The following is a 283,324-nucleotide window of genomic DNA, read 5'->3' on the forward strand; positions in this document are numbered from 1 at the left end:
GCTATCCCAAAGAAGAGGGGCACAAATTATTCTCCAAAGCCCCAGAAAGCAGGAGGAGAAACAATGGATGGAAACTCATCAAAGAGAGAAGCTCTTTTGAGGAAAAACTTCCTAACAAAGAGGACATTTAACCAGTGGAACAGCCTGCCACCAGAAGTTGTGGGTGCTTCACCACTGGAGGCTTTTAAGAAGAGAAATCTATCTGAAATCGTATAGATTCTCCTGTTTGAGCAGGGGCTGGACTAGAAGACCTCCAAGGTCCCTTCCAGTTTTATTCTATTCTTAAAAACAACCTCCCCTAGGAGAGTTACACATGAATATATGATTATTTACAATGTCGGTACTTTTGGACAACTCCCTTAATCCACTCAAAGCTCATAAAATCCATCACAGAGCCAGGGTGACCTGGTTTATGACCGGCGCAACTTACAACCTATAAGGCTGGGCCCATTCACGGCTGAAAGTTGACAGGACTGCCAGTAAGAGATATTAGGAGGGGAGCAATGCTCAGCCCCCTTCTGGTCAGGGCCCATGGGAGGACGCTTTTGGGATCCAGAGGTTTTTCCTGAAGGCTTTTATTCAATGCTCCATCTATGTGGATAATAATGAGCATCTTTTTGGAGGACATTAGATCTCCCCGCAGGGGAGTGTTCAGCTCTCTGCATCTGCCCTACTCTAGGCCTTCCTATTTCTGCTAGAAGACGACCAAGCGTGGAGATGTTCCAGGCATTGTCGATGGTTGATGGTTGCTACCACCCTTCTCCATTGACACCTGTGGCTCTGTGACTTTCTTGTGGCTTCCTCTCTTTGAAATTAAATTCTCCTGTCTTTCTCCAGAGCCTGTTTCCACATTCTCCCTGCCAGGTCCTGTTTCCACAACGTTCCTTCACGATGTAAGAATTCTCTTTGCGCTTCCTCACTTTCCCCGAAGACCAGCTGGAAGGGAGGTGCCCAGAGGGTCATTGGTTGCCCCTCTGGGAGCTCTTTGGAAGAGCTTAATAGATCTCGCTGCCTTAAGAAAGCTCAAAACATCCTTAAAGATCCATCTCATCCTGGGCCCCCTTTTTTTTTTAACTATTACCATCTGGCAGACGGTACAGGACAATAAAAACAAAAACAAATAGGCTGAAAAGCAGCTTCTATCCCAGAGCAGTAACTATTTTGAATTCTACGGTAAAGTGCAACACTAATGCAATATCAGGAGTTTTCAATTTAATAGTATAGAATGTGAAGGAGCTGTGTTTTTCTTCTATTTTTATTTTTATAGGTTTTTTTAAATGTATAATGTACAATGAAGATGTATTTTTTTTTTTGGGTTTGTTTACATTTATACCCCGCCCTTCTCCGAAGACTCAGGGCGGCTTACAGTGTATAAGGCAATAGTCTCATTCTATTTGTATATTTTTACAAAGTCAACTTATTGCCCCCCCCAACAATCTGGGTCCTCATTTTACCTACCTTATAAAGGATGGAAGGCTGAGTCAACCTTGGGCCGGGCTTGAACCTGCAGTAATTGCAGGCTTCTGTGTTCTTAATAACAGGCTTTACCAGCCTGAGCTATCCGGCCCCTTATATTTAATTTAATTTAATTTCATTCATTAAATTTAATTTCATTGTTTGAGGCACAATAAAATAAACTACATGTTAAACTATAAAACTATTATTGCTTGGAGATCCTCCTGATGACTTTGGAGAGGAGCTGACTCCTAAGAAGATCTGGGTTGATCCGATGTCCCCACTGCTGAAAGATTTCTTCCCCTGAATCAGCTGCAGCCTGAGCCACAGAGGCTTCCCAATTGCCTTGCAGACACTGGAGACTTGAAACGAATCCAGAAAACAAATGATTTCTGGGATTGGCCTTGAGAATCAATCCTGATCAGCAACAGAACTTCTGGAGAAAAAGTCCTTTGCTTCAAGTGAGGGAACTTTGAAACTCACCGAGGAAAACTTCGATTTTTTGGGAAGTCACCACATCCGGTTTCAGGTATTGCACGGAGCTAAATTGGCTAAATTGACTGATTCAAGAAGAAAACATGCAATTCATTGGTTTCCACTTGGAAAAGTCGCTTTGGGACTTTACGGGATGGTTACAGGGATTGGCTATGTCACGAGGTCTAATGAAAAGAAGGAGTAGGGGTAACCGTTCTTCAGGCCTCACTGGAAGCTTTTCAGAAGACTGGAGAGCCACTTGTCTGAAATGGTATAGGGTCTCCTGCTTTAGCAGGGGGTTGGACTAGAAGACCTCTAAGGTCCCTTCCAACTCTATTATTTTACGTTCTATGACTGTGCAAACAACCAAGGGACTATCTTAACCAACACAATGATTCACTTAACCACTGTGGCTAGAAAGGTTGCAAAATGGGACAAAGTTCACTCTTCATGGTGGCATCGGGGTCTTCAGCCAGCGCCCTCCATAGCTCCCTGGCACTTCTGCGCAGGGGGAAAAATCATTTCCCTTTTTCACCCCAGACACACAAACATACAATACATATTTTCTGAATAGAGTGTTGACTGAGTCAAAATTCATGCAGCTTGTTTTCTTGACATTTACTATATATACTCCAATTTCTGCCAAATATTCTACTTTCCCCCTTTTATCTTTTATTTGTATTTTTTACAAAGTATATAATCAATATTACCATCCACCCTCACCTCATCTTCACCTATTTCAAATTATTCTCTTCATTTCTCTCTTTATTTTATATTTTTTTCATAATTTTTAATATCTATTGCAACCCTTTACTTTAAACACATGCAATCATTTACTTCACAATTATTTCTTTAGTATCAATTTTTTCCAAAGATGGACCCACATCTTACTATTTTATCCATTATTTCACCTTTTAAAGCATATATTTCTTTATATTTATTTTACATCATCTTTATCTAAGCGACTGCAATGGGCCTCAACCAACCAACCACAACCCTCCCCCCCAATCAGCACATGACCTCCCCACCACAAGACCTTCATCAACCAACCCACAAGCTCAGAGAACCAACCTCCACCCTCATCCTCCACCCGAGCTACAGGTATTCGCCCCTATCGCAAATGATTGAGAATCTCTGTAGAATATAAGAAAGCAGGAGGCACATTTCCTTGAAGAGGTTTCGCTTCTCATCCAAGAAGCTTCTTCAGTTCTGGCTGAAGCTCCTTCACTTCTGACTTCGGTCAAAACAGAAGAAGCTTTTTGGATGAGAAGCGAAATGTCTTCAGGGAAAAACAAAGTCCAGGCCTTTTGAAAAAGCACCTTTGGGTCTACTTCAGATGTCTGTTGGGGCAACTCATCATCTTCTCTAGCCTTATAAAATAGTTCCCCAGGAGATGGAGAATTTCCAGCACCACCTACATCTCAGATCTTGGAGATCGATGACTAATCTGAGGAGACCAGACAGCCTGAGGAGACTAAGCACGTAGGACTTTCCTTCCCAAAATCCCCCAGTCTCCTTCTGTCCTGAGTCTCAGACCTTGCAACCCCATCCCTGGTCTTACCTCAATTGCGGCTTCAAGCGTAGAAGGTGCCTTTGGCTGCCTGAACTGACCAGCCTCTTTCAGGGCCACCAGGATTTCAGGCAGGTGGCAAAAGGCAACGATTCGAATGGATTCCGAGATTCCTTAGGCAAAGCAATGTTTGTGAATTAGGACATTTGCACCTAACCCTTTTTCTTTATCTTCCGCTTTCTCCTCCCCTTCTCCCCCTCCTCCTGCTCCTCCTCCTCTCTGCAAACCCCAGGCCCTTCTAGCACTGATGAAATTACCTAGCCAGGTAATGAAATGTCCGCAACAAAACATCCAAGCACAGAGAGCACCAAGGACCCGACAGTCCTCCTTCTCCTCTCTGTAACCCCCCATTCTCTTCTAGCATTAATGATGTTATCTAGCTGGGTAATGAAACATCTACAAGAAAACAACCAAGTTAAGAGAGCGCCAAAGACCCCACAATTCTCCTCCGCCTCTCTTCACCTCCACTCTGCAAAACCTGTTCCCTTCTAGCACTGACGACGTGACCTAGCTGGGTCACTAAATGTCTGCAAGAAAACATCCAAGCTCAGAGAGAGAGAGCACTAAGGACCCCACAAAGATGGAGGTCTCAACCCCCGCAGGCATCCCACTCCCACTCCCCTGTCAATTTCTTCCTGGAATGAAAAACCTAGGAGGCTTCTGAGATGTTCCTTCGCTCTCTTTCTTTCTCTCTGCAGTTTCGGAGTTTAAGCCCATAAATTTGTATAGGGTAATCTGAAGATGGGAAAAAGAGTCCGTAAGTCCTAGGGAATTCCACCAATCAGGAAAAGGAAATATAGGACAAATTGTGATCAAAAATGGACTCCCTGTGGTCAAGCACAGGGAAAGCGGTTCCGGGTGACCTGATCGGGGAGATGAGCAGCATATAAATCTAATAAGCCAATAATTGCCATTTTGACTTTTGTTCTTCTTCTTAAAAACCTACTTTAACACCCCCCTCCTCATAGGTACCCTTGCTAATTGTCTGTTTGGGGGTCCTGATATGCTTTATGGTTTCTGTGGAGATATGGCAGCTTCATCTTTTTAAATGCATTAGCTCTCCTTAGTGGATTGGGACAACTTGCCATGTCCCTCTTGGCATGGCCAACTAACCATGGGGCCAATTAGCCATGGCTTACTTGCCGTGGCCAACTCACCAGGGAACAAGAGTTACACTAATAGCAGGGTTCCAATATCTCAAGGGTTGCCACAAGGAAGAGGGGAGCAGCCTATTCTCCAAAGCACCTGAAGGCATGGCAAGAAACAATGGATGGAAACTTATGAAGGAGAGAACCAGCCTAGAACCAAGGACAAACTTCCAAAGCGTGAGAACAATTAACCAGTGGAACAGTTTGCCTCCAGAAGTTGTGGCTGCCCCATCACTGGAAGCTTTTAAGAAGAGATTGGACAACCGTTTGCCTGAAATGGTAAAGGGTTTCCTCCTTGAGTAGGGGGTTGGACTAGAAGACCTCCAAGGCCCCCTTCCAAGTCTGTAATTCTATTATTCATTTGCCTGTCTAATATCAAAGAAATGGTGGAACAGAAGAGTCAAAGAAAGGATGCCAAAGGAGGGACAAAATGTAACATAAATGACAAATGTTAAAATGATTTTTAACATTATTGGAAAGAACGGAATTGTTGGAATGAACCCGCAGCGAGTCTGCCGTGGCTCGTGGGTAGCGGTGAGTTGGCCATGACAAGCTGTCTTCTTCTGATGTTGCGTCTAAGACAACTGCGGCCCTAAAAGTGTAAAACCTCAGCATATTTACCTTGTCTTTAGGCACGAACTGGGAGGTGTTTTGTTGGGTTGCACACTTCTGGTTGATGGGAGGCAATCCCCTTGTTTTCTTCCTGGGCAATTTGTGGTCTGCAGGAATCTGCTTTGCCAACAACAAGAACAAAAAAAAAGAAGTTGTGAGAAACTGAAGAAGCAGAGGAAGGAAAGCTTTTTGTGTGTTTCCAAGGGGAGGGTTGGTTTCCCTTCTGGTCAGGATGCATATTATAATTTCTTTGACTTTTCTAGCTGGGACAGACCCCATAAGAAGGAACATCCGGATTGTATCGGCTGTCCTGCTCAGCAACATAAACTTTGGGCTCAGTTGAGGTTGTAGATTAAGGATCACCTGTACAACTCCCAGTCTCCCTCACCATTGGCTGGTTGGCTGGGCTTGCAAGAACGATAGTTCAGCAAATGGAAAAGAATATTTGTAGCTCAGGGTTGAACTGTGGGCTCCTCTGAGCTTGGTTCTATTCTTGCAGACTTTTCGTCACCCAAAGTTGGTAACACCATGAGTGCTAGAAGGGAGTGGGGTTTGTTGAGAGGAAGAGGAGGAGGAGAACTGTGGAGCCCTTGGTGCTCTCTGGGCTTGGTTCTTTTCTTGCAGACATTTCATGACCCAACTAGGGAATTTCATCAATGTTATAAGGGAATGGGTTTACAGAGTGAAGGAGAAGAATGGGAGGAGGAAGGAAGAAGAAGGAAGGGAAAAAAAGGGAGGAGGGTGGTGGGAGAATGAGGAGGACTGTGGGGTCCTTGGTACTCTTTGAGCTTGGTTGTTTTCTTGCAGATGTTTCATGACCCAACTAGGGAATCATCATTAGTAGAAGGGAGTGACGTTTGCTCTCTGTTTAAACACAGTAGCTTGCCCTGAATAAGCAGGGAGCAAACATGACACTCACCAGCACTGGTGTTGTAGTTGGGTCATGAAATGTCTGCAAGTAAAGAGCCAAGTTGAGAGAGGGACCCATCTTCTTCTTCCTAGCGTATTCCCGCAGGTGCAAGGTCCACTTTTGGGGTCATTGAACGCCACTTGGTGAGGACAGCTGCTTCTCCAGGGCGCAGGCCCGTGGCTTGCACATCTTTGCTGATGGTGTCTTGCCATCTCTGTTTTGGACACCCACGAGGTTGCCGGCCATTGACTTCTAACTAGTAGGCAGACTTGGTCATGGTGGAAGGTGCTGCTCTCTGGACGTGTCCATACCAGCGGAGTCGGCCTTCTCTCATCTTCTCTGTAATAGGTGCCACACCAAAATGTTGTCCAATAGTGTCATCTGTGATGTGGTCAAGAAGGGTGATGCCCGAGAGGCGTGGCCAGCATCGCGACGAAACGGACACGAACCCCGAGAGCTCCGGGGTGAGTGCCAATAATCCCCTCGAAAGCAAAGAATGAGGGAGCTGCTGGAGCGGACAGGGGAGTTGCAAATTCCTTGTAGCTCCGGCTTTTTTCCCTCGACCCAGCGAGGAGGACTGCAGCCATCACCAGTTCCTTAAAGTCGGGACAGCCACAAGAACGGGCAGGAGGATAAAGCACAAATATTGAGTAAGATATTGACGCCGGGTGAGTCAATACCAGCTCACAAAGAGGCACTTAAGGCAATTTTACCAATAAACATTTAAAGAAAAACAGAGAAATAGTGGCTAATTTAAACAGGAAATGAAAACGGAAGAAAATAATTAAAGACAAAAGGTGGCTTGGAATCTAGTTCTAGAGCCCTAATTAAATAGAAAAAACAGAGAAAATATCATTTCCATTTAAAATTGACTTTGGAGAATTTTGGAAGCTTTTATCGATTATTTAAAAATTTATAACCAAGAAGGAAAAAGAGTGGAACTAACTAGGACTTTAAAAATTGACTTTGAGTTTGTCCCAGCTACTCTACTCTTCATAAACTTGGATTTAAAGAATTATAATGTAACTATTTACAGGATTGAAAAGAGGCAACAAATTGAAACAAAGGAAAGGTTTCAAAATGGATACTTTGTTAATTGTGGATTGTAACTGCAGACCTAAAGACTGACACCTAAAGGCAGAAGAAAAAATACAGGAGGGGAACGTCTTTGTGATTTCAGGACACTCCGAAGGAATACTTTTGCAATTAGATGGCTGACCTTTAAGACTCATAATATCAAAGAATAAAGTTGAAGCAAGAACTGCTTGTAGCAATGATAGAGAAGAATATAAAAAGCATGCTATAATAATGTAAAATTAAAATTTGTATTAAAGATTAGAGAATTATAACAATGTTGAGGAGAGGAGGAACGGGGCAAACAAGGAATTTAATAAGTTAAAAAAATATGCAGATTTTAAGCACATCCAGTGAAACTGAAATACTTTTGAGATAAAACTTCCAATAGAATATTTGAATATGAACACGGAACTATGTGAGAAATGGGATAATGATTGTTCCTTTTTATTTTGCTCTTTTTATTTAGTTTATTATTTTAATATGTTTTACTTGGAACGGGATTTTGAAATAAATAAGTGATGGGAGACCTTTTAATCAAGGTGAGATTTAAGACAGGAGAGATTTTTATAGACATTACTTTGTTTTTATTTATTTATTTTTTTGTTATTGGTCTTTGACAATATTAGGGATAAATATGGTGTATTTTGTTCAATGAAAAAGGGAGGGGCAAGAAAGGGGACAAAAAATGTGGGAACTAGATTCGATTAAATGTTATTCAGGATAAAGGGTGTGGAATAGAGAATTTGATAAAAATGGGCATAATAAAATTTGAAGAGGGGAAGGGAAAATATTGAATAAACAATACAATAAGGGGGTGAAATTTGAAATATGTTTAATTATGTACTTGACTGATATCTTGTTCAACAAAGATCTGTATGTGTTTTTTTTTAAAAATACAAAAAACTTTTCTCAAAAAAAAAAGAAAGAAAGAAGGGAGATGCCCGATATCCAACGGAGCCTTCGCAATTCCATGGCACGCAGATAGCTTCCAGTCCCTGTTGTTGCTGCCCACCATTCACTGCCATACAGTGCAACAGGGCGGATGGTCGTCTTGTAAATCTTAGATTTCTGATGTGTTGGCATTCATCTGTCCAATAACACACCAGTGAGTTCTCGCCAAGCATCCAGGCTACATTCACCTTTGCTCGCACCTCACCATTGATGTCCCCTTTGCTTTGGAGGTGGGATTCCAGATACTGAAAAATGTCCACTTTCTTTAGGTTTTCTCCATTGATTTGAAGCGTTCCAGAGGTGGTGACAGTCTCTAAATGCATCTCTAAGTCTCGCTGTTGAGGTGGAGTTCAAAATTGTTGAGGCGATCATTCCATGATCCTTCCACCAAGGGCCCCATAGTTTAGGAAATTCTCAATAATCACATTTGTCTACTTTTGGGATAAATGATCTCCACTGAGGCAGCCCTGGCTTCTGCAACCTCTCCACGATGGACCTCCGGGCCCACCACCATACAAACCAAGCTGCTTACCTGGAAAGGACGAAGATGGTCCAAGATTGTCTCTAATATCTCCCTCTTGTCCATCAAGTCCAAGACTTCTTTGATGGGTCTGCATTTTTGCGGCTTCTTGCTCTCCCACAAATTTTGGAAGCATTCGTCAGAGAGTTCTGAAAAGAAGAGACAGAGGTTGATGGGCAATTTGATGGGACCAGCCTTCTCAAAGCAGAGAGACACAAGGTGTGTATAGTGGATCACCAGGCTGAGCCAGAGGGAGGGGTCAAATATGTCATGTCTCGAGTCCCTGATCTTCATGTTCTTAGACAATCATCTTGAGGAACTCCATATATGGAATTCAAATTTTTTTATTGCTTTGAAATTTCACAATGTGGTAATCTTATAATTTAGATATAGCCTTTGAAAAAGGCTAAGAGGGACGGGTCTTTCCTCACGTCTTTGGGTGAGATGTTTCATAATATAGTGGCAGCGGTAGAGAAGACCCTCTTCCTAGACCCCGCCAGTTGAAATTCTTTTAACTGATGGGATCTGCACCAACATATCCCTGCCTAAAGAAGGTCGGTTGCAGGATATGGGTTTGGCTAGTCTAGAGAAAAGAAGGAAGGGTGTGTGTGTCACATGAGAGCAGTCTTCCAGTATTTGAGGGGCTGCCACAAAGAAGAGGGGGGTCAACTTATTTTCCAAAGCACCAGAAGGCAGGAAGAGAAACAAGGGATGGAAGCTACTCAAGGAGACAAGCAACCTGGAATTAAGGGGAAACTTCCTAACAGTGAGGACAATCAACCAGTGGAACAGCTTGCCACCAGAAATTGTGGGTGCTTCATCACTGGAAGCTTTTAAGAAGAAAGTAGATAGCCATTTGTCTGGGATTGTACAGCATCTCCTGCTTGAGCAGGAGGTTGGACTAGATGATCTTCAAGGACCCTTCCAGCTGTGTTCTGATAGATTTGATTGGTAGTGTGGGATGGGCTGATGTGATAGGACAAGGCTGGTTCCATAGGTAGCCCAGCCCTGTAGCGTATATACCTGAATATCAAGGCAGGACGGCATCTGGACAGCGTTTTCTCTCCTGAGGCCTTTCCCTCTCGGGCCCCCTTGGTAAGGGAGGGGGCTCTTTCAGGCCAGGCTTGATCTCCCCCTGAGGAGCCCTCGGAGGGGTCCTGACAGTTGTTCTCTGGGCCAAATCGGGCAGCACCAGCGCTGAAGGCTGAACCTTCTTTCTGACCTCCACTGGAGCTGGGGAAGACTTCAGAAGCAGAGGCAAGACCTGCGTAGCTCACTGAGTGGCCGAGGAACTGGATGGGTGGGAGCCAGAGAAGTGGGCTTCCTGGTTGTCCCACCGACACAGGTCATTATTATTGATGTGTGGATGGGACTCCTTGCTGTCCTTTTTCTTCAGGTAGGGCAACTTTTTCAGCATATGATCCATCCTGTCGTGAAGTGAGTGTTGGAACTGGAAGGAGATCCTATCAAGAAAGGAGAAGGTTTGTAATTCCAGGTTGAAAGGAGGGGTCCTTGGTGCTCCTGTCTGTCTGTCTGTCTGTCATCTATCTATCCATCCATCCATTTATCTATCTATCTACTACAGTATCTATCTATTATCTATCTATCTATCTATCTATCTATCTATCTATCTATCTATCTATCTATCTATCACATGTTCTTCCTGTGTCAACTCAGAAACCTCAGACTGCCCAAGGAGGTGCTGATCCAGTTCTATAGAGGAATTATGGAGTCTCTCATTTGTACCTCTACAACGGTCTGGTTTGGCACAGCAACCAAACTAAAAGTCCACTAAAGAGAGAAGACGGCAAGGAAGTAACAGGCAGCAGAAAGAAAGCAGAGCTGTTTAACTTGTACTTTTCATCGGTCTTCACGCAAAAAGAAACTATAGCCCAACCAACAACAACATAACTGTAAAAAACAGACTAGAAGTAAAAGTTAAAATAAGCAAAAAAATAAAACAAAAAAGAGAGAGAACACCTGTCTTGATGTGGGTTTGTTAGAAACAGGTCAGGCCAAAGCATTCTTCTTTCATTCTTGACAAAGTGCCTAAATTAGTAGACCAGCGAAATGCTGTGGACGTACTATACAATGCAGAAGAGCTGAAGGCCGCTATTGAAGCATCCTGGTCTTCTATAACACCTCAGCAGAGCCACAGGCTGATAGCTTCCATGCCACGCCGCATTGGGGCAGTAAGTGATGCACAAGGGGCCCAAACCAAGTACTGAGTACATATGCATGCTTATACTTTTCAGAGGTATTGTTCTATGTACAATCCTTGTTTTATTGATTTCATGTAATATTCTAATTTTCTGAGATTGTGAATTTGGGGTTTTCATGAGCTGTAAGCCATAATCATCAAAATTATGGCAAATCAAGGCTTGAACTATCTCGCTTTGCATGTAATGAGTCTATCTCATATATTAGTTTCACCTTTTAAGTTGCATTACTTAAATAAATAAATAAATAAATTTGAAAGATATTCTAATTTTTGGAGTTTCACCTGTAGAAAACCCTTCTTGATTTGCCTGCCTGGTTTCTCCCGGACTGGCCCTTCCCATAAAATCCAATAGACTGGGCAGACCTGGTGTCCTCTTCATGAAACCCTAAAAGACAGACACGGACTTTAATGAATAATTAGAACTACAGAAAAAAAACAGTGGCTACCAACCTGCCTTCCATTGAGGACCTGTATACTGCACGAGTCAAAAAGAGTGCTGAGAAAATATCTAGTCCCCTCACATCCTGGGCATAAATTGTTTCAACTCCTACCCTCAAAACGAGTTTATAGGGCACTGCACACCAGAACAACTAGACACAAGGATAGTTTTTCCCCCATGCCATCACTCTGGTAAACAACTAATTCCTACAACACTGTCAAACTATTTAGTAAGGCTGTATTACTATTCTTCTCATTCTTCCTATTACCTTTCTCCTTTTCTACTTATGACTATAACTTTGTTGCTTGAATCTTTACAATTTATATTGTTTTATTTAGTTTCCTAGTATGATTTATGTTGTTTATTTAGTATCCTATGACTAGAATAGAATAGAATAGAATAGAATTTTTATTGGCCAAGTGTGATTGGACACACAAGGAATTTGTCTTGGTGCATATGCTCTCAGTGTACATTAAAAAAAAAAGATACGTTCATCAAGGTACAACATTTACAACACAATTGATGGTCAATATATCAATATAAATCATAAGGATTGCCAGCAACAAGTTAGTGTCATACAGTCATAAATGGAAAGAGATTGGTGATGGGAACTATGAGAAGATTAATAGTAGTGCAGATTCAGTAAACAGTTTGACAGTGTTGATGGAATTATTTGTTTAGCAGTGATGGCCTTCGGGAAAAAACTGTTCTTGTGTCTAGTTGTTCTGGTGTGCAGTGCTCTATAGCGTCGTTTTGAGGGTAGGAGTTGAAACAGTTTATGTCCTGGATGCGAGGAGTCTGTAAATATTTTCACGGCCCTCTTCTTGATTCGTGCAGTATACAGGTCCTCAATGGAAGGCAGGTTGGTAGCAATTATTTTTTCTGCAGTTCTAATTATCCTCTGAAGTCTGTGTTTTTCTTGTTGGGTTGCAGAACCGAACCAGACAGTTATAGAGGTGCAAATGACAGACTCAATAATTCCTCTGTAGAACTGAATCAGCAGCTCCTTGGGCAGTTTGAGCTTACTGAGTTGGCGCAGAAAGAACATTCTTTGCTGTCCTTTTTTAATGATGTTTTTGATGTTAGCTGTCCATTTGAGATCTTGCGATATGATAGAACCTAGAAATTTGAAGGTTTCTACTGTTGATACTGTGTTGTCTAGTATTGTGAGAGGTGGAAGTATGGAAGGGTTTCTCCTAAAGTCTACCACCATTTCTACGGTTTTGAGTGTGTTCAGTTCCAGATTGTTTTGGTTGCACCACAAGGCTAGTCGTTCAACCTCTCGTCTATCACTAAATGTTGTATCTTATGATTTATGATGAATGTATTTTATGATGATTTATCACTTATAGATTTTATGCACACTGAGAGCTTATGCACCGAAGACAAATTCTTTGTTTGTCCAATCACACTTGGCCATAAAGAATTCAATTCAATTCAATTCCCTATTCTATTCTATTCTATTCTATTCTATTCTGAGAGCTCCAATCCTGCTGGCCTTCCCTATCCCTTGACAACCTCAAGTGTTCCCATGAGTGCCGAGTCAGGACACTGGAGGAGTGGCAAGTTTCTGGGTTTCAAGGCTTCCTTTGGGGCTGTTTTGTGTTGCACGGTGCTGCCTCCTTCAGCAGCTTGTTTTCCAGCCTGCCTCAGCCACATAAGCATCTTTATTTCACAAGCTGGGCAGCTGTACAATTCATTGATTAATACAGTGTGTAAACCAGAAACCCAGTTGCAGGAAAAATAGGAATGGGAATGAATAGAATAGAGCTGTGATGGCAAACCTCTGGCACACGTGCCACAGGAAGCTATATCTGTGTTGTGGTCCGTCAGCAGCCTACGGTGCTGGCAACGGAGTCGGACAGCAGTGAAGCCAGGGCCATCGGGAAGTGAGGTGCAGACTCCAGAGACTGATAACAGTGAGGAAGAGGAACTGGAGGAGCCGGTTCCTAATGCACGCATGAGAAGAGCTGCCAAAAGGCAAGAGCAGCTCAAGCAGAGAGGACAACTCGGAAGTAGGGCCAAGAGATGACTGGCCCCTCCCATAAGGCTTAAAACAAGACCAGCACCGGTGTTTCAGCTTGCCGGAAAACAACATTGTAGCTGCGTCCTCTGTTTGTGTTTTTGTGACTTCTGGACATTTATCAGGAAGGGCCTTTGGCAGTTTGCCTAATTGGACTCAGGTTTGTGATAACTGAAGAATTCGTGTTTGGGAGGCCTTTGTTTTACTTTGAGTTGAATGACGCTGGGAATAAAGTAATTCCCAGCTGTTCCAATAAAGTTTGTTGCTACCTACTTGGGTCTGGGTCACACCACCTATGTGGATTCTTAGGTGGGTTTGAAGATGGTCATTTTCTCTGAAGGATTTTTCACATCCTGGGCCTTGATATTTCCTTTCTACCTCCTGGATTCTTAGGGGAATCCCGGATCTTCCGAAGGACCCTCCGCCCAGCCTCCAGGCATTCATATGGCTTCTCTCAGCAATGGATCCTTTGATGTTTATAAAGGTTTCCCCTCAGATTGAAGCTCTTTGCACACGCCAAGCGTCTGTGTGGTTTTTCTCCAGTGTGGATGCTTACACGTCTTTGAAGAGGATCGTTATTTTTGAAGGATTTTTCACATTCCCCGCATTTGTACTGTTTTTGTAAATTGATCCTTTGATGTTTATAGAGGATGCCCCTATGGCTGAAGCTCTTTCCACACTCCAGGTATTTAAATGGTTTTTCTCCTGAGTGGATCCTTAGATGGCTTTCAAGATGTCCATTAAATCTGAAGGATTTTCCACATTCCAGGCACTGATTTTCCTTTCCTCCCTCCTGGATCCTTGGGGGCCTCCCGGGTCTTCCGAAGGAGCCTCCGCCCTCCAGGACCGTCTCGGGGTCTCCGCCCGTTTCCTCCTCCCCGCATCGCCCTCCAGGCAGCCGCCTTTCCTGGGCTCCCCCTGGGCTCAGCCCTCCGGCAGCCCCGGAGCCCCCGGCCTTTCCTCGCCGTCTCCCGGGGAACCCGCGCCGGGACCGGGCAGGGCTGCTCCGCGGGGCCCGCTCTCCTCCTCCTCCTCTCGGGCGGCGCTTCCTTCCTTCCCCCGCCGGGCTCCTCCGTCCTCCTGCAGGGGAGAGAAAGAGAGAGAGGCGGGTCACGGCTGCGTCCCCTTCCCCACAGGGGAGGCCCAGGCCGAAGCCTCCGCCTCTCACGGGCCTCCCTCCCAGCGTCCCCCGCCAGACGAGGCCTCGGGTGCCCCGGCTTCTCCTCCCCACTAGGCCTCCCTCCTCCGGAGGAGCCTCCAAGACTGCGACTCCCGGCGTCCCCTGCGCCCTTCCTGCATCCGGCCGCATGCGCAACTGAATCGAAAAGGTTTTTCCGTCGCCTCTCTAATTCCGAAAGTGAGGGCTAGAGCGGCCTCCGCCCCTTTCGGCCAGGCTCCGCCTCTTCCTCCTGGCACCTCCCCCTGTAGCTCGGCTCTCTTGGTCTGATTGCGGAAATCGGGAAGAGCGCGCTTTTCCCGCCACCCATTGTTCATTTGCATCGGCGCGGCTTCTACCCCATCCCATTGGCTGGCGTCGCGTGGCCACGCCCCTATCTCGAGTCCGCAGCGGCCGTTTTCCTGGCTTTCCTGCCGTCTGGGTTCGCTTGGCTCCACCCTTGCGCCGCTGGCTCCGCCCCCTCCCGTCTTGGCCGAATGTGGGGGAGCTGGGGGGGGGGGCGAATGGGGAATTCCCAAAGTGGGCTGCAATGGATGGAGGTTTCCCTCGCCGGCCTCGGCTTTCGTGTGCCGGAACCCTTTCTGCCTCCCCGGAGCTGCTCCCTATCACGCCCCCTTAAGCCTGCAGCCACATGGGCATCTCCGGGTGGCCCCCTTTCCTCCTGGGGAAAGAAAGTGGGGGTTGCAGCTGGGTCTCCCCCACCAGCACCTGCTTCCCAGTGATTCTTGCTAGTTTCAAATACTAAAATACATTTTTGTTGTAGGGCACCTATATTTATGTACACTTATGTACATACACATATGTATGTACACTGAGAGCATCTGCACCAAGACAAATTCCTTGTGTGTCCAATCACACTTGGCCAATAAAATTCTAATCTTTTCTATTCTATTCACTCCTGGAGGGAAGGGATAGAAAGAAAGAGAGGAAAGAGAAAAAAGAAAGACAAAAAGAGAAGGGAGAGACAAAAAGAAAAGAAGAAAAAGGGAGAGAGAAAGGGATAAAGAGGAAAAAGAGGGATGGATGGAAGGAAGGAAGGAAAAGAGAAAAAGAGGGAGGGGGAGGAGAAATGAATGAGATATAATTGGATGGATGGATAGATAAGATACATGGAGGGAGAGAGAAAAAAATGGAGAGGAAGGATCACAAACCATGACTTCAGAAGACTCTCTGAAACAGCACAGCAATCTTAGGGCTGAAAGGGATCTCGGAGGTCATCTAGTCCAACCCCCTGCTCCGGCAGGAGACCTTATATCATCTGGATTATTTCGGTGCCTCTAACAGAGAGGAAAATTGCTAGAAAAGGGAAGGAGTTTATCAAGACAAAGCTGCCATGCAGAGGAAGGCAAAGATCATCCTTCATGGATGCAAGTCAAGGACTAGCTGTGCATCTATAGCTGAGGGTTGAACCAAGGGGTCCTTGGTGCTCTCCGAACTTGGTTGGGCTTTGCAGGTTTCATGACCCAAGTAGGTAACTTTGTCACTGCTAGCAAGTGTGGGGTTTTCTCTGTTTATATATACCTGCCAGTGTTTTTTGGGGTGGGGGGAGGATGGTTTCCTCGATAGCTCCTTGATTAGGGAATTCTGACTGCTACAAAATGGCTCCCACTTCCAGGATGACCACAGGAAGTCCAAGGGGCGACTGAGCCTGCTCTCCTTCCTGAATACGATCTCCAGAATCCCAATAGTGGAGGATGTCCGAAGAGAGCAGCTGCTTTGGCCCTCAGCTTCCCTATATAGGGGAAGCCGTGGAGTCCCCAAAGTGGCTGCCGTTTTGGAGTGGCCACAAATCATTGCAGCTGCTCTCAGAATGGTGCCTGCTTTCAGGACAGCAGCACACAGCTCAAAGCCAGAGGGCCATTGTACTGGATCAGACACTACATTAAACAGACCCCAGTTAAAAGTTGCCCCTTCCTGGTACCAGGCCTTCTCAATATCAGTTTTCTCTAATTGCTGTCTAAGTGGAGTGCAGGATAGACTAACCTCCTTATGGCGCACTCCAAGCAACATGACTTTATCAGGGCTCTACACTCCCGGCTACTGAGCCTCACAAGGATGTTCCAGCAATAAACAGCAGCATGAAAACCAAAAGTGCAGGTTATAATAAGCAACGAGGAGGAGCTCTTTCGCACCCAGGGCAAGAAATGTAATTCTGGAGCATTTAGGTTCTTTTAATCCATTGTGGCACAGTGGTCAGAATACAGTATTGCAGGCTAATTCTGCTGACTGCCAGCAGTTTGACAGTTCAATTCTCATCGGCTCAGTCTTCTATCCTTCCGAGGTTGGCAAAATGAGAACCGAGATTGTTGGGGCCAATATGCTGAATAAAGCGCTTTGAGAGGGCTGTAAAGCACTTAGTGCTATTGTTACTAGGCAAAAGTATTTTCTAATGCACATCCATGTTGTTCTGATCATTGATTAAATTTGTGATAGCATCACTTCGTGGAATGGAAGACATTGTGCTAAGTTTATAATCTCCTTATGTCAGCTTCCCTTAGTACATGAGAGCAAAGATGACATTGCTGCCATTACTGAAACATGGAGGGATGAAACCCAGGATTTAAATTTTTCAAAGCAGACCTAATAAAAGAGGAGATGGAGTTGCACTTAACCAACTACACCTTTGTAGAAATTCAAAAAAGAGAAGTAGAAAATCTCCTTAAATGCAGTTGGGTTAATATGAAAGGAAAATGGAATGAAGTTGCCATAGGTGTATAATCCAGATTAGCAGATGAGAAGAACTAGAGGCACTTTTTGCTAATCATTTCGCTGATTAACACGAAGCATAGAAATGGGGGACTTTCATGATCCTGACAACTGGGAACACCTAGTCTGTTGTGTCTTGCCCGCTCTCACAGCAGCCGGGGCCTTCTTATCTGCTCCCGAACACGGAGGAATGTATGCCTCCCGGTCCCAACCCTGGCTCCATGCCCAAGCAGGCTGCAGAGGAGGGAGCACCCCCCAGCCCCAGCCCTGGCTCCATGCCCAGGCAAACGGAGCAGCTAGACCCCTCCCCCTCCTCCACAGCATGTGAGCCTGAGGAAAGTTTACTTCCAACAACAGCTGATTGGAGTGACCCTCGCATCAGAAGACTGGATAGGCGGAGGCAACAGAAGGAAGGGAGGGGCAGGCCTTAATGAGTGCTGAGTCATGGAGCCACACCCCATGGCCTATATAAAGGATCTGCTTTCTGGCAGTCTCTGAGTCAGGCAAAGTCGAACTTATCTTGCTGAAGTCACTTTCTGGTCTCCTGCCTGCTCTGACGACTTTGCTAGGACTTTGGGCAGAGCTGCAGAGGCACACCTGATTCGGATTTCCCTGACCCGGCCGTCAGCGGAGGAGTGGGACACGACATAGTCTCTGCACCTAGTGGGAGATCAAACAGTCCCTAATGAGTCTTATTCATTTAAAACATTCTTATAACTGCGCATCTTTCAGTCAACTATGTGCAGCTCCAAAAAAGCTGTTTTTTAAAAAAACACCTGGCACCAATCCATGCCATCTCATTGTCTGATCTCCCAGCGCCTGGGGAAAAGCTAGATGTTTACGGCTAAAAGGCTGGGGGCCCTTTGAGAATATAGCAAGTATCTCACAAAGCTTTGGTGGTCTTAGAGTCCTTGATAGCGGTTTCTGCTGGAAGATAAGGGGACCATTCAGGGAATCCAACTGACAAGAGTTTCAGATGTCTGGGGATGGTCTTACATGGTATGGACATTTGGAAACCCCATATAAATTATATCAAAGAATGGCAGGAAGAAGCTCCTTTTCATGCACAACAAAGATGACCAAATTAGCCCTACATTCAGCCAGGGAACACTTTCTCCAGTTAGGCACCTAGTGGGATGACCATTCAAAGACAACTTATTAGAGTATTAAGAGATTTCCCTTAATGAAAAGAGGGAATCCAGGACACAGAATGGAGTTTCATTTTATATTCCACACAGTAGAAAGAGTACAAAACAAGAGTGTGTGGAAGATTTATATATATAGGACTCCCTCCTAGAAGCACAAAGCTGATAACACCAGCCTGAAGATGACGAATGAGACTTAGTCGAAAGGTCACCAAGACACTTCCAATTTTACGCGGAAGAAAACCCGATAACCAAAGACACATATATACATACATACATACATATATATAAAACATTTTTTTAATTTAATCATTTGTATGGCTTCTTTCTCGAGTGGATTTTTTGATGTGTATGAAGGTTTCCCAACTGACTGAAGCTCTTTCCACACTCCAAGCATTTGTATGGTTTCTCTCCCGAGTGGATTCTTTGATGTGTATAAAGGATGCTCCTCAGACTGAACCTCTTTCCACACTCCAGGCACTTATGAGGTTTTTCTCCTGTGTGGATAATTAGGTGGCTTTGAAGATGGTCATTCCTTTTGAAAGATTTTTGACAGTTCGGGCAATGATATTTCCTTCCTTCCTCCTGGATCCAGGGTCTTTCAAAGGACCATTCGCCTTCCAGGTATTTATTCGGTTTCTCTCGCCAGTGGATCCTTTGATGTTTATAAAGGTTGCTGCTATGACCAAACTTCTTTCCACATTCCAGGCATTTATAAGGTTTTTCTCCTGAGTGGATCATTTGATGTGCATAAAGGCTGCTTGTTTGACTGAAACTCTTTTCACACTCAAAGCATTTATAAGGTTTTTCTCCTGTGTGGATCCTTTGATGTCTGTTATAGCTGCTCCTATGACTGAAGGTCTTTCCACACTCCAGGCATTTATGAGGTTTTTCTCCTGTGTGGGTTATTAGATGGACTTTAAGAAGGGAATTTCTTTTGAAGGATTTTCCACATTCCAGGCACTGATATTTCTCTCCTCCCTCCTGGATCCTTTGGTGATTCCAGGGCTTTCCGAAGGAGCCTCCGCCCTCCAGGCATTTATTTGTCTGCTCTCTCCAGTGGATCCTTTGATGTTTATAAAGGCTGCTCCTTTGAGTGAAACTCTTTCCACACTCCAGGCAATTATAAGGTTTTTCTCCTGTATGGATTCTTTGATGTCTATCATGGCTGCTCCTGTAACAGAAGCTCTTTCCACACTCAAAGCATTTATAAGGTTTTTCTCCTGAGTGGATCCTTAGATGCCTTTGAAGATCTCCATTTCTTTTGAAGGATTTTCCACATTCCAGGCACTGATTTTCCTTTCCTCCCTCCTGGATCCTTGGGGGCCTCCCAGGTCTTCCGAAGGAGCCTCCGCCCTCCAGGACCGTCTCGGGGTCTCCGCCCGTTTCCTCCTCCCCGCATCGCCCTCCAGGCAGCCGCCTTTCCCGGGCTCCCCCTGGGCTCAGCCCTCCGGCAGCCCCGGAGCCCCCCGGCCTTTCCTCGCCGTCTCCCGGGGAAGCCGCGCCGGGACCGGGCAGGGCTGCTCCGCGGGGCCTGCTCTCCTCCTCCTCCTCCTCTCGGGCGGCGCTTCCTTCCTTCCCCCGCCGGGCTCCTCCGTCCTCCTGCAGGGGAGAGAAAGAGAGAGGCGGGTCACGGCTGCGTCTCCTTCCCCGCAGGGGAGGCCCAGGCCGAAGCCTCCGCCTCTCACGGGCCTCCCTCCCAGCGTCCCCCGCCAGACGAGGCCTCGGGTGCCCCGGCTTCTCCTCCCCACTAGGCCTCTCTTCTCCGGAGGAGCCTCCAAGACTGCGACTCCCGGCGTCCCCTGCGCCCCACCTGCATCCGGCCGCATGCGCAACTGAATCGAAAAGGTTCTTCCGTCGCCTCTCTGATTCCGAAAGTGAGGGCTAGAGCGACCTCCGTCCCCTTTCGGCCAGGCTCCGCCTCTTCCTCCTGGCGCCTCCCCCTGTAGCTCAGCTCTATTGGTCCGATCGCGAAAGTCGGGAAGAGAGCGCTTTTCCCGCCACCCAGAGGTTATTTGCATCGGGGCAGCTTCTGCGCCATCCCATTGGCGGGCGTCGGGTGGCCACGCCCTCTGGTCGACTCTGCAGCGGCCGCCTTCCTGGCCCCTGGGCTCAGCCCTCCGGCAGCCCTGGAGCCCCGGCCTTCCTCGCCGTCTCCCGGGAAGCCGCGCGGGACCGGGCAGGGCTGCTCCGCGGGGCCTGCTCTCCTCCTCCTCCTCTCGGGCGGCGCTTCCTTCCTTCCCCCGCCGGGCTCCTCCGTCCTCCTGCAGGGGAGAGAAAGAGAGAGGCGGGTCACGGCTGCGTCTCCTTCCCCGCAGGGGAGGCCCAGGCCGAAGCCTCCGCCTCTCACGGGCCTCCCTCCCAGCGTCCCCCGCCAGACGAGGCCTCGGGTGCCCCGGCTTCTCCTCCCCACTAGGCCTCTCTTCTCCCGGGGAGCCTCCAAGACTGCGACTCCCGGCGTCCCCTGCGCCCCACCTGCATCCGGCCGCATGCGCAACTGAATCGAAAAGGTTCTTCCGTCGCCTCTCTGATTCCGAAAGTGAGGGCTAGAGCGACCTCCGTCCCCTTTCGGCCAGGCTCCGCCTCTTCCTCCTGGCGCCTCCCCCTGTAGCTCAGCTCTATTGGACCGATCGCGAAAGTCGGGAAGAGAGCGCTTTTCCCGCCACCCAGAGGTTATTTGCATCGGGGCAGCTTCTGCGCCATCCCATTGGCGGGCGTCGGGTGGCCACGCCCTCTGGTCGACTCTGCAGCGGCCGCCTTCCTGGCCCCTGGGCTCAGCCTCCGGCAGCCCTGGAGCCCCGGCCTTTCCTCGCCGTCTCCCGGGAAGCCGCGCCGGGACCGGGCAGGGCTGCTCCGCGGGGCCTGCTCTCCTCCTCCTCCTCTCGGGCGGCGCTTCCTTCCTTCCCCCGCCGGGCTCCTCCGTCCTCCTGCAGGGGAGAGAAAGAGAGAGGCGGGTCACGGCTGCGTCTCCTTCCCCGCAGGGGAGGCCCAGGCCGAAGCCTCCGCCTCTCACGGGCCTCCCTCCCAGCGTCCCCCGCCAGACGAGGCCTCGGGTGCCCCGGCTTCTCCTCCCCACTAGGCCTCTCTTCTCCGGAGGAGCCTCCAAGACTGCGACTCCCGGCGTCCCCTGCGCCCCACCTGCATCCGGCCGCATGCGCAACTGAATCGAAAAGGTTCTTCCGTCGCCTCTCTGATTCCGAAAGTGAGGGCTAGAGCGACCTCCGTCCCCTTTCGGCCAGGCTCCGCCTCTTCCTCCTGGCGCCTCCCCCTGTAGCTCAGCTCTATTGGTCCGATCGCGAAAGTCGGGAAGAGAGCGCTTTTCCCGCCACCCAGAGGTTATTTGCATCGGGGCAGCTTCTGCGCCATCCCATTGGCGGGCGTCGGGTGGCCACGCCCTCTGGTCGACTCTGCAGCGGCCGCCTTCCTGGCTTTCCTGCCGTCTGGGTTCCTCCCCTCGCTTGGCTCCTCCCTTGCGCCGCAGGCTCCGCCCCCTCCCTGCCACCCGCTTGTCGGAATTGGGGGGGGGGCGAATGGGGGATTCCCAATTTCCTTGCCTTATTTTCCTTTTGTGGGATACTTTCCAAGGTAGCTGAGCGTAATCATAATTTAGTCCAATTTAGGTGGCTGATCCAGCCTTCCTCCCTTCTCATTCTGGACCCTTTGACTCTCTTGCAATTGTTTTCTGACTTCCCCAGAAGCAAACAACTTACCTGTCCGAATCCACTTAGCCAGGATGTTGGATCTTGCTTGCAAGTGTTGGGAGAAACATCCATCTGGGTTCTGTTCCAAGTGGGGAAAAAGACACTGGAAATATGGAGGCTTCTTGGAAAGATGGTTTAATGGTGGTCAGGATCACATGGCTTGAGATCCTGAACAGAAAAAGGATGAGATCCTGTGCGCTCCCTGGCTTTATGCTCTCTCTAAGCTTTGAACTTCCCGGGGCACAGAAAGAGTGTCCTGATTGGTTGTCAGACTCCCAGGGGGTGGGGGTCTTAGCTAGCCTTGCTGGCTGATGTAATCTTCCCAGGTGTCATGTGGTGAGTTTCTGTTGCTAGGTGGGTCCTATTGTGTTGCAGATGATGGCCCATTGACAAAGGTGGTGGTTGTGGTGGCAGGAAGTTGCAGGGAGCTGCTTTGTCCTTAAAACATGTTTCTCCATTTCTCTCATACAGGGAAATATAATATTCTGCCTTTTTAAATATTTTCTTAAAATATTTCATTCTTCTAGGAGGGTGGGGGTGCTAACTTCCTACACAAGAAAACCCCCAAAACCGCATAGCTAGAAACTGCAAGATAGCCATGACCTGGGTAGGCAACAGGTAGACTGAGATTTAGCTATTTCGCATAGAAAGCGTAAAAGCTTTGGGGGAGGGAATATAATCCAGGTAACCAATCAATATTATAGGCAGCATTAGGGGGAGGGAAAGGGGTGTATGTGACTCACCTTTGAATATAAAAATTGCTGTAAAACTGTCCTCGGGGCCTTGGTGGCTTTCAAAGCCAGGGTCCTTCTATCATGGTAGCAAAATAAAAATATATTCTTGTATCACCCCTTGTGTTTGGTGACCAATCGGCTTCGACACCAAGCTAAGGCCCAGTTTTGGTGACAACACAAGGTCCCTTCCAGCTCTGTTGTTCCTTCCCTATTAACCTAGTCAATACTAATTAATACTTCTAATTAAAGAGTATTGAGCACCAGGCAGAACCTTAGAGTACCCCACTGCCAACGTCCCTCCATGGGGAAGGAAGTTCCATTAAGGCACGGGTGGGGAGCTACGACCCCTTTATGACCTGTGGACGTCAACTCCCAGAATTCCTGAGCCAGGCGTTTTGTACATATTCAGGATGGATTCTCTTACTGTTTCCTTACCTATTTTGACTTGCATGCTTGTTCCATCTCCCTCAATGCTGCTTTTACCTGAAGTTCAAGAGCTGAGTATTTACTGGCCGGATGCCCTTCCTGTCACTGATGCGGAGTTTGTTTCAGCAGATATATTCTCATTCTGCCCAGAGAGCCGACTACCTGCCTCTACCTAGGATCAAACTTACATGATCATGAGGCGAGAGCTCCACCTCTCGGCCACTGCACCACTCTTCCTTACTCTCTATACGACATTTCAGAATTCAGTCAGCAGACTCTTACACACCCCACTATAGAATTGATCATCTTCAATACGGATCATCTTGACAACTACAATTAGGTCTGCGGAAGGAAGTGAAGAGAGTTGCGCCAAATTTAAGACCATTTTTGCCAGTTTGTTTGTTTACATAGCCGCCTGCTCGCTCAGAGCGAATCTAGGCACCTTACAAGCAGGTTGTAAAGGAAATCAGTCATTAAGTGAATCCTGAGTCACTGCAACCATCGTAAATACATGCGTAAATTTTTACTGTGATTGTTGGGAATGCTGTGATTGTCGTTAAGAGCGAGGACCAGCTGTTACTCACTTTCCATGCTGTTGCATCTTTGAATAGTGGCTAAATAAATGGTTGTAAGTCAAAGACTAGTTGTGCATCTATAGCTCAGGGTTGAACTAAGGGGTCCTTGATGCTCTCCGAACTTGGATGGCTTTTGCAGGTTTCATGACCCAAGTAGGTGACCTCGTCACTGCTAGCAAGTGTGGGGTTTTCTCTGTTTATATATACCTGCCAATGTTTTTTTGGGGTGGGGGGAGGATGGTTTCCTCGATAGCTCCTTGATTAGGGAATTCTGACTGCTACAAAATGGCTCCCACTTCCAGGATGACTAGAGGAAGTGCAAGGGGCGATTGAGCCTGCTCTCCTTCCTGAATACGATCTCCAGAATCCCAATAGTGGAGGATGTCCGAAGAGAGCAGCTGCTTTGGCCCTCAGCTTCCCTATATAGGGGAAGCCGTGGAGTCCCCAAAGTGGCTGCCGTTTTGGAGTGGCCACAAATCATTGCAGCTGCTCTCAGAATGGTGCCCGCTTTCAGGACAGCAGCACGAAGCCTCTTTGTACGAAGGCCAGGCATTGGAGTGGCTCCTTCCTGAAGAGCGGCTCCTTTCTGCTACTGTGAGGAGAGACTGGGGGTGAGAAACTACCTCCATTTCATTCTCATTTTCACAACCCACGCGTCTAACAGCACACGAATCTAATCTAATCACTATAAATCAAAAATAGCAATAATATATCCAGGGTTAGTCCACTTGAGATTGTGACTTTATTCTGTTTCAAAATGACTGGCTTAGTTCAGTGCAATACTTGTTTTGCAGGTGTCTTTTGCAAGTACTCTTTTCAAATTTGGGTACTGTCCTCTTTGTAAACAAATTAGCAGTCTACGTGGACAGATTACCTATCTAGAATCTCTAATCTATGCTCTCCAAGCAGAAATTAGGTGCCCAATTCAGCCATTCCAGCTGCTGTGCCATCAGCCCCCTTTACCACAAAGATCCTGCAGGAGAAGGGCAGTATGGACAACCGTGGGATCTGGCAGGGTGAGAGCTGTGAACCATAAACACAAAGCTTTTACAGTGTCCCAGTATAACAGATATAGTGCCCTTGCTGACCTTAATAGGGAAACTAAAGTGACAGATCAAGGTAGTTATGATACTGATAATTCAAAAATCATGGGATTATGGTCCGAGATGAAGAACTTACTTTGGAAAAGTGTGAATCAGGTATTACAGATAGGTCACACAAGAAGAGCACGATGTTGTGACCCAGGTTTCTGGACCCGGACTCCTGGACTCGGATGATTCAGAAAGTGAGGGAGAAGACCTGGCATCTACATCTCTACAGAAATAGAGCACAACAATGATGAAAATCATCTTGAATGCATTTGGGTCAATATAAAAGGGGTGAAAAATGATATTGCCATAGGTCTAAACTATAGGCCACCCAACCAAACAGAGGAAGTAGATGATTTTTTTGCTAGTCAGCTAACTAAGGTATGTAGGAAGCACATCACAGTAGTAATGGGGGATTTTAACTACCCTGACATCAACTGGGAGACAAACTTTGCACCAAGTGGAAGATCCAACAGTTCCTAACAAACCTAGCAGACAACTTTGTTTCCCAAAAAGTAGAGAAGGCGACAAGGGGATCAGCCATACTGGACTTAATTCTCACTAACAGAGATGAAATGATATAAGGTGTTGAAGCTACAGGAACCTTGGGGGCAAGTGACCACGCAATATTGGAATTCAACATTAAGCAAATACAAGTAGTAGAACAAAGTCAAACTAGAGTATTGGACTTTAAGAGAGCTAATTTCAATAAACTTAGAGAGAGCTTGAGAAGGACTCCATGGATGAGAATCCTCAAGGGGAAAACAACTCATGAAGCTTGGGAAATTTTGAAAAGTGAGATTATAAAAGCGCAGTCTAGCACAATACCAACGAAGAAGAAAAATAATAGATCTCAAAAGAAACCAGCATGGATGCATAAAGAACTATCTGACAAATTGAAAGACAAAAAGGACAAGTATAAAAAGTGGAAAGAGTGGTAAATAACTAAGGCAGAATATCAGCAAATAGCCCGAGCCTGTAAAGATGAAATGAGGAAAACTAAAGCTCACAATGAACAAAGGCTAGCGACAAAAGTAAAAAATAACAAAAAAACCTTCTTCCAATATGTTAAAAACAAGAAAAAAGTCAAGGAAACAATTGGCCCATTGCTGGGAGAAAGTGGCAAGAAGATGACAAGCAACAGAGAGAAAGCAGATCTACTTAATTCATATTTTGCATTTCTCTTTACACAAAAGGAAAAAACAATCCAACCTATCAAAAACAGCACCACAAAAAACAGATTAGAAACACAAGTTAAAATAGGGGGAAAATGGTAATTGAACACCTGTTTACCCTAGACGAGTTCCAATCACCAGGACCAGATGGATTACACCCCAAGGTTCTGAAGGAACTGGCAGACATGATCTCAGAACCACTGAACTATATCTTTCAAAGATCCTGGAGCACAGGGGAGCTGCCAGAGGACTGGAAAAGAGCTGATGTAGTTCCCATCTTCAAAAAAGGAAAAAAACAAATCCAGGAAACTACAGACCTATCAGCCTGACCTCAATACTGGGGAAGATTCTGGAAAAGATAATCAAGCAATGACTCACCGAACACCTAGAAGCAAACAAAGTAGTAACCAAAAGCCAACATGGGTTTGTCAAAAACAGATCATGCCAGACTAATCTTATTGCATTCTTTGACAAAGTGACAAAATTAGTAGACCAGAGGAATGTTGTCAATATAATTTACTTGGACTTCAGTAAAGCATTTGATAAACTATTTATATTTATATTTAGACCATAAACTATTATATAGATGGATTCGTAACTGGCTGACCAACCATCCTCAATGGAACTACATCCACATGGAGGGAAGCATGCAATGGAGTACCCCAAGGCTGTTTTAGGCCCTGTACTTTTCAACATCTTCATCAATGATTTGGACAAGGGGATAGATAGGGAACTCATCAAATTTGCAGATGACACCAAGCTGGCAGGAATAGCCAACACTCCAGAAGATAGGCTCAAGATACAGAAGGATCTTGACAGACTTGAACATTGGGTGCTATCTAACAAAATGAAATTCAACAGTGAAAAAAGGAAGGTTCTACATTTAGGCCAAAAAAAAAAAAAATGCACAGGTACCGTATATGTGGTACCTTGCTCAATAGTAGTATCTGTGAGAGGGATCTTAAGAGTCCTACTGGACAACCTTTTAGATGAGCCAGCAGTGTGCAGCTGCTGCTAAAAAAGCCAACACAGTTCTGGGCTGCATAAATAGAGAGATAGAATCAAGATCATGTGAAGTGTTAATACCACTTTATAATGCCTTGGTACTGCATTCAGTTTTGGTCGACGCAATATAAAAAAGATGCTGAGACTCTAGAAAGAGTGCAGAGAAGAGCAACAAAGATGATTAGGAGACTGGAGGCTAAAACATATGAAGAACGGTTGCAGGAACTGGGTATGTCTAGTTTAATAAAAAGAAGGACTAGGGGAGACATGATAGCAGTGTTCCAATATCTCAGGGGTTGCCACAAAGAAGAGGGAGTCGGGCTGTTCTCCAAAGCACCTGAGGGTAGAACAAGAAGCGATGGGTGGAAACTAATCAAGGAAAGAAGCAACTTAGAACTAAGGAGAAATTTCCTGACAGTTAGAACAATTAGTAAGTGTAACTTGCCTGCAGAAGTTGTGAATGCTCCAACACTGGAAATTTTCAAGAAAATGTTGGATAACCATCTGTCTGAGATGGTGTAGGGTTTTCTGCCTGGACAGGGGGTTGGACTAGAAGGCCTCCAAGGTCCCTTTCAACTCTGTTGTTGTTGTTATTATTATTAGAAGGATTTGGGCTCGTAGTTAAGGGACCAGGCTGGAAATAAGAGACACCGACTTCTAATACACCTTGGGCATGGAAGCCAGCTGACGCCAATTGACCAGAGTTTTAGATGTCTGTGGACGGTCTTACATGGTATGGGCATTTGGAAAACTCATATAGATTGTATCAAACAATGGCAGGAAGAAGCTCCTTCACACCCACCACAATAAAGGCCAAATTAACCCTAGATTCAGCCAAAGCTGAATCAGGGGTAGGGCCTTCTCTGTGGGAGCACCGACGCTCTGGAACGAACTCCCCCCAGGCTTACGTCAAGTTCCTGATCTTCGGACCTTCCGTCGTGAGCTAAAAACATACTTATTTACTCAAGCAGGACTGGCATAAATAGTTGATTTTAATTTGGGGTTTTAGAGATTTTAAATATTTGTAAATTTTTTAATTTTCTAATTATCGGCCATTTATTAATAGCTTCTTTTAATTTCTTTTAATTGTATATACTCTGTATTTTATTTCGGCTGTACACCGCCCTGAGTCCTTCGGGAGAAGGGCGGTATAAAAATCTAATAAAATAAATAAAGTAAATAAATAAAGCATACTTGCTTCAAATAGGCACGGAGTGGGATGTCCAGTTAAGGGCAATTTATTATCATAGCACAGAGATTTCCCTTAATGAAAACAGTACAAATGCAGTACAAAAAGTACAATATAAAAATTGATTGCGTGGAAGAAATCAGAATCGGTAAAAGTAGATTTTTTAAAAAAGTTTTTTATAAAACATTGTAATTTTATTTAAAACAGATTTTTTTTATTGCATGGAAATCATCCTGCAGTTACATCAGAGACATGGACAGGAACATCCCATAATATTAAGCACAAGCATTGGAATGACCATTGAATTAAAAAGAGAACGTTCACATGGGAAATGGCATCAGGAGTCAGGTAAGTCTGTTGGGAAAAAGTACAATTTCAGCCAGTTATAACATCTCGCGCGTACAATTGAAAAAGTCCTCTATTATTCAGCCCTTGAAACTCCCTTATTTGGCAGTTACTATTTACCCTTCTTAATATCTTCTTTACTCAACCCTCTTATTGGAATTATTATAATTATGATGAATATTATTATTCTCTCCCTTTGTAAGGGCACTAAGAGCTTGTACACTCAGGACAAATTCCTAGCATGTCTATTCACACTTGGCCAAACAGAATACGCAATTCAATTCAATTCCTGAGATACACACTGTGACTAAAGATCTTCTCACACTCAGGTATGGTTATCATTTTTCTCCCATGTGGGTTCTTTGGTATCGATGGAGGCCTCTACGCTCAGTATAACTCTTTCCACACTCAAAAGGTTTGAAGGTGGTCATTTTCTCTGAAGGATTTTTCACATCCTGGGCATTGATATTTCCTTTCTACCTCCTGGATTCTTAGGGAATCCTGGATCTTCTGAAGGACCCTCCGCCCGCCCTCCAGGCATTCATATAGCTTCTCTCAGCAATGGATCCTTTGATGTTTATAAAGGTTTCCCCTCAGATTGAAGCTCTTTGCACACTCCAAGCGTTTGTATGGTTTTTCTCCAGTGTGGATGCTTACACGTCTTTGAAGATGATCATTATTTTTGAAGGATTTTTCACATTCCCCGCATTTATACTGTTTTTGTAAATTGATCCTTTGATGTTTATAGAGGATGCCCCTATGGCTGGCGCTCTTTCCACACTCCAGGTATTTATAAGGTTTTTCTCCAGTGTGGATTCTCTGATGTCTATAAAGGTTTCTCAACTCACTGAAGCTATTTCAACACTCAAAGGCATTGGTATGGCTTCTCTCCGGAATGGATCCTTTGATGTATATAAAGGTTTCCCAACTGTCTGAAGCTCTTTCCACACTCCAGGCATTTGTATGGTTTCTCTCCTGAGTGGATTCTTTGATGTTTATAAAGGTTGGTCCTCAGACTGAAGCACTTTCTACACTCCAGGCACTTATGAGGTTTTTCTCCTGTGTGGATAATTAGGTGGCTTTGAAGATGGTCATTCCTTTTGAAAGATTTTTGACATTCCGGGCACTGATATTTCCTTTCTTCCTCCTGGATCCTTTGGGGATTCCAGGGTCTTCCGAAGGACCCTCCGCCCTCCAGGCACTTCAGCTTGTCTCGCCAGTGGATCCTTTGATGTCTATAAAGGTTGCTGATATGACCAAAGTTCTTTCCACACTCCAGGCACTTATAAGGTTTCTCTCCTGAGTGGATCATTTGATGTGCATAAAGGCTGCTTGTTTGACTGAAGCTCTTTCCACACTCAAAGCATTTATAAGGTTTTTCTCCTGTATGGATCCTTTGATGTCTATTATAGCTGCTCCTATCACTGAAGCTCTTTCCACACTCCAGGCATTTATAAGGTTTTTCTCCTGTGTGGATTATTAGATGGACTTTAAGAAGGGAATTTCTTTTGAAGGTTTTTCCACATTCCCGGCACTGATATTTCTCTCCTCCCTCCTGGATCCTTTGGGGATTCCAGGGTTTTCCGAAGGAGCCTCCGCCCTCCAGGCATTTATTTGTCTGCTCTCTCCAGTGGATCCTTTGATGTTTATAAAGGCTGCTCCTTTGAGTGAAACTCTTTCCACACTCCAGGCAATTATAAGGTTTTTCTCCTGTATGGATTCTTTGATGTCTATCATGGCTGCTCCTGTAACAGAAGCTCTTTCCACACTCAAAGCATTTATAAGGTTTTTCTCCTGTATGGATTCTTTGATGTCTATCATGGCTACTCCTGCGACAGAAGCTCTTTCCACACTCAAAGCATTTATAAGGTTTTTCTCCTGTGTGGATTATTAGATGGACTTTAAGAAGGGAATTTCTTCTGAAGGTTTTTCCACATTCTGGGCACTGACATTTCTCTCCCTCCTCCTGGATCCTTTGGGGACTCGAGGGTCTTCCGAAGGAGCCTCCGTCCTCCACGCATTTTTTCGGCTTCTCTTTCCAGTGGATCCTTTGATGTTTATAAAAGTTTCCCAAATCACTGAATATCTTTCCACACTCCAGGCATATATTCCTTTTCTCTCCTGAGTGGATTCTTTCATGTCTATCAAAGTTGCTTTTATAGTTGAATGTCTTTCCACACTCCTGGCATTTAAATGGATTCTTTCTTGAGTGGCTCCTTAGATGGTTTTCAAGATATCCATAGCCTTTGAAGGACTTTTCACATTCTGGGCATCCGTATTTCTTCTCTCCTGAGTGGATCCTTAGATGCCTTTGAAGATCTCCCTTATATCTGAAGGCTTTTCCACATTCGGGGCACTGATGTTCCTTTCCTCCCTCCTGGATCCTTCGGGGATTTCTGGGTCTTCCGAAGGAGCCTCCGCCCTCCAGGACCGTCTCGGGGTCTCCGCCCGTTTTCTCCTCCCCGCATCGCCCTCCAGGCAGCCGCCTTTCCCGGGCTCCCCCTGAGCTCATCCCTCCGGCAGCCCCGGAGCCCCCCGGCCTTTCCCCGCCGTCTCCCGGGGAAGCCGCGCCGGGACCGGGCAGGGCTGCTCCGCGGGGCCCGCTCTCCTCCTCCTCCTCTCGGGCGGCGCTTCCTTCCTTCCCCCGCCGGGCTCCTCCGTCCTCCTGCAGGGGAGAGAAAGAGAGAGGCGGGTCACGGCTGCGTCCCCTTCCCCGCAGGGGAGGCCCAGGCCGAAGACTCCGCCTCTCACGGGCCTCCCTCCCAGCGTCCCCCGCCAGATGAGGCCTCGGGTGCCCCGGCTTCTCCTCCCCACTAAGCCTCCATTCTCCGGAGGACCGTTCCGGACTGCGACTCCCGGCGTCCCCTGCGCCCTACCTGCATCCGGCCGCATGCGCAATTGAATCGAAAAGGTTCTTCCGTCGCCTCTCTGATTCCGAAAGTGAGGGCTAGAGCGGCCTCCGTCCCCTTTCGGCCAGGCTCCGCCTCTTCCTCCTGGCGCCTCCCCCTGAAGCTCAGCTCTCTTGGTCCGATCGCGAAAGTCGGGAAGAGCGCGCTTTTCCCGCCACCCAGAGGTTATTTGCATCGGGGTAGCTTCTGCGCCATCCCATTGGTGGGAGTCGCGTGGCCACGCCCCTTGCTCGTGTCTGCAGCGGCCGGCTTCCTGGCTTTCCTGCTGTCTGGGTTCGCTTGGCTCCTCCCTTGCGCCGCAGGCTCCGCCCCTGCCACACGGCATGGCCGAATTGGGGGGTGGGGAGCTGGGGGGCGAACGGGTTGCAATGGACGGAGGTTTCTCTCGCCGGCTTCGGCTTTCGTGTGCCGGAACCGAAGCTGCTCCCTACCCCGCCGCACTAAGCCTGCAGCCACGTGGGCATCTCCAGGTGGCCCCTTTTCCACCTGGGGGAGAAGGGGTGGTGGTTGCAGCTTTGTCTGCCCCCCGCGCCCCCCCCCCCGCAGTCCAGGTGCTCCCTGGCATCAAGACCTGCTTTCTCTCCCCGCTGGAAGGAAGGAAGGAAAGGCGGCGAAGGTCGCTCTCTTGATTGCCAGCATCAAAGAAGCCTTGAATATAGCGATCCTTCCGTGTATTATAATGATAAATATTTAAATTTAAAGGTCACCTGCTTCTCAGTGATTCTTGCTAGTTTGCAAATAATAAAATACATTTTTGTTGTGGGGCATCTGCATTATGGGACAAATGATTAATTGAAGAAGATAAAAGTGATATCAGAATACTATTTTTTTTTCCTTTTTGTGGTTTAGGAACTTCTGGGTAGTTTATCTCCTTGCCTTATTTTCCTTTTGTGGAATACTTTCCATGGTACCTGAGCATAATCATCATTTAGTCCACTTTCCTGGGTGCTTCCCTGGGCCTTCCTCCCTTCTCATTCTGGACCCTTTGACTCTCTTGCAAGACTCCGACTTCCAAACGAAAAGTTTCACTCAGGCTTCCGTTTTTATTTTCTAAGAATGCATCTTTGGCCCTGCTCTGAGCAAGAGCCGCGGGAGCTATAAAGCTCTTCCAAAGAGGGGAGAGGGCAACTAATGATCCTCTGGGCAATGACGTGGACCTTCCTGAGCGCTGCCCTATCTGCCACTGTACAATTGGCAAACCATTCACAGGTGCAGTAAGTTAAAATACTCTATGGTGCAGCAGTAGAAGGCCACCAGCCGTTTTTTATTCAGTTGTTGTTTCCTGAGAAGTCTCAGGTAGCATAATCTCTGCTGGGCCCTTTTGACCAGTGCTGTAATGTGAGCGCCCCAGGTCAGGTCCTCTTTTTATCATAATGCCCAGAAACTTCAAACTGGCCACTTGCTCCACTCGATCTCCTTTGATAAAAAGGGCTGTCTCTCTGATCTATTCCTTCTGTAATCCACTATAAATTCCTTGGTCTTATTGGTGTTAAGGACCAAGCTTCTTCTCCAGTAATATTGCACTGCTAACCAGAGCATACAAAACATTTGCTAGACCAATTCTTGAATACAGCTCGTCTGTCTGGAACAGTAGTGGGTTGCTACCAGTTCTCCCCAGTTCGCAAGAACCAGTAGTAAACATTTTGAGTAGTTCGGAGAACCGGTAGTAAAAATTCTGCCTGGCCCCGCCCCCAATCTATTGCTGTCTCCCGACTCCCAGCTGATTGGCTAGAAGGAAAAAATCAAGACTTACTTGCCGAAGAAGAGAAAAGAAAAAAAAAGACACCATCCCTTTAAATTGAGAAGCCAAGAAGCCTCCCAAATGATCAGCTCGCTTCTCAGCCAGGAGATCGCTTGGCAAAGAAGTGTGTGTGTGGGGGGGGAAACGCTGTCGTTTTAAATTGACAGCGGCTAGAAGCTCTTTTCTGAGTCAGCTGAACAACAAATTGGATAAGAGGAGGAATTCTTATATGGTTCAATGTTTTTGAAGTTTTGGAGTTTGTGCAACATGGGCTTTGTGTTTCTAAAAAGGTTTGGATGATTTCCATTGTGAAGTATCCTGCCTTGAATGAGTTTTCTGCCTGCTTGTAAATGGAGCCAAAGTTCCCGTAGCTGTTTTCTGCTTACAAAGTTTCCTTTATGCAGCTGGCAGGAATGTGGAATTCCAGGCAGGTTCCTTGCTAGCAGCTTGATTATTCCTTAATTATCTGGGATATTTTATTTGGGAAATGAAGAGGGGGAAGTTTGATTCCTTCCCAGAACAGATTAGTGGGGTGGGGAGGAAATGGGGATTTTGAAGTAACCTTCCCCTGGAGTGGGGAGGGAATGGGGATTTTAGGCTTGCTGTCAAACATCAGCCATAATACTAATGATTGTTTTGAACAATATGCAGGTTGTATTACATGAATGGCTATTTTATATGTGAAATTATGACTGAAACCTATATAGGTTCACACTGTCAAGAAGTTTGTCCTTAGTTTTAGGTTGCTTCTCTCTTTGTTGAATTTCCATCCATTGCTTCTTGTTTTGCCTTCTGGTGCTTTGGAAAATACTTTCCCCCCCCTTCTTTCTAGCAGCCCCTTAAAGACTATTGCCTCTCACACTCTTGTGAGTCATTTCCTCCTTTCAGTGGTCCATGAAAGTGCAGCTATAGCAGAGGTCTCTAACCTTGGCCACTTTAAGACTTTAAGACAGCAAAGCTGGCTGAGGAATTCTGGGAGCTGAAGTCCATAAGTCTTAAAGTGGCCAAGTTTGGAGACCCCTGATCGATAGTATGTAGATAATAAAGTTGAAAAAAGGTGAACAACATTTTTGCAGAACTATAGATACGTTGAGGCTGGGTGTGACAAGGAATGGCTTGGAGGGGAGGGGCCAGGTGAGGTACCCTTTGACATGAGAGACATTGAGTTGGCCATGCCTACCCAGTCATATGACCATCAAGCCACACCCACAGAACCGGTAGTAAAAAAATTTAGAACCCCACCTCCGGTCTGGAACCCGCACTGCACAACGTGTCCACAAATATTTCACAAGAAGAGTCCTCCACTCCTCCGCTCACAACAAAATACCTTATGCAACCAGACTTGAAATTTTGGGCTTAGAAAATTTAGAACTACACCGTCTTCGGTATGACCTAAGCATAGCTCATAAAATCATCTGCTACAATGTCCTTCCTGTCAATGACTACTTCAGCTTCAACCACAACAATACATGAGCACACAATAGATACAAACTTAAGGTAAACTGCACCAAACTCGATTGCAGAAAATATGACTTCAGCAACAGAGTGGTCAATGCCTGGAATGCACTACCAGACTCTGTGGTCTCATCCCAAAACCCCCAAAACTTTAACCTAAAACTATCTACTGTTGACCTCACCCCATTCGTAAGAGGTCTATAAGGGGCGTGCATAAGAGCACCAGCGTGCCTACCGTCCCTGTCCTAATGTTCCCTTTAATTGTATTCATTTTATGTATTCAATTCATGCTTATACTTATATATATTATCTAATACACACTCGACAAATAAATAAATATAAATAAATAAATAAATAATAAAAAAGTTATTGCCTCCATACCACGAAACGGTCTACCTCACCTCAATAGGCAGACTCATCCCTACCCCTCCTGGAGATGAGTCCCACCCAGTGGTAAAATCCATTTTTTTACTACCTGTTCTGTGGGCATGGCTTGGTGGGTGTGGTGTGGCTTGGTGGGTGTGGCTTGGTGGGCATGGCAGGGGAAGGATACTGCAAAATCTCCATTCCCACCCCACTCTGGGGCCAGCCAGAAGTGATATTTGCTGGTTCTCCCAACTCAAAATTTCCGCTACCGGTTCTCCAGAACCTGTCAGAACCTGCTGGATTTCACCCCTGGTCCCACCACTATTGTATCATCTGCAAATTTAATAATAGTATTAGTAGTGTGAATGGCAATGCAGTCATGAACATAAAGAGTATAAATCCTCAGTCCTTGCATGTCTACGGAGATTCTCAGTCATCCAAGTCATGGTTGTCTCCAAGATGGGGTTTTTTTTCCCCTCAAAAGGCAACTGGATTATGTTTTTTTTTTCTTTCCTAGGCAAAGCAGAACTTTCGCTTCTCATCCAAAACTCTTCATCAGTCCTTGCACTTCCTCTTTCCTCTCTCTCTCACTCACTCTTCAGACAACTTTTACCGGGTGGGAGTTGGGGCCCCTTCCTGTTCCTGCTTAATGCCTCATGGAAAGTCAGCTTCTTCCTTAGATTCGGCAGCTTGGAAGGAACCAGAGTTGTGAATCTGGAACCCTGGTCAGGTCAGCCAGAACCTGCTGCTTGGAAGCTCTTGCTCAGGTGGGTGGAACTGGTTTCCTGGGCAAAGCAGGAATGTTTCCCTGGGGTGTTGAGATGTGGGGAGGGGGAAGGAAAGCACCTCTCCTGACATGGGCTCTCTGGATGCTGAATTGGGATCCATTGGCCTGCTGAAGTAGGAATGGACTACACCTATAGATCTCTGGAGAAGGTGGAAATCTTTCTGGTTGGAACAGCTGTAATAAGAGAACTTGGAGCATTGGTGGAAGAGGTTGGCAATTAAGTTATTGTGCCTGAATCTGCCACATCAGAATCCATCCCAGAGCGGTGAGTAAGCCATTGGATTACCTGTGGTGGATATGCCTCTGTCCTGCCCCTGGACACTGAAGATCAGCATTAGGAGCTGAAATCCTTGGCTGGAAGTTAAGAATGCCAAGCATTTGGGTGGGTGGGATTTGGAATGTCCTCTTGTTGGAGGTAATGTGGGGGGAGGGGAGGATCATATGATTTCTCAACAGACAGGAAATCTCAGGCAAAAATATATGAAATAAAAATCCTGCTGGATCAATGAAGCAAGACCTAAGAAGGTCAACTAGATTCCAGCTGATGGAAGGTGCTGGAGCTATGGAGGTGCCCCTGGTTCAGGGCTGGGTTCTACTTACCTTTACTACCGGTTTGCAACGGGATTGCGCATGTGCATGCGCAGACGCTTCCTGATGACGTCTGGGTCGGTGGGCAGAGCCTCCCGCTGGTTTTACTACCGGTTCTTGAGAACTGGTCCAAACTGGGGCCAACCTACCACTGCCCTGTTTGCGTATTAAGAGAATTGGGAGGGACCAGTTGTTATGCAGGAAAGTCCAAGAGAGCCTGCTTCCTCCATCTAAAGGCCACCAACCTTCACTGGGGCTTCTTCCTGTCCCATTGATCGCTTGTTCACTGAGATACGATCGGTCTGACTCCTTATTAGCATTTTATCCAACACGGAACTGAGTTACTGTGGAAACAATTTGGGTTGTTCTGGATGACTGAGAATCCCCCTAGACATCAAGCATTTGGGTTGTGTTCACAGCCTTTTTTAAAAATTTGTTGCTTCTTATTTATTGCTTTTTATTAATTTTTATGATTGCTGATCGGAATTGATCTCTGTACGTTTTTCAAACTCCATTTTTAAAAGGGTAACATTATATCAAGAATGTTTTCTAATAATGGGTAGATCTTATGTGTCGATGAGAAATACTTGATCCTGGCAGGTAACACGTTTAATCAAATCATACATTTAAATAATTAGGACACGCAGGACTGAGCCCAGCTTGCACCAGACAGCTCTAGCATCATCCGGGATATGTGGTTGCCTGACAGATTATTTTAATGACTTTTGAATCCCACCCACACTAGAAGCAAATATGCTCTTAATCAATCACGTGGCAATATATCTCTTCCCTGTCTTGCAGGGGTGGTATTCAGCTGGTTCAGACCGATTCAAGTGAACCGGTAGCAGCGACATGCGGGTGGGCTTGTCCACCCACCCCAGCTCCATGACATCCTATGTAGCTAGTTTTCGACGCTGCATGCAAGCATAGCGCTTGCGCGGAAGGCCATGCACAGGTGCAGAAGATGTGCGCGTGAGGTGCAGAACGCTGCGGACAGACGCAGGAGGCATGCGTGTGTGTGACACAACCAGTGGCAAACTTTTGTGAATCCCACCGCTGCTTCCTGGATCTTCTGTGGTCCACCTTCCTTAAATCACCTTTGGAGTCTGAGAGTGGCTGACTCATTCTCTCTTCCCCTCAGCCTTATTTTATAATGCCTCCATCCTGGTCCCCCATCTTGAGCTAGCTCTCTCCTCTCTGGCCCCTCCCCAAATATCTCCCAGGGTTGTATCCTTCCCTACCACTGGAGACCAATCCAGTCCTTCACGTTTTTGGTGGTCTTCTGGAAAGAGAAAGCCTACTTCCCTGTTTGCCTCTTTCTCAATTACTTTTCAGAATGACTTCAGGGCCTCCTTTCCGTAAAGGCCAAATAGGATATTGAGCAATAAAGAAAGAAAATGTCAAGAAAACAGTTTTTTCTTTTTGAAAAAAATATATACATTGGAACAGTGCCCATGAAACATAGAAATCCAGAAGTTGAACTGTTACGACATCAGCCTTTCTTGTGAATCAGTTCCTAGTCCTAAACATGAGGAAAGATTTTAAGCAGGGGTGAAATCCAGCAGGTTCTGACAGGTTCCGGAGAATCGGTAGCAGAAATGTTGAGTAGTTCAGAGAACTGGCAAATACCCCCTCTGGCTGGCCTCAAAGTGGGGTGGGAATGGGGGTTTTGCAATATCCTTCCCCTTCCATCGCCCACCAAGCCACGACCACATAGCCAGTAGTAAAAAAAAATTTGGATTTCATCACTGATTTTAAGTGCAGCTTGAGAAGAGAAGCTTAAAGGCAGCAAATACTCTTATTTTTTTTCCCTGAGCTGGCTGAAGTTGAGGGAAGCAGAACAGCCAATGGGGAAGGTTGGGTCAACCCGCCCTAGGAAGACGGCGGCAAGGGGAAAAAAACATCTGACAAAATTTTGGCCCAAAAAAATGGCATGGTTAGGATTAGGGTTAGGGACAGTCAGAGCTATCCTGTTGGCCAAAATATCAGGAAGTAACAGCAAGTGGACTCCTCATTCCTTGGAGACATTTCACTACCCAACTAGGTAGCCTCATCCGCACAAGGTTTTCTCTGTGCTCAATTTCAGAGACACAGTTTAATTTGATGATGCCCCAGTGTCCTACGTCAATAGAATAGAGTAGAGTAGAGTAAATAGAAAGAACAGATTAGAATAGAGCTGGAAGGGACCTTGGAGGTCTTCTAGTCCAGCCCCATGCTCAAGCAGGAGAACCTATCGAAGAATGAATAGAGTAGAGTAGAGTAGAATAGAACAGAACAGAATAGGAGAACAGAACAGATTGATTGATAATGCCCATAGGTCCTATATTATTTCACTAGACATATACCCTAGCTCTCAATTATTGAAGGAAGTGGCATGTTTATGGGTGTCTCATCCCAAAACTCACTGGATTACCTGTGTTGCTAAAGGTGCCTAGTTCTAGGCAGCTGGAATACTGGTGTTCTTTGAGAGGATTGCCATCTGGCTACAGCTTTTGAGAGGCCTGCCTTAAGAGGCAGAGGGATGGAGGGATTTCTTCAAAAACCAAGTTGAGATTTAGGGACCAATGTCTGTGAGTGTTGTCCCCAAAACTGAGCCTTAACTTGGTGTCAAAACACCACACACAAGATGTGAAACAAGAGTATACTTTTATTTTGGTACCAAGATAGAAGGACCCTGGCTTTGAAAGCCACCAAGGCTCCGAGTACAGTTTTACAGCAATTTTTATACTGAAAGATGAGTCACATACACCCCTTTGCCCTCTCCTTAATAATGCCTATAATATTGATTGGTTACCTGGATTAAACACCCCCCCCAAAGCTTTTACGCTTGCTATGCAAAATAGCTAAATCTCACTCCACCTGTTGCCTACCCCAGGTCATGGGTAACTTGCAAAGTTTCTAGTTTATAACTGTGTGGTTTTGGGGGTTTCTTGTAAGCGAGCTATTCTTGCATTCAACATCCTGGCTAAGTGATTTCTGACAGGTAAGTTGTTAACCATGCAGCCCAGAGGTGAGTTTCAGCAAGTTCTGACCAGTTCTGGAGAACCGGTAGCGGAAATTTTGAGTAGTTCGGAGAACCGGTAGTAAAAATTCAGACTGGCCACACCCCCATTTATTCTCTGCCTCCCGAGTCCCAGCTGATTGGGAGGAAATGGGGATTTTGTAGTAATCTTCCCTTGGATTGGGATGGGAATGGAGATTTTACAGTATCCTTCCCCTGGAATGGGGTGGGAATGGAGATTTTACAGTATCCTTCCCCTGCCACACCCACCAAGCCAAGCCCACCAAGCCACGCCCACAGAACCGGTAATAAAAAAATGTGAAATCCACCACTGATGCAACCCTCTCCCCTCTTGCCACCGCAGCCCCCCTCGCAATGCTACCAAGAATGCCTGGATTGCAAATCCCCGATTACAGCAAAAAAGCAAAAAGGAATAAAAGCTGTTAAATTGTTTGTTTTAAGACAAAGAAATGAAGAGAAGAGTAAATGTTTGTCAGAATTCATCTTCCTCACTCTCATGTCCATCATACCTGGGTCCAATCTCCACATATATGACCTTTCCTGTGATCCCCAGGGCCTCATCTGTACATACTCATCATGTCCATTGCACCCACACCTGGGTTCTATCTCCAAATATGACCGGGGTGGGCTTCAAAAATCTCAGCAATGGGTTCCCTGTCCCATTGCTGGGTGGGCGTGGCCATGGTAGGTGTGGCCTAGTCGGCCTCCTGCACCATGGTGGGTGTGGGTGTTTTTTGCCCTCCCCAGGCTCTGGAGGCTTTCCTGGAGCCTCTGTGCGGGCAAAAATGGCCTCCCCCAGCCCTCTGGAGACCGTTTCCGGTCTTCCTGAACTTCTGGGAGACCCGTTTTTTGCCTTCCCAGAGCCTCAATGTGAGCTCTGTACTTAGCTGGCATCAAAAACGGGCCATGTAGAGACTCCGGGGAGGGGAGAGGAGGGGTGGACGGGTCCAGCCAGATGTGGGATTTGTGGGTTCGCCGAACTGGGCAGAATCCTAGCTAGAGGATCACCCGAACTCGTGCGAACCCGCAGCAGCCCACCCCTGCATATGACCTTTCCTCTGATCCTTCAGAGACACAAAGGAATCACTTTCCTGGATGGCCATAATGACAGTTACTCACTGAGAAAATGAGTCAGAGAAACAATGAGGGAGAAATGAAGAAGAGTAAATGTTTGTCAGAATTCATCTTCCTCACTCTCATGTCCATCATACCTGGGTCCAATCTCCACATATATGACCTTTCCTGTGATCCCCAGGGCCTCATCTGTACATACTCATCATGTCCATTGCACCCACACCTGGGTTCTATCTCCAAATATGACCGGGGTGGGCTTGAAAATCTCAGCAATGGGTTCCTGTCCCATTGCTGGGTGGGCGTGGCCATGGTAGGTGTGGCCTAGTCGGCCTCCTGCACCATGGTGGGTGTGGGTGTTTTTTGCCCTCCCCAGGCTCTGGAGGCTTTCCTGGAGCCTCTGTGCGGGCAAAAATGGCCTCCCCCAGCCCTCTGGAGACCGTTTCCGGTCTTCCTGAACTTCTGGGAGACCCGTTTTTTGCCTTCCCAGAGCCTCAATGTGAGCTCTGTACTTAGCTGGCATCAAAAACGGGCCATGTAGAGACTCCGGGGAGGGGAGAGGAGGGGTGGACGGGTCCAGCCAGATGTGGGATTTGTGGGTTCGCCGAACTGGGCAGAATCCTAGCTAGAGGATCACCCGAACTCGTGCGAACCCGCAGCAGCCCACCCCTGCATATGACCTTTCCTCTGATCCTTCAGAGACACAAAGGAATCACTTTCCTGGATGGCCATAATGACAGTTACTCACTGAGAAAATGAGTCAGAGAAACAATGAGGGAGAAATTGGGCTGAAGAAACAGGGACTTCCCCTCCCGAGACAGAGTGCTGGCTTCCTTTGTGTTCCTCTTCTCAGTGACTCAGCCTGGAAAATGGGTGTCCAAAGGAGTATTTTTGTCAGGCTGTGGAAACTTTCTTTACACCCACTTTCTATTCCCTCTCTTGGGAGATTCATCTAACCTCTGATCAAAGAGCAAGCGGCAGTCGTGGCTGGGAGGGCCTTAGCACAGCTTCATGTTATTCACCAGTTGTACCTGTACCTAGACTGGGAACTTCTAGTCACCTCCAGACTGGAATATTGTAATGCATTCTACATGGGGCTGCTGTAGGAGATGACCAGGCTGAGCCTGAGGGAGTACTCAAATGTGTCATCAGCCTCGAGTCCCTTCGCACCCACAAGATATTTAATTCCACCCTACTTTAATTCCATCGACTCTTATTTACCACCAATTTGCTTTGTAATTCAGATTCTTGTAGAGCAGGGGTGTCAAACTCGACTTCATTGAGGGCCGCATCAAGGTTGTGTTTGACCTCATGGGGGCCGGGGTGGGCATGGCCAACTCAACGTCACTCATGTTGGGGGCGCCTGTGGTGGCCCGAGCGTTCTGCTAGAGAAAACAGGCTCCCGAGCTCTGTTTTTGGCTCCTGCAACCCTCTGCCAGCGAAAATTGAGTTGGGAGGGCCTCCATTTTTACTGGCAGGGGCACTGTGGGCCAGTCCTTCGCTGTTTCTAGGGCAGCCCTGCAGGCCAGCTCTAAGCACCCTGCGGGCCAGATCCAGCCCCCGGGCCTTTTTTAAAAAAAATTTGCATTTATATCCCGCCCTTCTCCGAAGACTCAGGGCGGCTTACACTATGTCAATAGTCTTCCTCCTTTTGTATATTATATACAAAGTCAACTTATTGCCCCCAACAATCTGGGTCCTCATTTTACCTACTTTATAAAGGATGGAAGGCTGAGTCAACCTTGGGCCTGGTGGGACTTGAACCTGCAGTAATTGCAAGCAGCTGCTGTTAATAACAGACTGTCTTACCAGTCTGAGCCACCAGAGGCCTTGAGTTTGACATCCCTGTTGTAGTGAGTTTCAGCTTGCAATAACATTCTTCTGGACTGCCTGGGTTTCCTGACAGCTGCCCTGGAAGAATATCTGGAAGCTTCAGTGGTCAAGTCAAGGTTTAACCTTCACAGCCCTTCATGGCGCAGAACCACTTCATCATCTCCCATTAGATCCAGCAGAGGGAGAATACTACGGTTCCATCTGTGAGATGCCTACTTTTGATGGGTTCCAGAAGGTGGGCCTTCTCTGCCATGTACCCACCTAATGGAAGGTTCTCCAAATGGAACAAAGCTCCATCCTGGTTAGTGTTCAGGAGACCCCTGAAAACCTGGATACATCCTCAGGCTTGGAGGTCCTAGGGAAGCGATTACAATTTAAGGTGATTCCCCTATTGTCAGTGATGTCTGGAGAATCCTCTACATTTGCAGGTTGTGGATTTTAATGTTTTTATGTTTTTACATTTTAATAGTAAATATCTATTATTTTTTTTTGCAATGGCTGTATTTAGAATAATTGCTTTTATATAACTCATAAAATCATCTGCTACAATGTCCTTCCTGTCGAAGACTACTTCAGCTTCAGTCGCAACAATACATGAGCACACAGTAGATTTAAATTTAATGTGAACCGCTCCAATCTTGACTATAGAAAATATGACTTCAGAAACAGAGTTGTTAATGCCTGGAATGCACTACCTGACGCTGTGGTCTCTTCCCAAAATCCCCAAATCTTGAACCAAAGACTATCTACTGTTGACCTCACCCCATTCCTAAGAGGTCTGTAAGGGGTGTACATAAGAGCACCAGCGTGCCTACTGTTCCTGTCCTAATGTTCCCTTTGATTGTATCTAATTCGTATATTATTTCATGCTTATGCTTATATATACTGTTGTGTTTGACAAATTAAATAAATAAACAAACAAACAAACAAACAAACAAATAAAATATTAGTTTTATTGGATTGTTGAATGCGGACAAGGGTCGCTTCTGGCCAGATGGGCAGCTCTAGAAATCTGAGAAATAAGCAGATCAGTTACCAACCTTAGTTACGGCTGCGCTAGTGCCAAGAACAACACTGATAATCTATGGCAGGATTTTTGGCTATTCTATTCATAAGAATGTACAGCTGATGTCCTAACACACTCTGGACAGATTAAACTCCTGGCAGTGGGCAGAATTTGCCACAGGTTCGGCATCACGGGTATAGGGTCTTCTGCTTGAGCAGGGGGCTGGACTAGAAGACCTTTATGGTCCCTTCCAGCTCTATTCTGATTGATTAATTGATTAATTGATTGAAATAGTGGAATAGAATTGTTATAAACAGTGCACGTTTTCATGTGGAACTACCCGAGACAATAACTTGAAAGCAGCAAAGAAGTTTATTCACGTATTTGCAAACACGGGTGCATAGAATGTGGATACGGGGAGAGAGAGAGAATGAGTGGGAGGGAGGGAGGGAGGGAGGGAGAGAAAGAGAGAGCGATGTAATGATGTCAGAGGCAACTTGGGGGGGAGATAGGGAGGGAAAGAGGAAGGAAGGAAGGAAAAGTTCATGAAGAAACTATTATTCTGCTAATGTCCTATTTGCTTCCCAGTTGGAGATAATCCTCTTCTGCATTTTCCGAGAAGATCCTGAGTCCAGCCTCGGCTTTTCTGCCTCCACCATGTCGGACCCCGAGGATGAGGATGGTGAATCTTGTTGGAACAACCTGGAAAGCTTCCGCGTGAAGCTGATTTCGGTGATCGACCCTTTCAGAATAACGCCTTACCTCCGGCAGTGCCGAGTCATCAACCATGATGATGAGGAGCAGATCCTGAATGATCCCAGCTTGGTACTCCGGAAAAGGAAAACAGGTACCTGCCGATTTTCTGGCTTTGCAAGAAATCTGATTTTACACAACATATCAAACAAGAACGTCCCAAAGGTGCTTTTTTCAGGAGGCAACTGGACTTTCTGGTTTTTCTTTGAAGATGTTTCGCTTCTCATCCAAGAAGCTTCTTCAGCTCTGACAAGATAGTGGGGAATGGAAGGATTTATATTTCTTGCAGACAGGTCCTTTCTGAGGACCGTTGAAGCACTTTGGAGGTTTATCTGTGTCCTCAGGGTCACCTGAGTGGTGCAAATGGTTTCTGTAGTCTGCAATTTTTCCTCTGGAAATCCATTCCTACTCCCACACCATCCAAAGTGTCTTCATCCCAAATTGTATAGCTAAAACTCTGTAGAGATTCTCCATCATCCAGCTCAGGGTTGTCCCAAAGGTGCTTTTTCAGGAGGCAACTGGACTTTCTTGTTTTTTTCTTTTGAAGACATTTTGCTTCTCATCCAAGATGCTTCTTCACCTCTGACAGAATGGTGGGGAATGGAAGGATGCAAATGACCATCTGCCTGCAAGGAGTATAAATCCTTCCATTCCCTACCATCCAGAGCTGAAGAAGCTTCTTGGATGAGAAGCGAAACGTTTTCAAAAGAAAAGAAAAAAGAAAGTGCAGTTGCCTCCTGAAAAAGCATCCAGGACAATCATGACCTGGATGATGGAGAATCTCCGCAGATATCAAACAACACTGAGCGGTGTGGCTCAGGCTGTAAGAAGCCTGTTATTAAACACAGCTGCTTGCAATTACTGCAGGTTCAAGTCCCACCAGGCCCAAGGTTGACTCAGCCTTCCATCCTTTATAAGGTAGGTAAAATGAGGACCCAGATTGTTGGGGGGGCAATAAGTTGACTTTGTATATAAATATACAAATAGAAAGAGACTATTGCCTTACACAATGTAAGCTGCTCTGAATCTTCGGAGAAGGGCGGGATATAAATGTAAATTAAAAAAAAAAAACAAGCTTCCAGGATAGAATTTTAGCTGGCACCCTTTGTAAGAATCAGAAGCAAAAGGAGTGAGGCGACCTTATCTGATCTTCCATCCTTCTTTCTTCATGGGGAGAACCTGACAGGGACCAGAAAGTCTTCTGCCTCTTTTCCTTTTCGTCCTGTCCCAAATTCTCCTCCTTAAAATTGAGCTTGACCGCAGTCGCCTTGGCTGAAACCTCTGGCCCATCTGGAGGGCTTTCTTTCTGCCTTCCTCAAGAACAGTAGTGATTCCACAACAAGAGGAAAATCAATTCTTTTCTTAAAATCTCTTTGAAGAATATATAAAACCGTCTAAAGCAGAGCATATCAAAATGAGTCATGCTGTCAACATCAGAAGGTATTTTCTGCTTGGTGTTAAAATCATAAACTTCAGAGTGATGGCCTTGATGCTTGATGGACTAGAAGATCTCCAAGGTCCCTTCCAGCTCATTCTGTTTTGTTCTGTTCTGTTCTGTTCCGTTCTGCTCCATTCCTTCCATTCCATTCTATATTCTATATTGTCTTCCCTTCCCTTCCCTTCCCTTCCCTTCCCTTCCCTTCCCTTCCCTTCCCTTCTACTCTCTATTCTATTCTATTCTATTCTATTCTATTCTATTCTATTCTATTCTATTCTATTCTATTATTAGGGGAGCTTTATTTTCTCAAAAGAGGATCAAGTAGGCAGAAAGTAATAGCTGGTGAATTTCACACTTTAGTAAAAATCTGAAATTAACCCATGATAAAGTCATACTTTGTATCTGATAGGCTCCATATGAACATATTTATCTGATAGGAAGCTATGGAGAAATCAGTGCTCCTGTTTCTTGAGAATTGAGTGTCGCATCAAGCCTCCTGCTTGGGTGGGTGGGGGTTGGACTAGATGACCTACAAGGTCCCTTCCAAGTCTGTTACTATTATTTATTTATAACTGGGCTTCGAAGAGCCCGTCTGGAACTTCTTTGTTATCTTTAGGCATTTAAAGAGAGGCAAAAGATTAGAAATTACTTTGTGCAGGAACGGTTTGGACCACTGAGTTCAACCATCTGTCCAGTCCAGAAATTGAGGTTTTTAAAGAGTTTGTGCTCTGTCCATCTTTTCAGGACTGCTCCTAGATCTCCTCCAGAGGACAGGCAAAAAGGGGTTTGTGGCTTTCCTGGAGAGTCTGGAGTTGTACTACCCGCATCTCTACAAGAAAATAACAGGCAACGACCCCACCCGGGTCTTCTCCATGATAATAGGTAATACTTTGCTTTGGTAGCTCTCCTGAGATCTTCTGGTGACATCACAGTTACATCTTTGGTAACTGAAGTCAATGTCAAGGTTCTGATTGATGAACCCAATCTAGCAAGCACTGACGAGACGATCCAATCTTTTCATGCAAAGCTTTATTGAGTACACTATTTCAGCAGAGAATGAAAGCAAAACCAGACCTAACTCATTACTGCGCAGACCCATGTAGTTAAAGTTCACGTTCTCCCTCCCCCTATGAGACTAAGTCACATTGTCCAATGGCATTTCCTGGAATTGTTATGGGAATGTCTAGTAAAGTTCTGGTAAAAACCTGCTGAAGTGTCCTTGGTTCCCACCTTAATGCCTGGAACTTTCTTACTTTTCATGTACCCTTTCCCTCCCCCCCTCACCTCACATTGTCCAATGGAGTTTCTTGGTATTGTTATGGGAACGTCTGGTAAAGTTCTGGCAAACACCTGCAGAAATGTCCTTGGTTCCCACCTTGATGCCTGGAACTTTCTTACTTTCTATGTACTCTTTCCCTCCCCACCACATGGTTCATTGGCAAGCTGAGAAGTGATAATAGTTGCAATTCCAAAAATGTCTTTTGAAGCTTGACAGTCAAGACTTCAGCAATGGGAGGTATCTGGCAAAATACTGAAACTTGGGGAGCACCTTGGTCTACCCCTGTCGTGCTCTTCGGGTCCCTGCCTTGCTCTCACCACCAAGGTTTCTCTGCTCTGCAGACACGGCGGGAGAGTCGGGCCTGATGGAAGTGCTGATGAGTGAGGTCTCAAAGCTGCAAGCGGCCATCCGAGAAGAAAGGCAGAAGGTCCAGGAGCTGAACGTGACACTCAGCACCAAGGAGGACACCATCAAGGAGATGAGGGTGAGGGACAGTGTCCTGCGCAAGTACCAGGAGCGGGCACACAAGGTGAAGGAGGAGAGGGACTCCCTCAGCAAGGAACTGATGCTGTGCCGAGAGGAGAACTACAAGTTGGCCATGAAGTACGCCAAGCAGAGTGAGGAGAAGAATGTGGCCTTGATGAAGAACCGGGATCTGCAGCTGGAGGTAGGACGTGTTGTTGCCACTCCTTGCTTCCCTTGGGCAAGGGGAAACAGAACAGGCCAGGTATGGAGTGTTAGGATTGAGGTGAACTTAAGTTGAGAATACCTGAATTCCGATACCAACTCTGCCATATATACCAGGAGTGAAGTCCAGCAGGTTCTAGAGAACGGTAGCGGAAATCTTGAGTAGTTTGGAGAACCGGCAAATACCACCTCTGGCTGGCCCCAGAATGGGGTGGGAATGGAGATTTTGCAGGAGATTTTACCCTGCCACGCCCACCAAGCCATGCCCACCAAGCCACAGCCACAGAACTGGTATAAAAAAATTTAAATTTCACCACTGATATATCCCATGAGCTGTGTTTATACTACCCGTTTAGCCAGGCCGATTTAAAACCTGGCCCCACGTTTCCACAAATTTGGTTATTCTCATGTCGGGGTGTGTTTTGTGGTTTACCCTCTCATGGGGGTGTCTACGACAAATCACCGCAGCCAATTCCCCACAACCCAAGCGCCATGGCCAATTCACCACAGCCAACTCGCCAAAATGGCAATTCGCTGTCAAAAAGTATTCCATTTCTTTCTTTTCCTTAATTGTGTTAGTTTATCCATTTCCGCACATTCTAATATTTTTCTAATCACATCTTCATCTGTTGACATCTCTCCACTTTTCCATTGTTGTGCAAATGCTATTCTTGCTGCAGTCAATACTTGTAAAATCAGATACACATTCCCTTTGTTATACTTACCTGGTAAAATGCCCAACAAAAAAGTCTCTGGTTTCAAATCTATATGTGGTTTTATCATTTTTTCCAGCCATGTCTGCATTTTTGTCCAATATTTTTTTTTGCTTTTTGACATATCCACCACATATGATAGTATGAACCAGGTGTCTGGTGACATTTTCAACATTTTGCAGATTTATCACATCATTCTTAAGGGTGGAAAATGCCATTTATAAAACATTTTATAAAGATTTTCTTCGTATGCAGTAGACATTGTTAGTTTATAATTTCTATCCCAGAATTTCTCCATTTATCTAATGGACTATCAATCAAATAGTCAAATTTTTTCGCCCATACTGTCAGGCGTGCCTCCTTTCAAACCTCAGGAAAGAAAAACCCCAACTCCATTGTTTGTAGAGAAAGGTACTTTTACTGAGAGTGAACTGAACGCAACGCAAGGTAAGCAAGCAGTGAGACAAAAGGTGTAGTTTACACATAGAAGTTCTTACATTAATCCCTCCTCCCCCCCAAAGTTCAGGCAGTCTTCTCCAATCCGTCTTCTTCGGCCCCATGTGAGGACCATCATCAGAGGCCTTTATCTCTCATACTCGATAACTGTCGTTTCCCCAGTAGAAAGTAGATCACTTTCATTTCTGCCAAATCCTTCCCCCACCCATCAGTCTATGACAGCCGAAGCCTAGACTTAGATCAGTAACTAAGCACAGCAATAAAACAAATGACTCTAAGCAAGAAAGCAATAAACCCATAAAACAGTTAACTAGCAGTAGGACCCTAAGGAACATAGCTCGCTGAGGCTTGTCTCTTTTACCTGTTCATCTTCCGTCTTAATATTTAACAAATAGCTATAAATTTTATTCATTATTTTTTCATCTGTCCCTGTTAATATCTGATCTAATTCTGTTAATTCTTTATTTAAACCATACATTTTAACATCCTTCTTATATCTAGATTGTATCTGTATATATGACCACCGTCTTATCTCAATCCCTTGATCACTCAGTTCCTGTTTAGTTTTAATTTTCATTTTCATTTAAAATATATTTATATCTGGTAACCTTCTCTAGATCAATAACAGTAGAGGTAGAAATTAGGAGTGGGAAGAGTATTATTGTATAAAAATAAATTGATCCAGACAACACGCCGTTCACTAAGCACTTGTGTATGTAATGTGAAAATATATAAATAAACTGTTAAAAAGAAAAGGAGGCTGCATGCAGGAATTGATCTTCCCCCCATGATCTCCCCTCCCTTACTTGCCCCACAAGATCGACTGCCTGCGGCACAGTCTGATCAAGGCTGAAGATCACTGCAGCCTGGAACGAAAGCACACGCTGAACCTGAAGGAAGCCATGGAGCAGCGGCCCAGCCACGAGGCGGTGTGGGAAATCCAGCGGGAGAAGGACCTGCTGTTGGCCAAGAACAAGGAGCTGGAGAGCACACTGCAGGTCCCTTCTGGTTAAGGAAGGGGGAACGACTGGCATGATAGGGTGGGAAGAGGGTCCGCAAACATCTGCGGCCCCTTGGATAAAATTGCAGATAGAAAGGTTTTGATGGGATGCAAATTTTGGTGGGAATTCCATGGGAAAGTCTTAAGTTCTTGAATTTAAGTTTGACAGCTTTGCAAAAAGGAAGGATTCACTGAAAGGGATCTCAACAAATAGTCTGGCTGTTTATAGCAATAGCACCTAGCAATAGCACTTAGACTTATATAACCGCTTCACAGGGCTTTACAGCCCTCTCTAAGAGTCAGCCTCTTGCCCGCAACAATCTGGGTCCTCATTGTACCCAGCTTGGAAGGATGGAAGGCTGGCAGTGGGCAGAATTATCCCTCAATATTGCATTCTAACCACTGCGCCACTGTGGCTCTTGGATAGATAGAGATAGAACGAGTTAGAGATAGATAGATAGATAGATAGATAGATAGATAGATAGATAGATAGATAGATAGATAGATAGATAGATAGGTAGATAGATAATGGATGGATGGATGGATGAAAGGGACGTTGTGGCTCGGTGGCTAAGACGCTGAGTTTGTTGATCAGAAGGTCGGTAGGTCAGTGGTTCAAATCCCTAGCGCTGCGTAATGAAGTGAGCTCCCGTTACTTGTCCCGGCTTCTGCTAATCTAGCAGTTCGAAAGCACGTAAAAAATGCAAGTAGAAAAATAGGGACCACCTTTGGTGGGAAGGGAACAGCATTCTGTGCGCCTTTGGCATTTAGTCATGCTGGCCACATGACCATGTAGATGTCTTTGGACAGCGCTGGCTCTTTGGCTTAGAAATGGAAATGAGCACCGGCCCTAAATCTGGAAACGATTAGCACACATGTGCAGGGAACTTTTACCTGTAGATGTAGATGTAGATGTAGAGAGAGAGAGAAAGAAAGAAAGAAAGCACTTAGACTTATCTACTGCTTCACAGTGCTTTACAGCCCTCTCTCTTGCCCCCAACAATCTGGGTCCTCATTTTACCCACCTCAGAAGGACAGAAGGCTGAGTCAATCTTGAGCCTGGTGAGATTCAAACTGCCAAATTGCAGGCAGCTGGCAGTCAGCAGAAGTAGCCTGCAGTACTGCACTCTAACCACTGCGCCACCATGGCTCACAAAGGCAGGAAGATTGTGAAGGGGTGCCTATTTCATGCCTTTCCTCTCTTCTAGGTCACCAAGAACGGCAGCTCCGAGCAGGACGGGGTCCCCCTCCAGGCTCTCGAGGCCGAGTGGAGGCGGGTGCTGAAGGAACAACAGGAGCTGGTGAACACCACCTGCGATTTACGCCAAGCGCTCCAGAGAGCTGAAGATGGGCGGGATAAAGTAAGCGGCCAGGCCTGTAAAGCCACAATGTTACATCTTGGCAAGCCATGGAAGGAAACCGGTTGCCTTGGGAAGGGCAGGGGGAAGATTGCTGGGGGCAGGAAGAGTCTCAAGGGGGACAACTGGAGGCAACAGGAAGAGCATGGAGACTTCACCAGGAGCCCCAAGAAGCCCTTGAGAACTGCCATGGGCCCATCGGAGACTGGGTCCGAGGATAACGAAGAAACAGAACCAGGGCCCATGAGGAGGATCGTGCAAAAGGGGTGTGTGTGCAAGGGATGGGGGTGGGATCTCCCTTGCATGATCCTCCTCCGTCAGCCCCAGCTTCATCTCATCCTTCTCCTCGGACCCAGGTTCTGACAGGGCCATGACAACAATTCTGCAAATGCCTCCACTTCCCTCCAGGAGATTCCTCCGACTGCAGTTCTTAATCTGAAAGGAAGGAATGAAAGAATTCTTCATTCTCTAGTACTGCAATTCTGGATGGATGTGTGGAGGTTAATGATGAAATCCAAGGGGAATAATCAAATCCCCGTGTTTTACCAGATTACTTGACCTTGCCAATGAAAGCAAATCAGATTTGGAGTTGAGCCTGTCTTTGTCCTTTCTGATTGGACTGGACTTCATTCCCACAAGTGGACACAAAGGCCAGGCGAAGCTCTGGACGCTCCTCAAATGGAGTGACCGCCAACATGGGGATAATGGTCTCCATGGCACTGATGAATATTTGCATTTAATCTGCATTAAATAAATCCTCCAACACACTTTTTGTTTCCGTGGGAAAGACAGCCAGCTGATTTACAGTCCCAAATCAGTAGAGACTAAACGTACAAGTCCCTGCAGTTTTCTTGGCAACTTCTTCAAAAGTGGTTTTGCTCATCTTCTTCTTCCTAAGGCTGAGAGAGACTTATAGAAGACTTTTCTTTCTTTCTTTCTCTTTCTTTTTCTTCCTCTCTCTCTCTCTCTCTCTTTCTTCCTTTCTTTTTCTTTTCTTTCTCTTTCTTTCTTTCTCTTTCTCTTTCTCTTTCTCTTTCTTTCTCTTCCTTTTTCTTTCTTTTGTTCTTTCTTCCTTCCTTCCTCTCTCTCTCTCTCTTTTCTTTTTCTTTCTTTCTTTCTTTCTTTTTCCTTCCTTCCTTCCTTTCTTCTGGAGATCCTGAAAATGGAACCAAGATCCCCTTTCTTCCAATATTTGAGGGGCTGCCACAGAGAAGAAGGGATTAAACTATTTTCCAAGGCACCTTAAGGCCAGACAAGGAATAATGGATGGAAACTGAACAAGGGGAGGTTCAACCTGGAAATATGGATAAAATTTCTGACAGTGAGAACAATCAACCAATGGAACAGAAGTTGCCTTCAGAAGTTACAGGAGCTTCATCACTGGAGGCTTTCAAGAAGAGACTGGACAGCCATCTGTCAGAAATGGTGGAGGGTTTCCTGCTTGGGAGAGGGTTGGACTAGATGGCCTACAAGGTCCCTTCCAACTCTGTTAATTCGAATGAATGAATCCTCTCATTAGCAACCTATCACCACATTTTTCTTCCACAGTATTAAGACCCAACTCTCCAGGTTGCACATCTCATCAAAATACTACCATGGGTTGCTTATCTTAGCTTTCAGGACTATGTGAACCACCGTGGCTAAACTACATTCTGCCCTTCTGTGGCAGCTAATTTACAGGGTTTTTTTTTACTCTCAAATCTAATGGAGACTAAAAGTTCAAGCCCCTGTAATTTTCTCCACAACATTTTCTGCTTTAAAGCTGGTTTACAAATGAGTCCAAGGAAGTGTTTTGTGATCCTGACAAGGGCAGCTTCTTTCTTGTTCATTAAAAGCAGATTCCTCCTCCCACATTTTCCCCAGAATGTGTAGAGACTTTTGGGGGCAAAATGCGACCTTTCTACTTTTTTACTCTAACCCGTGACACCATTCTGGTATCTCCTCCCACCTCGCAAGGCTGTATTCTACTCAAGATTTCAATGGCCAAGGCAGATGGTCAATCATGAAGGCCATTGGGAAGAATTTACCTGGACCCCAAGATTTGGATGGAGGCAGCCCAGAGCCTTCCTGAGAATTTGAAGCTGCCTGAGTAGATGGGTGATGTTTCAAGCAGAATCCATTCTTCTTTCTTTTCTTAAAGGTTTTTAAAAGGAGCACTCATGTTGTGACCCAGGTTCCTGGACCCGGACTCCTGGACTCAGATGATTCAGAAAGTGAGGGAGAAGACCTGGCAAGCCCTGCTTCTCTTGGGCCCTCTCCCTCCCTGGCACCCACTCAAAGGGAGGAGGAGGGGCCGGCAAGGCCTGATTCTCTCGAGCCTTCTTCTGATTTGGCAACGCCCCAAGAACAGTTTTGGAGTGAGGCAAGACTGCGCAGACGTGACCGGCGTGCGCAGCAGAAGAAGCATTGGGATAAAGCCAAGGAATGATGGTCATGCAGTGACATCTGCAGAGACTATAAATAGGAGGCGGGACTTCCTGGTTTTTTGTCTTGGACAAAGCAATGAATTTGCGCTTGTATCAATGGAGGGAAGAATATATTCGTGAGTAATTCTGGCCTTATCTATAATTTCCTCGTTATCTCCAGAAACTTGGCAGGCCCGTGGGTAGACGTGGCCAGGACATTTATCTATGTAAATAAAGTAGAAGAGGAGGCCTTTGACTGACTCTTTGTTGGGAGTATTGGGGGAGGGAAACAGAACATTTTGTCCAAGACCCCGACTAAACCATCTTCCACCAAAGATGGACCAGCAGCAGGTACAGCAGCAGTTACAGCAGCTACAAGCGGCTAATCAACAGCTCCAGCAGCAAGTGGCTCACTTGGCAGGCCAACTTGCTGCCGGGAATGTGCCTGCAGCCCCCCCCCCATCCTCCCACTCCTCCTCCTCGTCGCAAGTGCCCGATAACCGTGCCGGATAAGTTTTCTGGGCAGCCTGAGATGTTCCCGACCTTCTTGGGACAGTGCCAGCTCTACATGGCTATGCGGCCAGAGGATTTCCCAGACGACCGGGCTAAGGTGGCCTTCGTGATTAACCTTCTTTCCGGCTTGGCTGCTCGATGGGCCACGCCCCTCTTGCTCCAGGACAGCCCCCTGCTGGCGGACCAACAGCGTTTTTGGCAGCACCTGCGCCTCATGTACGAGGACCCCGTTCAGATGCTGACGGCACCCAGGCGCCTTAAGGAACTCCGTCAAGAGAAACGCCCCCTGCAGGAGTACATCGCCAAATTTCGTCTTTTGTGCCAGGACTCTGACTGGAATGATGCAGTGCTGGTGGACGCGTTCCAGGAGGGACTCTCAGAGGAACTGCAAGATGAGCTGGCCCAGGTGGAGGCGCCGCGGACCCTCAACAACTTGGTGCCCCTTTGTCTCCGCCTTGACGCCTGTCTGCAACGGCGACCGTCCCGTCGTGCCCCCCGGGACCCGCCGTCAACATCTGTACCCCCACTTCCTGCGCCACCAGCACCCCGGGTCACCCCACGTTTTGTAACCGCTGCGGAAGAGCCCATGGAGTTGGGAGCAGCCAGACCTCGCCTGACAGCCCAGGAGCGGAACCGGAGGCACCAAGGGGGATTGTGCCTGTACTGTGGGGAGCCCGGCCACTTTGCCGCTTCTTGCCCCAGAAAGCGAAGTGGGGCACACATGCCGGTCCCCGAATCACAGCATGACCAATCAGGAAACGGAGCAGGCCCGACCTCGGGGAAACCCTAGGTCGGGACGTACTAAGCCCCCACTGGACGTTGCGGAAGTAGACTCTGGGCCCCCTCGGCATCTGATTCTGGACACATGGATATGGTTGGGGAACCAGTCGGACGGGCTCCAGGCGCATGCGCTGGTGGACTCAGGGGCCACAACAAACTTTATGGACCAGGCCTTTGTGACCCAGTTTGCGGTCCCCGTGGTTCCGGTGGACCCTCCGATGCGGGTAGAGACAATTGATGGACGAGAACTGGTGTCCGGCCCCATTAAATTCGCCACCCAGCCTTTGCGCCTGGCTATTGGGGACCATGAGGAGGCGATCCAGTTTTATGCCACGGCGGAACTTCATTTTCCCTTGGTCCTTGGGTTGGCCTGGCTTCGGACCCACGATCCTCAGGTGGCCTGGTCGCGGAATGCCATCTCTTTCCTGAGTCTGCAGTGCGTCGACCACATCCGCCACACCTGTGCCGGCCAGAACGTCCCCACCGCTGCCATCACCTTGCCTCCTGAGCTGACGGACTTCGCCAATGTGTTCAGCGAGAAGGAGGCGGACCGACTACCCCCGCATCGGCCCTACGATTGCCCCGTGGACCTTCTGCCCAACACACCACTGCCTGTGGGACGCCTGTATTCCATGTCGGAGCCTGAGTTGGCCGCCCTCAGGGACTTCCTGGACAAAAATCTGGCCCGAGGGTTCATCCGGCCTTCAAAGTCCCCTCTCTCAGCCCTGGTCCTCTTCGTGAAGAAGAAGACAGGGGACTTGCTCCTGTGCTGTGATTACCGCCGGCTAAACGCCATTACGGTGCGGAATTGCTACCCCCTGCCACTCATCCCGGAGCTGCTGGAGAGGTTGCAGGAGGCCACGATCTTCACCAAGCTCGATCTCCAGGGGGCCTACAACCTGGTGCGGATGCGAGAAGGAGACGAATGGAAGACGGCATTCGGCACCCGATACGGACACTACGAATACACTGTCATGCCATTTGGGTTGACCAACGTTCCCGCCGTTTTCCAGCACTTCATGAACGACGTGTTCCGAGACATGTTGGATCGGTTCGTGGTTATCTACCTGAATGACATCCTGATTTACTCCCGGTCCAGGGAAAGCCACCTTCGACACGTCGGTCTGGTTCTGCAACGCTTGCGGGAGCAACAACTCAATGCGAAGCTGGAGAAATGTGTCTTCTTCCGGACTTCCATAGAATTCCTCGGGCATATCATCTCGCCCGAGGGCATAGCCATGGACCCACGCAAAGTAGAAGCTTTGTGTAGCTGGGAAGCCCCTCGTCGGGTGAAGGATGTTCAGCGCCTGCTGGGCTTCGCCAACTACTACCGGACCTTCATCCCGGGCTTTGTCACACTGACGGCTCCACTTAGCCAGCTCCTCAGGAAGAAGGTCGCGTTCTGGTGGGGTCCCCCGCAGCAAGAAGCATTCACAGCCCTCAAGAAAGCCTTCGTCACGGAACCCGTCCTGAGGCATCCCGACCTGCTCCGGCCTTTTGTGGTGGAGACGGACGCGTCCAATGTGGCTCTGGGAGCGGTGCTGCTACAGGCTCCGACGAATGGCGGCACACTTTTTCCCTGCGCTTACTACTCCCGGAAACTCAATCCTTCCGAGCGCAACTACACCATCTGGGAAAAATAGTTGCTGGCTATCAAGGCTGCATTCGAGGTTTGGCAACACCATCTAGAGGGGGCCCGACATTGGGTGGAGGTCCGAACGGACCATCGGAATCTCGAGCACCTCACCACAGCTCGGAAGTTGAACCAGCGGCAGATCTGGTGGTCGTTGTTTTTTGCCCGGTTCAACTTCCGCGTGACCTACATTCCCAGCGGTCACAACCGGAGGGCGGATGCCCTGTCCCGCAAGCCAGAGTACCTCTGCGCCAAGGACCCCCTTCCTCCATGGATGGTGCTGCTGGCAGAAGCCTTGGCCGCAGCATGGGAACCAGTGGACTTGCGGGCTCAGGTGCGAGAGGCGCAGCGCCAGGACGCCTGGTCGCAGCAAAGGAGAGCGGAGGTGGGCCCCGCGTCTCCTTGGACCTTGGAGGAGGACTTACTCAAGTTTCGGGGGCGATTATATGTGCCCACAGGACCACTCCGAGCCCTCGTCATGACCCAGTGCCACGACAACCCTGCAGCAGGACATTTTGGGTTCTTCAAGACCCTCCATCTGGTGACACGGACCTTTTGGTGGCCCCGAGTGCGGCATGATGTACATGCCTACGTGACATCCTGCGTACCATGCCGGCAAGCCAAGGCTGCCACGGGGGCCCCTCCCGGGCTCCTCCAGCCCTTGCCGACACCCGACAGACCCTGGGGGACGATCTTCATGGACTTCCTGATGGATCTGCCGCCGTCCTCTGGGTTCACCACGGTGCTGGTGGTGGTGGACATGCTCACCAAGATGGCACACTTCATCCCATGCTGCGGACTGCCTACAGTCGCAAAAACGGCCCGTCTCTTTCTGCAGCACATCTTCTGCCTCCATGGTCTACCGGACAGGGTGGTTTCAGACCGCGGAGTTCAGTTTACAGCTCACTTCTGGAAGAGCCTGATGGCCGCGTTGGAGGTGCAGGTGTGTCTGTCGTCATCGCACCATCCGGAGACTGACGGGTACAGAGAAGGTCATCGGTATCCTGAAACAGTATCTCCATTGCTTCATCAACCAGCAAGAGGACAACTGGGCCGATTACCTGTCCCTGGCGGAGTTTGCTTTTAACAACTCTCAGCACACCTCTACTCAGATGACCCCGTTCTTTGCCAATGTGGGGTACCATCCGCGGCTCTTCCCTCTGGCACCACCGGACTCTCCTGTTCCCGAAACGCAGACCTTCCTGACGGAATTGCATGCGGTCCAACAGTTGGTACGTCAGCCGCTGGATCGGGCAAAGGAGGACTACAAACGGTCCGCCGACCGCTCCCGATGGGCAACGCCCCCGCTAGCAGTTGGAGAGTGGGTGTGGCTCTCCACCAAACACCTCCCGTCCGACCGCCCGGTAAAGAAGTTGGACCACCGATTCATCGGCCCGTTCCCTGTCGAGGAAGTCATCAACCCGGTAGCCTACCGACTGACCCTGCCACGATCCATGCGGATCCACCCCGTCTTTAACCGGTCCCTTCTGGTTCCTGAGGCCACACCGAGTCCCCTTCGGTGCCCAAGAGCACCCGTCACTGTCGCCGAGGACGGGTCGGAGGAATACGAAGTCCACAGCGTACGAGACTCCCGCTGGCTGAAGGGTCGTTTCCAATATTTGATCGCGTGGAAGGGATACGGGACTGATTTCTCCTGGGTAGATGCCGCCAACGTTCATGCCCCTGACCTGGTGCAGGCCTTCCATGAGCACAACCCAGCCCGACCGCATCCCGATCGTCAGCCCCGGGGGAAGGGCCCTGCGGTGAGGGATAGTGTTTTGACCCAGGTTCCTGGACCCAGACTCCTGGACTCGGATGATTCAGAAAGTGAGGGAGAAGACCTGGCAAGCCCTGCTTCTCTTGGGCCCTCTCCCTCCCTGGCACCCACTCAAAGGGAGGAGGAGGGGCCGGCAAGGCCTGATTCTCTCGAACCTTCTTCTGATTTGGCAACGCCCCAAGAACAGTTTTGGAGTGATGCAAGACTGCGCAGATGTGACCGGTGCGCGCAGCAGAAGAAGCATTGGGATAAAGCCAAGGAATGATGGTCATGCAGTGACATCTGCAGAGACTATAAATAGGAGGCGGGACTTCCTGGTTTTTTGTCTTGGACAAAGCAATGAATTTGCGCGGGCAAACTGTATCAATGGAGGGAAGAATATATTCGTGAGTAATTCAGGCCTTATCTATAATTTCCTCGTTATCTCCAGAAACTTGGCAGGCCCGTAGGTAGACGTGGCCAGGACATTTATTTATGTAAATAAAGTAGAAGAGGAGGCCTTTGACTGACTCTTTGTTGGGAGTATTGGGGGAGGGAAACAGAACAACTCAAGTGAATATGTCCATTCCTCTTCTCCCTCAAAATCTAGCTAAGGAAACTCTGCTCTGCTTGAGACAATAGCCAGAGAGTGTCCCGTTGATTTATACTGTATTATTTTGCCAGCTTGTAGGAGAGAAGGAGCTCTTGGAACTGAGATGCACTTCCTTGCAAAATGATAACCAAATTTACCAAAATCGTATCAAGGCTATTTTAAAACAGCTGGAAGAGGTGGCTGCTGAAAGAGATCAGGTAAGGATCACTCTACCTTTCCAACCTGATGGGCTGGATTTCAACTCCCAGAATGCATCACCCTCTCAGTTTTCTTCTCTTCTAAGGAGGCTCCTAAAATCAGTGAGTCTTATTAGAAATAAATAACTATGGAAGAATAGTGTCAAGGTTCCAGAAAAACCTCTTCTGCATAAAAAAAACCTCAGAAGCCATTGTCTTTCAGAGTTCTTTACTAACATGAGGAAACTGGCACACGATGAGTGAAATTCCAAAACTGAACTTCCGGATTCTTTTCCCAGTTATACAAACCCCAAGAGTCCCACCCCCCTGACCCCTTTGCTGGTCACATGGTCCCACGTTCTCCCAGTTCATTCGAATATCTTCTCGCCACTCTTCCTGCAGATGTGAACACCATCCGACCTTGACCGCTTGAAGAATGTTACCATACCCCTCAACCCCCCTTCTTCCCCTCAGGGGAAAAATGTGGCAGCGTCTGGAACCCTAAAGTCTAGTATGGTTTCCAGGCCTGACAAATAGCATGGTTTCAGCTTTTTAAGAGAAAGGGATCAGTCCGTGTTTTATCAACCTTACAATGTCTCAGCTTGTGATCTTCACTACCCAGAATTCTCCAGCCTGCCTGGCCATTGTTGAGAATTCTGGGAATTGAAATACACATAGGAAAGTTGCCAAGGTTGAGAAAATGCCAAAATAAATGGGAAATTCTGACTGTTGACTGAGGGTAGATACTGAAATTGCAGAGCACTAGTACTTGGGAAAGGATTTGTCAATGTAGCCTGCTAGTGGCTGATTTTGATACTGCAGTTTCAAAGCAGAAGGAAACTATAGGGTTCTATGGAAAAGTTTGCCACCTACATCATTCTGGGAGAGGAAGCTCAACCCACATGTGGGCTGCAGATGCCTTGGGGCTATTCCAAGTAGGGATGACACAGTACTAGCCCACAAGCCTAGAAGTGAGGAAATCGGGGAACCCCGCAGAGCAAGGATGTTCAACTGATTCTGCTATGGCAGGGGTGTCAAACTTGATTTCATTGAGAGCTGCATCAGGGCTGTGTTTGACCTCGGGGGGAAGTGGGGGGCTGGGAGTGTGGCCAGGCTGGGTGTGGCTAGCTTGAGGTCACTCGTGTTGGGAGGTGCCTGTGGTGGCCTGAGCGCTTTGGCAGTGAAAATGGGCTCCCAAGCTACGTTTTCGGCTGCGACTGCCTCCTGCAACCCCCTGCCAGCAAAAATGGAGCGTGTGGCCCTCCTGAGGTTTGTTTTTGCTGGCAGAGGCACCGTGGGCCAGTCCTTTGCTGTTTCCAGGGCGGCCCCCACAGACCAGATCTAAGTACCTCAGGGGCCAGATCTGGCTCCTGGGCCTTGAGTTTGACACCTCTGTGCTATGGGGAAGATCTTGTCCCAGAAGAATGCCCTGAAATGGGAACATGCTTTGGAAGTTACCTAGAGGTCACTTAGATCCCAAGGATGGCATCTCAACCGACAGGACCTGAGACACACAAGCCAAGCTAAAATGGGTTTTCGTGCCTTGCGGTTCAGCATCCGGTGAGAACCATTCCATGGCAGATATGGGGAATGCATTATTTGGGTGTGCAGCTGTGTTCCATCAACTCACATTTGTGGTTCAGTGTGCTGCGTGTACCCAGCCAGGACTGGGGATCCTTGCCTCTGTGCTGGCTGGCTCCGTCTGCCCAGTTGGTGGGCTTTTCTGGCAACTCTCTTTCCCTGCTCCCTGATGGGATGGCTGCAGGCTCTTCTGACCCAGGAGGAATGCCACAAGCAATACTCCCGAGGCCTGAGAGAGAAAGACAGCTACCGGAAGCAGATCCGGGAACTCGGGGAGCGTTGTGACGAACTGCAGCTGCAGCTCTTCCAGAAAGAGGGACGACTGCTGAGTGCAGAAACCCAGCTGAAACGGCTGTGCCGCGATCCCTCTGCTATGGTAGGTTGTCGGGAAAAGTGCCATAGGGAAAGGAGCCAGGGTGGCACAATGGTTAGAATGTAGTATTGCAGGCAAACTCTGCCCGCTGCCAGCAGCTCAATCCTGACCAGCTCAAGGTTGACTCAGCCTTCCATCCTTCTGAGGTGGGTAAAATGAGAACCCAGATTGTTGGGGGCAAGAGGCTGACTCTGTAAACCACTTTAAGAGGGCTGTAAAGCTCTACGAAGCAGTATATAAGTCTAAGTGCTATTGCCCTTCCTTCCCTCTCTCCCAGTGGTTAGAATGCAGGATTGCAGGCTAACTCACTGTTCACATCCTTACTGGCTTAAGGTTGACTCAGCCTTCCGTCCTCCTGAGGTCAGTAAAATGAGGGCTCAATTCTTGGGGGCAAGCTGCTGACTCTGTAAACTGCTTAGAAAGGGCTGTAAAGCAATGTGAAGCAATATATAAGTCTAAGTGCTGTGGATATTGCTGTGGCTGATTGGATGTTGCATTAGGAGCAGTGGCGCAGTGGTTAGAATGTAGTATTGCAAGCTAACTCTGCCGACTGCCAGCAGTTTGATCCTGACCAGTTCAAGGTTGATTTAGCCTTTCCATCCTTCTGAGGTGGGTAAAATGAGGACCCAGAGGCTGATTCTGTAAACTGCTTAGAGAGGGCTGTAGAGCACTGGGAAGCGGTATATAAGTCTAAGTGTTATTGCTATTCATGTGAATGTTCATTCATGGCCAGTTACAACGGTGGGAGGGATGGTATCCAAGAGATGACGTGTTCTTTGCTGGTTCCTGCTGTGGAAAGGCACTTCGCTGGGAGTCGGTTAGCATGCAGGAATAATAAATATGTAATATGACAAGAAACCTTAATGAGCTGTTTTTAACATCTTTCCAATTAACTTCTTGTTGTTCCAGACTTCAGATCTTGAAGAAAACTCATCCCGCAGCTCTCAAGAGGTGAGTTATGAGTATCTGCTTCCCTATTTTTACTATTCCTCCTGCCCCATTTGGGCAGAGCTGCAGATTCTTACATCCACAGACCCTATTACTGTCTGGGGGTCACATGGGAGAAGGAAGGGGAATCTGGAAATGATCTGATCCCTAGTTCCTTAGTAGGGATCTGCATTCACACAGCACACTACAACTGTTTACTAACTTCATCTTTTGTGGGTTTACATACACCAATTCATACATTAAGCAAAAAGGCTGGATTTCTGCTTGCTCCAAGTTTAAGAATGACCAACTCATTGCATTGCAATCAAATCAGAAAAAAACAACCGCCAAGCAATGTTGAGTTACTGTACATCAGGAATTTACTATATTTTTGAAATGATAAGACATAAAATTTCCATCTCTTCTGCATTCGTTGGATGGATTTCATTTTAAAGTTTAGTTCTGTGCCTTGACAGCACTTTAAAATAGAATTCTTTATTGGCCAAGTGTGATTGGACACACAAGGAATTTGTCTTTGGTGCACATACTCTCAGTGTACATAAAAACATACATTCGTCAAGAATCATAAGGTACTTAATGATAGTCATAGGGAACAAATAAGCAATCAAATCATACTAGGAAACAATCAATATAAATCATAAGGATACAAGCAACAAAGTTACAGTCATAAGTGGAAGGAGATGGGTGATGGGAACGATGAGAAGATTAATAGTAGTGCAGATTTAATGAATAGTTTGACAGTGTTGAGGGAATTATTTATTTAGCAGAGTGATGGTGTTTGGGGAAAAACTGTCCTTGTGTCTAATTGTTCTGTTGTGCAGTGCTGTATAGTATCGTTTTCATGGTAGGAGTTGAAACAATTTATGTTCAGGATGTGAGGGGTCTGTAAATATTTTCACAGCCTTCTTTTTGACTTGTGCAGTATACAGGTCCTCAATGGAAGGCAGGTTGGTAGCCATTGTTTTTTCTGCAGTTCTAAATGCAGGTTTATTTCAAAATTTGCAGGAAACATCACTTTTTGCATTTCGTAAACAAAAAAGGAAAGTAATATTCCTTCAAAAATAGAATATATTCTCATTTTGTACCCTTCTCCCATTTTCTTGCCCGAAGCTGACTCCCCATGGAAATCCAGATGAAGACAGGAAAGGCACCAAACCAAGTATGTTCATCTGTGACTAGCTATTCTTTTCTCTCTCCCTCCCCTTCTTTTCTTTTCTTCCTTCCTTTGTTCTTTCATCTATTCTGCAATTCAACTACAAGGAGGATTTTGATTCCGGAAGTCCTACCAATGGATCAGGAAAGGTTACCATGATCTACCACCCCCGTCCCTCCTCTATACCAGTGAATTGTCAGCCAAGCTTGTTTGGGACATGGGTTTTAGTCCTATTTTAGAACCCAGCTAGACCCATGTCCAAAAATAGGCCAACTATCCATTCAGACACTTGGAGCACATTCCAATTTCCTTTATCCCACAAGACTGTTTTGTCTGGCCTTATGTATTGCTTCTCTCCTCAACCCTTTTGAACTAGACTTGTATGCAAGGGGAGGTATTTGCACACCACTTAAGTGTGTTTTGGTGGCCAGTTTGCAAACTTGATTATCATCCCTACCACTCCCTTATTTGCAGACATTCCAAATTCACAATACTGGAAGAGTCAAAGATCCTTTCCACACTGAAAAGTTCTGCAGTTTTCACCGTCTCTTGAGCTGCTGAGAGCTTCCTAATCCTGTACTTTTATACTACTCAGAGCCTCATTTCTGTTCTCCTCCTCCAGGAAGGAGCCCAGTGGATGGAGAACTGCCAGAGAAAGGGCATCGGCGAATGAAGGACAGTTTTGAGCATTATCGGAGGTAAATCTCCCTCGGCACTGGATCCCTGGTGCAGAAAAAGTCCTTCACCATAACTTATTCAAATCAATTAAACCTTTATTATGGATACAAGTAATCACAGGTAGTTCTCGACTTCCAAAGGTCCATTTGAATAAGAATAAGAATAATTTAATTTCTATACCGCCCTTCTCCCGAAGGACTCAGGGCAGTTTACAGCTAGGTAAAACACAATAAAACATACAAATACAGTTAAAAACCTGTTTAAAAAACCTATTCAATTTGGCCCAGTAATTAAAATACACATTAAAACCATAAAAACCCAATTAAAATTACTAATAGTTTTATGCCAGTCCTGCGCGGAAGAATAAGTACATCTACAGCTCGCGGCGAAAGGTCCGGAGCTCAGGGAGCTGTCGAAGTCCTGGGGGAAGCTCATTCCAGAGGGTAGGTGCACCCACAGAGAAGGCTCTCCCCCTGGGGGTCGCCAGCCCACATTGTTTGGCTGATGGCACCCTGAGGAGGCCCTCCCTATGGGAGCGCATAGGTTGATGGGAGGCAAACGGTGACAGCAGGCAGTCCCGTAAATATCACGGTCCTGAGCCATGGAGCGCTTTAAAGGTGATGACCAACACTTTGAATTGCACCCAAAAGACCACAGGAAGCCAGTGCAGCTTGCGCAGGAGAGGTGTTATATGGGAGCCACAAGTAGCTCCCTCTATCACCCGCGCAGCTGCATTCTGGACCAGCTGGAGCCTCCGGGTGCTCTTCAAGGGGAGTCCCATGTAGAGAGCGTTGCAGTAGTCCAGGCAAGAAGTGACGAGGACATGAGTGACCGTGCATAAGGAATCCCGGTCTAGAAAGGGGCGCAACTGGCGGATCAGGCGTACCTGATAAAAAGCTCTCCTGGAGACGGTTATCAGATGTTCTTCAAAGGACAACCGTCCATCCAGGAGAACGCCTAAGTTGAGGACCCTCTCCATTGGGGCCAATGACTCGCCCCCAACAGTCAGCAGTGGCTGCAGCTGACTGTACCAGGATGCCGGCATCCACAGCCACTCAGTCTTGGAGGGGTTGAGTTTAAGCCTGTTCTTCCCCATCCAGACCCACACGGCCTCCAGACACCGGGACAACACTTCGACAGCTTCGTTGGGGTGGTTAGGGGTGGAGATATACAGCTGAGTATCATCAGTGTACAGCTGGTACCTCACCCCAAAACCACGGATGATCTCACCCAGCGGCTTCATATAGATGTTGAACAGGAGAGGCGAGAGAACCGACCCCTGTGACACCCCACACATGAGGCGCTTTGCGGTCGATCTCTGCCCCCCTGCCAACACTGTCTGCGATCGGCCAGAGAGATAGGAGGAGAACCACCGAAAAACGGTTCCCCCCACTCCTAAACTCCCCAACCGTCGCAGTAGGATACCATGGTCGATGGTATCAAAAGCCGCTGAGAGATCCAAAAGGACCAGGGCAGAGGAATAACCCGTCCCGAGCCTCCAGAGATCATCAACCAACGCGACCAAAGCCGTCTCCGTGCTGTACCCAGGCCAGAAGCTGGACTGGAACAGGTCTAGATAGACAGTTTCATCCAGGTACTGGGGTAATTGTCGTGCCACCACACTCTCAACAACCTTCACCACAAAGCGAAGGTTGGAGACAGGACGATAGTTCGCCAAAACAGCTGGGTCCAGGGAGGGCTTCTTGAAGAAGGGCCTCACCACCGCCTCTTTCAGGGCGGTAGGAACAACACCCTCCATCAAAGAGGCGTTGATAATCCCCTGGAGCCAGCCTCGTGTAACCTCCTGTGTGGCCAGCACCAACCAGGAGGGACACGGGTCCAATAAACATGTGGTGGCATTCAGCTTTCCCAGCATCCTGTCCATGTCCTCGGGAGTCACAGTATCAAACTCATCCCAGATGGTATCACCAAGACTTGCCTTCGCCATCTCGCCTGAATCTACCCAATTTTGGTCCAGTCCGTCCCGAAACTGAGCGATTTTGTCATGCAGATACTGTCCAAAATCCTCAGCACGCCCTTGCAGGGGATCGTCCCGCGCCTCCTGATGCAGGAGGGAGTGGGTCACCCTGAACAGGGCGGCTGGGCAATTATCTGCCGACGCAATAAGGGTGGAAACGTAATCGCGCTTGGCCACCCTTATTGCCACTAGGTAGGTCTGAATATATGATCTAACTAGTGTTCAGTCAGCTTCCGAACGGCTGGCCCTCCATACCCTCTCTAGGCATCTTTTCCAGCGCTTCATTTCCCTCAGCTCCTCGGAAAACCAAGGAGCTGGTTGAGAGTGACCGCTCGAAGTTACAACACTGCAAAAAGTGATTTATGAATCTTTTTCACACTTACTAACCATTGCAGCATCCCCATGGTCACGTGATCAAAACTCAGGCGCTTCACAACTGACTCGGATTAATGACCATTGTGGTGTCCCGGGGTCATGTAACTTAAACGCTATGATACTAACGTAACAGCTGTAATGATTCACTTAACAATGGAGGCCAGAAAGCTCATAAAATGGGGCAAAATTCACATAGCAAATGTTTCACTTAGCAACAAAAACTTGGGACTCAATTATGGTCGTAAGTCGAGGACTACCTGTAAGTTACTAGCTTTATACTACTTTATACTAATATTAGTAATACTAATCAAAAAATTAGCAATGTGGAATAAGACAGACAAAATCTATCACAGTAGAAATCACTCTTGAATAATGGAACCGAGGCTCTTTAAGATCTGGTGATGCCACTGTTATCACCTAATGGAATTTAAGCTGCTGCACAGAACCTGGGACATGACATGTTGTAGCAGGATGTCTGCAAACTGCAGGGAAGGGTAGAATTGTCCTAGTTTGTTGTTGTTTGTCTTTTAATGACCCCATAATCCCTTGTGGGGTGGAGTCTGGGCAACTGAATGCAGCTGAGTGTTTACTGGCCGGATGCCCTTCCTGTCACCAATGCAGAGTTCGCAGCCATTGTGCCCAGAGAGAGAAATATCTGCCTCTATCTAGGATCGAACTCACAACCGATTGTGAGACAAGAGCTTCACCTCTAGGCCACCGCACCGCTACATTGTCCTGGGACAGGGGTCTGCAAACTTGGGTCTTTTAAGACTTGTGGACTTCAACTCCCAGAGTTCCTCAGCCAGCAAAGCTGGGAGTTGAAGTCCACAAGTGTTGTGTCTTGCCCGCTCTCACAGCAGCCGGGGCCTTCTTATCTGCTCCCGAACACGGAGGAATGTATGCCTCCCGGCCCCAGTCCTGGCTCCATGCCCAGACAAGCTGAAGAGGAGTGGGCACCTCCCGGTCCCAGCCCTGGCTCCATGCCCAAGCAGGCTGCAGAGGAGGGAGCACCCCCCGGCCCCAGCCCTGGCTCCATGCCCAGGCAAACGGAGCAGCTAGACCCCTCCCCCTCCTCCACAGCATGTGAGCCTGAGGAAAGTTTATTTCCAACAGCTGCTGATTGGAGTGACCCTCACATCAGAAGACTGGATAGGCGGAGGCAACAGAAGGAAGGGAGGGGCAGGCCTTAATGAGTGCTGAGTCATGGAGCCACACCCCATGGCCTATATAAAGGATCTGCTTTCTGGCAGTCTCTGAGTCAGGCAAAGTCGAACTTATCTTGCTGAAGTCACTTTCTGGTCTCCTGCCTGCTCTGAGGACTCTGCTAGGACTTTGGGCAGAGCTGCAGAGGCAAGCCTGATTCGGATTTCCCTGACCCGGCCGTCAGCGGAGGAGTGGGACACGACAACAAGTTTGCAGACCCCTGTCCTGGGAGCCTTGGGTATTTATACAGTAATGATGAGATGAGTCTCGTACAAAGGTTTCTGTAGTACAGGCAGAGGAGAAGTATTTGTTCTGTTGTTTCTGTGTGTACAGAGTCAGAAGGGCTTTGCCTCCCCGGGAAAGGAGTCTTCCTGGATCAGCCTTCACGCATCCCTGAGGGGAGGGCATCATGTCAGAGTGAAGTCCCTGCCAAGGATTAGGGATTAAGGTTAGTTAAGGGTGCCATCGGAGAGGCAGAGCACCTGTTAGACCCATCAGTTATTCTTAAAACAGAAGAAAAAATACTATTACCCAAGCCAGCATTTTGTTTGCTGCTCCTGAAAGAAACTGTGGAAGTTTAGCAAGTCACAGAGATTTTTTCCTTGCTGAGTTTTGCATTGTGAGGGCAGATTGCCTCTCTCGCCTGCAGCCGGGGCCTCCAAACATCCGTGGTCCTTTGAGGACAGGAGGGGTGGGCGCAGCCATGATGGTTGGCACGAGAAGGAAAAGCTGAGCATCATTTCAAGGGCCAGTCACTGGAGAAGCTGAAGTCCCAGGTTCAGTCTCCTGCTGAGACCACAAACTGGCAAGAGTTGCTAGAGGTCATCTATGTTTTTAGCTGGACAGAAGCAGCATTTGTGTTCCTCCCTCTAAACCGATGTGGGATCTCCTTGCAGAAAGAGAGCTCTACGAAGGGTGCAGGAGAGCCGCTATCACGAAGCTTACTGGGAACATTCCTCAGGAAGTGAGAACACAGACACCGAAGGCTCCTGACCTCGTCTGCTACCTGGAGGGAGAAGTGGAGAATTTAGGGGACTCTTCAACCAATCTCCAACCCATCTACTTCTCATTCACAAGCAACATGGGCAGCGGGAGGACTAAATGGGTGAATTATTTTGCTGAGACCACCTAGATTTTACATCTCTATCCAGCTGACTGAATGATGCTGTCCAGATTCCTTCCCAGTGTCTGAAGGACTTGGGGACCTGGAGCAGGTTTGGGTTCCAGCCAAAGAAGACTCAGTGGCTGTGAGGTTTAGCCACCCCATCCCCCATCTGGATTTCAGATTCTAGATTTTCTGTTTATATATTGGCTGTTGTTTTTCTCTTTTGATTCCTGGTGCGTTTATGTGGTATGCCACCCAGAATCACACTGGCTGAATTTGTCAGCATTAATTACAGGTAGTTCTCGACTTCTGACCGGTCGTTTGGCGACAACCCAATTTCGAAGTTACAGCCACTTTAGTACTACCAATTGTTTTCCCTCCCACTGAGCCAATGCAGTATTCCCCCCTTGCAGTATTCTCCCTCCATTTTCCACCCCATCTTAAAGAGTCCCTTTAGGCTCTGGGCCTTCTTCCCACCCTGCTGAGTCCCATACCCTCTCCCCACCCTCATCACTGATCACTCACCTTTTACTGTGGATCGGGGTCCCCAACCCCTGGGTTGTGGCCCACTGCTGGGCCATGAGCCATTCGGAATCAGGCTGTGGAAGCGGCAGGTGAGCACATGTGCACATGCATGCATCCCCACGTGCGTGAGCAGCAGGCAAGCACGTACACACACACTCAATTTGCTGGCCATTCACATGGAACTATTGCCCACCCCCCCAGTCCACAAAACCAGGAAGGTTGGAGAATTCTGCTGTAGATCTTCTGGAATCTCCAGAGATCATGTTGGGGAAGGAGAGGTTTTCTCTGTCCCTGCCCCATGTGACTCCAAACCAGAAGTGGGAAGCATTTCAGAGGGATAATTTTTTGCAGCCACTTTGAAAATGGTACACTTCCAGTATTGTGCAGCCTGCGGGGATACCGAGGGTGGAACAGCCTGCTCTCCTTCTACAAGTTTTTAATAAAAGGGATTTATGACTGTTTTTCACATTTATGACCATTACATCCCTGTGGTCACAATCAAAATTCAGATGCATGGCCACTGACTTATGACCGTTGCTATGTCCTGGGGTGATTTGTTCCCCTTTTGCGGCTTTCTAACAACCAGTCAATGGGGAAGTCAGATTCACTTAACAACCATATTAGTAATTTAAAAGCCGCAGTGATTCTTAATTTATTAACTTAACTGTGGAAACGATAATGCAAGTGGGGAGGTGTCCAGCCACTCACATGGCCATGGCCCACAGGTTGGGGACCCCGAATCTAGATTCCATGTTCTCTGCTCTTCAAGTCTCGCATGCAATCGGTTATCTTTGTGTGATCATTTGCTTACAGACACGTCAAATATACTGAATGCATATTATAACTTGTTTCTGTACCTTATAAAGGCAACTTGATTCCCCCTTAATAAATGCTGTTTGCTTTGCCCGAGTTATTTGGGGATTCATATTTTCAGGTGCGCAAATAAGCCCCTTTGTAAAGGTCAGTTTTCTCAAATTCAGGGATCAGGTTCTTAGCTCCATGCCAAATTTGCAATGCCCAAGTTTGGAGGCTACAAATTCATGGGATCACCAACCAGTTGTTCAGAAAGGAACAGAGTTGATTCTTACCTCAACCTATTTTTTTATGTGCAAGCCCTCCCAGTTTGTACCACCCCTCAATTTGTTCATTTCTCCCCAGGAAGTATGACACATAATTCCAGAACCTCTGCGTAAGAGAGCTTTGTATGCTTAATCCGGGGCTCCTCAGGTTTGGGTATTTCTATTTGTTGGCCTACTTAGCCTTCAGCCAGTTTGTCCTTGGCTATGACATACTCTTGTGTAGGACTATCTGTAGTACATTATGTACGTGCCCTCTAGATAGGGAACAGCAGGACTGTGTAAAGATAACAAAACACAGGCTTTTGCTTTAGGTGTGCTACCATTGAGCTTTTTTTGTTTTTCATACTCAATCCTTTCATAATTGAGATAAAGGACCCCATTAGATATGGCTTTTGTACAATTTAACCTATATTCCCCAACAGGTCACCTGCCTCCAATTTACCTGCTTCGTTCAGTGGGCCCAGCTGTATTTTTTTTATATTCGATGACATTGTTATTATGGTAACAAATCTTAGTTGGCCTTAGAAAGTTCCTTGTAGCGGGTTTTTTTTTACTAAAGTCAAAAAAGCATCAATAGAACACTGAGGGAACCCAAATGACAAGTTTAGAATTTAAAGTATCTGGGATGGTCCTACATGCTATTGGCATTTGGAAAACTCATATAGAGTATATGAAAGAATTAGCAGAGCTTTTTCATAGCCAAGGCAAGGAATGTATTTCCTGCAGTGCTGAAAGGTTTAAGTTTATAGCCCACATATTTTTACAGCCACATTGTTCCAATGATGAATTGAATAAGTTTGTGATGGTATCAGTATATAGAATTGAATACACTGGCACTCATAGGTTTACACACCCTTTGCAGAATTTGCAAGAGATAAGACAATTTTGTAAGAAAATAATGACCATGCAGCGTGTGATTCAAATCAATATTATTAGGTTTCATAAATTAGGATATTAAACAAACCATGATAATAAAAGAAATAGTAAAATGGTTCTATTCCCAAGTTTGCATATCCAAGTTTGAAGGTTTGGGCTGATAGTACAGTATATATCCACAGGTTGAATGGGCAAAATCCACACCTGTGCCTTATTGGATTGTAATTAGATCTGTGATAAGTATTTAAGAAGGTTCTTAGCACTAGAGAAACCCTTGTGCATGTCATCCAAGGCTGCAGAATTTGCTGCCTATATTTATAGCCATAATCAGTCCATTTATGTTTCTCTCCCATATGGATTTTTGGTGGTTTTGGAATTGCCGTTTCTGAAGGATTTAGCACACTTAAAAACTTTTTCTGAGAGTAAAGTTTATAATTTTTACTGAAACATATTTTGACTGAAAGTTTACTACACTCCATGAATTTTTAGGGGTTTTCCCCCAAGTGAATTCTTTGATGATTTCTGAGTTTTCTGCTTGTTGTGAAGGATGCTCCACAATCCAGGCATTTATAGGATTTTTCTCCTATGTGGATTCTTTGATGTCTATAAAGCTGTCCTTTCTGACTGAAGCTCTTTCCACACTCCAGGCATTTATACGGTTTTTCTCCAGTGTGAATCCTTTGATGTCGACGGAGGTGTCCACCTTCAGTAAAGCTCTTTCCACACTCAAGGCATTTATATGGTTTTTCTCCAGTGTGGATCCTTTGATGATTATGGAGCTGTCCACCCACAGTAAAGCTCTTTCCACACTCCAGACACTTATATGGTTTTTCTCTTGTGTGGATTCTTTGATGCTTAGAAAGACTTCCGCTCTCACTGAAACTCTTTCCACACTCCAGGCATTTATATGGTTTTTCTCCAGTGTGGATCCTTTGATGGTTATGGAGCTGTCCACCCTCAGTAAAGCTCTTTCCACATTCTAGGCATTTATAGGGCTTTTCTCCTGTGTGGATTCTTTGATGTGTATAAAAGTGTCCACTCAGAGTAAAGCTCTTTCCACACTCCAGGCATTTATATGGCTTTTCTCCTGAATGGAATCTTTGATGTGTATAAAGGTTTCCCACCACATTGAAGCTCTTTCCACATTCCAGGCATTTGTATGGTTTTTCTCCAGTATGGATCCTTTGATGTCTATAAAGGCTTTCCCTCAAATTGAATCTTTTTCCGCACTCCAGGCATTCGTGTGGTTTCTCTCCTGAATGGATCCTTTGATGTCTATAAAGGTTTCCCAAATGACTGAAGCTCTTTCCACACTCAAAGCATTTATGAGGTTTCTCTCCTGAATGGATTCTTAGATGGCTTTCAAGATGGTCGTTTCTTTTGAAGGATTTTTTACATTCCAGGCACTGATATTCCTTTCCTCCCTCCTGGATCCTTGGGGGCCTCCCGGGTCTTCCGAAGGAGCCTCCGCCCACCAGGACCGTCTCGGGGTCTCCGCCCGTTTCCTCCTCCCCGCATCGCCCTCCAGGCAGCCGCCTTTCCCGGCCTCCCCCTGGGCTCATCCCTCCGGCAGCCCCGGAGCCTCCCGGCCTTTTCCCGCCGTCTCCCGGGGAAGCCGCGCCGGGACCGGGCAGGGCTGCTCCGCGGGGCCCGCTCTCCTCCTCCTCTCGGGCGGCGCTTCCTTCCTTCCCCCGCCGGGCTCCTCCGTCCTCCTTCAGGGGAGAAAGAGAGGCGGGTCACGGCTGCGTCCCCTTCCCCGCAGGGGAGGCCCAGGCCGAAGCCTCCGCCTCTCACGGGCCTTCCGGCCGGGCCCGAGGCGGATACAGCCTCCACCTCACAGCGTCCGCTCGCCAGACCAGGCCTCGGACTCCTTTTTCCAACAGCGGCCCCCTCAGACAGCGCCCTACCCGACTCCGAGCCCGTCGGCAGCCGAATGAATTAATCGCCTCAGTCGTTTATTTAATGCCGGAAATGGAGGCGGGACCTCGTTGCGCGCCCTTTCCTAGAAGCTCCTCCTGTTCCTCTTTAGGGACCGCCCCAACGATGCCCCTGCCAATCGTCGCCGTCCCCGGAACGACCAATCGGCGGCGTCCTTCCTCAGTCAGCCAGATGGTGCCTGTGCGGTGCGGAGGACAGTCCTGGTCCCGCGCGGGTGGGTTTTTTCCCTTGAACTGTGGGGTGCGGCCTTCTCTCCCACACCCCCAATTCCGTCGTGCGGAGGTTAAGGGGTTCTTCTGGGGCTGCGGCTTTTCTCCTCCCCCCATCCGGGGTCCCTCTCTAGGCAAGGCGAAGGGGGCATCCGGAGCTGAGGGTCCCTGGCCCTCCCTTCCCATCCGGGGGTCTCCACGGGGTCTCTCCCTTGAGGGGGGGGGCACCCAGGCAGACGAGGTGCCTGACATTATAATCCTAGTTTTCCAAAATTGTCCCTTTGATCTTTTTTCTGGCAGGATGTTCCTTTCAATTTCTCCACATTTTTGCCATTTTTTTCTTAACAAGCGAATACGCTTCCAAACCCCCTCCGATCTTTTATTTTCAAAGCATGCCATTTGGGACAATGTCATTCCTCCTTCGACATTCCAATAATATTGGAGCTTTCCATTTGTCTGTATATTAACAGATTAACAGAGTTGGAAGGGACCTTGTAGGTTCATCTAATCCCAAGCAGGAGACCTTACACCATTTCTGACAGATGGCAGCCCAGTCTCTTCTTGAAAACCTCCAGGGATGAAGCTCCCATAACTTTCGAAGGCAACTTCTGCTCTACTGGTGGATTGTTCTGTCAGGAAATTTCTCCTTATTTCCACGTTGAATCTCTCCTTGTTCAGTTTCCATCCACTGTTCCTTGTCCGACCTTCAGATGCTTTGGAAAATAGCTTGACCCCTTCCTCTCTGTGGCAACTCTTGATGCTCTTACAGTCAAGGCCAGAAACCAGGTTTAGTTCTTGGCACTTCTGACACTTTGTTGGAGACCCAAACATAACATACGGTGAAGAACTTTAATCTCTTCAAAAACAGAATGTAGTGTTCAAACCAGACATGATGTTGCAATTTCACATTAAAATTTAACATTTAAATGGAGTTTCCAATTGCATTTAAAAATACAAATGGAAGCCGCAAGGGAAGGACTAAACTGGACATAAGTTTCAATTCTGATTAGCATTTTTGAGCTGCTCTATGCTTTGGGAGGAAGAGATCCATGTGGCACTTATCTGTATTCTCCTTTATTGATACATTAACATATATTGTCAGCACCAGTGGGAGGGAGGATTTAAATCTCTCCTTTTGATGTCCATTGACAATATTTTTCTTACCCCAATCTGGGGCTGTTGTTGCTTTTATAAATTCAGAAAGCACTTGTAGACCAGCGGCTTCCACAGAAATACATTTGGAGGAGCCAAAGTATATTACATAAATTACAATCATGATCTCACTGGGATTCCCCTACTGTGAAATGTAAATGTTGTGATCAGAGTGCTTGGAGTGGGCTATGCGGAGGGTAAAACAGGCAAGCTAAACCAGGAAAGCTGTCAGGCTAATAAATGTTGCTTAAAATCTCAGAAGATTTGGATGGGGCTTATACCCATTATTTTTCTTGTAATGCAAGAATGCAATTTGAACTTCATAAAGGCCATAACAAGCCCATCTGGAGACTATCTAGGTGGAACTCTGCAGATGCACAATAGCAGGACTTCCGGCTTGCAACAGGACCACAAGATCTCTGAAGAGCCTTGCTTACAAATGCTCAAGGGCACCCATGTAATTCAGGGGAAGTTTGTAGAAAAATGATCACGTCTAACAGCTATATGAAGTTTTAGAAGTTTAGAAGTTTTCAAATGGTGCTTCAAAGGAACACCGCTGTGAAGCAGCCATCTCAATTTGATGGCCCCTGTAATGACACTTGAAAGTAACTTTTTGTGCATGGAAACGGAACTGAATTAGATCACAACCGATCTAGCTAGCCCTAGAAGGCTTGTGAGGAATGCTGAAAAAAGATCCAAACAAAAGATTTGTAATTTTAAAGAACAGTAAATTGTGGAGAACTTTAATGCTGGAACTGGGCCCAAGTGGCCTTTTGAAAAACTTCAAATTTTTTCCAGGGGAAGAATACATTCTTCAAAGAGCAGCAAAAAGAAGCTACTCTGAAAAGCTAAAGAATCAGTTTTCAGCAAATGAACCAGCAAACATGTGGAAAACTCTTAAAAATATCACCGGCTATGGCAAACCTCCTTCCCAGGCTGAAGGTAATCAACAACTGGCAGATGACCTGAATGAGTTTTACTGCAGGTTTGAAAGGAAATTACAGCCACAACCCCCATCTCAGACACACCAACAACAGCCAAGCCTCCTACAACTGACCCCATTTCATTGGGTTCACAACCCCTAGTGATCACAGAAAAGGAAGTGCAGGACCTATTTCACAGACAAAAGCCAGGAAAAGCTCCAGGCCCAGACAAGATAACTCCTTGCTTAAAAGTCTGTGCTGACCAATTGGCCCCCATCTTCACCCATATTTTCAATAAATCACTAGAGATGTGTTATGTTCCTTCTTGCTTCAAACGCTCTACCATCATCCCAGTGCCGAAGAAGCCCACCATCAAGGAACTGAATGACTACAGACCAGTTGCTTTAACATCTGTAGTCATGAAAACCTTTGAAAGGCTAGTGCTTTCCTACCTGAAAACCATCACGGATCCGCTGTTAGACCCCTTGCAATTTGCATACCGAGCAAATAGATCAACAGATGATGCTGTTAATATGGCTCTGCACTACATCCTACAATATCTTGAGTCTCCAAAGACCTATGCAAGGGTCCTTTTTGTAGACTTTAGTTCAGCATTCAATACCATCATTCCAGACATTCTTCTAACTAAGCTAAACCAGCTACAGGTACCGGAACAGACTTGTAAGTGGATCACAAGCTTCCTAACAAACAGGAAGCAGCAGGTGAAGCTAAGCAAGATCACATCAAATACCTGTACAATTAGCACAGGGGCCCCCCAAGGCTGTGTGCTCTCCCCACTTCTCTCTGTATATGTTGTGTCTTGCCCGCCCTCAGAGCAGCCGGGGCCTTCTTACCTGCTCCCGCACACTGAGGAATGTATGCCTCCCGGTCCCAGTCCTGGCTCCATGCCCACACAAACTGCAGAAGGAGAATCTCCCTGCCCCAGCCTTGACTCCATGCCCAGGCAAACGGAGCAGCTAGACCCCTCCCCCTCCTCCACAGCAGGTGAGCCTGAGGAGGGTTTACTCCCAAGAACAGCTGATTGGTGTGACCCTCGCATCAGAAGATTGGAGAGGCGGAGGCTACAGAGGGAAGGGAGGGGCAGGCCTTAATGAGTGCTGAGTCATGGTGCCACACCCCATGGCCTATATAAAGGAGCTACTTTCTGGCAGTCTCTGAGTCAGGCAAAAAGTCAAACTTATCTTGCTGAAGTCACTTACTGGTCTCCTGCCTGCTCTGAGGACTTTGCTAGGACTTTGGACAGAGCTGCAGAGGCACGCCTGATTCGGATTTCCCGGACCCAGCCGTCAGCGGAGGAGTGGGACACGACATCTTGCCTGACTCCTCACACATCTACAAGATGGATCTGCAACAGCTGGCGCTGATTGTGCAGCAGCTACAAACAGACAACCAGCAACTGCAACAGCAAGTCGCCCAGCTGACTGCTCAACTGGCTGCTGGGAATGCCCCAGCAGTCCAACCTCCTCCTCCTCCTCCTCCTCAGCGCCACAGCCCGGTACGGTGCGGAGAAGTTCTCAGGACGGATGGAGATGTTCCCGGCCTTCATGGCCCAGTGCCAGACCTACATGGCAATGCGGCCGGGGGACTTTCCAGATGACCGGGCCAGGGTGGCCTTCGTGATGAACCTGTTGTCTGGCCAGGCTGCGCAGTGGGCCACGCCCTTGGTGCTCAGGGACAGCCCCTTGCTGGCGGACTACCAGGGGTTCTGGGGGCAACTACGCCTGATGTATGAAGACCCTGTGCGGGCCCAGACGGCTGCCTGGCGCCTCGGAGAGATCCAACAAGGGCCCCGCCCGGGAGTACATCGCGAATTCGGTTGCTGTGCCATGATTCGGACTGGAACGACACGGCACTAGCGGACGCGTTCAAGAGGGGCCTTCGGAAGAGCTCCAGGGCGAGCTGGCTCGGGTGGGCGCCGCGGACCCTCGTTGACCTGGTGCCCCTCTGCCTGCGCCTCGACACCCGTCTCCAGCAACGCCCGTCCTGTCGCCGCCCGCAACCGTCAAGACCGTCGCCCTCCTCGACCCGTGCCGACCCGTCCCGGGCCACCCGCGCCGTGGCCGCCGCCGAGAGCCCATGGAGTTAGGAGCGGCCAGGCCTCGCCTGACGGCCCAGGAGGCGGGCGGGCGCCAAGGGGCTGTGCTTGTACTGTGGGGAGCCCGGCCATTTCGCCGCCGCATGCCCCAGGAAGCGCGGAGCACGTACGCCCGTCCCCGAATCCCGGCCTGGCCAGTCGGGAAACGGGGCAGGCCCGGCCCAGGGGAAACACTAGGCGGGCACGGACATAGCCCCGCCAGACATGGCCGGCGTGGACCCGGGCCCCTCGGCACCTGATTTTGGACACCGGGTGTGGGTGGGTGACCGGCGGAAGGATCCGGCACACGCGCTGGTAGATCCGGGGGCCACCACGAACTTTATGGACCGGGCCTTCGTGGACCATTTTGGTGTCCCCTTGGTTCCGGTAGACCCTCCGATGAGCGTCGAGACCATCGACGGGAGGGAGCTGGTGGCCGGACCCATTAACCGCCACGCAGCCCTTGCGCCTCGCCATCGGGGACCACGAGGAGGCGATTCGCTTCACGTGACGGCGGACCTCCACTTCCCAGTGATCCTCGGACTGGCCTGGCTGCGGACGCACGACCCTCAGGTGGCCTGGTCGCGAACGCCATCTCGTTCCCAGCCTGCAGTGTGTCGACCACATCCGCCACACCTGCGCCCGGCCAGGACGTCTTCACCCGGCCGCCGCCGAGGCCCATGGAGTTAGGGCGGCCAGGCCTCGCCTGGCGGCCCAGGAGGCGGGCGGGCGCCAAGGGGCTGTGCTTGTACTGTGGGGAGCCCGGCCATTTCGCCGCCGCATGCCCCAGGAAGCGGCGGAGCACGTCGCCCGTCCCGAATCCCGGCCTGGCCAGTCGGGAAGCGGGGCAGGCCCGGCAGAAACCCTAGGCGGGCACGGACCAAGCCCCGCCAGACATGGCGGCGTGGACCGGGCCCCTCGGCACCTGATTTTGGACACCGGGTGTGGGTGGGTGACCGGCGGAAGGATCCGGCACACGCGCTGGTAGATTCGGGGCCACCACGAACTTTATGGACCGGGCCTTCGTGGACCATTTTGGTGTCCCCTTGGTTCCGGTAGACCCTCCGATGGCGTCGAGACCATCGGCGGGAGGGAGCTGGTGGCGGACCCATTAACCGCCACGCAGCCCTTGCGCCTCGCCGCCGGGGACCACGAGGAGGCGATTCGCTTCTACGTGACGGCGGACCTCCACTTCCCAGTGATCCTCGGACTGGCCTGGCTGCGGACGCCGCGACCCTCAGGTGGCCTGGTCGCGGGCGCCATCTCGTTCCCAGCCTGCAGTGTGTCGACCACATCCGCCACACCTGCGCCCGGCCAGGGCGTCTTCACCCGGCCGTCGCCGTGCCCCGGAGCTGCAGGACTTCGCTGATGTCTTCAGCGAAAGGAGGCGGACCGCTTACCCCGCACCGGCCCCTCGACTGCCCGTGGACCTGCAACCCGGCGCCCGCTGCCCACGGGCGCCTGTATTCCATGTCCGAGCCGAGTTGGCGCCCTCAGGGACTTTCTGGACAAAAATCTGGCCCGAGGTTCATCCGCCTTCCAAGTCCCTCTGTCGGCCCCGGTCCTCTTCGTAAAAAGAAGGCGGGATTTGCGCCTGTGTTGCGACTACCGCGGCTGAACGCCATCACGGTGCGGAATCGCTACCCCTGCCGCTCATCCCGGAGCTGATGGACCGGCTGCGGAGGCCTCCATCTTTACCAAGCTCGACCTCCGGGGCCTACAACCTGGTGCGGATGCGTGAAGGGGCGAGTGGAAGGCGGCGTTCGGCACCGGTATGGACACTACGAGTACACGGTCATGCCGTTCGGGCTGACCAACGCCCCGCCGTCTTCCAACATTTTATGAACGATGTGTTCCGGGACATGTTGGATCGGTTCGTGGTGATCTACCTGACGACATCCTGGTCTACTCGGTCCAGGAAAGTCACCTCCAGCACCTCCGCCTGGTCCTGCAGCGCCTGCGGAGCACCAGCTCACGCCAAGCTGGAGAAGTGTTTTTCCTCCGGTCGTCCATTGAGTTCCTCGGGCACATCCTCTCACCCGAGGGGATCGCCATGGATCCGCGCAAGGTGGAGGCCCTGTGCAGCTGGGAAGGCCCGCGTCGGGTGAAGGATGTCCAGCGGCTGCTGGGCTTCGCCAATTACTATCGGAACTTCATCCCGGCTTCGCCACGCTGACGGCTCCGCTCACCCAGCTCCTTCAGAAGAAGGTCCCGTTCGGTGGGGTCCCCGCGGGAGGAAGCCTTCACGGCTCTCAGGAAGGCTTTCGCCACGGAGCCCATCCTGCGACATCCCGACCCGCACCGGCCTTCGTGGTGGAGACGGACGCCCAACGCCGCCTCGGAGCGGTGCTGCTACAGGCCCCGGCGGATGGCGGCACTCTTTTCCCTGCGCGTACTACTCGCGGAAGCTCAACCCTTCCGAGCGCAACTATACCATCTGGGAAAAGGAGTTGCTGGCTATCAAGGCGCGTTCGGCGTGGCGGCACCACCTGGAGGGCCCGGCATCAGGTGGAGGTCCGAACGGACCATCGGAACCTCGAACATCTCACCACGGCTCGGAAGTTGAACCAGCGGCAGATCCGGTGGTCGCTGTTCTTTGCCGGTTCAACTTCGCGTCACCTATATCCCCAGTGGCCACAACCGAGGGCGGACGCCTGTCCCGTAAGCCGGAGTACCTGGCGCCCAAGACCCTCTTCCTCCACGGACTGTACTGCGGCGGAAGCCTTGGCCGCCGCCGGGAACCGTGGACTTACGGGCCCGGGTGCGAGGCGCAGCGCCAAGACGCCTGGTCTCAGCAGCGGCGGCGGAGGCGGGCCCCACGTCTCCGTGGACATTGGAAGACGACGTACTCAAGTTCCGGGCGGTTGTATGTGCCCACGGGCCGCTCCGTCCTCGTCCTGACCCAGTGCCACGACAACCCTGCCGCGGGCCATTTCGGGTTTTCAAGACTCTCAACCTGGTAACGCGGACCTTCTGGTGGCCCCGGGTGTGGCATGATGTCCATGCCTATGTGACGTCCTGCGTGCCGTGCCGGCAAGCCAAGGCCGCCACGGGGGCCCCTCCCGGTCTCCTCCAGCCCTTGCCGACTCCTGACAGACCCTGGGGGGCGATTTCCATGGACTTCCTGACGGACCTGCCGCCGTCCTCGGGGTCACCACGGTGCTGGTGGTGGTGGACATGCTCACCAAGATGGCACACTTCATCCCGTGCCGCGGGCTGCCCACCGCCACCAAGACGGCCCGTCTCTTCTTGCAGCACGTCTTCCGCCTCCACGGCCTGCCGGACAGGGTGGTGTCGGACCGTGGGGTGCAGTTCACGGCCCGCTTTTGGAAGAGCCTGATGGCCGCATTGGAGGTGCAGGTGTGCCTGTCGTCGGCGCACCATCCGGAGACCGACGGCGGGACGGAAAAGGTCATCGGCGTCCTGGAGCAGTACCTCCGGTGCTTCGTGAACCAACAGCAGGACAACTGGGCCGATTACCTGTCCCTAGCGGAGTTTGCATTCAACAACTCCCAACACACCTCCACCCAGACCACCCCGTTCCTGGCCAATTTGGGGTACCATCCGCGGCTCTTCCCTCTGGCGCCCCCGGACTCCCCGGTTCCCGAGACACAGTCCTTTCTCTCCGAGTTGCACGCGGTCCAGCAGATGGTGCATCGGCAGCTGAATCGGGCGAAGGAGGACTACAAGCGGGTCGCCGATCGTTCCCGACAGGCAACACCCCCACTGGTGGTCGGAGACCGCGTGTGGCTCTCCACAAAGCATCTCCCGTCCGACCGGCCGGCGAAGAAACTGGACCACCGGTTCATCGGTCCGTTCCCCGTCGAGGCGGTCATCAATCCGGTGGCCTACCGATTGACCCTGCCGCGTTCCATGCGGATCCATCCGTCTTCCATCGGTCCTTGCTGGTCCCTGAGGCCCGCCGTCTCCCTCGGCGCCGGCGCCACCCGTCGCTGTCGGCGAGGGCGGCGGAGGAGTACGAGGTGCACAGCATACGCGACTCCCGCTGGCTGAAGGGGCGCCCAATACCTGGTGGCGTGGCAAGTGCGGGACCGAGTTCACCTGGGTCAACGCCTGACGCCCACGCCCCGGACCTGGTGCGGGCCTTCCACGAGCAGAACCCAGCCCGACCGCATCCCGATCGTCAGCCCCGGGGGAAGGGCCCTGTGGTGAGGGATAGTGTTGTGTCTTGCCGCCCTCAGAGCAGCCGGGCCTTCTTACCTGCTCCCGCACACTGAGGAATGTATGCCTCCGGTCCCAGTCCTGGCTCCATGCCCACACAAACTGCAGAAGGAGAATCTCCCTGCCCCAGCCCTGACTCCATGCCCAGGCAAACGGAGCAGCTAGACCCCTCCCCCTCCTCCACAGCAGGTGAGCCTGAGGAGGGTTTACTCCCAAGAACAGCTCATTGGTGTGACCCTCGCATCAGAAGATTGGAGGCGGAGGCTACAGAGGAAGGAGGGCAGGCCTTAATGAGTGCTGAGTCATGGTGCCACACCCCATGGCCTATATAAAGGAGCTACTTTCTGGCAGTCTCTGAGTCAGGCAAAAAGTCAAACTTATCTTGCTGAAGTCACTTACTGGTCTCCTGCCTGCTCTGAGGACTTTGCTAGGACTTTGGACAGAGCTGCAGAGGCACGCCTGATTCGGATTTCCCGGACCCAGCCGTCAGCGGAGGAGTGGGACACGACAGTATACCAATGACTGCATCTCATGATCCATTTGTTAACCGTAGAAATGGTGGTAGACTTTAGGAAAAACCCTTCCATACTTCCACCTCTCACAATACTTGACAACACAGTATCAACAGTAGAAACCTTCAAATTTCTGGGTTCTATCATATCGCAAGATCTCAAATGGACAGCTAACATCAAAAACATCATTAAAAAAGGACAACAAAGAATGTTCTTTCTGCGCCAACTCAGTAAGCTCAAACTGCCCAAGGAGCTGCTGATCCAATTCTACAGAGGAATTATTGAGTCTGTCATTTGCACCTCTATAACTGTCTGGTTCGGTTCTGCAACCCAATAAGAAAAACACAGACTTCAGAGGATAATTAGAACTGCAGAAAAAATAATTGCTACCAACTTGCCTTCCATTGAGGACCTGTATACTGCACGAATCAAGAAGAGGGCCATGAAAATATTTGCAGATCCCTCGCATCCTGGACATAAACTGTTTCAACTCCTACCCTCAAAACGACGCTATAGAGCACTGCACACCAGAACAACTAGACACAAGAACAGTTTTTTCCCGAAGGCCATCACTCTGCTAAACAAATAATTCCCTCAACACTGTCAGACTATTTACTGAATCTGCACTACTATTAATCGTTTCATAGTTCCCTTCACCAATCTCTTTCCACTTATGACTGTATGACTATAACTTGTTGCTGGCAATCCTTCTATTCTATTCTATTCTATTCTATTCTATTCTATTCTATTCTATTCTATTCTATTCTATTCAAATGAAGTCATAAGCAAGATACTCCTTTTGTAACAACAGAAGTATTTGTAATGAAAACATACTTATTTAATTGCGCAGGACTGAGTTAGATTTTAAATTTAGGGGTTTTAAATTGGGTTTTATATCTATATTTTTAAATATTGGGCTTTTAGAATAAGTTTTTTAATTGCTTTTATATTGTATTTATGTGTTTTTAAGTGCCTGTAAACCGCCCTGAGTCCTTCGGGAGATAGGGCGGTATATAAATATGAATAATAAATAAAAAAATAAAAAAACACAGTTGATAGTGTTTTCTCTGTGGCTCAGATTGCTAATGCAGTTTGTTATTAGCAGCAGCTGCCTGCAGTTACTGCAGGTTCTAGTCCCACCAGGCCCAAGGTTGACTCAGCCTTCCATCCTTTATAAGGTAGGTAAAATGAGGACCCAGTTTGTTGGGGGCAATAAGTTGACTTTGTATATAAATATACAAATAGAATGAAGACTATTGCTAACATAGTGTAAGCCGCCCTGAGTCTTCAGAGAAGGGCGGGATATAAATGCAAATAAAAAAAAAAATAAAAAAAAAAATAAAAAAAGAATCACACAGCAGGGTATTTATTTTAGCATTGCTTTGTGGTGTTATGGGAAGTATACTTGCAAGTCGAAGAATCGCGCTCCAATGGTTGACTCCACAAGCCAACTGCAGGCTCTTCAAATCACTAGCCGAATTCGGCTTCAGGCGCGATGAATTAAAAAAGAGAGAAATCTTTGCTCTGATGTTTCCCTCTCAAGCCAGCTGCAATCACTCCAATCGCTAGCCTAATCTGGCTTCAGGCGCGATAAACTTAATAGGGGAGGAGTCTCCGCTTTAATGCCTCCGTCCTCAAGGCAATCTCAAGCAGTTCAGATCGCTAGCCAATACAGCTTCAGGCGCGATAAATTCAAAATGAAAATAATTTTATGGTTGGGGTTGCCACATCGTGGGGAATTGTATTAAAGGGGTCACCACATTGTGGGGAATTGTATTAAAGGGGTCGCAGCACTATAAAGGTTGAGAACCACTGCTCTAAGCAGTTTATATAATAATTGTGTGAATGCAGCCAGTTTTCATTTTTAGGTTATTTCACAGTTGGCTTATTAAGAACTGGTAGGGGAGGAGAAATACAAGTAGCATATATTTCTACTGGACGATGTCACTGGCCTTTTTTTTTTTTACATTTATATCCCGCCCTTCTCCAAAGATTCAGGGCGGCTTACAGTGTGTAAGGCAATAGTCTCATTCTATTTGTATATTTACAAAGTCAACTTATTGCCCCCCCAACAATCTGGGTCCTCATTTTACCTACCTTATAAAGGATGGAAGGCTGAGTCAACCTTGGACCTGGTGCTCTAGAAAGAGGAATGGAGTTTATGGAAGATCTATTAGGGAGAGATCCAAGGAAGAGAAACCCTCAGCTCCAAGGGCATGCAAGGAAATAAGATGCTGGTTGTATACCACTGAGATGGCAAGTTTGGTGTAGTGATGAAGCCACCAGGCTAGAAACTGGCGGATGGTGAATTCTTGTCCCCACCCCCAAGAGTGGAAGCCAGCTGGTTGTCCTTGGGACAGTCATGTCCACAAAGCCCTAGGAAATGGGCAATGGCAAACTATTTACAAGAAAGTTTTCCAAGAAAACTCTGGGGACTTGTCCAGGGGTCCCCAACCTTGGTCCCTTTAAGACTTGTGGACTTCAACTCCCAAAGCTGGCTGAGGAACTCTGGGAGTTGAAGTCCACAAGTCAAAGGGATCAAGGTTGGGGACCCCTGGTCCAGACAATTGCTGAAAGTTGAGATTGGCTCTCTGACACATAGATCAATGGAAGAAGAAAAAAAGAAAAAAGGCAGGGTGAGAAAAAAAAGACTGCAATATGAATTTGTTAATTAATAATTAAATTAAATTTTAATTAATGTAATTAAATTTTAATGGTAACGTTCATTACCACTGATTATAACCTTCAGCGATGCAGTACCCACAACTTCTGGAGGCAACCCTTCCACTGATCAATTATTCTTGCTGTCAGGAAATTACTTCTTAGTTTAGGTTGGATCTCTCTTGAATAATCTTCCACACTATTTTTAGCTCAGGGTTGACTTGATGGGTCCTTGGTGCTGTCTGAGCTTGGTTGTTTTCCTTTCCTATATAGACATTTTATGGCACAACTAGGTAACATCATTAGTGGTAGAGTGGAGGGGAGATAAATAGCATCCCCATCTGTTCAGAGATCTGAATTATGGGGTCCTTGGTGCTGTCTGAGCTGGGTGGTTTTCCTTGCAGACGTTTCATGACCCAACTAGGTAACATCATCAGTGCAGAAAGGCGGCAGGGCTTGCTTTCATTTTATAATCCAGTAAGGTGGGCCTCTTGCATAAAAAAAGCCATCTTCACTCCTTCTGTTCTCTGATGATGTTACCTAGTTGGGTCATGAAACGTCTGCAAGGAAACAAAACGAGACCCCTCAGAAAGCAAAAACGAACGAAACGGCGCCATAGCGGCCTGGGTGGGTGAATGCAGATTGGAGGGAGGGAGAGACGAAGCCCCAAGACGGGAGGAGAAGGAAGGAAGGAAGGACGGAGGACGAGAAGAGAAATGGAGCGGAAGAGGGAAGAAAGGATAGTGGCGAGGGGGAAGAGGGGGCGGGTCCGCCAGGCCGGCCGGGAGACTAGGCCCGGCTGATGGCCGCCCGGTCCCGCCCCCGTCCGATCGCCCGCCCGCCCGCCGCCGGCCCTGCCTCCCTCCCCGCGGGCGGCGCCTGTCCTCGCGGCGGCGGCGGCGGCGGATCCCGCGAGGCGCCATCGCGGCCCGGCAGGTGAGCAGGAAGAGGCCCGGCCGGGAGACCGCGGTCGCCATGGCAACGGGCCCGCCAGACGGGCCGGGTCTCCAAGGCGGCGACCTGGGTGTGGTGGGGGAGGCCCCGCCGGCGCTGTCGGGAGAGGGACGGCTGGGGTCCGGCTTCGGGGCCGACCCAGCGCCGCGCCTCCCGACCTCAGTGTGCTGCGGGGACGCCCGGACAGTAGCTGAGGTGGCTCGGGGTGGGGGGAATTTTCGACGGGAGAGAAAAGCTGAGGGGGCCCCTTTCGGAGCTGGGTGTCGTTCGCAGGTGGGGGGGGAGCGGAGGGTCGTACACCCCTCCCGGTTCTGGCTCACCTGCGCTACAAGGTGATTTTAATTGAAATAAATAAATAAAGGGGCAAGGAAGGTAGGTTGCCACCTTGGCATGCATGTGTGTGTGTGTGTATTTTTTATTTTGTGTGTGTGTATGTGTGTGTATATATGTGTGTGTATATATATATATATATATATACATATACACACATGCATAAATATATACATATATACATACACACATGCATAAATATATATGTAAAAATGTAATCACAACACACACCCATCTCTAGCCTTCTTTGTGCTGGGAGGGGGGAAGCCGAGTTGGCTTCTGCCACCAGCCAGGCAACCATTTTGTGAGTGGGCACAGCATGGCAACCAGGTGGCGAAGAGGCCCACAACTTTTGCAGAGGGGCCCCCGTGGTCCAAAAGACCCAGCCAGGCAATGTTAATGCGTTTTATTTCCCATTAGAAATAACTTTGGTCTTGGCAGCAAAGAGTGAGGATCCCTATTAGCATGTGCTGAAGGTTGAACCCGTGTGCCAACCTAGGAAAGAAGTACATGTATTGTGCCAAGGTCGAATGCAGGGAAGCTGTTGTGGGTTGAACAGGGATGACACCTCTGATGTACCTGAAACACAATTCTCAGGGTTTCCTGGCGATGTGTTGGGTGTTGTACTACCCTAACTTCTGGTTTGCTACCAGTGACTTTCTGAGAATATATTGTGTGAACCCAGCCAGTTGGATCACAAACTGTGATTAAAACAAACCCTGGTTTAGCACACAAGTCCCCCAAGTGTTTTAATTACAAGTGTTGGACTAGCTTTCTGGGTTGTGTCTGTTGAGAAGAAATATTTTTCCAATAACCATTTAGCTTCACTGGTTTAGGTATTACATGTTCTCCTTGGCACAGTTTTATACATCTCCTGTTTATTCACTTTAAGAATTAAAAGTTCAGGAAAGTTCCCCAGGCGCTGGACTAATTCGTAATCTCATTGCCACCATGTATATGCTTGTACTGGTTTCTATAGAGTTTTGGAGCCTTTTGATAGCTTTTTCGACATTTCTTTTACATTATTTTTACACGTCTTTATTATTTCTGTTTAGTTCCCAGGCATTTCACGATTTGGGATTTTCTTTGAGTTGGTCTATTTGCCCATAAAATAAACTGGATAAATGCTGAGGTAGTTTTTGATCAGTTAAGCAGGTTCTAAGTTGCCTCCTAGGAGTAAAATCAAAGATTTTGTTTCCTCTTTTTATTTGGTTGTGGTTGTGGTTGTGAAAGATTAATAAGGTATAATAATTACTATGCTACTTGAGGTTACACAATTTCTTGATAAACAAGTATTGATTGGCAACTGTAGTAATAAAAAAAAAGACGGACTAAAGATTTCACATATTTGATAGGAAAAACTTAGTGCAGTTCTTTATGGTGCTACTTAATTACTGTTATTTACAGGTTTGTTTTTATTTTAATGTAACTCTTCCTCCAGAATAAACCCAGAGAAGCAAAAGAAAATTAAAATGATATAATAGATAAAAGAAACTCCCATAAATGATTGTTTTAATTTAGTCTTGTTATTTCAGATAATATAATGCAAAGTTAATGTTAAGAGAAAATCTAATCTTAAAGCAAATACTCTTATTCTACAAATACTCAGAAAATATTTGTGTTTCTGTAGCTCCTTTATCCATACTTTTTTTATATTTTTACTAGAATGGAGGAGTTGCTTGCCTGACACACAATACATTTTCCAGCCTTCACGTCACCTGAGAGGATGTTTCTCATGAATACTTCTCCTTTGGTGGCCCTTCCGAGAAAATGGGAGCCCTTTCCTCAGTCAAGGAATTGCAGATACCCGGTTTGTTTCTCAGAATCTGAAGAAGATCTGGCTAGAACAGCTGTCAATGCCAAAGTCCAGATGATTATAAACAATCTGCAAAGTGAAGAAGTCGCCCTGGGTGCCAGCAGCAAATATGGCTGCATTGTACAGAAGAAACAGAAGGCAGCAAAGGATAGAGGACACAAATTTAGGACGAATGACCAACTGCTACAGGAACATATTAACTATACCCTTCGTAGCTATCCAACAGACTTGGATGGAATGGACATGGAAGAGAACGCAGAGTTTGGACCTCTCACCTTGAATTCTGACAGTGATGATTCTGTTGATAGAGATATAGAGGAAGCCATTCAAGAGTACCTGCGAAACAAGGGCCAGAACCTTCCCCCTCTATCAAATAACACCAAGAATTTGCCTAGTAAGGGTGAGGATCATCCAATCCAACAGAAATTTCCTTCACATGATGCCGCTTGTCATTTATTTCCTGTTGGTTGTGGCCCCGTCAGCTTGGCCCAGCCATATGTCGTTCCCAGTCACGTCGAAGATAATGTTGTCCAGTGGGCTTCCTCCCCTTGTAGTGTGAGCAGCGACGACTCTTTCGAACAGAGCATAAAAGCCGAGATTGAACAATTCTTAAAGAAAAAGAAACATCAAGCAAGAAGGAAGATCCCGGGGAGGAATAAGCCATTTCACCAGAAAGAACAGCTTCAAGAGAAACTAGCCCTCAGTGAGAAAGGCAGCATGAACAGAGGGAATCAAAGTTCTTTAAAGCAAGGAGGCAAGGTGTACTTCTCGAAACGGCATCCTGAACTACAAAGCATCGGCACAGCTACGTGCTTGAAGTCAAAAACCAGCGAAGAGGCTGCATCCTGCAAAACAGAAAGGCAAACAGGCGTTTCAACTTCGACAGTTCATGATTCCTCCTTTCTGGAAGAAAGCAAAAATAGTAGGAAAAGACCGATACTTTGCAATGCCCGGAGAGAGAAAAGAGTTGAATGTACAGATTTATCTGATTCGAGCAGTGATGACGGGATCGAAGAAGCTATTCAGCGTTATCAGGTTGAGAAGATGAAGAAAGCTGCGGAGTCCAGAGCGGGCTGTGTTTCTTTGCAGAAGGAAAGGTTCAGCACCAACAAAGCAGAGAATATCCCTCCAAGCCTGACAAGTGCCTTGCCAGAAATCACTCAGAAAGCTCAGCGCTGCAAGAGGAAGGATGCCAGTGCGAAGGCAGCGGCGATAAACAGGCCCGGCATACCTTGTAATCATCTGGGGAAAAGCAGAAGGTTTTCTCCTCCAGAAAAGAGTTTTGCCAAATGCGCAGTCACACTTCAGGCTTCGTGTCGAGTAGACACGGCTGCTGAATTAATGTGTGCAGAAGCCATACTGGACATTTCCAAAACTATTTTGCCTCTCCCGACAGCAAGTGATCATAAACTATTCTCAACTAGTCCTTCCTTTTCTTCGCAGAATGTGCTACCTTCCCAGTATGAAAGCGACAACAATATTGTGGACAGCGATGATAGCATTGAGCAGGAGATAAGAGCTTTCTTGGCTGTCAAAGCAAGGACCAAGCATTTGATCGCAAAATCCACTTTCCAAGTGCCTCTGTCATTGGGGCAGTCCAGTGAGCGGACTCAGAGTTCCAAGAGAATGTTCCCCAAATGCCTAAAACTGCCACTGAATCACAAAAAGACGCTTAAGAGGAAAAGTGAAATAGTCCCCCCACATGAAAATGCACAATTAATCTCAGAGATGGACTATTTGGATAAGAATCTTCCAAAATCCTCTGTAATCCAACTGAAAAATGAAAGAACTGGAAAGATGGTTATATATCCAAAAGGCACTCAAACCCCTATTCATTCTACCAGGGTCCCATGCCCTTTGTCTCACACACCTCATGATTCTGGAAGTCTGGTGGAAAGTAGGGGCAAACTAGGTTTGCAGAAGTATGGGGCGGATGATAAAAGCAGCTCATTTGATAGCGATGAAGATTTGGATACAGCTATCAAAGATCTTCTAAGATCCAAACGGAAACTAAAGAAAAAATCCAAAGACCAAAGAATTCACTGCAAAAAGAAAGACCCATTTGGTGATGCTGAAATGCATATTTTTTATAAGAATGAGAGAGACAACCAATCCCAAACTCCCACCTTATTAAAAAAGTGTCTTGTACGTTCCAGGAGAGACATTAGAGAGGGGAATATAAAGAAAGGGCCTCTGAGAAAACCGAAAAGTATCATAGAGTTTGAACCTGAATGTAAAAAGAAATACCAGACCAAACTAGTTTCTGGAGCGGAAATCCAACAGGCCCCAAAGACCCGTTCATGTCTGTGGGCTGTGACAACCTTGACGGATGAGAGCAGTTCCATAGACAGTGATGACAGCATTGAAGAAGAAATCCAGAAGTTCTTGGCTGAAAAGGCAAAAGCTGCTACCAGGATAGGGGGATTACCAGATGCCACTGGAGTTGCTGGGACTTTGGGAGCTGATAAGCCCCAGGCTGCTCTGTTGAAAGCAGAGTGGCAACTATTCGGACGAGGAAGCCCTGCCTCAGAGAAAGAGGGTCAAAAGGTGGGCAGGTTGGACCCACCAGGCTCTGAGGTGAGCAGCCACCGGAGATGCGTAGGAGAGAGTGAAGGAAACGCATCTCACCCCAGTGAACAAGCCAGACCATTCACGGAAGACGGGGGCAGCCTGGCTTTAGTGGAAAACCCACCAGCTGCGGACACAAAGGAGCTGCCTGTAAGAAGAGCTGCAGTCCAAAGAAAGGATATTTGGGAGGACAGGATTGATCAAGGGACCCTCTCCTCCGGGAAGGGCAAAGCAGAGGAGCATTGTAGTAAATGGCAAAATTATTTTAAGGCCGTGCCCTCTTTCAAAAGGAAGCGTTCGCATGAATTAAAAACATCCAGCAAATTTCTAGCAGGTCTCAAAGGTGGTGGGAATAAGAGGAAATCTGAGCTTTTAGGCAAAAGACAACAGGACATCAACCGTTCTTTGCTCAAGAAGCATGGAGGGACCTTGGCAGCAAATTTGTTTGGGGAGGGATCTCTGGCCAAAGAGATTGTGGGCTTCAGAAGTGAGGCAGGAGTAAGAGAAGCAGACCAGGGTCCCAGGGTCCAAGCAGGAAGTTTGCATACCTGGAAGCAGGAAAGTGATGGAAGCAGCCAGGAGACCACCGTAACCACTGAAGTGGTGAACTTGGTCAAACATAATGGTGTGGAAAGCCACAAAGGAGATGCCAGCCAAAGCCTCCCTTTGCAAGGGTCTGGCATAGAAGAGACCACGATTAGCTCAGGGGTATCATGTATTGAAGTCCCTGTTAGGAGCGAGAAATCCCTGGAGTACAGCCCCAGTTGGGCAAAGGGCAAGGTTCCCGAAGGCCCTTGTGATTTATCCCTGAAAGGAAAGGTGATCAGCCAAGGTAGGACAGCAGAAGAGCAAACCCAGAAGGTTCTAGAAGGAGGTTCTGCAGAGGTGGGCCAGTGGGGGAATAACCTGCTGTCTCCTGAAAACAATTCCAGTTCTTAACTTCTTCATTTTATGGGATTGGCATTCTAAAAGGCAACTAAATCAAAAACTATGTTCTAACTTAACGCTTCTCACCCAAAACTTAGTATCTGTGTTGGAAGAGACAATATACGAAGAGTGATCCAGGTTCCTGTTGCATTAAGAGTTCAGATCATCCCTTTGTAGTGAATGAAAATAAATACCTCTTGTCACAGAGATTCATCTGTGTTAGAGAACAGGATGTCATGATGGCAAAGCAACCAAAGTGATCATATTTTAGAGAACCTGAAACTGACAGGAGAGGCAGTGACCATAGAGGTACTATCCATGATACCCACACTTATAAAGAAATACATCGCCAATTACACCTATCCAGCTTTTATTTTCTCTTGATAAGAGTGATTTTTTTAAAATACGAAAAGGGCAACGCTGGAAGGAAATCTTTATATGACAATTTATACAGCATGCTTAACTGTGGTTACCGTGGATTTTCATAGCAGATTAATACCGTCACTGTGTTTTCAGGCCATTTTCTAGTAAACTTTCCAGGTCCACAGGGGTCTTTTCCCTGCAGACTTCCTGGCCCGAGCTTGCAAGAAGTGGAGAGAGAGGATTATTGTGGGAGCCAGTTCAATGAAAGACCATCAGGCTAGATAAAAAAGGAATGCTAGAATTTAAGTCCTCTCTTTTAAGAGGGTAAAACAGTTATCGGCAGTAGAGAAAGTATTACAAAAGAGGCAGAACAATTAAGATGAATGGGCTACTTATGAAAATACATTTTTTTTTTAAAAATGTGTTTTTATAACTGAAAGTCATACAGATTTTTTTAAAGAAAGAATCGCATAGAGGGCCCCTTTTCTGTTCTGGAAACTTCAGTTCAAAATAACCAGCATCCTTGATAATACCAAAGGGAGGAGTCACAAGACTGAAAGCACCTTTTTTTCTTTTGGATTCTTTTTTTAAAAAAACAACCACCACCTTCAGATTATTTCTTAGCTTGATCACTGTAGGGTAATGAGCTAAAAGAGCAGCCTTAATTCCATACTGACATTTAACCTGATCTTTTTCTAGTAGCACTGTTTTTCCTGCCCAGGCTGCTTTTTATAGGGTTGAAGTCCTGTGTTCTGTCCAGTTAATCTTGTTTCTTCTTCGGGTAAACCCCACTGAACATTCCTTTCACGGTCATTCTTAGGGATGTGGTGTTTGTTGGAGCCTTCTGTGTTCACTTCCTGTTGAATTTCAAAACTTTGTAGCTTGTAATTTCAATGCCCCTTGATTGAAGATGCACTTTTTAAATTAAGAAACCTTGTTTTGTATATAAGAAATGGTGTACATTCGTACATTTATAAGATTTAATAAATTGAGTTCAGATCATGGACCTTTGACCCAAACCTCTGTTTTTAATTTTTTTGACATATATTTTGAAGAGAGGTCCCCAGCTTATTTTTTGATCGTCCATGTTCCAAAGAGGATTCAGAAATTCTATTTTTTCAGGCAGTGACTGGGTGACCACTGAATTTGAATTCTGCACTAAGCTGCTGGTTGGGTCCTTTCGACTTTAGAGTTTTATGAACATTTTTGTTCTGCTTGCTCTGGTAACCCTGGCACATTAGCACTCCCTGCAACCCTCACAGGGTCTTCTGTGCTTTAGGGACTCTGGACAGGGCCCCAAAGAAGGAAAAGTCTTTCCAAAACATGGATTTCGCATCAGGTCTCATTTGGAAAGACGGGGGTGAAATTCTCTGACCAAACACAGAGAGGAAAACAGTAATTTTTATGGGAATTGAAGATTGATTATGTGAGTGTATTTTGACATTAAACCAGCAGCGTGTTGAAAGAGTTCATTCGTACGCTAAGCCCCAATTTTCTTAGCTGTCATTTTTTAAACAAATCCAGATTGCCTGGATTCTTGGTTGGCAAGACCACAACAGCTGAGTCACAAAAAAATGGAGATAGGACATTTTGCCGTGATCATGAATCCACAGCACTTTCGCTGACATTGTCTGTAACAAGCTTTTATCAAAGCTACTGCACTAAGCAGTAGTTTGTGTAACAATTGTTTGTGTAATATACTAGTGACTAGCTATTGGGGCTTCTTGCCACTTGCTTCCATATCCTTCACATTGAACGCTGACACTTCTCTTTAATTTTGGCGGTTAAAGGGTCACATGTATACGCATGGTTATTTCTACTCTTATTTCTCACTTGAGAGAAACCGATGCTTAGGAAAGGTTGGCGACACTGCTTCAGGTTTGACATTAGACAGATAAATGGATATTAAAGCTATTGCGCGAATGACAATACTGTGATTAAGGGCTCTTGTTGAACTTGAACAGTGTGCAGTTTCCCTCCTTTTCAAACATGCCTTTTCATAGACTATAGAGACACCGGTGGAGGCTGGGAGAGAGCTGGGAGTTCTTCTAGGCCAAGCCCTGCTCTAGTCTTAACCATCCTGCTATACCAGCCTGATCAAATGGTTTTCCAATCTCTTCTTGAAAACCTCCAGGGATGGATCATCCACAACTCCAGGAGGCAAGCTGTCACCCCTAGAAGAATATTCCAGTATTTGAGGGGCTGCCACAATGAGAAGGGTGGTAGTGGTGGTGTGTCAACATAAATTCCAAAGCACCAGAAGACAAGAAACGATAAAAACTAATCAAGGAGAGAAGCAACCTGGAATTAAGGAGAATGTTCCTAACAGGACAATTAACCGGTAAAAGAGCTTGCCTCCAGACGCTGGGGGTGCTTCATCACAAGATTTTTAAGAAGAGACTGGGCAGCCATTTGTCTCAAATTGTATAGGGTCTCCTCCTTGAGCAAGGGGTTGGACTGGAAGATCTACAAGGTCTCTTCCAGCTCTATTCCGATTGATTTTTCTCTTCACGCACTAACCTTCTGGCTCCAGAAAAACACGTATCTGAATCCTGGGGTACTAACAGGTTGCAACAAGGCGTTCCTAAGTGTTGCGAGTGTCCCCACGCCCCCTCCATTTCAGAGCCACCAACAGCTCCCCAGATCGCTCCCGCCCACCATTCCTTAAAGCAGCTGCATCTTTTCCTGGGGATTTAACAAATTGCAGTCAGGAGCCATGTATGCACCTAACAAGTCCCAGCATACCCATTTGGCTTCACATCTGAAGCACTGCACTTCCCTAGTCAATGTATTGAATTATCAGATCCAGATTTTCTCTCCCCACCCCCCACCAACTCATTTCTCTTTGGATTGTAGGCATCATTCAAAAGTGAGACGGTCCTTGGCCCAGCAAAAGCGGCTGCCACAAAATTAGGAAACTGCCTTGAACACAGAGCTCTGGTTGATTTGTCTCAATGATTGGCAGAGCCCCAGGAAAAATTTCACAGCTGTTCCTACAGCGTCCTTGGTGCTCCCTGAGCTCGGTGGTTTTCTTGCAGACATCTCATTACCAAACTAGGTAACATCCTCAGTGCTAGACTGACAATGAAATGTCTGTGAGAAAACCACCAAGATCAGAGAGCATCAAGGACCCCACGGTTCAAACGTGAGCTACAAAGATTTTCTTCTTATCAGTTGCTGTGGCTTCTGTGGGACAGATGTGGAATCCTCGACTGGCAAAGTAGACCTTGCCCTAATTTGGAACCTAGCTCAGAGACCTGGCCATTCCCATTTTTATGGCAGGTAATGTTGTTTTAACATGTTTATCGTATTAAGAAAGAGGCTAAGACTGTTTTTGCAAGCTACAAGCCCCCTTAGGAGTATTTTGGAGTCTAGTGCAAGCCACCTTTGAAAAAAAATATTCCAAGGAAAGGGGGTGGGTGGGTTTTAGAAACATTTCGAGGAATCATTTTTTGGTCTGGTGGAATGGTAAAATGCTAAAGGAGACCAGGAAGCCTTCCGGTGCCCTTACTCCGAAACGGAGGGTCCTTTAGTTCGGTAACTGGGGTGGAAGTTGAGGGTATCCAGGAAAGTGATGAAGTTGTCAGGGCCAGTAACATAGCTTTTTTCCATGACGGTGTTGATGCCATGGTTCCTGTACATGCCGAACGTGATGAGACGGTTAGAGAAGGCATGTGGACTGACATGGAAACTGGTCTGCGAAGAGTCAAAAAGAGGAGGGCAAACCTTTAGTCATCAGAAAAGAGGCCATTCAAATCATCTGGAACATTATAACAATCACGTCGGCCTCATGGTAGGTGCCAGAATCCCCAAAGGGTCAGTTGGAGCAGCCACCCAGGTATTAAGACCTTGTGTTCACAGGGCGATTAATACCCAATTTGAGACGGTTGAGCCTCACCTGAAAGAATCCGGATGGGGTAGTGAGAGGTTAGATCAGTGGTTCTCAACCTGTGGGTCGGGACCCCGTTGGGGGTCGAATGATGATTTGCCAGGGGTCGCCTAAGACCATCGGAAATATGGGAAGTATACTTGTGAGTCGAATAATCGTGCTCCAATGGTTGACTCCACAAGCCAGCTGCAGGCTCTTCAAATCACTAGCCGAATTCAGCTTCAGGCGCGATCAATTAAAAAAGAGAGAAATCTTTGCTCTGATGTTTCCCTCTCAAGCCAGCTGCAATCACTCCAATCGCTAGCCTAATCTGGCTTCAGGCGCAATAAACTTAATAGGGGAGGAGTCTCCGCTTTAATGCCTCCGTCCTCAAGGCAATCGCAAGCAGTTCAGATCGCTAGCCAATACAGCTTCAGGCGCGATAAATTCAAAATGAAAATAATTTTATGGTTGGGGTTGCCACATCGTGGGGAATTGTATTAAAGGGGTTGCCACATCGTGGGGAATTGTATTAAAGGGGTCGCAGCACTATAAAGGTTGAGAACCACTGGGTTAGATAGATCGGGCGATCGAGATGCAAATCTCCCTTCAGCCACATGAGACCCCTTGTTCTGACCCAGCTCCCTAAATAGGACAAACCCTCTGAAGTTAACTCAAAAGATTCCTTTATGCCAGCAACCCCTGTAAAAAGTTTATCTCGCAGGCTAACAAGTCCGTCTGTCTGGAAGATGAATAGTTGTTTGCCACACCTATTCATCTCCACCCCCTGCCTTTTATCCCCAGAGCTAGGGTGGGTCTTCATTAGCAATGGTGGCTCTTTCCTCCCAAGGACTGGCTCATAGATTTCTACTACTCTACTCTCCTCTCTGCCTTCTGCGCATCCGCGCGTCAGGCACTGGGCCCAGCTGTTCCTCCTCTTCCTCATCAGCCACCTCCACACCTGGGGGCTGTTGACTCTCCATCTGAGGGCTGACAGCTGGCCCAGGCTCTGCCTCTGTCTCTCTCTCTCTGCCAGCTCCATTCCCTCTTCCCCCTCGGAGCTCCCAGGTTGCTCTGATGCTGACCCTGACTCTCACGCCTCCTCCTCTGATTTGGCTGCTGGAGAGGCTGGTAGCCAACAGGCCACAACACCCCTGGAGGACTTTGGCTGGCTACTGCCCGTCAGCCCAATCTGCCCCACTGGAAATAAAATGGAGACCTCCACGGAAGAGGACTGACCCTCTGAACAAGGGATGGTAGCCTAGCCAATATTGTGTCAGAGTTAATTCAAGGGCCACCAAGTTCCTTCTCCTTCTCAAGGCTGGAGCCATATTCTTCTACACCAGAGGTGGGGAACTATGGCCAAATAACACTAAATTAAGCTGAAAGGAGACTAGGGAATTTGAGGTGTAGCAAATTGTAGGAACCTGCTTGTATTCACATCACATGCCATGCTAAGCAATTTTTTAAAAAAATTTATATCCCGCCCTTCTCCGAAGACTCAGGGAGGCTTACATTGTGTTAAGCAATAGTCTCATCCATTTGTATATTATATACAAAGTCAACTTTTATTGCCCCCAACAATCTGGGTCCTCATTTTACCTACCTTATAAAGGATGGAAGGCTGAGTCAACCTTGAGCCTGGTGGGACTTGAACTTGCAGTAATTGCAAGCAGCTGTGTTAATAACAGACTGCATTAGTCTGTAGAGCCACCAGAGGCCCTAATGGATTAAAAGCCGGTTTATTTCCTCGCTGAACCAATTCATGAGTTTCCTGATTAAGAACCAGCCACCATAATATTCAGATCTCAATACTAACCGGCATCTCGTGCGCTGTTGGTGGTTTAGCTCCGTAATCCATGTTGGTCGTCCTGAACAATGGGTTGCGTTCTTTCACTCTGAAATGACAACCACCACCTCAGCCAGTGGGATTCTTTTTTAATACTTTACTAATTTTAAGGGAGTAACATCGAGTATCTAGAACTAAGGAGAAATTTCCTGACAGGGAAAACAATTCATCAGTGGAACGACTTGCTTCCAGAAGTCGTAGGTGCTCCAACGTTGGAGTTTTTAAGACGAGATTAGACAACTATTTGTCTGGGATGGTATAAGGTCTCCTGTCTTGAGCAGGGGGTTGGACTAGAAGACCTTTGAGATCCCTTCCAGCCCTATGATCCTATTTCTAAATGATTTCAGGTGGTTAAGCATCCTTTCCTCCCTTCTCTACTTTCAAGAAGAAACTGGACTGCCATCTGTCAGAAATGGTGTAGTCTCCTGCTTGGGTGGGGGCTGGACTAGATGACCTGCAAGATCCCTTCCAACTCTGTTCTGTTATTCTGCTCTTTTTTATTTTAGAAATAAATCACTACCCCTTCTCCTTTTTCCTTCTTTGGAAAAAGTATTTTTCCCCCTCAAAGGAACCAGTTTCACCATCAAGGGTTGCGTTCACACATACCTAAACCTTCAACAGGCAAACCATGTTAGCATTATGTTTGAAATTGTGTTCTGTAAGCACTTTGCAAGCCAGTTCCTTTACACCTTGCCCCTTAAACCACTCCTCCTTAAACAAAAAAAGGTCCAGATTTATTGATTTTAGATTAAAGTTGTATTTACTTAAAAAAAATCTTTTATAATATTGTTTTGCTGGATTGTAAGTTGCTCAGACTTGCATAATAGCAAGATGGGCAGAATATACATTAAATAAACAAACAAAAAAAACCAAATGCAATAAATAAACTTTTCCAGCCTCATTCACTCCAGAAAGACTCAGGGGGCTGCTATAAACTCTGGTTTGCTAACTTGTACAGATATTTTTGCTAACAGCAGTGACTGGGTTTCCAAATCACACTTAGCCAACACCCAACCAACCCTCTCCCCTCTGCTCACTGCCAGGACTCTGCCCTTTGGCCCATCAGGTTGGCAGCTTTGTGCCCATCTGGGCCGAACTGGAGCAAGACGCCCTCCTGCCAGGAAGTATCAAACCCTCCCCCGCCCTTGCCAGCTCCACCTGCTTCTCTAAGCTGGCGCTTCAACAGGCTCCGGCCCTTCCACTCACCTGTAACCCCGAAACCATCCCGGATGGTTGAACCGGGCAGGTAAGTCCTGGCTCACCCGGTATTGATCACTGGTTCTCTGACCTGCGCAACTTTCGTCTGCACTGCGCAAGGCGGCAGTGGCAGCTTCAGGATCGGGCTCTTCGGCCATGGGAACTGCTGGGCAGGCGGGGGTTGCTCAGAGCAAAGTCGCTCCGTCCAAAGAAAGAGAAGAGCCGGGTGGAGGACCAGCCTGGTACCCACGCACCAGCTTTGGCGTGGAAACCAAGCTCAGGTTGCTAGGAAACCAAACCCAGGTTGCTAGGAAACTGCTTCAGGCATTCTGGTGCATTTAAAGCAACAGAAATTTACATGCCTTAGCCTGCACTTGATGGGGGGATGGGAAGGGCAGAAGTCTGCATCCCCTTTTCTTCAAATTTGACAAAGGACATTGAAATCCACAGGAGACCCAAAAGTGAGGACAGAATAGAATAGAGCAGAGCAGAGCAGGAATAGAATAGAATAGAATAGAATAGAAGGAGAGTAGAGTAGAGTAGAAAATAATAGAATAGAATTTTGGAAAATAGAATAGAATAGAAAGTAGAGTAGAGTAGAATATATAATATAATATAACATATTATAATATATAATAGGATAGGATAGGATAGAATAGAATAATCGGAAAATAGAATAGAATAGAAGAAAATAGAATAGAATAGAAAACAGAATAGGAATAGAATAGCTCTATCAGTATTTCGCAAAGCTGCCTGCAAATTGTAATTTTCAACATGAATAACAATGATGGATGGAATAACTGCATTAACTGTAGTAGGCTATATATAAAGTAATTCCATTTAAATTGGTCAGATTTAATTCTTCTTGCTCCTGTGGCTTTGCTTCCCCTGTTGCCTGGAATTTTAGGTTTCAAGGTTAGCATTTTAAAAGGTGATAATAGCATTTTGAATGCATCTTTTCTTGAATATGAACTTGGCCTGCGTGAAACCGGAAGACCCCAAACTGGGCAGTATCCTCTCTCCATTTGGTGGTGGGGAAGCCCTTTTTAAGTTTGCAATCTGAAACAAAAATGATGCAGATCATTCCTTAGTCCAGGCCTTTTTAAAAAGGAAATATTTCAGTTTTCTACGTTGGCAGCAGATTAGGGTGAGGGTAAAAAGGAGGGGGGGCAAGAGGGCGACAGCCCCCAACCCGAGACAGCCTGACCAAAGCACACCTCGACAAAAATAACGGGGCGGCCCCCAGCCCCGCTCCCCCCCAGTGCCCAATGGGGGGGGGGGCAAATCAGGGTACGACGCTTCGGCCATCCGGGACTCGAACCCGCGACGTTGCCTAGCGACGCCCGGGTTAGGTCAGCTGACGTCGGCCGATTTCGTAGCCGCGTGGGCGGAGCCACATCCCGCGTTCGCACAGGAGAACGAACTGCGCCTGCGCCCCAGACCAGCATGGCGGCCTCTAGGCTCCTCTGTCAGACAGGTGGAGGGGGAACCGCACTCTGGGTGGGGGGGGATGATTGCGGGGTCGCGCTGGGACGGGGCTCCGGCCTTTGGTCCGAGGGCAGACAGAGCTTCGGCCCCGAGCGGGATCGGGGTCCGCAGGCCGGACGAGTCAGAGGTCTCTGGCGCTGGCTTTTTTGGCGCATAGATAGTCCTCGACATACGACCACAATGGAGCCCAAAATTTCTGTTGCTGAGTGAGACCATTAAGTGAGCTTTGCCTCGTTTTGCGACCTTTCTTGCCATGGTTGTTAAGTGAATCCCTGCAGACGTTAAGTTAGTAACAAGGTTGTTAAGGGGGTCCGTCTCCCCCCCCCCCATTGACTTGGCTTGCCAGAAGGTCGCAAAAAGGGATCACAGTACATAAGTACGTGCCAGTTGCCAAGCCTCCCGATTTTTGATCACATGACACTGGAGATGCTGCAAAAGTCACACTTTTCAGTGAGATTGTGACTGAGCGGTTGTAAGTTGAGGACTACCTCTATTTGCCCAGCCTGCCTGTCTCTGTGTCCCCCCCCAGCCCACTTTAAAATGCTGGACTCCAACTCCCAGAATGGCCCAGCCAGCGTGAAGTCCAGTATCTAAAAGCAGGCAAGGGGGAGACACGGGGAGGAGGCTGGGGTATGGCAGGGTTCAAGAATCTATGGTTGTGGGGTATCTGCCCCCCTCCCCCAATTGACATAAGGCACGTTGAGCTACGGTGTCATCTGCTGCTTGCTAGGAGCTCATCCTCTTCATCCCTCGCCTTCTCTCTTCTCTGCAGCAGCTCTACTTCGGCCCAGCAGATGTGGGACAGTTGCGAGATCCACATCCGGACTCCTGAGGCATCACGGGACCCTCTCGGTCGCAGCAGCGAGCCAGCCAGACGATGGTAAGTCTCTCCAGCGCTGGGGGCTCAAAACTATGAGGAAAGCAGCAGAGGATCCTTGAGTAAGGTGTGGGAGATGGAAGCTGGAGTGCTTGCCTGTAGGGAAACTGAGGCCTGATTCTAGTGGCTGCTTCTCCTTGGAGCTGTTCTTGGTTTTTCTCTTGCAGGTGTACATGTATACATCCAAACTAGACTGTGTTGTTTCTCTGTGTCATATAATATATGTGGGTATATGCATATTTATTTTATTTATTTTGTTGTGTTTATGTAGTGTATATTGGAGGGGGTGACCCTTTGAAAGCTCTATGCAATGGAATTTCATTTTAATGTATGCCGATGAGTGTACATTCAAAGTGACAAAGTTTTCTATTCTGTTCTGTTCTGTTATTCTATTCTATTCAATTTTATTTCTATTCTAGATATCGAGGAGAGACTTCTGCGGGAGCCATTGAAGCATGCAGACTTCTTCAATCTGCAGGAGCTGTTTTCTCTGAAGGAGCTCTTCGATGCTCGAGTCCACCTTGGCCACAAGAAGAGCAGCCGCCACAGGTTAGTTCTTCCCCAGGCTTTTCAAACCATGACAGAGCAAACTCCCTGGCTAGTCTCACACAAAGCTTCAGCCCAGATTGCCAAAACATAGTTGCCATGTTTTGCTTAGGTCCAAAGAAATAAACCCTGATGGGCTAAACAGACAATATACAGCTTTTGTACCTGTATTCCCACAACCATGGTTGCCACCCACTCTAGCCTAGACTGGCATGTTGTTTAAATCCAGCCTTTGGGTCAGAGCTTCGGAGCTAAGCATTGGTCACACAGCTTTTGTGCCTTTCTAGCTAGGATTGTCTTCAGATTTTCCCTGAGTTTCAGTTTGGGACTTTCAGCATGTAACTGAAGGGTAGATGTGTTTTACTTTAAAATTTAGTTGGATGTTTTGGAAGCTGAGATGTTAATTGTGTCTTATCAGATGTTAACAAGGTTCAGTCATAGCTGTATGAATAGAACAACTGATTAATTCAGTGAAGTACAGTTTGGTTAACTGGGAATCTCTACATACAGAAGATTATATACAGCGCAATACAATCTTGTTCAAGGGCGAGGTTTACATATTCCTGGGGAAGCACCATGCTGTTTATATAGCTATTCTCCACCTCCTGCTTTTTAGCTCTGCTGACACTCATTTTAAGCTTTATTTAACCTGAAATAAATCCATTTCTTCCTTGTACAGACCAAAAAAAGTGTCAAACACAGACACTTTTAAAGCTCAGTACGGTTGGGCCTCCTTGAGTCAAGAGCAGGAAGAAAACCTGCGATGAGATGCTGGCCACCGGCTGGCTGCCTTTCAGATAGTGAGGGAACCGTAATCGTTCCTGCAGGTTCTCCCACCACCTGGGTGGGACTGAAGGCCACCTGCAGGCAGACTGGTAGAGTTCCTGGCACAGATGGCTGGCCGCTGTAAAATTAGAAGGCTGGACAAGAGGAGGCAGGGGTCCCATCCAACTTGGCATTGCTTTTCACTTTCCTTTTTTTTTTTTCATTACTCAAAACTGCTTACCAGAAAGTCTTTTTTCTCAACGTAGGTAAAACACTTTCAAGTCAATGTCCCTATTATAATTGTATAATGGGTTTTGGTATCATTACCCCAAAAAACTCACTTTTACCCAATTTTGGGTAATTGACCCAGATTTGGGAAGCACTGACTTAGGTGCTTATGTCTGGCTGGTTGATTCGGCTTCTTTGCAAAAACTCAGCATTCCTGCCTGGTAAAATAGAAATATGGAAGGTGTTCAGATTGTCTTTGACTTATGACCAGAATTAAGCCCAGAAATTTGTTGTAGGTTGTTGTGGTTGTAAGTCGAGTCACCATGTAACCACACTCAATTCTATGACTGGTTTTTTTCAGTGGCCGTTAAGCAAATCACATAAATCATAAGTTTGAATCCAGCTTATTTAATGGAGTTTTTTGCCAGAAAACGTCACAAAAGTCACAAAATGTGATCATATTTAATAACGCTGCAACCAATCATAAATGCAAGCCTATTGACAAATTCCCAAAACGTAATTATTGACCATCGTAACTTCGAGGGTGGGTTGTAAGTGGGTTGTCACTTCAAATTGAAAATCAACTATCTGTAATATAGGAGTGGATGACCATGGGGAAGAAGGGAAAGAGTCTATCGGTCTCTGGGTTATTCTCAGCCCTTCAAGGTAGGCCAGACAAGGAAGCCAAAGTCACAGAGATCAATATGACTGTTAGAACAGACTTAAGGTCTCAATGTGCTTCCCCCACCTTGCTTTTATCTTTGTGACAATGAGAGAGGGCCTTGCTGATTACATTCCTGGCCTAGGCTCAAATTTCTTTTATCTGCCTTGGTAGTGACTCTTCCCCTTGTCCTTCAAGGCCCAGACCCTCTTCTGATTAAAGGTAGTCCTTGACTTACAACAGTTCATTTAGTGACCGTTCAAAGTCAGTTTGAACGGCAGTTAAAAAAAGTGACTTAGGACCGTTTTTCACACTTAACGACTGTGGAAGCATCCCCTTGTGATCAAAATTTAGACATTTGGTAACCGGTTCACATTTATGACAGTCGCAGTGTCCCCAGAGTCCCGTGATCCCCTTCTGGGACCCTTCTGGGACCAAGCAAATTCAATGGGGAAGCAGGGTTCACTTAACAACCATGTTACTAGCTTTACAACTGCAATGATTCACTTAACAACGATGGAAAGAAAAGTCATAAAATGGGGGCAAAACTCCCTTAACAAGCTTAGCAACATAGATTTTGGCCTTGGTTGTGGTCCTAGGTTTACGGCTACCTGTACAGCCACCGCCTCTTTCACAGAGGGGGCATCCTCAGACTGGGCCCTTAGGCCAGTAGTCCTTGTTTGCCTCTTTATCCGGCCTGGGGACGGCTTCAGACCGGCTGCTTGTTTCCTCTGCAGATACATGGTGCCGTATCTCTTTGGCTGCCGTCTGGAGCACGACATAATTGACCTGGAACAGACGGTGCAGCACCTCCAGCTGGCCCTCAATTTCACAGCCCACGTCGCCTTCCGCAAAGGCATCATCCTCTTCATCAGTCGCCATCGCCAGATGTCCCACCAGGTGGAAAATGTGGCCAAGGAGTGCGGAGAGTACGCTCATACCCGCTACTGGCAGGGCGGCTTGCTGACCAATGCCCCCATCCAGTACAGCGCGGGGGTCCGGCTGCCGGACCTCCTAATCTTCCTCAACACTTTCAACAATGTCTTTGAGCCTCACTTGGCCATCCGGGATGCGGCCAAGATGTCCATCCCCACTGTGGCCGTGGTGGACACCAACAGCAATCCCTCCCTCATCACTTACCCCATCCCGGGGAATGACGACAGCCCCTCGGCCATCAACCTCTACCTCTCGCTCTTCAAGACCACCATCCTGAGGGCCAAGGAGAAGAGGAGGCATCTCGAGGCTTTATTCCGGCTGCAGAAGGAGTCTGCCAGACCCGCAGCCCCCCTCCGACGCCCAATTCCTAGGGTGGATGAGGACAATGGGCATTCCGACCCCTCAAGCTAGGATTAGGAACGCTGGGACTTGTAGCCTCTACATACCTGCTGGACTGAACCCCTCCCATTTCTTAGCCTGCCTCTACTACAAGGTTGGGAAGCAGAGGTTGTAGATCACAGCCTCTAACTATTAGGGATGCTGGGACCTGTAGTTAATCATTAGGTGGGCCAAAGGTTCCCCCCCTTCTGTTCTATGCATTGCCTTTCCACTTCAGTCTTCCCTCTTTTGAACTGCTAATTTTTAAATAAATGTCATTGGATGCACCAGATGCACCAGAATGAGCAGCTGAAGGAATAAATGGTCTGGATAGTATTTTGGTTTCGCCAGGTCATTGGTTTACATTTTGGCAGTTTACATCTTTGGCGGTCAAAATGCCAACTCAGGAGTTATTATTAAATTATGATTAAATTATTCTCCAAAGCACCAGAGGGCAGGATAAGAAACAATGGTTGGAAGCTAATCAAAGAGAGAAGCAACCTGGAATTAAGGAGAAACTTCCAAGCAGTGAGGACAATTAACCAGTGGAACAGCTTGCCACCAGAAATCATGGGTGCTCCATCACTGGATGTTTTTAAGAAGAGTCTAGACAGTCACTTATCTGAAATAGTGTAGGCTCTCCTGCTTCAGCAGGGGGTTGGACTAGAAGACCTCCAAGGTCCTTTCCAGCTTATTCTATTTTGTTCTCTTGAAAAGAATGTGGAGTGGAGACCCAGTGGCTGCCTGCTACCATTGAGCCCATTGCAACCCTTCGGTTTTGCTAATTCCCTGGAGGGCAAGTTTTACCTTAATTTGTTGGATGAAGCCATGTTTTTCCTCCAAGGTAGTCTTTGAATTATGATCATAATGGAGCCTGCCCATTATGGTCATAAGTTGGGATGGTTATAAAGCAGATCATCTACATGACCAGCCCTATTTTGATCCTTTTTTTTTTTGCAGTGATTGTTAAGGAAAATGCGGTTGTTACCCCCCCCCCTTTTTTTTTTTCTTTTTTTGCTATGGGTTGTTTTTTCTGCCCAAAAATTGAAATAAATGCTGGGTTTTGGCAAAAAAATGTCATAAATTGTGGCCACGTGACTTCCGGGCACTGCAAACAGCTCTAAATATGGGCTGGTGGCTGAGCATCCAAAAATCAGGTGAGTGTGGGAGAATCCTGGCTGTTGGAACTGGGTTGTAAGTGTCTTCTGGGGCAGAAGTCCCCAACCCATGGGCCACATACCATGCAGCCAGTACCAGGCTGCAACCCATTTGGAACTAGCTACAGAACTGGCGGGCGAGGCACGCCATGCACCCAGTCTACGCAAGCAGCGAGGGAGCACACAAATGCGCATCTCCATTTGCAAATGGAGCCGTGTGTGCATGTGCACGTGCCCATTGCTCTCGCGGAACAGTCCCTTCTCCCCCCCGCGCCCCCCCACCCCCGGTCTGCAAAGCCGGAAAACTTTGGGGATGGTTGTTCTTGGGGCTGCATTGTAACTTTGAACGGCTGTTAAGTGACCAGTCATAAGTCGAGGACTCTCTGTAAGTAGCCACCACTCAAAAAGAGTTGGGACATGCATTCTGAGTATTCATCCAGCTGTCCTGCATATTTCTGGCTGGCTTCCTTTCTGGGAGGATTTTCGGTATCAAAATGTTACTCCACCTCCCTGAAACTTCTGGTGCTTTCCATCTCTTAAGGCAGGAATCTCCAATCTTGGCAACTTTAAGACTTGTGGACTTCAACTCCCAGAATTCCTCAGCCTTTGCTGGCTGAGGAATTCTGGGAGTTGAAGTCCACAAGTCTTAAAAGTTGCCAAGATTGAAGACCCCTGTCTTATAGAATCTCATTTGTGGCAAAACAACCACCCCAATTCCCTGGAAATTTGAGTTTAGTTCCCAGGAAACTATTTCTGCTTGTGAGCGATCTCTGACAGCAGAAACTGCCATTTTATCTTATCTTTTTTAATTTAAAAAAAATTGTTAAAGATATATACATAGCTATTCAGATGGAAAGGAAAAAAAAAACTCTGGGTGAGGAAAAGTGAGCACCCATGTTTCCTTTCCATCTTGAGCACCTGTGCACATCATTAAAAAAATTAATTACAGAGCAAATTTTGACAGCATTGGGCAGAACATCCAAAATGGGGAATATCATTGAAATATCCAAGACAGGTTTGGTTTTCTAAGTTGTCTTGTTTTTGAATTCTAAATTCGAAATCAGTAATAAAATCTAATTTCTACAAAGGTCCACATCTCCATTAATTAGGTGTTTTCTTTCTGAACTTCATCCTCCAGGAAAGGCAAAACCTAATCTGGCTCAAAATATGTAAGATGCTGTAAGAGTACATTCCTTGGGAGTCCTAGTAGCCGATCACTTAAACAAGAATCAAGAGTAGGTGGCAGCAGCCAAAAAAGCTAGTAGAATCCTTGGTTGTATAAACAGGCATAGAATGAAAATCACATGAAGTGTTAATAAAGTTATAAAGCCTTAGTAAGCCACATCTGGAATACTGCATCCAGTTTTGCTCACCACATTACAAAAAAGATGTTGAGACTTTGGAAAAGTTCAGAGAAGAGCAACTAAGATGATCAAAGGAGACTAAAACATATGAAGAATGGTTGCAGGAACTGGGTTTGGCTAATCTAGAGAAAAAGTACTAGGGATGACTTGATAGCAGCATTCCAGTATTTGAGGGGCTGTCCCAAACATGAAGGGGTCAACTTATTTTCCACAGCACCTGTGGAAGGCAGGACGAAAAACAACAGATCAAAACTAATCAAGGAGAGAAGCAATCTGGAATTAAGGAGAAACTTCCTAACAGTGAGGACAATTTTTCCCCAAATGCCAGCACTCTGCTTAACAACTAATTCCCACAACGCTATCAAATAATTTACTAAGACTGTATTACTATTCTTCTCTTCCTTCCTATCTTATCTCTTCCCACTTAGAACTATAACCACATTGCTTGTATCTTCCAATTTATATTGTTTTATTTCTTTACTAGTACAATTTGATAGTTTATTAGTAACCTTGACTATCACTAAATGTTGTATCTTTTTATTCTTGATGAATGTATTTTATTCTTATGTACACTGAGAGCATATACACCAAAGACAAATTCCTTGTATGTCCAATCACAGTTGGCCAATAAAGAATTCTATTCTATTCACCAGTAAGACTGGACAGCCACCTATACTATACGATCTCCTGCTTGAGCAGAGGGCTGGACTAGAACAGGGGTCTCCAACCTTGGTCCCTTTAAGACTTGTGGACTTCAACTCCCAGAGTTCCTCTGCCAGCTTTGCTGGCTGAGGGACTTTGGGAGTTGAAAGTCCACAAGTCTTAAAGGGATCAAGATTGGAGACCCCTGGATTAAATGATAATATTAAGACATGATAAATATTGCCTCCGAGGAGTAAGAAGAAGGCACAAAATAGATACTCAGGTGATACACTAAATCAGGGGTCTCCAATCTTGGTCCCTTTAAGACTTGTGGACTTTAACTCCCAGTCCCAAAGCAAAGCTGGCTGAGGGACTCTGGGAGTTGAAGTCCACAAGTCTTAAAGGGAGCAAGGTTGGAGACCCCTGAACTAGAAGACCTCCAAAGCCCCTTCCATCTTTATTCTGATTCTATTTCCTCCCATCTGTAATTTCCCCAACATAGTAAGTTAACGAAAAGAGAAAAGCTGGCGAAAGAGGAGGCTTTTTGTTCCTCGAGGTTTCCCGTCAGTCTGCGGGTGCGCGAGGGCTGCTCAGTAGCTCCGCCCACTTCCTCTCTATATAAGGCGAAGACCACGTGCATTCGGCCATTTGTTGCTGGGTTCGGGACCGCGCTAGGTGGGTCTGTCGCTGGTCGTATAAACTCTTCGCCTTTACAGTGCTTCGCCGTTCTGGGGGCGCTGTCGGGGATGGTGCAGGCCGGGTGTGCACTGCAGCTCCCATCGTCCCCGGCCGGCTGTGGGAGATGGGACCCGCTTTGCAATTAAAGCAGGCATGGGCGGGGGTTCCCAATCCCAGCTCAGCCTCCGGCGTGGATTTTCCTTGCAGGAGAGCGGAAAATGAAGCGGCGGCTCCCCCGCCTTTCTTGCTGCTTTTGCCACCTTCTGCGGGCGGGGGAGGGGGAGAGTTAGGATTAGGGGAGGGGAGTCCCTTCTTTGAAGGAGCCCATCCTGTTCGGTTCCCTTGGGGAGGAAAAAGCAGCTTGAGCTAGAAATGGTTTCGCCTGCCTTCGGAGTAGAGGAGGAGTAGACTAAATTGTCACTTTAAATGGTGGGGGAGAGACTTCTTGGGCTGGAACTCCCTTGCAGTCAATCAGAATAGAGCTGGAAGGTCTTCTAGGCCAGGGGTCTCCAACCTTGGTCCCTTTCAGCTTTGCTGGCTGAGGGACTCTGGGAGTTGAAGTCCACAGGTCTTAAAGGGACCAAGGTTGGAGACCTCTGTTCTAATCCAACTCCCTGCTCAAGCAGAAGACCCCCATTTGAGACAAGTGGCTGCCCAGTCTCCTCTTAAGCAGCCAGCGATGGAGGCAAGCTGTTCCACCAGTTAATTGTCCTCACTGTTAGGAAGTCTGTCCTTAATTCCAGGTTGCTTCTTTCCTTTTTTTTTATTTGCATTTATATCCCGCCCTTCTCAGAAGACTCAGGGCGGCTTACACTATGTCAAGCAATAGTCTTCGTCCATTTGTATATTATATACAAAGTCAACTTATTGTCCCCAACAATCTGGGTCCTCATTTTACCTACCTTATAAAGGATGGAAGGCTGAGTCAACCTTGGGCCTGGTGGGACTTGAACCTGCAGTAATTGCAAGCAGCTGTGTTAATAACAGACTGTCTTACCTTAATTAGTTTCCATTCATTGTTTCTTGTCTTGTCTTCTACTGCTTTGAAGGATAATTTGATTCCCTCCTCTTTATGGCAGCCCCTCAGATACTGGGATACTGCTCTCATGTCACCTCAATGCTTTTTTTTTAGACTAGCCAGACCCAAATCCTGCAACCATTCTTCATATGTTTTAGTCTCCTTTGATCATCTTAGCTGCTCTTCTCTGCACCTCCCCCCCCCAAAGTCTCAACATCTTTTTTGTAACGTGATCAAAACTGGATGCAGTATCCCAGGTGCACTCTTCTCCAGTTCCTTCCATAATTCAGATCGGAAAACCTTTGCTTCCTGCTCACCTCATTTCCAGCCTGATTCTGCTTTACTTCTGTCAGAATTGGCAGTGAGATCTTCAGAATAACAAGAGTTGGAGGGGACCTTGGAGGTCTAGCCCAACCCCCTCCTCAAGCAGGAGACCCTATATCAGTAGTGGTGGACCTATGGCATACGTGCCAAAGGGGGCACGCGGCTGTCTGTGTGACAGCACACCTGCCATCACCCCAGCACAGAGTTTGGCAGTGTTACTAAGAGAGCCAAAGGGATGCGGGCGGGATGCTCCCATCCCCCTCTCCATGTGTGCCTGAGGTCATTTCTCATCCCCTGCCTGTCTGTTGGGTGGCTAACGTGCTGTTCCCGTGATGGGGTTAGAGAGGAGCTAGGTTGGAGGGGAGCATAGGTCACAGCGTGGCATAGCTGGAGGGGAGCAGAGTGCTTCTGGCCACAAGTGGGCTTTGCAGCGCCAGCCCTGCATGCACCGCTGGCCTTGCTTTGTTGCTTTACACCTCCCCTTCCATCTTGTGTATGCAAATTTCCCAAGAAGTAGGTCCAATGCATGTACAGCAGAGGTGAAGCAAAAGTAGGAAATGAACTCAAGATGCCCTTTTTCAGAGCAGGCCCAAAAGCTGGTGGTCGGTGGAGTGTTGTCCCCTTGTGCTGGTGGTCAGCAAATTCAAAAGGAACCCCCAGTTGAGAATCACTGCCGTAGATTGTTGATTCAGGGAAAATCAATTTCTTCGGTGTTAACTAATAGTGTTAGCTATTTTTAGTACAGGGATAGATTTCTGTTGGGTGCTTCATTTTTTTTTTAAAAATTTTGTGTTTTTGTAGACTCCCAAGTCTTGAACCACCCAAAAATGAGTACAGCAAAAAAAGCAAAAACAGATAGTGGAAGATCATTCCAAGAGGCCTGGACAGAGTCATTTGGAGTGATAGAACACAATGGGAAAGCGTTATGTACTTTGTGTAATGAAAGTGTTGTGTGTCGCACATCAAGTGTCAGGCGGCACTTTGACACCAACCACAAAAGAGTTGCCAAACTTGGTGAAACTGAAAGAAAAGAGTTTCTTAAAGAGAAATTGAGGAAATATTCCCAGGATCTTAGTTTTTGCAACGATCTTTCTAGAACAAACCATCTGACAGCTGACAGTTTTCAAATTTCACACTGCACAGCAAAACATGGTAAGCCTCTATCTGATGGGGATATTATCAGAATGGCCATGTTGTCTGGAAGTAATTCCCTTTTTCATGATTTCCCAAACAAGGATAAAATTATTCAACGCATCTCTGAGACGCCACTTAGAAGAAAAACTGTTAAAGATCGAGTCCAGTGCATGGCAAGTGATGTTGGTCAGCAGCTCACCACAGACTTACAAAAGGCAGCCTGTTACTCCATGTGCTTGGATGAAAGCACAGATATAAATAATCATGCAAGGCTAGCAGTAATTTTGCGTTATGCTGTTGGTGACATCATGAGAGAAGAGCTGGTGAAACTGGTGTCTTTGCCTGAAAGAACACAAGGGATAGATATCTACAATGCTGTGATGGAGGCTTTTTTGTCACACAACATAAGACCAGAAAAAGTGGTTTCAATTACTAGTGATGGGGCACCTTCTATGGTGGGGGCAACATCTGGTTTCATACAGTTCTTTGTTAAAGAAACAAAACATCAGGTCATTCAGTTCCACTGTATCATACATCAAGAAGCTCTTTGTGCCTGGGAAAGTAGCAAAAAATTTGACGATGTCCTCAAAGATGTCACAAAAATGGTGAACCACATCATGGCTTGTGCTCTGAATTTTCAACAGTTTCAAGCACTTCTTGAGGCGGTTCAGGCACAGAATAATTGTTTACTTATGTACAATAATGTCTGGTGGCTGAGCAGAGGACAAGTCCTGGAGAGATTTGTAGCCTGCTTGGATGAAATTAGGCTGTTTATGAATGAAAAAGGGCAGGAATATCCACAGCTCACTGATATGGCCTGGGTTACCAACCTCATGTTTTTTACAGATTTTACAGTACACTTCAATGTACTGAACAAACAACTACAAGGTGTAGGGAAAACAGCAGAAAGGATGCTTTGTGATATTAAAACATTTGAGAGAAAACTGCAGGTTTTTGAAAGAGACCTTGAAAGTGGGCAGCTGAAATATTTTCCAAATCTAAAAATGCATTTACAAAATTCTACATTTGCAGACAATCCTACAAGCCGTCAGGAAATCTACAAGGAATTTTCTAGCATTGTAGCAGCTGCAAAGGTGAATTTTAGTAACAGATTTTTACAGTTCCGGAAGATGGAGACAACCTTGGGTTTTCTTACTTCTCCAGATAAAGCCAAATTTGAAGAACTTGATCTTTCCTGCTTACACTGGTTAGATATAGGAAATCTGGAAATGGAGCTATTGGAATTTCAAGAAAGCTCTATCTGGAAAAACAAATTCTATGACCTGCGTGAAACACTTGAGAAGATAGAAAGGATGACAAAGGACAGCAGAGTTACTTCTGACACGATTACAGGTACTTCTGAAAATGAAATCCTTAAAGTGTGGAATTCTTTGCCAAATAATTTTAAGTCAATGAAATCACTTGGGATTGCTTTCCTCACTTTGTTTGGATCAACTTATGCTTGTGAGCAGCTGTTTGACACCAAAATGAAATCCTTAAAGTGTGGAATTCTTTGCCAAATAATTTTAAGTCAATGAAATCACTTGGGATTGCTTTCCTCACTTTGTTTGGATCAACTTATGCTTGTGAGCAGCTGTTTGACACCAAAATGAAATCCTTAAAGTGTGGAATTCTCTGCCAAATAATCTTAAATCAATGAAATCACTTGGGATTGCTTTCCTTACTTTGGATCATCTTATGCGTGACACCAGAAACAGACTAACAGATGACCTGAAATGCTGCATTTGTTGCTCTCAAACTTAACAGAGTATGAGCCAAGGTTAGACAAATGATCAGCATGCATACAACAGCAAAAATCACATTTAAAAGCATGCCAAATGCAAACTTTTTCAATAAAAAGTTGTTTGTATCATTGAAAGCTGTTATTGTGTTGTTCTTTTAAGACAAAAGATGTTAATGTATGAGTTGTTGTTTTTTCTAAACTAAAACTTCTGTATTCAGGTTAAATTGCCGTGTTGGCACTTTGCGATAAATAAGTGGGTTTTGGATTGCAGTTTGGGCATTTGGTCTCTAAACAGTTTGCCATCACTGCCCTAGACCATTCTGGACAAATGGCTGTCCAGTCTCATCTTAAATACCTCTGTGATGGACCCACCCACAACTTCTGAAGGCAAGCGTTCCACTAGTTGTTGGTTCTCACACTCAGAAAATGCCTCCTTATTTCTAATTTGAATTTCTCCTTTATAAGTTGCCATCCATTTTTTCTTGTCTGGCCTTCAGGTGCAATTAAGCTTCTCCAAGTGTTTATGCTATGAGCCCCACTTGGATGATAGACAACTGTGGGTGTGAATGGCTGGTTGGGACTCACTTTTTTTTTCTTTTTCATTCTGTTGTAGGATTGGAGCTAAGAAGCCTCCATGGCTCCAAGAGAGTCCTCCCTTGATCAGAGGTGAGTCTGTGACTTCCGGAGAGATCCTTGCCCCTCATTCAGGGGTTGCACTGCAATTATTCCAGCTAACCAGCTTTTCAGAACTAACCAGTTAGGAAAGAGGAAACTGCAGTGCTTGTAAGACCAGCTCATAGGATGAGGCTGGTGGGGCTTCATAGCAAAATGAGAGATTTTAAAAGAGCAGAGACAGTGTCGCAACGACCTGCAAATCTGTAAAGTGAGGCACCTGCAGGTTGTCCTGTCCTCGAAGGCATTCCCGGGGTTGGGGGTTGCCCCTACCAGGCGTTGCAGGCATGGCTCCTGTGCTGTGTTTGTGTCAGTAGGTGGCACAGAGAAGCAGGCTAGGTCTACGCTCAGTGCTCTGATGGGTGGGCACTCAGAATGATTACTAGCCTGACAAAATTTGCACATTTTCTTTTGCTCCTTTGTGGGGGTTGCAGGGGCTGATCCCCAGTATTATTTAAGTCTGGATTGGATGCCAGGAAAGGAGGACTATGTTTGTAAATGGTATTTCCGAGGGTACTAAGTTCAGTTTTTACTCAGGTGAATAGGGATGCTGCCATTTCTAGTACTTCACTGCTTTTAATTTTAGAAACTGCAGGTCAATTTTTTGTTGTTGTTTTTTAATTTGAATTTATATCCCGCCCTTCTCCGAAGACTCAGGGCGGCTTACATTGTGTAAGGCAATAGTCTCATTCTATTTGTATATTTATATACCAAGTCAACTTATTGCCCCCCCCCAACAATCTGGGTCCTCATTTTACCTATCTTATAAAGGATGGAAGGCTGAGTCAACCTTGGGCCTGGTGGGACTCGAGCCTGCAGTAATTGCAAGCAGCTGCTGTTAATAACAGGCTATCTTACAGCCTGAGCCACCCACGGCCCCTTTTTAAAATGAGTATCAGGTTTCTGTTCATCCATGATATTAGGAATTTTCAAAAGCCATGTTTTTGTCGAATCCTTGGCACAATGATTTGAATCCAAATTAACTAAGCCGCTTTGTTTATAGGGACATGATGCTGGCTTTTCAACACATGTTTAAAATGAGCTCTGAAAGGTAAGATTGTATTGTAGTATTGTAAGTGTTCAAATGAATTTTGAGGCTACAATAATTTGTCAGAATTTGTCCTTGGCAGATTGTGCATTCGTTAAGATAGGGAAATATGAATTAAGCCTCCCCCCCAAATTTAGTGTCTTCATCTGTTGATTTGAATCCTTTATTATCTTTTGGTCACAAACATTTTCTGAGCATCATAAGGGGTGCTAATGAAATTGAAAATGCTTCATTTTGAATATGGAATTCAATTCCAGTGGTTCTTCTCAACTGCTTTCGGTCTTCCTCAGTTCAGCAAGTCTGTTCTGACCTGACCCATGCTGGCAAGGCAAGTCCAACCTTGGAAACTTTTTGAGAACTGTGGATTTCAACTTCTAGGACTCATCAACCAGCCATGCTAGCTGGGAATTCTGGGAGTTGAAGTTCACAAGCCTTAAAGTTACAAATTTGCTGCCTATGTTCATATTTATATATGCCTCTATTATAAATTTGCTGCCTCTATTTCTATGTACCTTATCTGAAGAGAAACCTGCAAACAGGTTTTTCTTTTACATCTTTGCAGAGTAGTTTTTATAATGTAACATCTGCCACAAAAATCCTTGCAATTTTAGTAGGTCTAGAAGGAAGAAATATTTGCTGAAAAGCTAACAATATACACTTAGCTGGAGCATTTCACCTTTAGTTGTTTTACTTCTTGTATCTCATCCCTCCTTTATTTTGCCTTGCTTCCTTGGTGACTTAATGAAGACATATTTATAGACAGTTCTGTAACATGACTCTGTTCTTTTCTAGTTATTGGCCAAAATGAAGATGTTACAAGGGAGCTGAGAAGTCATGAAGTCCAACTTCCAACCCACAGAGGACTCCTGTTGTGGCATCACTGGCCGATGGAGGTCAGCATTCCCTTGGACAGGGTTTATTTTATTGAAATGCAACACTTTTATTATAAAGAATTAGTATGAAATTTATTTGATGTTCCTTCCTTCTAGCCGGCAGCATCATGGCCACAAGTGACGGGAATGAGATGGGACACCATTCTGAGAGGTTTCCAAGGAGTCGGGCTCCATTCTTCCTTCAGTGACCTTCCTCTTCGGTTTCACTTCAATTCAACATGGGTTCTTTCCTCTAGCCTCAATGGTGCACTTTTGGAGAATCATCACCTGGGAAATGTGATTTCGAGTGAGCCATGTTCTGAGCCTCCTTGAAAGCGCCAGCTTGCTTGTATTCTTTAAGGTATGCAGGTAATCCTCGAGTTATGAATGTAACCCAAACATTCGTTCGATTGAATCATATTAAATGAACGTAATCACTCCCTGCTTTCCCCAGTGCATTTGTTAATCGAATGAGCAGGTCATTAAATGCATGAGGTATCTCAGAGTGGGGAAGAGATGTGGGATGTCCTCAAATCCACTGAAATACCTCATGCTCTCCAGGGGTCCCCACAATTATTCCCCCCCCCCCCAATCCTGCCCCGCCAGGTCTCCACAGACTCTGCCTGCTTTGCTAGCGTCCTGGATTCCACTTACTCCTCCCCACCCCATTTCCTATGGATTACTTACTTTTTGAAGAGCTCCAAAAGAGGCTGGCCCACTTGCAGAGAAGCTAAAGTGTTTTATTCAGATGGTGGCGAAGCTGTAAGAATGTGAAATCTAAGGAAAACATTTTTGCCAGTTTCTCAGAAAAGTCTTCGGCTTGGGGCCATGTGTCCAGCAGGCTCTGGTAGTAGAAAAGGCCTGGGGGTGGGTGGGTACAGCAGCCTTCTGTTTCAAGACAGCTTCAGGGATTGAGACAGCAGCAGCCGCCAATCTCATTTGAACTAGCTCTTGAGCTGCATGTGGCTCTTTCACCCCTCTGCTGCGGCTCCGTCACTCAAAATATGCGTCACAACCGCCAGTGTGCATGCAGTTTCTTGAGCTTTTCAACCCCCAGTAGGCCAACCATGGATAAATCCAAGAAAAGGAAAGTTTCAGAAGAAAACGTTTAATTCAACTACATATGCTAGTTTTGTGGCAACTCAAGAAATAGGCATAGGAAGGGTTTTGTGTTTTGTTTTCTGTGGGAAATGGGTCCAAATGATTCTTTGAGTGATTAAGGTTGCAGACCCCTGAACTAGCCAGTCAGCAGCAAGCAGGAGGCTGCTTATTGCTGGCCAGACTGGGCCCATACTAGCCTGCAGGCACTCATGGCAGAGAAGCCGGTCTTTTATTCAGATGGGGAAAGCTGTTTTCTCTCTGGCTGTTCGTATTGGCGAACAACTACCGTGGTGCTGCAAGATTTGTTGTTTTGGGCCTCGTTTGGAAATACTATGGGGGGTGCTGACCATGTAGCTTCGAACTTTGCCTAAGGGAACGCTCGTAACCCGGGGATTACCTGTACGGAGCAGCACAGCTGTCTGAAGACAGAGGCACCTCCAGGTTTACTGCAAATATTGAATCCTCCAAGAGCGGCTCCAAAAGAGAAACTGCAGCAGATCCACCCCTTCCTCGCCCAGCCTGGGTTTATTATCCTTCTTCAAATACACATTCTGGAAAAATCCAGTATTCTAATGAAAGCTGGCCAATGCAGGGTAGAAGGGAAATAGGATTATAAAGAAGTTGCAAATAAAAAGTTTTCTTCAAATCAGAACGGCCTGTTTTCATTGAGTCCTGCATGTTTTGATTCTGCCAAGTGCTTATCCTACCTGGGCTTTTTTCTAGGTAGGGGGAGGCTTAAGAGGGGGGGGGGGTTTGCAATGGCTTCCATGAATGAGTGGATCACATGGTGCTGGGGCTCCATCTTGACTGCCCCCCCCCCCCCGCAAGAGAGACATGGGGCTGCTGGGTTGTTTCTGTCCCTGTTGTCCCTGGAGAAAAGGGGAGAGCAGGCACCCCCCAGCAACAGCCTTCTCCCCCCTAAAATGCCTTTTGGCTGTAAAAATTTTCCAAAAGTCTCTTGACAAGCCCATCCCCCAATTGGTGGTTTATTAGATGTTTATGTTTCCCTTGCTAATTTATAAGTAATTCAAGGCAGCACACATACTACAGGCAGTCCTCAATGTACGACCACAGCTGAGCCCAAAATTTCTGTTGCTAAGTGAAACATTTTGAGTTTTGCCCCATTTTTACGAACTTCCTTGTCACTGTTGGTTGTTCAGTGAATCTGGCTTCCCCGTTGACTTTTCAGAAGGTGGCAAAAGAGAAGACTGACCACCACTGACCATCATAAATACGAACCAATGGCCAACCATCTGAATTTTGATCACGTGAGCACAGGGATGCTGCAGTGGTCGTAAGTGAAAAATGAGGATTGTTAGCCTGTAGTTCCGTAGCGGCCCCCCCCCCCCTCCCGGAGCCCCGTTCTGAATCTCCTGCTGGCTGCATTCTTTCCTCTTCTGAGTTGAGAAATGCCACAAGGTTTAAACACAAGCCCTGAACAGTTGGGAGGAAGGTATACAAATGCCCCACAGGTCCTGCCTTGGTAACTCCACTGTCCTCAGACTTAAGACCACCCCGTCACATAATCACAATTCAGGCACTTGTCAACCAGCTTGTATTTATGATGGTTACAACATCTTAGAGCAGAGGTCTTCACTTGGCAGCTTTAAGACTTGTGGACTTCAAATCCCAGAATTCTCTAGCAGGCATAGCTATCTGGCTGGAGAATTCTGGGATTTGAAGTCCACAAGTGTTAAAGCTGCCAAGTTTGAAGACCTCTGTCCTAGAGTAATTTGTGATCTTCCCAGCCAGTTTCCGACAAGCAAAAGCAGTGGGAAAAGCTGGTTTCATTTAAGAAATCACTCAATTCGCTTAACAACTGGAGTGATTTGGTTAATGGTGGCAGAATAATTATAAAATTGGGCATGGCTCTTTTAACAAGGATTACCCCTACAGTAAGTAGGCTTTGTTCTTCCTTCCAGGAAAGGAAGTCAGAGCAGTCGTCTTTTTAAAATAGATATGAAGACCAGCGCCATGAGGTGGTTGAGGTTGAAAAGCCTGGCTCTGCGGTCAGTCTGGAGGCAAAGCCAGTATTTTTCTGTTGCTTTGAGCAAGCTAACAGTGTGTGGTGGCAGCCAAAAGAGCTAATGCAATCCTAAATTGCATTAACAATTGCATACAATCAAGATCAAGGGAGGTTTTAATACCACTCTATAAGATCTTAGTAAGACCACACCTAGAGTACTGCATCCAGTTTTGGTCACCACACCATAAGAAAGAGGTTGAAACACTAGAAAAAGTGCAGAGAAGAGCAACCAGGATGATTAGGGGACTGGAGGCTAAAACATACAAAGAACGGTTGCAGGAACTGGGCCTGGCTAGTCTAGGGAAGAGAAGGACCAGGGGAGACATGATGGCAGTCTTCCAGTATTTGAGGGGCTGCCACAGAGAGGAGGGAGGTCAAGCTATTTTCCAAGGCACCCAAAGGCCAGACTAGGAATAATGGATGGAAACTGATCCAGGAGAGATTCAACCTGGAAATTAGAGAACAACCAACCAATGGAACAGAAGTTGCCTTCGTAAGTTGTGGGAGCTTCATCCCTGGAAGCTTTCAGGAAGAGACTGGATTGCCATCTGTCAGAAATGGCTCGGGTGGGGGGTTGGACTAGATGACCTACAAGGTCCCTTCCAACTATGTTAATCTGTAAACTAAGTAGTCTCTGTCAGCAATGGATACCATACATCAGATTAGCCTATTTAGGGCCTGGTGAACATGTGGACTGCTACTGAACGGAAAGTGAGCCTGTCTCCTGAAGCTAAGGAATCTTAATTATTTAGTTTACTGCAAGAAATGATGCTTGGTCAGACAACTCTGCATTTGGCTTCATCACACAATACACTTAACCTGATTAGCCTTATTTTGGGGTTGATAACAATGCACTACATGTCAGTTAAGGAACAGAAATCCATGTATTCTAAAACTATAGTTGTTTGAAGCCAGCCTGAGAGTTGGCAGCATGGGTCCCACAAAGCATGTCCAACCTTTGTTTTGAACTGGCTCCCCCAGCGAAGGATCAGCCTTGAAACAGAATCCACAAAAGAAAGAAAGAGAGAGAGAGAAAGACCATTTATTTACATCAGATAGACAATTGTCCTCTCTTCACCCCGGCTACGCTCACCTGGAGATCCCCGTCAGTTCCACAAAAACTGCTTTTCTTTCTCATCCCTCCCCATCCCAAAGTTCTCTCTTGTCTGTCTGTGGAGGCTATGTGGCTCTCCTGTAGCCCACTCGCTTGAAGGCCTTAGACCCATGATGGCACACGTGCCGGAGTGACACGCAGAGCCATCTCTCTGGGCATGCCAGCCGTCGCCTGTTGCTATTCCAGGTTCCGGCACGAGCATGCTAGTGGGTTTTGTGCGTGCATGCGTGCCAGAAACTGGAAGACCAGGCGACCAGTGCACAGGCGCCCACCGGAAACCAGAAGCTCAGCTTCCCAGCGCATGTATGCGAGCCAGGGAGCTGCTCTTCTGGTTTCCGGGGCACCGTGCGCGCGCGCTGGGGAGCTGCTCTTCTGGTTTCTGGCACTCCCCCGCGTCTGTACTCCCCCACCGAAAAGGTTCGCCAACACTGCCTTAGACTGAGTTGGGAAGAGGGGAGCCGCCCTCCCTCCTTAGGCTTCTCAGAGGCCTTTAGGAATATTGTGTGTTGGAAATTTTCTTCCACAAGAGGGTCTTGAGGCTGTTGAGCACCAGCGAGTGGTGCACCTCCATTTGGCTGGCCAGCCCGCTGAGCGTGGTGCACGTTTTCAGCTGCTTCTGCAGCTCCTCCTTCAAGTCGCTCGGGGCCCCGTGCAGCAGGTACTCCAGCAGGAGCCCACACACCTTGGCGAGGTTGGGCTGGACCACATCGCTCTTACACTGCTTCATGAGCTTATCGCATGGCGCCACACAGTCCTTCCCGTAAGTGCAGTCTGTGTTTTGCTCACAGTGACGGCCCTTAAGGAACCTCTGTATGGTCATCTCGGCGGCCACCGTCCTGAGGTCCACCATTTTGAAGTCGTATCTGTTATTGTAGCCCATGTTGGTGAAGCTGGCCTCGCAGATGTAGAAGTTGCCGTAAGTCCCGTGGAAGATCTCCTCCACGAATTCCAGAAGTCCAATGGCGATTTTGGCTCGCCGGGGCCAGGTGGGGGAGAACCACTGGCGGATGACTCTGAGGACACCGGAAGGCAGCAGTGGCTGCAGGAAAGGAGGAAAGTCCATTGTGTGGAGGGAAGTGTGGTGGATCTTCTCTGTGAGATACAGATCGCCGCAGTGCCCCAAGAGCCTGGGGGTGTGCTCCTTCTCGTGCAGGGAGAAGGTCAGCAGGAAGTCGTTCAGCTGCAGAAGGGCCCAGATGGATTTCGCTTCAGCCAAAGAAAGCTTCCCATCCCGACTGACGTCGGCCATGGCGATAATCTGGTTCACCAAGTTGGTGAGGGAGGCTTGATCCCCAAGGCCAGCCTGTGAAAACAAAGAACAACCCAAGACTGTACCTCACGTTAAAACATGGTAAAGCAGGGAGGAACGTTTACAATAGGATAGAGCTGGAAGGGACCTTGGAGGTCTTCTAGTCCAACCCCCTGCTCAAGCTATATCCATGATGGCGAATTTATGGCACGTGTGCCATGTGAGCATTGCCCTAGCTCAGCTTCAGTACGCATGTGCGCACTGGCCAGCTGATTTTTGGGCCTTCCGGGCCCACTGGAAGTCGGGAAATGGGCTGTTTCTGGGATAGAGAAGTCAGTTTTCACCCTCCCAAAGCTCCTAGAAAGCCTCTGGAGCCTGGGGAGAGTGAAAAACGGGCCTTCCAGTCCCAGTGAATTATGGGTGTGGGCACGTGCACTCATGCACCCCGCCCCCCGCTCTTGGCACATGATGGCAAAAAGGTTAACCATCACTGCCCTATATCAGTGATGGCTAACCTTTTTTTCCTCCGGTGCCAAAAGAATATGTGTGCACGTGATAATGCAATGCCACTCCCTCATGCCCCGCCCGCCTACATATGCACACGACCCCCACATGCCCATGCAACTCCCCCATGTGCGCACAACCCCCCTCCCCCTGTGCACGCTCATGCAACTCCCCCCTTTTGGCCTAACATCCCAAAACAGCACTGGGGGAGGGGAGAAGCCTTTGCCTCCCAGAACGGCTGGGGAGGAGGGGAAGCCTCCAAAATGGCTGGGGTGGGGAGAATGCCTCCCAAAACAGCGGTGGGGGGAAGCCTCCAAAACAGCTGGGGGGGGGAACCTTTGCCTCCCAAAATGGCTGGGGGGGAAGCCTCCAAAATGGCTGGGGGGGAGAAAGCCTCCAAAACAACTGGGAGGGGGGAGAACCTTTGCCTCCCAAAATGGCTGGGAGGGGGGGAAAGCCTCAACTCCAAAACAGCGCTGGGAGGGGAATCTCCGGAGATCTGGGAAGGCACAGGCAGCAGAAAGTGAGGAGAAAGGTAGGTTCCCCCCACGTGTCTCCCGCTTGCAGGGCAGATCCGAAAATCAGCTGGCCAGCGGGAAGCATACTTCATGTGCAGTGGAGCTGAGCTGGGCGATGGCTCATGTGCCCACCGAGAGGGCTCCGTGTGCCACCTGTGGCACGCGTGCCATAGGTTCGCCATCACAGCCCTATACCATTTGAGACAAATGGATATCCAGTCTCTTCTAAAAACCTCCAGTGTTGGAGCACCACAACTTCTCAAGGCAAGCTGATTAAGTGTTCTCACTGTCAGGAAATTTCTTCTTAATTCCTGGTTGCTTCTCTCCTTGATCAGTTTCCATCCATTATTTCTTGTCCTGCTCTCAGGTGCTTTGGAGAATAATTTGACCCCCCCTCAAATACTGGAATACTGCTATCAAGTCATCCCTAGTACTTCTTTTCTCTAGAGTAGCCAAACCCAAATTGGACAACTGTTTGTAGCTTGGGGAGACTTTGAATGTTGAGAGAAACTGTGAGCCACGGGTATTTACCAAATGATGAAATGAAGAGGAGCTTGGCTCTGTTTTCACCTTGAAAGCCCACAGGGCCAGATTACTTGGAAACCTCTTATCCCAGATGGTTTCTACCTGTCCTACTAGATGCCATGTGGGCTTCCTCCGGCTCCACATCATTTTATCCCCACTTTCCTTATGTTAGTTGAAGTCAGTGGCACATAGAAGAGGAATGTATCTATTTAAGAAACTTACATGAATGCCTGCTTTTTCTACCTATGAGTGGCTCACGGCAACAACAACAACAAAAAGCACACAATAAGATACATACAACCGAAAAATTCAATGTCCCCAAAAAAGCTGGCACCCTACAACATTCCCTGATGCATAGATATCCACAGTGCCTGTGCTCCAACCTCACAGGATCCCACCCGATCCCTGGGAAGAAGCCAACCTTTTTTAAGGTCTTCCTGAAGGGTGGGGGCTGGTGAGGGCTGCACAGAACGGAGGCCACACCGGAGAAGGAGCACTGACCAGGTCCCAATAGATGAGAGGCGGGTGCTGGAGTTCTCCCACTTCATCCGGCCTGATGGAGCCGGCAGAAATTCCCAGGGAGAGGCGGTCAAACAGACTGCCAGGCAGGGCTTTGAAGGTGACAATTGAATTGCATAATGAAGCAACCCTGGGCTTCTTTCTAACTGTCTCATCCTGCAGTCTTGGATGAAAGAGAGGGTTCATTTTATCATTTCTAAGATGGCCCTTTTAATCTGGAAGCTCCTCTTTCCATGGGGCAGTTGCAGCCCTCCTTAAAAAAGGCCTTCTCTCCAAATTTGAATTCAAATTCAAACCTTTATTGTCAGAGTACAAAGTGTTGTGGCTCCCGCCCCCGAACCTGGCCCCATGCCCGGAAGTGCCTTGGATCCGGGCCTGCTGCCAGAAAGTGATTTGGACAGTGAGGGGGAAGGGCCATCAGGACTTACCTCGGAAGCACTGGTTTCCCTGGATCAGCTCCAGGAGCCAGAAGCAGGCCAAGCGAAAGTGATAACGAGGCCTCCTTCTCCTGACTCTTTCCCTCCCCAGGCCACGCCTGCAGACCCAGCTGACAGCAATCAGGCTTGGCTCAATCCCAGATTTTGTAGGCAGGAGAGAAGAGAACAACAGAAGCAGGGGAGGGGCAGGCCTAGGAAGTGCTGAGTCATGGAGCCACACCCCACAGGATATAAAAGGCAGCAAGAGCTGGTGTGTCTCTTTGTATCAGGCAAATCCACGGATTGACTAAAGCTGAAGGTTGTGACTCACCAGCGTCTTGGCAGCCAACGAGGGCTCTTGGCAGACGCTGGCTCTTTTGCTGCCACAGCTGATAAGAGCCAGCTAATTAAGCCATCGTTCGGATGGAGGCGAGGAGGACATAACACAACATGTGTACCATGTTTTCCCCAAAACAAGACTGGGTCTTATATTAATTTTGGCTCCAAAAGACGCATTACGGCTCATTTTCCTGTTAAGTCTTATTTTGGGGGAAATATAGTACTAACCACCTCCGTCTGGTTGACAATCTTAACTGGATCTTATTTTGGGGGTTGGGTCTTATTTTCGGGGAAACAGGGTACTCTGAGATTGGCTGAGCCTCCCTTTATGCCCCCCCCAACACAATACAGCTCACAGTGGAAGACAACTCAACAAGCTCCTCTGCTCACACATTCTGTGGCCAGGGTCAGCCTGCCACATTGCGAGCCACAAATGCATGTGTGAATCAGCCCCTTGAGCCCATTCTTCTCCTGGGAATGGAGAGGCCACTCACTTTCAAGAAATTCAGAAGCATCTCCCGGAATTCATCCATGGACGTCCCCCTCGTTGGCTTGTTGAAGAGAACCACGTCTCTCCTGGGGTCTGTATCTGGGTTGCTGTCGGCCTTCAGGGCTTCTTCCAAGCCGCATTTGATAATTATTTCTCTCTCCTTCCAGAGGCCGCTGTAGACCTGCAAGATACAACAAAAATGGAGCCTGGGAACTGTGTTAGCTACTTTAACCTCAGCAGCTGGAGACTTACAATGTACATTGTTTCGACTTATGACTGTGATTGAGCCCAGAATTTTGCTTGGTAAGTCCTGACAGTTGTAAAGTGGGTCATCACGTGACCATGCCTGACTTTTTTATGTGGCCGTCGTTAAATGAACACCACCAGTTGTAAAGAAGATGCAGAGGTTGTTAATTGAACCCATTGTACACTATGGGGCATTGGTTTTTTTTTTTTTGCAAAAATGGAAAGTATACGCTGAGCTTATCAATCGAAAGGTCGACAGTTCAGCAGTTCGAATCCCTAGTGCTGCCTAACGGGGTGAGCTCCCGTTACTTGTCCCAGCTTCTGCCAACCTAGCAGTTCGAAAGCACGTAAAAAATGCAAGTAGAAAAAATAGGGACCATCTTTGGTGGGAAGGTAACAGCATTCCGTCCGTTGAGTCATGCCGGCCACATGACCACAGAGACGTCTTCGGACAGCGCTGGCTCTTCAGCTTTGAAACGGAGATAAGCACCGCCCCCTAGAGTTGGAAACGGCTAGCACGTATGTGCGAGTACCTTTACCTTTACCTTTACCTAGGATAAAAACTGCGAATCACAGTCATGCAACTGTTTCCCTGTATGCCGACCCTGAAGATGACGTGTGTAGCTATATTTTATTGTAGCTTTCGTATTCTTTTTTCTATTGGCTTTTAGGTTTGTAAGTGTAAAATTTAATACTATTTCAGGCTTGCCACTTTCCAACGGTTGCAAGGGTTTTTTTTTGTAAAGATAAAGGGGGAATATTATGTCTAGGTGGCATTCCTTTCCCGTGGGAACAGAAAAGATGCTTGCAGCTGGACAAAGGTGGAGTTTGAAGTCACCAGACTGTTGGATTGGGAATTGATTGGAGATTGTGGCTGAGGGGGGAAGTTTCATACTTTTGCTTTTATTTGGTGTAATTCCCAATCTGGTTCAGAGTCGGAATTACACAAAGTCCTTGCCGGTTTAATGAGCACCTAATAAATAGACCTTTAAAGGAAGATGGATGCTTTGGATTTTATCTTTTGGGGCATGTTACTTGGAGGCTTAACACTATATAAATGTGGGCTGGTTGCCAAATGCCCCAAATGCAATCACATCATCATGGGGAGAAGGATGTCAGAACTTTGAATCTGTGTCACGAGTCTCTTTTTCAGCGTTTTCTTGGCTCTGGAAAGCAGAAAAAAACACTTCATTTTCAGATCTGAGCTTTCCCTGAGGAGAGAGCCCAAGGCATATCTCAGAATTGGTGGTAGAACTCAATTCAGCCAGAAAACTTGAGTTTTCTCAAGGCAGAGCTCCAAGTTGAAAAAACAAACACATACGCAAGTTCTCCTGGCTCTGGAAAGCAGAAAAACCACTTCATTTTCAGATTTGAGGTTTTCCTGAGAAGGGAAAAAGTCAAGGACCCCTTGTACGGGTTTCTTGAGACCTCTCAGATCCAACTTGTTTCTGCCTTTCCTAAATCTCATCCTGTCCCAGTTCATATAATTTAAACCAGGGATCAGCGACAGATTACTCTGAGCATCTGGATTTCCACGATATCCCTATGCAACAGCTGTAGACCCTGAATATTCACTTTTTTTTAATGAATAGAATGGCGCTATAACAGAGTTGGAAGGGACCTTGAAGGTCTTCTAGCCCAATCCCCTGCTCAAGCAAGAGACCCTGTTCCATTCTGTAGAAATGGCTGTCCAATCTCTTCTTGAAAACTTTCAAGAAGATCATGAAAGCTCCAGTGACAGACACGCCCAAAACCCAGAGTACTGGAGTTCTCTTATAAATCAAAGATAATATTATCTTGGAGTAGAGTTCCGTGTCAGCCAGGCTACATTTTCGTCCAGTTCTCTGAAGTTACTTTTTCTGAAAAAAACAAATTTTCCACATTTTTCCAGAGACAGCCCAGCCCATCCTAAACAAGAAACTTGTCCTCAGCGTAAATAATGTAAAGGACTTACCTGCTGGGTGGGAGAAGGTGATAAGCAGTGTTCAAATACCAAGGTGTGGTCCTCACAAAGGTCTTTGCACATTGATCCCGAAATGATGCCTTTGTTGTACTGATCACACTGAAAGAGAGAGAGGGGAGCATCTCTTTGGCTGGGAGGAATCATGAGTACTTCCTGCCTTATAAACCCAGGTTACGAATATTTTATCTACTTAACAATACTGAAAAACTGCTTCCATCGATTAAAAAAAAGGACTGTGGGCAATTTATTATTTATTAAATACTGGTCCTCAAGTTTCTCCCTTATTATAATGGCCCCTCTAGTAGCCAAATCAGAGGAGGTGGTGGCCTGGGAGTCAGGGTTAGCATCAAGGCAACCTGAGAGCTCCGAGGTGTCAGTTTTGGAAGCCATATTAGGCTGGAAGCTTCCGTGCTGCCACTTTCTCATGTGTGGGAAAGTAGGAGGGGGGGATTTAGTAGAGGGGTTGTCTTTAGACATAATAGCGTTCTTCCCGTCGGTCAAGGTCAGGCCGATCCTGCATCTGGAGGTGGAGTGGTCGGAGTGATGTCTCGAGATGGGATGGATGATGATTGGAGCATGTGATCGACTGAAGGGTGAGGGATGGTTTTGGGGGTTTTGATTTACTGAGGGAAAACCCGGACCTCTCAGATTCGGGTTTTCCCAGATGTGTCAGTTTACCTATTCTAGTAAATAGAACTTTGAAAAATGTTTGCTTCAGAGTTTTTACTTGGAGTTGGGGGGTTTTCTGGAACGCTGACATGAGGGGGAAGAGGGAATGGAGCTGTTAGAGAGAGACAGAGATGGAGCCTAGGCCGTCTGTCAGCTCTCAGATGGAAAGTCAGCCCCCGGATCTGGAGGTGGCTGATGCGGAAGAGGAGGGTCCAGTGCCTGATGTGTGGCTGCACAGAAGGCAGAGGAGAGGAGAGCAGTGGAAATCTATGAGCTGATCCTTGGGATGGAAGAGCCACCGCTGCTAGTGTAGCCCCACCTTACCTCTGGGGATAAAAGCCAGGGGGCAGAGATGAATAGATGTGGCAGACAACTATTAATCTCCTGGCTGAACAGACTTGTTAGCCTGCTTTGAGAGACAGACTTATTGCCGGGGCTGCTGGCACTCTTAATTAAGGAATCATTGCTTCAACTACAGAGGGTTTGCCGTGTTGTGGTCCACCTGGAAGCTGCCCTGCCCTCGCTTCTCTGCTGGCCGGAGGAGCTCCTCCCAAGAGAAACACTCACAATGATCGCTTGGCAGACGTGTCCCCGGCAGAGCTCGGAGTAGGACGAATAATGCATGTACACCATCCAGCTGCCCACAAAAATGCCCAGCCAGGCGAAGAAGAGGTACTTCACTTTGATGCCAGGAAGGCGGCTCTGATAGGAGAGAAACAAAGCAAAGGGGGTCAGCACGTTCCAATGGCTACAAGGCGCCATTCCGGACGTCCCTGGCTGCAATGGAGGGTGGTGCCACCCGGCATGCCTTGGCCGGTCTCAGAAGCTAAGTCAGATGGGGCTAGTGAAAGATCAGTAAGAAAGCTAAGAAGTGCAATTAAAAGTTTAACTAGAAGCATTTTTGCCTTTGGGCTGTGATGGAACGCTCTGGTTAGGATTCATTCATAAAATAACATAGAATAAAGAGAGTTGGGACCTTGGAGGTCTTCTAGTCCAACCCCCTGCTGAAGCAGGAGACCACGCTGTCCAATCTCTACTTGAAAACCTGACTTCCCATCAAACAAAACGAATCACAAAGAGCTCCAGTTCTTCCCTACCTAGTGTGTTGTGTGAACCCAGTCCTTGTGCCAGAGAACTCAGAAATCGCGGTGGTTTAATGCCTGCCTTTGAACTGATTAATTGCTTGATTAAATCACTTTAAAAGTAATTTGCATACAAAGCAGGCGGCCTCCCTAGGGGACAGATATTAACCGAAAAGCAGACAGTGTGTTCTCTCAATAGAGGAATGCAGAAGCATTCAACTAGCTCCCCTGCTGGCTTGGTTCCCTCCGCAGATGCCCACCGGGCGTCTACACCACAAATCTCTGGTCCAGGAGTCACCAGGATAACCCTGTGCAGAGCAAGAACCACAACCTGCTACAATAAAGATGGCACCCTTTTACCATCAAGCTAACAATTGTAGCTTTTATTTGGGCTGTAGGTCACATAAAGGCAGGTTTTCCTAATCTGTCAGCTGTAACCTCAAAAGCACTTTGAATGAATTTCAATGTGGAGAAAAGCAGAGTTTTACATTTAGGCAGGAAAAATCAAAGGTGTAGATTAGGAGAGACCTGGCTCAAAAACAGTAACTGGGAGAGAGACCTTGGTGTCCTTAGTGGACTTGAATAAGAGTCAGCCGTGTGCAGCAGCAGCCCAAAAAGCTGGTACAATCCTGGGTTGTATAAACAGAGGCATAGACGCAACCTCACGAAGAGGAAGAGGAGCGAAGTACTATTACCACTATATAATCCTAGGAAGATCACACCTGGAATACCACAACACAATTTTGTTATGTTGGATTTGCAAAGGAGACTCGTTAAAAGTTTTGAAAGAATTGGTGAGAAAAGACAAAGAAAAACAACTAGGTTCTAGTTAGGACAGTGTTGGCAAACCTTTTCAGCACCGACTGCCGAAATGGGGGTGCGCACACAAGCGCGCATGTGCCAGAAACTGGAAGAGCAGCCGCCCAGTGTGCCGGTAACCGGAAGATGATCTTCCAGTTACCAGCACACACATGCCTGCCGGCCACCTGGTCTTTTGGTTTCTGCCAAGCATGCATGAGTGAAGACCAGCTGTCGTGTCCCACGGCCGGGTCTGACGGCCGGGTCTGGAAAATCTGTATCAAGCATGGCCACGAAGCCTCTGCAGCTTTGCCAAAGTCCTGTCAGAGTTCTCAGGGCAGGCAGGAATCCAAGGTATGACTTCAGCAACCAGATTAGACTTTGCCTGACTCAAGGAATGCCAGAAAGCAGATCCTTTATATAGGCCATGGGGTGTAGCTCCATGACTCAGCACTTATCCAAGCCTGCCCCTCTCTTCCTTTTGCTGACATCACCTCTCCATTCTCCGGAAGCGGGGATCTGTCCACCCTTCGTCTGCCTGCCCAGCTGCCGGCAATTCCAGCTCGTGACTGGCTTCATGCTCATCATGCTCACACGCTGTGGGGAGGGAGGTTTATTTGCTCAGTCTGTCCGGGCATGGTGCCAGGGCTGGGGGCTGGAGGCATGCCAGGCCATTCATCTTCATTATCAGTCTCTGGCTGAGATAGCAGGAGATGGGAAGGGCCCGGCTGCGGAGAGGGGGGCAAGTGAGGCACAACACCAGCTGGCTGACACGCCAGAACCTGGAAGAGCAATGGGGGACGGCTCACGTGCCTGGAGAGATGGCTCTGTGTGCCACTTCCGGCACGTATGCCATAGATTCGCCATCACCAACCCAATCAAATGTTTGCCCAGTCTCTTCTTGAAGAATTACAGTGAATGAACACCCACAACTTCTGGAGGGAAGCCGTTCCACTGGTTAATTGTTCTTACTGACAGGAAATTTCTCCTTAATTGTAGATTGGATCTCTCTTTGATAATTTTACATCCGTTACGTCTTGTCCTGCCCTCAGGTGCATTGGAGAATAGGTTGTCCCCCTCTTCTTTGATAGCCCCTCAAATATTGGAACACTGCTATCATGTCACCGTTAGTTCTCCTTTTCACCAGCCTAGACATACCCAGTTCTTGCAACTTAGCCTCCAGCCCTCTAATTTCCCTCTGGGTCATAGGCCCCGTAGTCAAACTGCTCTTAACTGTTTGAGAAGAAGGTCTGTAGAGATTCTCAGTCATCCAGGTCATGGTTGACCCAAAGGTGTTTTTTTCAAGAGGCAACTGGACTTGGTTTTTTCTTTGAAGAGGTTTTGCTTCTCATCCAAGAAGCTTCTTCAGCTCTGACTGGATGGTAGGGAATGGAAGGATTTCACTGAGAAGCTAAACATCTTCAAAACAAACAAACAAAAAAAAACAACAAAGTCCATTTACCTCCTGAAAAAGCACCTTTGGGACAACCATGACCTGGATGTCTGAGAATCTCTACAGACTTTTAGCTATGCAATTTGGGATGAACATCCTTTGAATGGGGTGGGAGTAGGAATGGATTTCCAGAGGAAAAATTGCAGATGACAGGAACCATTTGCACCACTCAGGTGATCCTGAGGACACAGATAAATTTCCAAGTGCTTCAACGGCCCTCAGAAAGGATTCCAATGACCAGCTGTCTGCAAGAAATATAAATCCTTCCATTTCCCCACTATCTTGTCAGAGCTGAAGAAGCTTCTTGGATGAGAAGCGAAATGTCTTCAACAAAAAAAAACAACAAAGTCCATTTACCTCCTGAAAAAGCACCTTTGGGACAACCATGACCTGGATGTCTGAGAATCTCTACAGACTTTTAGCTATGCAATTTGGGATGAACATCCTTTGAATGGGGTGGGAGTAGGAATGGATTTCCAGAGGAAAAATTGCAGATGACAGGAACCATTTGCACCACTCAGGTGATCCTGAGGACACAGATAAATTTCCAAGTGCTTCAACGGCCCTCAGAAAGGATTCCAATGACCAGCTGTCTGCAAGAAATATAAATCCTTCCATTTCCCCACTATCTTGTCAGAGCTGAAGAAGCTTCTTGGATGAGAAGCGAAATGTCTTCAACAAAAAAAACAAAAAACAAAATCCAGTTGCCTCCTGAAAAAGCACCTTTGGGATGTTTGAGAGAAGGCTCTTCTAACATTCATCTGCCTGTGAATCCCTCATTCCATGTTCTGGATGCAGGATCATGAAACACCAAGAGGCCTTTCAGGTGTTTTGAGAAGGGCCTCATGCTGCTTCGCACTGTTACCTTTTCCAGCCTGGATATACTCATTTCTTTTCAGAGGACTTCTCTTTCCCTGCTCAGTGACTCTGAATCCTCTTAACAGGGTGGATTTCATTTAGTAACAGGAACAGAGTTGGAAGGGACCTTGGAGGTCATCTAGTCCAACCCCCTGCTCATGCAGGAGATCTGTACTAGGGATTCGAACCGACAAACTGCCGACCTTTCTGATCGACGAGCTCAGCCACTGAGCCACCTAGTCAGACTTTTAAATCAAGTCAATTTAAATGATGATTTAAATCATGATTTAGTAAAAGGGCTTGATTTAAATCAGCTTGATTTAAATAGTAATTTTTAAAAAGCAACTATCATCTCTGTCCTGCAGCGGCTCCTCCTCTGACCCACTGTTGACTCACCAACAGTCCCAATATCCTGCTACATAACTAAGCTCCATTTCATGCTGAATGAACTAAATTATTAATGTATCTTAACTAGGAAGCTATCTTTAGATATATTTTTTTACTCCCAAAGCATTTTGTTAAAATAACTTTGATTAAAAAATAAATCAGATTTAAATTTTAAAAAATCCGATTTTTTGATTTTTCTAAAAAAAAAAAAAATCATCGATTTTTATCCACCCTGCCTAATGCCGAGCCCAGGGCTGCAGTATTCACAACGGGATCTGATTAAAGCAGAATAAAGTGAAATGATGATTGCCCGTGATTTGGAAACGTACCTCTGCTGTTGCAACCCTAAAATTACATTTGGTTTTCATGGAGCCAGACAACAGGGCTGACTCAACAGAGGTATGAGGTCCATCTCTGAACACCTGTCCATCTGAAGTTGTCCATTTAGCAAAGAATTTTGCTTTTCGATTTTTTTGGATGTCATTCCGTTCCTTTCAAACTATCTCTCTAAACCTCTGAAGATTGTTCTGAGTATCATTTCTGCCTGATAGAATGTGAATCATGGGAGATTTTTAAAGATGAGGTTAGAGAACCATTTGTCCAGAATGGTGGGTCTCCTGCTTGAGCAGGGGGTTGGACTAGAAGACCTCCAAGGTCCCTTCCAATTTTGTCTTGTTAAGAGGAACGAAGATGATCAGGGGTCTGGAGGTTAAACTGTATGATGAATCCGTTAAGGGAACTGGGCATGTTTAATCTAACCAAGAGAAAGACTAGGGGGTGACATGATAGCTGTTGTGGTCCGTCAGCAGCCTACGGAGCTGGCAACGGAGTCGGACAGCGATGAGGCTGAGGTGGGGCCAGGGCCATTGGGAATCTAGGTGCGGACTCCAGAGCCTCCAGAGCCTGATAGTAGTGAGGCAAAGGAACAGGAGGAGCCTGTTCCTAATGCACACATGAGAAGAGCTGCCAGAAGGCAAGAGCAGCTCAAGCAGAAAGGACAACTCGGGAGTAGGGCCAAGAGATGATTGGCCCCTCCCATAAGGCTTAAAACAGACCAGCACCGGTGTTTCAGCTTGCCAGAAAACAACGTTGTAGCTGCGTCCTCTGCTTCATGAATAACTTTGTTTTTGTGACTTCTGGATGTTTACCAGGAAGTGCCTTTGGCAGTTTGCCTAATTGGACTGAGGTTTGTGAGATAACTGAAGAGTTTGTGTTTGGGAGGCATTTGTTTTACTTGGAATTGAATGACGCTGGGAATGGGATAGTTCCCAACTGTTCGAATAAAGTTTATTTTTCTACGGACTAAGTTTGTTGCTACCTACTTGGGCCTGGGTCACAACAATAGCCCTCTTCCAATATTTGAGGGGATGTCACAGAGAAGTGGGGGGGGGGGTCGGCCTATTTCCAGAGCACAAGAAGACAGGACAAGAAGTAACGGCACGGAAGCTTATCAGGGAGAGAACCAACGTAGAGCTAAGGAGAAATTTCCTGACAGAACAATTAACCAGAGGAATAGTCTTCAGAAGTTGTGGGTACTCTATCACTGGAGGTTTTTAAGAGGAGCCTGGACAACCATTTGTCCGGAAGGTAGAGGGTCTCCTGACAGCAGGGGTTGGACTAGAAGACCTCCAAGGTTCCTTCTAACTCTGTTATTCAATTTAGAATGAATGAGCTGGAAGGGACCTTGGAGGTCTTCTAGTCCAGCCCTGTACTCAAGCAGGAGAGAACCTATACTATTCAGAATGCTCTTTCTTAAACTTTCTTAAACTTTGTTCATCACAAATGTTACTGAATTGAGTTGCAGACAAACTATTGTCTGCAACTCAATTGTTTAGGGGAAAACTCCTGGCATCATTTAAATAGGCCACTCTGAATAGTGTAGAAAGTTAGCACCCACCCTCTCCTCGAAGAATGAAATATTCTGGGAAATATTAAAAAGGCAGAATATTATATTTCCCTAAAGGAGAAACACGCTCTTGGAAAGCAGCCCTCACCTTTCTTAATAGCTCCAGCAAGACTGGGCCAGCCTGTCTACAAGACAAAAGGCCTTCAGCTTTAGGGTGATGGGATTATCCTTCAGGGCAAAGCCATTCAGCCACAATAGGAACTGCATTGCATCAGCCCAAGTTTCAACCAAGCTTGATTCAGAAAACCTACAGAGTTAGCTATGACCCCTGCATAGCCCCCTGGGAATCTGACAACCAATAGAATACATTTCTTGCACAGGAACAGGAAGCTCAAGGGCAAGGCCCAAGAGAGGGTAACCCTCACTCTCTACACCATGTGTTCAGCTGGTTCAGGACCTCGAACCCATTTGGTCCTGTCCATCAATAAAGCATCTTTCCAATCAGCATCCATGTTTCCAGGTTCTTTCTCCCCACTTGGAATGAACCAGATGGATATTTCTTCCAACAACAGCAATCTTACATTTTCCAAAGCAATCTTCTGGATTCAGATCATAGAGCCTCATCCCAAAAGGCTTGGCTTGGGTTGCATATCTTTGGGCCAAAAATTAGCCTCAGGGACCTCAAAGGAGACCCAAAAAAAGAGAGGGTTTTGAAAATGAAGGATACCTCCAAAACTAGGGTCTGGGCAAAGGTTCTGACTCTAAAACCACTTTCAGCAGCAAAAATATATACAAGCAGAAACGTCCCTGAGCGTACATGGAATACTTTTCACTCACCAGAGAACTACAGTTAGTCCTCGACTTATGACCACAACTGAGCCTAAAATTTATGTGGGACTTTTGTTAAGTATGCCTTGCCCCATTTTACGATCTTTCTTGCCACCATCATTAAGTGAATCATGGCAGTTGTTACATTAGTGACATAGTTGTTAAGTGAATCTGATATCCCATTGACTTTGCCAGTCAGAAGGTCTTAAAAGGGGACCCGTCATAAATATGAACCACCTGCCCAAGCATCCAAATTTTGATCACGTGAGCCTGGGATGCTGCTGCAACAGTTGTAAATGTGAAAAACTGTCATAAGTCAATTTTTTTCAGTGACATAATTCTGCACAGTCACTAAATAAACTGTTGTAAGTCTAGGACTATAGCTACAGTTGTTGATTCCTCTCTGAGGTTGCTTCATAAAAATAACAGGGATAATTTCCAGACAAGAACATAATCCTGACCGTTCCTGGTAGGAAATGCACATATTTTTTTTCAGAATTTGTGGGAGGAGAGAATTGCCAAGGGCTCCGTCTTCCTTCCCATTATGACCCCTGCATAGCCCCCTGGGAATCTGACAACCAATAGAATACATTTCTTGCACAGGAACAGGAAGCTCAAGGGCAAGGCCCAAGAGAGGGTAACCCTCACTCTCTACACCATGTGTTCAGCTGGTTCAGGACCTCGAACCCATTTGGTCCTGTCCATCAATAAAGCATCTTTCCAATCAGCATCCATGTTTCCAGGTTCTTTCTCCCCACTTGGAATGAACCAGATGGATATTTCTTCCAACAACAGCAATCTTACATTTTCCAAAGCAATCTTCTGGATTCAGATCATAGAGCCTCATCCCAAAAGGCTTGGCTTGGGTTGCATATCTTTGGGCCAAAAATTAGCCTCAGGGACCTCAAAGGAGACCCAAAAAAAGAGAGGGTTTTGAAAATGAAGGATACCTCCAAAACTAGGGTCTGGGCAAAGGTTCTGACTCTAAAACCACTTTCAGCAGCAAAAATATATACAAGCAGAAACGTCCCTGAGCGTACATGGAATACTTTTCACTCACCAGAGAACTACAGTTAGTCCTCGACTTATGACCACAACTGAGCCTAAAATTTATGTGGGACTTTTGTTAAGTATGCCTTGCCCCATTTTACGATCTTTCTTGCCACCATCATTAAGTGAATCATGGCAGTTGTTACATTAGTGACATAGTTGTTAAGTGAATCTGATATCCCATTGACTTTGCCAGTCAGAAGGTCTTAAAAGGGGACCCGTCATAAATATGAACCACCTGCCCAAGCATCCAAATTTTGATCACGTGAGCCTGGGATGCTGCTGCAACAGTTGTAAATGTGAAAAACTGTCATAAGTCAATTTTTTTCAGTGACATAATTCTGCACAGTCACTAAATAAACTGTTGTAAGTCTAGGACTATAGCTACAGTTGTTGATTCCTCTCTGAGGTTGCTTCATAAAAATAACAGGGATAATTTCCAGACAAGAACATAATCCTGACCGTTCCTGGTAGGAAATGCACATATTTTTTTTCAGAATTTGTGGGAGGAGAGAATTGCCAAGGGCTCCGTCTTCCTTCCCATTATGACCCCTGCAAAAAGGAAGCATCTTGTTCCCAGGGACAAACCAACTTTTTATCTTTACTGGGCTAATAAATAATAGAACCAGGATAAATAATAAATAATAGGACCAATGTTAGCTTCTAAACTCCCTCCTGGAAAATCCATCCTGCTTGCTTGAAGTTCTGCTTCAGCAGGTCATTCCTAGGATAGTCCTGATTTTCATTTCAGCCCCGCCCACCTCCCCCCCCAACCCCCAGTCAGAGTATCTACAACTTCCTCTTCCTGGACCCCAAAGAAACAAAGAGCTGAGTTGCCTTTGCAACCCATTGATTTTCCATCTAGGTCTGCAAAAAATAAAAAATAAAAAAAATTGCTTGCTTCATGCAATCTCAAGTTTTGGGGCCAACTTCAGCCAGCTGTAGAGAAGAAGAAGAGTACAAGTGAAGGATAACAATTGGAAACAATGAACGTTAAGGCTCTTTCCTATCAGGACAGATGCTGTCTCTCCCCTCCCTCCCTCTCGCTCTCACACACAGACCCTTGAAGAGGAAGAGGAGCAGGTCAATTTTTGCAAAGACCAAGAGCACCTGCGCTCCAGAGCCTTTTGGGCACAGTAGGTTGGGCTCAGACGACCCATCCTGAACCTGGGTTACCAGCCTATAATATCATTGATTGTCAAATAATCAGCGACGCTCCGAGAAATCGTGAAGCCCCGCTCCGGTTTCACGCGATGGCCCGGGTCCCCCCCTCCCCCCCCACCGGGCAATACGCCGCCCCAGGGCCCCCTCCCCCAACGCCTCCCAGCCCAGCCTCCAGGGTCGTCCGGGGGGGTTTATGGGCGAGGTGGGGACGGGGGAGAAGAAGGTCCGGCGGCTCCGTCCCAGGGGCGACCCGACCGGAGAAGCCGCAGCCTCCGGCAGCGCTTCCCAAAGCGGCCCCGTTGCCCATCCGGAAGCCGGAGCTGGCAGAAGGCCGGACCCCGTTTGCATCAAAGCCCCCCCCCACCCCGGCGCCAGCCTCGATCCCTGCCGAGACCCTGCGGAGCTCCCCGCCGCCGTGCCCACTGCCTCCCCTCCCGCTCCTCTTCTTCCTCCTCCTCTTCCTCTTCCTCCTCTTCTTCCTCTCCGTCCTCCTCCCTCCTCTTCTTCTTCCTCTTCTTCCTCCTCCCACCCTTTTCCTCTCCTCCTCCTCCTCCCACCCTCCTCTTCTTCCTCTTCCCACCCTCCCCTCTCCCTCTCCCTCTTCTTCTTCCTCCTCCTCCTCCTCTTCTTCTTCCTCCTCCCACCCCTCCCCGCCGGCTCACCTGCAGGCCTTTGGAGAGCGGGCAGAAAACCACCAGCTGCACGAACCTCCGGAACCGCCGCATGCTGGGCGGGCCGGCTGGCTGGCTCTCCTCGCCGGCTCTGGCCCCAGCGCTCCGGGAAGGCTCGGGCGACCCCGGCGGAGGATCGGCCGGGGAAAGATCTGGCGGGGAGGTGGGGACGGGGGAGAAGAAGGTCCGGCGGCTCCGTCCCAGGGGCGACCCGACCGGAGAAGCCGCAGCCTCCGGCAGCGCTTCCCAAAGCGGCCCCGTTGCCCATCCGGGAGCCGGGGCGGGGAGAAGGCCGGAGCCCGTTTGCATCAAAGCCCCCCCCCACCCCGGCGCCAGCCTCGATCCCTGCCCGAGACCCTGCGGAGCTCCCCCGCCGCCGTGCCCACTGCCTCCCCCTCCCGCTCCTCTTCTTCCTCCCTCCCCTCTTCCTCTTCCTCCTCTTCTTCCTCTCCGTCCTCCCTCCCCTCCTCTTCTTCTTCCTCCTCTTCTTCCTCCCTCCCCTCTCCCTCTCCCTCTTCCTCCTCCCACCTCCTCTTCTTCCTCTTCCCACCCTCCCCTCTCCCTCTCCCTCTTCTTCCTCTCCCTCCTCCCTCCCCTCTTCTTCTTCCTCCTCCCACCCCTCCCCCCGCCGGCTCACCTGCAGGCCTTTGGAGTGCGGGCAGAAAACCACCAGCTGCACGGACCTCCGGCACCGCCGCATGCTGGGCGGGCCGGCCGGCTGGCTGGCTCTCCTCGCCGGCCCTGGCCCCAGCGCTCCGGGAAGGCTCGGGGCGACCCCCGGCGGAGGATCGGCCGGGGGGAAAGATCTGGCGGGGAGGGAGGGACGGGAGAAGGTCCGGCGGCTCCGTCCCAGGGCGACCTGACCGGAGAAGCTGCAGCCTCCGGCAGCGCTTCCCAAAGCGGCCCTGTTGCCCATCCGGAAGCCGGAGCTGGCAGAAGGCCGGACCCCCGTTTGCATCAAAGCCCCCACCCCGGCGCCAGCCTCGATCCCTGCCTGAGACCCTGCGGAGCTCCCCGCCGCCGTGCCCACTGCCTCCCCTCCCGCTCCTCTTCTTCCTCCCTCCCCTCTCCCTCTTCCTCCTCTTCTTCCTCTCCGTCCTCCTCCCTCCTCTTCTTCTTCCTCTTCTTCCTCCTCCCACCCCTTTTCCTCTCCTCCCTCCTCCTCCCACCCCTCCTCTTCTTCCTCTTCCCACCCCTCCCCCTCTCCCTCTCCCTCTTCTTCCTCTCCCTCCTCCCTCCCCTCTTCTTCTTCCTCCTCCCACCCCTCCCCCCGCCGGCTCACCTGCAGGCCTTTGGAGAGCGGGCAGAAAACCACCAGCTGCACGAACCTCCGGAACCGCCGCATGCTGGGCGGGCCGGCCGGCTGGCTGGCTCTCCTCGCCGGCCCTGGCCCCAGCGCTCCGGGAAGGCCCCGGGCGACCCCCGGCGGAGGATCGGCCGGGGGGAAAGATCTGGCGGGGGGAGGGGAGGGGACGGGGGGGGAGAGGCGGCGCTGCGCTGAGCGAGGATGGGGCCGGCGAACCGGAGGGAGGCGGGCGAGGGGCGAGGCAGCCCAGGCCTCCCTCCGCCGCCGGCTCGCCGCAGCGGCTGCTCCTGCGGGGCCCGCCCGCTCCTCCTCCTCCTCCCTCCTCCTCCCCCTCCCCGCAACGGCCTCCCTTCAAAGGGGAGGGGCGCCCCCAGGCCCTTTTCGCACCCCAAGCCGCCGCTGCTCTCCCCCCAAAAGGACCGACCGCCGCGGCTCTCCGAAGCGCCTCGGAGCAGCCAAGGCTGCGGGTGAAGCCGGAGCTCGGCGCCCCCGCCGTCCCCAGAGGCCACCTTCACCCGAGGAGGACCCCCGTTCCTCGGCAGCCGCAGCCCCTCCTCCCGCCGCCGCCGCCGCCGCCAGCCATCTGCCCTCCCCGCACACCGCGCCGGCTTCCCGCAACGTCTGCAAGCCCCCCCTCCCCCTCCATCCCGGGCAGCTTTGTCTTTGAAGACCTTTCGCTTCTCAGCCAAGGAGCTTCTTCAGCGCTGACTGGAATGGTGGAGACTGGAAGGATTTGTACTCCTTGCAGACAAATCCTTCCATTCCCCACCATCCAGCTAGAGCTGAAGACGCTTCTTGGAGGAGAAGGGAAACGTCTTCAAAAGGAAAAAAAACACGAAACTCCAGTTGCCTCCTGAAAAAGCACCTTTGGGGACAACCCTGACCTGGATGCCAAAGAATCTCTACAGCTATACAATTTGGGATGAAATCCCTTTGGATGGTGTGGGAGCACCAATGGATTTCCAGAGGGAAAAATTTGCAGACTACAGGAAACATTTGCACCACTCAGGTGACCCTGAGGACACAGATAAACCTCCAAGGGCTTCGGTGACCCTCTAAAAAGATCCAAATGACCAGCTAACTATCTGCAAGGCATATAAATTCTTCCATTCCCCACCATCCAGTCAGAGCTGAAGAAGCTTCTTGGATGAGAAGTGAAACGTCTTCAAAGAAAAAAAAACCCAAGAAAGTCCATTTGCCTCCTGAAAAAAAGTGAGCTGAATGAATGAAGTATCAAAATTCATATGAGGCTTGGCTACTGATAACCTGATGCAGGAGTGAAGATGACAAAGCAGAAGCTGCAGAGCTGGAGCATCCCATGAAGGGAAGCTCATCCTTCCCCACCCCTTTAGAGACCCTCCAAGCCCCAAACATTAGAAAATGGCCATAGAGTGAAGGGATGCCATTTGTTCTGAGTTTTTCTGGTGAGAAAAGGGGGGAGTGAGTCTTGAGATCTTCTTTCTTCCTTCTGCAAAGGAAGCACCTGCAGTCTTAAGTTGCAGCCCTCAAAATCTAGAATCACAAAATAACGGTGTTTCCTTTCCTTCCACTCTGACCAGGCCCCACTTCAAAACCTGCATCCAGTTTTGGTCACCACACTATAAAAAAGGATGTTGAGACCCGAAGCACCCGAAGGCCAGACAAGGAATAATGGATGGAAACTGAACAAGGAGAGATTCAACCTGGAAATAAAGAGAAAGGGAGAGCAATCAACCCATGGAACAGAAATCGCCTTCAGAAATTGTGGGAGCTTCATCACTGGAAGCTTTCAAGAAGAGACTGGGCGGCCGTTGTCAGAAATGGTGAAACTTTTTTTTTTTAAAAAAAGTTTTATTTTGACATTCTTATCCAATAACATATCCAATAACATATTTAATGTACCCTCATATACAATTAATCGGATCTGCCTGGTCACCACCCCCTTCCTTTTCCTTTTACTCTCCTTCTTTACCTTCTTCTACTTTCCATAACCATCCTCCCCCTCTCTTATCTACATCCTCTCCTCTTTCCTCCCTATTCCTTTCTTCTCCCTCTTCCCCTCTTCCTTCCTTCCTTTCCTCCTCCTCCTCTTCTCTTTCCTCCTTCTCTCTTCTACTCCTTCTTTCCCTTCATTCTAAAGTAGTAACCAGGCAGGTCCGATCTTACATTAATTATACATCTTCAATCATCTTTGTACATTAACTATCAATCCATTTTCTACCCTCCCTCCCTTCCTTCCTCCCCACCCCCAGGACTTCCGAGAACCGAGTACAGGGTATAAAACTAACAACAAAATTAAAATCTAGCACAAATCATAATCCATAGTCGTTCCTTAAAACCTCCACTCCTTCCAAAGACAAAGAAGATACTTTTCTTCCACTCCATTATATATCAGACCATTCCACTCCTAGAATTCTCCAAAGTTTCCAATTGAGTTAGTGTTTATTCTTGAATAAAGTACGTAGTTTTAATATCCAACCTTCATCAATCAATATCAAAACAACGTTCCATCTTCCAATATTCACCAAGGTTTCTTCTAAAATGTCTTTCTTCCTTAGCAATCTCTCAAAATAGTTCATATTTCCGACTTAATTTCTTTAATTTTTCTGTCCAACCTTCAGGGTAAGCAATAGTCCATCTTTTCACATCTTTAACATTTATATATACAACAAATAATATTACAAATATCCAAAGTGTCAATTGTAATAATTAAAATCTTCACTTTACCTTACTTATGTCAAATAACATTGTTAAAATTACACCTATATCATCCACAATATATCTATTATAACAATTACATTCTAATTAACATTACATCCATCTCTTAAATATAATATTTAATCCAAGTTCCTAAATTTTACTATCTATCCTCCAAAATTAAACAATATTCCATCTTCCTATTCCTTTATACCTTTAATATATCATATAGTACCCCTAAAATTACACATTTATATCCACAATAAGTCATTTACAAAAATTAACCATAATCATATTTAATAAAGTTAAACATTCTCCCTCCCCTTCTTCTATCTTACACATTTTCAACCATCTATTCACCATTCAACTTAACATCTGTTAACAAAGAATTCCCAATCTTTAATACATTAGTATAAAAATCTCGTGCTTTACAAATTGTATTGAGAAAATACTTTCTTCCTTTATAATTCAGTGTTAAACCTGCTGGAACCTCCCATCTAAAATATATCTGATGTTTCTTAAGCTCATCCACCAGAAAGGCAAATTCTTTTCTCTTTCTTAACATTTTAGGAGGAATTTCCTTCATCATTATTATATCTTGTCCTAATATTTGAAATTTATTTTTATAAAATGCTTGCAAAATTCCATACCTAATCCTCTTATTTGTAAAATAAATAACCACATCTCTCGGTAAACACTTCTGCCTTGCCCACCAGGAATTAACACGATAAATTTTTTCAATATTAACTTCAAAATCTTCTGGTTCCATTCCCTCTATCTGGGCAAAGGCCTGAATAAAAATCTCTTTCAAATTTTCCTCTTTAAATTCTCTTAAACCCCTTACCCTTATAGCATATTCCATTAATTTATATTGTAATATAACCCTTTCTTCCTCTGCCTTATCAGCCTTAACCTGAATATCATCTATTTTATTTTCTAAATTCAAATTAATTTGAACTTCATCTATTTTCCTTTGCAAATCTAAATTAATTTGGTTAAATTCATTCAGTCTTTCTTCTGTCTGTGTACTAGATAACAATAATGGAGTAATTGATTCCTTTAATTTTTTCATCTCCTTACTCTGCTCTTCCACCAAATCTTTAAAATCCAGTATTTCTTTCTCCATTTCATTAAATTTTTGATCTATTTCTGAAAGATGAGCCTCCATAAGCTCCTGTAAAAAATTCCTTAGACTGTCTTTAATATCTTCTTTCAATTTCCATTGAAGTGAAGATATTTCCAATAATTTAGAAGTGGTTAAATCTCTTTGCTTAAAAGCCATTTTTAAACTAAGTAATATCAAGAAGAAGAAGAAGAAAAAAAAAAGGGGGGGAGGGAATAAAAAGAAAAAAAAAAACCCAATAAATTTTTCTTCTTAAACACTGTAAAAAAAAAGATAATAAAAAAAGAAATAGATTTTTTTTTTAAAAAAAGAATTCCATTTAGAAAAAAAAAAAAATCTTGTTATTTTCTTCTTAGAGAAATGGTGAAACTTTTTGACACCGGGTGCCCAAACCGTGTGTCGTGTCCCCCTCCCCCTCCGACGACCGGGTCTAGGAAGTCCGTATCAAACGTGGCCACGAAGCCTCTGCAGCTTTGCCAAATTCCTTTCAGATTTCTCAGGGCAGGTAGGAATCCAAGTTGTGACTTCAGCAAACTAAATGAGACTTTGCTTGACTCAAAGTTGCTTGACTCAAGCTGGTCCTTTATATAGGCTGTGGGGTGTGGCTCCAAGACTCAGCATTTATCCAGGCCTGCCCCTCCCTTCCTTCTGCTGACGTCGCCTCTCAGATCTCCGGAAGCGGGGATCCTCCTACTGTGAATTCTCTTCCGCTGGATCTGCTGCCAGTAATTCCAGCATGTGGCTGGCTCCCTGCTCACACGCTGTAGGAGTGAGGTTGTTTGTTCATTCCTGACATCCTGTCCAGGCATGGGGCCAGGGCTGGGGGCTGGAGGCATGACAGGCCATTCATCTTCATTATCAGACTCCGAATCTGATAGCAGGCCCAGGAGGAGACGGGAGGGGCCCGGCTGAGGAGAGGAGGGAGGACGAGGCACAACACCGTGTGTCCATGAGTGCACAGTTTGCACATGCATGCACAATCATGCATGTGCAGCAAAGGCCCGAAGATTAGCTGGCTGGCGGGAGGTGGGGCATCCCAATACCGGCAGCTCGGCAACAGGTAAGATCTTTTTTTTTCATGAGCTTCTGTTTCGTTCTTTGCAGGGAAACAGAAGCTCACAAAAGAAACCCAACAAAGATTTGAGTTGGGGCAACGGCGCGTATGCCAGCAGAGAGGGGCTCTGCGTGCCAACTCTGGCATGTGTGCCTGCTTGAGCGGGGAGTTGGACTAGTTGACCTACAAGGTCCCTTCCAACTCTGTTAATCTGTAAATCTTCAAAGGGTACCTTACAGAGTTTTCAGAAAACCAGGAACAGGTGCCAAGAAGGCAATGAAGGCTGAAAATTAAGGACCATGAGCAGAAATGGAAGAACTTGAGTCTTCTTAACCTTGAGAAACACATCCTGCTTGTGAGAGTGCCCTATTGACCATATCTCAAGGACAGTAATGCAAAACGATGAACTCAAACCTGTCCACAGCCAACCCCAAAATAAATCGTCCAGCTGTATCTTCGGTTCTGATGGATGTTTCCCCTTCTACAGGTCCCAGAGGTGGCACCCAGCTGCACTTGATTTCATTGTGAGAAGGCTTTGGCTACAATTGGCTTCAGGGCACTGACCTTGTCCCTCCAGGGCTGTTTCTTCCTAGATAATACTGGGAGGCCTCTCCCCTTCTGAAGGGCCATCCCACGTAAAGTGAACCTCAGTAAGGCCGCACCTGAAATCCTGCATCCAGTTTTGGTCACCACATTACAAAAAAGATGTTGAGACTTTGGAAAATGTTCAGAGAAGAGCAACTAAGATGTTCAAAGGCTGGAGGCTAAAACATACAAAGAACGGCTGCAGGATTTGGGTCTGGCTAGTCTAGAGAAAAGAAGGAGTAGGGGGGACAGGGTAGCAGTATTCCAGTATTTGAGGGGCTGCCACAAAGAGGAGAAACTCAACTTAGTCTCCAAAGCACCAGAAGCCAAGACAAAAGACAATGGATGGAAACTAATCAAGGAGAGAAGCAACCTGGAATTAAGTAGAAACTTCCTAACAGGGAGGACAATTAACCAGTGGAACAGCTTCCCTTCGGAAATTGTGGGCACTGGATCACTGGATGTTTTTAAGACGAGTCTAGACAATCACTTATCTAAAATGATATAAGCTCTCCTGCTTCAGCAGGGGGCTGGACTAGAAGACCTCCAAGATCCCTTCCAATTCTACCCTACCCTACCCTACCCTACCCTATCCTAAGTATCTTTTACTCTGTGAACCACAACCTGGGTCTTTGGAGAGTCCTTATCTACCTGAAAATGCAGGTAACTTGGAGAACAGCTGTCACACTCCCTGCTTGCATCTAAGGGGCCTGTGTCCTGCTGAGCAGCAGCTAGGGTGAGGTTGGTTTGCATCATAGAAATCTAATCTACTAGAGGACAGGTGAACTGCTGAATTAATTTTCTTACCTGGTCCATTGGCAAGCCAGTGAGATACAGGCAGTCCTGGACTTATGACCACAATTGTGCAGAACCTTGTAGGTTCCTTGTAGGTTCCAATTTCTGACTTGCCCAGTAGATGGTGATAGAGGCCCAACAAATGTCAGCCAGAAATTACTCAAAAGTTCAGCTTTGCTGAACCAATGCCAAGTGGATAAAAGGCTGACCCGGATTCCTTTGTTCCTTAAGTATAGCAGGAGTTTCATGCCATACTGTTATTTCCAGGTGATTACAACATTGGGAGGGCTGGCCTTGCTCTCCACAGTCCCCTCCTGTAGGTCAAACTCGGGTCAGGCTGTGCAGTCAATCACAAGTCCCCGACCTTGGAGCCTTCTCAGTTCTGCCAGTTGGCATCTGTCTAAATCAGGTGGGCAAGAGTGGAGTTGCAGACTCAGCCCTGTGGTGCCAAAAAACCAAGAGATTCTTTATTCAAGAATTCAGGCTGGGGGCTTTTTCTCTACGATGATCAAAGGCCTGGAGACTAAAACATACGAAGAATGGCTACACGATTTGGGTCTGGCTAGTCTAAAGAAAAGAAGAATTGGGGTGACAGTATTCCAGTATTTGAGGGGCTGCCACAAAGAAGAGGGGGTCAAAGTATTCTCCAAAGCACCAGAGGGCAGGACAAGAATGGAAACTAAGCAAGGAGAGAAGCAACCTGGAATTAAGCAGAAACTTCCTAACAGTGAGGACAATTAACCAGTGGAACAGAAGTTGCCTCCAGAAATCGTGGGGGCTCCATCACTGGAGGTTTTTAAGAAGGGTCTAGATAGTCACTTATCTAAAATGATATAGGTTCTCCCACTTCCACTTCTATTTTGTTCCGTTCTGCTCCACTCGACTCCACTCCACGCCATGCCACTCCATTCTCCCAGTCTTGAAATGAAGGGGGCCCTGGCGGGTGGCTGGATGGCCATGGTTGCCCCTCTTGCTTTGGAAGGATTTTTTTTCTTTCCTGACTAGTCTCAAGGTTCCGACTGATGAACCCAACCAAAACCAAGTATGGCTGAGAAGGTCCAATCTCTTCATGCAAAACTTTAATGAGTGCATCATATTGGCAAAGATGAGGGCAAAACCAGATCCGACTACTTCCCACATTTCAACTTCTCCCTCCCTCCCTCTTAGAACCCCAAGTTCAAGTTCTCCCTCCCCCCATGAGACCAGGTCCCATTGTCCAATGGAGACTTTTGGTATTATTGTGAGAAAGTCTTGTTCAGCTCTGGTAAATACCTGCCGAAACATCCATGGCATCTTGATATCTGGAGCTTCATTCTATCTCCCCCTTCCCTCCCCCCCCCCGTAGTTTGTTGGTAAACTGAGAAGCAAAAATAGTTGCAACAGCAAAAACGCCATTTGAAGTTTGACACTAGAACTCAGCTCTTTCCCCAAGTCTCCCATCCAAGCACTAAGTAGGGCCCAACTTCATTGACCTTTGAGATAAGGTTGACTAACTACTGCCCTGTCAGGTGGAAAAATCAGAACAACTCCGTGAATAGACCAAAGGTCTTTCTTGATTGCAGATCATCTATTTACAAGAATCTCACCAGACTGACTGCATCCTCCTGGAAATTGCAGATAAAAGCCTCAACGGTTTGGCCACTGTTGTTTGCTCTCATAAAGCAGAGCAATTCCGTGCTGGAATATCTTTTTATTCCCCTTTCTTCTTCAGCCAGTGATTCCACCACTTGCCCCTATGAAGAAGGTTTGTTTATCCTGTTATTCCCAAGGTGCTGTCAGGCTCTTCCCAATTTGGACTTTTAGGAAAGAGAAACCCTCGACTCCATTCTTTGAAGCGAAAGGCTCTTTTACTAAAGTCAAGCGGTTACGGCATAAGCAAAGCCGCATCTGAGTATTTCTGCGTAAAGTTTGTATTTTTCCCCTCTCCCTTGACCAGTCCATCCGCATTCAATCGTATTTGCTTTCAAAGTTTCGGGAACGGCTTTAAGGTTTGATGCCTCTTTGATGGAGTTTCTCATTCCATTCTCGGGCTCCATCCTTAATTAGCTGGTGTCGAACCCGAAAATTGACATGTATGTAGCCATTTTAGTTAACTCTATATTATACTCACTTATTCTTTTTTTTTCTCTGCTAAAGGGTTTTTGGGCTCGCCACGTTTTTAAGGTTGGGAGAAGGGAATAGATAGTGAGGATTGTTTTGGCTAGATGACTTTTTTTCCCTGTGGGAAGAGATGCTGTCCCTGTTGAGAGCTGAAGGGGGAGTTTGAAGACAGCGGATAATGTTGATTTTCCTTTAATTGGGGTATGTGAATTTTGTGGGATGTTTCTAACAATATTACGTGGTGTCATTCCAGTTTGTGTCAGATCCGGAATTATAACAGACTTTGCCAATTTGATGTTTGCCTAAATAAAAGAAATTTGTTTTGGAAGATGGACGTTGCATGTTTCTTTTTTGAATGGGTTTCATCACTTGGAAACCTGACAGCTGGTACGTTCCAGTTTAACACCTCTGGTTCCTGTCACCCTGTCAACCTGCGCCCCCCCCCCACTTCCCCAATTTTCTCCACCTTCCCTCCCATTTTATGGCAGAAGGCCAACTGAAGCGAGTCTGCTGAAGATGGCAGGCCTGATATTTCTCTTGGAAATGGCCAATTCTTTGCAGCTCTCCTGATTGCCCCTCCCCTCCCCCTCTGCAAAGGCCACGCTGGGAAGATCCTCTTGGAGGGTGGAGAGAAGGCTACGCAATGGAGGACAGGGCATTCCTGGGAACCCTTTGGCACCTAACTGAAAAAACCAAAGCTCCATCCCAGGTGGGAAAGTTATGTGAGATATTATCCGAGGTGGCATGGCCCTTGACCAGCGAAGCTGTGGTGGATCATGCCCTGAGCAGAGAGCCGGACCAGCTGCTTTCTAAAGTCGTTTCCAACTTCTAGGTTCCCAGAAATAATTCTCAAAAGAGGACCGAGTATGTCACTAAAGAAGTGCATGAAATGCAGGTTTGTAGAAATACAATTCTCTTTCGAAAGTTCCTTTGATCTAATTGTCTACCTGGCAGAAAGGATGCATTTTGCAATGATAACAAAGAGATTCAGATTAGATTCAGATTAACAGAGATGGAAGGGACCTTGTAGGTCATCTAGTCCAACCCCCGCCCAAGCAGGAGACCCTACACCATTTCTGACATATGGCAGTTCAGTCTCTTCTTGAAAGCTTCTAGGGATGAAGCTCCTACAATTTACGAAGGTAACTTCTGTTGATTGTTCTGTCAGGAAATTCCTCCTTATTTCCAGGTTGAATTTCTCCTTGATCAATTTCCATCTGTTATTCCTTGTCTGGCCTTCAGGTGGTTTGGAGAATAGCTTGACCCCTTCTTCTCTGTGGCAGCCCCTCAAATATTGGAAGATGCTCTCCTGTCTCCCTTGGTCTTTCTCTTCACTAGACTAGCCAGGCCCAGTTCCTAGAATAGAATAGAATAGAATTTTTTATTGGCCAAGTGTGATTGGACACACAAGGAATTTGTCTTGGTGCATATGCTCTCAGTGTACATAAAAGAAAAGATACGTTCATCAAGGTACAACATTTACAACACAATTGATGGTCAGTATATCAATATAAATCATAAGGATTGCCAGCAACAAGTTACAGTCATACAGTCATAAGTGGAAAGAGATTGGTGATGAGAAGATTAATAGTAGTGCAAATTCAGTAAATAGTTTGACAGTGTTGATGGAATTATTTGTTTAGCAGAGAGATGGCCTTCGGGAAAAAACTCTTCTTGTGTCTAGTTGTTCTGGTGTGCAGTGCTCTATAGCGTTATTTTGAGGGTAGGAGTTGAAACAGTTTATATCCAGGATGCGAGGGGTCTATAAATATTTTCACGGCCCTCTTCTTGATTCGTGCAGTATACAGGTCCTCAATGGAAGGCAGGTTGGTAGCAATTATTTTTTCTGCAGTTCTAATGATCCTCTGAAGTCTGTGTTTTTCTTGTTGGGTTGCAGAACCGAACCAGACAGTTATAGAGGTGCAAATGACAGACTCAATAATTCCTCTGTAGAACTGAATCAGCAGCTCCTTGGGAAGTTTGAGCTTACTGAGTTGATGCAGAAAGAACATTCTTTGTTGTCCTTTTTTAATGATGTTTTTGATGTTGGCTGTCCATTTTAGATCTTGCGATATGATAGAACCTAGAAATTTAAAGGTTTCTACTGTTGATACTGTGTTGTCTAGTATTGTGAGAGGTGGAAGTATGGAAGGGTTTCTCCTAAAGTCTACCACCATTTCTACGGTTTTGAGTGTGTTCAGTTCCAGATTGCAACTGATCCAAATCCTGCAATTGTTCATCGTATGTTTGAGCCTCCAGTCCCCTAATCATCCTGGTTGCTCTTCTCTGCAATTTTTTTAGAGTCTCAAGATCTTGTTTATAGTATGGTGATCAAAACCGGATGCAGACTCTAGGTGTGGCCTTACTAAGGCTTTATAGGAGTGGTATTAGTACCTCACCTGACCTTGATTGTACCCCTCAATACAATTTAGGATTACATTGGTTTTTTTGGCTGCCGCCACACAGTGTTGGCTCATATATAATCGGTTGCCTACTAAACTCCAAGATCCCTTTCACCGTTCTTTCCCTCTGTTCAGCACACACTGTTTTCTTTCAGCCCTGCCCTGGGAACAGGCCGGCCACAGAAGGTCTGACCTCAGAACTGGAGGATAATCAAAGCCTTCCAGAGGCAGGGTTGTGTCTCCTGATTCAGAGAGGCGGCCTGAACTTGGACCCAGAACGTTGCATCACAGCATTGAAGAAATCTTGCCCTCCGAGGTAAGGGCAAAAATATTCTGGCTTGTTTCCTCCCTGTGTTTCCACCCCTCCTCCCCAAGAAATATTTCTGAATTCTTTCCACACATCAGCAGCTGCAAGTAGGTGAAAGGGTTGAGGAACGGAGGGGCAGAAGGCCTGCTTTGCTCTTGGCTTCTCACTTCTTCTTTTGCAGGAAAGTCGATTGGTTGGAACACTGTTTTACCAACACTCTTGGTTTTCGATCCATGTCTCAGCCTCCTTCAGTGACATTTGCGCAGAGGTGGGCTTCAAAATTTTAATCAAGGGGTTCTCTGCCCGGTTGCTAGGTAGGCATGGCCATGGTGGGCATGGCCTAGTCGGCTTCCTGCACTATGGTGGGGGGGCCCTTTTTGCCCTCCCCAGGCTCTGGAGGCTTTCCTTGAGCCTCCGGGAGGGCAAAAATGGCCACCCCAGGTTCCGAAGGCCCTCTGGAGGCTGGCCGTCCTGAACTTCCGGTAAGCCGTCATTTTTCACCCTCCCTGAGCTTCCGTGCACACCCTGCACTTACCTGCATCCAAAATGGGCCATGTGGGTACTCCTGGGAGGGGTGGGGTGTGGTGGGTGGGTGGAGCCAGCCAGGAGTGGGATTTGGGGGTTCTCCGAACTGCACAGAATCTTAGCAAGAGGTTGTCTCGAACTCCCAGCAGCCCAGCCCTGGATTTGCGTGGGTGACAAGGCTGGTCTTGCGCCCACAGGAAGTCTTCTCCTTGCCCCAAAGCTCCTTCCTCCAGGGAGGAGACGTGCAACCAGCATGCTGGGTAGGTAAGTTCACCCACGATGCTCAAAATCCCACCCTGAGAAATTTAAAGTTTCCAAAAGCCAAAGTGAAGGAACGGAGGCTTCCTGTGTAGGAAAGAACACGCCTGAAAAATAGCAGTAAGATTTTGGCATTAGCAACACTCCTACCTGTTATAAATTGGTTTCCAAATCCTGCTACAGGCTCTGGGCCAAGCGAACTGGGAGGGAGGCATGCTAGGAGATAGAGGTTGAGTTCCCACATTGCCAGCAGCAGAGTTTGGGCGGAGTGCTTCATGCTGTGTGAATTCAGCCCTTGTGATTTAGAAAGTCTTCTCCATGGTCAAGAAGGATGTGGGAAGCCAGTCAATTCAGTCAGCTATGAGGAATTCTGAGAGTTGAAGTCCACAAGTCTTAAAGCTGCCAAGTTTGAAGGTCCTTGATCTAATCCATCCCCTGCAATCTGCAAAAAAACCCTCAATTAAGTTGTCCTTGGGAGCAGCTGCTCCTTAAAAACCTCTCCTCCAGGAGAACCCACCATCTCCATTGACTGTTTGTTAAGCATCATTTCTCCTAAAGAAGTGGTGCCAGCTGGAGGGGGACACAATTCCATGCTATCAGCAAACCCCTCTGCTTTTAACAGCACTTGGCATCCGCTCCAGGAAATTTTTCTTCTGCCAATTTCTTTGATTCAAAGACTTCTTGAAGGCACAAGAGCCATCCTCAACTCAGAAGCAAGAGTAATTGGAAAAGAACACAGGAAAAGAGAAGGACCCACAAAATGATACACAATGTTAGCTTGATGGCCACCCTGGCAAGCTGATTTATTAAACAGGAGCCAGCATGGATTAGAATAATAGAGTTGGAAGGAATCTTGCAGCGAGGGGAAATCTACTTACCTTCCCTACCAGTTTGGAAGTGCACGCATGCGCACACATCACATGCGTGCGCCGGCCCTCTGCGCATGCGCAAACTGTTCTGCACATGTGCAGAGGGTAAAAAACAGATTACTTCCTGGTTAAAACCAGGAAGTAACGACTGGATGGGTGGGCGGAGCCTCAAGCTGCCTTCGCTACCGGTTCAGCCGAACCAGTCTGAACCAGGAGCATTTCACCCCTGCCTTGGAGGTCTTCTAGTCCAGGGGTCTCCAATCTTTTTTTTTTTTAAAAAGTTTTTTTTTATTTTTTAGACAAACAACATAAAAACATCTTCAATACAAATACAGTGTGTTGGTTGGTTGATTACAAATCTTTTGTGCAATTTCAGCATATACATAACATATGATTTATCTAGCTTTGTGTTTTATCAATCTGATATATAGCCAAATATTTTGGTCAGTTAATCATTTAATTAACTATAAGTATTTCTTCCCTCATTTCATGTAGAGTATTCTAAATTTTATGTTAATCATGTTACATCATTCTTTTCATCATCTTTTTTTTTTTATAGAGCAAAATTTTTTTATTTTCCATAATAATTCCCACAATTTGACCAGTGTACAATGCAATCACTTATCCAACGATCAGTCCTATACTCAAATTATACTCAATCAGGGCTGCTCGACTGCCACTCCCCCCTTTAATCCTTTCTTCCCTTCTCATCCTTCTTAAACTTTCCCCACCACCTTCTCCTCGCTTTCCTACTTCCCCTCCTCTTTCCCACTTCTCACTACCATCCTTTCTAACCCTCTATCTTCTTCTTCTCCTCCCCTATCCTTTCTTCTCCTCCTTCTTTCCTCCTACCCACCTGACCTACTTTCTTCCTTCTTTACTCCTCTTTCCTTACCCTTTCCTTCGGGAGTGTTTGCGAGCAGTCCCGACATTACACCATTCCAACTTGTTTAATTCTACCATTATTCCTGTACAATGGCAACCAATCAATTTATAGTCTTCCTTCCCCCTCATTCCCCGAGACTTCCCAGAACAGAATACAGGGTATTGTAACTAACAAACATAATCTAAAATATAACATAAAACATATTCCATTTCACACCATCACACTATCAATTCCCTTCTTTCTTAAACTAATACATAGCAATTCCTAACTTCACTCAAAAACTAATTGATATTTTTTAATCTGATACTTATTTTGAATATAATCAATCCACTTCCTCCATTCCAAAATATATTTTTCTTGTGTACAGTCTTTCAAGTAGGCAGAAATTTTTGCCATTTCTGCTAAATTTGATACTTTACTAATCCATTCTCCAATTGTAGGTAAGTCTTCTTTCTTCCAATATTGTGCAATCAATAGTCTTGCAGCAGTTATTAAATTCAGAATCAGTTTTGTCTCTATAACAGTGCAATCTGAAATTATTCCTAATAAAAAGAACTGTGGAACAAACTTGATCTTCTTTTCAAAATGTTCTGCATAATCCACCATATTTTTAATCCAAAAGGCTTTAACTTTTTGCAAGTCCACCATATATGATAATAGGTAGCATCCTCACAATCACATCTCCAACATTTTGCTTTCACATTTGGATACATACATGACAGTTTTTTAGGATCTAAATGCCATCTATAAAACATTTTATAAAAATTTTCTCTTAAATTTTGTGTTTGTGTGAATTTAACATTCCTCACCCAAATTTTTTCCCATGTTTCTAACATTATAGGTTGTTGAAAATTTTGTGCCCATTTTACCATACAATCTTTAACCAACTCCATTTCTGAATCAATTTCAACCAATACATTATATAATCTCTTTATATGCTGTTGACCTTGATCCTTTATTTGTTTTACCAAATTATCATCACTTTGCCTTATACCAATTTTCTGATCTATTTTCCATCTAGATTGCAATTGTCCATACTGGAACCATGTATAATTTCTTCCTTCATCCTCAATTTCTCCTAGATTTTAACTGTAATTCCCCTTTTCCATAGTCAAAAGCTCTTGTAAGTGATAACTTCCATTTTTGTAATATATTTATATTCTCTATCATATGTCTGGGGATGGTCCATATTGGTATCTTTCCATCTAACTTATATTGATATTTTTCCAAATCAACAACTTCTGACCATATTATTCTAAATGTCTGTCAATTCTTGGTCACCAACCTCATCGTGTTGGACTGCTAAACAGCGACAATCCTGTCCATATTCAAATCCTCTGAGAAGAATCCAATGAGCAAAAAGAAGCAGATAGAGCTTCCTAGAGCTCAAGATTAGGCTTTAAACCCCTCAGAACTTCAAAGTGCTCCAGATCTGAGGCTTTTTCCTGCTCCGCAGACCTAATTGACCAACGGACCAATTTTAACTTAAAGAAGATAATACTGGACAATAAAACAGGAGAGCTCTAATTATAAAAGCATCAATCAATTCTCTGTTTTTTTTTTAAGTTTTGGATTTGACTTAAAGAAAATGGCATTGTTCTTTAATGAGCTATTATTGAAAACGAAACTGTTACAATTCTCTGTCTGTTATTTTGAAGCCAGCTTTAAACATTGTAATGAGAAGGGAGAAGAGATACTGAGACTGATTTGACTTAAAAGGTTTATACGTAATATTAGCTGGGACCAATTTTAACTTAAAGAAGATAATACCGGACTGAACAGAAACAGGAGAGCTCTAATTATAAAAGCAAGTAATCAATCAATTCTCTGTTATTTTTTTTTTTTTAAGTTTTGGATTTGACTTCAAAGTGAAAATGGCGATTGTTCTTTAATGAGCTACCCAGTTGAAAAGAAGTGTTACAATCACTGTCTGCTGTTTATTGCTGAAGGCCAGCTGGAAATTTTTTAAACATTGTAATGAGAAGGAGAAGAGATACTGAGACTGATTTTAAAAAAAAAGACTTAAAAGGTTTATCGTAATATTAAGTTAAAGAGAATTTTAAGAGATGGCAGCAAAACAATTAAAGTCAACTGTTACAAAACCCCAGGTACATTAACACCGAGTCTCTCCAGCATACAGCAGATACAAAATCACTAAATTTGGAAGCACTTCAGGATAATCTGAAAGAATTTATGAAAGAATCTCTTAACGATGCTATGAACTGGCAAACTTCCCAGATAGAGGATAAGTTTAAAATTAATTACAGAAGAAATGTCAGAGATGAAAAACAGATGTTAGAAATTCAAACTGGAAATAAAGAAGTTAAAGAAGGTTTGGTGTCAGCAGTACAGGGTCTGGCATCAAATGTGATTTTATTGGAGCAGGAAGAAGAAGAAAGAAAGTTAATTTAAAATTGGAAAATAAGATTGAGGCAGTTCAATGTAAAATGGATAAAGTTGATGATGAAATTGTTTTGGTACAATATAGAGCTATGGAACTTGCTTTACGAATCCGTGGACTGAAAGAATGTAAAATGAGAATTTGAAGCAAATTTTTCGGAGGCCTTTGCAGAGATTTTGGCAGTTCAGCCAGTAGATGTGGCTTTTATATTGATAAAATTTATCGTGAATTCCTGGATAGCAAGACAAAGAAATCTTCCCAGAGACATTGTTATTTATTTTACTACTAGAACAGTGAGAAATGAGATTTTACAAGCTTCTTTTAAAGGAGACAAGATTCAAGCAGGCCAAGATATTTTAATACTAAAGGAAATTCCCCAAAATGTTGAGAGGTAGGAAGGAGCTTTTGGTGAACTTAAATTGAGTATAGATGGGACATCCCAACTGGTATAATAGTTTACTATGAAGGAAAGCACATCGTCTTAATACAGTCAGCACAAGAGTTTTATGCTTATGTGCTTAAAGCTGAAGTCCACCATCTCCGGATGGTAGGAGAAAGGAAGGTGAAATTAAAGAAAAGAAGTGATAGTAATGGAAGAAGACCTTTAGCGTTGGATGTGTCTAAGATGGGATCAGAGATTCCAAAAGAGCCAAGGATGACAAGAGCTGTCAAACGTAAGGAACAAGAAGAAAAGGCTCAACAGGCTCAATCTGCTATTACCAAGACGGAAACAGTGGAGGAGCAAGGCCCAAAGAAAAGATATGATTTGTTGGTGCTTCAAAGTTTCCGATTGCTGATAATGGCAATTAGACTTTTATCTTGGAATGTTAATGGATTAAACTCACCAAAAAGAGAAGAAAGATATTTCATTATTTGAAGCAATTTAAAATGACATTGTATGTTTACAAGAAACACATACTAGAACATTAGACCAGAAATATTTGATAAATTAAAAATTGGGAATACATTTTGTTGCATCTGCTACAGAAAAGAAGAATGGACTAGTTGTTTATATAAAGAGTAATTTATCTGCAACATTAATTGAGGCGGATAATCAAGGAAGATATATTGCTATTGAACTTTACTGAGGAGAAAATACTTTTAATAGGAGTTTATGCACCAAATCAACAACAAAAATTTTATAAGTTTTACATAAAAGAATAACATCTTGGGATTATAAAACTTATATATTAATGGGTGATTGGAATGGAGTGATGGATACCCAGAAAGATAAAAGAAGTCTTAGAAATATTCCAATCGTGTAAAACTGCCAAAGGCATTCTTTGATTTGATGGAAGATTTAGAATTGAGATGTATGGCGAGAACGCAATGAAAAGAGAGATTTTACATTTTTTCTGACAGACATCAATCTTTTCTAGGATTGATTTCATTTTAATTACTAATGATTTGTTTTTCAGAGTGAAGAAGACAAAATTTGTTCTAGAATTTTGTCTGATCATAGCCCGGTATGGATTGAGTTAGATCGGAAAAAGAGGCCAGGAGGTCGTGGAGGATGAATGAGAACTTGTTTAAATATGAACAAAAAAGGAATTTTTTCTTTGAACATGGATAAAGGACACCTATAGAGATAGTTTGAATTTTATTAGAGATGAATAATAAATATAGAAATAGACTGCACAAAAGGCGAAAAGAACTAGAAGAGGAAATTAAAAGGAACGAGCAGTTATTGGTATGTAATCCAGGAGATAGTAAAATAAAAGAGTCAATAAATATATTAAGAGGTCAATTTAATATGTTAATGGCAGATCAGGTGGCAACTAATCTACAATATGCAAAACATAATTTGTTTAATAATTCTAATAAACCTGGAAGGTGGTTAGCATATTTATTAAGAAAGAAACAGAAACGATGTATAATTGATAAAATAGAATATAGAGGTAAGGAAGTATATCAGCAAAATTTGATTAAAAAAGCTTTTTTAGAATATTATACTAAGTTATATTCTAGAGATGTGATTAATGATAAAGATATAGATAGATATTTACAGGACCACGGTATCTTAGAAATTACAGTAGATCAAAGGAAGAGTTGAATCAATTAATTTCTTCAGAGGAAATAGTGTCTTAATAAACCACCAAGTACAGATGGTTTGACAACTACTTATTATAAAATTTACAAAATGAGATGATTGTACCACTTAAGGAGTTATTTAACAGAATACAAAGGGAGGACTCCTTCATGGAGGACAGCTTTTATCTCATTAATACCTAAAGAAGATCGAGATGGTGTTAAACCAGAGAATTATAGCTTTTAAATACTGATTATATTTGCTAAGATACTAGCGAATAGATTGATGCCACTGATGAATCAATTAATTCATAATGACCAATCAGGATTTATTAAGGGGAGACAGATGAGATATAATATGAGACAAATTGTAAATTTACTTGAATATTTGGAAAGAAACAGCCAGGTTTCAGCAGCATTCTTCTTTTTGGATGCAGAAAAAGCTTTTGATAGATTGGATTGGCAGTTTTTGTTTAAAGTAATAGAAAAAATGCAATTTGGAGATTATTTTATTCAAGCAATTAAGGCTATATATCAAGCAAACAGCTCAAATAATAGTAAATGGTGGATTAACAGAATCTTTCAAGATTGAGAAAGGGACTAGACAAGGATGTCCTTGTCACCATTATTATTCATTCTAACTTTGGAAATATTATTCGTGGTTTAGATCGACTAAAAGGAATTAGAATTAAAAATCAAGATTATAAATTAAGAGCGTTTGCAGATGATTTGGTTGTTTCTTTATCTCAACCAATCCATTCAGCTGTATATTTGATGGAGACAATTGATCAGTATAATAAGGTATCTGGGTTTAAAGTGAATCAACAGAAGACAAAAATGATAATTAAAAATATGAATACACATCAGAGAATAACTGGATATGAAGTAGTTAAAAGGTTAAATACTTAGGAGTATACATTACAGCATCGAATGTAAAATTATATAAAATAATTATGAGGTATTGTGGGGAAAAGTAATTAAAGAAATGGAGAAATGGAAGAAGTTACAATTATCATTGTTGGGAAGAGTGGCAGCTATAAAATGAATGTTTTGCCTAGATTTTATTTTTGTTTCAAATGATTCCAATATTGAAGAAAGATGCAAATTTACAAGAATGGCAAAAGGATTAATAATTTGTATGGAAGGGTAAAAACCGAGGATAAAGTTAAAAATAATGCAAGACGTTAGGAAAGAGGGGTTTAAAATGCCTAACTTGAAATTGTACTATGATGCAGTTGTTTTAACTTTAATTTCTGATTGGATTAATTTAACAGAGGAAAGGATTTTGAATATAGAAGGTTATGGTTTGTTATATGGATGGCATGCATATGTAATATATGACAAGAAAATTGCTCATGGAGAACAGAGGACAAGAGATGGAAAGGTATAACTTTGCATATATCAGTAATTAAAGAAAGGGGAAAATAAACCTTGACAAATGGGGACATCACAGATGAGGAAAAAAACTGGAGACAAAAAGTGTCTGGTAATGAAAGAAAACAAGAAAAGATGAAGGGTGTCACCTCTGAAACTGAACAAAGGCTACATCAATTTTGTAAAGTGTCTATCAAAAGATTTAATTTAAGGACTGGCAGCTTAAGAATGCTGAAGTACAAATTTTTGTACTGTTGCTTTAGAAACTCCTTTTGTACGGGCATACAAATCTTTTTTTTTTTTTTAATTGAAAAGTTTTAACAAACAAAACATTTTCCTTTCCCCTCCTCCCACAAAACCCCCTCCCCTCCCTTCCCCCGCTTCCGGTCAATCATACAAGGTATTGTTATACATAAACCAAACAGAGTAAAATTTTCCTTCTAATCCAATTAACCTCATCAATCTTTTCATTCCTAACCCCCTATATATAAAATAATACATCCTAATTATTCAAAGGCAATCTGATATCTCTTAATCTGATATCTGTTTTGTAAATAATCAATCCATTTTTCCATTCAATTAAATATCTTTCTCATATTGTCTTTCAAAAAGGCTGAGATTTTAGCCATCTCAGCCAAGTTAGTAACTTTCAATATCCATTCTTCTATTGTAGGTAACTCTTTTTTCTTCCAATATTGTCCAATCAACAGCCTTGCTGCTGTTATTAAGTTCAAGATCAATTTAGTCTCAGTCACTGTACAATCCGTTATAATTCCCAAAAGGAAAAATTGTGGCAGGAACTTTATCTTCTTCTTCAGGACATTTTGAATAATCCACCATATTCTTATCCAAAAGGCCTTGATTTTCTTACAAGTCCACCAAATATGAAAATATGTAGCATCATCACAATCACACCTCCAACATTTCGCTTGGATATTAGGATACATACATGATAATTTTTTGGGATCTAAGTGCCATCTATAAAACATCTTATAAAAATTTTCCCTTAAATTCTGTGCTTGTGTAAACTTAACATTTCTAACCCAGATTTTCTCTCATGTTTCCAACATTATTGGTTCCTGAATATTCTGTGCCCATTTTATCATACAATCCTTTACCAAATCCTTTTCCGAATCTATTTCAAGCAACACATTATACAATCTCTTTATATGCTCCTGGGTCTGATTTCTAATTTGCTTTATTAAATTTTCCTCCTTTGCATTATACCAATTTTTGATCTTCTTTTCCATCTAGCACTTAGTTGCCCATATTGAAACCAAGTATAATTCCTCCTTCTTCATTTAATACCTGTAATGATTTTAATTGCAATCTACCTCCTTCAGCATACAAAAGTTCTTTATAAGTAATCATTTCCTGTTTCTGTTCTATATTTATATTCTCTATTGCATGTCTAGGGCTCACCATATAGGAATCTTATAGTCTAATTTATAGGAATATTTTTCCAGACCATAAAGAGCACTTCTCAACACATGATTCTTAAAAGCCCTATCCACTTTTTTCATAAAATAAATATGCATGCCATCCATATAACAAGTCATAACCTTCTATATTCAAAATTCTTTTCCTCCGTTAAATTAAACCAGTCACTTATTACTGAAAGGGCTACTGCATCATAATATAGTTTAAAGTTAGGCATTTTTAAACCTCCCCTTTCCCGAGAATCTTGAATTATTTTCATTTTAACCCTAGCTTTTTTACCTTCCCATATAAATTTGTTAATCCCAATCTGCCAATCTTCCAAATTTTTATCCTTTTTAATTATTGGTATCATCTGGAACAGAAACAAAAATCTAGGTAACACATTCATTTTAATAGCCGCTATCCTCCCCAATAACGATAGTTGCAGTTTTTTCCAAGCATTCATGTCTTTCTGAACTTTTTGCCATAACAACTAATAATTATTCTTATACAGTTTCCTGTTCGATGAGCTAATATAAACCCCTAAGTATTTAACCTTTTTTACCACCTCAAATCCTGTTATTTCCTCTAATTTTTGTTTCTGTTGTTTAGACATATTTTTGATTATCACTTTTGTTTTATTCTGATTTATTTTAAATCCTGATACCTTTCCGTATTTATCAATTGTTTCCAACAAAGATATACTTGAAATTATAGGATTTGTTAAAGTAACCACTACGTCATCTGCAAAAGCTCTAACTTTATACTCATATTGTCTAATTTTAATTCCCTCTATCTTCTTTAACTCTCGTATTTTATCCAATAATGGTTCCAGAGTTAAAACAAACAATAGTGGTTATAAAGGACATCCTTGTCTCGTTCCTTTCGCAATCTTAATAACTTCTGTCAAACTACCATTTATTATAATCTGAGCTGTTTGCTCTCCATAAATCGCTTCAATTATTCTAACAAAGCAGTCCCCAAATTGCATTTTCTCTATTAATTTAAATAAAAAATCCCAATGCAATCGATCAAAGGCCTTCTCCGCATCCAAAAAATAAGTGCTGCTGAAGTATTCTTCTTTTCCAAATATTCCAATATATTAATAATCTGTCTAACATTATTCCTCATCTGCCTTCCTTTTATAAAACCAGATTGATCAGTATGAATTCTTTGTTGTAAAACTAACATTAATCTATTTGCTATTATTTTAACAAAAATCTTATAATCATTATTTAAAAGTGAGATCGGCCTATAATTACCGGGTTTAGAGCAATCTTGCTCCTCTTTCGGTATCAGTGAAATAAAAGATGTTTTCCACGACGGGGGTATTCCCCCTCCTAATTGTATCTGATTAAATAATTCTTTAAGTGGGCCTAATATTTCCTCCTATAATTTTTTATAATAACTTGCTGTAAGTCCATCTGTACCGGGGGTTTTCCCCATTTTAAATTGTTTAATTGCCTCCACTATTTCTCCAGTAGCTATCGGCCAATTCAAGTCCTCCCTTTGTTCTAATGTTAGAGTATTAACCTTATAATCTTTCAAATAATCATAAATATCCCTATTCGGTATTTTATCTTTCGCATATAAAATAGTGTAAAATTCTGAGAAGGCCTTTTTAATTTTATCCTGTTGATATATCTCTTTACCTTTATATTCTATTTTTTCTATGACACGTGCTTCCTGTTTTTTCCTTGCCAACCACCTCCCAGGTTTATTTGCATTACAAAAGGTATTATGTTTATCATATTGTATATTTGTTGCCACCTGGTCTGCCATTAACATATTAAATTGACTCTGTAATATCCTTATAGCCTCTTTAAGTTTGTGGTCTTGGGGGTTTTGAATTAATAATTGTTGTTTCTTTTGAATTTCTTCTTCCAAGTACCTACGCTGCCTTTGTTTATTATTCCTCTGCCTATTATCCAGATATATCAATATTCCTCTAATAAAAGCCTTACTCGCCTCCCACACAGTTCCTATCGGTGTCCCCTTATGCATATTAAAATCAAAAAATTCCTTCATCTGTTTCTTACATTGATTTACATTATCCTCATATCTAAACAAATTTTCATTTAGCCTCCATGTTCTACCACCTTTTTTCCCTTGTAATAATTCCATCCATACTGGGCTATGGTCAGTTAAACACTTTGGAAATATCTTCATTTTCTTCACCCTAGAAAGCAAGTCATTAGAAATTAAGATAAAGTCAATACGTGAAAAAGATTGATGCCTATCAAAAAAAAAAAAATCTCTCTCATCTGGATTCTGTAACCTCCATATATCTCTAAACTCAAAGTCTTCCATCATTTCAAAGAAGGATTTTGGTAATTTTGCATGTATAGGTATCTTCTTAGAAGAGGTTCTCTTATCATTTCTTGTATCAATTACTCCATTCCAGTCTCCTAATAAAATAAACGAACTGTAATCCCAGAGGGTCAACCTCTCGTGTAACATTTTATAAAACTTTTCTTGTTGCTGATTAGGTGCATAAATACCTATCAGTAAAGTCTTTTTTGCATCTATCACCAGTTCAATAGCAATAAATCTTCCTTGAATATCTGCCTCAATTAACTTAACGGGTATATGACCCTGTGCTATTTCAGACAAGTGGCTGTCCAAGTCTCTTCTTGAAAACCTCCAGTGATGGGGTGCCCACAACTTCATTCCTGGATATCACTTTCTTCAATAGAACTGCTAGCTTAATGGAGCTAGACAGGTGGTAGGCCAAGAGTGTCAGGGTTCCAAGTAATAGATCCATTGCAAGCAAAAACTCCGAGGCAGGTGAATTCCTCAAAAAATTCCTTTACTGGAAATATCAAACTGTCACATATCTGGTGAGAACCAACTCTGAGGGGCCCCTTGGTTTCCACCTAATTAAAAGTAATTAGGGACACAGTGGCTCAGTGGCTAAGACGCTGAGCTTGTTGATCGAAAGGTCGGCAGTTCAGCAGTTTGAATCCCTAGTGCCGCGTAACGGGGGTGAGCTCCCGTGACTTGTCCCAGCTTCCGTCAACCTAGCAGTTCAAAAGCACGTAAAAAATGCAAGTAGAAAAATAGGGACCACCTTTGATGGGTATTCCGTGCACCTTTGGCGCTTAGTCATGTCGGCCACATGACCGCAGAGACGTCTTCGGACAGTGCTGGTTATTCGGCTTTGAAATGGAGATGAGCACTGCCCCCTAGACGTATGTGCAAGGGGAACCTTTACCTTTACCTTTAAAAGTTTCCTCCTCACATCCAAACAATCAGTCACAGGGCCCAATCAAGGCAGCCTCTGCTGGTTTGGTGACATCACTCCTCCTTCCTCAGGCCAGGTGTGAGAATGTCCTTGGTTCCCAAGAGAAAGTATTTTATTTTGACTACACAACCTCATCTATCTCTATTCCCCTCTCCCCCCCTCCCTCTCCCTCAGCTCCAGGATGGTAGCACTGAAGCTCCAAGATGGCTTTGGCCAGGTCAGCTTCAGGGTTGACAAAGGGTATCCGGACCTCAGCAAAATCTTCTTCTTCACAAGATTTTCCATAAAATGGTAAAAGAGGGGCTAGACAATGCTATTGGAAGGACTCCCAGTTGGCTGGATGATGGGACTCATGATTGAATGATGGCCCACACTCTTCATGATGTGCATCTCGACTTTACTTCCATCTCGAGGTAAATACCATGTGACGTGTCCTTTGTCCTCAGCCTGTGTCATTCAGTATGTTTGTCCATGACTAGGAGGGGAACCTTTCATGTTATCATAATACACATTTATCTCTGACACCATCCAGAGCTGTGATGGCAAACCTATGGCACGTGTGCTAGAGGTTGCACGCAGAGCCCTCTCTGTGGGCATGCACGCCATTGCCAGCTGCTGTTCTGGTTTCCGGCACACACAGGTGGACCGATCAGCTGGTCTTTGTGGGTACTGGAGCGCCGGAATATAGTCTAAAAATGGCCCAAAACAGCAAAAAAACAGGCCATTTTTGGGCCGTTTTGGGCCATTTCCAGGCCATTTTTGGGCCATTTTCAGAAACCCCTTCAGATGATATTATAATCAAAAAAATTCTAGGATGTGCAGAAATGGATAGGCTAATCCTGAAAATCAAAGGAAAAGAAGACTTGGAATATTTTATAACATAGGAACTATTCTACAAATGGTTACGTTTCCACCCCCATTGCATCGGCAGATAACCGCCCGGCCGCCTTGTTTCGGGTGACCCGTTCCCTCCTTCATCAGGAGGGACGGGACAACCCCTTACAGGGACGTGCTGAGGAGTTTAACGGTTATCTATACGATAAAATTGTTCAGCTTCGGGATAGTTTGGACCAAAATTGCGATGATCCAAGCGAGATGACGGAGACGTGTCTTGTTGAGGTGGTTTGGGATGAGTTTGATTCTGTGGCTCTCGAGGATGTGGACAGGTTGCTGGGGAGGTTACATGCAACTACATGTTTACTGGACCCGTGTCCCTCCTGGTTAGTACTGGCTACTCAGGAAGTGACATGAGGCTGGCTCCGGGGAATTATAAATGCTTTTTATTTATTTATTTATTTATTCAAATTTGTATACCGCCCTATCTCCCGAAGGACTCAGGGCGGTTCACAGGCACATAAAACATTTATATACAATTAAAATAACTATTAAAAAACTTATTCTAATGCCAAATATTAAAAATATAAATATAAATCTTAAAACCAAATTTAAACCCCTGTAAATTTAAAAATCTATAAATTTAAAATCTAAATTTAAAATCTAAGCCAGTCCTGCACAAATGAATAAATGCGTCTTGAGCTCGCGACGGAAGGTTCATTGGTGGAAGGGGTTTTCCCCGCTGCCTTGAAAGAGGCGGTGGTGAGACCCCTCCTCAAGAAGCCTTCCCTGGATCTGGCTATTTTGGGGAATTACCATCCAGTCTCCAACCTTCGCTTTGTGGCGAAGGTTGTAGACAGTGTAGTTGCATGGCAGCTTCCCCAGTACCTGGATGAAGCTGTCTATCTAGACCCGTTCCAGTCCAGCTTCCGGCCCAGTCATAGTACGGAGACAGCTTTGGTCGCGTTGGTGGATGACCTCTGGAGGGCCAGGGATAGGGGTTGTTCCTCTGCCCTGGTCCTATTGGATCTCTCAGCGGCTTTTGATACCATCGACCATGGTATCTTGCTGCACCGGTTGGAGTGTTTGGGAGTGGGAGGCACCGTTTATCGGTGGTTCTCCTCCTATCTCTCCGACCGGTCGCAGACGGTGTTGACAGGGGGGCAGAGATTGTCCGCGAGGTGACTTACTTGTGGGGTGCCTCAGGGGTCGATCCTCTCGCCTCTCCTGTTCAACATCTATATGAAGCTGCTGGGCGAGGTCATCAGTGGTTTCGGGGTGAGTTACCATCTGTACGCTGATGATACTCAGCTGTACTTTTCCACCCCGGGCCACCCCAACAAAGCTGTCGAAGTGCTGTCCCGGTGCTTGGAAGCCGTACGGGTCTGGATGGGGAGAAACAGAATCAAGCTCAATCCTCCAAGACGGGTGGCTGTGGATGCGGCACCCGGTACAGTCAGCTGCAACCGGCGGCTGACTATTGGGGCAGTTGTTGGCCCCAATGGAAAGGTGCAAACTTGGGTGTCCTCCTGGATGGGCGGCTGTCATTTGATGATCATGTGGCGGCCGTCTCCAGGAGGGCCTTTCACCAAGTACGCTTGGTTCGCCAGTTGCGCCCCTTCCTTGACCAAGATGCCTTATGCATGGTCACTCACGCTCTAGTCACGTCTCGTTTGGATTATTGCAATGCTCTCTACATGGGGCTGCCCTTGAAGTGCACCCGGAGGCTGCAGCTAGTTCAGAATGCAGCTGCGAGAGTAGTAACGGGAGCCACTCGTTGCTCCCATGTAACACCGCTCCTGCGCAGTCTGCACTGGCTCCCTGTGGTCTTTCGGGTGCGCTTTAAGATTCTGATTACCACCTTTAAAGCACTCCATGGCTTAGGGCCCGGGTACTTACGGGATTGCCTGCTGTTACCTCATGCCTCCCACCGACCCGTACGCTCACACAGAGAGGGTCTTCTCAGGGTGCCGTCCGCCAAACAATGTCGGCTGGTGGCCCCCAGGGGTAGGGCCTTCTCTGTTGGAGCTCCTACTCTCTGGAACGAACTTCCCCCTGGCTTACGCCAAGTGCCTGATCTTCGGACTTTTCGCCGTGAGCTGAAAACGCATCTATTTATTCAAGCGGGACTGGCTTAAAAGTTTTACTAAATTTTAATTGGGGTTATTTATTAATTTTAGTGTTTTAAACTTTTTAAATGTCGGCCACTTTTGTAATATGCTTTGTTTTAAATTCTGTTTTAATTGTGTATATTGTGGATTTTATTCTGGCTGTACACCACCCTGAGTCCTTCGGGAGAAGGGCGGTATAAAAATAAAATAAAATAAAATAAAATAAATAAAATAAATAATTGACAGATCCTGAGGTTAAAGAAGTGGATTTATGTGAAATATGGACTACATGAGAAAGAAAAACTGATGAGTAAATATTTTGATGGTTATTTATTTATTTATTTATTTATTTATTTATTTATTTATTTATTTATTTATTTATTTTTTGTATTTTTATACCGCCCTTCTCCGAAGACTCAGGGCGGTGTACAGCATACATAAAACATAAATATCAAAAAGATTTAAAATACAATATTCATTAAAAATCTGATTCAATAAGCTGAAAAATTTAAAATTTAAAATTAATAAGTAAAAACTATAAAATAATTAAACCCCTTAAAAACCCCACTAATAAACCCTCGTCTTGAGGCCGTTCGGGTCTGGATGGGGATGAACAGACTCCGACTCAGCCCATCCAAGACGGAGTGGCTGTGGATGCCAGCGTCCTGGCACAGTCAGCTTACCCCATTGCTGACTGTGGGGGGCGAATCGCTATCCCCCAGGGAATCGGTGCGCAATTTAGGCGTTCTCCTGGACGCACGGCTGTCTTTAGAAGACCATCTGACGGCCGTCGCCAGGGGAGCTTTTTATCAGGTTCGCCTGATTCGCCAATTGCGCCCTTTCCTGGACCGGGACTCGTTATGCACAGTCACTCATGCCCTCATCACTTCCCGTCTGGATTACTGCAATGCTCTCTACATGGGGCTCCCCTTGAAGAGCACCCGGAGGCTCCAACTGGTACAGAATGCCGGGGATTGAGGGCACACGTAGCTCCCATGTAACACCTCTCCTGCGCAGGCTGCACTGGTTGCCGGTGGTCTTCCGGGTGCGCTTCAAGGTGTTGGTCATCACCTTTAAAGCGCTCCATGGCATGGGACTGAGATATCTACGGGACCGCCTGCTGCCGCCAGTTACCTCCCATCATCCGGTGCATCCAGTGCGCTCTCACAGGGAGGGCCTCCTTAGGGTGCCGTCGGCCAACCAATGTCGGCTGGCGGCCCCCAGGGGAAGAGCGTTCTCTGTGGGGGGCCCGGCCTTGTGGAACGAGCTGCCGGTGGGACTCTGTCTTCTCCCTGATCTTCGGACCTTTAAGCGCGAGCTCAAGACCTTCTTTTTTCACCTAGCGGGGCTGGCCTGATTGATTTTAAATATTGTGGGTTTTTTAGTGGGCTTTTAATAGGGTTTTTTTATCTTTTTGTAATTTTTATTTAACTATTTTTAACATACGGCATTTAAATTAGATTTTTAAATTTGGTACTGTATTTTAAAATTTTTCTGGTTCATTGTTGTTTTATCTGCTGTACACCGCCCAGAGTCTTCGGAGAAGGGTGGTATAAAAATGTAAATAATAAATAAATAAATAAATAAAAAATTAAAATTTATCATTAGGCCAGCCCTGCTTGGTGAAAGAAGAAAGTTTTGAGCTCGCGCTTAAAAGTCCGAAGATCAGGGAGAAGACATAGCCCCACAGGTAGTTCATTCCACAGGGCCGGAGCCCTCACAGAGAAGGCTCTCCCCCTGGGGGTCGCCAGCCGACATGTCTGGCTGACGGCACCCTGAGGAGGCCCTCTCTGTGGGAGCACACAGGTCGATGGGATGTTACTGGCGGCAGCAGGTGGTCCCGTAGATATCCCGGTCCCATGCCATGGAGCGCTTTAAAGGTGATAACCAAAACCTTGAATCGCACCCGGAAGACCACTGGCAACCAATGCAGCCTGCACAGGAGAGGTGTTACATGGGAGCTACAAGACGCTCCCTCAATCCCCCGCGCGGCCGCATTCTATACCAGTTGGAGCCTCCCGGTGCTCTTCAAGGGGAACCCCATGTAGAGAGCATTGCATATAATCGATACTATAATGGAAGATAGTATACTTTTTGGTATTATTGCATATATGTTTCTGTATATATGATTATAATGATGATGATGTTTATATGTTAATATTTGGGACACCTAGAAAACACACTGTTCAACATAAAAATGGAATATATGATATAAAACAATAAAAAAAATTTATTAAAAAAACCAACTGGATGCAGCATTTCAAGGGTGGCCTCACCAAGGCATTAGAAAGTGGTACTAAAGCTTCATGTGACCTTGATACTCTCCTTCTGTTGATGCAGCCTGGTGCACCTGCCTGGCTGCCCCCCTTAAAGCGCTCTCCAGCTTCGGGCAAGGGGAGAACATGATTAAAGAGCGAGAAGCCATAAACTGCTGACCAGAGTCTTCTCAAACCATGAGATGGGTAGCATAGAAATTTAATAAATAAAAAAAATAAAATAAAAAAATTTAAGGCCCTTTATTTCTGCATTGGAGAGGATCTGAGTTGGAGGATGAGGCTTCTTAAAGCAAAACTGGCACAGAATACTAAGGGGGCCGGTCATTCATTTCCCCACACAAACATGAGCCCTCCCATGACCCTGCAAAAAGGGGCCCCTGAATTCAGAGGGGACAAATTCCCATTGTTTTGCCTGAGCAGCAGTAAGCCGGGAATTGGCTTTTTATTTATTAATCAAACTTTATAATCGCCCCTCTTGCTCACGGAGAGACCCCGGTACGCATAAACTATTAAAACAGAAAATCAGTATAAAGAATGTAAAAAGGCAAGGAAGACTTTTCTCAGAGTAGGACTAAAAGTCTGTAGAGATTCTCCGTCATCCAGGTCATGGTTGTCCCAAAGGTGTTTTTTTCAGGAGGCAACTGGGCTTTCTTGTTTTTTTCTTTTGAAGACTTTTCGCTTCTCATCCAAGAAGCTTCTTCAGCTCCGACTGGATGGTGGGGAATGGAAGGATTTCAATTCAATTCAATTCAAATCTTTATTGTCAGTGCGCAACATATGTACAATGAGATTGGTTGAGCTCCCTCAGTGCACCCCACACAACACAATACAACTCACAGTGAAGACAGAAAATCCCTAACCCAATAAATCATATTAACAAAACACCCAGTCCTATTGCACCAGTGTGAACATGTTACACATTGTGCAGGCCCTGCAGTCCATCATACTACATAGTTATGATGCTATTTCTCATTCAGGAATCTGACAGCTCACAGACAAAAACTGTTCTTCAGCCTGTTTGTGCAGCTGGCTATACTTTTATATCTCCTTCCTGATGGTAGGAAGGTAAATAAGTGATGACCAGGGTGAGTTGTCCCATGCAGGAATATAAAAGTCCAGTATGAGAACAAGGCCACCTTCCCCCCTTGTGGGTGACCCTCCCAGAAGAGGCCTTGTTGGTCTGACGTGAGGCATGGAGAACAGAGGACAAGAGATGGAAAGGTGACCAGGGTGAGTTGCAGGCAGGGAATATAAACATTACAGTTGTTGAAATAAACCTTCCCCTTGTGGGTGACCCTCCCAGAAGAGGCTGGATTCTGGTAATAAGGCAAAAAGTGTCTGGTAATGAAAGAGAACACGAAAAGATGAAGGGTGTCACCTCTGAAACTGAACAAAGGCTACATCAATTTTGTAAAGCACATATCAAAGACGACTTAAGGACTGGCAGGGGTGGAAGACTAATTTTACTGTATTACAATTTGAATGGGGAATTCTACCTTTAACATTTGTTCGGCAAACACTCAAGGAAAAATGAAAAGAGGAGTAAAGAAAGGAAGAAAGTAGTGTCTGGTAAGGAAAGAAAGGGAGAAGAAAGGATAGGAGGAGAAGAAGGAGAAGATGAAGGTTCAGGATGGTAGTGTAAAGAAGAGTACAATCAAAGGTTTAAGTTTAGAAGGATGAGAAGGGAAGAAAGATTAAGTTGAGCTGACTGAGTATAATTTGAGTATAGGACTGATTGTTGGATAAGTGATTGTATTGTACAGGTCAATTATTATGGAAAATAAAAAATTTGCAACATTTGTTTTACAATATCTTTTTTCAAAAATGTATACTTTATTGAACTTTTATTACATTAAAAACATAAGAAAAAAAGAAAAGAAAAAACAAAAAATTATATCACTTGACAGGTATTTGTGGTGTTTTTCTTATAACAATAATCCGTGCATTATTTACAAAAATTAAATTGTGTGTATTTACATTCTTATTTTATCTATTGCTTATACTTAGTAACTAATTATTCTTATCTATCTCCGTTCCATCCATTTATACCACTGTTCCCATACTTCGTAAAATATCAATGTCTCTTTATCTTTTAAACTCAATGTTAGTTTGTCCATTTCTGCGCAGTTCATGACCTTTTGTATAACAAGTTTCTCTGTGGGTATACATGGCTGTTTCTAATATTGAGCGAAGGCCAATATGTAGTACTAGATATTTTGTACTCTTCTCATATATTTTTTTGAGGATCCCCAATAGAAAGAGTAAAAGTGGCTTATCGAATGTCCGGTGGGCTTCTCATGAAACCGCAAATGAACTACACGACACAAGGACTTCTCAGGATGAAGGCCTAGAGCATGTCTGGGATGAGTCGCCAAGAGCTGACCCCGGAACCCTCTTTTATTGTGTTCAGGATAAAATGGGCGGTTACACATTAGCATATGAGTACGTGACAGTGAGCACATTTCACAAGCCTTTTGTGACTGGGAGGAGTTTCCAATGAGGTGATTGCTCATGTTTCTTCTTTGTTCCTTCTTCCGTCCACGTGGTACAGCCGCATGGCAGCCTACACGTGGGCTATAAGGACATTATTCCCACAGTGGCTCAGGGGCTAGGACATTGAGCTTGTCGATCGAAAGGTCGGCAGCTCGGCGGTTCGAATTCCTAGTGCTGCCTTGTAACGGGGTGAGCTCCCGTTACTTGTCCCAGCTTCTGCCAACCTAGCAGTTTTGAAAGCATGTAAAAATGCAAAGTAGAAAAAATAGGGACCACCTTTGGTGGGAAGGTAACAGCGTTCCGTGCGCCTTTGGTGTTGAGTCATGCTGGCCACATGACCACGGAGATGTCTTAGGACAGCGCTGGCTCTTCGGCTTTGAAACGGAGATGAGCACCACCCCCTAGAGTCAGCAATGATTAGCAAGTATGTGCGAGGGGAACCTTTACCTTTAATAGAAAGTGTTCCAGTTCTGAAGCAAACAAGAAATTTAATAAGTTAAGAAAATATGCAGATTTTAAGCACATCTAGTGAAATTGATGAATCAAGGCAAGCTGGATGTGGTCAAACAAGAAATGACAAGACTGAACATCGACATCTTAGGAATCAGCGAACTAAAGTGGACAGGAATGGGCGAATTTAATTCAGATGACCATCAGGTATACTACTGTGGGCAAGAATCCCTTAGAAGAAATGGAGTAGCCTTCATAATCAAAAAAAGAGTAGGAAAAGCAATACTGGGATACAATCCCCAAAATGACAGAATGATCTCAGTTCGAATCCAAGGCAAACCATTCAATATCACAGTAGCTCAAGTCTATGCCCCAACCACTGGTGCTGAAGAGGATGAAACTGACCGGTTGTCAGGCCTGGAAACCATACTAGGCCTTAGGTTTCCAGACGCTGCCATATTTTTCCCCTGAGGGGAAGAAGGGGGGTTGAGGGGCATGCTAACATTCTTCAAGCGGTCAAGTCGGATTGTGTTCGCATCTGCAGAAGGAGGGCAAGAAGAGGTTTCGAATAAAGTGGAAGGACGTTGGACCATGTGACCAGCAAAGAGGTTAGGGGGGGTGGGACTCTTGGGGTTTGTATAACTGGGGGGAAAAATCCGGAAGTTCAGTTTTGGAATTTCACTTATCGTGTGCCAGTTTCCTTATGCTAGTAAAGAACTCTGAAAGACAATGGCTTCTGAGTTTTTTTTATGCAGAGGAGGTTTTTCTGGAACCTTGACACCGGTTCTATGAAGCCCTACAGCACCTTATAGAATCAACACCAAAAAAGGATGTCCTTATCATCATGAGAGATTGGAATGCTAAAGTAGGAAGCCAAAAGATTACCAGAAAAACAGGCAAGTTTGGCCTTGGAGTACAAAATGAAGCAGGGCACAGGCTGATAGAATTCTGTCAAGATAATAAGATGGTCATAGCAAACACTCTTTTCCAACAACCTAAGCAATGACTCTACAGATGGACATCACCAGATGGTCAACACAGAGATCAGATTGACTATGTGCTCTGCAGCCAAAGATGGAGAAGCTCTATACAGTCAGTAAAAACAAGACTAGGAGCTGACTGTGGTTCACATCATGAGCTTCTCCTTGCAAAATTTAGGCTTAAACTAAAGAAAGTAGGGAAAAGCACCAGGCCACTCAGGTATGAACTAAATCATATCCCTGATGAATATACAGTAGAGGTGACAAATAGATTTAAGGAATTAGATCTGATAGACAGAGTGCCTGAAGAACTATGGACAGAGGGTCGCAACATTGTACAAGAAAAAGAAATGCAAGAAAGCAAAACGGCTGTCTGAGGAAGCTCTGCAAATAGCTGAGGAAAGAAGAGAAGCGAAAGGCAAGGGAGAAAGAAAAGATACATCCAGTTAAATGCAGAATTCCAGAGAATAGCTAGAAGAGATAAGAATGCATTCTTAAATGAACAGTGCAAAGAAATAGAAAAAAACAATAGAATAGGGAGGACCAGAGATCTCTTCAAGAAAATTTGAGATATGAAGGGAACGTTTCATGCAAAGATGGGCATGATAAAGGACCAAAATGGCAGGGACCTAACAGAGGCAGAAGCGATTAAGAAGAGGTGGTAAAATTACACAGAAGAACTATACAAGAATGAGTTTAACATCCCTGATAACCACGATGGGGTGGTCACTGACCTTGAGCCAGACATCCTAGAATATGAAGTCAAATGGGCCTTAGGGAATCTGAGTAACAACAAAACTAGTGGAGGAGACAGTATTTCAGCTGAGCTATTCAAAATCTTAAAAGACGACGCAGTAAAAGTGCTACATCCAATTTGCAGCAAATTTGGAAAACTCAACAATGGCCACAGGATTGGAAAAGGTCAGTTTACATTCCAATTCCAAAGAAAGGCAATGCCAAAGTATGTTCAAACTATCACACCATTGCACTCATTTCACATGCTAGTAAGGTTATGCTTAAAATCCTACAAGCTAGGCTCCAGCAGTATGTGGAGTGAGAACTACCAGAAGTACAGGCAGGATTTCGTAGAGGCAGAGGAACTAGAGATCAAATTGCCAACATACGCTGGATCATGGAGAAAGCTAGGGAGTTCCAGAAAAATATCTACTTCTGCTTCATTGACTATGCTAAAGCCTTTGATTGTGTGGATCACAACAAATTGTGGCAAGTTCTTAAAGAGATGGGAGTACCAGACCATCTCATTTGTCTCTTGAGAAACCTGTATGCGGGTCAAGAAGCAACAGTGAGAACTGGACACGGAACCACTGATTGGTTCAAAATTGGGAAAGGAGTCTGGCAAGGCTGTATACTATCACCCTGTCTATTTAACTTATATGCAGAACACATCATGAGACAGGCGGGACTAGATGAATAAAAAATTGGAATTAAGTTTGCCGGGAGAAATATCAACAACCTCAGATATGCAGATGATACCACTCTAATGGCAGAAAGCGAAGAGGAGCCTCTTGATGTGGGTGAAGGACGAGAGTGCAAAAGTTGGTGTGAAATGCAACATTAAGAAAACTAAACTCATGGCATCCGGCCTTCTCAATTCCTGGCAGATAGATGGTGAAGATATGGAGGTAGTGACAGATTTTATTTTCCTGGGCTCCAAGATCACCGCAGATGGGGACTGCAACCAAGAAATTAAAAGACGCTTGTTCCTGGGGAGGAAAGCTATGGCAAATCTAGACAGCGTACTAAAAAGCAGAGACATCAAATCTAGACAGCGTACAAAAAAGCAGAGCCAACAAAAGTGCGTATAGTCAAGGCTATAGTTTTCCTAGTTGCAATGTATGGCTGTGAAGGATGGACCATAAGAAAGGCTGAGCGCCAAAGAATCGAGGCCTTTGAACTCTGGTGCTGGAGAAGAGTCCCTTGGACTGCAAGGCGAACAAACAAGTCAGTCGTAGGGGAGATCAACCCTGACTGCTCTTTAGAAGGCCAGGTCCTGAAGATGAAACGGAAATACTTTGGCCACCTAATGAGAAAGAAGGACTCACTGGAGAAGAGCCTCATGCTGGGAAAGACTAAGGGCAAAAGAAGAAGGGGATGACAGAGAACGAGGTGGCTGGAAGGAGTCACTGAAGCAGTAGGCATGAGTTTAAATCAGGGGTGTCCAAAGTTTTTTGAGTGAGGGCCAAATACAGAAAAATAAGCAAAGGCCCGGGCCACGGGGGGGGGGGATTTTTTGTACCAGTTCTGTGGGCGTGGCTTATTTTGGGGTGTGGCTTGGTGGTCATGTGACTGGTGGGTGTGGCTAACTCCTCATGTGACTGAGTGGATGTGGCTATGGGCATAGAAACCTAAATACATAGAGACCTAAATACTGACAGCGGCTACCAGTAATCCTCGGCTTGCAACCACTCATTTAGCGACCAATACAACAGCACTGAAAAAAGTGACTTACCACCAGTCTTTGCATTTATGACCTTTGCAGCATCCCCAGTTACATCAAAAGTCAAGCTTTTGGCAACCAGCATGTATTTACTGGGGATTTTCCGCCGTCCGTTGCGAACTCTCTTCCCACTGAGGGAGACACAGCAGCCAATGGAGGGACTCCGGGAGGCCCAGGCGAGGCCCGCACCGCTTCCTCGCAGCCACTCAGGTGTGCCACGGCTCCCACCCAGGCCAGAAAGGGCGGGCTAACTAGGGGCGAGTGGGCGGGCACCGCCTCCTCCGAACGTGGCGGTGGCGGGCGGGCGCAGCGCGCGCGGCCAATGGGGGCGGGCGGGCTCGGCGCGTCACGGGCCGGCACACGGGCCCGCGGCTGAGGTAAAGCGGCGTGTGGCGGGCGCCACGGCGGCTGCCGGCAGCGCATGTAGGCGCGGCGCCTTGCCGCAACCGGCGTGGTGGGCCTGGCGGGGCAGAGGCGGGATGCCGGCGGCGGCGGCGGGCCTCGGCAGCTGCGCCGCCGACCCGGCCCGGCAGCGGTGACAGCCTGAGCCCGGACAGCAGCAGCAGCAGCGCCAGCGGCAGCGATGCTGCTGCGCTGGCGGAACGGCTGCTGTGCGCGGGCGGCGGGCGCCGAGAGGCCACGCCACGTCGGCGACAGCGACGCGTCACAACTGGCGGGATCGGCGGCGGCCCAGCTCAAACTCCTGCCCATGAACGACCAGATCCGGGAGCTGCAGACCATCATCCGCGACAAAGCGCCCCTGAGCGTGCAGGCGCCGCGCCTGGAGAGGATCCCAGCGGGCTGGGAAGCAGAGCGCCTCGCCCGCCTGGCTTCCGGGCTGCAGCCCGCGTGGGGACGATGGGCGTCGCCGCCCGCCCGCCTCTTCCTCTGTCTGGTGGGCCGGGCTGGAGCCATGGGCGTCCTGGGCGCCCCCTACAGCCCAGTGGCGGAATGGCCGGCCCGCAGCCCCGGGTGGGCGGGGATCGCCTCAGCGGGGCCACTCCGCATCTGCAACCGGGCGAGCGGCGGCTTCCTTGGGGGCCAGGACGGGGGCCGCACCCCACTGTCCACCGAGAATTTGCTGCGGGCCAATAAAAACTGACCCGCGGGCCGCAGTTGGCCCGCGGGCCGTAGTTTGGACACCCCTGGTTTAAATGGACTCCAGAGAATGGTAGAGGACAGGAAGGCCTGAAGGAACGTTATCCATGGGGTCGCGATGGGTCGGACACGACTTCGCAACTAACAACAAGTGAAATTGAAATACTCTGAGATAAAACTTCCAATAGAATATTTGAATATGAACACGGAACTATGTGAGAAATGGGATAATGTTTGTTCCTTTTTATTTTGCTCTTTTTATTTAGTTTATTATTTTAATACTTTTACTTGGAATGGGATTTTGAAATAAATAAGTGATGGCAGACCTTTTAATTAAGGTGAGATTTAAGACAGGAGAGATTTTTATAGATATTACCTTGTTTTTCTTTCTTATTGTCACTGGTCTTTGATAATATTAGGGATAAATATGGCTGTATTTTGTTCAATGCAGAAGGGAGGGGCAAGAAAGGGGACAAAAAATGTGGGAACTAGATTTGATTAAATGCTATTCAGGATAAAGGGATGGAATAGATGTGGGCTACAATAAAAATTTGAAGAGGGGAATGGAAAATATTGGATAAACAATACAATGAGGGGGTGAAATTTGAAATACGTTTAATTATGTACCTGATTGATATCTTGTTCAACAAAGATCTGTATGCGGTTTTTTCTTTTAAAAAAATAAAAAAAACTTTTTTCAAAAAAAAAGAAAAAGAAAGTGTTCCGGTTCTACAATATCTAAACATCCTGACAACATTTGGCCCAGTATTATCAATACCCAGTTTAGATTTAAAAAAACCAGATTATTTTTTTTAAAAAAAAATGCTTACATGTTCCATAATTAGCTCCATAGTAATTTTACTGACTACTGATAAGATAAGAAAAGCAAGTTGATAAGCAAGAGATTATTTCCTATACAAGCAGAGCGGTTCTTGTGGATGGACACACCTTATGTTTCAGGAAAAAGCATAGACAGATAAAATCCATTTACATCACATACAGAAAATACACAAATAGAACAAACAAACGAACAAAGCTTTTCTTCTAGATGAGTTTAAACATTCCCTCCTGACAAACTTGGGCTGTTTTTAACCTCACAGGGAGGAAAGGGGGGGGGAAAGAAAGAAAGAACACAGTTCTCAATGAGTACAAAATATTCATCTCTAAAGACTGGAGGCGTCTGCCTGAGGCTGTTAGGAAAGACTGGGGCTGCTTTCTGCCTTTGATAAGATCTTTTTTTCTCTGTTTCTCCTTTGGGGAAATATTCTACCCTGCCTCTTTTTAATATTAAGAATAAAGAATATTTAATCTGGGGAGCGGGGGCCCTTCCAATTGTTGGAAAAAAATTCCCCGGCTCGTTCCCAGCTAGGACGCACCACAGGCACTGAGAAGAAATTTATTTATTTATTTATTTATTTTATTTGATTTTTATACCGCCCTTCTCCCGAAGGACTCAGGGCGGTGTACAGGCATAATAAAACCAACAATACAATATACAAATTTAAAATACGATTTTAAAAACTTATTTTAAATTAGCCCAATGATTAAAATTTACCATACTAAAAAACCCCGTTTAAAATTAATAAATTTAAACAATAAAATAAAGCCAGCCCTGGATAAAAGATGAGTCTTGAGTTGCGACGAAATGTCCGAAGGTCAGGTATTTGGCGTAAACCCGGGAAGCTCGTTCCAGAGTGTGGAGCCCCCACAGAAGGCCCTTCCTGGGGCCGCCAGCCGACATTGTTTGGGGCGGCACCCTGAGAAGTCCCTCTCTATGGGAGGCGTGCGGGTCGGTGGAGGCATGTGGTAACAGCAGGCGGTCCCGTAAGTACCCAGGTCCTAAGCCATGGGCGATTTAAAGGTCATAACCAACACCTTAAAGTGCACCGGAAGGCCACAGGCAGCCAGTGCAGTCTGCGCGGGAGCGGTGTTACATGGGAGCTCGCGTAGCTCCTCTATAACCAGCGCAGCTGCATTCTGGACTAACTGAAGCCTCCGGCGCACTTCAAGGGAGCCCCATGTAGAGGCATTACAGTAATCCAAGCGAGAGGTAGCAGCGCGCATGAGTGACTGTGCATAAGGCATCCCGATCAAGGAAGGCGCAACTGCGAACCAGGCGAACCTGGTGGAAGGCCTCCTGGAGACGGCCGTCAAATGGTCTTCAAACGACAGCCGATCATCCAGGAGGACCCCCAAGTTGCGCACCCTATCCTTTGGGGCCAGTAACTCGCCTCCAACAGCCAGCCGTGGCTGCAGCTGACTGAATCGGGGTGCCGGCATCCACAGCCCCCCCCGCTTGGAGGGATTAAGCTTGAGCCTGTTTCTCCCCCTCCAGACCCGTCCAGCTTCCAAACACCGGGACAGCACTTCGACAACTTCATTGGGGTGGTCCGGGGTGGAAAAGTACAGCTGGGTGTCGTCAGCGTACTGCTGGTATCTCACCCCGAAACCACTGATGATCTCACCCAACGGCTTCATGTGAGGCCCCTCGCGGTCGACCTCTGCCCCCCTGTCAACACCGTCTGCGACCGGTCAGAGAGATAGGAGGAGAACCACCGATATACGGTGCCTCCCTCCCAATCCCCAACCGGCGCAGCAGGATACCATGATCGATGGTATCGAGCGCTGAGAGGTCTAATAGGACCAGGGCAGAGGAATATCCCTGTCCCTGGCCTCCAGAGATCATCCACCAATGCGACCAAAGCTGTCTCCGTGCTGTATCCGGGTCGGAAGCCGGACTGGAACGGGTCTAGATAGACATCTTCATCCAGGTGTTGGGGCAGCTGTCGCGCCACGGCACTCTCTACAACCTTCGCAACAAAGCGAAGGTTGGAGACTGACGATAATTACCCAAAATAGCTGGGTCAAGAGGGCTTCTTAAGGAGGGTCTCACCACCGCCTCTTTCAAGGCGGCAGGAAAACCCCTCCAACAAAGCGTTGATAATCCTCTGGAGCCAGCCTCGTGTCACCGCCTGGTGGCCAGTACCAGCCAGGAAGGACACGGGTCCAGTAAACATGTCGTGCCGTGAAGCCCCCCCAACAACCTGTCCACGTCCTCGGGAGCCACAGGGTCAAACTCATCCCAAATGTGCTCAACAAGACGTGCCTCCTCTCCCTCGCTTGGATCATCCCAAATTCGGTCCAGACCGTCCCTCAGCTGAGCGATTTTATCGTATAGATAACCACTAAACTCCTCGGCTCGTCCCTGCAAAGGGTCAACCCGCACCTCCTGATGTAGGGAGGCGGGTCACCCAGCTGGTGGCCGGGCGGTTATCTGCCGACGCAATGAGGGTGGAGGCGTAGGAGCGCCTCGCTTCCCTCATTGCCACTAGGTAGGTCCTAGAATAGGTCCTAACTAGTGTCCGATCAGCATGAATGCAGAAGCCAGTTGCCAGAAAGTGGAATTATTTTCCAGGGGCCTCTGTGGCTCAGACTGCTAAGACAGTCTGTTATTAACACAGCTGCTTGCAATTACTGCAGGTTCTAGTCCCACCAGGCCCAAGGTTGACTCAGCCTTCCATCCTTTATAAGGTAGGTAAAATGAGGATCCAGATTGTTGGGGGCAATAAGTTGACTTTGTATATAATATACAAATAGGATGAAGACTATTGCTTGACATAGTGCAAGCCGCCCTGAGTCTTCGGAGAAGGGCGGGATATAAATGCAAATTTAAAAAAAAAATTAATGTAGGAAGGCAAGAAGCAAAAAATGACACCGCTTGCAAGCAGCTTCGGAGTATGACTCTGAGCCTTTTATGGTTAATTCCTCTTTGAAGCTTCTGCAGCTTGATGGGTTTTGATGTGTTTCTGATTGCCCTGGGTTTTGTTTCCCTATTTTCTCCCCCCCCTCTCTTTTCTTTTTCCTGTCCTTGGGGTTTAATCCTGTCAGGGACAGGATAAAGGGAGTTTCGGTTTACCTTGGAGAGTTTATTTTCAGCCTGATTCCAGAAGAGACTGGATTGCCATTTGTCAGAAATGGTGCAGAGTAGGGGTGTCCTGGGTAAGCCCCCCACTCTCCCACATCTTTGAGGCGGGGGGGGGGAGAACCTGGAGGGAACTTGAATGAAAGCAAATTGGGAAGGTAGCTTTATGGGGGGGGTTTGGCTACATTGGAGGCCATAAGGGTTCATCAGAACATCAGAGATGGATGCTTCCTCCTGCTGCGATGACTGACTTTTCTCTCTTCTCTCCTTTGGCTAAGAGGACAAGGTGGAGGACTGGAACTCAGGGCCCTGAGTAGTCCTCTCCAGCAAACACTTTGGGAAAGGAAGGAAACCCCCCTCTCTGCCAAATGGGCCTCTGTGTGTTGGGGGTCTAGGACAATTGATCGCAGCAACATTGCCATGCCCACTTCACACACCCCCCCACTATGACAGCTGACCCATCCTGGGCATTCATTCTCAGTTGGCCCTTTGCCAGCACTTCTGCCCTGTCATTGGTGTGCAACCCCCCCCCCCAGTGCCCCATTTTCACTAGCAAAGACCCTGCAGGCTGGTCCTTTGCTATTTCCAGGTTGGCCAGATTTAAGCACCCCACTGAGGTTTGACACCCCTGCCAGAGGTGAAATCTAGCAGGTTCTGACAGGTTCTGGAAAACTGGTAGCACGGAGAACCATCAAATACCACCTCTGGCTGGCCCCAGAGTGGGGAGGGAATTGTTGTGTCCCACTCCCCCTCCGACGACCGGGTCTAGGAAGTCCGTATCAAGCGTGGCCATGAAGCTTTGCCAAATTCCTTCCAGGTTTCTCAGGGCAGGCAGGAGTCCAAGTTGTGACTTCAGCAAACTAGATGAGACTTTGCTTGACTCAAAGTTGGAATGCCAAAAGCAGGTCCTTTATATAGGCTGTGGGGTGTGGCTCCATGACTCAGCATTTATCCCGGCCTGCCCCTCCCTTCCTTCTGCTGGCATCGCCTCTCAGATCTCCGGAAGCAAGGATCCTCCCACTTTGAATTGTCTTGTGCTGTTTGAGAAAGGGAGGGATCAGAAGGAGTAGGCCCGAGTAATTCCAATCCATGGCTGACTTCCTCTGATGGCTGAGCCAAAGGAACACACACTGTATGAGTGAGGTTTGTTTGTTCATTCCTGACATCCTGTCTGGGCATGGGGCCAGGGCCAGGGGCTGGAGGCATGATAGGCCGTTCATCTTCATTATCAGACTCCGAGTCTGATAGCAGGCCCGGGAGGAGACGGGAGGGGCCCGGCTGAGGAGAGGAGGGAGGACGAGGCACAACAGGAATGGAGATTTTGCAATATCCTTCCCACAGGAGTGGGGAGGGAATGGAGATTTTGCAGTATCCTTCCCCTGCCACGCCCACCAAGCCACAGAACTGGTAGTAAAAAAAATTGGATTTCACCCCTTCCCTACACTATTTCACAAGAAATGGCCATCCAGTCTCTTCTTTTTTTTTTTTTTTTTTTTTCCAAAAAGTTTTTATTGGTCAAAAAAGGTTTATACAAATACATATCAGGTATGGTAAATTTTCATTTTTCTCATCCAAGATAAGAATTTTGCTCAAATTTTTTAACACATACAACAGCCATATGGCAAGCAGGTGACACGAAGTAGCTAAGTTTACAAATCTTACATACGCAATAAAGAAGGGTCAAGAATAAACAGAATATCATACGAAAGAGAATAAGGAAAACCAACACAATACCAAATATCTTTATCACTTCCTAGTTTTGAATCTCAGAACTCTGGGTTCAGCCTGACCCAACTCCAGGGCCGCAACAGCGGCAGCCGCCACCGCCCCATGGTCTATAACCTCCCCTTCTTCAATTCCTGGGTCATCTGATTCCAGGAGGCTTTGTGTTCCTCCACGAGGCCAGCCTCCGCAATTGTACTAATTTTTTCGTAATGCCCTCCCGGAAAATCATCAATCCTCTGGCATCAGCCATCTGAAGCCTACTCCTTCTGGTACAATTTGCTTGACAAAAGTAATATTTCTTTCTCATTTCACGTACCTGTCTGGGAATCTGCCTCAGAATGGCTATCTCCCTGCCCCTGTAAGTCAGTGCCCCACTCCTATATTTTCTAAGAATTTCATCTCTCTCTCTTCTCACAAATTTGACATGAACCTCTCTGGGAACTGCATGCGTCGTGCATATTGTGAATTAACTCTATAAACTCGATCCACATCCCAATTCATGAAATCAACACCTCTCCCAAGAAATTCTCCTAACAATTTAGTCACAACATCTCTCAAATCTTCTTGGTCCACTTCTTCCAAATTTTGAAACCTAAGGAAATAAGACATTTTATCCATCTGTAGTCAAGCACAGCATTGCCTGTCGTCTCCTCTCTTTTCTGCACTGCCCGCATCTCACCCTCAGACCTTCCACTTTCTGCTTGTTTTCTGCTGAGACTTGTTGAGTATCCTTTAAATCCTTTTGGATAGTCACAATTTCTGCTCTTATTTCCGTTTGGCCTCTTTGCAAATCATCCAGTTTCTTATCCATATTGGATAACTTTTCCAAAATTCTCTCCATCTCTCCAGCAGTTGGTCTCTGACCTTGCCATTTAGAAAAAAAATTCAAAATCCTCAGGCAAGCACAGTATCCTTGTAATTTCCTCCGGATCCACCAGGGGGCACTCACAGGAGCAACGAGTCCAGAATACAGTTAGTCAACCAGGAAGCCGAAGGGAAGTGATGTCATCAAGATTCTCATAGTGAAGGCGGAGCTGGACGCCACCACTGTTCCCCAGAGGAGGGGCCTCAAACCTCCCTCCTAAATTTCTCCATCACCTCTTCTCCAGAGCTCCACAAAACCAGTAATCTTCTTATTTTAAGTTCTCCTCTCCAGAATGACTCGTGCTCCTTCCAGCCGCAGGGAGAAAACCCCCGCACCGGAGCACTCCACCGCATTACCGATATCCCTTCCCTTCCATTCCTCAATTCTTCTCCGTTCCTGTTCACCACCAGGCTGCTGCAGTTATAAATGCCTCAAAGGGCGGGCACCAGCGGTGGCCAACTCACCATGGCGTGGCGTGGGTGGAACCCCGGCTCCAGGGCCAGCGCCAGCATTGCCCCAGTCCTGTATGTCGGCGTCTGCGCGGCAGGTGTCCTTTTCGGAACACCTGGCCCCTAGGGGCCTCGGCGGCGGCCGGATTCGGGCGCTGGGGGCAGGAGAAGCCTCCAGACGACCGTTGCCTCTGGACACCGGAAGTCGTCTCCCATCCAGTCTCTTCTTTGAAAGCTTCCAGTGATGAAGCTCCTACAACTTCCGAAGGCAACTTCTGTTCCATTGGTTGATTGTTCTCACTGTCAGAAAATTTCTCCTTATTTCCAGGTTGAATGTCTCTGTTCCAGTATACCGATGACCTTCTCTGTAACCCCGTCGGTCTCCGGATGGTGCGATGACGACAGACACACCTGCACCTCCAACACGGCCATCAGGCTCTTCCAGAAGCGAGCTGTGAACTGAACTCCGCGGTCCGAAACCACCCTGTCCGGTAGACCATGGAGGCGGAAGATGTGCTGCAGAAAGAGACGGGCTGTTTTTGCGGCTGTGGGCAGTCCGCGGCATGGGATGAAGTGTGCCATCTTGGTGAGCATGTCCACCACCACCAGCACCGTGGTGAACCCAGAGGACGGCAGCAGGTCCATCAGGAAGTCCATGGAGATCGCCCCCCAGGGTCTGTCGGGTGTCGGCAAGGGCTGGAGGAGCCCGGGAGGGGCCCCTGTGGCGGCCTTGGCTTGCTGGCACGGTACGCAGGATGTCACGTAGGCATGTACATTATGCTCCCACCAAAGGTCCGTGTCACCAGGTGGAGGGTCTTGAAGAACCCAAAATGTCCTGCTGCAGGGTTGTCGTGGCACTGGGTCATGGCGAGGGCTCGGAGTGGTCCTGTGGGCACATATAATCGCCCGAAACTTGAGTAAGTCCTCCTCCAAGGTCCAAGGAGGCGGGGCCCACCTCCGCTCTCCTTTGCTGCGACCAGGCGTCCTGGCTGCGCCTCTCGCACCTGGGCCCAAGTCCACTGGCTCCCGTGCTGCGGCCAAGGCTTCTGCCGGCAGCACTGTCCGTGGAGGAAGGGGTCCTTCGCGAGGTACTCTGGCTTCGGGACAGGGCATCCGCCCGGTTGTGACCGCTGGGAATGTAGGTCACGGAAGTTGAACCGGGCAAAAACAACGACCACGGATCTGCCGCTGGTTCAACTTCCGAGCTGTGGTGAGGTGCTCGAGATTCCGATGGTCGTTCGGACCTCCACCTGATGTCGGGCCCCTCCAGATGGTGTCAAGCCTCGAATGCAGCCTTGATAGCCAGCAACTCTTTTTCCCAGATAGTGTAGTTGCGCTCGGAAGGATTGAGTTTCCGGGAGTAGTAAGCGCAGGAAAAAATGTGCCGCCATTCGAGCCTGTAGCAGCACCGCTCCCAGAGCCACATTGGACGTCCGTTTCCACCACAAAAGGCCGGCGGGTCGGGATGCCTCAGGGCGGGTTCCGTGGCGAAGGCTTTCTTGAGGCTGTGAATGCTTCTTGCTGCGGGGACCCCACGGAATGCAACCTTCTTCCTGAGGAGCTGGGTAAGTGGAGCTGTCAGTGTGGCGAAGCCGGGATGAAGGTCCGGTAGTAGTTGGCGAAGCCAGCAGGCGCTGAACATCCTTCACCCGACGAGGGCTTCCCAGCTACACAAAGCTTCTGCATGATGCGAGAATTCTATGGAAGTCCGGAAGAAGACGATCTCAGTCAAGATTGAGTTGTTGCTCCATAGCGTTGCAGAACCAGACTGGCGTGTCGAAGGTGGCTTTCCCTGGACCGGAGTAAATCAGGATGTCGTCAGGTAGATAACCACGAACCGATCCAACATGTCTCGGAACACGTCGTTCATGAAGTGCTGAAAAAAGGGCGTTGGTCAACCCAAATGGCATGACAGTGTATTCGTAGTGTCCGTATCGGTGCGAATGCCGTCTTCCATTCGTCTCCTTCGCATCCGCACCAGGTTGTAGGCCCCGGAGATCGAGCTTGGTGAAGATCGTGGCCTCCGCAACCTTCCAGTAGCTCCGGGATGGCGGCAGGGGTAGCGATTCCGCACCGTAATGGCGTTTGGCGGTAATCACAGCATAGGCGCAAGTCCCTGTCTTCTTCTTCACAAAGAGGACCGGGGCCGAGAGAGGGACTTTGAAGGCGGATGAACCCTCGGGCCAGGTTTTTGTCCAGGAAGTCCCTGAGGCGGCCAACTCGGGCTCCGACATGGAATACAGGCGTCCCACAGGCAGTGGTGCGTTGGGCAGAAGGTCCGCAATCGTGGGGCCGATGCGGGGTAGTCGGTCCGCCTCCTTCTCGCTGAACACGTCGGCGAAGTCCGTCAGCTCAGGAGGCAAGGTGATGGCAGCGGTGGGGCGTTCTGGCGGCACAGGTGTGGCGGATGTGATCGACGCACTGCAGACTCGGGAAAGAGATGGCGTTCGCGACCAGGCCACCTGAGGATCGTGGGTCCGAAGCCAGGCCAACCCAAGGACCAAGGAAAATGAAGGTCCGCCGTGACATAAAACTGGATCGCCTCCTCATGGTCCCCAATAGCCAGGCGCAAAGGCTGGGTGGCGAATTTAATGGGGCCGGACACCAGTTCTCGTCCATCAATTGTCTCTACCCATCGGAGGGTCCACGGAACCACAGGGACCGCAACTGGGTCACAAAGGCCTGGTCCATAAAGTTTGTTGTGGCCCTGAGTCCACCAGCATGCGCCTGGAGCCCGTCCGACTGGTTCCCCAACCATATCCGTGTGTCCAGAATCAGATGCCGAGGGGCCCAGAGTCTACTTCATAGCGTCCAGTGGGGGCTTAATGCGTGCCGACCTAGGGTTTCCCAGTCGGGCCTGCTCCGTTCGATTGGTCACGCTGTGATTCGGGGACGGCGTCGTGCCCGCCGCTTTCTGGGGCAAGAAGCGGCGAAGTGGCGGGCTCCCACAGTACAGGCACAATCCCCTTGGCGCCTCGGTTCCGCTCCTGGGCTGTTCAGGCGAGGTCTGGCGCTCCCAACTCCATGGGCTCTTCCATGGCGGTTACAAAGCGTGGGGTGACCCTGGGTGCTGGTGGTGCAGGAAGTGGGGTGCAGATGTCGACGGGGTCCCGGTGTGACAGATGTCGCCGTTGCAGGCGGGCATCGAGGCGGAGACAAAGGGCACCAAGTTGTCGAGGTCCGCGCCTCCACGGCCAGCTCGTCTTGCAATTCCTCTGAGAGTCCCTCCTGGAGCACCAGCCTGCATCATTCCAGTCAGAGTCCTGGCACAAAAGGCGAAATTCGGCGATGTACTCCTGCAGGCGTTTCCCTTGACGGAGTTCCTTAAGGCGCCTGGTTGCCGTCAGCATTGACGGGTCCTCGTACATGGTGCGCAGGTGCTGCCAAAAACGCTGTTGGTCCGCCAGCAGGGGGCTGTCCTGGAGCAAGAGGGGTGTGGCCCATTGAGCAGCCGAGCCGGAAAGAAGGTTAATCACGAAGGCCACCTTAGCCCGGTCGTCTGGGAAATCCTCTGGCTGCATAGCCATGTAGAGCTGGCACTGTCCCAAGAAGGTCGGGAATATCTCAGGCTGCCCAGAAAACTTATCCAGCACGGTTATCGGGCACTTGCGACGAGGAGGAGTGGGAGGACGGGGGGGCGGACTGCAGGCACATTCCCGGCAGCAAGTTGGCCTGCCAAGTGAGCCACTTGCTGCTGGAGCTGTTGATTAGCCGCTTGTAGCTGCTGTAACTGCTGTTGTACCTGCTGCTGGTCCATCTTTGGTGGAAGATGTTTTAGTCGGGGTCTTGGACAAAATGTTCTGTTTCCCTTCCCCCAATACTCCCAGCAAAGAGTCAGTCAGAGGCCTGTGAACCAGCTGAATACCATCTGTATTCACTGTAGAATGCCAAAAAGATTTGAAACGTTGAAAAGACGTTTCGCAGAGGAATCCATACTAAAACACCCAGATCCAGAACTGCCTTTCGTAGTGAAAGCCGATGCTAAGTTGGGAGGAGGAAATAGATAGTGAGGATTGTTTTGGCTACAAAAAGCAAAAATGTTGATTTTGCTTTTATGGATAAGAGGGAGTAAAGGAGTTAAAAATTAACTTTGAATATATATTAATATTGTATATCAACATTAGAATTGCATGGGTTGGAGAATTACCTTGTAAATCAGATAGCTAGAAGTTATGTGAGGGTACTATCAAATAGATATAAAAATGTGATTAATGGTGGAAACTAAAATTTGAGATTAGATAATGAAAGAATATATTTTAATGAAAACATGTGTATTCATAGTAGAAATATAAGGATTGAAGGATTGGAAAGAATAGGACTATGAATAGATGTATATTGAATGTTGGAATGATTGTGACTGGTACCAGAAATGTATATGGAGATATTGAATAATGTAAGAAGGCGAGATCATGTCTTTGAATATTAGAGTGACATGGGAAAAAAAGTTAAAATAAAGATAGAAATAAGAGGGGAATAATAGTAAAAATAGATATTATGTATCTATAATACAATGCAGGGAAGAAGTGGGAGAAAGTTTAGAACTGAAGGACAACTGTAAAAGCTTTGTGTTAAAAAGATGAAAAATGAAAATGGAATGTATTATCAGGCATAATAATGTTATGTTTATTTGTACTGAAATGTATGATACCCAGGTATCATATCATCCACGCAATGAGATGTATAAAATAAAAAATAAAGAACTTTAAAATCTTGATTTTGCTTTTATTGGGGTATGTGAATTTTGTGGGATGTTTCTAACAATATTACGTGGTGTCATTCCGGTTTGTGTCAGATCCGGAATTACAACAGACTTTGCCAATTTGATGTTTGCCTAAATAAAAGAAATTTGTTTTGGAAGATGGACGTTGCATGTTTCTTTTTTGAATGGGTTTCATCACTTGGAAACCTGACAGCTGGTACGTTCCAGTTTAACACCTCTGGTTCCTGTCACCCTGTCAACCTGCCCCCCCCTCCCTACTTCCCCAATTTCCTCCACCTTCCCTCCTGTTTTATGGCAGGAGGCCAACTGAAGCGAGTCTGCTGAAGATGGCAGGCCTGACATTTCTCTTGGAAATGGCCAATTCTTTGCAGCTCTTTTTTTTTTAAATTTGCATTTATATCCCGCCCTTCTCCGAAGACTCAGGGCGGCTTACACTGTGTCAAGCAATAGTCTTCATCCATTTGTATATTATATACAAAGTCAACTTATTGCCCCCAACAATCTGGCTCCTCATTTTACCTACCTTATAAAGGCTGGAAGGCTGGGTCAACCTTGGGCCTGGTGGGACTTGAACCTGCAGTAATTGCAAGCAGCTGCTGTTAATAACAGACTGCATTAGTCTGTTGAGCCACCAGAGGCCTCTCTTGAAGCTTCTCCTGATTGCCCCTCCCCTCCCATTCTGCAAAGGCCATGCAGGGAAGGGAAGATCCTCTTGGAGGGTGGAGAGAAGGCTATGCAATGGAGGACAGGGCATTCCTGGGAACCCTTTGGCACCTAACTAAAAAAACCAATGCTCCATTCCAGGTGGGAAAGTTATGTGAGATATTATCCGAGGTGGCATGGCCCTTGACCAGCGAAGCTGTGGTGGATCATGCCCTGAGCAGAGAGCCGGACCAGCTGCTTTCTAAAGTCGCTTCCAACTTCTAAGTTCCCAGAAATAATTCTCGAAAGAGGACTGAGCAATGAAAGATAAAACAACTCTCAGACACCCGCCACTAAATGAGTGCAAGAAATGCAGGTCTGTTAGTGAGGATTCTATAGAAATAAATTTCTCTTTGGAAAGTTCCTTTGATCTAATTGTCCACCTGGCAGAAAGGATGCATTTTGCGATGATGCCAAAGAGATTCAGATTAGATTCAGATTCAGATTAACAGAATTGAAAGGGATCTTGTACGTCATCTAGTCCAATCCCCTGCCCAAGCAGAAGACCCTACCTACACCATTTCTGAGAAGTGGCTGTCCAGTCGCTTCTTGAAAACTTCCAGGGATGAAGCTCCCACAACTTCCGAAGGCAACTTGGAAGTTGCCATTGGTTGATTGCTCTCACTGTCAGAAAATTCCTCCTTATTTCCAGGTTGAATCTCTCCTTGTTCAGTTTCCATCCATTATTCCTTGTCTGGCCTTCAGGTGCTTTGGAAAATAGCTTGACCCCCCTCCTCTCTGTGTCAGCCCCTCAAATATTGGAAGACTGCTATCCTGTCTTCCCTGGTCCTTCTCTTCACTAGACTAGCCAGGCCCAGTTCCTGCATGTTTTAGCCTCCAGTCCCCTAATCAACCTGGTTGCTCTCAAAGCCACCAGCCAGCCTGACATATTCAACAGTGCACATCGGTCCCCAGATTTGAAGTTTGGCATAATTTTACTCCGGACTGGAAATCTAGTTCTACTTACAACCAGCCAGCAGGAAAAGAGAATCAACTAGAGATATCTCATGTTGTAGTAGCCTCATTTTTGCCTTTTGGCTGTCAGGATTGTCATCCTGCTATGCCATGTTTTGCTTTCCGCCAGCCTGCCATACTTAACAGGGGGAGGAAGGAACTGCAGGTTGGGATAAGGGCGGGGTTGGGGTAGCATGAGAGAAATCAAAATGATGCATTGCAATAGTTCCAAAATCACACTGGAATGCAGAACCATCCAGCCTTCAAAGCCAGGGAACGTTACCCAAACAATTGGTTAGAATCTAATTGGACATTAAAGGTAACAAGGGTGGAAGATGGGAACATGGGAAAAGGTAGCCATAATTTTGCTTATGAAAATCCCAGATCTGGTTTTGCTTCTTCTCTCACCACTTGGCTTTAGTAAAGTGTGCTTTCATTAACAATGGATTCGAGAGGCTTAGTTTTCTAACTGACCAAGTTGGCATGATTGACAGTGGCTTTCATTGGAAGCAAATGCGGTAATCCCCCCTTTAGAATGAAGGATTACCCATGTACTGTTTAATTAACAGAGGTGTGTTCTGATAAATAAGGAAACAGTTTTTGGTGTTGTGACTATTGTCCCAAAGTCCCCAATTAAAAGGAAAAGGGACAAAAGCAGGCTGCCCAAATAAAAGGGTCCAGGGCCGGCTGCAGTCGGAGTCCAGTGGGCACCATGAGGAACGCTGGAGAACAAGTAGGTCTCCTCCTGTTCTGCCTGATGATCGCAATCCATCGAGGGGCACAGGAGTCCTCCTTCCCAGGTGAGGAGCAGGCAGGTTGGCTCTGAGGAGGAGGGACAGCGATCTTCTGCCTGCCTTCAGAGTTAGGAAATTTACCTTAGGTCAAAAGAAGCATTTTTTTGCTCCAAATGTTTTCCTTCCTTTGCAGAACTTAAGGTGCTGGGCCTAGATGGCAACAATACAATAGCCATTGTGCGGGGGAGTCCAGGCTTGCCAGGACCACAAGGGCCACGGGGCCCCCCTGGCATTCCAGGGCCCAAAGGTGGGTCTTTTGACAGAGGGTGAAATTGATTCCTGAACATGAAGCCTTCTGAAAGAAATAACCTGTTTTGTCACAAGGCAGAAGGAAGATGCCACAAATGAAGGCTGCAAGGACTGGCACAAGAGGGAAGGGAACGGTTTCTTCCGGGCATTCGATCTGTCGGAAGTCCACCTCCCAAAGGGGGCATTTCCTTGGGTTTGCCACCTGCTCTGGTTTAAACCTGCACAAAACACAGAGTGGCTGGCAGAGGGCTGCCTACCCAGCCACCTTTCAGCTGGGGATTGCTCCCCTCCCTCCTTGTGGGCACCTGGAAGCCTCATTATGTCTTCCCTTAACAGGTGAAAGATGCTTGCAAGGAATCCATGAGAAAATTGGAGCCCCTGGGCCAAAAGGTAAGGTGGAATGAGAGGGTTTCTGATTCCAGAGTTGCACAGGTGTGTTTGGGCAGCTGGGTGAAGTGAGAGAGTAACACATTGGGAAAGGGACCCAAAGAAGGGACCCCAAAACTGGAAGAGGGGGTTGGATTGCTTGATCATTGTAGATTTTAGAAAGATCTGGCAGGGTCATACTCCACTCAGTATCAAGGGTGCAGATGTAGGGTTGGTCAACAGTATTAAGTATCTGCGGGTGCAGAAAACTAACAATCTGAACTGGTTTCTTCAGACGTTATCTTTAGTGAAACATGCAAACCAGTGTTTGCATTTTCTCCGTTGGATGAGAGCACATTTTTCTCCTTCTGTCCTGGCCACTTTTTACAGAGTCATGATGGAGAGCATTTTAATAAACTGCATCCCTGTTTGGTTTGGTATAGCATTGCCTCAATAGAAAGTCCCTACAGAGAGTGGTGAGGACAGCGGAGAAGATTATAGGAAGCTTGCTTTCCGTGATTCAAGGATGCTGCTTATAAGCGCTATGTGCTTATTGCTTCAAGCATTGTTAGACATCCCACACACCCACTTTATGGTCTCTTCCTGTTGCTCCCCTCTGGGAGGAGGTTTCGAAGTATTTCTAGCAGGACTACCAGATTCTGTAACAGCTTTGTTTCCCTTGGCCATCCGTCTGGTAAACTCACAAGATTCGGGGCTTTTTTGCCATGCGTACATATATACATCACAACTAGACCGTACAGTTTCTCTGTGTCATATAATATATGTGGGCATTTGCATAATTTTGTATTAATTTTTTATTTTGTCATATTTATGTAGTGTATATTGGAGGTGGTACCCGTTTGAGAGCTGTATGCAATGAAATTTCATTTTAATGTATGACAATTAGTGTACGTTCAAAGTTACAATAAAGTTATTCTATCTATCTTCTATTTATCTTGAGCCTGATGTTTAGTCAGCTCCCCTCCCCCAGGAGCCCAGATCTTCCTTTGTATGGGCAGTTAAAAAACCACTGACATCTCTGGGGCTGCCTGGGGTGAGGACCAGATTGAGCGCAGGAGGATTGAAAAAAAAATTCTTCCCTTTGACTCAGGAGAAAAAGGAGACCAAGGACAACCTGGAGAGAAAGGTAAGAGTTTGGTTGTGCTGCTCTGGGACCTTGGTTCTTGTTATGTATTCATGTTTGTACCTTTAAATATTTGAGCGGGAAATCAGCACGTTGCTGATTGGTCGAAGCCTCCACCAGAACTGTATAAAAGGAGAGGTTTTTCCCCCCAGCCTGTTGCTGGGTTCACCCTATATTAAAGAGCTGTTGTCACTACCCTGGTCTCCAGCCTCGTTACTTCCCGAACTTAACATTGGCGACGAAGGTGGGATCTCGAGGCTAAGGAGAACCAGAACCGAGCTGAAGCACGATAGACCGAACCCAGCAAACCCAGGGCAGAAAGCGGAGATGGCCAGTTACACTCCGCCCGCACCGTTTGACCCGGCCAAGAGAAATGGGAACGTATATGACCCGTTTGAAAGCTTTCTAGAAGCCAACGAACTGCGGAGTTCCAGATAACCGAAGAGGGCTTATTTCTTAAGCCACTGCGGTCCGGAGGTCATCGACATCGCGGAAGCCCTGGCAGAGCCAACGCCGTTGCAGTCGGTGTCGTGGCCAACTTTACAGACTTTACTAAAAACCGCCGCTGCGCCGTCCAAATCGTGCGGCGGTTTGAATTCGGAGGCGAAGGCAGATGGAGGCGAATCCATGGCGACTACATGGCGCCCTAAAGGCGTCCAGGGACTGCGGATACCGTGACCTGGGCGAGGTGCTCTCGAGCAACTCATCCGAGGTCAAAGACATCCGTTTGCGGCGGCTGCTGGCAAAGAGCAACCTCACGCTAGCGCTCTGGGCGAAGCCAGAGCACATGAAATGTCATCCCAAGCGGCAGAGACGCTGCAGAAGCCGGTCCCACAAAAGGCGGCGAAGGCAACTCGGTGCACCAGGAGGAGGTTCAGACCGAATCCGGCGGTGAAGATGAGGAAGGGTCTGCCGCACCGAAACGCGACAAAGGGGACCGGGGCAGTCAAGGCTGCGAGGTCAACACCAGCGCCAACGCTGCAAGTTTAAAGGCGCGACATGTCGGTGTGGGAAGAAAGGGCACCTAGCTCAAGTTTGTCGAGCGGCCCAACCTTCCGCCGAAAATTCAAATCGGCCAATCAGAGCGCGGAATCGGCAAGGCGGCCCGCGATTGGCTCAAACAAAAAGGCGGATTCCAACCAAACAACTGTGGTCATAGGCGCGCCTCAACCAAAGTGGAGAAGAAGATCTTCACCAGCCAAAAATAGAGAGTACGGTGCCGGCTTGAAGTAGACACGGGATCAGCGATCACCATCATGTCCTGGGACACTTTGGCGAAGTCGCTGCCGTCCGTCAAGCGCCACCTGCAAGCACAACGGCTACAGTGCACGACTACCAGGGAATCGCATCCCTGTTCGAGGACCACCTCCGTCCGAGTCGTCGGCCCACATAAAAGACCCTGCCCATCACGATCGTCGAAGGAACTCTGCCCAGTCTGTTGGGACTAGACTGGTTTCGTGCCCTGGGCATGGGGTGACTGGCATCTACAGAAGTGACTGTAACCTGAAAGACATTCTCTTTAACGAGTTCGAAGATGTCTTCAAGGACTGCCTGGGCAAGTACAAGGGACCCCTATTTCCTTCAACTTAGACCCCAGGTAGCCCCATTAGGCTTAAGGCGAGGAGAGTCCCTTTTGCCCTAAAACCAAAAATCGATAAGGAGCTGGATAAGCTCATTAATCAGGGATTTTGGTGCCAGTCGATCACGCAAAGTGGGAGGCGCCAATCGTCACCCCATAAAACCGGACGGGTCAATTAGAATTTGCGCTGACTACAAGGCGGCGCAACAAAGCCTTACAGAAAAGCGCTTACCGGTTCCAGTGGTGCAACACTTATTGCACTCTTTGGGGCAAGGGCAAGTCTTTGCAAAGTTAGACTTGGCCCAAGCCTACCAACAACTGCCAGTGAGCGCCCGCTGGCGAAGCCCAAGCGATTGTAACTCACAGGGGGCCTTCAAGTGCACCGATTGCAATTTGGGGTCAGTGTGGCACCAGGGCTGTTCAAAACCTGATGGAGCGACTACTGCAGGGGCTCCCAGGGTAGTTCCCTACTTGATGATGTCCTAATTTCAGGGAAAACATGGAGGAATTGGGGAGGCGGTTAAGAAAGGTCTTGAGCATTTTCCGGACAGCGGATTAAAAGTCAAGACAAACAAATGCCAGATAGGGTCGAATCCGTCGATTTCTTGGGCTACGGATAGACAAGAAAATTCACCCTACTGAAAGCAAGGTTAAGGCAATTAGGAAGGCTCCAGCGCCCAAAAACAAAGCAGAGCTGCAGGCATTCCTGGGATTGGTTAATTTTACGCGGTCTTTTTAAAGAACAAAGCAACCCGTTGCGGAACCGCTGCATAGGCTCTTAGGAAAAATACTGTTTGGTCTTGGGGAAAGTCAGAAAATAGGGCTTTTGAAGCAGTAAAGAACCTGCTCTCAAGTGATAGCCTGCTCATCCAATATCACGACTCATTACCCCTAGTGCTGGTTTGCGATGCCTCCCCTTATGGGGTGGGGGCTGTACTCAGCCATAGACTTCCAAACGGCACAGAAGCCCCCATAGCGTTCTACTCTAGAACGATGTCCTCCCCAGAGAGGAACTACAGCCAATTAGACAAAGAAGCACTAGCCATTGTGTCAGGGGTCAAGAAATTCCACGAGTATGTCTTTGGGCGGAATTTTGAAATCGTGACTGACCACAGACCGCTACTAGGATACTGGCTGGCGACCGCAACGCCTGTGGCACTTCCGCCACGCTTGACCCGTTGGACTATATTCTTAGCCGCTTACTCCTACAAGCTGCAGCATCGACCAGGAAAAGAAGTGGGGCATGCAGACGCGTTAAGCCGATGCCCACTACCAGGGGCGATCGAAGACCCCACTCCGGGGACGCCCATCCTACTTATTGACTCATTGGACTCTGGCCCAGTCACATCTAAGGAAGTGGCTCGGGCATCATACCGGGACATTGTGTTAAGGACTGTACTCGGTTGGGTACAGAGAGGGTGGCCCGCTGCGCGGGCGAGTTCAAAGAATTTGTTAAAAAGCGAGATGAGCTCTCGGCTCAAGGGGTGCCTGTTATGGGGTGATCGTGTAATAATTCCTGATAAATTAAGGGAAAGGTATTGGACCTCCTCCACGAGGTCACCCAGGGATCGTAAGGATGAAGGGGTTAGCTAGAAGCTATGTGGTGGCCACTCATGGGCGCAGAGATTGCCGAGAGGGTAGGGAAATGCCAAGCTTGCCAAGAGTCCAGACCTCTACCCCCAATGGCCCCAGTCAGAGAATGGGAAAAGCCCCAAGGGCCCTGGTCAAGAATCCACATTGACTTTGCTGGCCCTTTCCATGGCCAAACATTCCTAGTGGTTGTGGATGCATTTTCTAAATGGTTGGAGATCATAATCATGAAATCCACTACGGCCGAAGCAGTAATCGCAACTCTGCGCCACCTATTCGCAACTCACGGGTTGCGGACACTCTGGTGTCCGACAATGGGCCCCAATTCACGGCAGCCCAGTTTGAAGAATACCTGGCAGAGGAAGGCATCCGACATGCCCTCTCTGCGCCTTTCCACCCCTGCGTCGAATGGCCTTGCAGGCGTTCCGTCCGGGCGCTAAGGAGGCATTGTCCAGGCTCAAACCAGGTGACTGGCAAACAAAATAGACTTTCCAGCCGTCCAACACAGAACCCCAAGCACGGCCACCGGGAAAAGCCCAGCCGAATTGCTAATGGGACGGAAACTCCGGTGCCCACTTGACCGCTTGAACCCCCATTACACACCCGAGGGTTACAAGGGGGAACTAGAAAAGACAAGGGAAATGAGCATAGGGTGTGGGCCCGAAACTATGGGGACGGGCCTAGTTGGTTCGCAGGACAAATAATAAAGATAACCGGCCCAAAATCGTACGTGGTAGAGCTACCCGACAACCGAGTGTGGAGGCGCCACATAGATCAGTTAAGGAAACGAATAACTGATCAAACCGAACCAAATGGAACAGATCATGACCAATACCAATTTGAGTCCACAGCTGACAATGACCCGGGGGAGGCGCAAGACTTAGCTGAGGTCCCAGAGTTCCAGCGACGCCATCAGGTCCCCGAGGGAAGCAGCAGGGAAAGATCCAAAATTAATCCAAGGCCGGATGGCCAAGAAAAAGAGTCGGCCAATAATCCGGAGCCCGTTGGCCCAGAGAAAGAGCTGGGAGGAGAAAACAGCCCCTCCGACCAGCTCAAAACACCACCCAGAACTGAACCGCGCAGGTCAGAAAGAACTAGGAGACGCCCAGGTTATTTGCGTGACTACGTCGAAAAATAACATGTAAATAAATATGTAAATAGAGGCAAAGTGTTTTCTGGGAGGGGAGGAGTGTTATGTATTCATGTTTGTACCTTTAAATATTTGAGCGGGAAATCAGCATGTTGCTGATTGGTCGAAGCCTCCACCAGAACTGTATAAAAGGAGAGGTTTTTCCCCCCAGCCTGTTGCTGGGTTCACCCTATATTAAAGAGCTGTTGTCACTACCCTGGTCTCCAGCCTCGTTACTTCCCGAACTTAACAGTTCTTATTGTGGGCGCCTTCACTCTACCAACTTGTGTTGTCCAAATCACAAATCATGTCATCTTATTTTGTTCAACTGTGCCAGAATCATTTTTCAAAAGGAAGGGACCTCCCTGAAAATGGCTTATGACACCCCTCAGGGTTCTGGGGGGCTGGGGAGAGAGCTTGGTACCCATTTTCCCCCAGCAGATGTTGCTACTTATGGACTTCTGGGGTTCAACTGCTTGGCACCCCCTCTTGAGCCCCAGTGATGCTGCTGGGCTAAAAAGGAGGAATTCTGCCCTTCTCCTTCTCTTTGCATTCCAGGCGAGAAAGGTGACCCAGGAGAAATTGGTAAGGACTGTGGCTCCCACCCCAAGGGGAACATCAGGAGGAGCTGCCTCGGATCAGGGCCTCAGCCAGCCTCTCTGGTCTCTGAAGCAAAAGGGGCCCCTGGCTGAATTGTGCAGCTCAGCCCACCAACAAGCTCTGTGGGGTCTGAAGTTAGGCTGAAAGGGATCCCCGAGAGGTTGGCAGACTGTGGCACATCAGACATAGTTGTGCCTCTGTTCCCCTCCCCAATTCAGGTAAACAAGGTGGGATCCCTCCCCCCTCCCCGGCCTTCCCTGCCACATGGGGGGGGGGAAGGGGAGGAATTGGCTTTTTTTCACTTCCTTCTTTTTTGTAGACGAGAAGAAGCTGGAGGCGTTTAAGTGCAAGCAAGGTGAGTGTGTGTGTGTCGTTATTATGCATCCCCCCCCCAATTCCCTAGAGAGATGATGTTGTGGCTGGGCAGTTCCAGCATTTACAGGATCCATGTCTGACCACTGGCAGCTTTAGGGAAACATAAAAAAATGTTTGCACCAAAACAGATTTCATCTTGAGAAGAAAAATGGCTCCTCCAAAAACATTTCAGGAGGGGTAGGTAATCCAGCCCACCCACCAATGCTATGGGAAGCCCCCATCCCCATTATGCAACACCACAACAAACTTGACCCACTTTACTGGCCGGATGCCTATTGCCAACCAACTGCAGCCCCTCAGGCAAAGATCCTGGCACAGAGAGCGCCAACCTCTCCTGCCCCCTTTCTGCCCAGGTGCCCCAAACTGCAAAGAGCTCTTGAAAAGAGGAGTGGTCCTGAGCGGCTGGTACACCATCTACCCACAGGATTGCCAGCCCCTGGAGGTGCTGTGTGACATGGACACGGACGGAGGCGGATGGATTGTGAGTCCAGCAGAGGGCAGCTCTTCCCAGACGTGGCCAAGGCATTCAGCATTTCTGACTGCAGTGCCTTGGAGGGAGCCTTCCATGGGAAAGGGGGTTATGCCCCATGGCAGATACACGCAGGATTGTAACTGTCAGGCCCTGCCTCTCCTCCTTTCCCAAGAAAGTATAGACTCTTGAAATGTGGTATTTCAAAAGGAACCTTTTATTGAGAAGAAGTGATAGCAGGACAAGGCGAAGCAGACTCTAAATTCCCTCCCAAACTATACAGTTAGAAATTGGGCTTTAGAATCCCTCCCTCCAGTCTGAATGTGGATTCAGTCAATCCACAGGTGTGAAGATGTTATTTTAATGGCCATCCTGAGAAACAGATCAGGATCCATTCCCATGATCTTCTTCCACTTTCAACAAACTGAAACAATCCACATGGCCCTCCCTCCTTATTACACTCCAAAAAAGGTGAGAATAATGCAGGGCGCTTAGGCGCCAGAAAAAAGGTTATAAAATACAGCTTATCCCCATGCTCACCCCTCCTTCCATTTGAATGGCAGTATCATGTTAGGGATCTGACAGTAACTTTGCTGCTTGCCAGGAATGGGATGAAACAGAAACTTTACCAGGATGGGGGCCAGGGGGACCATGGGAGGGGGTTCAGCACTTCTGGGTGGACAAGGCCAGCTCTGAGACCCCTAAAATTTGGGAAGAGAGGGTTGTGGGGAGAGAAAGCCTTTGATTTCATGACCTGCCCAGAGGGAATGTTAAGGGTCCCAATTCTTCCCTGCAGGTCTTCCAAAGGCGGTTGGACGGCTCAGTGGACTTTTTCCGGGACTGGGCTGCCTACAAGAGGGGATTTGGAAACCAGCTGACTGAATTTTGGCTGGGGAACGACAATCTTCACCGCTTAACCTCGCTGGGTGAGGGGCTTCCCCTTGCAGCCCTGAACCCTCCTGTTGCCAGGGTAGAGGCACAGGGCAGTGAGCCCTCAATGGGAAGAGCCCCAAGGGAACCCTCAGGCCCCTCTGCAGATGGGGGAGGCACAGAAGTGGGATTCAGCCACTTCGGATCAGTTTGGGTGAACTGGTATTTAAAATTCTGCCCAGTTTGGTGAACCGGCTAATCCCACCACTGTTTGGCCCCGCCCCTCCAGACTGTTTTTCCCCCATTTTTTCCCATTTTTGGCTGTTTTCAGGCCCTTTTTTGACCCAGAAAACGGCCAAAAAAAAGTGGTCAAAAGACAGGCGAAAAAAGTGCAAAAAATAGGTGGGTTTGGGGCCAACCAGTGGTGAGTCTCAGGGTTCTGACTGATACCCTAATTAAATCATGAGCCTCAAGCTGAGCTTCAAAGGAAATCCAGTTATTTATTAGAAGCTTCTTGTCGGCACTTCCTAAGTGAAGCCAACTCTGACCTTACATACTCTATGACCCAGTTCTGACCCTGTTTCCCCCGCCTCCCGAGGTGTGTCATCAGTCACATTCTTCAATGAAGCAATTTTGCGGGCTGTAGAGATCACTCCCCTCCAGCCACTGTGGGTAACTCTGGGAGATGGCCTTGACAGAAATATGGCTTCTGTTTTTGACTGATGTGCTGCCTCGCCGCAGCTGCACATTCGTGTTCCCATCCCCTTTGCCTATGGCAACTCAAGAGCAACATGCTTTGCAAGTTGACAGTGAGATTAGTCCGAACTGGTCAGAATTACTGAATCCCAGCTCTACCTTTGAGGCAAATGGCCGGGAGGCAGGGCTGGGTATGATGAGTGATATTGGGTTGGCCGCACCCACCAGGTCACATGACCACCCAGTCAGAGAACCAATGTCTACCCAGCCAGAGAACCGGTTATTAAATTATTTAATCCCGCCACTGGGGAGGCACCAGAGAAACAGGCTCGTGGGACTGTGAGTGTGAGCAGTGCACCAAGTGACCCACATGGCTGTTCTCTTCCTTCTAGGAAAGAATGAATTGCGTATTGACCTCACTGATTTCGACAATAAGCATTCCTTTGCCAAATATGCGTCTTTCCAAGTGGCGGCAGAATCCAAGTGGTATCGGCTAACTCTGGGCGCCTTCACGGGGGGCCCTGCAGGTGAGTCCCTGTCAAAATCCAGGGGGCCTTAGTATCCTTCTCCATGAGCCTTCCCGGACTTGGCAATGCCCATCAGGCCAATGAATGTCCCCCCTGGAGATGCTCTGGGCTGATCTAAAACCTGAACTGTTCCCATTGGGTAACTTACCAGAGAAATTTAGTAAAGAAAATAGATATTTGATTATGCATGTTATAACTGCAGCGAGGATAACATTTGCACAAAGATGGAAAGCAGAGAAAATCCCTTCAGAGGGAGAAGTAATTAAGAAAATATTGGAATGTACAGAAATAAATAGATTAACTTTGACAATTAAAGAAAAGGAAGAATCAGAATATTTTAAGGTATGGGGGCAATTTTATCAATGGTGGAGAAGAGATATACATGAAATGATTAAAAATTCTTAGGGAAAAGGTTGTAACGGAATGAATGAAGAAGAGGAGAAGGGAGATATGTAAATGAATTAATATAGAAGTAAGAAATGTGGGAGAAATGTTGTAATAGATTAAATCAGGGGTCTCCAACCTTGGTCCCTTTAAGACTTGTGGACTTCAGCTCCCAGAGTCCCTCAGCCAGCAAAGCAAAGCTGGCTGAGGGACTCTGGGAGTTGAAGTCCACAAGTCTTAAAGGGACCAAGGTTGGAGACCCCTGGATTAAATGATAATATTAAGACATGATAAATATTGGAGGAGTAAGAAGAAGACACAAAATAGGTACTCAGGTGATACACTAAATCAGGGTCTCAACCATGGTCCCTTTAAGACTTGTGGACTTTAACTCTGAGAGTCCCAAAGCAAAGCTGGCTGAGGAACTCTGGGAGTTGAAGTCCACAAGTCTTAAAGGGACCAAGGTTGGAGACCCCTGCACTAAATGGTTGACTATGTATTGTACGTTTGTTTGTCTAAAATTTTTTAAAAAACCCTTTTTTAAAAAAAATAGATGCTCTGGGCTGGCTTTCCAGCCATCTATTCCCCCTTTCTGCCTCCCAGGTGACTCACTCTCCCAGCACAACAACATGACCTTCTCCACCAGAGAAAAGCAGCAGGACCCAAAAAAGTTCAACTGTGCTGAGAAGTACCACGGGGCTTGGTGGTACCACGACTGCCACCACTCCAACCTCAACGGGAAATACTGGCTGGGAGAACACAAGCCTCGTGGGGAAGGCATCAACTGGGGGACTGGGAAAGGCGCCTACTACTCCTACAAGCTCTCTGAAATGAAAATCCGGCCTGTGGCTCCTTCAGTTGATGGGGCTCTTTTTTTCTGAGGGGTTTCAGTGGGCATCTAGTCCATCCCCTCAGCTTTTGATTGGCTACCTTGATAGAGAACTTGCATTTTACAAAATTCACATGATTAAATGATCCTGCCGAATTGTAGGGGAGGCGGTTTTTCTATTTGTCCCCCTTCAGGTCCACTGGAGTTGGGCAGCCCATGAATATTAATGAAATAAATAAAATTAGGATCTTCAACCCAGCCAAACATCTCGAAGTTTGCTTTATTCCTATAAATAATTTATGCTTGCATTTTTACTGCAGTTTTCATTTTTATTGTTTTAGATACATGTTAGGATTTTAATGTGTTAGTGTTGTAAGGCACCCAGAGTTGTTTCCATGCCAGATGCGTGACGAAGAAATTTAATACATAAATGACCCCATCTCCCCAAGCAACAGGCTGAAAAGGAGAAACAAAGACCAATCCAGGTGGAAAGGATCCCACATTCTCTGGGCCTTGAAAAAGGTTCATTTAGTTTTTAGCACAGAAAAAACTTGCAGACACCCCCTCTCCTTTGGCTACCTTGGGGCAGGGGGAGTGGGAGGGACTTGTGGTGGCTCAGACTGCTAAGACAGTCTGTTATTAACAGCAGCTGCTTGCAATTACTGCAAGTTCAAGTCCCACCAGGCCCAAGGTTGACTCAGCCTTCCATCCTTTATAAGGTAGGTAAAATGAGGACCCAGATTGTTGGGGGCAATAAGTTGACTTTGTATATAATATACAAATGGATGAATACTATTGCTTAACACAATGTAAGCCGCCCTGAGTCTTCGGAGAAGGGCGGATATAAATGCAAATAATAAAAAAAACTTGTAGCTCCATAAATCAGCACAGTTCTTCAGCTGCCTCTGGGTAAGGAAGTTATAGCTGCAGGACCCCAAGAATAACAGAGTTGAAATCTCTCTCCCTCCCTCCCACATAAGCCCTGGTGGCACTGTGGTTAGAATGCAGTATTGCAGGCTAACTCTGCATTCTATTGGCCAGACTTCAAGGTTGACTCAGCCTTCCATCCTTCCGAGGTGGGTAAAATGAGGACCCCAGATTGTTGGGATCAATATGCTGACTCTGTAAACCGCTTAGAGAGACCTGTAAAGGCACTGTGAAGCAGTATATAAGTCTAAGGGCTATTGCTATTGTCCTCCCTCCCTCCCTCTCTCCCACCCTTCCACGGTGAAGCACTCCGAAGCGGTATATAAGCCTAAAGGTAACTATAAAGCTATTGCTACGTACGGGTCATAGAATAGAATAGAACAGAATTTTTTATTGGCCAAGTGTGATTGGGCACACAAGGAATGTGTCTCATAAACGGGTGTCTTGAATTAAACCGAGCAGCAGCGATGGCAACTGCTGCAGCTTGCAAAGCAGGGCTGTCGAGCACCGTGAAGCGGTATATAAGTCTTCCAGCGCTAGCGCTATTATGGGGCTGCCAGTTCCCGCCCCAAAGGGGAGCCAGGAAAGCGGGCGGAGCAGCGGAGCCGCCCCTGGGCGGAGGGGCCGGGAGGGCGTGTGCGGGAGGCGGCCGCTTCTTAAGACCTCGCGAGCGCGGCGGGGCAGAGCCAGGCGCTTCCTGACTTTCGCTATCGCTGCCGGGCTCCGGAGGTCCGGGGCCGTGGCGCAGGTGCTCGCTCCGGAGCTTTCGTCCTCCTCGGGGGCGGCTCGGCCGGGATGGGGGCCGCCGCGCTGCTTCTGCTGCTGGCGCTGCTGCTGCTGGGAGCGCTGGGGGCGCTGAGTCCGCGGCTCCGGTTCCGCGCCAAGGTGGCCAGCTACTGCGTGCTCTGCGTGGTCGCCTCGGCCCTCACCAGCCTCGCCTGCCTGCTCTGGAACGGCGGCCGCACCGTCCGGAATATGACGTGAGTCCCTCCCTCCGCCGGGCTCCCCGCGGCCAAGGGCAGCCTCGCCCGGACAGGCCGGCCGCTCCCCGTCCCCGTCCTGCCGATCTCTCCGAGCCGCGCTCCGCCTCGCCTCCGTGGCTCGCTCTCCGGCTGTTGCCGGGACCCCGAAGCCCTGGCTCGGGCTCGCTCTCTCCGGAAGGGCGACGCTTCTCCACGCTGTGAAGGGCCGCTTGTTCAGTTGGCTCCGCTGGGTGGGATCGCCTGGTGGTTTCCCGTCCCGGGACTCTTACAGCCCCCCCCCCTTGCTTCGCTACTCAAAGAAGCCAAGTAAGAGAGACGCAGACCCGGGTCGACCCCTGGAAGTGGAACGGCCTGAAAGAAGCCCCTTCTCTGGTCTGGAGGTGCTCTTTCGCCTTCCTAAAAGTTCTGCTTAAGTTCTGAACTCCCTGCCCCACTGCCTCTCCCCACTCCCAGCTGTAGAGGTTGTGGTCCTCTGGTCCTTGGAGCACATCTGGGCTCACCCATGGTGGCCACCTCTGCCTTGGGTGGTGGGTCTCCTGCCCTAGCACCTCTATAAGAAGTTTACCTGTAAGTGCTCCCCCCACCAATTGCCCCTGTGCAGCCCTCCCTGCTTGCCCAACCTCTTCTGGGCTACTAATAGTATCTGATGAGTAGCCAGTGGCAGGTATTGTTTGTGGCTCTTCCTAAGATACAAGGCCCACCCACCCCCAGGAGGCCACCAATCCCATTATCCAGAAAAGGGGAGGAGAAGCAGAATAAAGTTTACACACCTGGGTTATGTGAAGGAGGAAGTTAACCTGGCTTGCTTCTCTGGACACTGAAAGGACAGCGTTGAGCCCCCAAGGGGAAGGAATTGGGGTGGGGGGGCAGAACAGGCAGACCCCAAGTAAACTGCAAGGCAGAACTTGAACTCAGTATTTCTCAACCTTGCTCACTTTAAAAAGTCTTTAATCCTCAAAATTAATTCCCAGAGCTGAACAATTTAAAGCTGTCAAGGTTGAGAAACAACGTTGTTCTATCTAAATGAAACACTTTCAATAATTCATAACAAATTATTCTTACTGTTTGAAAACAATGCTTCCCATGCAGCTAATTGTGAAACATTGTAGAAGACTTTTCTAGTTAGCAGTTGACAACCCTCTACTGCAGCCATGAGGTGTTGGACTATAAACTCCATAGTTCCCAGCCAACATGGCTACTGGGCGTTCTGTGAATTGTAGCTGCCAAGTTAGAGAAGGCAGAAGTAGTGGAACCTCGTTCAAAAGTCTATAAAATGAATCATGCCCCCCTGGCGAGAGCCACGGAGATGCGGGGTGAAAGAGGTTAATTTGGCTTTGGGGAGACCCTGGTTCAAGCCCCCTCTTGTGCGTGTGCACACACGCACGCACACACACACACAACAAAATTCTCTGAAGTGCCAGGCACTGTCTATGTATGTTGACTTGAGCTCTTTGTGGCCCACAAATTTGGCAATAAATCCTAACTAAATAACTAAACTAAATAAAGAGGTTCAAGATTGGGATTAGGAAAGCTACTCTTGGATTATTGTAATATGGGCAGCATAGCTAAGACACTGCTGAGGGGCACTGCCTTGAGATCCAGCTGTGCCCCATAGCCCCAAATTTAAAAAAACGATTTGAAAGCAACAAAGAGAATGTATTACACGTTAATGTGTGTTTTTCATGCCCAAACAAAGTGAGAAACATTTACAGGAGCTCACACTGAGCTCCATCCCTGCTTGTCTCTCCCAAACCCGATCTGGGTTCCCGGTGTCTCCGCTTAAGAAAAGCAGGACTGGATTCCTTCTGGTTAGGAGGACAGATCAGGAATCCAACCTGCCACATTTTGCCATGGATGTTGCATTTTCTGAGTAAAATCCCTTTGCTTCTGAAACCTCTGATGCCCTTTTCTGGTTGAAGTGTTGTGATGGGCTTTTGATGTTTGCATAAGATGAGCACTTAATTGTGGAAAAATGAGTCATGGTTTTAATTAAACCGGAGCCTTGGGAATGTCTAGCAAGAAGATGGAAGGAAGAATAGAATAGAATACAGAATAACAGAGTTGGAAGGGACCATGTAGGAGACCTTTCACCATTTCTGAGAGATCCAGTCTCTTTTTGAAAGCTTTCCACAACTTCTAAAGGCAACGTTTGTTCCATTAGTTAATTGTCAGGAAATTCCTCCTTATTTCCAGGTTGAATCTCTCCTAGGTCAGTTTCCATCCATTATTCCTTGTCTGGCCTTCAGGTGCTTTGAAGAATAGCTTGACCCCCTCCTCTCTGTGTCAGCCTCTCAAATATCGGAACATTGCTATCCTGTCTCCTCTGGTCCTTCGCTTCACTAGACTAGCCATGCCCAGTTCCTGCAACCATTCTTCATATGTTTTAGCCACCAGTCCCCTAATCATCCTGGTTGCTCTTCTCTGCACTCTTTCTAGAGTCTCAACATCTTTTTTTATAGTGTGGTGACCAAAACTGGATGCAGTATTCCAAGTGTGGTCTTACTAAGGCTTTATAGAGTGGTGTTAGTACCTCATTTGATCTTGATTATATCCCTCTGTTAATGCAATTTAGGATTGCATTAGCTTTTTTGGCTGCTGCCACATACCTCTGGCTCATATTTGAGTGATCATCCACCAGGACTCCAAGGTCCCTCTCACATTACTGTTTTTGAGCCAAGTTTCACCTAATCTGTACTTGTACCTTTGGTTTTTCCTGCCTAGAGGTAAAACCTTGATTTTCTCCGCTTTAAATTTCATGTTGTTGAAGCCCCATTGTTCAAGTCTGTCAAGATCTGTTTGGATCTTAAGCTTGTCTTCTGGGGTGTTGGCTATTCTTGCCAGTTTAGTGACATCTGCAAATTTGATGAGTTCCTTTTCTATTCCCTCATCTAAGTCTATGAAGATATTGAAGAGTACTGGGCCTAAGATGGAAACTTGTGGCACCCCACTGCTTCCTTCCTTCCATGTAGACGTAGTACCACTAAGGACTACTCATTGAGTACAGTTTGCCAGCCAGTTACTGACTTATCATCTGGTGGTGATGCTATCTATCCCACTTTTTTATAGCTTACCAAGAAATAGGTTGTGGTCTACTTTGTTGAATGCCTTGGTGAAGTCTACATATACTATGTCCACAGCATTTCACTGGTCTACTAATTTAATCACATCGTCAAAGAATGAAATGATTGGTTTGACATGATCTGTTTTTAACAAACCCTTGCTGGATTCTAGTTATAGCTTTATTTGTTTCTAGCTGTTCACAGATCTGTATTTTAAATTATTTTTTCCAGTATCTTCCCAGGTATTGATGTTAGGCTGATTGGTCTGTAGTTTCCTTGGTCTGGTCTTTTTTTCCTTCATTTTTTGAAGATGGGAAACACATTAGCTCTTTTCCAGTCCTCTGGTAGTTCCTCCGGTGCGCCAGGATTTTTGAAAGATGTGGTATAGTGGTTCTGAGATGACATCTGCCAGCTCCTTTGTTTATTTATTTATTTATTTAAACTTTTATACCGCCCTTCTCCCGAAAGACTCAGGGCGGTGTACAGCCACAAAATAAAAACAATAAAATATACAGTTAAAATATCAATTTAAAATACATATTCAATAATGGCCGAATTAAAACCGTCAATTGACCCAACCTAAAAATACCCCATATAAAATTACAAAATTAAAATTTTAAAAATTTTAAAAATTTAAAAATCAGGCCAGTCCCGCTTGGATAAATAAATAAGTTTTTAATTCATGGCGAAAGGTCCGAAGGTCAGATATTTGGCGCAAACCGGGGGGAAGTTCGTTCCAGAGAGTAGGTGCTCCAACAGAGAAGGCCCTTCCCCTAGGGGCCGCCAGCCGACATTGCTTGGCGGACGGCACCCTGAGAAGACCCTCTCTGTGAGAGCGTACGGGTCGATGGGAGGCATTAAGATAACAGCAGGTGGTCCCGTAAGTACCCGGGCCCTAAGCCATGGAGCGCTTTGAAAGTGGTAACCAAAACCTCGAAGCGCACCCGAAAGACCACAGGTAGCCAGTGCAGACTGCGCAGGAGCGATGTTACCCGGGAGCTCCCTCAATCACCCGCGCAGCCGCATTCTGGACTAACTGGACTCTCCGAGTGCACTTCAGGGGTAGCCCCATGTAGAGAGCATTGCAATAATCCAGACGAGAAGTGACGAGAGCATGAGTGACCGTGCATAAGGCATCCCGGTCCAGAAAGGGGCGCAACTGGCGAACCAGGTGAACCTGGTAAAAGGCTCTCCTGGAGACGGCCGCCAAATGATCTTCAAACGACAGCCGTCCATCCAGGAGAACACCCAAGTTGCGTACCCTCTCTGTTGGGGCCAGTTGCAGCTGGCTGTACCGGGGTGCCGGCATCCACAGCCACTCCGTCTTGGATGGATTGAGTCTGAGTCTGTTTCTCCCCATCCAGACCCGTACGGCCTCTAGGCAACGGGACAGCACTGACAACCGTTGGGGTGGCCGGGGTGAAAATACAGCTGAGTGTCATCAGCACAGCTGATCACCCACCCCGAAGCCACTGATGATCTCGCACAACGGCTTCATGTAGATGTTAAACAGGAGAGGCGAGAGAATTGACCCCTGAGGCACCCCACAAGTGAGGCGCCTCGCGGTCGATCTCTGCCCTCCTGTCAACACTGTCTGCGACCGGTCAGAGAGATAGGAGGAGAACCACCGAAAACGGTGCCTCCCACTCCCAACCCCTCCAACCGGCGCAGCAGGATACCATGGTCGATGGTATTGAAAGCCGCTGAAAGATCTAACAGGACCAGGGCAGAGGAACAACCCCTATCCCTGGCCCTCCAGAGGTCATCCACCAACACGACCAAAGCTGTCTCCGTGCTATACCCGGACCGGAAGCCGGACTGGAACGGGTCCAGATAGACAGCTTCATCCAGGTACTGGGGAAGCTGCTATGCCACCACACTCTCTACAACCTTCGCCACAAAGTGAAGGTTGGAGACCGGACGATAATTACCCAAAATAGCTGGGTCCCGGGAAGGCTTCTTAAGGAGGGGTCTCACCACCGCCTCTTTCAAGGCGGCGGGAAAGATCCCCTCCAACAAAGAAGCATTTATAATTCCCCAGAGCCAGCCTCGTGTCACCTCCCGAGTGGCCAGCACCAGCCAGGAGGGACACGGGTCCAGTAAACATGTAGTGGCATGTAACCTCCCCAGCAACCTGTCCACATCCTCGAGAGCCACAGAATCAAACTCATCCCAAACAACATCAACAAGACGTGTCTCAGTCATCTCATCCGGATCATCACAATCTTGGTCCAAACTATCCCGAAGCTGAACAATTTTATCGTATAGATAACCACTAAACTCCTCAGCACGTCCCTGCAAGGGGTCATCCCATCCCCCTTGGTGTAGAAGGGAACAGGTCACCCGAAACAGGGCAGCCGGGCGGTTATCTGCCGACGCAATGAGGGTGGAAACATAGGAACGTTTCGCAACCCTCAGTGCCACTAGGTAGGCTTTCGAGAAAGACCTAACTAGTGTCCGATCAGCCTCGGAACGGCTGGACCTCCAGGTACTCTCTAGGCGTCTTCTCCGGCGTTTCATCTCTCTCAGCTCCTCAGAGAACCAAGGAGCCAATTGAGATCTATGCCGGGTCAGATGTTGTGTCCCACTCCTCCGCTGACGGCCGGGTCAGGGAAATCCGAATCAGGCTTGCCTCTGCAGCTCTGCCCAAAGTCCTAGCAAAGTCCTCAGAGCAGGCAGACTTTGCCTGACTCAGAGACTGCCAGAAAGCAGATCCTTTATATAGGCCATGGGGTGTGGCTCCATGACTCAGCACTCATTAAGGCCTGCCCCTCCCTTCCTTCTGTTGCCTCCGCCTATCCAATCTTCTGATGCGAGGGTCACACCAATCAGCTGTTGGAAGTAAACTTTCCTCAGGCTCACATGCTGTGGAGGAGGGCTTGCCTGGGCATGGAGCCAGGGCTGGGGCCGGGGGATGCTCTCTCCTCTGCAGCCTGCTTGGGCATGGAGCCAGGGCTGGGACCGGGAGGTGCCCCCTCCTCTGCAGCTTGTCTGGGCATGGAGCCAGGACTGGGGCCAGGAGGCATACATTCCTCCGTGTTTGGGAGCAGATAAGCAGACCCTGGCTGCGGTGAGAGCGGACAAGACACAACATCAGAGGCCGCAAAGGCACGACACGGTCCAAAGCCCCAGCCGCGGCCTGTTCCCAGGCCGCAACTAGTTCTTCAGTCGTGCCGTGGGCAAGATCCTCAGGAAACGGCCCAAGCTCCATCAGGAACCTCTCGGGGTCCATCAGGCGCCTGGGACGGAACCAACGCATTGGCTCCGTCTCCCTGCGGTGGTGAGCGGCGGTCTGAAAGTCTAGGCGGAGGAGAAAATGATCTGTCCATGACACCGGTGTCGTCACTAAATCCCCTAAAACCAGATCATTGAACCACTGTCCAGAGATAAAAATCAAGTCCAGTGTGGACCCCCCCGTGTATGTAGGGCCATCAGTTACTTGGATCAGGTCCAAGGCCGTCATGGAAGCCTGGAACTCCTGAACCACCGTCGACGACAAGCCGGCCGATGGCAGATTGAAGTCACCCATGACCAAAAGTCTGGGGATCTCAATCGCCACCCCGGCAAGCACCTCAAGCAGCTCAGGCAGGGCTGTAGTCACGTAGCAAGGAGCCAGGTACGCGATCAACAGACCCATCTGATTCTTATGGCCCCACTTCACAAGAAGGGATTCACAACCAGCTATCTGAGGCACAGTGGACTCTCTCGGCTCCAGACTCTCTCTCATCACAACCGCCACCCCGCCACCCCTACCCTGGGCCCTCGGCTGATGGAATGCTCGAAAACCCGGCGGGCACAGTTCAACCAGGGGCACATCCCCTTCTGCGCCCAGCCAGGTCTCCGTAATGCCCATAAAGTCGGCGGACTCCCCCCGAATATGATCACAAATCAGGGGGGCCTTATTAACCACGGACCGGGCATTACACAACATCAGCCGAAGGCCCGGGCCCTGGGGATCCTGACCTTCCGGGGAACGGGTAAGAACCCTTTAGAACTCTGGGATGTAATCCATCGGGTCCCAGTGACTTAGGTTCATCAAGATCAGACAGGTGTTCTCTTACCATTTTCTTGCATATTTTAATTTTTCTTTTGAGCCTGTCTTTTATGCTTATGTTTTTGGTAGGTTGGGCTATAGCAGGGGTAGTCAACCTTTTTATACCTACCGCCCACTTTTGTATCTCTGTTAGTAGTAAAATTTTCTAACTGCCCACCAGTTCGACAGTAATGGTGATTTATAAAGTAGGGAAATAACTTTACTTTATAAAATTTGTGGGGGCGGGCGGTGCCGGCTACCAACTCTGCTTGTCTGTTACAGCTGGGTGGTGTGCGGGGAGATGCACAAGCTATTCTGGGACGAGGCTCTTTTGTTTGCAGTTGCACTATAGCGCAATTTAGTTTCACTTACGTAACATGAACTAAACTTATGCGTGGGCAATACAAATAGTATATTTTCAGAAATTTAAATTGTCACGAGGAATTTTATGAAAACCTAATGAAAATGTTTTTAAATAATGCTATGAAAATTTTTTAAAAAGTCAATTAAATTTTTTTAAAAAGGAAAGTGCTTCAGTATCGGACAAAATCCCTACCGCCCACCATAAAAGCTGGAACGCCCACTAGTGGGTGGTAGGGACCAGGTTGACTACCACTGGGCTATAGCTTCTTTTTGCGTGAAGACCGATGAAAAGATTGAGCTAAGCAGCTTGCTCCAGGGCTCCTCAAGGAAAGGAATTCTAAGGAAAAACTTCTGAATAGTGAGACTTGTCCAGGACCTGTGGAGGTAGAAGGTTCTCTATGTCTGTTGGCTTTAAGAAAATGCTGGACAGCCACCTCTTGAGGATGATTTTCCTGCATATTGGAGAAGCTTGAAGTAGATCACTGTGAATGAAAGAGATATCTGCCTTGCCACCATGTTACAGATAGTCCTCATTTAGCGGCCACAATTGGTTTTGGCAGCTCTGTAGTTAAATGAAGTGATTGTTAAGTGGGAAAGCTTGTAACAGTGCTGCCATTTTACCCCACTCCCTTGCCCTTCGGAATGCTCTTATCAATCCTGGAATAATTAGCAAGAGGGTAATAACAGTAATTTTGTATTTACATTCATTGGTGAGGAACAGATTACAGGAGAGTACACCTGCAGCCTTGAGTGTGCTCTGCAAACTACAAACACTCTTCCTTCTGATGATGTGCTTGCTACTCTCTTGTATCCCTTCCTCTCCAATGTCTCTGCTCTGCAGTGGGGAAAAAGAAAAACAAGTCAGTCAGAGGACAACAGATACTGGATGTAACAGTAATCATGTGACAGAGAGACACTGCAAAGGTCATAAATGCAGGCATTGATCTTAAAGATTTCCCCCCCAGTGCTGTTGTAACTTTAAATGATTGCTGAATGAAGCAATTGGTGAGATCTCCCTACACTAAACACTGTAAGTGCAAGATCTTCCAGCCATGATAATTTCCCTGAAATTCCCTTTCAGAAAAGACCCTTAAAAGCAGATTCTCTTTCCTCATTTTATATCCAATCTGGAAGAGAGAGACAGAGAGAGAGAAAGAAAGAAAAAAAAAGCTAGGGAATTCTGCTCATCACTCACTTTAATAAAAACCCCAAATACTGTGTTTTCCCGAAAATAAGACTGGATCTTATATTAATTTTTGCTCCAAATGATGCATTAGGGTTTATTTTCTGGTTAGCTCTTATCTTTGGAGAAATACGGTACTAAATGCATCCATCTGGCTGGCAATCTTAACTTGGGGCTTATTTTGGGGGTAGAGCTTATATTACGAGCATCCTGAAGAATCATGCTAGGACTTATTTTCTGGTTGGGTCTTATTTTCAGGGAAACAGGGTATTTGTGCCTTTTTGGGTGGTGGCAAGCTCAAGGCCACAGCTGACTCTGGGCCAAAGACCTGACTCTGAAAAAGCAGATGGATCAAGATGGAAAGAAAGTCCAGAGACTGAACCAAACGTTACACTTATTTAAGGCCAAGGAAAGCAACAAAGTGTTTGCCACAAGCAGTTTTTTAGTTAAATCTGTTAGTTGGAAAAAGGGCTACCAGACTCCTCCCAATGCTTAGCTACCTGTAAGGCTCTTGTCCTCTGGGCAAGGTGACAGTGTTTGCTGCCCAACCTCTTGGAAGGTGTGGCAGTAACTGGGACAAAGTCCTTTATGGCTTCTCTGTGCCAGTCTACACGTCCTCCCCCGCCCCACCTTCCTGCCTACTTGATCGTTGGGTGTATAAATCTTTACTAGATTTACAATTCCTGGAATGCCTTTCAGTCAAGGCAACAAGTAGAGACAGGAAATCTATGTTACTCCCTTTTTTCCCTTCGTCTAACATCACAAAAGCTAGACTGTTACTTGATTGTCTTTGTATTGGGCATGGTGGCTTCTTCTGTGTCCCGGGATCCAATAAGAGCAGATTAATAGAGTTGGAAGGTACATTGTAGGTCATCTAGTCCAACCCCCTGTCCAAGCAGGAGACTCTATGCTATTTATGACAAATGGCTGTCCAGTGACTTCTTGAAAGCCTCCAGTGATGAAGCTCCCACAACTTCTGAAGGCAACTTCTGCTCCATGAGTTGATTGCTGTCACTGTCAGAAAATTTCTCCTTATTTCCAGGTTGAATCTCTCCTTGTTTACTTTCCATCCATTGTTCCTTGTCTGGCCTTCAGGTGCTTTGAAGAATAGCTTGACCCCCTCCTCTCTGTGGCAGCCCTCAAATATCGGGACATTGCTATCCTGTCTCCTCTGGTCCTTCGCTTCACTAGACTAGCCATGCCTAGTTCCTGCAACCGTTCTTCATATGTTTTAGCCGCCAGTCCCCTAATCATCCTGGTTGCTCTTCTCTGCACGCTTTTCAGAGTCTCAATATCTTTTTTTATAGTGTGGTGACCAAAACTGGATGCAGTATTCCAAGTGTGGTCTTACTAAGGCTTTATAGAGTGGTATTAGTACCTCACTTGATCTTGATTGTATCCCTCTGTTAATGCAATTTAGGATTGCATTGGCTTGTTTGGCTGCCTCTGGACACCGTTGGCTCATATTTAATTGATTGTCCAGTATAGGCTGTAGCTTATGAATAATACATGGCATGAGCTTTGAGCTGTCGCCGTTTTTATTACATAATTTGATGAAAATTTTTATATAGCCGCCCATTTTTTAATCAACTCTGAGTGGCTCCCAAACAAAAGTTAAAAGCATATTAAACCCATTGAACTAATTGCATTAGAACATTAAAAACACCAAGTCATTTTTTTAATGTACTGAGTTTTTAAATAATTGAATAATATGTAATTACTCTATTTCTGACAAGTGACTGTCCAGTCACTTCTTGAAAGCCTCCAGTGATGAAGCTCCCACAACTTCTGTTCTATGGGTGCATTACTGTCACTGTCAGAAGGTTTCTCCTTATTTCCAGGTTGAATCTCTTCTTGTTCAGTTTCCATCCATTGTTCCTTGTCTGGCCTTCAGGTGCCTCGGAAAACAGCCTGATTCCTTTCTTTCTGTGGCAACCTCTCTAATATTGGAAGACTGCTATCACGTCTCCCCTGGTCCTTCTCTTCACTAGATTAGCAGCTGAAGAGCACCTGTTTTTTCAGGAGGGACTTGAACGCTCTTCCCCAGGGTCCTGAGAACAGCTCAAGCCATCAGCCTCCATTTACTGATTTTCCCAGAGTCCCTTGAGGTGATTTTATTTATTTATTTATTTATTTATTGTTCACATTTATATACCGCCCTATCTCCCTAGGGACTCAGGGCGGTTCACAGGCACTTAAAAATACACATAAATACAAACTAAAATAACAAGTAAAAAACTTATTCCATAGCCGAATTGTTAAAACCATATAAATAATAAAACCCATTTAAAACCATAAATTTAAAATCTAATCCAGTCCCGCGCAGATAAATAAGTGTGTTTTAAGCTCGCGACGGAAGGTTCGGAGGTCCAGAAGTTGACGAAGTCCTGGAGGGAGTTCGTTCCAGAGGGTGGGAGCCCCCACAGAAGGCCCTTCCCTGGGTGTCGCCAGACGGCACTGCCTAGCTGACGGCACCCTGAGGAGTCCCTCTCTGTGAGAGCGCAGTCGGTGAGAGGTGTTTGGTAGCAGTAGGCAGTCCCGTAAATAGCCCGGCCTATGCCATGGAGCGCTTTAAAGATTGTCACCAAAACCTTGAAGCGCACCGGAAAGCCACAGGTAGCCAGTGCAGTCTGCGCAGGATAGGTGTTCAGGGAGCCACGAAGGCTCCCTCTATCACCAGCACGCATTCTGGACTAACTGAAGCCTCCGGATGCCCCTCAAGGGAGCCCCATGTAGAGAGCATTGCAGTAATCCAGATGAGACGTCACGAGGCGTGAGTGACCGTGCATAAGGCATCGGTCTAGAAAGGCGCAACTGGCGCACCAGGCGAACCTGGTGGAAAGCTCTCCTGGTGACGGCCGCCAAATGATCTTCAAAAGACAGCCGTGCATCCAGGAGGGCGCCCAGGTTGCGCACCCTCTCCATCGGGGCCAATGACTCACCCCCAACAGTCAGCCCTGGACTCAGCTGACTGTACCGGGATGCCGCATCCACAGCCACTCTGTCTTGGAGGATTGAGCTTGAGCCTGTTTCTCCCCATCCAGACCGTAGCAGCTTCCAAACACCGGGACAGCACTTTGATAGGTACATTGGGGTGGCCCGGTGTGGAAAAGTACAGCTGGGTGTCATGAGTGTACAGCTGGTACCTCACACGAAGCCACTGATGATCTCACCCAGCGGCTTCATAGATGTTGAACAGAAGGCGAGAGAATCACCCCTGCGGCACCCACAAGTGAGGCGCCTGGGCCCACCTCTGCCCCTGTCAACGTCTCGACAGTCGAGAGATAGGAGGAGAACCACCGATAAACGGTGCCTCCCACTCCCAATCCCTCCAACCGGCGCAGTAGGATACCATGGTCGATGGTATCAAAAGCCGCTGAGAGGTCTAATAGGACCAGGGCAGAGGAACAACCCCTATCCCTGGCCCTCCAGAGATCATCCACCAACGCGACCAAAGCCGTCTCAGTGCTGTATCCGGGCCGGAAACCGGACTGGAATGGGTCTAGATAGACAGTTTCATCCAGGTGCAGGGGAAACTGATTGTTCTGTTTCCCTTCCCCCAATACTCCCAGCAAAGAGTCCGTCAGAGGCCTTCCTTTTTTTTCCTTTTATTTACATAGATACATGTCCTGGCCACGTCTACCCACGGGCCTGCCAAGTTTCTGGAGATAACGAGGAAATTATAGATAAGGCCAGAATTACTCACGAATATATTCTTCCCTCCATGAATTAGCTTGCGCCAAATTCATTGTTTTGTCCGAGACAAAAAACCAGGAAGTCCCGCCTCCTATTTATAGTCTCTGCAGATGTCACTGCATGACAATTATGACTTGGCTTTGTCCCAACTCTTCCGCTGCTGCGCGCGATCAAGCCTTCGTAACCTTGCGTCCTCCAAAACTGTTCTTGGGCGTTGCCAAATCAGAAGAAGGCCGGGAGAATCAGGCTGCCGCCCCTCCCCTCCCTTTGAGTGGGTGCCAGGGAGGAGAGGGCTCAAGAGAAGCAGGGCTTGCCAGGTCTTCTCCCTCATTTTCTGAATCATCCGAGTCCAGGAGTCTGGGTCCAGGAACCTGGGTCACAACACTATCCTCACCGCAGGGCCCTTCCCCGGGCTGACGATCGGGATGCGGTCGGGCTGGGTTCTGCTCATGGAAGGCCTGCACCAGGTCAGGGCATGAGCGTCGGAGGCATCTACCCAGGAGAAATCAGTCCCGTATCCCTTCCACGCGATCAAATATTGGAAACGACCCTTTAGCCAGCGAGAGTCTCGTCGCTGTGGACTTCGTATTCCTCAGATCCGTCCTCGGCGACAGTGACGGGTGCTGTTGGGCACCGAAGGGGACTCGTGTGGCCTCAGGAACCAGAAGGGACCGTGAAAACGGGTGGATCCGCATGGATCGTGGCAGGGTCAGTCGGTAGGCTACCGGGTTGATGACTGCCTCGACAGGGAACGGGCCGATGAATCGGTGGTCCAACTTCTTTACCGGGCGGTCGGACGGGAGGTGTTTGGTGGAGAGCCACCCGGTCTCCAACTGCCAGCGGGGCGTTGCCCGTCGGGAGCGGTCGGCGGACCGTTGTAGTCCTCCTTTGCCCGATTCAGCTGCTGGCGTACCAACTGTTGGACCGCATGCAATTCCGTCAGGAAGGTCTGCGTTGGGAACAGGAGAGTCCGGTGGTGCCAGAGGAAGAGCGCGGATGGTACCCACATTGGCAAAGAACGGGTCATCTGAGTAGAGGTGTGCTGAGAGTTGTTAAAAGCAAACTCCGCCAGGGACAGGTAGTCGGCCCAGTTGTCCTGTTGCTGGTTGATGAAGCAACGGAGATACTGTTCCAGTATACCGATGACCTTCTCTGTACCCCCGTCGGTCTCCGGATGGTGCGATGACGACAGACATACCTGCACCTCCAACGCGGCCATCAGGCTCTTCCAGAAGCGGGCTGTGAACTGAACTCCAGCGGTCCGAAACCACCCTGTCCGGTAGACCATGGAGGCGGAAGATGTGCTGCAGAAAGAGGCGGGCGTTTTGCGGCTGCGGGCAGTCCGCGGCATGGGATGAAGTGTGCCATCTTGGTGAGCATGCCCACCACCACCAGCACCGTGGTGAACCCAGAGGACGGCGGCAGGTCTGTCAGGAAATCCATAGAGATCGCCCCCCAGGGTCTGTCGGGTGTCGGCAAGGGCTGGAGGAGCCGGGAGGCCCCGTGGCGGTCTTGGCTTGCCGGCACGGTACGCAGGATGTCACGTAGGCATGTATATCATGCCGCACTGGGCCACCAAAGGTCCGTGTCACCAGGTGGAGGGTCTTGAAGAACCCAAAATGTCCTGCTGCAGGGTTGTCGTGGCACTGGGTCATGACGAGGGCTCGGAGTGGTCCTGTGGGCACATATAATCGCCCAAACTTGAGTAAGTCCTCCTCCAAGGTCCAAGGAGGCGTGGGGCCCACCTCCGCTCTCCTTTGCTGCGACCAGGCGTCCTGGCGCTGCCCGTCGGGAGCGGTCGGCGGACCGTTGTAGTCCTCCTTTGCCCGATTCAGCTGCTGGCGTACCAACTGTTGGACCGCATGCAATTCCGTCAGGAAGGTCTGCGTTCGGGAACAGGAGAGTCCGGTGGTGCCAGAGGAAGAGCCGGATGGTACCCACATTGGCAAAGAACGGGTCATCTGAGTAGAGGTGTGCTGAGAGTTGTTAAAAGCAAACTCCGCCAGGGACAGGTAGTCGGCCCAGTTGTCCTGTTGCTGGTTGATGAAGCAACGGAGATACTGTTCCAGTATACCGATGACCTTCTCTGTACCCCCGTCGGTCTCCGGATGGTGCGATGACGACAGACATACCTGCACCTCCAACGCGGCCATCAGGCTCTTCCAGAAGCGGGCTGTGAACTGAACTCCAGCGGTCCGAAACCACCCTGTCCGGTAGACCATGGAGGCGGAAGATGTGCTGCAGAAAGAGGCGGGCGTTTTGCGGCTGTGGGCAGTCCGCGGCATGGGATGAAGTGTGCCATCTTGGTGAGCATGTCCACCACCACCAGCACCGTGGTGAACCCAGAGGACGGCGGCAGGTCTGTCAGGAAATCCATAGAGATCGCCCCCCAGGGTCTGTCGGGTGTCGGCAAGGGCTGGAGGAGCCCGAGGGGCCCCGTGGCGGTCTTGGCTTGCCGGCACGCATGCAGGATGTCACGTAGGCATGTATATCATGCCGCACTCGGGCCACCAAAGGTCCGTGTCACCAGGTGGAGGGTCTTGAAGAACCCAAAATGTCCTGCTGCAGGGTTGTCGTGGCACTGGGTCATGACGAGGGCTCGGAGTGGTCCTGTGGGCACATATAATCGCCCGAAACTTGAGTAAGTCCTCCTCCAAGGTCCAAGGAGACGTGGGGCCCACCTCCGCTCTCCTTTGCTGCGACCAGGCGTCCTGGCGCTGCGCCTCGCACCTGGGCCCGCAAGTCCACTGGCTCCCGTGCTGCGGCCAAGGCTTCTGCCGGCAGCACTGTCCGTGGAGGAAGGGGTCCTTGGCGCAGAGGTACTCTGGCTTGCGGGACAGGGCATCCGCCTCCGGTTGTGACCGCTGGGAATGTAGGTCACGGAAGTTGAACCGGGCAAAAACAACGACCACCGGATCTGCCGCTGGTTCAACTTCCGAGCTGTGGTGAGGTGCTCGAGATTCCGATGGTCCGTTCGGACCTCCACCTGATGTCGGGCCCCTCCAGATGGTGTCGCCAAGCCTCGACTTTAGTAGATTTACAATTCCTGGAATGCCTTTCAGTCAAGGCAACAAGTAGAGACAGGAAATCTATGTTACTCCCTTTTTTCCCTTCGTCTGACATCACAAAAGCTAGACTGTTACTTGATTGTCTTTGTATTGGGCATGGTGGCTTCTTCTGTGTCCCGGGATCCAATAAGAGCAGATTAACAGAGTTGGAAGGGACATTGTAGGTCATCTAGTCCAACCCCCTGTCCAAGCAGGAGACTCTATGCTATTTATGACAAATGGCTGTCCAGTGACTTCTTGAAAGCCTCCAGTGATGAAGCTCCCACAACTTCTGAAGGCAACTTCTGCTCCATGAGTTGATTGCTGTCACTGTCAGAAAATTCCTCCTTATTTCCAGGTTGAATCTCTCCTAGGTCAGTTTCCATCCATTATTCCTTGTCTGGCCTTCAGGTGCTTTGAAGAATAGCTTGACCCCCCTCTTCTCTGTGTCAGCCTCTCAAATATCAGAACATTGCTATCCTGTCTCCTCTGGTCCTTCGCTTCACTAGACTAGCCATGCCTAGTTCCTGCAACCGTTCTTCATATGTTTTAGCCGCCAGTCCCCTAATCATCCTGGTTGCTCTTCTCTGCACGCTTTTCAGAGTCTCAATATCTTTTTTTATAGTGTGGTGACCAAAACTGGATGCAGTATTCCAAGTGTGGTCTTACTAAGGCTTTATAGAGTGGTATTAGTACCTCACTTGATCTTGATTATATCCCTCTGTTAATGCAATTTAGGATTGCATTGGCTTGTTTGGCTGCCTCTGGACACTGTTGGCTCATATTTAATTGATTGTCCAGTATAGGCTGTAGCTTATGAATAACACATGGCATGAGCTTTGAGCTGTCGCCGTTTTTATTACATAATTTGATGAAAATTTTTATATAGCCGCCCATTTTTTAATCAACTCTGAGTGGCTCCCAAACAAAAGTTAAAAGCATATTAAACCCATTGAACTAATTGCATTAGAACATTAAAAACACCAAGTCATTTTTTTAATGTACTGAGTTTTTAAATAATTGAATAATATGTAATTACTCTATTTCTGACAAGTGACTGTCCAGTCACTTCTTGAAAGCCTCCAGTGATGAAGCTCCCACAACTTCTGTTCTATGGGTGCATTACTGTCACTGTCAGGAAATTTCTCCTTATTTCCAGGTTGAATCTCTCCTTGTTCAGTTTCCATCCATTGTTCCTTGTCTGGCCTTCAGGGGCTTTGGAAAACAGCCTGATTCCTTTCTTTCTGTGGCAACCTCTCTAATATTGGAAGACTGCTATCACGTCTCCCCTGGTCCTTCTCTTCACTAGATTAGCAGCTGAAGAGCACCTGTTTTTTCAGGAGGGACTTGAACGCTCTTCCCCAGGGTCCTGAGAACAGCTCAAGCCATCAGCCTCCATTTACTGATTTTCCCAGAGTCCCTTGAGGTGATTTTATTTATTTATTTATTTATTTATTTATTTATTGTTCACATTTATATACCGCCCTATCTCCCTAGGGACTCAGGGCGGTTCACAGGCACTTAAAAATACACATAAATACAAACTAAAATAACAAGTAAAAAACTTATTCCATAGCCGAATTGTTAAAACCATATAAATAATAAAACCCATTTAAAACCATAAATTTAAAATCTAATCCAGTCCCGCGCAGATAAATAAGTGTGTTTTAAGCTCGCGACGGAAGGTTCGGAGGTCCGGAAGTTGACGAAGTCCTGGAGGAGTTCTGCTCCAGAGGGTGGGAGCCCCACAGAGAAGGCCCTTCCTGGTGTCGCCAGACGCACTGCCTAGCTGACGGCACCCTGAGGAGTCCCTCTGTGAGAGCGCACGGGTCGGTGAGAGGTATTGGTAGCAGTAGGCGGTCCCAAATAACCCGGCCCTATGCCATGGAGCGCTTTAAAGATTGTCACCAAAACCTTGAAGCGCACCCGGAAAGCCACAGGTAGCCAGTGCAGTCTGCGCAGGATAGGTGTCACGCGAGCCACGAGGGCTCCTCTATCACCCGCAGCCGCATTCTGACTAACTGAAGCCTCCGGATGCCCCTCAAGGGAGCCCCATGTAGAGAGCATTGCAGTAATCCAGACGAGACGTCACGAGGCGTGAGTGACCGTGCATAAGGCATCCCGGTCTAGAAAGGGCGAACTGGCGCACCAGGCGAACCTGGTGGAAAGCCTCCTGGAGACGGCCGCCAAATGATCTTCAAAAGACAGCCGCTCATCCAGGAGGACGCCCAGGTTGCGCACCTCTCCATCGGGCCAATGACTCGCCCCAACAGTCAGCCGTGGACTCAGCTGACTGTACCGGGATGCCGCATCCACAGCCACTCTGTCTTGAGGGATTGAGCTTGAGCCTGTTTCTCCCCATCCAGACCCGACGGCTTCCAAACACCGGACAGCACTTGATAGCTTCATTGGGGTGGCCCGTGTGGAAAAGTACAGCTGGGTGTCATCAGCGACAGCTGGTACCTCACACCGAAGCCACTGATGATCTCACCCAGCGGTTTACATAGATGTTGAACAGAAGGGCGAGAGATCGACCGCGGCACCCCACAAGTGAGGCGCCGGGCCCACCTCTGCCCCCTGTCAACACCGCTCGCGCATCGGTCGGAGAGATAGGAGGAGAACCACCGATAAACGGTGCCTCCACTCCCAATCCTCCAACCGGGCGCAGCAGGATACCATGGTCGATGGTATCAAAAGCCGCTGAGAGGTCTAATAGGACCAGGGCAGAGGAACAACCCCTATCCCTGGCCCTCCAGAGATCATCCACCAACGCGACCAAAGCCGTCTCAGTGCTGTAGCCGGGCCGGAAACCGGACTGGAACGGGTCTAGATAGAGTCTAGACAGTTTCATCCAGGTGCAGGGGAAACTGATATGCCACCATACTCTCTACAACCTTTGCCGCGAAGCGAAGGTTGGAGACCGGACGATAATTACCTAAAACAGCCGGGTCCAGGGAAGGCTTCTTGAGGAGGGGCCTCACCACCGCCTCTTTCAAGGCGGCCGGAAAGACTCCCTCCAACAAGGAGGCACTCAGAACGCCTGAGCCAGCCTCGTGTCACCTCCTGAATGGCCAGCACCAGCCAGGAGGGGCACGGGTCCAGTAAACACGTGGTGGCATTCAACCTACCAACAACCTGTCCATGTCCTCGGGAGCCACAGGGTCAAACTCATCCCAGACAATATCACCAAGACCGCCCTCAGACGCCCCATCTGAATCGCCGCAATTTTGGTCCAAACCGTCCCGAAGCTGAACGATTTTATCGTATAGATAACTGTTAAACTCCTCAGCACGTCCCTGCAACGGGTCATCCCGCTCCCCCTGGTGAAGGAGGGAACGGGTCACCCGAAACAGGGCGGCTGGGCGGCTGGGTGATGATGATGTTATCCATTCAGTTGTGTCCGACTGTTGGCAATTGTATGGGCCATTGTATGGTCTCTCTCCACATCCCCATAGGGTAGATGTGATTAATAAAAAACCCGGATCTTTTCCTGCCGTGTTTATTCAAGAGGGAAATGGATGTTTTAAGATTTGGAGACTCATTCTCCCTTTCAGCTCCTGAATTCCCAAAAGTCCCTGTCCTTTGGGGGGAAGGGGTTGCCTTCAGGGATGGGCTTCAAAATTTTTAGCAAGGGGTTCTCTGCCCGGTTGCTGGGTAGGCGTGGCCATGGTGGGCGTGGCCTAGTCAACTGCCTGCGGCATGGTGGGGGGAGGGCATTTTTGCCCGCCCCGGGTTCCAGAGGCTTTGCTTGAGCCTCTGGGACGGCAAAAACAGCCACCCCAGGTTCCAGAGGCCCTCTGGAGGCCAGAAATGGGCCTGTTTCCGGCCTTCCTGAACTTCCAGTAGGCTCGTTTTTTGCCCTCCCCGAGCCTCCACACGTGCCTTGCACTTACCTGCATCCAAAACGGACCGCATGGGGACTCTTGGGAGGGGTGGGGGGGCAGCCAGAAGTGGGATTTTGGAGTTCTCTGAACTGCACAGAATCTTAGCTAGAGTTTTTCCCGAACCCCTGCGAAACCCCAGCAGCCCACCCCTGGTTGCCTTCTTTCAACATGTCTGGCTGATTGTGATGTGAATGAGCCACCCAAAAGGTGTGTCCTCCCTTCGGATAAACTGTGTTTTGATTATGGAGCTATAGATGCTCTGGAGGTTGGCTCTGCAAACTTGCTGGAAGACAACCAAGGAGGCGAGGGCTGCAAGCAGCAATTTGCCCAATCCAGGTTGGAAAGTTTACTGTGTCAAAAAAAGTGTGCATGTCCATAGGGACAACAAACATCTCCATCCCCTTGCAGGAGCCTTCCTGTTTGCTCAGGGCAGGCTGTGAGAAGGTCTCTGAGAAGGGTCAAGTTATTAAAATATAGGTATATTTTGAAAACGTCATTCAAGTGCTGTTTTAAAAAATCATGTTTTTGGAAATTAGGCTGGAGGTTTAATGGAGTTCATTGGGTTTGGGTGGTGGCTCAGTGGCTAAGACACTGAGCTTGTCGATCGAAAGGCCGGCAGTTTAGCAGTTCGAATTCCTAGTGCCGTGTAATGGGATGAGTTCCTGTTCCTTGTCCCAGCTTCTACCAACCTAGCAGTTTCGAAAGCATGTAAAAATGCAAGTAGAAAAAATAGGGACCACCTTTGGTGGGAAGGTAACAGCGTTCCGTGCGCCTTTGGCATCGAATCATGCTGGCCACATGACCACGGAGACGTCTTCGGACAGCGCTGACTCTTAGGCTTTGAAATGGAGATGAGCACCGCCCCCTAGAGTCAGGAACGGCTAGCACATATATGCAAGTGGAACCTTTACCTTTACTTGTAATGCAACTGGGATTTTAAAGCCTGGTTTATGGTTTGCTGCACTGTGTGAATTTAATTGTTGTGGGAAGCTCAGATGGCATCCAAATGTAATTCATGAGCCAAATGTCCCTGGACTCAGCTCCTCGCTCCTCGCAAGGACTGTGCCGACAGCCTTGGGAGAGCTGACCAGAAGTGTGAACTCTTGTTAGCCAGATTTTTGAGAGAGTCTGTAGCTCTTGGCCATAGGCAACCTTGCAGGCAAGATAGATGTTGACGGTGTCCCTTCTGCACCCTTTGCAGAATCCAAGAAAAGCCAGCTGGCTGCTCTTAGAAGCAAGGCCCAACCCAGTGCCCCTCCCCCCAGATGTATGGGCATGTGCTGACAGGGAAATGCTGTGAGTTGAGATTCCCAGGATTTCTTGAGAACATCAGGTAGGGAAAGAAAGAAAGGTAGCCCCAAAGCAGTTTACAAACCCGTGTCCGAGTTGAACTGAAAAAAATCCCCTGATGGCTTAAGGCAGGTGAGAATCCTAATTCAACCTCTGCAAGCTCTCCCAGGTGGCTGTTCCGACTTGGCTGATCCTGTTTATCCTAGGCTCAGTTCTGTGGGAATGGCTTGGTCTATTGGCCTTTTCAATAGCGTTTGTGTCTCATCCTGTTTGTGATGTCCCAAGGGTGTTTTATTTCAAGAGACAACTGGATTTTCTAGATTTTCTTTGAAAACATTTTGCTTCTCATCCAAGAAGCTTCTTCAGCTCAGAAGAAAGTGCTGGTCTTTGATCTTCAAAGAAAATCCAGAAAGTTCAGTTGCCTCTTAAAAAAAAAAAGCACCTTTGGATTGGAACAACCATGACCTGAATGACTGAGGATTTCCATAGATGTCTGTCTGGGATGAATCCCTCCAGGAGGCAGTCCAGGTTAGAAAACGTTGCTCTGTAGAGGTTCTGTAGCAAAGAGGGGCAGGAGGAGTGAAGAGGGAGCCAAGGTGGCACAGTGGTTAGGATGCAGCACTGCAGGCTCCTTCTGCTGACTGCCGGCTGCCTGCAATTTGGCAGTTCGAATCTCACCGGCTCAAGGTTGATCAGCCTTCCAGCCTTCCGAGGTGGGTAAAATCAGGACCCAGATTGTTGGGGGCAAGAGGCTGACTCTAAAATTGCTTAGAGAGTGCTGTAAAAGCACTATGAAGCAGTATATAAGTCTAAGTACTATTGCTGTTGCTATCCTCAAGGCTTGTGAATGTGCCCTGATCGCCCCCCGCAGAATCCAGAGGGGCATTGCGCAGGTCCCATCAGAGGAAGAGCATGTAACAATGTAGGTAATCCTGTGTGTGTACTTGCTGGCCTTGGTGTAGCTGTAAAAGAAAGATTCTCACATTAACTTTATTGCTGCTTGTGAGATTCTGCAATGGTGGTTGTTGGCTTGCAGGTGTGGCCGTTGCTTTGCAGTGTCTGAAAAAATGCAGAATGATTGTCCAATATAGGCTGTAGCTTATGAAATAACACTTGCCTTGAGCTATGAGCCGCCGGCATTTTTATTTCAAAATGGTTACTTAGGCGCCCATTTTCTAATCAACTCTGGGTGGTTCCCAGTCAAAAGTTAAAAGCATATTAAACCCATAGAACTAATTGCATTAGAACATTAAAAACAGCAAAGGCCTGGCACCAAGTCAAATTTTTTAATGTGTAATTACTGAGGAGTTGAGGAGGCCTTTCATACTTTGGGGTGCAGCGTGAACAGCTTGCAACCAGGACTGAGGCAGGAAACTGCCTTGGAAAAAACATGCTTTCTAGCTCCCATCAGATGGCAGTGTTTAGGGGAAGGCCCTGGAGTGCACCCACAGCATCTGACCTGGTAGGAAGGGTCCTTGGGGAAAGCAGGTCCCAGAGATGATCTCGGTCTAATTGAGCTTTAAAGATGTAACTGGTAGCCTGAAGTGCACGTAGGAAGAACCTGGAAACCAGTGCAGCTTGCACAAGAAAACTTTTACTTGTGTAAACCTAGGGGCCTGCCATTGCTCTGTGCAGTGCTCTTCAAAGGCAGCCCCATGTGAAGCATGTTCCAGTACTTCAAATAGGGAGGTGACCAAGGTGACCAAGGAGGTGACCATGAGCAAGGCCTGCCAGACCAGGAAAGAGCAACATTGGTGCACTAGGAGACTAGGATACCTTCTAGTCCAACTCCTGTGCAAAGCCCTCCCCCCAGCCACGGTTGCCACTTGCTCCTTGAAAAGTCCAAGAGGAAACCTCCCCCCTCCAGCTCAATCTGGGGAAGTGCCATCCCATCCAGAATAAAAAATAAAGAGAAAGATTAGTGGGGGATGTGATAGCAATATTTGAGGGACTGTCACAGAAAAGTGTTCTTTTTGTGTATCTATTTTTTAACATGCCCTCCCCTGGAAATCAGTCTGGCTTTGTTGACTTATCTCTTGATCTTGTTGGGTGGGTGGTTCATTCCCTCCCCAAATGCCTGGCTTAATTCAACCAGCTGAGCATCTCCGCCAAGTGGGTCAGAACATAGGCAATGGTTGTGTAGAGCTTGGTTACAGATTTTAGTTTGGGTGGGTGTTCTGAGTGGGAGCACGACAATTCCCATGGCGACCGTGGCTTTCCATTGTGTCATCGTATTGATCCATCAGTTGCAGATTTGGTCTGTAGAAAGATCTAGGTGGGAGTTGATGGTGAGGTGGCAGTTATTGTAGTCATGATGGAATTCCTTTGCATGGGTCCAGATGGGGAAAATCTCATCAGGGAATCCCTTGGAAGGGATTCTGAGGATAAGAATTGAGAAAGCATCGTTCCAAGTCAGGAAAGAAGGTGTTGGCACATTGAGCCATCCTTGTGCCTGTGGTCATGCCATTGACTTGTAGTTGACGTAATTGCCCAAGGGTGAACTAATTTTGGGTTTGTACTTTGCACAGTTTGATGCCAGTGGATGCAGCGCTGACATCACTGATAATGTTCTTGATAGTTTGAAATCCATGCTTGTGTGGGATGTTACATACAGCTATTCAACATCCTTGGGAACTAAAATGGATTTGTTAGAGAGATTCCCTGCGTGGTTCAGTTTCCTTAGGACCCCTTAGGTAGTATCTTGTAGATATCTGGGAGTGCTGTTGGCATAAGGCTGAGGGTAGTCATTATCACAAGAACAGAACTGGATAGAGACAATGGGACAATCTCTTGTCTGAACATTGGGCCCTATCTAACAACATGAAATTCAAGGTAGAGAAAAGTGAAGTCTTACACTTGGGTAAGAAAAACTAAAAGCACACATATAAGCCTGGGGGAAACCAGGCTTAATAGCAGCGACTGTGACTGTGAATCTTGGAGTCTTAGTGGACAACCAGATAAATATGAGCCAGTTGTGTGTGGCGGCAGCCAAAAAAGCCAACACAATCCTAAATTGCATTAACAGAGGGATTCAATCAAGATCAAGGGGGGTATTAATACCACTCTATAAAACCCTAGTAAGACCACACCTAGAGTACTGCATCCAGTTTTGGTCCCCACACTATAAAAAAGATGTTGAGAAAAAGTGCAGAGAAGAACAACCAGGATGATTAGGGGACTGGAAGCCAAAACATATGAACGGTTACATGAACTGGGCATGGCTAGTCTAGTGAAGAGAAGGACCAGGGGAGACATGATAGCCATCTTCCAATACTTGAGGGGCACCACAGAGAGAAGGGGGTCAAGCTGTTTTCCAAGTCACCCAAAGGCCAGACAAGGAATAAGGGATAGAAACTGACCAAGGAGAGATTCAACCTAGAAATGAGGAGGAACTTTCTGACAGTGAGAACAATTAACCAATGGAACAGAAGTTGCCTTCGGAAGTTGTGGGAGCTTCATCATTTGAGACTTTCAAGAAAAGATTGGACTGCCACCTGTCAGAAATGGTATAGGGTCTCCTGCTTGAGCAGGGGGTCGGACTGGATGACCTATTAGGTCCCTTCCAACTCTGTTAATCTGTTAAAAGTCTATTTTGGGATGTAGGTAGAAGATTCAATCAGATCTGAAGAAGCGTCTTGGATGAGAAGTGAAACATCCTCAAAGAAAAACAAAAAACCCCAGTTGCCTCTTAAAAAGAAGCACCTTTGGGACAACCCTGTGCATTTGGTATTTCTGGCCCAAGTACTGAGAGTTGCGAGTTACTTCCTTGTCTTAATCCGCTTAATGAAAACTGCCCCTCCTTGCTTTGTCGTTATTGTTCGTAAGGCTTTGGGTGGTATTTTGTTCTCCTCTGCTGAGATTGGAAGGCACAAAGGCACACCCCCACAATCCTGAAGGACTGGTTTTCGTCCTTTCCTTGGCTGTAAACATTCTGTGGGCCAAGACAGATCGTCACAGAAGGAAGACTTAGATTTCTCACTTAGTTGGATTGTGACGGGGCAACTTGACAGCACTGAACCTTTAGCATGAATGCAATACTTCATCCTTTGCTTGGTAAAAATAGCCGTGTATTTGCTGTGGAATTGGGAAGGGGGTGGGACAGGAATGGCAATGACCTCCCTCTTTCGTTATTTCAACCCGGAGCAGTTTTCACCAATGCAGAATCCTTTGCTTTGCTCTTTTGTAAAAGGGCTCAGTAAATTTTGTCCCAAAACAATTTCTAGGCAGTTGCTGATATTAATAAAGGAGAATATTTGTAGCTCAGGGTTGACATAGAAGCATAGCCAGCCGCACAAACAGGCTAAAGAACAGTTTTTAACCGTGGGCTGTCAGACTCCTGAATGAAAAATAACATCATAACTATGTAGTATGATGGACTTCAGGGCCGGCGCAATGTGTAACAGGTTCACACTGGTGCAATAGGACCGAGTGGTTGTTAATATGATTTATTGGGTTAGGGATTTTCTGTCTTCACTGAGAGTTGTATTGTGTTGTGGGGGAAGTGCACTGAGGGAGCTCAACCAATCTCATTGTACATATGTTGTGCACTGACAATAAAGATTTGAATTGAATTGACATAAGGGGTCCTTGGTGCTCTATGAGCTTGCTTGGATTTTTTTGCAGATATTTCATCACCCAAACTAGATAGCAACATCAGCACTGATGATGTTACCTAGTTTGGGTAACAAAACGTCTGCAAGAAAGCCAAGCTCAGAGGACACCAAGGATCCCCTCAGTTGCTCATATTATCTAACGCAGGGATCCCCAACCCCCTTGGCCACAGCCCACGACTGAGCTTTGAGCCATTCGGAACTGGGCTGCAGAAATGATGGGCAAGCCTGTGCTCTATTTGCACGAGTGCGTGCCTGCCTGTTGCACACATATGTTTCCTCATCACCCATGTGGAACCATCCCCTCCCCTCCCTGGACCACAAAGCCAGAAAGGTTGGGGAACTGTGGTCTAATTGTTTCTCAGCTTCAGCACCTTTAAGATGGGTGAACTTCAACTCCCAGAATACCCCACCCAGCATCTTGGGAATTGAAGTTCCACCCAGGGGTGAAATCCAGCAGGTTTTGACGGGTTCTGGAGAACTGGTAGAGGAGGTGAGGGAGACAGAGGGATGGAAGGAAGGGGAAGGATAGGGGGATAGGATAGGGGATAAGAGCAGGGGAGAAGATAAGAAAGGAAGGAAAGAAGAGAGGAGTGGGGGAGAGGAAGGGGTAGTAGGAAAGAGGAAGGAGAGGAGGAGGAAGAAGGTAGGAAAGGTGAGGAGGGAGAGAGGGAAAAGAGGAGAAGAAGGTTTGTTGTGAAATGAAGGGAAAGAAAGGGTAAAAGAACAACCCCAAACAGAATTAAAGTGTTTTATTTTTGTGCTTTCTTTAGAAAAAATACGTATGATTATGTATGGATAAAAGAATCTACATTTACAATATGTATATAAGAAAATAAAAAATAAAAAAACTTTTTTAAAAAAGAGAACTGATAGTGGAAATTTGGAGTAGTTCAGAGAACCGGCAAATACCACCTCTGGCTGGCCCCAGAGTGGGGAGGGAATGGGGATTTTGCAATATCCTTCCCCCAGGAGTGGGGTGGGAATGGAGATTTTGCAATATCCTTCCCCTGCCATGCCCACCAAGCCACGGCCACCAAGCCACACCCACAGAACCAGCAGTAAAAAAAAATTGGGATTTCACCACTGGTTCCACCCCTTTTAAATTGATTGATTGATTGATTGATTGATTGATTGATTGCATTTGTATACCGCCCTTCTCCCGAAGGACTCAGGGCGGTTTACAGCCAATTTAAAAGATACAATAAATACACATTAAAAACAAACTAAAATTTATATAAATAATGGCCAAAATATTTAAAAACTAACTTAATACAAAAAACTAAAACCCCATTTAAAATTACTTAGTCAGGCTAGCTCAGCTCGATGGAATAAAAGAGTCTTCAACTCACGGTGGAAGGTCCGAAGGTCAGGGAGTTGGCGAAGCCCCGGAGGCAGCTCGTTCCAGAGGGCAGGAGCCCCCACAGAGAAGGCCCTACCCCTGGGGGTCACCAGTCGGCATCGTCTCCCTGCGGTGGAGATCGGCGGTTCAAAAGTCGAGTTTAAGGAGAGAATGATCCGACCATGACAAGGGTTCAATAACTATATTCCCTAGTTCCAGATCATTCAACCACTGTCCAGAGACGAAAACAAGTCCAGAGTGTTTCCCCCGATGTGACCGTCACTAACTGGGTCAGGTCCAGGGCCATCATGGAAGCCATGAACTCCCGAGCTGCCATGGACTCCTCGCCCACCGATGGCAGGTTAAAATCCCCCATGACCATAAGTCTGGGGGTCTCAACCGCCATCCCGGCGATTACATCCAGCAGCTCGGGCAGGTCGCCTGTCACGTAGCAAGGAGCCAGGTACGTGATCAGCAAGCCCACCTGCCTCCCCCAGCCCCACTTCACAAAGACAGATTCACAGCCGGCTATCTGTGGTACAGTGGTCTCCCTTGGCTCTAGACTCTCGCTGATAACAACCGCCACCCCTCCACCCCTACCCTGGGCTCTTGGCTGATGAAATGCACGGAAACCTGGTGGGCACATTTCAACCAGGGGAACTCCCCCTTCCGTGCCCAACCAGGTCTCCGTAATGCCCATCAGGTCTGCACCCCCCTCTTGAATAAGATCACAAATGAGGGGGGCTTTATTTACCATGGACATGGCATTGCACAACATCAACCAAAGGCCCAGACTCTGAGGACTTAGACCACTCGAGGAATGGGAGGAGTCAGGGGGACCTGAGCGCGATCGCTCGCAAACAGCGATCGCGCACCCCCCGAACATGATGTGGTCCCCCACTCCCGCCATATCTGCCCCTCTCAGTTACTGTGCCAATAACACTGCCCTCATGGCATAGAGCTCCTGCCTCTTCTTCCACCTCCGGATCGCAAAAGTCCCTGCCGTGAGTCTTCCTAGGGTCTAGCCTTGCATCTGTCCATGAAATTGTCATGGTTGAGAAACATTGGCCTAGCATTTAGGGATCTGATTATTTATTTTTGGGGGGCATTGGTGGGTAGTTGTTCCTCCTGCTTTTGTGAGGGAGAGGGCCCATTTGAAGATGCTCCAGACAGGAGGGAATTGGGACCTAGGCACAGTCACTTGGGGCTGGCTAGGTGCAAACTGCTTCCAAAGACTGGAAGGGCCCAAATGCAAATTAAGCTTTTTGGGCCCTGTTTTGGACCTTGGTGACTTGGCAGCATGTTTTTTTTACCTTCAGGAATTTTTTAAAAGTAATTTTATTAAAAATTACAAGGATAAAAGCTAATTCAAAGTAAAAAAAAAAGAATAGAAAAATTATTCAGAGCTATTGGGAGAAATATCCAGTTCAGTTCCAAGTGGGGAGAAAGGAACTGGAAACATGGAAGTTGATTGGAAAGATGGTTTATGGATGGACAGGATCACATGGGTTTGAGGTCCTGGGCAGCTGAACACATGGAGTGGAGAGTGAGGGTTATTTATGTTCATGCTTGTCTGTATCAAGTTTGGTTGAAGCCTGGAGCTTGATGCAATGTCACCAGGTGATTTTGTAATGCACTGAGCCCTGCTGCTAGATAATCCTATAATGTCCTGGAGGCTCATGTCTTAATCCCATCACCCTGAAGATGAAGGTCTTTTGTTTTGTAGATAGGCTGTCCTTCTTAGGTAAAGGTAAAGGTTCCCCTCGCACATATGTGCTAGTAGTTCCCGAGTCTAGGGGGCGGTGTTCATCTCCGTTTCAAAGCCAAAGAGCCAGCGCTGTCCAAAGACATTGTTCCCTTCCCACCAAAGGTGGTCCCTATTTTTCTACTTGCATTTTTACGTGCTTTCAAACTGCTAGGTTGGCAGAAGCTGGGACAAGGAATGGGAGCTCACCCTGTTACGCGGCACCAGGGATTCGAACCGCTGAACTGTCGACCTTTTGATTGACAAGGTCAGCATCTAAGCCACTAAGCCTCCACATCCCTTGTCCTTCTTAATGGGCACCAAATATCTGCTGGGGTCAGAGAGCTGAAGCTCTGAGTTTCTGTGTCCCTTAAGATTTCTATTTCTCTTTTAGGGAAAATAAAATATTCTACCTTTTTAATATTTCCTAAAATATTTCATTCTTCTAGGAGAGATGGGTTCTAACTTTCTACAGAGTTTTAACAAGCTTCTTTTGTGAATCCATTATAGAGAAATCCAGGTCATTATCCTGGTTTGCAAATTCTTTTTAATCCCCTTTAATTATTAAGACATTAGCTGGCTTCTTTCTAAATGCATCATCTTTTTCCATCTCTTATAGCCTTTCATTTTTAAATCCACTGTCAAATAAGTATCAATCTGGTCCAGTAAAACTTGTTCCGCTTCCATAATATTTTTTAAACACAATTCTCTGGAGCAGAGACTCTTAAAATTAACTTCTGAGTCCATTGCTCAAAAACATTCTTCATTATTACAAAATAATTTGCTTAATTCTGTCTTAATAAATCAAATTAAGTGCCCTTCCCCTTTAATTGTACACTTTAGTTCCTTCTGGTTCCCTCTTATGTCCAAGCTTCCTAGTTTAATCCTATCAGATTTTTTAAAAAGAGAATTCAAAATAAAAGCATTTTCCCATAGGAAGGATTAAATTTCTTTTTAGAAAAGGAAATATGTCAACCCATTTGCATCCCTTTGAACGCGCTGTCCCTGTTTTGAATAAAAAGAGGGTCAAAACAAATTGCTTTGTTTCCCAGAACTCTGAACCAGTTGGAGAGCATTGCTTGTGGTCTTCTCATAAGGAGCAGCTGTCTGGAGCACTTGTGGGTGATCCCAGGTCATCTGTTTATCCGGAGAGGAATTACAAAGAGCCGATTTCCTTGCTGGCTCTTCTTTCCACTGTAGCGATCGATTTTTGTGGAACCATCTACAGTTCTACTTCTTTCCAAGGTGAACCAGAAAATTGAGAACAAAAAGTCCTTCGAAACAACATCTTAGTGCAAAGTCCCTCAAGCGGACTGCATCACTCTGCAGAGGGTTCTGCACTGGCAGAAAAGCGAGGCCTTAGCTTAGTGCAGGGTGGATTTGATTTAAATCAAATCATAATTTTAAAAGAGCAACTGTCGTTTCTGTCCCACAGTGGCTCCTCCTCTGACCTGCTCTTGACTCACTGACAGTTTCAATATTGCAGAATATACAGCCTCCTGCTACATAACTAAGCAATTATTAATGCATCTTAAATAAAAAACTATCTATAGTTTTCTATTTAAGAAAACTAAAAACTATTAAAAACTGTCATCTGCACCTCTATAACTGTCTGGTTTGGCTCTGCAACCCAACAAGACAGACACAGACTTCAACAGATAGTTCTTCCATTGAGGACCTGTATACTGCACGAGTCAAAAAGAGGGCTGTGAAAATATTTACAGGCCCCTCACATCTTGGACATAAATTGTTTCAACTCCTACCCTCAAAATGACAATATAGAGCACTGCACACCAGAACAACAAGACACAAGGACAGTTTTTCCCCGAACGCCATCTCTCTGCTAAACAAATAATTCCCTCAACAGTGTCAAACTAGTTACTAAGTCTGCATTACTATTACTATTAATCTTCTCATCCTTCCTAGTACCTATCTCTTCCCACTTATGGCTATAACCATGTTGCTTGTATCTTTACAATTTATATTGTTTTATTGTTTGCTAGTATGATTTGATTGCTTATTAGCGTCCTATGACTATCACTAAGTATTGTATCTTATGATTCTTGATGAATATTTTGTATATTTTATTTTTTATTTTTATGCATATGCACCAAAGACAAATTCCATGTGTGTCCAATCACACTTGGCCAATAAAGAATTCTGTTCTATTCTATTCATTAGATAGGTTTTTACTCCAGAAGCATTTTATTAAAATAAATTTGATAAAAATAAAAAAAATCTGATTTAATTTTTTTTTAAAAAATCAATTTTTATCCACCCTGGATTGGTGCATTTGGGCTCTTGAGCTAAAGAGATTTGCAAAGCTGCTCTTTCCATCCTTATTTCTCTTCTGCTCACTCTGAAAAAGTCCTAGCCATTCATCCCAGAGATGGGTTGGACCTCTGGCCTTGATGTCTGGCCTAAGGGTTACTCACTGCTCTTTCTGCTCCATATGTTGGAAGTGGACTCTGCCCCCATTTGCATGAAGATGGGGCAGCTGCAGAGAGCCAATCAGATGCAGATTCTCATGGTTGTGTGCCATCTGCCCCTCCCCCTTCCTTGGGAGCCAGGGCAGGAGAAGCAGTGCACTTTTTATCTTCTGGGACAGCAACATGGCTTGTCCCTCTGTTTTGCCCTGACCAGCTCTTGCAACCTTCCTTATCCCACCTTGCCTTCATCTCAGGAGGTGTTGAAGTGCTGCAGCTGACAGCAAAGCAAGCTAGAAAATTGCATCCAGTTTTGGTCACCACACTATAAAAAAGAAGTTGAGACTCTAGAAAGAGTGCAGAGAAGAGCAACCAAGATGATGAGGGGACTGGAGGCTCAAACATACAATGAACAATTGCAGGAACCAGGCATGGCTCATCTAGGGAAGAGAAGGACCAGGGGAGACAGGGTAGCATCTTCCAATATTTGAAAGATAGCCTCTGTGGGGCTGCCATAGAGAGGAGGGGGTCAAGCTATTTTCCAAGGCACGGAAAGGCCAGACAAGGAATAACAGATGGAAACTGTTCAAGGAGAGATTCAACCTGGAAATAAGGAGAAATTTTCCGAAAGTGAGAGCAATCCACCCATGAAACAGAAGTTGTCTTCGGAAGTTGTGGGAGCTTCATCCCTGGAAGCATTCAAGAAGAGACTGGACTGCCCTCTGTTAGAAGTAATGTGGGATCTCCTGCTTGGGTGGGGGGTTGGACTAGATGACCTACAAGGTCCCTTCCAACTCTGTCAATCTGTATGTATCTAAGCTGGGACTTGTAGTTTAGCAATGATTCCCCTTTCATTGAACAAAGGTTCAAAGTTACAACAGTGCTAAGAAAAGGACCTAACAACCTGTAGTTACCTGTAAGTGTACAACTGTCACATCACGCCACAGTGGTGTGATTACAATTTGATCACTTGGCAGCCGGCTCCTGTTTATGACAGGTTTCAACATCCTGCAGTCACATGATCACATTTTGTGACCTTTTTTGGCCAAGTTCTGCAAAAAACACTGTTTGGGGAAGCTGGATTTCTTTTAACAACTTCGTGATTTGCTTACCATGAAATTTGTCCTAAAATTGAATGTGACTTGACTTACAATTTATAAAGACTTAGAGTGGAAATTCCGGTCACAATTATAATCATAAGTGAAGGACTAATTAGCAGCTCTTGGTGGTTTTTAGCAATGCCAGACTGTTGGGATTACAGTTCCTACTCATGTGGGCAACGGCTGGGAATTCTAGGTGTGGTAGATTCTCTAGGAAGTTTGGGTTTTTACAAACCAGGAGTGGAAGTTGCAAACTGAAGAGGAACGTCTGTTGTCTTCTTTATAAGGCTCCAAAGGCTGAGAAGGTGCCCTTTGCCTCCTACCCTTCTGTAAAACTTAACCAAGATACATTTTTCCCTTGCCAATTCTAGCTTAATTCCCATGCAGGCAGAGCCATCAGAGATCTGCAGGTGGGACATGCTAACTTGGGGATTTGGAAAGGGCCACCCCCACCTCCATCTGTCTCTTCATCCAGCCCAGGAGAGGTGAAAGTTGGGCAACCCTTTGTCCAGGATGGTCTTTTTGGGTGGATGGTAGTCTTAGATGACCTCCAAGATCCTGTGCTTCCCATTGTCCTGGGCTGTGGATAATAACACAGAATAATAGGGTTGGAAAGGACCTTGGAGGTCTTCTAGTTCAACCCCCTGCCCATGGCAGGAGATTCTATCCCATTTCAGACAAATGGCTTTCTAGTCTCTTCTTAAAGACCTCCAGTGTTCGAGCACCCACAACTTCTGGAGGCAAGTTGTTCCACTGGTTAATTGTTCTAACTGTCAGGAAATTTCTCCTTAGTTCTAGGTTGCTTCTCTCCTTGATTAGCAATCTCCTTGATTGCTTCTTGTACTACCCTTCCGGAGAATAGCTTGACTCCCTCTTCTTTGTGGCAGCCCCTCAGATATTGGAATACTGCTGTCATGTCACCCCTGGTCCTTCTTTTCATCGAATTAGACATTCCCAATTCCTGCAACTGTTCTTCGTGTGTTTTAGGTTAGAGAGGGACGGGGAAGGAGGGAGGGAGAGGGAAAGACGGGGAGAGAGGGGGAGAGAGAGAGAAACAGCAAAGGGATGCAGGCAGCTGTGAGCTCAAGATGAGAGTGACACTGAGGGACTTTGCCCAGCCATAGTCTTGGTTGAAATACCTGAGTCATTTTCATGGATATTTTACCTTCTTGCCTCATCCAGAAAGCTGTTGATGGAGGTGACTGGAAGGGCGGAAAAGAGAGAAACTTGTTTTTCCAGCTGGGAGGCTGAAAGCAGGAAAATTCAGGCAGTTCCTAGCCCTCTTTAATACCTCACCAAAAGAGGTTTCACCATTTTAAGAAGCCAGAATTTCAGGTTTAATGAGCAAAGAAAATAACCTGTTGCATGTAGATGAGTGGGAAGAGAGCTGGGGGAAAATGTGGCTTTTGTTGAGGAACAGCTTCGGGCCATCTTTGTCTTCACGTCTCTGGAAGGGCCAGGTGTCTCATCCCTCGCTTTTGTCTGATTTTTTTTTAGGCTCATTAAAAACGTGGTTCGCACCTTCAAGTACCTCTACGGACTGAGGTTTGAAGTGAGGGGTCTGGAGCACTTCGAGATCGAAGGTCCCTGTGTCATCATTTCAAACCACCAGAGCATCCTGGACATGATAGGTAGGGGTTTGGGGCTCTGTGGGTCACAGTGGGAGGGCTGCTCTTAGGGGGTTCAGGGCTCCAGCCAGTCACCGAAGGAGGAGATGCTTGTATGGCTTGTATGGCCACTGAAAAGGTGTTGGGCACGAAGAATTGTGTGGGAAGGGGACAACTTGCCATGGCCAATTCATTGCGCCAACTCACCATGGCCAACTCACCAGGGGCAACTCACCAGGGGCAACTCACCAGGGCAACTTGGTGTAGGACAACTCACTACAGCCAACTCACCATGAGACAACTCATTGCAGGACAATTTAACGATTCTATTTAATTATTTAAAATAAATAAATATATTTTAACGTTTGACATTCACATTTCATTCTGTCCTTCCTTTTGCATCCTTTCTTCAATGATTCTATGCCATCATTTCTTTGATATTAGTGTAACTCTTGTCCTGCAGTTGAGTTGGCTGTCGTGAATTGTCACAGACCCAAGAATTGTATGTGTTAATCTACACGTTAATTTCCAATTAAGATTTATTGCTCACGCCTATACACAAGAGTCTAGTCAACTAGCCACCAGCACTAAATTGGTGCTAGATAATGGTCAATGGAATTCACAGGAAGTAGGCTTGGATTGCTTGTGGCAATGTAAGCAGTCCAGACTGATTGCTCACTTGACTCTGCCTCTTTTTTTCCTGCAGGGGCAGATAGACCAGGAGGGGCCATTCCCATTTCATGGCCTTTGCTTGAGATTTAAAGGAAGGGGAGAAGCCACTTAAAACAGGGTCTTCACACCCAGCCCCAGTCTTCTTGAGATAGCTCAATTGTGATAGACATCACATGTCTAGCCAGGTTTGCTAAAAACTTAATAGGTATATTTGCACAATATACCAAACTTGGTTAGATTAAACCTTTCTGGTTGCCTGCCTCTCTTCTGTTCATTGACTCATTATGCAATTCATGTATGTTTGGAATAATAATATTTATACTTTGTTGCACACAAGTCAGCCAGATACTCAGACTGGAATTGGCATTATTATTATTTACAAAAACAAAGAAGAAAAACAGACACAGCTTTTACTAACATCACATTATCATGTTTGCCGTAAAATTTCCAGATAACAAGGATTTACATCTACATATTAAAATCCCTTATATCAGTTTGAAGATCTAAGTTTTGGAGTGAATCATCATTAACAATTAACTGATTATGGTTAATAACTATGAAGACTATGACTCAGGTTATAAATTAGGAGCCGGGATAAAAGATAATTTTGCCTGATATTAAAAAAAAACGGTACAGTATTATAATCATAAATTAGAAAGAATCTTTGGATGTTGTAGGAACCCGTTTTTAAGATTATAATCCAGAAATGGTTTCTAATTAATTCCAGATTGGTGTTTCAGATGGGAAAGTACGTTTGACATGGAAAAAAGTTTGCCATTTTTCCATGAAAGAGACGGGAAGTTCCCACGAGAAACAAAGAATGCTTGCCAGTTCTGTATCCTGGGTAGACAATTTATTAATGTTTAATTAATAATAATAGTTTGTTAAACTTAGACTTGTCAGGCGTAAGAAATCAGGAAACCAGGCGGTTCAAAGGACTACAGGTTTATTGCAGAATTATTTATAAATGGTAGATCATTTATAGTTCAATACATAGATTATGTAATCACTTGTGAAATGGATGGATGGATGGCAGGCTTGAAAGGGTGTTGGGCTGCTTCATGGCCCAGCCGTAGATTGTGACCCACGTAAATGGGTTATTAGCCAGACTAGGTGCATGATGTGAATGGGTGGGAATCTCCTTCCTGATTCAACATGTGTGTGTGTGGGTGTGTGGGTGTGTGGGTGTCCCTGGTTGGTCCTGCCTGCTGTCCCACCACAGCCCGGCCTTTGAGACCCCCTCCCTGCCCCAAGCTGTGAAATGCAGCTGAGAGAGTCTAATTTCCCCAGAGACCATGAAATCCTGACTCGGGTGTCAAAGCTACAGAATAAGGGTGCGTCTAGGTCGTTTCTATCTTTACCTGCCCAACAGCCCTTCAGGGCAGACAAGTCAGGGTTCCCCAGCCCAAACAGGACGTTCCTCTGGGTCTCTGCCGGTCACAATCGGCAAAGACAGGGAGAGGGACACTTGGCAGGATCTCCCCCCTCCCCCAATCTCAGAGGCAGCTATTCATGCCTCTTCCTCCTGCTTTTTGCCATCTGCAGGGCTGATGGAAATCCTTCCGGAGCGCTGCGTCCAGATTGCCAAAAGGGAGCTGTTGTACTTCGGGCCGGTGGGGCTGATCATCTACCTGGGCGGGATCATCTTCATCAACCGGAAGAGCACCGGCACCGCCAAGTCCGTGATGTCCGGAGTCGGCCAGGTCATGACCAGCGAGAACGTGAGTGCGGGGGGACTGAGAGGGTAGCTGCAGCCCCCTGGCCTGGTCCCTCTGGAAGGAGACCCCGGCCGCTGAGCTTGTATGCTAGACGAGGCAAAAAGGGGCTGGGTGTCGGTTATCGTGAGAACTGAGCCTTTGTTTTGACACAGGGTTTGTGAAGCCATCATTTGGAGCTCTCGCCTCACAATTGGGAGGCTGTGAGTTTGATCCTAGGTAGAGGCAGATATTTCTCCCTCTGGGCACAATGAGAATATATCTGCATTAATGACAGGAAGGGCGTCCGGCCAGTAAACATTCTACTAGCTCCATTCAGTTGCCCAGACTCTACCCATCAAGGGATTATGGGGTTGTTAAAAGAAGATGATGTTTGTGAAGCCACCATTGCTTTAAGGATAGTCCTCAACTTACAGCAGTTCATTTTGTGACTGTTCGAAGTTACAACAGCACTGAAAAAAAGTGATGTGATCATTTTTCACGCTTACCATTGTTGCCACATTCCCATGGTCACATGATCCAAATTCAAACACCTGGAAACTGACTCACATTTATGACAGTTGCAGTGCCCAGCGATCACGCGTTCCCTTTTGCGACTTTCTGACAAGCAAATTCAACGAAGAAGCCAGATTCTTTTTAACAGCCGGGTTACTAATTTAACCATGGCAGCGATTCACTTAACAAACATGGCAAGAAACATTGCAAAATGGGAAAAACTCACTTAACATCCATGTCACTTAGCAACAGAAATCTGGGGCTCAGTTGTAAGTCAGGGACTACCTGTATTTGCTGGACAATTACAAGCTTGTTGGAAGGGAGACCACCAGGAAAATTCAGAACCGGGAAAATGACACCATTCTGGAAGAAGGCAGGGCAAACAATTTCCACAATGCTGCCGAAGGTGGTGGTTCTTGTTAGTTGCGAAGTCGTGTCTGACTCTGACCCATCGCGATCCCTGCAGATGGGGACTGCAGCCAAGAAATTAAAAGACGCTTGCTCCTGGGGAGGAAAGCCGTGGCAAATCTAGACAGCGTACTAAAAAGCAGAGACATCACCCTGCCAACAAAAGTGCGTATAGTCAAGGCTGTGGTGTTCCCAGTTGCAATGGATGGCTGTGAAGGCTGGACCATAAGAAAGGCTGAGCGCCAAAGAATTGAGGCCTTTGAACTCTGGTGCTGGAGAAGACTCCTGCGAGTCCCTTGGACTGCAAGGCGAACAAACAAGTCAGTTCTAGAGGAGATCAACCCTGATTGCTCTTTAGAAGGCTAGATCCTGAAGAGGAAACTCAAATACTTTGGCCACCTAATGAGAAGGAAGGACTCCCTGGAGAAGAGCCTAATGCTGGGAATGATGGAGGGCAAAAGAAGAAGGGGACAGAGAAGGAGGTGGCTGGATGGAGTCACTGAAGCAGTCAATATGTGCTTATTCCAGAGGATGGTAGAGAACCGCCTGACTAGGTGGCTCAGTGGCTAAGACACTGAGCTTGTCGATCAGAAAGGTTGGCAGTTCGTTGGTTCGAATCCCTAGTACAGGTCTCCTGCGTGAGCAGGGGGTTGGACTAGATCACCTCCAAGGTCCCTTCCAACTCTGTTACTGTTAGGAAGGCCTGGAGTTACACTGTCCATGGGTTTTCGATGGGTCAGACACGCCTTCACAACTAAAAACAACAACAACAAGGATACCAGTTGTTGTTTCCAGCTAAACTTAACCGTGAAGGGAATCAGGCAACTGACAAACTGGCAGAAAGCCAACTTGGAGGAAGCTGCTGCCAGGCTGGTTAGCAGCTTCCACGTGCCTTTCCCATCCTTTGACCTGGTCTGATCTGTGCCAGGATACCACCTGTTCCTGACCTGAGCTCCCTAAGATATTTGGAAACGTTCCAGTCCAAATAACTTTGAAGAAAAAACTAGTATTTGAATGCCATTTTCCACATACCTCAAGAGTCCTTCAGCTATTTTCTTTCCTAATCAGTTCAAACCCATCTGGCTACTTGAACAGGAACAGCCCAGTAGATACAAAAGGTGCCATTAATTTTGCTGGCCAGTTAGAATTGGATCAGCTGATTTTTAGAGCACTTTAAATTTCTGGTTTTCCAGAAGAGCTTCAGATTTTCTTCCTGTTCTCAATAATTTGAGAGACCAAAGTGGAAGTTAAAACATAAAACACAGAACTGGAATTTGGAGGTCTTCCAGCCCAATGCCCTCCCCATAGCAGAAGATTTTATATCATTTCACACAGGTGGCTGGTCCAGTCTCTTCTTAAAAACCTCCAGTGATGAAGCACCCAAAACTTCTGAAGGCAACTTCTGTTCCACTGGTTAATTGTTCTCACTGTCAGGAAATTTCTCCTTCATTCCAGGTTGCTTCTCTCTTTGATTAGTTTCCATCCGTTGCTTCTTATCCTGCCTTCTGATGCTTTGGAGAATAAGTTGACCCCCTCTTCTTTATGGGAGCCCTTCAAATACTGGAATCCTGCTATCATGTCCCCCCTAGTCCTTCTTTTCTCTAGACTAACCAACCCAAATCCTGCAATCGTTCTTCATACATTTTAGTCTCCAGGCCTTTGATCATCCTAGTTGATCTTCATTGCACTTTTTCCAAAGTCTCAACATATTTTTTGAAATGTGGTGACCAAAACTGAATGCAGGATTCCAAGTGTGGCCTTACTAAGGCTTTATAAACTGACACTTCACTGAGTCTCTGCCTGTGTTTATACAACCCAGGATTGTGTTAGCATTTTTGGCCGCTGGCTCATGTTTAAGTGATCGTCCACTAGGATTCCAAGGTCCCTCTCACAGTTACTGTTTTGGAGCCAGATCTTGCCTAATCTGTACTTGTACCTTTGGGTTTTCCTGCCAAGATTATAACTTTGCTTTTCTCCACATTAAATTTCATGTTGTTGGATAGGGCCCATTTTTCAAGTCTGTCAAGATCTTTTTAGATCCTGAGCTTGTATCACTTTGAATCACTGAAAGGCAGCCCTGCTTTCTGCCCTCAAAAACATGATTGTATATTTGCATGTAGCAACAACTGCTTTATGTAGAAAAGCGTGTTACCCTGTTTCCCCTAAAAAAAGCCATCCCCCTGAAAATAAGCCCTCCCCAAAAATATTTAAACACTGAGCTGAAAATCAGGTAAGAGGGCAAGAGGAGCCCCATCTTGCTCCATGCGCCCCAAAATAATAAGACCTCCCCGAAAATAAGGCCAAGCGCTTATTTCAGGGTTCAAAAAAATATAAGACAGGGTCTTATTTTGGGGGAAACACAGTAGCATTTTCAACCTCACTTTGTTGAGCTTTCCTTGTGGTTCCAAGATCCAGCTCATAAGTTTACTCTCGAGTTATAGATTTTTTTTTTAAAAAAATCAAACTGTGCCTGTACAGGTAGTTCTCTACTTAAGTCCACAATGGAGCCCAAAATTTCTGTTGCTAAGTGGGACATTTGTTAAGTGAATTTTGCCCCATTTTACTACCTTTCTTGCCACGGTTGTTAAGTGAATCACTGCAGATCTTAAGTGAGTAGCATGGTTGTTAAATGAATCTGGCTTCCCCATGGACTTTGCTTACCACGTGACCCTGGGACAATGCAATCATCGTAAATAGGAGACAGTTGCCAAACATCTGAATTTTGATCACCTGACCATGGAGATGCGGCAAGGATTGTAAGTTTGAAAAACAACCATAAGTCACTTTTTTCAATGCTGTTGTAACTTTGAATTGTCATTAAACGAACTTTTGTAAGTCAAGGTTACCTGTATATGCTTCCAGGTTTGAAAAAACAAACAAACCACAATGCAATTTCTTTTTATAATTTTACTGTAACAAAGCCACAAGGGAAGGCATGTCCAGATAGTCCTTTTTTTAAAAAAATATTTTTTATTTCCATTTTCCAACATCATATTTATGTACAATACTCAGCTGTACTTTTCCACCCCGGACCACCCCAACGAAGCTGTCGAAGTGCTGTCCCGGTGCCTGGAGGCCGTACAGGTCTGGATGGGGAGAAACAGGCTCAAGCTCAACCCCTCCAAGACGGAGTGGCTGTGGATGCCGGCACCCCGGTACAGTCAGCTGCAATTGCGGCTGACTGTTGGGGGCGAGTCATTGGCCCCAATGGAAAGGGTGCGCAACTTGGGTCTTCTGGATGGACAGCTGTCTTTTGAAGACCATTTGACGGCCGTTTCCAGGAGAGCCTTTTACCAGGTTTGCCTGGTTCGCCAGTTGCGCCCCTTCCTGGACCGGGATGCCCTATGCACGGTCACTCATGCTCTTGTGACATCTCGCCTGGATTACTGCAATGCTCTCTACATGGGGCTTCCCTTGAGGAGCACCTGGAGGCTCCAGTTAGTCCAGAATGCGGCTGCGCGGGTGATAGAGGGAGCCCCTCGTGGCTCCCATGTGACACCACTCCTGCGCAGACTGCACTGGCTGCCTGTGGCCTTCCGGGTGCGCTTCAAGGTTTTGGTAACCATCTTCAAAGCGCTCCATGGCTTAGGGCCGGGCTACTTACGAGACCGTCTACTGCCACCGATTGCCTCCCACCGATCCATACGCGGGAGGGACTCCTTAGGGTGCCGTCTGCCAGGCAGTGTCGACTGGCGACACCCGGGGGAAGGGCCTTCTCTGTGGGGGCTCCCACCCTCTGGAATGAACTTCCCCCAGGACTCCGTCAACTTCCTGACCTTCGAACCTTCCGCCGCGAGCTTAAAACACATCTATTTATCTGTGCAGGACTGGACTAGAATTTTAATTTTAAATTTAATTTTAATGGGGCTTTTACCATTTTAATTGTAATTTTAAATTTTGGCCTATTTAAATAAGTTTTTTAATTTAGTGTTTTATCTTGTATTATATTTGTATTTTTATCGGGCTGTAAACCGCCCTGAGTCCTTCGGGAGATAGGGCGGTAAAAAATTTGATTAAATAAATAAATAAATAAATACAAACTATTATCCATCATTAATCATTAATTTTTATTTATTACTGATTCAGGCCTGCCCGACTGCCACTTCCTTTCTTCACAACCTCCCTCTCTACCCTCTACTACTTTCCGATCCTTCATCTCCTTCACTTTACTACTTCCTCTCCTCCTTCTCCACTCCTCCCTTCTTCCACCCTTTCTAACCTTCTTATTCCCTTCCTCCTTCTCAACTCTTTCCTACCTACTTTCTTCCCTCCTTCTACTCCTCTCTCCTTTTCTTTCTGCAATGGCAGTCGAGCAGCCCCAATATCATTTTAAATTTTAATTTCATATCTTCAAACATTACTGTACGTTAATAACCAATCCATGTATCATTTTTCCCCCTCTCCTCCCCCTTCTCCCCCCAGACTTCCCAGAGCAAATACCGGGTATTATGACCAACAATCACAAGCTAAAATATACAAAATATACATAAACTCCCACCCTCAAAAATTTAAAACTCTAAATCCCCTCACAATAAAAATAAAGAGATAAGAAAGAATAATAAAAAAGAAAAAAGACAAGAAACAATACCAACTTCACATATTACTTCTTCTTACAATCCATTTTTAAAATTGATCCATCTTCTCAAATTCAATTTTTCCCCCTTATATACTCCTTCAAATTTCATAAATCCATTTCTTGAATTACAGTCCATCTTCCCGAACTCAAATACTCATCACTTATATCTTTCTTCAATTGTCATAACATTTAATGTCCAATCTTCCAATACTACTCTATCAATCAAATATCATTACGAAGAAAATCTCTCAAATACAATGTTTCCAACTTAACTTCATAACTTTTACTATCTACAAACGTGTCAATTAAAACAAATAATCATTTAAGCTACATCCACAATATAACAGTAAACAATTAAAATCATTACATCCACATTATCTAAATTCATAAATTTTGCTTTCCATCCTTCACAATTAAATATCATCCCATAGGTTTATACCATACAAATAGCAAATAAAAAAAATCCTATAATTTGTATCCTAAACAAATCAATTTCAAAAATTAACCATAATCATCATATTCACATCTTAAACATTCCTCCCCTCCCCTCCATTTTCCATCATTTCCAAACCATTTAACTTAGCATCTAACAACAAAGGATTCCCACTCTTTAAAACATTAATATAGAAATGTCTTGCTTTCGTAACTGAATTAAGAAAATATTTTCTGCCTCTAAAATTCACTGACAAACCCATTGGAACTTCCCATCTAAAATATATCTGATGTTTCTTAAACTCATCCACTAAAAAAGCAAATTCTCTTCTCTTTCTTAACATTTTAGGAGGAATTTCCTTCATCATTTTTATATCTTGTCCCAATATTTGAAATTTATTTTTATAAAAGGCTTGCAAGATTTCATACCTAATCTTTTTAGTTGTAAAATAAATAACCACATCCCTAGGTAATCTATTTTGTCTTGCCCACCAAGAATTAACACGATAAATTCTTTCAATATTAATCTCAAAGTCTTCTGGCTCCACACCCTTTATCTGAGCAAAAGCTTGCGTAAAAATCTCTTTTAAATTTTGCTTCCTATTTTGCCACAATCCCCTCACCCTTACAGCATATTCCATTAATCTATATTGTAATATTACTCTTTCTTCATCTGCCCTATCTACCTTTGCCTGTATATCTTCATACATCTTAGATGTATATCTAAGTTCCAATTATTTTGATTCTTTTGAATTTCCTCTATTTTCCTTTGCAACTCTAAATTAGCTTTATTAATTTCTTCAAGATTATCTTCCATCTGAATACAAGAGCTTAATATTTGTGAAATTGCATCCTTTACCATTTTCATTTCCCTCTTCTGCTCTTCCACCACTTCCTTAAAATCCAACATCTCTTTCTCTATTTCATCAAATTTTTGATCTATTTCTGAAAAACGAGTCTCCAAACACTCCTGTAAAGAGTTTCTTAATTCCTTTTTAATCTCTTCTTTTAAGTATCAAATCTGAACTGAAGAAATTTCAAGGTTTTTAGTGACTTTTGGTACTATTTGCTTAAAAACCATTTTTTAAAATAGAGCCTAATAACAGATAAAAGGAGGTTAAAAAAGAAAAATTCAAAAAGCTTTTCTTCTGAATCACTATAATCCCAAAGAAGAAGAAAAAATATAAATCATAAAATTCTCATTTCTTCCATTTAGTCATTACCTTCTAGTTCCACACTAGCTGTTAATATGCATTTCTTTAACTTTCGTTTCTAATACACACATTCCACAAAACGTCATTTGCTTTCTTCTCTCCTATCTTTGCAACAAGTATATCCTCAGGAGATTGCAGTCTTCTTACAAACAAATGCTTGAACTCCAGTATCTGCTCCGTCCACGTTACAATCCATCATAAATCAATTTCCGTCACGGAGACTGGACGCTACATTTTTTTTCTGTCAGAAGACAGATGCATCTCCGAGTCTGGAGCTTTTCAGGCTATGGAAGGAGCACTGCCCTCAAGCCCCCAGAAAACTTTTTCTGTGGCTTTTTTGGGTGTCTCAACTTCAGCCTGAATGCTCATCTCTCCCTCTCTGCCGGAGGGAAGAGACTTACAAGCTGTCGGACAATAGATTTACGATGTCCTGACAGCTCTACAGACTAAGGAGTTAGCAGTCTAAACAAGACTGCTTTCAACGAAGCGGAGCCAAACCGGAAATCCAGATAGTCCTTGAGTTACAACTGTGTAACAACCGATATAAAGTTGAAAAATTGATTTACAACTGGTCCTCAGAATTAATGACTGTCAGTTTGACCGAAATCATGGGATCAAAATTTGGTTAATGATTGGTAACTGACATGCATTTATGGCAGTTGCGACATCCTGATGGGGTGTGTGTCACACGATCGCCATTCGTGACCTTCATAACCAGTTTTGGATAAGCAAAGCCAATGGGGGAAGATGGATTCCCTTAATGACCATGTGATTCACTTACGAACTACGCAGAAAGGTTGTAAAATTAGGCATGACTCATTTAAACACCGGTTGCTTAGCAGTCGGAAGTTTCAATCTCAGTTTTGGTCAGAAATCAAGGATGAAGTATTTTATGACATTGCTAATATACTATTAGTATGTAAAGAAAAAAAAATCCTGGAACGTTATGTCATCAATGACACTTTTCCAAGAAATTGACCCTAATCACGCTCTTGAACTGAGGTGGTGGTGGCAGCAAAATAAAATGTGGTTTTATTGCATAGCATTTAACTTTTATATTTGTAGCTTGGACTTATGCCAGCTATCTAGATGCAACTCCTTTTACTAAATCACCTATTTAATCTTTTGCAATAAAAACTGGGTCAGGTCATCTTCAAGAATTTATCTTTCTCAGTTCTATGCCACTTCTATGAGAGATGTGTCTATAAAACAACATAAGGAGCTATAATTACTTATTAAGTCATTATACGTTAATAAACTAAAGCCTATCTGGAGTTAAATTTTCCTGGGCTAGCTAAACGAAATTGGGAGAAGTTTAAAAAAGTACCTTCTCTGTAGCCATTGAAGTTCGCACATCTTTTAAGTTGCCCGAGTTTGTAAAACACCGCTCCATAGGAATAGCTTAAGATAATTCTGAATGTTCTTCTTGGTTTTCGTTTTCTGTCCTAAATGCAGGCAGCCTAATTCAGTCAGCGCATTTTTCAGTGGTTTTGCAAAATTTAAAACGGCTGTATGCTAGGTTACGTAGTCCTTGACGTACGATTGGTCACTTATCAACTATTTGTAGTTACAATGGACCTATGGGGGAGGGAAGGTAATTGTACCTAGATTCAAAGTTTTGACAGTTGCCCTCCCCATGTCACGTGACTAGACTTTGGGCACCTGGCAACATTTATAGTTCTTTTCAATGGTCACCTGACGGCATTTTACAAATGGTTTTGCTGAAAAACAATAGTTATTTTCCGTTTTTGGCAAAACTGGTCCCAATGCGTACCAAGGGTTCATTTAACAACCACTGCAAAAAGAGGTTGTAAAATTGAGTCAGTCACATGACCAACCCAGTTTATGATGGTGACGAGTTATGACTGTGGTGGTGGGCAGGCTCCATTATGGCTGTAACTCAAGAACTACCTGTATTTTTGTCCCAAAGATGCTTTTTCAAGAGGCAACGGGACTTTCTGGTTTTTCTTTGAAGATGTTTCGCTTCTCATCCGAGAAGCTTCTTCAGCTCTGACTGGATGGGGGGGAATAGAAGGATTTGTCTGCATGGAGTATAAATCCTTCCATTCCCCACCATCCAGTCACGTGAAGTATCATATTAGTACCACTTTATAAAGCCTTAGTAAGGCCGCACCTGGAATACTGCATCCAGTTTTGGACACCATACTACAAAAAAGACGTTGAGACTTTGGAAAAAGTGCAGAGAAGAGCAACTAAGATGATCAAAGGCCTGGAGACTAAAACAGATGATGAACGGTGCTTGCTGGAGTGGCAGTTGAGTCCCCCAGACTTATGGTCATGGGGGACTTTAACTTGCCATCGGCCGGCATGTCATCGACAGTAACTCGGGAGTTCATGGCTTCCATGATGGTCTTGGATCTGACTCAAGTAGTTGATGGCCCTACTCACATAGGGGAAGGCATGCTGGATCTGATTTTTATCTCTGGACAGTGGTTAAAGGATCTGGACTAGAGAGATTTAGTCATTGAACCTTTGTCATGGTCAGATCACTCTCTCCTTTGTCTAGACTTTCAGGCCGCCGCTCAACACCGCAGGGAGACGGAACCAACACGATGGTTCCGTCCCAGGCGCCTGATTGACCTGGAGAGGTTCCGGACGGAGCTTGGGCCGTTTCCTGAGGGTCTGGCTCACGGCTCGGCTGAAGAACTAGTCGAGGCTTGGGAACTTGCCGCGGCTGAGGCTCTAGACCGTGTCGTGCCTTTGCGGCCTCTGACCCAGCGCAGGTCTCAACCGGCCCCTTGGTTCTCCGAGGGGCTGAGGGAGATGAAATGCCGGAGAAGACACCTAGAGAGTTCCTGGAGGTCCAGTCATTCCGAGGCTGATCGGACATTAGTTAGGTCATATAATAGGACCTACCTAGTGGCACTGAGGGAAGCGAGACGTTGCTACGTCTCCTCCCTCATTGCGTCGGCAGATAACCGCCCGGCCACCCTGTTTCGGGTGATTCGCTCTCTCCTTCAACAGGGGGAGCGGGATGACCCGTTGCAGGGATGTGCCGAGGAGTTTAGTGGTTATCTATACGATAAAATCGTTCAGCTTCGGGAAGGCTTGGATCAAAATTGGATCAAAATCCAGGTGAGAGGTCGGAGAGCTGTCTTGTTGAGACTGTTTGGGATGAGTTTGACCCTGAGGCTCCCGAGGACATGGACAGGTTATTGGGGAGGTTGAATGCCACCACATGTTTACTGGACCCGTGCCCCTCCTGGTTGGTGCTGGCCACACAGGAGGTGACACGAGGCTGGCTCCAGGGGATTACGAATGCTTCTTTGCTGGAGGGGGTCTTCCCTGTCACCTTGAAAGAGGCGGTGGTAAGACCTCTCCTCAAGAAGCCTTCCCTGGACCCAGCTGTTTTAGGTAATTATCGTCCGGTCACCAACCTTTGCTTTGTGGCGAAGGTTGTAGAGAGTGTGGTGGCACGTCAGTTACCCCAGTACCTGGATGAAACTGTCTATCTAGACCCATTCCAGTCCGGCTTTCAGCCCGGATACAGCACAGTCCGGCTTTCGGCCCGGAGACGGCTTTGGTCGCGTTGGTTGATGATCTCTGGAGGGCCAGGGATAGGGGTTGTTCCTCTGCCTTGGTCCTATTAGACCTCTCAGCAGCTTTTGATACCATCGACCATGGTATCCTGCTGCACCGGTTGGAGGGATTGGGAGTGGGAGGCACCGTTTATCAGTGGTTCTCCTCCTACCTCTCTGACCGGTCGCAGATGGTGTTGATGGGAGGGCAGAGGTCGACCCCGAAGCACCTCACTTGTGGGGTGCCGCAGGGGTCGATTCTCTCGCCTCTCCTGTTCAACATCTATATGAAGCCGCTGGGTGAGATCATCAGTGGTTTCGGTGTGAGTTACCAACTGTACGCTGATGATACTCAGCTGTACTTTTCCACACCAGGCCACCCTAACGAAGCTGTCGAAGTGCTGTCCCGTACAGAGGCCCCTGGAGGCCGTACGGGTCTGGATGGGGAGAAACAGGCTCAAGCTCAATCCCTCCAAGACAGAGTGGCTGTGGATGCCGGCACCCTGGTACAGTCAGCTGCAACTGTGGCTGACTGTTGGGGGCGAGTCATTGGCCCCAATGGAAAGGGTGCGCAACTTGGGTCTTCTCCTAGATGGATGGCTGTCTTTTGAAGACCATTTAACGGCCGTTTCCAGGAGATCCTTTTACCTGGTTCGCCAGTTGCGCCCCTTCCTGGACCAGGATGCCCTATGCACGGTCACTCATGCTCTCATGACATCTCGCCTGGATTACTGCAATGCTATCTACATGGGGCTTCCCTTGAGGAGCACCCGGAGGCTCCAGTTAGTCCAGAATGCGGCTGCGCGGGTGATAGGGGGGGCCCCTCCTGGCTCCCATGTGACACCACTCCTCAAGAGACTGCACTGGCTGCCTGTGGCCTTCGGGTGCACTTCTGTTTTGCAACCATCTTCAAAGCGCTCCATGGCTTAGGGCCGGGCTACTTACGGGACCGTCTACTGCCACCGATTGCCTCCCACCAACCCGTGTGCTCTCACAGGGAGGGACTCCTTAGGGTGCCGTCCGCCAGGCAGTGCCGACTGGCGACACCCAGGGGAAGGGCCTTCTCTGTGGGGGCTCCCACCCTCTGGAATGAACTTCCCCCAGGACTCCGCCAACTTCCTGACCTTCGAACCTTCCGCCGCGAGCTTAAAACACATCTATTTATCTGTGCAGGACTGGACTAGAATTTTAATTTCAAATTTAATTTTAATGGGGTTTGTATCATTTTAATTGTAATTTTAAATTTTGGCCTATTTAAATAAGTTTTTTAATTTAGTGTTTTACTTTGTATTATATTTGTATTTTTATTGGGCTGTAAACCGCCCTGAGTCCTTCGGGAGATAGGGCGGTATAAAAATTTGATTTAAAAAAAAACAAAAAACGGCTGCAGGATTTGGGTTTGGCTGGTCTAAAGAAAAGAAGAATTAGGGGTGACATGATAGCAGGATTCCAGTATTTGAGGGGCTGCCACAAAGAAGAGGGGATCAGCTTGTTCTCCAAAACACCCAAAGACAAGACAAGAAACAACTGATGGAAACCAATCAAGGAGAGAAGCAACCTGGAATTATGGAGAAACTTCCTAAAAAGGACAATTAACCAGTGGAACTGCTTGCCACCAGAAATCGTGGGCTGGATGTTTTTAAGAAGCGTCAAGACAGTCACTTATCTAAAATGGTATAGGTTCTCCTGCTTGAGCACAGCTGGACTAGAAGACCTCCAAGATTCCTTCCAGCTCATTCTATTCTAAGTTAGGTCTAAAGTAAGTTTGGTTCAAATCTGCTCTCCTTCCCACACCTGCTAGTATCTTTGAAAACGTGCCAGGGCAACAGCACCCCCTTCTGGCAGTTGATATGATGCACGCAGTCAGGCTGCATTTTCTCACTGACTCTGTCCAGGACTTCCGGGTGGCTCCACCTCTTCGCTGAGCCCTAATTAAAGGGGCTCCGCACTGAACATCGTAAAAGCCAGGAAAAGCCGGCTTTAATCTTTTTCTCTGGATGAAAGAGGAAAGATAAGAGCGCAGGAATGTTGGTAGACCTCCCCAGAGGCTTTGTTTTAATTAAGCAGAGCTTCGAAGGGTCGATGGGTCCCATAAATATTTCTGCCATCTCCGACTTCAGTGCGTGTCTGCAAAAGCAGGAAAAGAAGAAGGTGTCCATCTCTGCTAATTGTCTTATCTTTATGGATCTCTTTAAGCAGACGGAATGAGTGCAAGCGGACGATTATTGGATTGCAAGTATTTTTGATTTCCTGACTTCTACTTTCTAAAAAGAGAATTTTTTCCTTTGTTCTGATTGGCTCTAAGATGGCGCCTGGACGGGAGTGAAAATGACGAATGGAATTTTAGGCAGTGGGTGCGACTAAGGAGATAAGAAATGTTATGTGTGGATTTTAGTGAAGGGGGCTGAGCTCGCCTATGCTTAAAGGGAGAAGAGAAGTTTCTAGACTTATAGGTTTGAATGAGGACAAAGGGAAGATTTAAAAATTTTATCAGAAGCTCTGGCTGAATTTATTGAACTTGATCCACAAGAGGTTGCTTATCAAATTGACAAAATTTATAGAGTTAATTCTTGGATTGCTAGGCAAAAGAAACTTCCTAGAGACATTGTGGTTTATTTTTGAAAAGAACAGTGAGGAATCAAATTTTGCAAGTTGCTTTTCAGAAAAACTTGAAAATAGGGAACAGGAGTTGAAGGTTTTGAAAGAGATCCTCCCAAGATGTTAAGGGATAGAAAGGACTTTACATTTTTACACAAGAACTTAAGAAATACCAGATTCAATTTAGATGGGAGGTTCCAGTTGGCTTGACAGTGTATTATCAGGAAGGAGATATCGATTGACACAGTGCTTAAGGCCAAAGATTTTCTTTCTACAGTGCTGAAATTTGAAATAGAAATAATAGAAAAAGAATTCAAGAGACTCAAATGGGTGTGGAAGCTGAGGTGATTCCAGTGATGTTACCATCAGAGGAACAACCACAAGAACAAAGACTGACGAGGGGAGCCCTTAAGCGTAAAGAAAAGGAGCAACAAACTCAAAGTAAAGTTCAGGATTCTGCTACAGAAGCGGTGGAGGAGCACGTCAAGATACGGGAGGACGATCTTCAGTTGATTGCTCAAAGGCTTCAGCAGCCCAGTAATGGCAAATAAAATCTTGACTTGGAATGTCAATGGTTTGAACTCAGCTCAGAAGAGAAGAAAAATATTTCATTATTTGAAACAATTTAAAATGATGTTATTTGCTTACAAGAAACATATATTAAATTATCAGATCAAAAGTACCTAATAAACTCAAAGTTAGGTAAACATTTTGTTGCTTCAGCTTTGGAGAAAAAACATGGCATAGTGGTTTATTTGAGAAAAGATATACCAGCCAAGTTAATAGAGGCAGCTATTTATGGAAGATATATTGCTATTGTACTTACAATAGAAACAAAAAGGACTCTCTTGCTTGGTATATATGCATCCAAACAGCAACAAGTAAAATATTATAGAATGTTATATGATAAGTTGATCTATGGGATTATAAATCGTGTATTATATTGGGAGATTGGAATGGAGTAATAGATACACGAAAGGACAAGAGAATTCTTCCAAGAAGATACCTGCACATGCAAAACTGCCTAAATCCTTTTTTGATATGATAGAAGATTTTGAGTTAAGAGATGTATGGAGACTGCGGAATTTGGAGGAAAGAGACTATACTTTTTTCTCTGATAGGCATCAATCCTTCTCACGTATTGATTTTATTTTAATTTCTAATGATTTGCTTTTTAGGGTGAAGAAAACTAAGATATTTCCAAGATGTTTGTCTGATCATAGTCCTGTTTGGATGGAATTGCAATATGGAAAAGAGGGTAGAAGAACTTGGAGATTAAATGAAAATTTGTTTAGATATCAGGATAATGTAAATCAATGTAAAAAGCAGATGAAAGAATTTTTTGATTATAATTTGAATAATGAAACATCGATAGAAATGGTTTGGGACTGTAGTAAAGCTTTTATGAGAGGTGTATTAATATATCTTAATAATAGACAGAGAAATAAGCAACAAAGACAGCGTAGGTATTTAGAAGAGGAAATTTATAAGAAACAACAATTATTAATACATAACCCACATGATCAAAAACTTAAAGATGCAATAAAGTTACTACAGAATCAATTTAATATGATAATGGCTGATCAGGTGGCAACAAATATACAATATGCCAAACATAATACTTTTGTAATGCAAATAGACCTGGTAGGTGGTTAGCATACACTTTAAGGAAAAGACAAAACAACGACTATAGAAAATAGAATACAAAGGTAAAGAGAGATATCAAGGGATAGAAAAGACTTTACATTTTTACACAAGAACTTAAGAAATACCAGATTCAATTTAGATGGGAGGTTCCAGTTGGCTTGACAGTGTATTATCAGGAAGGAGATATCGATTGTCACAGTGCTTAAGGCCAAAGATTTTCTTTCTACAGTGCTGAAATTTGAAATAGAAATAATAGAAAAAAGAATTCAAGAGACTCAAATGGGTGTGGAAGCTGAGGTGGTTCCAGTGATGTTACCATCAGAGGAACAACCACAAGAACAAAGACTGACGAGGGGAGCCCTTAAGCGTAAAGAAAAGGAGCAACAAACTCAAAGTAAAGTTCAGGATTCTGCTACAGAAGCGGTGGGAGGAGCACGGCCGAAGATAATGGAGGACGATCTTCAGTTGATTGCCCAAAGGCTTCAGCAGCCCAGTAATGGCAAATAAAATCTTGACTTGGAATGTCAATGGTTTGAACTCAGCTCAGAAGAGAAGAAAAATATTTCATTATTTGAAACAATTTAAAATGATGTTATTTGCTTACAAGAAACGCATATTAAATTATCAGATCAAAAGTACCTAATAAACTCAAAGTTAGGTAAACATTTTGTTGCTTCAGCTTTGGAGAAAAAACATGGCATAGTGGTTTATTTGAGAAAAGATATACCAGCAAAGTTAATAGAGGCAGATATTTATGGAAGATATATTGCTATTGAACTTACAATAGAAACAAAAAGGACTCTCTTGCTTGGTATATATGCACCCAAGCAGCAACAAGTAAAAATTTATAGAATGTTATATGATAAGTTGATCCTATGGGATTATAAATCGTATTATATTGGGAGATTGGAATGGAGTAATAGATACACGAAAGGACAAGAGAACTTCTTCCAAGAAGATACCTGCACATGCAAAGCTGCCTAAATCCTTTTTTGATATGATAGAAGATTTTGAGTTAAGAGATGTATGGAGACTGCGGAATTTGGAGGAAAGAGACTATACTTTTTCTCTGATAGGCATCAATCCTTCTCACGTATTGATTTTATTTTAATTTCTAATGATTTGCTTTTTAGGGTGAAGAAAACTAAGATATTTCCAAGATGTTTGTCTGATCATAGTCCTGTTTGGATGGAATTGCAATATGGAAAAGAGGGTAGAAGAACTTGGAGATTAAATGAAAATTTGTTTAGATATCAGGATAATGTAAATCAATGTAAAAAGCAGATGAAAGAATTTTTTGATTATAATTTGAATAATGAAACATCGATAGAAATGGTTTGGGACTGCAGTAAAGCTTTTATGAGAGGTGTATTAATATATCTTAATAATAGACAGAGAAATAAGCAACAAAGACAGAGGTATTTAGAAGAGGAAATTTATAAGAAACAACAATTATTAATACATAACCCACATGATCAAAAACTTAAAGATGCAATAAAGTTACTACAGAATCAATTTAATATGATAATGGCTGATCAGGTGGCAACAAATATACAATATGCCAAACATAATACTTTTGTAACGCAAATAGACCTGGTAGGTGGTTAGCATACACTTTAAGGAAAAGACAAAAACAACGTACTATAGAAAAAATAGAATACAAAGGTAAAGAGAGATATCAACAGGATAAAATTAAAAAAGCTTTTTTAGAATATTATACAAATTTATATCTTAAAGATAATATATCGAATAGGGATATTGATAAGTATTTGAAGGAATATAAGGTTAAAAATTTAACTTTAGAACAAACGGATGAATTGAATCGGCCTATAACCTCGGAAGAAATTATTTTGGTAATTAAACAATTAAAAATGGGGAAAACTCCTGGTACGGATGGGCTTACAGTTAGTTATTATAGGAATTTACAGGATGAGATGTTAGGTCCACTTAAGGAATTATTTAATCAGATACAACTAGGAGGGGGAATTCCCCCCTCATGGAGAACCTCTTTTATTTCATTGATACCAAAAGAGGAACAGGATTGTTCTAAACCTGGGAATTATAGGCCAATCTCACTTTTAAATAATGATTATAAGATTTTTGTTAAAATAATAGCTAATAGATTAATGTTGATTCTGCAGCGAAGAATTCATAATGATCAATCTGGATTTATAAAAGGGAGACAGATGAGGAATAATGTTAGGCAGATTGTTAATTTACTGGAGTACTTAGAAAAGAAAAATTTTATTCCAGCAGCATTTATTTTTCTCGATGCAGAGAAAGCTTTTGATCGATTGCATTGGGATTTTTTATTTAAATTAATAGAAAAGATGCAATTTGGAGATGGTTTTTTAAGAATAATTAGGGCAATTTATGGAGAGCAAACAGCACAGATTATAATCAATGGTAGCTTAACAGAACCTTTTAAGATTGCGAAAGGAACAAGACAGGGATGTCCTTTATCACCATTATTGTTTATTTTAACTCTAGAACCATTATTGGATAAAATACGAGAAGTAAAGGAGATAGAGGGAATTAGAGTTAGACAGTATGAATATAAGTTAAGAGCTTTTGCAGATGATTTGGTGATTACTTTAACAAACCCTATAAATTCTAGTAAATCTTTGTTGGAAATAATTGATCAATATGGGAATGTCTCAGGGTTTAAGGTAAATCAGAAAAAGACAAAAGTGATAATAAAAAATATGGCCAGACAACAGAAAGAAAAACTAGAGGAAGTAACAGGATTTGAAATTGTAAAGAAGGTTAAGTATTTAGGGTGTTATATTACGTCATCAAATGTGAAATTGTATAAGAATAACTATGAGGTTTTATGGCAAAAAGTTCAGAAGGAGTTGATTGTTTGGAAAAAATTGCAATTATCTTTGCTGGGGAGAATTGCTGCTATTAAAATGAATGTTTTACCTAGATTTTTATTCCTCTTTCAGATGATACCAATAATTAAGAAAGATAAGAATCTTGAGGAATGGCAGAAGGGAATTAACAAATTTATATGGGAAGGTAAAAAAGCTAGGGTTAAAATGAAAATAATTCAAGATTCTCGGAAAGGGAGGTTTAAAATGCCTAATTTTAAATTATATTATGAAGCAGCTGCTCTCTGCAATAAGTGATTGGTTTAATTTAACAGAGGACAGAATTTTGAATATAGAAGGTTATGATTTGTTATATGGATGGCATGCATATTTAATTTATGACAAAAAGTGGATAAGGCCTTTAAAAATCATGTGCTAAGAAATGCCCTTCATGTTTGGAAAAATACTCTTATAAACTAAATTATAAGGTTCCTATATGGGCAAGTCCTAGACATACAATAGAAAATATAAATATAGAACAGAATCAGGAAATGATTACATATAAAGATCTTTTGTATACTGAAAGAGGTAATTTGCAATTAAAATCTCTGCACGTATTAAAAGAGGAAGGGAAAAATTATACTTGGTTTCAATATGAGCAACTACGTGCTAGATGGAAGGAAGATCAGAAAATTGGTATAGAGCAAAGGGAGGAAAATTTAATAAAGCAAATTAGAAATCAGACCCAGGAGCATATAAAGAGATTGTATAATGTGTTGCTTGAAATAGATTCGGAAAAGGATTTGGTAAAGGACTGTATGATAAAGTGGGCACAAAATTTTCAGGAGCCAATATTATTGGAAACGTGGGAAAAAATTTGGGTTAGAAATGTTAAATTCACGCAGGCACAGAATCTGAGGGAAAATTTTTATAAAATGTTTTATAGATGGCATCTAGATCCTAAAAATTATCGTATGTATCCAGAAATGCAAGCAAAATGTTGGAGATGTAATTGTGATGACGCTACATATTTTCACATTTGGTGGACTTGTAAGGACATAAAGGCCTTTTGGATAAAAATTTGGTGGATTTTACAAAATGTTCTGAAAAGAAGATAAAGTTCCTGCCGCAATTTTTCTTGTTGGGAATTATTACGGATTGTACAGTAATTGAGACTAAATTGATTTTAAATCTAATAACTGCAGCAAGATTACTAATAGGACAATATTGGAAGAAAAAGAAGTACCAACAATAGAAGAATGGATATTGAAAGTTGCCAATTTGGCTGAGATGGCTAAGATATCAGCCTTTTGAAAGACAATACGCAAGAAAGATACTTAAAGGAATGGAAAAATGGATTGACTATATTCAACGAGATATCAGACTAAGAGTTATCAGACTGTTTTGAATGATTATGATGTATTATTTTGATTGCTTTTGGGGAAGTTAGGAATTGATGATTGTAGGGGTATAATTAAGTTGGGACGAAAATTTTTAGCATATGTTTGTTTTATTTTAACTATACCTTGTGCTCGTTCCGGGAAGTCGGGGAGGGGTTGCGAAGGGAGGGGAGGAGGGGAAAGGGAAAAAATTTTGTAAAACTTTTTGAATTTAAAAAAAAAAAAAATTATTTCAGAGCTGTATTTCTCATACAGGACAACTTGAAGGCTTGCAGACACTTCAATTCTCAGAATTCCCCAGCCAGCATGCTAATCAAATCTCACGTTGCTCAGGTTTTTTTTCAAGATAAGCCAGGATCTACTAGAGCAGTGGTTCTCAACCTTTATAGTGCTGCGACCCCTTTAATACAATTCCCCACGATGTGGCGACCCCAACCATAAAATTATTTTCATTTTGAATTTATCACGCCTGAAGCCATATTGGCTAGCGATCTGAACTGCTTGCAATTGCCTTGAGGACGGAGGCATTAAAGCGGAGACTCCTCCCCTATTAAGTTTATCGCACCTGAAGCCAGATTAGGCTAGCGATTGGGAGTGATTGCAGCTGGCTTGAGAGCAAAGATTTCTCTCTTTTTTAATTGATCGCGCCTGAAGCCGAATTCGGCTAGTGATTTGAAGAGCCTGCAGCTGGCTTGTGGAGTCAACCATTGGAGTGCGATTCTTCGACTCGCAAGTATACTTCCCATATTTCCGATGGTCTTAGGCGACCCCTGGCAAATCGTCATTCGACCCCCAACGGGGTCCCGACCCACAGGTTGAGAACCACTGAACTAGAGGATGCCACCAGCTGTAGACCTGGAGGTGGCAAAATTAATTCTAAAGTTTAAACAGCCTCAAAAGGTATTTGAATTGACTGCCAAATCAAATCAAATCAAATCAAGATATTGCTGAAGGTTTTCAAAAATAGCGCGGACAACCGTTTGAATGGGATGGAATAAGGTCTTCTGCCTTGAGCAAGGCTAAGGCTGGGCTAGAAGATCACAGTCCATTTCAGCCCTAGGAGTCTATGAGTTTCATGTTAGCTGAAAATCAATCGAAATTTTGCAAAATTGTTTTTTTAAGTGTTTCATTTTAAAGTCCTGAGGCAGAACAGATTTACTTTTGTAAAAGATGCAACTTTCCATAAGTAAGAAACGTGCCTTTCAAACACTATATTTGAATATAGCATAAAAAACTACAGAACTATGAATTATAACTAGAAAACTATAGTTTATATAACTATAAACTATCTTTTGAAAGATTTGCCTTTCTTTTCTAGGTTGAACTGTGAGGTCCTCAGTGCTCCCTGAGTTTGGTGGGTTTTTTGCAGACATTTCAACAGCCAACTATTTAACATCATCAGTGGTAGAGAGTGTAGGGTTTGCTCTCCATTTATGTACTAGTGGCCTGCTTTGCTGTTAGATTTTCAACCAGTGCAACTGAGTTTCTAGTTTTCTGCAGTTTTTGCACCGGGAGGAACTTTCCCCCTTCAGAAAATGGAGCAGAAATCTTGGAATGGAGTGGAACTGACCACCTTAAATGGAGAAAGAAGACATTTTCTTTTGGGGGTATAACAGGTATAAGTATAAACATGGACATGAATACAGGAAATGAATACGAATAAATGGAGACAGTAGGACAGGGTTGGTAGGTACGCTGGTGCCCGCCCCCTTTACAGACCTCTTAGGAATGGGCTGAGGTCCACGGTAGACAGTTTAAAGTTGAAGCTATGGGAGTTTGAGGAAGTAACAACAGGTAGAACATTCCAGGTGTTGACCACTCTGTTGCTGAGATCGTATTTTCTGCAATCGAGTTTGGAGCGGTTTACCATGAGTTTGTAATTGACAAATAAAATGTTGTAGTAGACAATTTTGTGTACTAAACTTAGGTCAGACCGAAGGCGGCGTAGTTCCAGGTTGTCCAAGCCCAAAATTTCGAGCCTGGTGGCATAAGGGATTCTATTGTGAGTAGAGGAGTGGAAGACTCTTCTCGTGAAATACTTCTGGACCCGCTCAATTGTATTAATGTCCGATATACATTGTGGATTCCAGGCAGACGAGCTGTATTCGAGAATAAGTCTAGTACCAAAGTCTGTCTTTCCTTTTGCTTGCAGCTCAAGATCTGGATCTACCCAGAGGGAACAAGGAACATGAACGGGGACCTTCTGCCATTCAAGAAGGGCGCTTTCCATCTCGCAATTCAGACTCAGGTGAGGGATTTGCCTCCCATGGATTGAAATGAGATTGTTTATAACTATAGTTATTTATATCCTGCCTTTTTATTTTTTGTTCTGTCCCCCTCAACCACAACCCAAAAGACACGCGAGCTGACTGTATTTGCCAGCAATTTATCCCTGCTACAGATATCAGTTCTGGCAACGAACCTGCGATTGCCTGCCAAATCCTCCTATCTCTTCAGTGCAACTGTGGTCTGTTGCTGGAGCAACCCAGAGTTCCGAAGTAAACAGAAGTCCGAAAGCCAATTCCTTAGTCTTGCAATAAAGCAGCCGAAGTTTCCAAATGTCAGTTTTTGTCCGTCACGAAGCCCAATGGCAGCTCCACCCACTTTTATACCCTGTGGGGTGTGGCTCCGTGACTCAGCACTCCCCCTGGGCTGGACCCTCCCTTTCCTTTGCTGCACACGTTTCCCTCGGCGTTGCTGCCTTGCATCTAGCCAAGATTGATCCTCCTCAGCTGGCTCTTGGGGCGTTGCCAGGGAGGGAGAAGGAGGGGTCGGGGGAAAGAGGCCATGTCAGCTCCTCCTCCTCCACCTGGCTTGCCTCTGGAATCTGGAGCGGAGCCAGAGAGGAAGATCCTGCAGAGGGAAGCCCTGTCGGCTCTTCCCCCTCACTCTCCGAGTCACTCTCTGCCAGGAGACCAGGTTCAGGGCCCGCAGACACAACAATTTTTTATAAATAACTCAAGTTGGCAAACATTGCCTAGCGCAGGTAGTCCTCAACTTGGAACACTAAGTTCTAAGTTAGAACTTAACTTAGAACACCCTTGTTTAGTGACCTTTTGAAGTTACAACAGCAATGTAAAAAGGGACTTATGGCCATTTTTCATAGCTATGACCTTTCCGGCATCCCCATGGTCATGTGATCAAAATTCAAATACCTGGCAACTGACTCATATTTATGACCGTTGCTATGACCCAAGGTCACGTGATCACGAGACTTTTCCACAAGCAAAGTCAAGGGGAAGCAAGATTCGCTTCACAACCTACTAACTTAACAGCTGCAGTGATTCATTTACCATAAGAACTGTGGCAAGAAAGATAGTTAAATGGGGGAAAGCTCATTTAACAACCGTCTTGCTTAGCAACAAAGTTGGGTTCCATTGTGGTCGTATGTTGAGGACTCCTTCAAAGAACTGCTTTGGTCAGATCCATCCTCTCCAGTTCAGGGCACCACACTTCTAGAAAAAGTGGAAGCAAAATACAAACTCAAGAGATTAAAGGCAAAAAATTAAATACCACCACCAGCAGCAGCAAGAACTGGGGGCAGGGATGAGGTCGGAAGGTTCCAGAACTGATAAATGACAGGTGTAAAAAGGAGATTTGCAGATTAACAACCATGTGCAAACAATCTTTTGGGGGCCTGGAGCTTCAAAGCTCCTCTCTGTTATGATGTATGAGGCATGAATTCTGTGCAAGAGTGAGAGAGAAAGATTAATTTTGGTGAATTGTGGTGAAAAAAAATGTTGAGACTTTGGAAAAAGTGCAGAGAAGAGCAACTAAGATGATTAAAGGCCTGGAGGCTAAACCATGTGAAGAACGACTGCAGGATTTGGGTTTGGCTAATCTAGGGAAAAGAAAGACTGGGGGGACATGATAGCAGTATTCCAATATTTGCGGGGCTGCCACAGAGAGGAGGGGGTCAACTTATTCTCCAAAGCACTAGAGGGCAGGACAAGAAACAATGGGTGGAAACTCATCAAAGAGAGAAGCAACCTGGAATTAAGGAGAAACTTCCTAACAGTGAAGACAGTTAACCAGTGGAACAGAAGTGCCTCCAGAAGTTGTGAATGCTCCATCACTGGAAGTTTTTAAGAAGAGGCTGGACAGTCACTTGTCTCAAATGGTATAGGATCTCCTGCTTGAGCAGGGGGCTGGACTAGAAGACCCTAAACCTAACTCTTCCAGCTCTGTTCTGATTCTGATTCTGAGGAAGGAACTGACCACCCTAAATATCAATCAGAAGGAAGGCGTCCAAGGCAAAAACTGTTGTATTTGAGCCATCGGTGGAAAAATGACATAATGGGCACGGTGGATGGAAAGAAAGACGGCATAAGAGATAGATAAACAGCATTTAGTCCAGGGGTCTCCAAACTTAGCAACTTTGAGACTTGTGGATTTCAACTCCCAGAATTCCCCATAGCTGGCTGGGGAATTCTGGGAGTTAAAGTCCACAAGTCTCAAAGTTGCCAAATTTGGAGACCCCTGGTTTAGTCGTATACAGATGATCCTTGACCTACGAGCGTAAATTGAGTCTGGAATTACAGTGGTAAATCATGCTAGTCATTAAGTGAATCAGTTTTATGACTTTTTGTGTGTGTAAAGCAAATGTGGTAGCCAAATGAATTCATTGTCTGCCTTGGCTCCATTTTGCCAGTAACGCCAGTTTCCAGCTGTAAATCAGCTGGATTTGATTGCTGAGCCCCAAGTCCCAAGTGCAGTCACCTGACTGGTGTGGGGGGGGGCAGTTTTTGGAGCTTTGAGTCTGGGTCATAAGTAGTCCTGGAGAAGTGTCGTTATAGCCACTAAGTCATTGGATGTAAGTTGAGGACTTGTATGGTGGCCAGCCGAAAGTGATGCATTTTGGAGTCACATTTTCTACGCCAAGGCACTGAAGGCTGGTCATGGGTGGTTGTAACACCCCGGCTTGGCTCCGAGTTCTTTTTCACCGACCCTGAGAAAATGGCCCATCTCCGGCCTTCCCTGTCACCCTAGAGTAGTTGAACAACTCCCATAAGTCTCGGCTGTTGGGGATTATGGAGCATGTCTTGCAAGGCTGAGGAAGGCTTCTGCTTGTTATCTTAGGAACAATCCCTTGAGGTATCCTCAGGAACAGCCCGAGACAAGAAGCCCAAATCATCACTAGCAACACTACTTTTATTGTAAGGTCAAAGGTCTCAAAATTCAATTAATATACATCAATCAGGAGCTTCATCACTTGAGACTTTCAAGAAGAGACTGGACTGCCATTTGTCAGAAATGATGTAGGGTCTCCTACTTGAGCGGGGGGGGGGGGTTGGACTAGATGACCTATAAGGTCCCTTCCAACTCCGTTAATTATTTCCTCCCAGAACATAATTTTAGGACGTTGCAAAAAACAAAACAAAACACCCGATGATTGAATGAAGAGTTATTTTTAACTGCATCTCAATGACATCAGCTCATTCCTTTTTTTTTATACACACGCAGAGAGGTTCAAACTTTTCAATATTTGTAATGGTGAATTCAACATCATGTTGTGTTATGTAATGGTTACCTTTGCCTATTCTTGTGCAACCTTTTCGCTGAACACCTGACTCCAGTCACATTCCCTTTTGGTTGACTTCCTTCTACAGCTCTCCGAGTTCCTCTTCTGTGCAAAATTTCTCCTTTTTTTTAATAAAGCACCATAGTAAGAAAAGAAAAGAAACATTCAAGTTTCAGTCCTGATAGAATGAAGTTTTCAATTATTTCCTTTGATACGATGTAGTGTAAAAAAAGTGAAGAATATGTCATCCTGGGAGTCAAAAAACAGAGATCATTGCAAATTTAAGAATTTTTGTCCCAAAGTGCTTTTTTCAAGAGGCAACTGGACTTTCTGGTTTTGCTTTGAAGGTGTTTCGCTTCTCATCCAAGAAGCTTCTTCAGCTCTGACTGGATGGTGGGGAATGGAAGAATCTGACCATCCAGCCAGAGCTGAAGAAGCTTCTTGGATGAGAAGTGAAATGTCTTCAAAGAAAAACCAGAAAGTCCAGTTGCTTCTTGAAAAAAAAAGGACCTTTGGGACAACCGTGACGTGAATAACTGAGAATCTCCATAGACGTTCCAGATTTTTGCTAACTTTTTTTTTTATTATCTGCCCTTCGAAGGTTCCAATAATTCCTGTGGTCTATTCCTCCTTTTCTTCATTTTACAACCCAGAAAAGAAGATGTTTACCTCAGGTAGGATAACGCACAGCTTGGAGTGTTGTTCTGTTTCTCTTAACAGTCCTTGGAGATCCAAATTCTCTTGCATGGCTGAAAGGAATCCAGGTTTCTGGCTTTGTGAGCATGCTCAGTTTCACTCCCAATTCTCTGCCTACGGTGGGTTCAGAGCAACATTCCTTCCTTCTCACTTGCTTGATAGAGCTTTTCAAGAAACAAACCAGATTTCTCGACTAGCAAATAGTAACAGTAACTAGAGTTGGAAGGGACCTTGGAGGTCATCTAGACCAACCCAGTGGTGGGATTCAGCCAGTTCGCACCACTTCGGGAGAACCGGTTGTTAATTTACTTGAATCCCACCACTGGACCAACCCCCTGCTCATGCAGGAGTCCTGTACTAGGGATTCGAACCGCCAAACTGCTGACTTTTCTGATTGACAAGCTCAGTGTCTTAGCCACTGAGCCACCTAGTCAGGGTCAGAAAAAAACCTTGAGAGATTAGGGTTTCCCATGGTCCTGGTTTTACTGCCTTTTGGCCAATTCTGCACCCTCCCAAAATCTATTTCTCTGGAAGGCCTACCCCCAGTCAAAGCAATAAAGTGGGGCTCTATAACAGCTTCCAGGCAAGCAGCTGATACAATAGAGGGTCTGCAACTAAGTCACCACCACTGCTGCAGCCAACTCACCATGTACAACTTGTTGCAGAACAAGAGTTACCCTAATATTGAAGAAATAGTGGAATAGAATCATTAAAGGAAGGGGTGCCAAAGGAGGGACAAAATGAAATGTGAATGACAAAAATTAAAAGAATGCTTTAATTATTTTAAATAATTAAATTGAATTGTTGAATTGTCCTGCAGCGAGTTGTCCCATGGTGAGTTGTTCCATAGTGAGTTGATTGTGGTGAGTTGTCCCATTCCAAAGTGAGAACCCAAAAGAACAGTGGGGGAAATTAATTGGGAGAAACAGAAGGTCAAGAGGATGGGTTTGAGGGTTGGGCCATGTGTTTGGTGAGTGGAGGAGTTGCCTTGTGGGTCCCGCTTCCCAAATACTTGGAGAGCTGGCTTGGCCAACCAACGGAGCTTCCTACTCTTAAATGTGTGGGCTGGGGCGGTATGTCCTGGGTCCGTAGAGATGAATATGGCACTGTCTTTTCTGTCTCCAGGCAAAATCAAGGTGGAAATCTTTCCGCCCATCTCAACAAAGGGCATGACAACTGAGGATGTTGATGAGCTCGCCAAGCAGTGCTACACCACCATGAGGGAGACCTTCTTCACGTTGTCGGGAAAGAACAGAGAAGCCAATGGAGAGGCCTCCATCCTTGGGCAGTAGGGTCTCTTGCCAAAATGGCTGGGAGGCTCACCTGTGGGACAGATCCTTCAATTGCCCCAAACAGTGGCGATGGCCCCCTTGCTTGACGTGGTGGTGAAAACGTGTAGGTTGTTCCCAAAGAACTTGAGTGAGGGGAGAAAGACATTCAACCAGTGGATGTACTCAAATTTCTCAGGTGGAGGAATCTCCTCTCCCCACCTTCTTCTCCACAAACTGCTATTACCAAAGATTCCTGACCTTCTCTGTGTTCACAACCAGCAGCTTAAGCAAACCCAAGTGCCTTTTTTCTCTCCTGGTGACTCCAGGGATTGGGTCCATGGCTTCCTCCTTGCCCTCCGGAGTGATGGTTGTGAAGGCGCTTCTTCCCTTCATTGGGCACAGGGATAATTTGGGTGGGCAGGCCCAGAATCTGGTCCACTTGGCACTTTTTCCTAAAGGAAGCTGGGGGTCAGGCCCCAATATATATTTGATATAGTTTCGGGTTGAGATGGGGAATATTCCCGAACCAGTAATGATCCTTTTTCAGAAGAGGGGATGCTGGGTGTTTGCTGTCCTGATGGACTGCATCTATTACTGTTGGAGACAAGGTGTGCAAGTAGACTCCCACAGGTAAGCTGGGGAGACTGTGAAAGACCATGGCAGAGTTTGCCGTTATGGTAACCACACAAATCCCATCCTCTACCAAGGGCTCCTATTGACACTATAGTGCAGTGCTTCTCCATCTCACCAACTTTTTAGATGCAAGGACCTCAACTCCAAGAATTCTCCAGCCAGCTGTGCTAGGGAATGCTGGCTGGAAAATTCTGGGCATTGAAGTCCATACATCATAAAGTCCTTCCAACTTTAAATGTTGCCCAAGAATAAGGAAGCTTTCTTATTTATTTGGGACAAAGTTTCCCCCCTGTTCTTTTCTTTCAAGATAACTATAGCTCTGTTGCAAGAAGAGATATTTCAGTCACCAAAAGTTGTCTCACATGGTTTGGGTGCCAGAGTGCAAAGCAGATGTACTAACTTGGAAATTCTGAGATCTCATGATGGCAAAGAGAAGAGCTAACATGGGTGAATCCTTTTGCTAGAGAGGATTTCAAAACAGTTATGAACTTGTAAAGAGATCTGATTAAATTTACCTGCTGTAGTGTTTGGATTTTCCCATCAGCTCAGCAAAACATGGCTGTTTTCTTTTGATTTTTGTGAGAATGGAGGGCACAATGCTGCTAGCAACTCTTCCCTAACTCTGTTGCCCTCAGCAGAGTTGTGAGTCCAACTGTTGCATTGTGTTGGGGCAGAGATTCCCAGAAGTAAACTCTTAAAGAGAATCAAAAGTACTTTCAGACAGATGTCCTGTTCACTCGGAATTCTGATGGAGAACTTGCTATTTGTCCAACATTCCCGCCATGCTGGACTGCTGCCCTCTAAACTAGGGTTGCTCTCCCCAAGTCTTGACGCCAATCCCAGCCAATGAAGCCACTGCCTGTTGGCTGACAGTTTGCTCAAGGGTGGAGACTTTTGTCAGTTTCTGATCCAGTTGGGACCCTGAACCAAGTTGGGTGGACTTAGATGATCTTTAAGGTCCTTGTCAGCCCCGCCCTGCAAAAGCAAGTTGCGTTCCCTTGGTTTCACCCAATCCGCTGTGGCCCTGCACCCATCCCCATGGATCATTCTTCTACAGTCCCAGTCCCGACCCGCCAAAAAGGGTCGAGACTAGGCACAACTCAGCTTCCTTTATCTGGAGGCTCCAGAGCAGAGAGTCTCAACCTTACCCAACTTCAAGATGGGTGGACTTCAACTCCCAGAATTCCCCAGCCAGCTTCCTGGTTAGGGAATTCTGGGAGTTGAAGTCCACCCATCTTAAAGTCATTGAGGTTGAAAAAGACTGCCCCAGACTCTCTGGAGAATTCATTGGTGATCGGTCATCTTTTAATGGACAGAACAGCCAAATGCCTAGGACCGTGATGGTGAACCTATGGCATGCGTGCCACAGGTGGCACACATAGCCATATCAGTGGGCACGTGAGCTCAGCTCCAGTGCACATGCTGGCCAGCTGATTTTCGGGCCTTCTGGGCCCACCAGAAGTAGGTAAACAGGCTGTTTCCTGCCTCCAGAGAGCCTGGTGGTGGTGAGGAAGACCCATTTTTCTCTCTTATCTGTCTCCAGAGCCTCTATAGGAGTCTCTGGAGGCTGGGGACAGCAAAAAACGTCACTTCCTGTCCAACCTGAAGTTGGTAAACGGGCCATTTCTGGCCTCCGGAAGGCCTCCAGGGAAATGGGGAAGGCCATTTTCCACCCTCCCAGACTCAGAGAGGGGCTCTTGAGACAGGTGAGAGAGAAAAACGGGCCTACCGGACCATCCGTGTCAGGGGGGGAAGAGTCACATGTGCATGCACGGGGGTGGGGCGCATAGAATTATGGGTGTGGGCATGCACACCCGTGATTCCCCCCCCCCCGCCCCCCTCCTCCTGGCACGCAATGGCAAAAAGATTAGCCATCACTGGCCTAGGACTTTTCTGCTCCATCCCGGTATCTGGGATGCTTTCTTGCTGTCTCCCCCACTCCAATTTTGCAACAAAGCCCATCTCCCACTTAGCAGGGAGATGAAGCTACCCCTGAAGCAGTTCAGCATCTGGAAGACCCATAAGCACAACTCCAGCATTCAGAGGGTCTGTTGAATCCACCATCCTTTTAAGCCAGTTCCAGATTTATTTACAGGGTTTGGGGACATGGTTGTCTACGGGTGGGACATACACAACTGGAAAGGAGGCCCTCAACCTTAGGCAACGTCCTCACCACCAGTCGGACTTCAGGGGATGGAGACAAGAAAGAGTATCTGGCTGCTGGGAGTTGTAGTTCCGACAGCTGAAGAATAGTTTTCCCACCCCTTCAAAAGCATACCAAAAACATGTGCCAAAGTGCCTTATTGCAAAACCGTGGATTGCTTTTTGGTATTGTCAAATGTACTATTTTTATAAAGAATTTTATTTAAAGAAGCAACGCTGGAGTGGTTGATTCCTTTCAAAACATTTGCTTTGAGGAATTGGAGGGGAAGGGAGGCAGAGGCTCCAAATGACTGCGTTAATTTACCTTGTTACATTCGTCTTTGTCTGGGTTAGAATGCAGCATTGCAAGCTGTAAAGCGGCATATAAATCTAAGTGCTATTGCTACTGTATCTACCTCAATGTCTGTCTATCATCCATCCATCCATCTGCTGTGGTAGCGTAGTACTTAGAATGCAGGCTAACTCTGGTGACTGCCTGCAGTTCAATTCTCACCGGCTCAAGGTCAACTCAGCCTTCCATCCTTCCCAGGTGGGTAAAATGAGGATGCAGATTGTTGGGGGCAAGAGGCTGACTCTGCAAACCATTTAGAGAGGGCTGTAAAGCTCTATGAAGTGGTATGTAAGTCTAAATGCTATTGCTATAATAGCACTTAGGTGGCAAATGCACACAATGCACCTTCATCCTATTTCTTCTACAACAAGCCTGTGAGGTGGGTTGGGCTGAGAGAAAGGGACTGGTCCATAGGGGACCAACTTTTGTGCCTAAGATGGGACTAGAACTCACAAACTCCTGGTTTCTAAGCCCAGCCCCTTCACCATTCACCAAACTGGCTCGGTGCTGTTTTTGCTCACCAGGATGGTGTCTGAATGGCCTCCATGGAAAATCCAGCAGCGTCTGGAATGATGCCACCCAAAGCTTTATCCTTGGCTTTGCCAAGACCTTCAGAGCAAAGGAAACCACCACCACCCACTTCCAAGTTCACTTAAAAGGCATCACCAAGAGGCAGTTCAGTGACACTTTTGCCCCCAGCAAGGCCTGTTTAGCACCTCGCCAGTTTTTGAGACTGAAAAATTCACTCCAAGGCCTTCCTGCGCTGGCATTTCGGGGGCAGTTCAATGAATGAGACCATTTTAAGTTTTCCACATTTTAATGAGATTAAAAGTCCCACTTTGTTAGGTGTTTTAGCCAAGAACAGATTTGTTGGAAAGCAGAGGACAGGAACACCCCAGCCCGTCAGCGCTATTTCTATGATAACAATTCAAACTTTTGCAGACTTAGCAAAACCCCAAACATTCTTTTATTCTAGTTGTTTCCTTCCTTATCAGCTGTTCAGCCTCGTTCCCACCATTCCTAATTGCTTCCTTTTGCTTCCATCCAACCTCGGTCACAATCATGTTTTGACTGAGAAATGAGAAACAGGGAGGTCAACTGTTGGGAAGATCTATTAATTTCCTTAAAGAGGTTACATGCAGGTTACAATAGCTTTTCCGCATACAAAGTGGCTCTAGCTCAGGGGCATCAAACTCGATTTCATTGAGGGTTGCGTCAAGGTGGAGGCCCCAGAGTGCTGCAGGAAGCTGGGGAGGCTGAAAATGAGCCAGAGGGGGCTGCCTACCACCCCACTGTGGCCCGTTTTGGCCAGCAGAGCCACCGCAGGCCAGTCCTTTGATATTTGCAGGCCAGATTTAAGCATCCCACGGGACGGATCCGTCCTGCGGGCCTTGAGTTTGACACCCCTGTTCAAGCTCATTCACAAATCCCAGCCACCATTGCCCCATTGGGCTCTTCGATGCACAATATTGCAATGACGCTCATGACGTCAGCTCGGTATGTGCTGGGAAGCACCGTGGAGGTCAGCACATGGCTGGAAACATGCATGCTCCAAACAAGAAAAAAGAAAAGCAAAAACAACTCCACTGTTGTAAAAAGAAAGAGAAAGGACTCAGGATTGTCCCCTTTGCTTTCTTTGCTGCCTCGGGTATCTCGGCAAAGGCCAAGGCAATTTGATGCACTAAGAGCCCAAGTTCCTGCTTTAGCTGCTGGTACCTGGTCCCTGTGATGCAGCGGTGGACTCCTGACACAAAAGTACCTGGCTAGGCTGTCTAACTGTGAGAACAGCTCTGCAGCAGTGAAGTAGGGCCTCTGGTGGCTCAGACTGCTAAGACAGTCTGCTATTAACAGCAGCTGCTTGCAATTACTGCAGGTTCAAGTCCCACCAGGCCCAAGGTTGACTCAGCCTTCCATCCGTTATAAGGCAGGTAAAATGAGGACCCAGATTGTTGGGGGCAATAAGTTGACTTTGTATATAATATACAAATGGATGAAGACTATTGCTTAACACAATGTAAGCCGCCCTGAGTCTTCGGAAAAGGGCGGGATATAAATGCAAAAAAAAAAAAAAAAGTACCATGAGGGGAATGGGAGAACTTGCCACAGGCCATTTGCTGTGGCCAATTCGCCATGGCCAACACATTGTAGACAGTTTCAATATTTGAGGGGAAAATTCAACAGGGATTGGATTAATGCCACAAAGAAAAGATTTTGAAAATGCATGAGGTGGAACATAGTCAGAGTCTGGGTCCCTTTAAGACTGTTGAGGAAGATTACCTGTATTAGCTATTTTAGAAGGGGACGTTGCTGCTAGTGAGTTCTGACTGCTTTACTAGAATCAGGACTATGTTTATAAAGGACACGGGAGAAAAAGTATAAATCCCCACCAAGCTGACAGGAAACGTCAACACTTTGGAAGAGAGCGTCAAGATTTAGCAGAATCTCGACAGGCCCTATCCAATAAAATGTAATTCAGCAGCGAGAGAAATCAGGTTCTGTACCTAGGTAGGAAAAACCAAATGCACAGGTCTAGAATAAGCGGTTCCTGGCTCAACAGCAGTAACAGTGAGAGGGAGTTAGGAGTCTTAGTAGACCACCCCTTAAACAGGAGCCAGGAGTCTGCTGCAATAGCCAGAAAAGCCAACACAGACCTCGGCTGCATTCAACAGAGGGACAAGATTTAAGATCACAGAAAGTGAGAGTACCACTTTACACTGAATTAGTAGGGCCACGCTTGGAATACTGCATCCAGTTCTGGTCACCACGACACAAAAAAAGAATCTGAGACTCTAGAACCTGATGGTGAACGTATGGCACACATGCCAGAGGTGGCACACAGAGCCTTCTCTGTGGACATGTGCGCCTGTCGCCAGCTGCCCTTCTGGTTTCTGAAAAACGGCCTGAAAAAGGGTGAAAAGCAGCCCAAAAAAATGGCCCAGAAAACAGCTGGAAAAATGGCCTGAAAAAGGCCCAAAAAACAGCCCAAAAACAGGTATGCGCGCACCAGCCAGCTGGTCTTTGGGTTTCCGGCACTCTGGCGCATGCACGTGTTCCAGTTTGGGCACTCGGTGCTGAAAACTGCCTTAGAAAGAGTGCAGTGAAGAACAACAAAGACAATTCGGGTTCTGGAGTCTAAATCACAAGATGGACAGTTGAGGGAGCTAGGTGTGTCTAAGCCTATTGAAGAGAAGGCTTAAAGGTGACATGATTGCTGTCTTCCAGCACTTGAGGGGCTGTCCCAGAGAAGGGTGGGGGTTGATTTCAGAGGGGTTTCACATAATTTTACCACCGGTTCGCCACACACCAAAAATGTGTGGGTGCACGCACCGTCCACAAACGCGTGCGTACCTTCTGCATATGCGTACAGCCTTCCACGCATGTGCTTTGATCGCACACGTGGCTTGCACACATGCACATGGCTTAGAAAACGTGTCTACATAGGATGGTATAGTGCCCGGGGCGGGTGGGCAGGCCCACCCACCTGCAGGTCACCACTACTGATTCGCTCGAACCAGTCTGAACCGGCTGAATGCCACCACTGGTTGATTTATTCTCTAAGGCAGGGATCCCCAATCCCAGATCCAAGGACCAGCACCGATCCATGGCATGCCAGAAACTGGCCCACGCAAACCAGCGAAGCCCCCATCCGTGGGATGCAGGCAGCACACAAAACCACAATCTTCTGGTCCGTGGAAAAACTTCTCTCCACAGAACCAGCCCCTGGTGCCCAAAAGCTTGGGGACTACTGCTCTAAAGGCACCAGAGGGCAGGATAAGAAGAACTGGGTGGAAGCTTGTTTAGAGATCCAACCTAGAAAGGAGAATCTTCCTGACAGTGAGAACAATTAACCAGTGGAACAGCTTGCCACAAGAAGTTGTGGGTGCTTCATCACTGAAGGTTTTCAAGAAGAGACTGGACAGCCATTTGTCTGGAATGCTATAAAGACTCCTGCTTGACCAGGAGATTGGACCAGAAGACCTCCAAGGTTCCCCTCCAGCCCTATAATTCTGTTCTATTTCTTTCTTAAAAAGGGAGGACATGGGAAACACAGTGGGAGTTTTTTTTACAATTGGAAAATGAAGCAAGGACACTTTGGGGGGGGTGCATTTACACGGGGCTCTGGTTTAGCGCCACCCTCCTCACCCGCCTTGCCAAAATATTTTGGGTGACAGCCTGGAAAAGAGCAGCTTCTGAGCTTTGCCAAAGGGGCCCCTTTGCCAAACTGCTGCTCTTGTACCTCATGATGGGGAGGAGGTGAGACCTGCCCACCTCACCCGAATCTGTCCACTCAGCAAGTAAGATGCTTCCTGTTTCAAGGACTGTTTTGCTAAGAAGGCTGCCTGTTTCCCTCCCTCCCTCCCTCCCTCCCTCCCACAACCTCTGGCCAGCAGGGTTTGGAGAAGTGACCCATCCTGGGGGGGGGGCTTGCTGAGAACGTGATATTTCCAGCCTTTTAATCCTCTCCACTGCCATTGCTTGGCTTGGTTGCTGGAACAGAGCTCAGTTGCTACTCAACGGAGAGACACACCAAAAAAACAGTGGGATGTGGGGAGCACCAAGGACCTCCATCCTTCTTCAGCCTCAGAGCCGGTTCTTGCAGGAACCTACAGGGGCAAAATCACAAAGTCAACCTTGGTGGGGAGGAGGAGAACTTGCTCACGCTTTCCAAGGGGAAGGGTCCGTGAAGGTGAAGGGAGGGAAAGAACATGGGAGAGGGAGAGGGAACTTCAGAGGAATGAAAGCATCTGTCCGCTATTTCAAACAAACTCAGAGCAAAACAGGAGCTCTGGCTCCCCATCACCCATCCAAAACTTTGCTTTGTGGGATCCTCAGTGCTCTCTGAGCTTGTTTTCTTACAGATGTTTCATAACCCAACTAGATAATATCATCAGTGTTACAAGGAGATGGGGTTTGCTCTTTGCTTGGATACTAGTGGCTTCCTTGACAGTATTGGTGGAGTTGATTCCTTGATTGCTGTTGGATTGTTTGTCTGAGTTGGTAGTTCCTCCAATGGGTCTTGTTTATTGCTTCAAGTTTCAAGTAAACATATCCAGGAATTATCAAGTCAGTCCAAGAATCAAACAGTAAATAACAGCCAAATTAAGAAACTACCCAGAAGAAAACAATACCCCACCGACAGGCCAAGCCACTGTATATAAACAGAGAGCAAACCTCACTCCCTTCTAGCACTGATGATGTTCCCTAGTTGGGTCACGAAACGCCTGCAAAAAAACAACCAAGCTCAGAGAGCACCAAAAACCCCTCATTGCAACCCTGAGCTACAAATACTCTCTTCCATTAAAATTGGAGGGGGGGTTATTATTATTATTTATTATTTATTATTTATTTGATTTTTATACCGCCCTTCTCCCGAAGGACTCAGGGCGGTGTACAGGCAAAATAAAACAGGTAATACAATGTACAATTTAAAATACGATTAAGAAACTTATTTTATAGTTAGCCTAAGAAGTTAAAATATATAATAGACTAAAACCCCATTTAAAATTATTAATAAAAAATTTAAAATTGATAAAATTCAAGCCAGCCCTGCGCGAATGAACAGATGTGTCTTCAGTTCGCGACGAAAGGTCCGAAGGTCAGGAATTTGGCGTAAGCCCGGGGGAAGCTCGTTCCAGAGTGTGGGAGCCCCCACAGAGAAGGACCTTACCCTGGGGGCCGCCAGCCGACATTGTTTGGTGGACGGCACCCTGAGAAGTCCCTCTCTGTGAGAGCGTACGGGTCGGTGGGAGGCATGTGGTAACAGCAGGCGGTCCCGTAAGTACCCAGGCCCTAAGCCATGGACCTTAAAGTGCACTCGAAAGGCCACAGGTAGCCAGTGCAGCCTGCGCAGGAGCGATGTTACATGGGAGCTACGCCTAGCTCCCTCAATCACCCGCGCAGCTGCATTCTGGACTAACTGAAGCCTCCGAGTGCACCTCAAGGGGAGCCCCATGTAGAGAGCATTACAATAATCCAAGCGAGAGGCAACGAGCGCATGAGTGACTGTGCACAAGGCATCCCGATCAAGGAAGGGGCGCAACTGCCGAACCAGGCGAACCTGGTGGAAGGCCCTCCTGGAGACGGCCGTCAAATGATCTTCAAACGACAGCCGTTCATCCAGGAGGACACCTAAGTTGCGCACCCTATCCTTTGGGGCCAGTAACTGCCTCCAACAGTCAGCTGCGGCTGCAGCTGACTGAATCGATGCCGGCATCCACAGCCACTCCGTCTTGGAGGATTAAGCTTGAGCCTGTTTCTCCCCATCCAGACCCGTCCGGCTTCCAAACACCGGGACAGCACTTCAACAGCTTCATTGGGGTGGCCCGGGGTGGAAAAGTACAGCTGGGTGTCATCAGCGTACTGCTGGTATCTCACCCCGAAGCCACTGATGATCTCACCCAACGGCTTCATGTAGATGTTGAACAGAAGGGGCGAGAGAATCGACCCCTGCGGCACCCCACAAGTGAGGCACCTCGCGGTCGACCTCTGCCCCCCTGTCAACACCGTCTGCGGCCGGTCGGAGAGATAGGAGGAGAACCACCGGTACACGGTGCCTCCCACTCCCAATCCCCCCAACCGGCGCAGCAAGATACCATGGTCGATGGTATCAAAAGCCGCTGAGAGGTCTAATAGGACCAGGGCAGAGGAATAACCCCTATCCCTGGCCCTCCAGAGATCATCCACCAATGCGACCAAAGCTGTCTCCGTGCTGTATCCGGGTCGGAAGCCGGACTGGAACGGGTCTAGATAGACAGCTTCATCCAGGTATTGGGGTAGCTGTCGCGCCACGGCACTCTCTACAACCTTCGCAACAAAGCGAAGGTTGGAGACTGGACGATAATTGCCCAAAATAGCTGGGTCCAGGGAGGGCTTCTTGAGGAGGGGTCTCACCACCGCCTCTTTCAAGGCGGCAGGGAAAACCCCTTCCAACAAAGAAGTGTTGATAATCCTCTGGAGCCAGCCTCGTGTCACCTCCTGAGTGGCCAGTACCAGCCAGGAAGGACACGGGTCCAGTAAACATGTTGTGGCGTGAAGCCTCCCCAACAACCTGTCCACGTCCTCGGGAGCCACAGGGTCAAACTCATCCCAAATAGATTCGACAAGACGTGCCTCCTTTCCCTTGCTTGGATCATCCCAATTTCGGTCCAGACCGTCCCGGAGCTGAGCGATTTTATCGTATAGATAACCACTAAACTCCTCGGCTCATCCCTGCAAAGGGTCATCCCGCACCTCCTGATGAAGGAGGGAGCGGGCCACCCGAAACAGGGCGGCTGGGCGGTTATCTGCCGATGCAATGAGGGTGGAGGCGTAAGAACACCTCGCCTCCCTCATTGCCACTAGGTAGGTCCTAGAATAGGACCTAATTAGTGTCCGATCAGCTTCGGAGCGACTGGACCTCCAGGTGCTCTCTAGGCATCTTCTCCAGCGTTTCATCTCCCTCAGCCCCTCGGAGAACCAAGGGGCCGGACGAGATCTGCGCCGGGTCAGAGGCCACAAAGGCACGAAACGGTCCAAGGCCCCAGCCGCGGCCTGTTCCCAGGCCGCGACTAGTTCCTCAGTCGTGCCATGGGCCAGATCCTCAGGAAATGGCCCAAGCTCTGTCAGGAACCTCTCGGGGTCCATCAGGCGCCTGGGACGGAACCAACGTGTAGGTTCCGCCTCCCTGCGATGGTGAGTGGCGGTTCGGAAGTCTAGGCGAAGGAGAAAATGATTGGACCATGACATTGGTTCTGTTACTAAATCATCTAATTCCAGATCATTTAACCACTGTCCAGAGATATAAATCAGATCCAGCGTGCCTCCCCCCATGTGCGTAGGGCCATCATTTACTCGAATCAAGTCCAAGGCCGTCATGGAAGCCTGGAACTCCCGAGCTGCCGTCGATAACAAGCCAGCTGATGGCAGGTTGAAATCCCCCATAACTATAAGTCTGGGGGTCTCAACCGCCACAGCAGCAAGTACTTCCAACAGCTCAGGCAGGGCTGTGGTCACGCAGCAAGGAGCCAGGTACGTGATCAACAAGCCCAACTGATTCCTATGGCCCCACCGCACATAGAGGGATTCACAGCCGGCAATCTGAGGAACAGTGGCCTCCCTCGGCACCAGATGTTCCTTAATAACAACCGCCACCCCCCCACCCCTACCTTGGGCCCTCGGCTGATGAAATGCTCGGAAACCTGGAGGGCACATCTCAACAAGGGGAACCCCCCCCTCTAGGCCCAACCAGGTCTCCGTAATGCCCATAAGGTCCACGGACTCCCCCTGAATAAGATCGCAAATCAGGGGAGCTTTATTAGCCACGGACCGGGCATTACATAACATCAGCCGAAGGTCCAAGCTCTGAGGATCATGGCCGCCCGAGGAACGGGTAGGGAATGGGGGGCCGGAGCACGTGATCGCTTTCAAACATCGAACACGTGCTCCCAACTCTCGATACGACCCCCCCCCTCCGCCATATCTGCCTCTCCCACTTACCGTACAGATCATACCACCCTCTAATCCTGGAACAGAGCCCTCCCCCCCTGCCTTCAGACCAGATGGAATAATGTCACGAACCAGCACAGGAGCTGGATCCCTCCCCGACGGGTTTTCATCCCCACCCGTCAAATCCCTCCCCCCCCTTAAAAAACCTTTATTTAAAAAACTATTTAAAAAACCCCACAGATTCTTCTTGCCGCATACCACCTCTCTGGGTCCCAAGACCCTTCATTAAGGTAGGCCCTCGATAAAGCAGAGGGCCACTCCTGCGAGGCGGGGGAACCTCGCAGCCGTAAGAGGTCAAGCGCCGAGTAACTCATAAAAATCAGATCACAGCAGAAAAAGGGTATCCCAGGCCGGCAAAATCTCTACAGATGTAATAAAACCAACCCCACTGTCCGTATAAGATGTGTTCAAACTGGGGTCGAACTGTCCGAAGTCCGCTGATGAAATTAGCAGACCGGTACACCGCTGCCCCCTTAAAGCTATTTAGGGCACACCTTCTGCCTGCAAATTGAGGGAAGGAATCCCTGGTGCTGATATGGAGCTAATGGTATCCCTAAATGTGTGGAAACGGAATGGAAAGCTCTTGAGGCGCCACAGAAGAGCCTGTAGGGCTCTGCAGACCAGCCACCAGTGTCTCAATTCCTCCTGCACTTTGCACCAAGTGATGGATCTGGGACAGGCCCAGATGGAAAGTGGGAACCGGCAGGAGGGAGGGAGGGAGGGAGATCCATTGGTGCCACCTACAGGTTTCCAGGCGCTCCTCCAGGAAAGAGATCTGCTCGCTGAGCGAATCTATTCGGTCCAGTTGCTGGATCACGTGGACCAACAGGCTGATGGGTTCTGCCGCAGGGCCCTCTCCGGCACCAGGCAGGTCCAGCTTGAGGAACGGTGCCAAAACAAGCTGGAACTTCTGTTGAGAAAGGGAGAAGCATCTTAAATACAAAAAATCCTTAAAGTGGATAGAGAAAGAAAACCAGTGACTTTTCTTTCGGGTTTAATGGGACAAGACTTGGGGGGGGAGGGGAAATTCAGAACTCTGATGTTGTATATGTTGACGGCAGCAAGACTACTCTATGCACAGAATTGGAAGGCCACCTCAATCGTCGCAATGGATGAATGGCTGCAAAAACTGATGGCGTTAGCAGAGATGGCTAAATCGACTGATTGGATTAAAGGGGAAAAAAATACAAATATTTTTATTTCTACTTGGAAACCACTTCTGGACTTTGTGCTTGAGGCGGAAAAAAACAAAATTTTGATTTTGGGATTTATTGATTAGAGAGATTTGTTGTGCTAGAAATGGCTAGTTTCCCTAATATTTGCTTTTGTATTCTTTTTGTATGTCATCTTATAAATTAATAAAACTATGTAAACATGAGAAAGGGAGAAGCATGACTTCCAGGAGGTCTCCTGGCAGTTTTTTTTAATGTATTAGATTTTTTTATCCTGCCTTTATTACTTTATAGCTAACTCAAGGTGTTGAATATAATAATTCCTTCCTTCCTTCCTTCCTTCCTTCCTTCCTTCCTTCCTTCCTTCCTTCCTTCCTTCCTTCCTCCTATTTTCCTCATAACAATGACCCTGCAAGGTGGGTTGGGCTGAGATAGAGAGAGCAACTGGCCCAAGGTCAACCTGCCAGCTTTCATGCCTAAGGCAGGATTAGAACTCACCATCTCTAGGTTTCTAGCCAGGTGCCTTAAGCACTGGACCAAACTGACTTGCTGTGGCTTTGGAGCACTTGTGCCACCCCAGGAGCACCAGTGGCTGCTTGGGCAGAAAGCAGCAATGAAAAGTTGCCAGGCTAAGAACATTCAACCCACCTTGTAGGAACAGGATTCTGATGCCCGACAGAGAGGCTGGGTTCAGCCTTCAGGGCAGAGATGAGTAAAGCCAGGCAGGGAAGAAGGGCAGCCCTTCCCCTGGCCTTGCTTTCCCCACTCAAGCTTCTTGGGCCTGCTGGGCTGCCCATCCTCCCATAACCTTGAGGACAATGAGCCTCAAAGCCCTCCTGAATGGCTGAGACACCCAGAGTCCTTCCACCTTCCTGGTTTGTGTTCAGGGTGAGCCTAGCTCCTCTGGTTTGCAAACCATGGCTTATGCCCTGCTTCAGGATCCCAGCTAAAGATCTGCATTCACAAAGCATCGACCAAGGTCCAAGGAGCATCCTGCAAGAGGCATGGCAGGATCAGAAAGCAGGTGGCACGGAATGTCCTGATGGTCTCCTGTAGAATGTCAGCACCCACCCCTCTCCGAGAAGAATGAAATATTTTGAGAAATATTTTAAAAACACAGGATAAAATATTTCCCCTAAAAGGGAAGTAAAAACCTTAAGGGAGAAAGCAACTCAGAGCCTCAGCTCCCTCCCCCCCATCCCTCCCCCCCCCCCCGACCCCTGCAAGCAGATACTGAGCTGTGGCAGCTTTAAAAATGCAGATTTGGTAATCCATTACTCCCTGCAGCGAAGTCTGGCTCTGAACAAAGGTAGGATTAGCCTTCAGCCACAATAGGAATTGCTCAACAAACCCTTTCATTACATCAGCCAAACTTCAACCAAACTTAAGCTCAGACCAATGGGAGTCTGACAACAGCCAATAGAATACATGTTCTTGCACAGGAACAGGAAGCTCAAGTGCAAAGTGCAAAGACCAAGAAAAGGTATAAATACCCCCCCCACACACACACATACTCAACTCCATGTGGTCAGCTGCACCAGGACCATGTTCTTGGTGGTTCTGTTTCATCATTAAACCATCTTTCCAATCAGTCTCCATGGTTCCAATGTCTTTCTCCTGGCTTGGAGCTGAACCAGATAGATATTTCTTCCAATACTCCTTTCCGAGGACTAACTGAGCTGACCCTCCTTGGCTCTTTCTAAGTCAGTCCTGATCAGCTGCCACCCACTGCAGCACAGAGGGAAAGCCTTTTTCATAATCCCCTAGTCCATATTTCCCAAAGGCAAGCCACTTCCAAGAAAAGAGAGCCATGTGTTAAATCATGAGCTGAGCATGAATGAGACTTTCCCTTGTGCAGCAATAGGTGGCAGTATAGAGCTGCCTCATTTAGAAAGAGCCAAGGAGAGCCAGTTGAATTAGTCCTGGGAAGGGAGACCACCAGGATATCCCAAGAGAATCAGCCATAAATTGTTTCAATTCCTACCCTCAAAACGACGCTATAGAGCACTGCACACCAGAACAACTAGACACAAGAACAGTTTTTTCCCGAACGCTATCACTCTGCTAAACAAATAATTCCCTCAACACTGTCAAACTAGTGACTAAGTCTGCACTACTACTAATCTTCTCATTGTTCCCATCACCCATCTCCTTCCACTTATGACTTTATGACTTTAATCTTGTTGCTGGTATCCTTAAGATTGATATTGACTGTTTCCCTATGACTATCATTAAGTGTTATACCTTATGATTCTTGACGAATGTATCTTTTCTTTTATGTACACTGAGAGCATATGCACCAAGACAAATTCCTTGTGTGTCTAATCACACTTGGCCAATAAAAAATTCTATTCTAAAAATAATTTACTAAGACTGTATTACTATTATTCTTCTCTTCCTTCCTATTACCTATCTCCTCCCACTTATGACTATAATCTTGTTGCTTGTAATCTTTATGATTTATATTGTTTTACTTGGTTTCCTAGTATGATCTGATTGCTTACTTAGTATCCTATGACTCTGTTGTATCTTATGATTCTTGATGAATGTATTTTTTTATGTACACTGAGAGCATATGCACCGAAAACAAATTCTTTGTGTGTCCAATCACAGTTGGCCAATAAAGAATTCTATTCTATTCTATTCTATTCTATTCTATTCTATTCTATTCTATTCTATTCTATTCTATTCTATTCCATTCCATTCCACTCCATTCCACTCCACTCTACTCTTATTCTACTCTACTCCACTCCACTCCACTCCACTCCACTCCACTCCACTCCACTCCACTCCACTCCACTCCACTCTACTCTACTCTACTCTACTCTACAAGAATCAACCACATATAACAGCAGGACAAGAATTAATGGGTAGAAACTAATCAAGGAGAGAAGCAATTTAGAGCTGAGAAATTTCCTGATAGTTAGCACAAATTAACCAGTGGAACAACTTGCCTCCAGAAGTTGTGAATGCTCCAACACTGGATGTTTTAAAAAAAATGTTGGATAACCATTTGTCTGAAGTGGTGTAGGGTTTCCTGCCTAAGCAGGGAGTTGGACTAGAAGACCTCCAAGGTCCCTTCCCACTCTGTTATTCTATTCTATTCTATATGCACCATTGTCAATCAAACTCCAAAGCTGTTTTCGTGAAGACTCCCCCAGTGAAGCTCAACTAAGGACTTTCTTTTCTAAGTCAAGCCCATCACATTAATTACTGAGTGAATTTTCCTCCCTGATCTCTGCCTGACCCTATGGATTTCTATTGCTTAGTTACAGTAAATGCCACTGTTCAGACAACCAGCACCTCCATTCCTAACCGCAGTTACTAGAAGGAGACTCACTTCTTCCAAAGCTGCCAACCTGCTTCTCAGCTCTCTCACTTCGTCTGGAACGGGAAGGCTGTCACTTCCTGCTGCACAAGTTCACAACGAAACAAAACAAAAACATTGGTAAGAACCTGGTTAAGAACAGACATCGCAGCGATTCCAAGAAGGTTGTGTTTGTTGCTATTTTAGGATATAATAAGAGGCTCCCGAAAGTCTGTCCAAGTTTCTCTCGGCCCCTTCACACACTAAAAGAATCAGAATGGGGCCCTCTCAAGTTTCTTTCTTGAACGTCCTTCTCTCTGTCCATGTTCCACCCGCCCTCCCCTCCAGGTCTCTCTTCTTACTTCCTCAAAGCTGGGTCTGCATTCCTTCACAACGACCGAGGCAAATTGTTCCCGGTTATAGCCAAGAAACAACCTGATGGATCTAAGCAGCCATCAGGAATCTTGCTCAACTGAAGTATAGGTAGTCCTCGACTTACAACAGTTAAACAGTGATTGTTCAACGTTACAATGCCGCTGAAAATAGTGACATAGGACCATTTTTCACACTTATGACCACTGCAGCATCTCCATGGTCAGGCAATCAAAATTCAGATCTTTGGAACGTCATGATGGTCCCAATTTCCTGCGGTCACATGATCCGCTTTTGCGACCTTGTGACCAGCAAAGCCAATGGGGAAACTGTGTTTTCACTTAATTCACTTAATAACCACGGTACCAACTTAACAGCTGCAAGTGATTCAGTTAACAGCTGTGGCAAGGAAGGTTGTAAAATGGGACAAAACTCACGTAACAAATGTTTCCCTCAGCAATATAAATTTTGGGATTGATTGTGGTCGTAAACTCGAAGACTACCTGTATATGTATGTGTTTGTGTGTGTGTGTGTGTGTGTGTGTGTGTGTGTGTGTCTAAGATTATTAAAATCATTTTCTGATTCCAATCTCTGGGATCCTTGGTGCTCTCTGAGCTTGGCTGGTGGTTTGCAGACATTTCCTTCTCCAACTAGGTAACCTCACCTGTGCTAGGTGAAAGTGGGGTTTTCTCCCTGTTGATTTTAATTGTTTCAGTGCCCAAAGACTGTGGAGGTGTTAACAATCAAACAGGCATCCGTGGAGAAATGAGTAGATGTTTTATTCGCTGGGACCCCAGTCTATCTGGCACCTTCCTTATCCAGGCAGGATTGCAAATACCACACAGAGTCCGTCTGGTGTGGAGCTGAGTTGTTGGCCTGGAAGCAGGAAATCTGGGTTCAAGACCACCCTCAACCGCAGAAGCCCACCTGGTGACTTAAACCACTTGCTGGTTCTCTACCCGGCCTACCTTGCAAGCTTATTTTTGGACGGAGCACTATATCTCGTGCTCCTGGAGGAGAAGTGATAAAAACCAACCAAACACATCCCAGACATTCAAAATCCTCCTCTTGGTCTGCCCAAGAGAGTGCAGAAAATCAGCCATTAGCTCTTCCCTTTCTATGGATTGAACGCTGGCGGCGACACATTGCTCCACTCTTCCTCTTCGACGTAAAGGCTGCCCCTCCGCGCATTATTACTCACGGTACGAGTTTGAAGTGGCACAGCGCGTACCAAAAGTAATAATGAGCCGCAGTCAGCCTGGGCTGGTGATCTCCTCTTCCTGTTTGGGGGTGCGACGTAGAGAAGGAAGGCAGCAGATGGACCCTCCGAAGCCCCTGAGAAAGGCTGAGAAGCCTCCTGTAGCCTTGAGGTGCTACAGGAAGGTATGTACAGAATTAAAAGTGATGTTTGGGAGCTCCAGGTCAGTCATGTTGGGTCAGGATTAGGGACCAGGTAATCTTGAGCACGCTGCACACATTAAACTAGTCTAACTGTGAAAATCTGAGTTCTCCCACACGAAGCGTCTGAGAACATGCTTCCACACAGCACCCTGGGGGGTGAAGCCTCTACAGTTGTGTTTCTAAACCTCTGCCACTTTAAGATGGATGGACTTCAATTCCCAGAATTCTGGGAGTTGAAGTCCACTCATTGTAAAATGGCAGAGTTGAGAAACACTGCTAGTGTTTTCATCCAGGCTAGAATTGATGGATTCAAATTGAATCAAGTTGTCCACTAGCCCAGGTACTGGATTCATTTATCATACTGGGGAGACCCTGGAAAAAAAATAGCTATGGTTGTGCCTTCCGCTGGGCATTTAAGCAACAAGAAATTCTGTCCTACCTGGGAGGGCAGTGAGACCTTCTAAACCAAGGAACCTACCCACCCACTGATGCACCTACCACCATTCTTGCATAATAAACTCAAGGTGTCGTCAAAGCAGATTCTTCTTCTGGGTCAAGATGATTAGGGGACTGAAAGCTAAAACATATGATGAATGGTATGGAAGTATTTGGTATGATTAGTCTAGTGAAGAGAAGGACCAGGGGAGACATTGTTCCAATATTTGAGGGGCTGCCATAGAGGGTGGGGGGCAAGTTATTTTCCAAGGCACCCGAAGGCCAGACAAGGATCAATGAATGGAAACTGATCAAGGAGAGAGTCAACCTAGAAATAAGGAGAAATTTCCTGACAGTGAGAACAATCACCCAATGGAACAGAAGTTGCCTTTGGAAGTTGTGGAAGCTTCATCACTGGAGATTTTCAAGAAGAGACTGGACTGCCATCTGTCAGAAATGATGTAAGGTCTCCTGCTTGGGCGGCAGGTTGGAGCGGATGACCTAGAAGGTCCCTTCCAACTCGGTTAATCTGTATCTGTACCTCTAGCTTTCCTTAGCCAGAAGAAGCCAGCCAAGTCACCAGATACGAAGGTGGCCAGAAGGAGGGCCCAGGTGTAAATCCAAATGTTGAGAGGAGAAATTCCATGCAAAGGCTCAAAGTCAACTGTTGGCCTCTGCATTTCGCTGTGAACAAGCATGCAAAGCCCGAAGCCCTTCACCAACTCCCTGCCAAACAAAGATTAAAGCAGCAAGCTCTAATCTCACCTGGGGGAGCTGGGGTGGGGGGCACTTTCAGGGCCCGGCAAGTTTGTCCATCCGCCTGGAGCTCGTACCCTGGATGGCAAGTGCAGCGGTAACTTCCGGCCGTGTTGATGCAAAGCTGGCGGCAGCCGTGTTTCCCCGTTGCACACTCGTCTACGTCTGCAGGCAGAGGAGGAAGCTGTGAGCCAAGGGGACCCCTGCATGGCGGAAGC

General features: G+C 46.5%; 12 protein-coding genes and 1 non-coding gene across 30 annotated transcripts in view; 7 read left to right on the top strand and 6 right to left on the bottom strand.

Annotated features, from left to right (window-relative positions):
• Window positions 1-18,712: 18,712 nt before the first annotated feature.
• On the bottom strand, window positions 18,713-23,880 carry LOC131186226 (zinc finger protein 883-like). The gene is made up of 5 exons (XM_058159579.1): window positions 23,874-23,880; window positions 23,478-23,533; window positions 22,139-22,208; window positions 20,904-21,046; window positions 18,713-20,312 (listed from the first exon to the last, which is right to left on the bottom strand). The coding sequence occupies exons 1-5, from the start codon at window positions 23,878-23,880 to the stop codon at window positions 18,738-18,740; spliced, it is 1,851 nt and encodes a 616-aa protein (XP_058015562.1). The 3' UTR covers window positions 18,713-18,737.
• A 5,341-nt stretch (window positions 23,881-29,221) lies between these two features.
• Window positions 29,222-31,178, bottom strand: LOC131186227 (zinc finger protein 501-like). The gene is made up of 2 exons (XM_058159580.1): window positions 30,613-31,178; window positions 29,222-29,492 (listed from the first exon to the last, which is right to left on the bottom strand). Exons 1-2 carry the CDS (start codon window positions 31,176-31,178, stop codon window positions 29,222-29,224), a joined length of 837 nt encoding a protein of 278 aa, XP_058015563.1.
• A 4,566-nt stretch (window positions 31,179-35,744) lies between these two features.
• On the top strand, window positions 35,745-69,827 carry CARD9 (caspase recruitment domain family member 9). Of its 5 annotated transcripts, XM_058159499.1 has the most exons (13): window positions 35,745-35,904; window positions 36,061-36,189; window positions 44,033-44,291; window positions 46,380-46,517; window positions 47,256-47,581; window positions 49,589-49,768; window positions 50,979-51,131; window positions 58,900-59,025; window positions 60,770-60,961; window positions 61,868-61,909; window positions 63,017-63,065; window positions 63,682-63,757; window positions 68,190-69,827. In XM_058159499.1, exons 3-13 carry the CDS (start codon window positions 44,102-44,104, stop codon window positions 68,284-68,286), a joined length of 1,569 nt encoding a protein of 522 aa, XP_058015482.1. In that variant the 5' UTR covers window positions 35,745-35,904; window positions 36,061-36,189; window positions 44,033-44,101; the 3' UTR covers window positions 68,287-69,827. The 5 variants fall into 5 exon arrangements, with proteins under 5 accessions (XP_058015482.1, XP_058015480.1, XP_058015485.1 ...); XM_058159497.1 differs by lacking the exon at window positions 36,061-36,189; XM_058159502.1 differs by lacking the exon at window positions 36,061-36,189 and having other exon boundaries at window positions 44,067-44,291.
• Window positions 69,828-70,920: 1,093 nt separating this feature from the next.
• LOC131186067 (zinc finger protein 239-like) lies at window positions 70,921-72,836 on the bottom strand. The gene has a single exon (XM_058159300.1). The coding sequence runs from the start codon at window positions 72,438-72,440 to the stop codon at window positions 71,364-71,366; it is 1,077 nt and encodes a 358-aa protein (XP_058015283.1). The 5' UTR covers window positions 72,441-72,836; the 3' UTR covers window positions 70,921-71,363.
• Window positions 72,837-85,264: 12,428 nt separating this feature from the next.
• PPP1R26 (protein phosphatase 1 regulatory subunit 26) lies at window positions 85,265-92,511 on the top strand. 2 transcript variants are annotated; one of them, XM_058159017.1, is made up of 2 exons: window positions 85,265-85,486; window positions 87,500-92,511. In XM_058159017.1, the coding sequence occupies exon 2, from the start codon at window positions 87,561-87,563 to the stop codon at window positions 91,155-91,157; it is 3,597 nt and encodes a 1,198-aa protein (XP_058015000.1). In that variant the 5' UTR covers window positions 85,265-85,486; window positions 87,500-87,560; the 3' UTR covers window positions 91,158-92,511. The 2 variants fall into 2 exon arrangements, with proteins under 2 accessions (XP_058015000.1, XP_058015001.1); XM_058159018.1 differs by lacking the exon at window positions 85,265-85,486 and adding an exon at window positions 85,723-85,836.
• Window positions 92,512-92,674: 163 nt separating this feature from the next.
• Window positions 92,675-98,930, bottom strand: PIERCE1 (piercer of microtubule wall 1). Its single transcript, XM_058159023.1, has 3 exons — window positions 98,432-98,930; window positions 97,196-97,274; window positions 92,675-95,204 (listed from the first exon to the last, which is right to left on the bottom strand). Exons 1-3 carry the CDS (start codon window positions 98,578-98,580, stop codon window positions 95,016-95,018), a joined length of 417 nt encoding a protein of 138 aa, XP_058015006.1. The 5' UTR covers window positions 98,581-98,930; the 3' UTR covers window positions 92,675-95,015.
• An 866-nt stretch (window positions 98,931-99,796) lies between these two features.
• Window positions 99,797-104,637, top strand: MRPS2 (mitochondrial ribosomal protein S2). Its single transcript, XM_058159022.1, has 4 exons — window positions 99,797-99,899; window positions 100,683-100,790; window positions 101,207-101,336; window positions 103,725-104,637. Exons 1-4 carry the CDS (start codon window positions 99,869-99,871, stop codon window positions 104,332-104,334), a joined length of 879 nt encoding a protein of 292 aa, XP_058015005.1. The 5' UTR covers window positions 99,797-99,868; the 3' UTR covers window positions 104,335-104,637.
• A 3,449-nt stretch (window positions 104,638-108,086) lies between these two features.
• LOC131185954 (protein FAM200A-like) lies at window positions 108,087-124,015 on the top strand. Of its 10 annotated transcripts, none has more exons than XR_009152274.1 (7): window positions 108,123-108,139; window positions 110,286-110,636; window positions 112,976-113,028; window positions 114,038-114,085; window positions 114,875-114,975; window positions 115,072-117,349; window positions 123,923-124,015. XR_009152274.1 is itself a non-coding variant. In XM_058159019.1 (3 exons), exons 1-2 carry the CDS (start codon window positions 110,669-110,671, stop codon window positions 113,020-113,022), a joined length of 1,350 nt encoding a protein of 449 aa, XP_058015002.1. In that variant the 5' UTR covers window positions 110,643-110,668; the 3' UTR covers window positions 113,023-113,028; window positions 123,923-124,015. The 10 variants fall into 10 exon arrangements, 1 of the variants encoding a protein (XP_058015002.1); XR_009152271.1 differs by lacking the exons at window positions 108,123-108,139; window positions 110,286-110,636 and adding an exon at window positions 110,643-111,971 and having other exon boundaries at window positions 115,072-115,315; window positions 116,428-117,349; XR_009152273.1 differs by lacking the exon at window positions 110,286-110,636 and having other exon boundaries at window positions 108,087-108,139.
• LOC131186309 (small nucleolar RNA SNORA17) lies at window positions 113,297-113,429 on the top strand. The gene has a single exon (XR_009152340.1). It is a non-coding gene; the product is annotated as a small nucleolar RNA SNORA17 (small nucleolar RNA).
• On the bottom strand, window positions 118,409-136,891 carry DIPK1B (divergent protein kinase domain 1B). Its single transcript, XM_058159021.1, has 5 exons — window positions 136,762-136,891; window positions 127,201-127,335; window positions 125,956-126,063; window positions 123,760-123,936; window positions 118,409-120,498 (listed from the first exon to the last, which is right to left on the bottom strand). Exons 1-5 carry the CDS (start codon window positions 136,822-136,824, stop codon window positions 119,686-119,688), a joined length of 1,296 nt encoding a protein of 431 aa, XP_058015004.1. The 5' UTR covers window positions 136,825-136,891; the 3' UTR covers window positions 118,409-119,685.
• Window positions 136,892-188,826: 51,935 nt separating this feature from the next.
• On the top strand, window positions 188,827-200,039 carry LOC131186183 (ficolin-1-like). Its single transcript, XM_058159528.1, has 10 exons — window positions 188,827-188,959; window positions 189,087-189,200; window positions 189,539-189,592; window positions 190,680-190,715; window positions 195,569-195,595; window positions 195,930-195,965; window positions 196,339-196,466; window positions 197,251-197,380; window positions 198,413-198,547; window positions 199,535-200,039. The coding sequence occupies exons 1-10, from the start codon at window positions 188,872-188,874 to the stop codon at window positions 199,810-199,812; spliced, it is 1,026 nt and encodes a 341-aa protein (XP_058015511.1). The 5' UTR covers window positions 188,827-188,871; the 3' UTR covers window positions 199,813-200,039.
• A 1,303-nt stretch (window positions 200,040-201,342) lies between these two features.
• Window positions 201,343-267,057, top strand: AGPAT2 (1-acylglycerol-3-phosphate O-acyltransferase 2). Its single transcript, XM_058159751.1, has 6 exons — window positions 201,343-201,667; window positions 234,945-235,078; window positions 237,272-237,447; window positions 258,716-258,811; window positions 262,686-262,758; window positions 263,906-267,057. The coding sequence occupies exons 1-6, from the start codon at window positions 201,483-201,485 to the stop codon at window positions 264,070-264,072; spliced, it is 831 nt and encodes a 276-aa protein (XP_058015734.1). The 5' UTR covers window positions 201,343-201,482; the 3' UTR covers window positions 264,073-267,057.
• Window positions 267,058-267,976: 919 nt separating this feature from the next.
• The window catches only part of EGFL7 (EGF like domain multiple 7), a 33,753-nt gene continuing 18,405 nt past the window's right edge, over window positions 267,977-283,324 (bottom strand). For 3 of the 4 annotated variants that reach the window (XM_058159749.1, XM_058159747.1, XM_058159750.1), the window contains 4 exons: window positions 283,116-283,271; window positions 280,175-280,245; window positions 276,407-276,572; window positions 267,977-271,782 (listed from right to left, as the gene is read on the bottom strand). In XM_058159749.1, the coding sequence (XP_058015732.1) occupies window positions 271,760-271,782; window positions 276,407-276,572; window positions 280,175-280,245; window positions 283,116-283,271 (416 nt within the window). In that variant the 3' untranslated portion in view covers window positions 267,977-271,759. The remainder of the gene's footprint in view (window positions 271,783-276,406; window positions 276,573-280,174; window positions 280,246-283,115; window positions 283,272-283,324) is intronic. The other variant, XM_058159748.1, reaches the window with a different exon arrangement.

The sequence above is a fragment of the Ahaetulla prasina genome, chromosome 16 (genome assembly GCF_028640845.1).
Source record: "Ahaetulla prasina isolate Xishuangbanna chromosome 16, ASM2864084v1, whole genome shotgun sequence".
NCBI lineage: Eukaryota > Metazoa > Chordata > Lepidosauria > Squamata > Colubridae > Ahaetulla > Ahaetulla prasina.

What these genes read in the sequence shown, in the direction of transcription:
- LOC131186227 (XM_058159580.1), bottom strand. Translation starts at nt 31,178, where the DNA reads ATGAGCTCAGGGGGAGCCCGGGAAAGGCGGCTGCCTGGAGGGCGATGC. An exon ending in GAGGAGGGAGAGAAATGTCA is followed by an intron (nt 29,493 to 30,612) that starts GTGCCCAGAATG and finishes AAACCTTTATAG; the next exon opens with ACATCAGAGAATCCACACTG.
- LOC131186226 (XM_058159579.1), bottom strand. An exon ending in GGCTAAGTGGATTCGGACAG is followed by an intron (nt 21,047 to 22,138) that starts GTAAGTTGTTTG and finishes TCGGTCCAATAG; the next exon opens with AGCTGAGCTACAGGGGGAGG. An exon ending in GCGCATGCGGCCGGATGCAG is followed by an intron (nt 20,313 to 20,903) that starts GTGGGGCGCAGG and finishes AGGTCGCTCTAG; the next exon opens with CCCTCACTTTCGGAATCAGA.
- DIPK1B (XM_058159021.1), bottom strand. Translation starts at nt 136,824, where the DNA reads ATGCGGCGGTTCCGGAGGTTCGTGCAGCTGGTGGTTTTCTGCCCGCTC. An exon ending in CGCTCTCCAAAGGCCTGCAG is followed by an intron (nt 127,336 to 136,761) that starts GTGAGCCGGCGG and finishes CTCTCCTATCAG; the next exon opens with AGCCGCCTTCCTGGCATCAA. An exon ending in CACCTTCTCCCACCCAGCAG is followed by an intron (nt 123,937 to 125,955) that starts GTAAGTCCTTTA and finishes TGTATCTTGCAG; the next exon opens with GTCTACAGCGGCCTCTGGAA.
- LOC131186067 (XM_058159300.1), bottom strand. Translation starts at nt 72,440, where the DNA reads ATGAGCCCAGGGGGAGGCCGGGAAAGGCGGCTGCCTGGAGGGCGATGC.
- PPP1R26 (XM_058159017.1), top strand. Translation starts at nt 87,561, where the DNA reads ATGTTTCTCATGAATACTTCTCCTTTGGTGGCCCTTCCGAGAAAATGG.
- PIERCE1 (XM_058159023.1), bottom strand. Translation starts at nt 98,580, where the DNA reads ATGGCCGAAGAGCCCGATCCTGAAGCTGCCACTGCCGCCTTGCGCAGT. An exon ending in GGATGGTTTCGGGGTTACAG is followed by an intron (nt 97,275 to 98,431) that starts GTGAGTGGAAGG and finishes TTGTCATTTCAG; the next exon opens with AGTGAAAGAACGCAACCCAT. An exon ending in CAACAGCGCACGAGATGCCG is followed by an intron (nt 95,205 to 97,195) that starts GTTAGTATTGAG and finishes GACTCTTCGCAG; the next exon opens with ACCAGTTTCCATGTCAGTCC.
- AGPAT2 (XM_058159751.1), top strand. Translation starts at nt 201,483, where the DNA reads ATGGGGGCCGCCGCGCTGCTTCTGCTGCTGGCGCTGCTGCTGCTGGGA. An exon ending in ATCTCGCAATTCAGACTCAG is followed by an intron (nt 258,812 to 262,685) that starts GTGAGGGATTTG and finishes TGCCCTTCGAAG; the next exon opens with GTTCCAATAATTCCTGTGGT. An exon ending in AAAGAAGATGTTTACCTCAG is followed by an intron (nt 262,759 to 263,905) that starts GTAGGATAACGC and finishes TTCTGTCTCCAG; the next exon opens with GCAAAATCAAGGTGGAAATC.
- MRPS2 (XM_058159022.1), top strand. Translation starts at nt 99,869, where the DNA reads ATGGCGGCCTCTAGGCTCCTCTGTCAGACAG. An exon ending in TAGGCTCCTCTGTCAGACAG is followed by an intron (nt 99,900 to 100,682) that starts GTGGAGGGGGAA and finishes TCTTCTCTGCAG; the next exon opens with CAGCTCTACTTCGGCCCAGC. An exon ending in AGCGAGCCAGCCAGACGATG is followed by an intron (nt 100,791 to 101,206) that starts GTAAGTCTCTCC and finishes TTTCTATTCTAG; the next exon opens with ATATCGAGGAGAGACTTCTG.
- CARD9 (XM_058159499.1), top strand. Translation starts at nt 44,102, where the DNA reads ATGTCGGACCCCGAGGATGAGGATGGTGAATCTTGTTGGAACAACCTG. An exon ending in ACTCCGGAAAAGGAAAACAG is followed by an intron (nt 44,292 to 46,379) that starts GTACCTGCCGAT and finishes CCATCTTTTCAG; the next exon opens with GACTGCTCCTAGATCTCCTC. An exon ending in AGCTGGAGAGCACACTGCAG is followed by an intron (nt 49,769 to 50,978) that starts GTCCCTTCTGGT and finishes CCTCTCTTCTAG; the next exon opens with GTCACCAAGAACGGCAGCTC.
- LOC131185954 (XM_058159019.1), top strand. Translation starts at nt 110,669, where the DNA reads ATGGCCATGTTGTCTGGAAGTAATTCCCTTTTTCATGATTTCCCAAAC. An exon ending in TACTTCTGACACGATTACAG is followed by an intron (nt 111,972 to 112,975) that starts GTACTTCTGAAA and finishes ATTCTGTTGTAG; the next exon opens with GATTGGAGCTAAGAAGCCTC.
- LOC131186183 (XM_058159528.1), top strand. Translation starts at nt 188,872, where the DNA reads ATGAGGAACGCTGGAGAACAAGTAGGTCTCCTCCTGTTCTGCCTGATG. An exon ending in AGGACAACCTGGAGAGAAAG is followed by an intron (nt 190,716 to 195,568) that starts GTAAGAGTTTGG and finishes TTTGCATTCCAG; the next exon opens with GCGAGAAAGGTGACCCAGGA. An exon ending in AGGTGACCCAGGAGAAATTG is followed by an intron (nt 195,596 to 195,929) that starts GTAAGGACTGTG and finishes TCTTTTTTGTAG; the next exon opens with ACGAGAAGAAGCTGGAGGCG.